General features: G+C 41.4%; 15 protein-coding genes across 29 annotated transcripts; 7 read left to right on the top strand and 8 right to left on the bottom strand.

The window, feature by feature from the left end:
- Positions 1 to 48,560: 48,560 nt before the first annotated feature.
- Positions 48,561 to 58,832, bottom strand: cbx5 (chromobox homolog 5 (HP1 alpha homolog, Drosophila)). The gene is made up of 6 exons (XM_066672927.1): positions 58,701 to 58,832; positions 56,221 to 56,290; positions 55,818 to 56,033; positions 52,345 to 52,570; positions 51,641 to 51,741; positions 48,561 to 51,040 (listed from the first exon to the last, which is right to left on the bottom strand). Exons 3-6 carry the CDS (start codon positions 55,955 to 55,957, stop codon positions 50,899 to 50,901), a joined length of 609 nt encoding a protein of 202 aa, XP_066529024.1. The 5' UTR covers positions 55,958 to 56,033; positions 56,221 to 56,290; positions 58,701 to 58,832; the 3' UTR covers positions 48,561 to 50,898.
- Positions 58,833 to 59,682: 850 nt separating this feature from the next.
- hnrnpa1b (heterogeneous nuclear ribonucleoprotein A1b) lies at positions 59,683 to 65,185 on the top strand. Of its 5 annotated transcripts, none has more exons than XR_010802736.1 (12): positions 59,683 to 59,749; positions 61,102 to 61,215; positions 61,325 to 61,471; positions 62,056 to 62,266; positions 62,346 to 62,438; positions 62,534 to 62,623; positions 62,913 to 62,981; positions 63,155 to 63,331; positions 63,440 to 63,568; positions 63,651 to 63,730; positions 64,898 to 64,962; positions 65,049 to 65,185. XR_010802736.1 is itself a non-coding variant. In XM_066672926.1 (11 exons), exons 1-10 carry the CDS (start codon positions 59,738 to 59,740, stop codon positions 63,719 to 63,721), a joined length of 1,113 nt encoding a protein of 370 aa, XP_066529023.1. In that variant the 5' UTR covers positions 59,683 to 59,737; the 3' UTR covers positions 63,722 to 63,730; positions 63,961 to 65,029. The 5 variants fall into 5 exon arrangements, 1 of the variants encoding a protein (XP_066529023.1); XR_010802734.1 differs by having other exon boundaries at positions 63,961 to 64,962; XR_010802737.1 differs by having other exon boundaries at positions 63,651 to 63,759.
- Positions 65,186 to 65,389: 204 nt separating this feature from the next.
- nfe2 (nuclear factor, erythroid 2) lies at positions 65,390 to 72,442 on the bottom strand. Its single transcript, XM_066672925.1, has 4 exons — positions 72,310 to 72,442; positions 69,665 to 69,740; positions 69,358 to 69,510; positions 65,390 to 66,592 (listed from the first exon to the last, which is right to left on the bottom strand). Exons 2-4 carry the CDS (start codon positions 69,707 to 69,709, stop codon positions 65,390 to 65,392), a joined length of 1,401 nt encoding a protein of 466 aa, XP_066529022.1. The 5' UTR covers positions 69,710 to 69,740; positions 72,310 to 72,442.
- A 13,591-nt stretch (positions 72,443 to 86,033) lies between these two features.
- Positions 86,034 to 94,506, top strand: copz1 (COPI coat complex subunit zeta 1). 2 transcript variants are annotated; one of them, XM_066671275.1, is made up of 10 exons: positions 86,034 to 86,139; positions 86,381 to 86,505; positions 87,736 to 87,804; positions 89,159 to 89,240; positions 89,324 to 89,415; positions 89,505 to 89,560; positions 89,662 to 89,739; positions 90,085 to 90,136; positions 90,410 to 90,448; positions 93,844 to 94,506. In XM_066671275.1, exons 2-10 carry the CDS (start codon positions 86,488 to 86,490, stop codon positions 93,889 to 93,891), a joined length of 534 nt encoding a protein of 177 aa, XP_066527372.1. In that variant the 5' UTR covers positions 86,034 to 86,139; positions 86,381 to 86,487; the 3' UTR covers positions 93,892 to 94,506. The 2 variants fall into 2 exon arrangements, with proteins under 2 accessions (XP_066527372.1, XP_066527371.1); XM_066671274.1 differs by having other exon boundaries at positions 86,099 to 86,221.
- Positions 94,507 to 111,613: 17,107 nt separating this feature from the next.
- Positions 111,614 to 118,663, bottom strand: znf740b (zinc finger protein 740b). Of its 3 annotated transcripts, XM_066671563.1 has the most exons (7): positions 118,531 to 118,663; positions 116,797 to 116,945; positions 116,197 to 116,433; positions 115,844 to 115,978; positions 115,633 to 115,762; positions 114,777 to 114,895; positions 111,614 to 113,817 (listed from the first exon to the last, which is right to left on the bottom strand). In XM_066671563.1, the coding sequence occupies exons 2-7, from the start codon at positions 116,839 to 116,841 to the stop codon at positions 113,641 to 113,643; spliced, it is 843 nt and encodes a 280-aa protein (XP_066527660.1). In that variant the 5' UTR covers positions 116,842 to 116,945; positions 118,531 to 118,663; the 3' UTR covers positions 111,614 to 113,640. The 3 variants fall into 3 exon arrangements, with proteins under 3 accessions (XP_066527660.1, XP_066527659.1, XP_066527662.1); XM_066671562.1 differs by having other exon boundaries at positions 115,633 to 115,978; XM_066671565.1 differs by lacking the exon at positions 116,797 to 116,945 and having other exon boundaries at positions 115,633 to 115,978; positions 118,531 to 118,612.
- Positions 118,664 to 120,437: 1,774 nt separating this feature from the next.
- On the bottom strand, positions 120,438 to 127,046 carry csad (cysteine sulfinic acid decarboxylase). 2 transcript variants are annotated; one of them, XM_066670907.1, is made up of 12 exons: positions 126,924 to 127,046; positions 126,537 to 126,627; positions 124,600 to 124,822; positions 123,830 to 123,909; positions 123,679 to 123,733; positions 123,303 to 123,419; positions 122,990 to 123,054; positions 122,655 to 122,736; positions 122,184 to 122,383; positions 121,701 to 121,752; positions 121,512 to 121,601; positions 120,438 to 121,403 (listed from the first exon to the last, which is right to left on the bottom strand). In XM_066670907.1, the coding sequence occupies exons 1-12, from the start codon at positions 127,009 to 127,011 to the stop codon at positions 121,230 to 121,232; spliced, it is 1,317 nt and encodes a 438-aa protein (XP_066527004.1). In that variant the 5' UTR covers positions 127,012 to 127,046; the 3' UTR covers positions 120,438 to 121,229. The 2 variants fall into 2 exon arrangements, with proteins under 2 accessions (XP_066527004.1, XP_066527005.1); XM_066670908.1 differs by lacking the exons at positions 124,600 to 124,822; positions 126,537 to 126,627; positions 126,924 to 127,046 and adding an exon at positions 124,009 to 124,143.
- Positions 127,047 to 132,109: 5,063 nt separating this feature from the next.
- On the bottom strand, positions 132,110 to 136,622 carry zgc:174906 (uncharacterized protein LOC571548 homolog). The gene is made up of 4 exons (XM_066672620.1): positions 136,465 to 136,622; positions 135,199 to 135,586; positions 135,017 to 135,088; positions 132,110 to 134,890 (listed from the first exon to the last, which is right to left on the bottom strand). The coding sequence occupies exons 2-4, from the start codon at positions 135,521 to 135,523 to the stop codon at positions 134,607 to 134,609; spliced, it is 681 nt and encodes a 226-aa protein (XP_066528717.1). The 5' UTR covers positions 135,524 to 135,586; positions 136,465 to 136,622; the 3' UTR covers positions 132,110 to 134,606.
- Positions 136,623 to 140,203: 3,581 nt separating this feature from the next.
- lima1a (LIM domain and actin binding 1a) lies at positions 140,204 to 160,326 on the top strand. 2 transcript variants are annotated; one of them, XM_066673219.1, is made up of 12 exons: positions 140,204 to 140,354; positions 143,812 to 143,947; positions 145,451 to 145,493; positions 149,254 to 149,398; positions 149,489 to 149,667; positions 155,748 to 155,805; positions 156,072 to 156,169; positions 156,522 to 156,596; positions 156,698 to 156,749; positions 157,880 to 157,932; positions 158,084 to 158,217; positions 158,364 to 160,326. In XM_066673219.1, exons 2-12 carry the CDS (start codon positions 143,826 to 143,828, stop codon positions 159,346 to 159,348), a joined length of 1,944 nt encoding a protein of 647 aa, XP_066529316.1. In that variant the 5' UTR covers positions 140,204 to 140,354; positions 143,812 to 143,825; the 3' UTR covers positions 159,349 to 160,326. The 2 variants fall into 2 exon arrangements, with proteins under 2 accessions (XP_066529316.1, XP_066529315.1); XM_066673218.1 differs by having other exon boundaries at positions 149,254 to 149,667.
- A 337-nt stretch (positions 160,327 to 160,663) lies between these two features.
- Positions 160,664 to 199,110, bottom strand: spryd3 (SPRY domain containing 3). Its single transcript, XM_066670102.1, has 11 exons — positions 198,955 to 199,110; positions 196,078 to 196,205; positions 194,283 to 194,358; positions 190,293 to 190,417; positions 189,906 to 190,041; positions 187,542 to 187,730; positions 176,844 to 176,993; positions 172,229 to 172,286; positions 167,698 to 167,805; positions 167,269 to 167,405; positions 160,664 to 162,886 (listed from the first exon to the last, which is right to left on the bottom strand). The coding sequence occupies exons 2-11, from the start codon at positions 196,203 to 196,205 to the stop codon at positions 162,752 to 162,754; spliced, it is 1,242 nt and encodes a 413-aa protein (XP_066526199.1). The 5' UTR covers positions 198,955 to 199,110; the 3' UTR covers positions 160,664 to 162,751.
- Positions 199,111 to 206,864: 7,754 nt separating this feature from the next.
- igfbp6b (insulin-like growth factor binding protein 6b) lies at positions 206,865 to 212,845 on the top strand. Its single transcript, XM_066671440.1, has 4 exons — positions 206,865 to 207,373; positions 208,470 to 208,504; positions 208,919 to 209,038; positions 211,393 to 212,845. The coding sequence occupies exons 1-4, from the start codon at positions 207,004 to 207,006 to the stop codon at positions 211,504 to 211,506; spliced, it is 639 nt and encodes a 212-aa protein (XP_066527537.1). The 5' UTR covers positions 206,865 to 207,003; the 3' UTR covers positions 211,507 to 212,845.
- Positions 212,846 to 215,132: 2,287 nt separating this feature from the next.
- On the top strand, positions 215,133 to 226,847 carry pip4k2ca (phosphatidylinositol-5-phosphate 4-kinase, type II, gamma a). The gene is made up of 10 exons (XM_066672035.1): positions 215,133 to 215,349; positions 218,706 to 218,803; positions 219,160 to 219,256; positions 219,755 to 219,901; positions 223,150 to 223,296; positions 223,572 to 223,610; positions 223,718 to 223,831; positions 224,041 to 224,305; positions 224,512 to 224,615; positions 226,675 to 226,847. Exons 1-10 carry the CDS (start codon positions 215,215 to 215,217, stop codon positions 226,753 to 226,755), a joined length of 1,227 nt encoding a protein of 408 aa, XP_066528132.1. The 5' UTR covers positions 215,133 to 215,214; the 3' UTR covers positions 226,756 to 226,847.
- A 3,778-nt stretch (positions 226,848 to 230,625) lies between these two features.
- Positions 230,626 to 234,859, top strand: gpr182 (G protein-coupled receptor 182). The gene is made up of 2 exons (XM_066673168.1): positions 230,626 to 230,748; positions 232,521 to 234,859. The coding sequence occupies exon 2, from the start codon at positions 232,524 to 232,526 to the stop codon at positions 233,595 to 233,597; it is 1,074 nt and encodes a 357-aa protein (XP_066529265.1). The 5' UTR covers positions 230,626 to 230,748; positions 232,521 to 232,523; the 3' UTR covers positions 233,598 to 234,859.
- A 9-nt stretch (positions 234,860 to 234,868) lies between these two features.
- LOC136697864 (zinc finger and BTB domain-containing protein 39) lies at positions 234,869 to 242,574 on the bottom strand. Of its 2 annotated transcripts, none has more exons than XM_066673167.1 (3): positions 241,590 to 242,574; positions 239,676 to 241,205; positions 234,869 to 238,549 (listed from the first exon to the last, which is right to left on the bottom strand). In XM_066673167.1, exons 2-3 carry the CDS (start codon positions 241,179 to 241,181, stop codon positions 237,782 to 237,784), a joined length of 2,274 nt encoding a protein of 757 aa, XP_066529264.1. In that variant the 5' UTR covers positions 241,182 to 241,205; positions 241,590 to 242,574; the 3' UTR covers positions 234,869 to 237,781. The 2 variants fall into 2 exon arrangements, with proteins under 2 accessions (XP_066529264.1, XP_066529262.1); XM_066673165.1 differs by having other exon boundaries at positions 234,869 to 238,687; positions 241,590 to 242,572.
- Positions 242,575 to 243,209: 635 nt separating this feature from the next.
- On the bottom strand, positions 243,210 to 268,077 carry agap2 (ArfGAP with GTPase domain, ankyrin repeat and PH domain 2). 5 transcript variants are annotated; one of them, XM_066673163.1, is made up of 19 exons: positions 267,783 to 268,077; positions 257,023 to 257,081; positions 255,052 to 255,139; positions 253,731 to 253,816; positions 253,430 to 253,571; positions 253,128 to 253,262; positions 252,814 to 252,935; positions 251,639 to 251,782; positions 251,273 to 251,356; positions 250,197 to 250,301; positions 248,934 to 249,093; positions 248,739 to 248,840; positions 248,485 to 248,625; positions 247,429 to 247,488; positions 246,964 to 247,112; positions 246,516 to 246,606; positions 246,158 to 246,380; positions 245,362 to 245,635; positions 243,210 to 244,187 (listed from the first exon to the last, which is right to left on the bottom strand). In XM_066673163.1, exons 1-19 carry the CDS (start codon positions 267,949 to 267,951, stop codon positions 243,981 to 243,983), a joined length of 2,541 nt encoding a protein of 846 aa, XP_066529260.1. In that variant the 5' UTR covers positions 267,952 to 268,077; the 3' UTR covers positions 243,210 to 243,980. The 5 variants fall into 5 exon arrangements, with proteins under 5 accessions (XP_066529260.1, XP_066529256.1, XP_066529261.1 ...); XM_066673159.1 differs by lacking the exon at positions 267,783 to 268,077 and adding an exon at positions 259,323 to 261,109; XM_066673164.1 differs by lacking the exon at positions 247,429 to 247,488.
- Positions 268,078 to 271,645: 3,568 nt separating this feature from the next.
- tspan31 (tetraspanin 31) lies at positions 271,646 to 276,989 on the top strand. Its single transcript, XM_066672944.1, has 6 exons — positions 271,646 to 271,921; positions 273,912 to 274,079; positions 274,688 to 274,768; positions 274,937 to 275,077; positions 275,326 to 275,433; positions 276,520 to 276,989. The coding sequence occupies exons 1-6, from the start codon at positions 271,859 to 271,861 to the stop codon at positions 276,592 to 276,594; spliced, it is 636 nt and encodes a 211-aa protein (XP_066529041.1). The 5' UTR covers positions 271,646 to 271,858; the 3' UTR covers positions 276,595 to 276,989.
- The last annotated feature ends 11,369 nt before the right edge of the window (positions 276,990 to 288,358 follow it).

The raw sequence follows: 288,358 nt of genomic DNA, 5'->3' as shown, positions 1-288,358 counted from the left end.
TGTGGTCAGTGGAGCTGAGAGAATGCACAGGGAGTGAGATCACATCATCACAATTAATATTTCTTCTCTTAATGCACCAGTGGTTACTGACACCTAGTGGCCTGGGTGTATTATAGACTTGGTACAAATATACAATATTAATACAGCTTTCAGTGTCACTTTAAAAGAGCCACCTGTCATTCTCCTTACTCATACATATTCATTACACTGACACCTAGTGGTCTGGGTCTGTCAGAGCGCCTGAGATCCTTTTAAACATGGCCATGCTCATGCAGTGGACCCAATCTATGGAGAATAAACTTCCTTCATCTCGTGTATGTTGCAATTTATAGAAGAAAAAAGCATTGCTTTTTGAAAGGGGGCATGTTCTACCCCTTTGTCACAAGTGAAAATTTCTGGGGTCAGTCTTAATGAATCATCTGTGATATTCTTTGATCAAAACACCACAAGGATCAAACACCACATCAGGGTTCTTCCACTGTCTAAACAAGCCCTGTTCAGAGCCGTCGGCTTCAGCGCCACTTTCTCCATACTTAATCAGTGCTCTAAACTCTCTGAGCCCGTCTGTTCTTTTGCTCGGTTTAACCTCATCTTCATTCAACGTGCTCTCCTGTAAACACAGGTCCAGCGCTGTGACTGGAGGAGACTCAAACAAAAGGGCGGGGCAATTCTAAAGTGCCTGCATTTGACGTCAGCAGCGGTGCAAACCACCCAAAAAATAAATAAATAAAAACATTTTGTGGGTTAGTAGAAGCTCCGTATTTAATGTGCACATGCACTGAACAAGTGATTGTATTTCATAATACATACCTTTAAACTTTAAACACCACACACACACACACAGACAGCTCTTGTCCTGTAAACAGCAGCACCTTACTGCCCACTCACTCATTGACAGAGCTGCCAGTCAGCGGTCAGATGGATGCGTCTCCGAGGGATGCCTCGCCATTCACTCATTTGTTTTGCTGATCTAACCACCTTTGAACCTCTGGCGGAGGTGAGGGGAGGCGATGAGTCACCGTGTGTTTACTGTAACCCACGAGAGGGTGTGTCCTTGCTCTGTCATGACACAACACTCAAGTGTGTACAGTCTAATTATGCAGGGAGGGAGCCCCTCTGAGATGGAGAAAAAAAGGGAGTGTGTGAGACTAGACTTTGCCATGTTATTTGTTGGCCCTCATACGGTGGACCCCCCACCCCACACGCACACACACACGTCTTTTGCCCATTTGCATGAGGCATCATCCGTTACTATCCACTGATGCACCACTCCAGCAGCACTGCTGTGTCTGATCCACTCGTACCAGCGTAACACACATTAACACACCACCACCACATCAGTGTCACTGCATATGCTGCAGATTCAATAACTTATATAACATAATGACATTTTATTACTGGAAATGAAATCAGAGCAGGGTGGTCTCTGGCTGTACACCATCATTATCAGAGCTTACAGCCATGTATTTGGACTAAAGTGAAAATCAGGGTGAGGTTTTTTTCCCCCCACAAACTGCCACTTTAAAAAGAATCACTATTTACTGGAACCTTTTGGCAGCAGAGACGTTTCCAGCAGGAAGCCCTTAAAGGAGTGTCCTGGAGCTGCAATCACAGACCACCTCAGTGTAGCAGCTCCAGGATCAGTTTCGCCTCATTAGTTTATAAAACAGACCAGAAGAAACAGGGAACCTGACCCTGGAGCAGGACAAAACTCGTGGAAGCATGAGCTCCAGGCCTGAGAACTGCTTCTTGACTTCTTTTATCGTCAGTTTGAAGTGTTTCTGGGCCTTTGATCCATGACCCGGTCTAATACAACATGTGCATCGTGTTAATGACTTCCTAGTCCTCCTCAGACACACCTTTCGGTGTGATTCAGCTTTCTGCCAAAGAGTTTCTGATGTTGGGAACCGTGCTGGAACTAACAGTGTTTGTAAAAGTCGGTTTAAAATGATATTCGCACCATTTCTACGGCACATTTACACAGAGCCACTTAGCAGTCGTTACTGATTTGGGGAAATATAACATTAGGAGTCTTGCCCAATGACTCTTATTATTATAGAGTGCTGCTCCACTGCCATGTGGAGGACAGAGATGTTATCCACTACACTATATCAACATCCTTGTATTATTTACAAATAACAGGAGTAGTTTGGCTTCATCGTATCTTTGGCTTTCAGTGTCATATCTGGTGCCTTTATGTCCTGTGTTTGGTTCGTTGCCTTTGTGTATTTGAGTATTGTGTTCATATGTGAAACACACCGCACCAGAGTTAATTTAAAACAGACAGAGACCCACCTGCACAAGTGGTCCTGGTTACTCTAACAATAACCACACTGACAGAGCAATGGCACCAGGGCTGGTTTTAATCCAGCCAAAGCTGATAATTATAAACACACACTTAAATGCTTAGAGGGCACTGGTGTGTAAGCTGGTGTGATTTTTCCCTGATCGCAATCTGCAATAAAAAAGATATTATAATTTTAAAAAATTAACCAAAAAAGAATGAGAGAGGAAAAAAAACTTGAATAACAATTTTTATTGCCCAATCAGATAAAAAAAAAGTGTGTGTGTGTGTGTGGGGGCGGGTGGTGGCTGATGAATGTTTGCGTAATATATGGATGAGAAATATCTGGCATTCTTGCCCACGTCATAGGCACTTTTTTCACACAAGCGTGTGCTTTATGTTTTTTAGCTGCTGTTGGCCATAACCCAATGTACACTAATAAAGTTTCACTCAGCTCATTCTCTTCATACCTCAGCACACACAAAACAGTTCAGAGTCCATGACAAATTAAACCAGTCCACTGAAACACCAAGAACACACAACCTGAAAAAAAAAGATATATACATTAGTCATCGGTGTAATAGGGCTATTCACTCTATAGAACTCTGCACAACCCAAGTTACGGTCTCAAACACATTAAGAAGGCGAGCAGTTCTACAAATTAACTCTCGACGAGGCCACAGCTGTTCACTGAAAACCATTCCAGAAGGTTCCAGAAAGAACAGAGTGTGCGAAGCTGTCATCAAAGCAAAAGGTGCTTGTGGCTACTTTGAAGAATCTAAAGTATGAAATATATTGTTTTGTGTAACACTTTTTTGATTACTGCATTATTCCATAAGTGTTCCTTCATAGATTTAATGTCTTCCACATTCATTTACAACGTAGACAATAATAAAAAAACAAAGAAAAACCATTGAATTGGAAAAAGTCCAAAGGTTTGACTGGTTTTGTACGTTCACAACATGTGGAAAAAGGCCCAAAACACTCCCTGGAAATGCATTACAGCTTCGTGATCCTTCTGGGAACTCCAGGAGAGTTGGGAAGATGTTGAAACCCTGACTACAAATTCCTTGTCATTGTTTATATTTGATTGTTATTTTATGTTTTTTCACACAAGTCACTGAAACATCGTCATTATTGTTCATTATTTATTGATACTGGGTGAGTTCTAAACTGCCTTGACATGACGCAAACCAAGCCCGGGATCGTGGTGGCCTCACGGTTGTTTCCTTCTGTTAATGATCGTCCCTGACCACGCTCCCCCTGTCCTTGGGAGTTGGACTTAAATGAACGTTTTCCACTGTTTTAATCAGGGAAGTGGGAGTGCGACACGCAGAAATGAGAGTGTGTTGGGTGGGAGCACTTTTCCTGCGTCTTAAGCTGAGGGGTGGTAGGGGTGGGGGCTGTGGGTAATGAAGGGTGCTGCTCTGAAGTGCTAAACGCCCCACTACTGTTCTCCATGCCCTTGAAAGGGAGGTGACTTTTCGAGTGCCTGGGAGTTCTCCTCGCTCCTGATTAGCCGTCCACTGCGTAAAACCATGTCCACAGCAGAGTGAAAGGGAAAACGCATCGGCCAGCTCTGACAGAATCAGGCCAGGCTCCTTCACTCTCGCTGCTCTGGGGCCGTCCGGACCTCAGTCTGGGGAGGCCTCGGCTCCAGGAAGCAGAGACACACCAAAAGGTGCGTGTGACAAGGACTAGGAAGTCATTAGCACAGTACAAATGCAGTTCTGGACAGGGTCATGGATCAAAGGCCCAGAAACACTCCACGGCACACTGAACTGGAGAAAGTTAGACGCACTAGTCTCCTTTCTTAGCCTCGTGCTGTTCCAGGGTCAGATCTGTTCCATTGCAACAAAGTAAATGTTAAGTTAATATTAATTATATAACATTAAACAAGTTTAATATATTAATAATATTCCATCCATCCATCCATTATCTGTAACTGCTTATCCAATTTAGGGTCGCGGGGGGTCCAGGGCCTACCTGGAATCATCGGGCGCAAGGCGGGAATACACCCTGGAGGGGACTATTAATAATATTACATTATTTTATTTATTAAAGTTTCAAACATTGCCAAGATTCAGATTTTTTTTATTAAATAATTCAGTGTGGGCATATAAACAGCAAACGTGAAGAAATATAAGCTTCACACTAAATAACTAAACAAACACAGAATTGTCGCTGTGCTCAGTCAGCATAGTTTCTCTGCTTGGGCTAGAGCTCTTTGGCCGTTGAACTCTTCAAACGGCATTTTTGATTTTCCTCGTCCTCAACCAGGTGCTTCTGCTTGAGGTGGTGAAACAGATTAGTTATTTCCCCCTGTATGTTGATATCTTGTAACCAAACCACCTCCACATCACTGAAGTCACTCAGAGCCACTTTCCACCATACTTCACTGTGCCTAAATGACTCATGTAAAGATTGCCATTTGATTCCATTCCTACATCTACCTCAGTAAATCTAGCTCCTCGTGGAATGTCTCCAAAAATTAGAACATTAAAACATTACACTGTAAAAATTAAAGGTGATACAAAGGGAACCCAACTATGTTTGGTTCCATAAGGAATTATGTCTGTTTAAGAGATGTGTGAGTGTTACAAACTGTTTTAAAACTTTCTTAAAGTTTTTTACCCATTTAAACACATTAGCAAAATAGTTCTTTAAAGAACCTAAAGTGGTTCGTCTATGGCATCACTCAAAGAACCTTCTGTAGAACATTTACTTTAAGAGCGTACCCAAAGGAGCAGAGGTTTTATGCTTCACTTAAACCATGTGAAGTTTTATGCGCTCAAAGCCGAATTACAGAAACAGTGCTGTAATCTGCTGTGGGACAGTGTTTACATGGAGAAATCCTGCTCTTTCTAATTTTTTGGAGCTTAGGGTTACATTTAGACTTCTGGCAGATATTTTGTTTTATTTTATATATTTTTGATTTTTTTACTGCTGGGTAGGAGTGAGAAATTCAAGTTAGCAAACTATATTTCATACACACTGTACGAATCCTGGGAGTGGTCTTTGAGTTGATGTAGGATTTCACTCAAACACTAAACACAGGACCTCAACTGACCCCCACAGTGATATAATGACATCACAGACATGACATACCTATGTTGATATGCACTTTTGTGTGTGTGTGTAAGGTGCTGCACTTGGGGGCGGCCCATGTCACCCGTACCTAATCTTCCACTAATGTGGTCGACCAATCACGAAGCAGCAAAGAAGCTGCTGCCAAAAAAATCCAATGAAAAAAAGGCACAAAAAAGAAATTAGAAACTGTAAATATTATTAAGTTGAAGTGAACTCTGGATAACTCTCTTCAAAAATATGTGTTTTCAGGAAATCTAAAGAATCCGTTAAATTCTTTACGTTATTAGTAACTGAATAAAAACAATCAAAGATATCCTTTTGGTCCAGACACTTCTCACACGTTACTCACCTAAAAAGTATTCCGTTTGTTTATAAACCCTAGTAGCTGGAATCCTGATACACAAAAGGAATGGCCTCACCAAATATTAATCACTCAGAATGTTTCTTCACCAGAATTCATAGGAACTTGCTAAAGCCAAAAAGCTGGACATATACTTGGGGCCAAAAAAATAAGAATTTACTTTAAACGGCAATGAAGAAACTATTCCACAAACCACTAAAGGCCATTAGTCACCATCCTGGAAGTTATAAATGGAGCACCTGTTTATCTAACAATAGCAGCTATGGAGAACACTATGCTAGGAATCAAGCTCGCTGGAAAGAAAGTGGGCACAGGGCTCCACTTTTACTTTGGCAAGGGAGGTGATATCAAGTCAGCCTTTCAGTCTCCTGTCAGGGTGCACTTATCTGTCTACGTGTGCTTTGTGTACACAGCTCCCCCTATTGGCACTGTAGGTGAAATTCATTCCAAACAAACCCCATCCTCTTCATTCCAGCGTTTGTACCTGGAGTGACTGGAAGACCTGCGGATACAGCAGCAGAGAAGGGAGAGTCACTGCTCGGATATTAATATACTGCTAATTTCTGTAGCCACGGTCTGTGCCGAAAACGGCTCCATTTAAACCAAGGAGGAAAGTGCGGCGAGAGTGGGGGGGAGTATTTAATCTTAAGTGGAGTGTGTTTAATGGCCCCCTGTGTTGTATGGAGTGTGAACTACGCTACATCCATTCATCTGGATTTCGAGGGGGATCATCAAAGCACAAACGCTGGGAGATTCAAGCTGTCGAACATCAAAGCGCACCTGACAGGCACTCATGCTTCTGCGAGACACTGATAACCCAATCCGTCATATCTGTTTGGCAAGATACAGGGCGAGAAACACGGAGAGAGAGACACCGAAAGAGACAGAGAGATCGGAAAGACACAGAGCAAGAGAGCAGAATGAGCTCCATAAGTCATAATTAATAATAAGTGACTGTTTCTTTTGTAGTAACTCCACCTGGTCTGCCCCGTGGCCCGAGGCACCGAGAGCTCAGCATGCCTTTTCAGCGCCGAAACACCTGGAGAGGACGGCAGAAGAGCTCACGGCTGTTTCCCTCGCTCTCTTTTTCCTTCCCTCTCCCTCTCTCCCCTTCATTTGACCTCAGAGCTTTGCGGTGTCACTCCATCATTGGCCCAGAGATGACAGCTCCTAATCATTAATCAACCCGTGATATATTAAAACGTTCCTCGTACACGAACAATACAATATGAAGCCAAGCTAGCTACAGGCCCTGGCAAATTGCTGCTGGATTTCCCTTCAGTATTTTTCCCCTGCATAATTACCACCACCCACAGCCAAAATCTGAGCTCCAATTCAATTCCAGAGACAGGTTACAGCCACATCGCTAATAATGGCCTCCATCTTCCCTCTGTCTGATCTTTTATGACAGTGACAGGCGTCAAAGTCGACAAGCGTGTTGAAAGAGCTAATAAAATCACTGCTCTGATATCAGGGGAAAGTTAGACGCACAAGTCTGATTTAGGAGAAAACAAGATCTGGGAGGTCTTCTGAAATGTGTGGAGCCGAGTCATAGGCCAGATCTGATATCTGATCGAGGAGCAAGGACAGACTGGTCAGTCTGACTCTCCAGAAAAACTGGATCCGTGGGCTGCAATCTGATCTTAGAGAAAAGTTCACTCATCACGAAAGGCTTAATCTGGGGTCTGATCTCTCTGTGGTTGGATCTTCAAAAGACAGAATCAGAGATTAGATCTTCAAGAGCATTTCAGTCTGTGGTCAGCTGTTCAAAAAGAGCTACAGAGAATGAAGCTGGAGGGATGATGCCTTCTTCAGACAAAGACTGTATCTGCAGTCTGATCTAGTAGAAACTTTGGTCATGAGGTCTGACCTTCAAGGTGTACATCTGTCGTCTGGATATTTGGAGAACGTCTAGTCTCGCAATTCGATCAGAAATACCATTAACAGCAGTAATACATTCTGTACTGAGACAAAGGCTGTGGTCTGATCTAGGAGGACCTTTAATCTGAGTCTGAAGTCTGATCTAAGAGATAACCCAGGTCAGTGATATCTTCCGGACCAAGTCAATGGAGAAATCGATCTGCCTTCGGATTTGAGAGTTCTTTATAGTTCGGAGGTCCGATCTTTAAAATCTTGACACAGAACTCAGAAATGACCTGTCGTCTGATCTGTGAAGTGACAAGCTGGATCACTGACCTGTCGTCTGATCTAAATCGTGATGTGGCTGGGCGAAGCGCACCAAGGTTTCCACACTCAGAGCTCCCCGGGCTGCCTGCTCTACACGGCAGCGCTGTTGCCATGGCAGCGGCAGCTGTATCCGGGGTGAGGGAAGGAGGCTGGCACCCCCCAATAACAAGCAGCCCTCCCCCTCCCTCGGGTGACCTGCCGCTGAACCGGGCTCGGAGCAGAGGTCGATGGCTCGGAGCGGTGGACTGACAGTGAGGGATGGCCGAGGCTCGGAATGAGAAAGAGCCAGCCACACCACACAGATGGGAGAGAGAGAGAAAGAGAGAGAGAGAGAGAGAGAGAGAGAGAGAGAGAGAGAGAGAGAGAGAGAGAGAGAGAGAGAGAACCAAGGGACAAGAGCAAATTTAATTACAATCAATTGAGGGATCTGCACCAACAAAAAAAGCCAAAGACAAAAAAAAAAAAAAAATCTTTCTCCAGGGCGGCTTGGAATTAAAGCAAAAATGAATATAACTCAGCAACTGGCTCTTATCCCACCGGCCAAATTAGAAATGTTGTCTCGCCTGGAGCTGTGAAGGAAAGATTACTCCCATGTGTCATTTTATGTCTGTACTTGATATTGATTGTCACACACACACACACACACACACACACACACACTCGCATAGATGTGTGTGAAAGTTCTTGTCCAACTTTGTCTGAATGTGTTCATCAGTGCAGATATGGTCTCCGAGGTCAAGTGGGTTGACCTCTAACTGCCCCCTGCAAAGGTCAACACGGTTCAGGTCAGTGTGGTACTTGTACGCAGGTTTTTTTTCACCTGGAATAATCAAGGGTACATATAGGTTTAAGCTGCAATAAGCAGAGCCTGGTAAAGCAGAGAACATCCATCCTCTAGTACAGGCAGCATGATGACTGCAGTAAATTTAGCCACGCACCAAACTCTAGTACAAGTCCAGCTCGAACAGTACTTTAGTACTGAATTTAGTACTTTAGTACTAAATGTGTAACTTAATACTCACTCTCTTCATCTCTGCATTCGTCTCTTCAGTGAGATCTTAATACTTCGGGGATCTATCAGCACAGAAAACGTGTGGAAGTGAGTACCACTCTGTTATTCTCTTTTTGATGCAGTAATATCAGGAATGAGAAAAAAAACCAAAGCAGAACAGCAACAAACACAAGGGAATCAAATCCAAAACAGGAATCAGGGTTAAAATGTTAATGCCTACAATGTAACTGAGTAAGTGTAAACATTTATTCTAAAAAAATTTTAAATGACTAATATATTTGAGAGCAATTTTGAAAATTACAGTTTAAAAACCTTCATTGTCCAATGAAAAACATGTATCTCCATTAATTTACCACATAATGTAAAAACCAATAGAAATGGTGAATGGACCAATAGAAATACTCCAAAATAAAGTGTAATAAATCTACCGTACATTGACTTCCACTGAAAGTTAAGAAAATCTTTTCCCTCTCCTGTTAAGTTACTATTTTTGGAGATACGTGTTTTTCATTGGTCAGCAACAGAGTAGAGTTGGGTACCTAGGACAATAATATTTTCATTTAAAATCTTACAACGTGAAAATACTTTAGAAGGTAAGCTACAAATCCATCAAAATGGTGGACTTGTGCTAATGTGATTAGCTACTAGCCACCTCTGCTAATTCATCAGCTTTGAACTCCAAATCAGTTTCTGTAACATTTGAAATAAGCCAGGAGAACTACTTTTGTTGTTGTTGTTGTTGTTGTGATCAGGGATTGATTACCAGTTTGCTTTCTGTCACACAGCTCACAGTGGTGATATTTTACTCACGCATTTCAGATCTTAGGAAGTGCAAAACACATGCCTGCGAAAACGGAAATGGATCCCTGCTCTCCTCAGCTGGATTCCCTTCTCTCTGTTGATGGACGATGGAGGATACACCTGTAAAACTGTCAGATTAGTCCTAGCTGGGCCTAATGGCCGTCCACATGCACGGGTGGCTGCGGACAGTGAGGCAAATAGCTCCCTCTTCTGGCAGTCTCAACACACTTCATCCTCAAATTCAACAAGCCTGGCCACTCAGGAGGCCTCCTCTGCGCTGCAGGTCACAGTATTCAGATTGAAAATAATTAGAAGGTCACCCTCATTTAAAGCACGTTTTCTCTTAAAGTGAACGTTGCAGGAACACAGTCACAGTTCAGAATAAACACAACAAAGACCAACCAAACTAGAGTCAGATCTTGTGATGAATGTATCACTAGGAATATTCCAAATGCAGTCTTTTTCCAGTGACTTCCAGTCTAAGTTAAGAGTCTTTTCTTTCTACTGTACGTTATTCCAGCTGCAATGATCGTTTGCATTAAATTAATTGTTCCAAAATATTTGGTTCATGTTCCAGAGGCTGGGCTGTGATGGCTTGAGGTGAAATGGTGCACTGTAGAGAAACTCATCAACTCAGATTTCTTTACAGTGCTGGTGATGGAACGCAGACGTCAGGATGACCACAGCACAAACATAGCCATTATTTTACCATCTGAAATGACCACTGAACTTGGTCCATTAAGCTTAGACCATTGAACTAAGCTGAGATGTCAACAATGGTAAAATGATATGGCGACTTTGGCCATGGCAAACCAGGTTCAGAGCCAATAAGTTGCCTAATGTGATGCCAGAATCTGGCAGGGAATGGGGAATTGAACTATCAGCACCAGTGTGTACTGCTCTGACACTGTATGTTTCTCCAGGACGGAGTGCTTCACATCAAACTCACTTCACACTCTTCATTCTTTACTATTATTACACTGCCGTGACTCAGAATGAAGTCACAGAGAACACACCACACTCCTCACAGACAGTCACCCGGAGGAAACCCACGCAGACACAGAGAGAACACACCACACTCCTCACAGACAGGCACCCGGAGGAAACCCACACAGACACAGAGAGAACACACCACACTCCTCACAGACAGGCACCCGGAGGAAACCCACACAGACACAGGGAGAACACACCACACTCCTCACAGACAGGCACCCGGAGGAAACCCACACAGACACAGGGAGAACACACCACACTCCTCACAGACAGTCACCCGGAGGAAACCCACACAGACACAGGGAGAACACACTACACTCCTCACAGTCAGTCACCTGGAGCAGGAATAAAGAGAAGGATATTTCTAAAGATATAAATAGTCTGCTGCAGTAGTGGTGGTCATCTATGAAAACAATTTTATCATTGTACCGATACATTTTGTTATTTTAAATGGAGAAAATGGGTCATGGCCACACACCCCCAGGGACCTGGGGTCCTGGCTTCGATCCTCAGCTGTGTGTGTGTGTGGGCTCCAGAACCTCCACGACTGGGGCTCCAGGATGAAGTTGTTATAGAAGATGAATGAAAGAATGAAGTAATAAATCTGTTTAAACTATTATTTGAAAAGATTATCACTAATGCGTAGCTAATGGCTAATCACCAAAACCAACACTCTCATGCAGCACTGTACTGTAATTAGTCACTGATTAGAGGGTTACCTCTGACTTATTGCACAATATAATAGTGTTACATGCAATAACAACCAGTTGCCAGTGTCCTGGCCTCCTGACTCCCTTCTGTGGGCAGAGACCACAGATTCCCAACTTGATAAACCCAGTACTTAAAGAACAAGGGCTATGTTTTATTACAGAGGATGTTACATTGGACCTAATGCTAGTCCAGTGTGTAGCAGTATATTGCACTGTGATTATCATCCATGCCACCTCTACAAGACACATGAAGAGAGTGGCAGCTGTACGTTGCGCTGGATGCTGCGGATGGCTGCCTGTTTGTTTTGAGCATGTGCATCTCGCACCTACGCAGCAGTGCCATAGTCGCCACCGTCGCCACCGCCGCCGCCGCCGCATTCTTTTTCATTTGCTTGTTTTCCAGATGTCGTGTCCTCTGCATCACCCCGTCCTCGCTCACCCCCCCCCCCCACAAAGCCCTCCCTCACTTAATCTCTCTCTCTCTCTCTCTCTCTCTCTCCTTCTGTCTCCCTGCAGCAGCATCCCGGCCCCTAACCGCATCAGGAGAGATGGCAGATTGGAAATACACAAGCTGTCCATCCATCATCAGAGAGGTGCTGATGGTTGGGTGGGGGGCGAGGCGAATAGAAAGGGAAAAGAGAGAGAAGTGGCATAAAGAAAGGTGAAGGCAAAGGCAATCTCAGGGACAGACGCAGGCGACTTGAGCCTCCTGAGAGCGGCGGAGGAAAGATTACAGTCGATATGAGCCCAGAGTTACAGAGGGAGTGGGGAAGGCAAACGGATGTGTGTGGTGTTTAAGCGGCCAGACGAGTGTGTAGGGGGACGTTTCAGCATGTGTGTGTGTGTGTGTGTGTGTGTGAGACAGAACACCTAGCTGTAGTAGTTGGGAACATTGCTGCGAGGATTTGATGGCCACTAGAACGTCACTGTGGTCAGGTGCTGCTTGGTATCGAGACTGGTGGCCTTCAGTGTCCTCTGTCGGTGCCCATCAAAGTTTGAATGCACTATAAACCTTGTAGTGTACCTTAATAATGGAGTCATATCTCTCTCTCTCTCTCTCTAGATCTGGAGACATCTCTGCGTGCAAAGACCCATGAGGGTAATACAAGGAAGGGCCAAAAAATCCACTTTCAAAGCTGAATCATTTCAGAACCCCCAAGGTTTAAACTAGACAATAGACAATGGATGCATTCAGACAACTGAGGAACACGCTGCCCCAGATGCGCAGTGTCTCAGAGCCAACGACGATGGCGTCGAGGCAAATAAAGACACGAGGCTGAGCCAGAGCAAACAAACCTGCGCCTTCCTCTTGCCAGGACACGCTAACGTACTGCTGCTCCAGCCTTGCAGTGTGTTACGGCTGGTGTAAACACCTGTGGAAAATCAGGCACACACAAACACACACACACACACACACAGACACTGAGGGGAGCACACAGCAGCAGTGGGCTGCCTGATGAATGGAGCACAGCTAAAACAGGTGTGCCTCCCTCTCTCCCCCTCTCTCTCTCTCTCTCTCTCTCTCTCTATCCATCTGTCCCTCACCCTCTGTCTCAGTCTCTCTCTCTCTCTCTCTCTCTCTCTCTCTCTCCATCTTTGCGGTGCTTTTCTGGTTGGCACTGGCAGTATGTACAGTGGGGCACAGAGTGTAACGAATGTGGGTGGTTGTTTATGACTTGAATATATTGTCTAATGTAATGTGAACATAGCTGTAAATAATGATCATTTAAAGCAACTCTAGGTTGTATTTTTACCTTAAAATTAGTTTGGAAACCCTTGACTTTTCTTCTCTGGGCTCACCTTCAGAAACTGCACTATGTAACTTCTTGAGGGTGGCAGGACACTACCTTTTCCCTCCCCTTAATAAGTCAAACTCTTACTTAGTGTTGCTTTAAACGAGTGCTGACGATGTCGATGATCATCTTTGATCAGACTGACATATGATAAATTTAAAAATGCCATCATAGAACACACTGCACTTTATTTTATATAGATTTAGGATTCACATCCATCAAACTGTCATTGGTTGATTCCAGTGTTACAGTGTTATTATAGTCATTATGCCAACGAGAGACATTTAGCCTTCTGTTCGGCTCCTGAAGTCCTAAGCAATGGGAGAACTCTGGCGGATGGGTCTATTTAGACAGAAAAAGTGCCACTTTACAATGAATGTTTCAGCCTTTTGGTTTTTTTTCAGCCAAAATTTTACAGTGATATAAGAGGATTATGACAATATTAGCTACAATTTACAACTAGCATAATGATCATATGGGCGGCACGGTGGTGTCGCAGTCACACAGCTCCAGGGACCTGGAGGTTGTGGGTTTGAGTCCCGCTCCGGGTGACTGTCTGTGAGGAGTGTGGTGTGTTCTCCCTGTGTCTGCATGGGTTTCCTCCGGGTGACAGTCTGTGAGGAGTGTGGTGTGTTCTCCCTGTGTCTGCGTGGGTTTACTCCGGGTGACTGTCTGTGAGGAGTGTGGTGTGTTCTCCCTGTGTCTGCGTGGGTTTACTCCGGGTGACGGTCTGTGAGGAGTGTGGTGTGTTCTCCCTGTGTCTGCGTGGGTTTACTCCGGGTGACTGTCTGTGAGGAGTGTGGTGTGTTCTCCCTGTGTCTGCGTGGGTTTACTCCGGGTGACTGTCTGTGAGGAGTGTGGTGTGTTCTCCCTCTGTGTCTGAGTGGGTTTCCTCCGGGTGACTGTCTGTGAGGAGTGTGGTGTGTTCTCCCTGTGTCTGCGTGGGTTTCCTCCAGGTGACTGTCTGTGAGGAGTGTGGTGTGTTCTCCCAGTGTCTGCGTGGGTTTCCTCCGGGTGACTGTCTGTGAGGAGTGTGGTGTGTTCTCCCTGTGTCTGCGTGGGTTTCCTCCGGGTGACTGTCTGTGAGGAGTGTGGTGTGTTCTCTCTGTGTCTGCGTGGGTTTCCTCCGGGTGACTGTCTGTGAGGAGTGTGGTGTGTTCTCTCTGTGTCTGCGTGGGTTTCCTCCGGGTGACTGTCTGTGAGGAGTGTGGTGTGTTCTCCCTGTGTCTGCGTGGGTTTCCTCCGGGTGCTCCTGTTTCCTCCCACGGACCAAAAACACACGTTGGTAGGTAAATTGGCGACTCAAAAGTGTCAGTAGATGTGAGTGTGTGAATGAATGTGTGAGTGTGTGTCACCCTGCAAAGGACTGGCACCCCCTCCAGGGTGTGTTCTCGCCTTGTGCCCAGTGATTCCGGGTAGGCTCTGGACCCACTGCGACCCTGAACTGGACAAGCATTTACAGACAATGAATGAATAAATAATGATCATATTAAAAACAATTACTAAACATGACAGGCATTAGATTTAATCCACAGGATTCATTAGGCTGTCTTGGAAGAGCAATAAGGCCCTAATGGTTTCTCTCTGCCTCAGTCACTCTCTCTGTAGCTGAGTGTTTCATGCTGTAAGGCCATACAGTAGTGTGTGGAGTCAGCTCCATAATAGGAAACAGTGCAGTGTGCTGTGGTATGCTGGGCACGTCAGCAGACTCTGGGTCATACCTGGGTTGCCCTGCCACTCTTTGTAATTCCCACCAACTCCCTAACTCCTCTGTTTCTCTCTCTCTCTCTCTCTCTCTCTCTCTCTCTCTCTCTCGTTTACATAGATGTGGTACTTCACTGCTGCATCTGTACACTATTTTTTCTCCCTCCCACTTAAAGTATTTGCAGCTGATCCCTCCTTCTCTCACTCTCTGTATATATTTCTCTTCCCTTTCAATCTCACTCTATATCTTCCTAGTTCCTTCGCTCACTTCTTCTCCATATCTCCCTTTCTCCTGTCGCACTCTCTCTCTCTTTCTGCATCACCTTTTCTAATTTGTTTGTTCTCCTACACTCCTTTTCCTCTCTCTCTCTCACTCTCACTCTCTCTCTCTCTGCTTTCTTTCTGCCTCCCTTACCTATGGTCCTAGGGTCCTCTGCCTCTCTCTCTCTCTCTCTCTCTCTCTCTCTTTCTATCTCATCCTGCATCTCCTTTTCTAATTCGTTTGTTCCCTTTGTTTCCCTATCTCTTCCTCTTGCTCTATTTCACTCTCATCTTTCTGCCTCACTTACCTACTCGCTGCCTTCTACCCTCTCTCTCTCTCTCTCTCTCCCTCTCTCTCTCTGCTGATGAATCACCTTCCCCTCTTGTTGAACTCCTCTGATAATCCAGGGGAAGCAGTAAAGGAGCATCGATCAGCGTCGCCGACAGCACCACAAGCCACAGCGCTCAGACAACACTGAAACAACCAGCTCAGGGCTGTGCATGCTCGTGTGTGTGAGAGCATGTGTGCATGCATGTGTGCCAGTGTGTGTGTGTTTATTTGTATTCATATATTTCCAGGAAAATAATCTCTTGGCTGTGGAAAAAAGAAAAAAAACACCAGGGAATGATGATACCAGTGGGCATTTTATGTATTTCTATGAACACTATTGAAAAATATTTTGATTACCTCACCTTAACAGTTAAAGGAGCAATCAGTCACTTCTCCCAGCAAAAGTAGCAAACAATATTTATTGATGTGGATGTGTTCGGCTGTTTACTCTCTCTCTCTCTTAAACAATAGAGTTGTTTAAATGAGGGCGACACAGTGGCGCGGCAGGTAGGTATCGCAGTCACATAGCTCCAGGGACCTGGAGGTTGTGGGTTCGATTCCCGCTCCCTGCGTGGGTTTCCTCCGGGTGATTGTCTGTGAGGTGTGTGGTGTGTTCTCCCTGTGTCTGCGTGGGTTTCCTCCGGGTGACTGTCTGTGAGGTGTGTGGTGTGTTCTCCTTGTGTCTGTGTGGGTTTCCTCCGGGTGCTCCGGTGTCCTCCTACAGTCCAAAAACCCAAAAACAAACGTTGGTAGGTGGATTGGCGACTCAAAAGTGTCCGTAGTTGTGAGTGAATGTGTGTGTGTGTCTGTGTTGCCCTGTGAAGGACTGGCGCCCCCTCCAGGGTGTATTCCCGCCTTGCGCCCAATGATTCCAGGTAGGCTCTGGACCCACCGTGACCCTGAACTGGATAAGGGTTACAGATAATGAATGACTGAGTCCTTTAAATTGGGTCCCACATATGGGCAAGATGATTAGTATAGGATCTCTTATACAGCCAGTCCACTAGGTGTCAGTGTAATGAACATGAATCAGTATCTGACTGGTTCTTTAAAGTCACCATGCCCTTCCTGGACTGAGACCTTGTTATGGTGGAAGGGCTTGTGTGGTTTAATGACCCCCAGGGCAATGTCGTGTGGAGTACTCCATGTATCTGTGATTGTAAGTGGTAAATCCATAATTATTAGGACCTGAGGCCTACAAAAAAAGTGGATATAAAAAGAATATCCTGCAATGGCTTAGTATTTTCAAGCAAAAAAGGGTCATGGCTCACTACATTTTTTTGAGAGAACTGTCACACTGTTTAACAAGAACACTTCTCAATGCAAGACTGCAATGAATGCAAGTCTTTCACTATCTCTGCATAATGCTGTGGGGAAAAAAATCAAGAACTGTTGAGAACTCTCACTCTGTGTAGGGTAAGGCTAGACACTGTTGTTTAATGTGCATGACCTTCAAGCCCTCAGACAGCACTGCATGAGCAACCACTGTGTTACTGTGATAAACAAAGGCACATAGACTCGAGAGTACTTCAGAAAATAATTATCACTTATCACAGTCCAGCAGCGATGCAAACTCTACAGTGCAAGTCTATGCCACAAAGCTGCTGAATTCTCTCAGACCAAGTTCATCTCGAATGATCTGAAAGACAGCGGAAATGTGGGCTGTGGTCAGACGTCAGAGTAGTCTATGTTCCAGCTTGTTTTCAGGGAAAAACAGACATCAAGTTCTCCATGCCAAAGATGAAAGGGACCAAAAAGAGTTATGTGCAAAAGCTAACATCTCTCAGATGTTAATTAATTTGGATCTGGAGCATTCCAAAAACTGAAATAAGAGCACCCACCGCATAATAATGAGTCGCTCTGCCTCTGTGCTGATCATTACGCTCCTCACCCCTGGGCTCTAACGCTGAACTGAGCTGTGGCTCATTCTCATTTAAAGGAACAGATGCTAAATCCGGTCGTCCTGAACAGGGCTCTTTAGACACTGCTCTGGTGTTGGATCCTTGTATTATTTTGATGCACGCGGGTAATATGTTGTATATTTGGTCATTTATTTGAACATGAACACTATTGTGTTTTTGCATCTCTAAATATGTCTGTGTGTGTGTGTGTGTATTACTACATTTCTCTAAAGATGCACACAAGTGTGTGTGTGTGTGTATTACTACATTTCTCTAAAGATGCACACAAGTGTATGTGTGTGTGTGTATTACTACATTTCTCTAAAGATGCACACAAGTGTGTGTGTGTGTGTGTGTAATACGTGTGTTAATATTGACATGCAGCTGGAAAAACTAGTCATGTTAATATTGAAATTTATATAAAAATGAACCTATGTGTGTGTGTGTGTGTGTGTGTGTGTGTGTGTGTGTTTGTGTGTGTGAATATGAATGTTAGAGAGGAGGCTAGGTTCTAAGGGTCGACTAATGACAGTGTTTAATTTGCATGTACTATGTAAATGAGAACACCATTACATTACTCAGCCTCACCTCTATATGATCTTCAGTATCAGAACGAGGCATTGTGTGTCTGTGTGTGTTTGTGTGTGTGTGTGTGTGCACAGGATATGTGGATTCAGCACATGCATGGACCATAAATCAGACCACATTCTTTTGGCCTATAAAAGGTAGAACAGGGAAGAAGAAAACGCACATGGTCCAGAGCAGAGCCAAAGTCTGGGGAAATGAAGCTCTCAGCAGTGTGTTTCTTTCAGAATAAACAACTTGCCAAAATAGTAAAGAGGATATCATTTTATATCATTTATATGATTTTATATTTTATATGATTATGATTACTCATTTGTGATCATTACGCCTTGCCCTCGTTCCTCGCGGCTGCAACAGAGGCCCCACGCTCTTTGAGCTGTGGTTACAGAAAGCCTCGAATATACACAGGGCAAAGCCTCCAACTTCCTATGACCAGTATATTCCTTTTGAGGTGTGGGTGCCAACTCGTATTTTCTAATTCTATAGTATTATTATTATCCTGTTTCCAATTAAATATAACAGACATTATACTGACATTCAGTGGCCTGAATGTGTCAGAGTTTCTGTTCTAAACCCTTTTTTAAACATGGCTGCCCTGTGTGAGGGATCAACCCTTAGAAGAATAAACTGGTTCACTGAGAGACTAATTCATCACATTTGAAACGCAGTCATAAATCTGGTTAATTTTACATAATTATCTTTTAAACTTATTTAAATGTCAAAACTCAACAGAAATTACATTTATTTCATTGATTTTCATATCCTTGTGCCTAGCTATGGTTTCCATGGCGCCGCATAAACAAAAGCTTTACATGTCCATTTCCTTTAAAGAACTACAGCATTCCCACAAAATAAAGTGTTTTGTCTGAGCCCCCACTGAATAATGTTTCTTAAAGGTCAGAAACAAACGTTCTGGTTCATTCTTAATCCAATACTAAAGGATTATACAGAACGTTTCTCTAATATATAGCGCATAGCTGGATTTACACTAGGGGCGGCACGGTGGCGCAGCAGGTAGTGTCGCAGTCACACAGCTCCAGGGGCCTGGAGGTTGTGGGTTCGATTCCAGCTCCGGGTGACTGTCTCCCCGTGTCCGCGTGGGTTTCCTCCGGGTGCTCCGGTTTCCTCCCACAGTCCAAAAACACACGTTGCAGGTGGATTGGCGACTCGAAAGTGTCCGTAGGTGTGAGTGTTTGAGTGAATGTGTGTGTGTCTGTGTTGCCCTGTGAAGGACTGGCGTCCCCTCCAGGGTGTATTCCCGCCTTGCGCCCAATGATTCCAGGTAGGCTCTGGACCCCCGTGACCCTATATTGGATAAGCGGTTACAGATAATGGATGGATGGATGGATTTACACTAAATTTTGTTCAACAAAATGATCTGGTAATAAATAATAAAAGTGCTAAAAGTTTTACTCTTATTTCACAATAAAATAAACATTTTTAAATATGTTTATAAAACAGATAATATCTCATTTGAATATATCTAAATGTATTTTATTTTGATCTAAAATAACATATTACATAGAAAATACTGACCATACAATGAAGCCATGCTACAATAAATTCCATCTATATTTTTTAATAAAACATAGCGAGGGCATTGTCCATGACTTTTACTGCAGCTTCCTGTGACAGCCATTTTGTGGCACCATTAACAGAGACAAAAGAAGCAGACTCCTGACCCCAAATAATGTCATCTGCAAAACTTTGGGCACCCCCGAAACCTTTGGGTACACCAAAACGAGGACATGAATCACCTGACAATTAGAGGACAGACAGCGACTTGGTATTCCGCTCTTGTCATTATTGCTCTTGTGGCGCGTGCTGTAGGTGCTCGGCCGTTAGCCGCTGGCCTCCATTCTGTTGTTAATGTAGTGGCAAAGGCAGACTCCATTAGGCCCTGCATGCAGCAAACACATTTACGGCCCTTCCTCATTTCCTCTTTCTCACTGGGCCATGATACATCAGCACACGCCTGAACTCGGCTCTGCCACTGAGGGAGAGGCGCCACCGTGCGGCCACGCTGAGCACAGCAGCGGGAACTTAGCACTGTCCATGTACAGTCGTGTGCACATGTTTGCGTGCGTATGACACATTTGTTGACTTTCACGTCACCTTCCTCCCACATGGAAAAAAGTGTTTTAAATTTGTGTTTCCAAATGTTTATTTGCTTTAAACCGAGATTACTGGCTAATGAACAGAATCTACACTTTAAAGCCATCTCCACTTTAACGGAATCCTTCATAAAGTGTCGGATTTTATCAGCTCCACTGACCATATAGGTGCAATTTGTAGTTCTACAATTACAGATTAATCCATATGTGGTTCTGAATACTTGGTTTGCTCACATCCTACTCTACAGAGGTCACGACCCCCTCAGATGTGTTGGATACTGATCCCAGACCTGGATATTGTAGGAACAGATCAAACAGCATACCCTCTCTTACTGGTATTTGTGCTATGAACTCATCTGTCATCCTTCTCACATTCTTCAGGTTTTGCTCAGTTTCATTTCTGTGGCACATGGCTATGTCCAGAGCATGTATGTGTGTGTGTGTGTGTGTGTGTGTGTGTGTGTGTGTGTTGTCCTGAGTTTTTGAAGCATCATTTGTTGCTGTCGTTTGTATTTTTAATTTGACCTCAGTCAGCTAAAACATTAAAATGCCCGCCTTGTTTTCTACAATCACTTCACATTTTATCAGCTCCACTGACCCTACAGGAGCATTCTGTAGTTCCATTAGACAGTATTTGTTGCTGTGCATACTGCTGTCCCCTTTCACCATTTTCAGTTATCAGAACCCACACAGGGCCACCATAGGGCAGGTATGACTTAGCTGGAGGATGCAGTGGCACTGACATGCAGGTGGTGTGGCGGTGTGTACTGTGTTGGTATGGGCGGATCAGAAACAGCAGTGATGCTGGAGTATTTTGTAGAAACTTCAGTGTGACTGCTGAACTAAGAATACTCATTCTGATGGTGTGATCCATTTTATATTGTGATGAGGACGATACTGTGACTTGGGGGTTACAGAACATCAATGAATGAATGTATAAATTGTATGGGATGATGATGATGATGGAACTGTTTGTCTCTTAAAAGTCATTGCACTTTCTGCTTCTTCTGATCCAAATAGTTCAAACACATTCAGTGATGTTGAGGTCTGGGCTCTAGGGCAGTCCTCGGGGGAAGATAAGCTGCCTCTTTATTTGACATGCTAATACTCTTCAGTACATTTCTTATTTCAGGGCATTTTTACAGTTCCACGTCCTTTCAGACCCATGGTCAAACACACACACAGATCAGAGACGTGCTTGATTTTCTCCTGTCTTTTGAATAAAAGTATTTTAAGTGGAAACTGTCAGAAATGAACTGCACCAACAAGCTACAAAAACAAACCTGTGTGTGAGAGCAGTGTCAGTGTGTATGGCCTCATAAAAGAACCTATGTACATGCTGGAACAGGTGAGTGTGTTTTTCATGTGTAGGCAGAAGCACATGAGGAGGAGGATGATCATGGTGATGATGAAGAAGATGATGATGATGGATCAGGGATTGTGGAATTGCAGGGTGTTGGGTCCCACTGTCACTGCACTCATCCGCCCGAGAGGTGTGTGTGTTCCTGTGAGGCGGTGCTCTCTCCACCTCCCGATGACAGCAGCACTCACGCCTAGTCCTGCTCCACCGCATCCTTGCATTCCTCAGCTGCTGCGCACCTCTGCAGCACCCCTTTCAAAATAAAAGCTCCTCACTCCATCGTAAACAAAGTCAGGAGGGTTGTTTTTGTTGTGTTTATTTTATAGTGTTTTTTGTTATTGACAGTGTTTATGTGTAAATTAGTTTGAGGACTATTTTGCCTCACAGTGGCCTGCATATATCTCTCAACAAAGAACGGATTTTTTTCATCAAAACTCCTGTTAAACAGTGTCATCTGGAAGCATATTCATAACCATATTTCTGTAAAAGCTTTCTGTGTGGGAAATTTCAGTGGCCTCTAGAGGCTTTTAGATTAAACTTGTCAGATGTCTGGTTTCACCACAGTGCTCCACTTTCCTTTAAGACTCTAGGCTTATGTCATGGTGCCATGAAGACAAATGAGGTAATCTACAGGGTTTTTTATTATTATTATTATTATTCTGCTGTTTTTGTGTGTGTGTGTGTGTGTGTGTGTGTGTGTGTGTGTGTGTGTTAGAAAGCTGTGTGTACTAATAACCCAGTAAACATTTAGCCGTTGATTCAACGTTGAAATAACTTAATGACTGCCGTCTAATCAACGTTCTCTTAAGGTTGAAAATGAAAGTTGAAAAGACGTCCAAACACAGACATTGAAAAGACGACTATTAGACGTATTTTGGACGTCCACTGAAGTTATCGATTTGTCACCACTTAACTAACTTATTAAGATGGATTTTGGACGTCCATTGACGTTTAAAATATGTCCTTGAGGGACAGACTACTTTTAGACCTATTTTGAACGTCCAGGGACGTTCCTTGTTTACTGGGAAATAAACTAAACAACATCAAGAATGTCTGAAGTTTGCTACGTTAGAATTTCTTTAGTATTTACTCTGTATACCGTGCCACACTTGCGCCTGAAAAATGGGATTCAAAGGGCAACAGATTAGCTTTGCATTCATATGCAAATTTCATAGTCTTCAGCTTTACGTATTCCACATACGTATTTACCATCGCACATCCGTTGCTTTGTTTTTTTTTTTTTTTTTTTTTTTTCTGTTTTACTCAGGGTTTGTTTATAAACATCGTATTTAAACACTTATAATGTATATAAATATATCCTCCTTTTATAAAATTTGGCAAATACTTAGCTACTATTTATCTTTGCGTCATATTAACCGTTTTAATAGACAATAGACATGCGGCACAGTGTCAGAAACCACATAAACTGTGCCAGAGAGATTATTTAACAGCTCAGCACGGTGTGGGGCACGTATGTTGACACTGGCACACTGACTGAAGATCTATTACAACCTTCTATTACAGGTACGTTATAACAAACTGTAACTCCACTGCACAACTACTTTATAAGCCAAACTAAATGTTGGAGCAATGTTTATTATTATTATTAGACTTTTTATATGTTTGTTTGTTTATTTATTTATTTACTGGCTCAAACTCTGATTTGATTTATTCCTTAGCGAAAGGCACCAGATCTATCTTACAATTCTGTAACTCTTTTGACAAAACACTGCCCCCTGCAGTCACCCTTCGGTTTTGATCAGTCCGAGCACATTCCAACTCTTAGACAACCACCTCTACACAAAATGTACATTTCACAGGGATCCAATTCATTTATTTATAGGAATAGATGCAAGCCTTTTGACACAGGTAACCTACACGATAACGACAGTCACAGTGGTGGTAGCCTCAAGGGTACATGTCTGTACCTTCAGTTAGGGAACGTAACTGTACTTTATTGTAGAATTTAACATTGTGTTCATTTCATACGCCCAGTTTCATCTCCAATACCACTGTTGTACTTTTAAAGGTACATTTACACTGTGTGTGCCTTTAGTGACCAATAATGTACCTCTACTGTATTCTCTTTCTGAGTAAAGTACTGTGCAAAATCTTAGATTATTATATTATTTCAAGTAATTTGTCTCGTCAATACGTGTGGTGCGTATATAAAACTATGTTATTACAATAAATTTAAAAACATAAATACAGTTAAATTAATGTGTTGTGAACTAGTCTGAAGAATAAAGTGTGTTTACGTATGTCCTCCTGGACTGTACGGAGGAGTTAAATCAACAGCATCTTACACAATATAAAGAATGGAAAGACGTTTTACTGCCTGATCTTATTAAGGAGGGAGCCATGTCTGTTAAAGGCATATCGTATGCTGTAAGTTGAAGTTCTGGGGTAGGTTGCGTTTGCACTGGTCTTGTGATGGGGGTCACAGTTTTTTTTCCCCCCCTGACCCCTCCCTCTGCTGCCCCTCGACTGGACTGCACATGCTTTATGGCGGGCAATTCAGCTGCAGCTGCTCTCTGAGCCATCTTAGGAATGAACACACTTACAATCAAGTGCAATAAAGTAAAAGAGTTGAGAGATGCAGAGATAGATAGATAGAGAGATAGATAGAGAGAGAGACAGTGTGTGTGTGTGTGTAGAAGAGAGAGAGAGAATGGAGCAAGCACGTCTGCACAGCTACTTAGCAGAGGAAAGAGGGCGGGGGTCATTTTGGACCCAAACAGTGAAGGAAGGAAGACACACACACACACACACACACACAAAAAAAAATTTTAATAATGAAAACAGGTCATTAATGTAATCTATAAAAATGTAATATGATAAAATTAAGAATTTAAAAACACATTGCAAGATTTTCCTATTTTTCTGCTATTGTTTTTGTTGTAGCTTATTAATATTAATTGAAATCAGTTGTGTGTGTGTGTGTGTGTGTGTGTGTGTGTGTGTGTGTGGTGAACATTAATTCTTTTCAAAGAACAAGACTGAACCTATAGGAGAAATCTATTATATAGAGTTGAGATGACAGACTGATGTAATGTTTTGACCAATGGAGGGGCATGGTATTTCTTTACAAGGATTTCTTCTGTGTGCAATAAAATCCGAAGCGTCTGCTATTACAGTGTTTTGCCCTAAGCTCTTATGGGTGAATGCATCATCATGCTGTTCATGCTAAACTCATACACAGAGGCTGCAGCTTCACAGTAAATGGACTGGGATCTTAAAGGGATCATTTCCCATAATATATTTCAGTGCATCTGTATTCCTCAATGTACAGGAGTTTCTAAAACAGCCAGAGGTCCAGATTTTCCCTGAGATCCTCCTTTTCTTTCACTCCCTCACTTCAACTCACTGTGTATGTCTCTCGCCCAGGTCTTTTTCTCTGTCTTCCTGGCTCTGTCTTTGTTGAATCTGGTGTGCAGGGCCTCAGAATCTGCCAAAGGACTGTTATTTACATCCTAGTCCACACACACACACACACACACACAGTGAGTGGTTTATAGCCCAGAGAAGAGCAGCAAAGAGAGAGTGCAGTGGAGTAGAAAGAGAATGGCAAAAATGAGAGAGAGAGAGAGAGAGAGAGAGAGAGAGAGAGAGAGAGAGAGAAAGATGTAAATCTGCTTGTGTGTGAGTAGAGGCCTGCTGTATTTGGAGTGAGTATGTATATATATATATAATATATATGGGAAAGCATTTCTTATCTGAACAATAGTGTACATCCCTTCACCATGCATGGCCCCCTCCTCCTCTTTCTCCCTTGCAGCCTAGGGCTGACCACTCACAATGGCGTCCACTGCGGCTAACACTGCGACAATAGTAACCCACACTGGAAAGAAGTATGTAAAGCTCTTCAGTTACCACTTCCTCGCGTGAGGGAAAGGGAAAGAGAGAGCCACTCACGCTCTCTAACACATCAGAGCGTACGCCAAAATGCTCCTAACCCCCGGCTCCACTTCCCCGCCACTCTGGGAAAGAATGGAGGGAGGCTCATAAACGCCCACAGGTGTAAAATCAACACTCTTCCACTGCACAAGCAAGCAAAGTGCTCCAGCAGGGTTTACTGTTTCAATGACTCATTTACAATGTGTTCGGACATCCTATTCGGTGTCTCAGACCCATTCATCAGCCCGGCTGCTCTGTTCAGGGCCTGTGTGGCAGGTGCTGCTCAGACGAGGCCATGGGAAAAAAAAAAAGTCCTCAGCGTCAGTAATACGTTTTATTTTACCACTTTATCATCAAGTATTCCATATTACGTTCCTCGGCATTCCCTAACACTGCCGACTGGAGCCCAACCTGCGAGGCAGAATTACAATGTGCAGTGATTTAGTCCAGTGTGTAATAAAAGTGCACTAACGTTTTAATGTGGCAATAATGTGCAGGTTTAGCCTCTTTCAGTACACCCCCTAGTGGCCATATCTCCAGCGGAATTTCATATCTTCCACCTTACTCTCTGTGTGACATACAACAACAGTGTTTAATCCACCTTTTCAAAAGATTGAAAGCTGAATACCCGGCAGGGGTTCCAAGAGAGTGCTCTTTCTGAGCGTGTAGCATGGCTCTCCTCAGTGTGATGCTAGCCATTGCCAGAGACTATTAGCTTGCCTAACAGAGTTAGCCCACGACTGGTTAGCCATCTCCAGGCGTCTGGAGCCCCAATAAAGCAGTGTAAGCCTTTAAAAAATAAAGAAACGCTTTGGAATAAGCATGTGCTAGCCGTAGCACTTCTAGCTTGTTAGCACTGCGTGATCGACAGAGAGGAGTGGCTAATGGGTAGCACTGACAGTGGAAATGTGGTTCATTTCTATAGTGTTTGGACTGTACGCCATCTTAAGCCATTCAAGTTTTGTTGCAACAAAATACATCATTCAAACTTTGCCATACAACTGCACATTTCCAAAGCCTATTGTAAACTACGTTTACAATTCTGAGCCATTTCCATACACACGCCCTCGCACGCACACAGACACATGCATAAACACAAACACCCGCTGTGCAGACGTGGCCTGGGCTCTCTGATTTACAGCAGAGTAAACGATTTAAGCTGCACATCTCGCTCTGACACCTAAACACCTGACAGAGCTCTCATAAATAAAGCCGGCCAGAGTCTCCTGCGTAATTTACACCTGCACTATCTCTTAAACTAACATGTAACAGGTCTCCGCTCTATATTTCATCACCACAGCCCGAGCCCCCGCCCCTGGAAAGATGAACGAGTGGGACGAGTGTTAAGTGTGCAAGTGAGCCCTCATATATGTGTGTGTGTGTGTGTGTGTGCAGCTGAGGGATTTGAACCCAGCAGACTTCAAAAGCTAATAGTGGGCACATTTCTCACAGGCCTACAGAAGGCTTAGCTTACCTTCCTGTGGCACGGCCTCGAGGCCCAAGCACCAGCCACAACCTCAGCAGCAGCAGCCACCAAAAACATCAAGGCTTCACACAGCCTTCCCATCATAAATCCTCCAGGCCTCCTTCCCCTGCACTCTCTTTCACTCAAACGCATCTTTGTCCCATAAGTGTGATTTATTTTTTGGAAGGGTAGCATTGATAAAATGACCCTACAGGTTCTTTCTGAGCATAAGATATGTTTAAGTGAAAGAGGGGGCAAATTTTACACAATGTTACCAGCAGGCTGGAAAAACTACAGGGGTATTAAAGTACTTATCGTTTAATATTACAGGCACTTACAGCGCTGGTCACACGTCATGTATTGTTGTAATTTATTTGCTGAATTTTAAACAGCTTTAATGTACTGCAATCTGTTCAAAGATGTTTCACAAGTTCTTTGTGTAGGTCATGCTTTATTAGAAAATCCATATAACATGTCACTGGACCTGGAGTGTTGTATAAATAACTCACACAGTACCTCACACCCTCACATCTGTGGACGGTTTTGTACACAGCCAACACAGACATAAATACATCCCCTACCACACAAACACAGGGGGAACACACCAAACATTTCAGGTACTGAGCAACAAAACCCATGGCCTTGAGAACCTGGAGCCGGTGGCAGCAGTTGGTAGCTTCTGTAGCACCACCACCAGCACCACCAGCATAGTGACGTTTTTATTTGTCATTTTTAAAAACATATATCCTGTCTAACCTTTATTTTGCATAATTAAATACTAATATGTAGAAATGTAGAGGATAATCAGAGTAAACACGATGAATAGGTGTGCCCAAACATTTAAACAGCGATGCTAACCGCCGCTAACAAAGTAAACTCTTGAGCAAAGCTAACAGCTGTGCAATTCATCAGTTTCTGGTTGGGACTTTGAAGTTCATGCTCCCTCCAGTGGTCAACGATGGTATTGAAGACGGGGACAACTGTAGAAATGAATGCATTGACTCCTACGCTGTGATGTTAGCATCACACCCTATAAACTACTGCTTATCTAAGGCAGTTTAGCACTGAACACCGCAACCAGGGCTGCTGTTAATTTTAAAATAAGGCAGTTCTGTCAATCTCATACATAATGGCGAATATGAATATCTCCCACAGTCCACAGAAGCCTGACTCACACCGTGCTCACACGTTTTTACACGGTATTTAACATGCTGGAAAAGTCAGAGGCATGCTAAACAGGGCATGACAAGCCCAGGCCTTTAAACTGCCAAATGGAGCTTTAATATAACGGCTGATTCCAATGAATCGAATAGAGCTGGTTTAAGAACACTGTGCACACACTCTCTCAGCGAGAGCTAAGATAATGAGCGGCAGACGTGCTATGAAATGATGTCAGGCAATCAAACCATCTATGAATTACTTTACTACTAATAATGTAGACTGTATTTCTTTCACAGAACATTGTAGCACAGAGTGCAATGGCTGCCATTCAAAACACAGCAACAGAAATGTGTAATTAGTGTCATCCCTGTCAACAAGTCATCAATCTCATGAGCTACGCTGCAGCATCACGCTGTTTGCGGTTTGTGTGTGAGCTCTAGAGAGAAAGAAACACTCTCCCTTTCAATCTGCTTTACAGATGATGCGCCATAAAAAAAAGACTTCTAGAAAAAGACCCAAACTCTGCATACGATTTTGTTTAATTTACTTTATTATTATTTTTTGTTTGTCTAATGATGATGTTATAGCAAGCACAGTCCGTCACGTACCATTACAAACACCAGACGTCCTGCTCCTCTCTCACAACACAACGACTTGTGGTGCCTGCCTCCGAGACATTTTCTCTGAGACATCGAGAACGAATATTATAAAATAACATCATGTTTCATAACAAAGTGTTTGATAAGATATCAGCAGCAACACTAACCGAGTGATTCTTCATTATTGGCTACTGGTGACTGTCCATTACAGTTCATTGTAGCACTAATCTAACCCGCCTGATCCTCCTGTTCGGTTTATTAATAAATAAATACACAATGTAAAAAAGGCCTGTGTCGTCTACTACATCAAAAGTAATATGATAATGTAAGAGCACAAATTCTGTGTGTGTTAATAATTCAGAAGTTGAACTAGGTTTCAATAAGCATGGAGGCCGTAAATTCGTAATGAACTGTCTACACTTTGTGTCCTCCGGGTGCTCCAGTTTGCGCTTATAATCCATATCAAAACTGTCTATACGCAAGAGTGTGTGAGTGACTGGGTGAGTATGTGGCGCTCTGTGATGAACAGAGCACGTGTTCAGAGTGTGTTGGTTACACGTGCTAAGAGAAGATGAATAAATGAATAAGCGTAAAAAATTATTTTGTATAATGATGTTTTCATACAAAATATCAGTGGCAGAAGTAAACGCATGGAAATTGTATCATCTTCAAAATGTTTACTTGGGAATGGCAAACGTTTCATATGAGCCTACGATAACTAGAGAAACACCATTTATTCAGGATTAAAGAACCATAAAAATGACTTTCAAAATCAAATGCAGACTTCGCAAATCTAGCTCCGAAAGACGACGGCCATCTTAAATAGGAAACCATGTGAGTGTACACCAAAACAGCATGAGATACGAGGAAGAAATGGAAAAACAAACGTTCAGGATACTGTTTCCCACCATTTCTCCTTGCGCTCTCAGCATTCCCACTATAACATACCATAACAAAGCCAGGGACAGCAGGAGAACTGCTAAGACTGGAGCTGCTCCACTGAGTTCTGACCACAAGGCCATTCGGAATGGCTACCGTAGTGTCCTCCGCAGCGCATAGGAAAATATTAGGCCTCGTCTGTGGGGTCTCAGTTCTGAGAAAGCCTGACTCAAACCAGATATCCATCGGCTTCGTCCAAAAATCTCTCCCATCTGTAGCAGCAGGATATGTCGGAGGATTACGCCCAAAAGCATTTGGACTGGATCCACGGAAAACACAGCCCTAAATTTGAATTCAAATACTGAACAATCTGCGACTCAAGCTGCATTTTGCCAAATGCCAGCCCTATCATTGACTAAAGGCAACTGAGCCAACAGAGAACTGGAACGAGTCCCAAGCTCACAACCAGCCGTCCCAGTTTCTATGACCATAAAGCAGAGTAAAGGAGAGGCGTACATTTGAAGAGCTTCAGCAGCTACTCTGCCAGAGAGCTGTGATGAAACAGTGATACAGTGAGCTATACAACTGTGTTGGAACCTACAAAGACATTTTTCAAAAGACAGTGTCATGTGAAAACATCAGCACTGATGTGAGTTCAAAGTCAAAGGCCGGAGAAAATTACAGCGACTCACACATTCACAGAGTTTAACGAAGCACATGTTGTGAACCTGAGCATCAAAAAGGTGCCATTCATCCTGATTTCTGTGAAAATGGGGCCAAGAGACGAGATGGAACTGAAATAACTGTTGCATATTTTAGCTTGTCTACCTTCTAAAGCCTCCCTCCGGCCATCGATTAAACCCCTAAAACCTCACCTCCATTGATCAGAATGACAGATTTAGACGTTATTCCCAAGAAAAATAGCCCCCTAATACATTAAAATTGTTTTGATAAAAGCAGAAATGCTTAGCTATGACACTGACTGCTTTCACGTATGATACTAGACTACAAACAACATCACACAGACATTTTAACAGGGTTAAACACTTGAGGGGGTCTTTAAGGATTGTGATACATGAGACAAGTAAAGCTTAACATCCAAATATTTTTAAATATATGTATATATATTTTTTTTAAATGGCTATATTTAGGATCTGTTCAGGGTCATGGGCCTACCCAGAATCATCGGGCGCAAGGCAGGACAACACCCCAGACATGGCCTCACACGGTCTCATCATCACTCACTCACATGTACACACACTTTTGAACCAGCATTTGTATTTGGACGGTGAGTGTGAACTGTTGCACCCGGAGGAAACCCACGCAGACACAGGGAGAACACACCACACTCCTCACAGACAGTCACCCGGAGGAAACCCACGCAGACACAGGGAGAACACACCACACTCCTCACAGACAGTCACCCGGAGGAAACCCACGCAGACACAGGGAGAACACACCACACTCCTCACAGACAGTCACCCGGAGGAAACCCACACAGACAGAGGGAGAACACACCAAAGTCCTCACAGACAGTGAACAGAGCTGAACTGTAAACTGCTGACACTGAGTGCCCCCAGAAATATCATGAAATATTTAATAAGGTCGATTTGAAAGGTTTCATGTTTTTGGAAAAGATAAGTGCTGTGTTCATGACATATTTTTACATTTACTAACTGTATAACCATTAAAAATAATAATAGTAAAATAAAATTTTGTAGATGTTTTGACAGCACTTTTATTCTTCACAAATACACCACCTAGAAATTCAGTATAGGTAAAATATTGTCTGAACAATATATTGTATCTCCATTCTTTAAATATTTTATTACATTATACATACATTTTAACAAAAAAATGTTGAAATTGGTATAGAATTGTATATAATTTTTTGACAAACAGACAAATTGAGAGGCTCCAAAAGTACAAAACTGTCTAATATTAGATTCCATTCCAAATTAGGACTCTTAATTTGGAATCTGAGGTTTAGTCATGACAGCCATGAAACCTTACACAGAGCTGAGTTTGGGATTTATCTGAATTTTTTTTTTTTTTTTGCAAATGGCTGCTGTGACCTGACAGAGAGCGGTAAAGGCCAAAAGTCAACCAACTGTGAACATTTCATCACTATATCCATTTATACAGTGCAGTAACTGTACTGCCATACTTGTCTGACAGAATGCATCCATCAACAGAAGGAGCTTCAGCCTGTTTGTTCGTTTATTTCTACAGTTATTTCTCTTAATATCAGGTGAAATCCTGTGAGGAATGCACCACAGATGACCCAAAACGAAAGGACAGTATAAAACACTTCCATTATCATCATTCATTGCACCACACACCTCGCACACAGCCGACGAGGCACCAAGCGCCACCTGGTGGACGAACGAGAGAAGGCTGATGACAGACTGAGGGGAAAACTGGATTTAAACAAGGCCCGAAGGCCTCCGTACACAATCTCACTGCAGAGTTTCGGGCTGTGCCTGCTCCAACACACCCACAGTCGTATCAGCAGGTATTTATGAAGCCTTCATGACCTTCATCAGCTGTGCTGTATCAGGGAAAGTGCAAGGATAGCCTCCAGGAGGTAATTCACAAGGCTGGATTCTTCAGCTAGCTGCATAATTAAGCCTCAATTTCAGCATAGTCTTAAGTGCCGTCCTATTGGAAAGTGCTGATTTTGGATTTATGTTTTCTGGCTAACCAGAAAGGGTTAAAATATTCACCAAGTTGAGGTGTAGAAGGTGTTGATGTGGATAAACCTGGTATAAACAACACTCTATCTCTCTCTCTTGCTCTGGTTCATTTATTTAATCATATTAAAATATGTGATGGCTATTCATTCATCTAATATTTAATCCTGCAGTGGATGGCCCCCCAAAGAAACAGGGCACTGGGCCCTGGTCAGTAATCCATCCCTGTGCATTTCCAATAAACTGAGCATAATAATATATCGAATCACATTGAGACAGCTGTTGTAGCTTTTACTAGGGTGTCCAGACGTCCTCTTTTACCCGGACATGTCCTCTTTTTTAGATTTAAAAAAATGTCCGGGTAGAATTTCACAAACGTCCGGGATTTTGTTTTTCTAGAGCTTACATAGAACTTCGAGAAGTTTCGTTCACAAACTAGTCCCGCCCTCCCCTACTCCGATTGGTTCGCTTGAGTGAGAAGGAGCCGTGGTGAAGTAGCCTAAAATCTTCTGATTGGACGGTCTGACTGTAGAGCTACCGTTATTGGTTGATAACCATCTCTGTAAACATTTAATTGGTCAGTCTGCACGTCAGTAGTTCTTGTTTACGTCAGGCAAAGCTCCTGTACCTAACCTCATCTCGAGCAGCTATGCCGAAACGTGAATGTAAGTTCCCGGATGAATTAAAAAAAGAAATTACCATGTTTTGTGTATCAAATAAAGGTATACCCTCAAGTGTATATTTCTATACGTTTAGTTTGGGAACATAATTGTACCTTATTCTATTTTAATCGTAGCTTATAAAATTGTGTTGATTTCACACACCCATTTCATCTACAGGATTTTTTTTCTTTTACACAGTTACACAGTTCTAAAATAAAATCTTACAAATAGTCACCTCACCTTCTGGGGAAGAATGTAATGAACCATAACAGAACACAACTGGACTTTACACAACTGCTGTATTCATATTAAAGTACATTTACACTGTATGTACCTCTACCATAAAAGCACACATTTTATATCTATATTTTAAGTAGAGCACACTTTACCTAAAATAAGACACATTTTTTCTAATAGTCTGGAGAAATGTAGATATGACAGCTGCTTCTTTACTCAAGTAATATTTTGATATGACGTAAATCTACCTACTTTTATTCTGTACTGTATTTTGTCCAGCCGTGCACTTACCCATGTGTAAGAGAAATGCATTAAAGTGCACTCACTACATCTACGAAGGAGCAGCTATTGGTGGTTTTTAACATATTGTTTATGACAGTGTATGAAATTTTGGAGGCAACCCATGTCTAAGGTGTTGTAGCAAGTGCCTTTAGTTAATGCATAAACATTATTTTATCAGATACAGATGTGTAGTGACATTTTGAAATAAAATAATTAGTAAACATTGACTTGGATATAATGAGTATATTCACTTTATTTGCCCAAGCACATATAATAAAACTGCACAGAATTACAGTCATTATGTTACTGTGCTGTTTATGAAATAATTGAACTTGACAGAGTTGTTCTTCGGTAAATGAGGTGGAGTAGCTGCTCCTCGTGTTGCACATGTTACAACAGTTACAGAGTTCCAGATCAGTGAAGTGAAGGAATTTTCTCTCTCTCTCTCTCACACACACACACAGAGAGAGAGAGAGAGAGAGAGAGAGAGAGAGAGAGAGAGAGAGAGAGAGAGAGAGAGAGAGAGAGTTTGTCAGATGAAATGGCTACTAAAGAATTTTGGGATATTTCACAGACGATATATTTTTTTTATTTGACAAACCCTTTTAAAGTGTGTTTTTTTTTCATTTAGTTGGTTTATTTTGTTAAACGTGATCACCACCTTCTCTGAATATTTTTATATACGTAATGATTTAAATAAAAATAGCGAGGTTTTGTTGTTATTCGCAGTAGTAATATAGTGGGTGGTGGTGATGATTCTGCTGTTGATTTTGCAGCTTATTTAGAAAAAAATGGAGACCTGAGCATTCACTATAGTACTTTTTAATATTAATCACGTGACCGCGCCACCTCCTGGACAGGCTTCATAAAAAACATCAGATTTAATATTTCTACGTCGTTTTAATTTTTAAAAGACTTTATTTTTAATGCCTTAATTTTAATAATAAAAGCATCTATGCCTTGTTGAGTGCTAACCACATTTCCCCGAAGTGAAGTCTTGGGGAAAATCCTCGACGCCAAAACAGGGTTAAACTCCAAACACGGCTCTGCTCGTTTCTACCGCCGCTATTTAGGGCAGTAAACGTGTCCTTAAGTGCCCAGTTTGTCTTCATCGTGAGCTCGTAACTCTGTTTAGAGTCGTGCTTGGCCTCTGGCCCAATGGTGCCAGCTCTGTGATTTACTCTCAGCTGTGTGCCAATGCAACCTGCGCCGAAACACTAACGGCGTTAAAACAGAGCAGGCAAATACAATATAGAAACACAGGTTAATTCTCAGTATTCTGAACTGTAAGCCATTATCCGACCAGGCTACATTCATTACCCTCCGATGGAAGACAGCACAGCTCACAGCGCGCTTATTTTTTACAATTATTTTATAATTTTACTAACGTGACTTTCAAGCCTGTGCGGATTTAGCTGCGTTTCCCCAGCTCGCCGCCAGGGGTCAGCGCGACAGAACAAATGCGGCCACACCTCCACAACGACATGGCGCCAACTCTGTGGCAGATTATGAAAACAGAGCTGGTTGTAGTTGGCAGCCCAGTATCTCTCCTCCTATCAGAATATAAAGCGACTAGACTCACAAAGTGCCTTTATGCCTGAGTTCACGTTCCGTTGCTTACATCACGTCGTTATGAATCATTCTGACTCTTATTTATTCTCCATCACATATGTCTGGAAAGAGCAGTTTTGTTCAACATTTTTCTCCCTCATTTTGATGAAGGTTGAGCAGCCATTTTACACAAGAAGGCGACTTGAACGCACTGGTCCTGCATGAATCTTCCAGCCTGTCCCGGTTATGATGTGGGCATGGCCATATTCACACACTGAGGAATTATAATTAATTAATAGCTCAATTATAATAGAGACCGTGGATCAATCTGAATTTTACTTCTACCCATAAGGTGGCCAATAATTTTAAATCCAGTGAAAACTAACCTCCCAGTAACAAAAGGCCTTGTGAACATAATCAAACCAAATTGTTTTCAATGGATAACTGATTATATTAGTGTCTGAATTCACATATTTGTGGTATGAGTATTGTGTATTCAAAATACTTCTGGAATAAAATGTTGGCAGGCACCATCACCTCACACATGAGCACTAACACAGGTGTTGGTAGCATGTGCACATGCTTTTGTGCTTCTTTTTGATGCATTTGTCCTAATTGGTACATGCATGTATGTGTTTTTTTAATTTATTGTTTTTTTTTTTTTTTAGACCTCTTTCTTATGAGTTAATTCAAATGGGTGAAAATCGTTGCTTATAAACTTATCTTCTGAGAGCATCGTCCACAGAGGGGCCCCCATCTTCCACACCTGGATTTATGTGTAGGGGGGGATCCATGCTCAGCAGGTGCTGGAAATTTCAGCAGCAGAGGTTTGGCAGTGGGCAGTAAACAAACCTTGTGGGTAGCAAAGCTATTTCCTACCTCCCTCCTTCCCTGGCTATGGATGCAAACTGTACTTGAACACTGCTTCAAGATCATCTTCTCTGTACCTTAATCTTCACTGGAGAAATGGTCAGAACTGGCAAGAGGTCAGTGCAAAAGGGCAGCCTCCAGCAACCCACTCAGGCAGCAGCGGCGATAGAAAACAGATGAGCTCCTTCTTTAACAGCCAGGCCTCTGGTGACCCCCATGTTGCCAAGGCAACACATCTGACATACATTTTCACATAGTTTGGCATAGCTTTTAAAGGCAGCCATGGTGAGCTCCTGGATAACACTCTTTAAAATATATGTATGTGTGTTTGTAAGTTCTTTGAGTGTGCAGGTTTTGACTAATTCAAAGCCAAGAATGCTAACAACAGGGTGACGTAGTTTACATCATTAAACATTATCTGATGTAATAGTTGGATTTCTGAAAGTTTGTTTTTGTTGCTTTGTGTTTCTAAATGGGTCGACCTTAGAAGCTGCTCTTAAATCTTTAGATGAACAACAGAATAATAATAAAAATAATAATAATAATAATTGCCTGTCTCAAAGGCCACTCTGTGACAAGCTAAAGTTTAAAAAGTGCTGCCTTTTCAAAAGGTCAGCTGTGGAATGGTACAGTATTGCTTATGTAGCACTTCTGGTGTGAGGTTTATGTAATGTATTGGATGACAGCATTGGCACTGCCCTCCGCATGTCGGACAAGGGTTGGATTACCCACTTGGGCAAAGGGCAGTACCAGTACGAGTTCTTGGGGAGGGCTCCAAATGCTGCATTTGTCTGACTCTGTAACATGATTATCTTTGCAAGAGCATCTGCCCAATGCATAAATGGTCTTTTGAAGTCTGAACTGCAGAGCTGTGCATGCTAGAACCGCTCAGGGAGACTCGGAGTACTAGCTGTGCAGTTATGCAACTCCCATCCTGCTGCTGCATGAGGACAGATTTAAGCGTCTTGAAGAGGAACACAGTGGAACATTTCTGTCTCAAAGCTCAGATGTGAAGGGAGGTAGCTGCAGAGGAAGGGGAAGCAAGGGGAGGTTCATGGAGAGAGAGAGGGAGAGAGAAGGGAGGGAGATAGAGAGAGATGGGAAGACAGTGTAAAGACAGAGGGGCCGGAGAAGGGGAGGGAGGTACAAGCGAGAGAGAGAAAAGGAGGGAAAAAAGAGGGAGGAAGAAAGAGAGAAGGAGAAGCCTGGATGTAGATGGGTATGTGTCTGCTGGAAGCACCATCTGTCTCCCCTCTAGATTCTCTCACATTTCAGGAGCCCTGCAAGTCTGGCCTGCCCCTATTTTAGCCCACTGAGAGCATGACAGCTCTAATGAAGTCTGAGGATGATGAAGATGCTCATAACACCGAGGGATTTCAGGTTGCGTTCATGTGTGGCTCATCCTCTGAGTCGTATCCATGCCACTGTTAAAGCATCCGTAGGCAAATCACCTCACATTTACTACACAGCAGTTTTGGCACCTCGAAGAGTTCTTTTGAGGTATGACATCGTTTTTTTAGACGTACAGTTTGAGCTCAAAATGACCCCCATGTCCTGTGAAATCCATCTTTTCTTTTTCCATGATTCATCCATGTATATTCTTTTGGAGCTGCAAGTTGCAAGCCTGCATCTTATGCCCGCATCGATAAGCCAAGGGATTTCACGGACACTCTATAGAATAATCCTTCATTCACAACGCATCTTTCCCCGAAAGTGATATCAGTCACCTTCTGACACTTTACGAGATGCATGTGACAGGCCCGGCTTTTCCATTAGACAGATGTGCCGCCGTTTCAGTCTGCCAGGAGAGGGCCGAGCACAGCTGGGTTACACTTCCCTTCGATCCAGAGTGGGAGGCCTATCAAAAGGACGCTCCAGATTTTAACTATGAAGCTGCAGCATCGCGGTTGAGGGCCAGGATCCTGTTCCTTGTCCAGCAGCCGCGGGCCAGAGGCCGAAACGTGTCTGTTCTGAATGTGAGCGGATTAACTCTCTCCACCCTCTGGGTCTCTGCCAGGAAACCAGAGAGGCCCCCTTTTAACGCAGGAATGGGCGCCGGTTAGTCGGAGTCGTAAATTTGGGACGCTGCTTTTTGACCAAAACAAGCCAGCCAATGCATGGTGGTCCCCCAAGCCCACGGGACAGAAGGTAGGGCAGGAGAGCAGTTGGAAGATTTCAAGCTGAAAGGGACAACTTCCTAGTAATTACAAAATATGCCAAATAAAGTTGATTTTGAAGTTTTGTGGGATTTTTCAGGGTGGAAGGAGCACAATAATTCCACTAAACTTCAGAATCAAGTTTGGTTTATTTGGCTGATATGCCCCTATATTGGTCAGCACTGTTACAACCATCTGTAACACGTTTGCTCTTAAAAATAAGGGTGACAAGTAAAACTAAAATGCCAAGATAACAACTACCGTTGTCACTCTAAATTTAATAATAAAAAAAACTAAAATCTTTCTAAAACATTAAACAAATTCTCTTTATTTTCAGAGAATATCATATTTGAATTAAATAAATAAATAAGCATGCATTATAAAATGTGCCATAATGTTTGCCCATACCTTATTTAATATTTATTTTTTCTCCAGTATGTTTCACTTAGCAATAACTGCAAATGTATCTTCTGTCCAGAAGATGTACACTTAATTTCACTTTGAATTCAACACAACGTGCCCAAATGTTTCATATGAACCTAGCCGCTTTAGTGTCATCAGTCGTTTATCCGTTATAATTGATATAGGAATGGTCTATGATACAGTAACCAGAAATCAAAGTGCTATTACAGCACAGTGCACAGCTGATGATACTGGCGTGTAAAAATCGTTGCACTAGGCCAGAATGTTGTCCAGCCAGTTTGATAAATAAGAGAATGTGCCTGGGGAGGGGAAACTACTTGCAACTAATAATCTAACTTTCACCTAAATATGTGAACCATTTCTTTCTTTGCAGTGTTCTCTGGGTAAGTTATTTATTAATGTAATATATTTTGTATTGCAATGAATTCTCAGTGACAGTAAAGCCTGACTTCACAGATATAGTCACATGCTGCTGTCTGTCTGAACTATGTCTCAATTCAGTTATAACATGGCTGCCCTAGCTTCCAACTGGCCTTCTGTGCTTCTGCAGCCCTTACCTAGCATTTTTGACTGAAGGCGTCAAGGCGACCAGTGAAATAGTATGTCATGCTAGTCGTGTGATTTCAGTTAATTGCACAGCACGGCAAATGTAGCAACCCCAGTTCAGGGTATGTAGCAATATTTGTATTTCAATTTCTTACCAATCTTGTTAAAAAGAGAAATATATTATAGTCTTAAATATTAATTTTAGGATTTGTTTTTCCAGTTTTTCAAATGTCCAATATTTACACTTCAGAAACCAAGTAGACTCACAATTTCCAGAGGCATGGCACAGGTACAGTATGATCACAGTTGTATAAAGATGTTTCAGGCATCAAGTAACCTATTTGTAACTATAGGTTACTATAGTTCTGACTAGTTGTAGCTAAATATTGTTGTAACTATATTTTATGTACTAACTTGATTTAAATTCTAGAGATGTTATGTTTTTTAAACTCATTTGAATCCCTCTTGTTTTACATCTCAATTTTAATTATAATTAAATATATAAAAATAATTAAAACAAATCAGTGGCATGTCTTTAAAAACCTGACACAGTGTGATGATTTGGTAAAGCTGACTACATGATGCTAACATGCCTGAATGCTAGTCGTTAGCTTATCACTGTACATTTGGGATAAGTAATAATCTGTTGGGTGCTCTCTAAATTAAAGCACCATTTAACATAATTAACATAGATCTGTTTTGTACTGAAGTTACTTTCACGAATATTATACATTTTACATGAATGCTACTTAGAGTTATTGTATAGTATAAGCTACAGTGTAAGAAAACCACTGATATATGTATGATTGTAGTTGCCATGCTCACCATAATGATTTTAATCTCTCTCTCTCTCTCTCTCTCTCTCTCTCTCTCTCATATATATATATATGACCAAATTAATTTATGGTTTAATTTTAGCATAAGCCTAGAATTATGAAGGAGCACAAGCCAGCTATCATTAACTGATAGTGCACGATCGCCATTCACTTATTGAAATATAGATCAGAATCGATATTTAGAATCCCTGCAGGTTACAGAGTCGTTCCAGAGTCATTGAACAAAACAATGAATGCAGTGACCGAACCACACCACCCAGGAACATCTCTATATTACTTTAGACCTCTTTGAACTGGACACATTAATTACATCAGCGCATTAACTCAGGAAAGTGTAAACTAGACCGGTCTGATGAAAAAACCATGAAGGTGTCTTTGCGTAGGAAAAAATATAGAGAGAATCAATCCATATATTTGGAAAAGTAACCTTCTTAGCGTACCATCACTTTATGCAAATCTCCACTAGACCTTCAGCATGGAGAAATACAATTTATCACCCAACATTTTGATAATTACATTGACCTGGAGGCAAACACTATTAATATTACCTCAGCTGAAACACCCTCGTGCAGTGTGCTGTAAATAATACATATGAAGTAGTACAATGATTTGCTCTGAGCTCATTTTAAAGAGCCCATGAATCAGCTCACAGAGCATTTGCTCTCTGACATTTATTCACACATCATGCCGTCGTCCGTTTGTTGATGGCAGCAACATTTTGGCCAAAGGATCCTGGGCAGTGTCGCTACTATAACAGCGCTGATTTAGTTCTGACATGATCTGAGTTTTCTACCAAACAAACCTCATGCTATCTGCTCTCAGGCCGCACAGGGCCTCCTTCATGCAGCGTTTACCCCCAGCCGGCTCACTACGCTATCAGCCCGCGTTAGCATTTGCATTTTATTGGAGGCATGGAGATTTAGAGTGCTGGATACATCAGCTCAGAGCAGACAGAATTAGTTAACAATGCATTATCTGCCTTTTATGGCCACCATAACTCTCCCAATCCCTCAGCCCAAGGAAGGGATGGGGGTGGGTGTCAGGGAGGGGCCGCTGAGACCTGGGAGCAGGGGTTGGGTGTGCATGTGTGTTAGGGGTGCTTTTGTCTCTTGATGCATCGCTAAGCTTTAAAGGGACAGTTTGCAGAGTACAGTTTCCCCTGACCCTGAATGTAGCCAGCCAAGACATGTTGGCTGTCTGTAGCTTGCTTGTTTATTTTAGCACTGGAGTCTCAGGGCTAATTGCTAAGAAGTGGAAGCTTACCTTAAGAATTAGTCATTACACGGTTGCTTATTTAACATAATGTGCTGTGAACCATTTGTTTCTGACCGTGTACCTGAAGTTTGCTGTTGTCTCAAACTATTGTTTGAAGTGAAGTTGACACCTACATTGCAGAACTTCTGCATAACGGGCTTACTACACATAAGGGGGGTGTTGTTCCGTAGGGACATCTCCCAGCACCCTGGGGGTGTCCGAGGACACTGCAGGGAGTGCAGAGGGACGGCTGAATGCCAGGACATCAGGATACAAGTTGTGTGAACTGGACCTCAGCCTGCGGTCCGGTAACACACCAGGGCACGCATATTCTCCTCATGCACAACCTGTACGCTTGCTCCAGTTTAGTAAACGGCTGAAGAAGCAGGTAATGTTATACAGCTTCCAAATGAGGCTCAGGGGCTGTGGGAGGACACAGAGCCGTTCTCTAACATACTGCACCAGGAAATCAGACTTTGTGTGTCAGCATGTATTTGTTTGCCATACATTATTAGGACTTCCTACAAAAAAAAACTGTTCTAAACAGTGCTGTAATGTGAGGTTAATGTCAAGTGATTTTTACTAAAGATACATGTATCACATATATTACCACCTTCATAACCCCCATTGCACAATTAACATGATTTGAATTACACTGAAGCTTCAGAAATGTAATATATATGTTTGTTTATAATTGGTGTGTTAGCTTTGTGTCATTGCTACAGCTATCACACTTTTTAGAAGACTTTCAGGGAAGATAATTTCTACACCTCCAAAGTTCAGTCTTGTCTAACGTGAGACAGTCGCTGTTTGGGTAAATACGGTAATTTCACAAGCACATGTGCAAACCTTAACCTGCAAACTGTTGGATTTCCATGACACTGTGCTAACTGTAGTGGTTTAGGAGTATTGTTACGATAAAATGTATAGTTAGGGTGACCAGATCTGAGGGTGGGGTGGGATGACGACCACTGATGTGCAGACTGACCAATTAAATGTTTACAGAGAAGATTATCGACCAATAACGGTAGCTCTACAGTCAGACCGTCCAATCAGAAGATTTTAGGCTACTTCACCACGCCCCCTTCTCACTCACAAGCGAACCAATCGAAGTAGGGGAGGGCGGGACTAGTTTGTGAACGAAACTTCTCGAAGTTCTATGTAAGCTCTAGAAAAACAAAATCCCGGACGTTTGTGAAGTTTCCGCCTGGACATTTATTAAGTCTAAAAAAGAGGACATGTCCGGGTAAAAGAGGACGTCTGGACACCCTAGGTATAGTTAAGTAAAAAGTTTATGTGAAAAAGAATCATGGTGGATTGGATGAGCAATATGAGTTAGCATTATGTGTGTGTGTGTGTGTGTGTGTGTGTATAAACTCACTGAACATGCTAACGTTTGCATATTACTGCTTAATTAACACACTATACCCTGTGTTAACCACCTCAGGGGGAATATAAGGCATTAGATGGAGGAAACTAATTTGAACAAATGTGTGTTCAGTTTTTTTAAATGAAAAGACACCTAGGTTAATTTTGTGTTTCATTGCTTTGGGCTTTTTTTCAATGTTACAGTTACTCTTGTTTTCTGTTACACCCAAATATATGTATATGAATGGTGATGTGTGGCAGTACTGTATATATAACATAGGAAACATATTATAGGTCACTATATTATGGTAAGGGTATACAAAATTTGGTAGGTATTATCCTATAACCTGACACTTAAAAAATAAATGTATGTGTGTAGTTTGAGAGAGAGAAATAGCTGCAGTGTTGATGCAGCCCACTGCAGCAGCCCTTCCCCTGACTCGCACCCCACCACAGATGCTCGGCAGGCCCCTCGACACTCATCCATTCGAGCTAATGTGCAGTAGTGCCGAAACCCCCGCCACCAGCAAAGCCCACCGGAGCTCATTTGTCCGAAAGGTTACAGAGACAAACTATCTCTTCGCTGACTCTCCAACAAACACAGACTATGTAGAAAACTATGTCCTATTCACTCTGCAGTGCACTATTTTGGGATTCTAAAAACAGTTGTAGTGGGACAGGTGACATTTGGAAGGAAAAAGTCAATTGAAAAGGATGTATCCTAAACCACTTTGTTTACCACAGGGCACAATAGCTTATTCATTTCTGTCATAAAAGCATTAAGCTGAGATATTCATTCATCACGTTATTCATTATCTGTAAGTGCTTATCCAGTTCAGGGTCACAGTGGGTCCAGAGCCTACCTGGAATCACTGGGCGCAAGGCGGGAATACACCCTGGAGGGGGCACTAGTCCTTCAGAGGGCATCACACACTCACACCTAGGGACCCTTTTGAGTCACCAATCCACCTACCAACATGTGTATTTGGACTGAGGGAGGAAACCCACGCGGACACGAGGAGAACACATTAGCATATATATATATATATATTTATTTATTTATTTATTTAGCCCGAATATTTGGCTTAAGAAATAATAACTGTGACAGACTGCAAATCCCATGTTGGTGACATCATCCGTGCACCAGATTTTATAGTCCATTTTGAGTAGACTTCCATAAAAACTACATTTCTCAGTTTCATGGCCAATTAGTCATTGAGAATATTTCCATATTATAAAATCTTAATGAAAATGGGGTTGAATTCACACATTGTATTGTGGAAACTGTAAAATGTAGCACGTCCAACTCGCTGTTAGCCTACATTTTGAAAAGACGCAGCTGTGACAGTGTTCCCTCCCCGTAGTGCTTCTTGTTTTACAGTGTAGTGAATAGTGATTAGGGAGCTATTTCAAACTCATAAACACTCACTAAAGTGTGCTCCTCTTTTAACTCGCGGTGGGATTTATGGAGGCTGTGATCTGTCCACACTAATTTAAGAATAAATACACTAAATCCAAACACTGTTTATCTTGTTTTATGCTGAGAGTTCATTTTGGGGGATTAAGACTCAAATAAATTAACACAAAGATACATACACTCACACCAGTTCATAGCAAAGTTGGTTCACTGAAAAATAATCACCCAGTGTTCAATTTCACCTCACCATACCAGTTTTATGTCTGTTTCCCAACATAGCTTTCTTCAACTAAAAGTAATTTTACAAACAGAAGCATGACTGCTGCTATATCCCGGCCTACAATTAATAGGAATGGCATAAACGATGTTAACAGCAGTAGTCCCTCTGCTGCATAAACAACCTGTAACAGCTTTGTCACACCATAGTACACGATTCTTCACAGCCCATTTCTGGGGAGAGCTACATGCTACTTTTGCTAATCCTTAGCTTTTGGCATCATGTGTAGCTGCTTCTTTTTGTTTTATTGAAGGATATACAAGCAGTGTGAGTACAACTGAACATCTGTGGGTTTTTTTTATATAAAATTCAGAAGATGTTTCCTCGACTGCTCTCCAGTCTGTTTGTGTGCTCGAAAATGGTCTAATGTGCTCACGAAGCCCCAGTGTCTGTACAAGTTAAAAAAACATAAATAAATAAATAAATACATATACTTTCTAGGGCCGATATGCTAGGCTTTCTCTCTCTTTTGAGACATCTGGAGATTTTAGACAATGGAGAGAAAGCCAAACTTTGAAAAGCACAAACTGAAATGAGGATTGCTCTGTTCCTGCTCCATAGGTGGGTAATATAGACATCTTTTTTGCTGTTTCAGGTCATTTAAAGTGGAAATGTCTCCAAACACGGGAGATGACTAATTGCTAGGGTGACCAGACGTTCTCTTTTATCCGGACATGTCCTCTTTTTTAGACTTAAAAAAATGTCCGGGCAGAGATTTGTTTTTCTAGAGTTTACATAGAGCTTCGAGAAGTTTCGTTTACAAACTACTCCCTCCCCTACTCCGATTGGTTCGCTTGAGTGAGAAGGGGGCGTGGTGAAGTAGCCTAAAATTTTCTGATTGGACGGTCTGACTGTAGCGCTACCGTTATTGGTCGATAACCTTCTCTGTAAACATTTAATTGGTCAGTCTGCACGTCAGTAGTCCTTGTTTACGTCAGGCAAAGCTCCTGTACCTAACCTCATCTCGAGCAGCTATTCCGAAACGTGAATGTAAGTTCTCGGATGAATTAAAAAAGAAATTCCCATATTTTGTGTAGCAAATAAAGGTGTAAAGGACCTAAAATCACACATAGGTTCAGCTAAGCATACTACGGCAGCGAGGGGCGTGACCTCATCCCCCCACCCCCGGAGACGTGTGTCCTCTTTTGTACCATGTCAGATCTGGTCACCCTTCTAGCTGCATTACCAAAAGTGCTAGCTACAAAAGTAAACAACGAGTTTCTGTGGTAATTCCAGCAGTGAATATAAACTTACAGACAAGTTAAACTTCAGCCACTTACAACCAACAGTTGTGTTTTTACATATCGTTCCACCTTAAAAGACAAGGAGCTCCCCGCAATCGTAAACATTCCCTATGAGTAGCCAAATGCGCTAATTATAAAGGGAGTCCTTTAAAAACATGACTTTGCTTTTTATAAGGTCTCTTATGAGTTCTAGGGGCTGGGATTTCAGAATTGTATTGTGTTACAGGAATTCAGGGGAAAAGAAATGGAAAAAGATCAGTTGAAGAAATAGATCAACTGCAGAACTTTTATTGATCTGAGCCAAAGTAATCTGATCATAACAATAACAGCAGAACAAAGGCATATAATACTGAAATGTAAAATGTGTAACATTACAAACCTAAGGGCAAGAATGAATACATGTGGCGTGCTTAGCTTTTCAAGTGAAAAAGAAAACTCATACCATATGTCTAACAATCTAATTCTGGAGGTTTTCCATGGGCATGTGTTGCTTATTTTTGTAGTTAAATCAGGCGTGTGGAACAGAGGCCTGGAGTCCAGCACAGTTTGGTTATTTCACTGCTCTATCACCCCTTTAAACCTGGGTACGGACTGAGCTGGATTAGATATTCCTGAGCACTAAACTGTTCAGAAATCTCCACCTCTGAGCGAAATACTACAAAGGTTAAGGCTACAGGGATTCCTAACTAGACTTTTACTAAAACAAAATGGCTTCTAGCTCTGAGTTTGTTAACTGAATGTTAAAAGTTGATTGAATGTTAATTTACTTCAGACCAGGTATGTGCAGAGACATTTTTGGGGGCAGGTGATCAAGCCAATTAAAAGGGCACCCATCACCAAAATTATTCATAAAATTAACAACAAAAAACACAGTAGGATATTTAACTTATTTTTATTTGTATTAACACAATCAATGGAAATTATGCACTTTGTATGAAAAGGGTTTCCTCCGGGTGACTGTCTGTGAGGAGTGTGGTGTGTTCTCCCTGTGTCTGTGTAGGTTTCCTCCGGGTGACTGTCTGTGAGAAGTGTGGTGTGTTCTCCCTGTGCCTGTGTGGGTTTCCTCCGGGTGACTGTCTGTGAGAAGTGTGGTGTGTTCTCCCTGTGTCCGCGTAGGTTTCCTCCAGGTGCACCGTTTCCTCCCACAGTCCAAAAACACACGTTGGTAGGTGGATTGGCGACTCAAAAGTGTCCATAAGTGTGAGTGGGTGAGTGAATGTGTGTGTCACACTGTGAAGGACTGGCGCCCCCTCCAGGGTGTATTCCCACCTTGCGCTCAATGATTCCAGGTAGGCTCTGGACCCTCCACAACCCTGAACTGGATAAGGTCTACAGATAATGAATGAATGAATGAATGGAAACATTAACTGTTGTGGTTAAATTTGCACCAATCAACGTCAGGTATTTCACAAACACTCTCATTACCTGTCTGTCTGATGCTGCGGGTCAGAGAAGCGTGTAGCGGCGGTTTGGCCTGGTGCTCAGCCCTGAATGAGTGCTTACCCGAGGAGGAAGAGCGAAGGTCAAGGCAAGAGCTTGTGCCGCGGTGGATCAGATCGGGGCAGAATTCTCACAAGGACTCAGAGAAATGCCCGTCAGATATCAAAACACTTTTGGAGGGAAACTGATGTCAGAGAAGGTAACTTTTATGTAAATATTGAATAATGAAGAAAAAAATTGGGCTCCAGCAGAAAGGGCACTTTTCTCATCCAGGGCAAAAGGCAGGTGCTTGGGGGGTCACCACTAGGGGTCTATCTGTGCACGTGCCTCCTCCAGACACTGTACTTCCAATACATACAGTATACCCTTTATCAGAATTGTCTGTTTCTGACCAGTGTGTGTGATAAACAGTGTTTGTTCTTTGTATGTTTAAAGGAACACTAGGTAATATTTTCACCTTACAATTCTAGCTTCAAAATCAGTGTGATGCACCACTGAGCTGTAATAGGGAGAACGGTACCTCTGTCGTTGCTACTCTGGGCTCATCACTAAAGAAACTGCACTATGTAACTTTTGGAGAAGGGTTGGAAACCACCCCCCTCCGTCCTCCTCGACATTTACTTCAGTAATTACAGTACAGTGTTGTAAAAGGGGAAGCCACAGGAGCAAAAAAAATCTCACCTAGTGTTCCTTTAAAGTACAAATAACTAAATTACATTTAATTATAAATAAACACATGATTCTGCATTTTTTTTTTCTTATAAAATTGTGCTGCTTTATTACTAAACTAACCTTAAAAGTAACCGTTCTGTTGGTTACTGAATAAGAAAATAGTCAGGCTTTTAGTCCAAATCAAATGCACTCTAAATGCTGCTTTGGTCAATACCACTTCTACAGAGAGAATTATACTGAATGCATATTTATCAATAGCTATTTTCCTTTTGTCAAATCCAGATCGTCTCTCGCTGTTTCTCTATTTTTTTTTAACATTTTTTTCTCCTCCAGGTGGGAATGGTGGTAGAGCCTCAGCGCTCCATAAAGCACGGCCCCACTCACTCCCTTCACTCCCCACGGCTGCAAATTTACTGGTGACCTTTGCATTCCATTTGGGATGTTGCAGCTTCTCTCTCTCTCTCCTCCCCCTTTGACTTTGGAAAATTCCACTGCCACTGAGGTAGTCAGGAAAGCAGTCTGGAAAGAGATGGAGGTGGGGGTGAAAGATTGCTTCTGTCTTCAGTGCTGAGCTCCTCAAGAGGTGAGAGGCCGCTTTAGGCCTCAGCCACAATTCACCTCATACACTGACTCACAGTGAGACACCTTTACTGACACACTTCCTACTTCACATTACTACTGCTCATCCTTGTTTTTAGATTTCTCACGTTTTTGCACACCTCCAAAGTCCAGTTTTCTTAGTAAGAGCTTCGTTATCGCTCCACGTCTTTTCATTATCTCTGTACACTTTACACGACAAAGGGCCGCTGGTGCTTTAAAATATTGTAAAATTAATAAAGTTGAGGCTGTCTTAGGACATGAATAAGTATGTTTTTTATTACTTCTTGTTTTATATGGGTGCCAGTGTAGCATGAAAACAAGGTTCCTAAAGAAAGTGTGCATGGTAAAAAAACACAAAAAATTAAATAAATAATAATAATAATAAATGTACAAAACCTATATACACAGTTTTATTGTGTACCTACTTGAGTTCAATATTTGATCTTTTTTTTCCTCTCTCTAAAATTACGCCGCTCCCCTAGTGTTCCCCTTTGCAGCAGTTCACTCTGTTTCTCAATCTCAAATCCTCCACCATAAGAATCATAAAATCTTTATTGATTTATTTTGGTGATTTTGACATTTTCAACTACATGTCACCATGTCCAACCTAAGAAAACAAAGGTAGTTCACAGATGATACGTCACAGATGAGCAGGATGTGGCTTATTCTTTCTGTATTTTATGAAATGCTCTATACGAAGATCAGTAGAACCAATGCTATTCTTCTATAATATTAGTAGGCAGTGCAGAACTATTTAAAATCAAAGAAGAAATCCATTCATAGAGGTACTTGTACAAGGAAAAGGGAAAAAAATGCAAACTGCTCTGTAATCATTTTTGGTCCGTGTGTGTGTACAAACTCTAGCGCACACTTCTGCTCAGTATTCAAATCTACAGTTTACACCAAAACAAGAGCACAAACTCCACCCAAATCATGACAGTCCTTTGTGATATTAGGGGCTACACTGAGATAATTCGGATCTATAAATTATAGAGCATAGTAGAATAGCACCATCTGCTGGAGAGAGGCAGCACTGCCCTTGGAAAACTGCAAAAAAGAACCCAAAACAAAAACATACAGATATTGTCTATCCTTAAATATCAGCTTTGTCAAATGATTCATTGAAAAATAAACAATCAAATGTGTTGAAAATCTAGGTTTACTACAATTTAATACAAGACATTTTTAAAAAAAGATTAATCCAAAAAAAAAAAAAAGTAAAAGACATCAAAAGCATGTTTTTTTAAAACACTTGATTGAATGGACATCTTTAAAAAATAAAAATGATCAGCTGTGGGACGGGTATTTTTCGTAACATGAAGAAAAGTAACAGAACGTGAAGAAACAGGACGAAACGAAGAGGCAAGCGATAAAGCTGCAGAGGAGATAGAGGAACAAACCCTGTTACAGCATCATTTAGACAGGAAGTCAAAAATACACATCGGTTCTTTGCTTTGAATTTCATTCCTGAAAGGCCTTTCTCATTTAAATACATATAAACAGCCTCGGTAGAATGTAAAAATCAGGTTTTGGCCACTTCACTCCTGTCTAAACGTTGCTAAAAAAGGTGCCACCGTAGTGAAGTAAGAAAACACATGAAAAGCTTCAAGAGAAAATGGATCGAGAGAACGAGTGAGCTAGCACAAAGAGAGCTGTGTGCATCTAATACGAAGATCAGCTGCTGTTCATGGATTTGGTTGAATTTAGTCGAAATTAGTAGCTAACGCATGTCAACAAAAGTCATGTATTTTTAATAATTGGGTATAACCTGGCCAATGAATTTTCAAACCATTGTACACCTGAGTTCATAACCGCATTAAAAGACTATTTAATCTGACTCCATTTAACAACAAGACTTAAATGAATACTGGACAAATCCACTATACGTTTTAAGAAATGCCCAGACAAAGGGCAAACAGCGATATGGTCAACGTTGGCCCTATGAACCAATTGGCCACCAGGGGGAGCATATGAGGCAGACCATAACAAACACTTGCTGCTGGATGAGAAATCAACATCCTGCATAAACATACTACACCCTCATCTGTCCTCACATGTCAGTCTAAGCTCGTTAATAGACTAGTAATAACTCCTGTTAAAGTGAGAAATAAAATGCAGACTTTTAAAAGCACAGAAGTCGGAGAGAATGGACATTCATCAAAGCCCGGAACTCGACGTGTACATATCAATATGGGCCACGTTTACAGCTTCAGATGCATTTGTAAGTTTTAAAAAAGTTTCATTAGGGTCCTACACATACAAAACATTCTTCAAAATGCAGAGAGAGAATTATAATTCCATTTGATCACCCGTGTGGTAAACAAACGAAAGGGCCCACCGTGAACCGTGCTCTGTAAAATTAAAAAAAGAATACCTGTCGTCTACCTAATCCAACATTGCAGATGGAGAACAGTGATCTCAGTTGAAAATACTCACTGAGAGCTGTCTGAAGAAATTTTGCCATGTGCTGTATCTACACTATCACACACAGTTAAGAACAAAACCATGGGAGGGTAGGGGGGGCACAATATTTTAAACATGGAAAAACAAGTTGAAGTTCAGCAAGAGAGAAACACGTGATTTCAACAGTCTAACACATCCAATTCCCAAAAAGCTCCTGCCACAGTTCTCAATCACTTGCCTGTCCCTCAACTCTTGATGGTGAAAGTTGGTAAGAGTTGCTATTTTACATGAGGGAGAAAGGAGACTGTAACAAAGTGGGTAGCGACCTCCCATTGCTAGGAGGCTGGTGGTGTTTTTAAAATGGTCCATAACAAAGGGCGGATTGTGAGTGCACTCGTGTCTATCTCCAGGGGTCGGGGAGGGGGGGGGTGGTGAAAGGGTTTGGGTGGGAGACCCTCACACAACCCCCACCAGCCCTTTTAGACAGCTGCAGCACCCTTCTCCTTCTTCTCTCCATCCTCATGCCAAGTTAGACGCTCCTCATAGAAGGCGATGACGATCTGCGGGCATTTGTGATTGGCCTCTTTCGCAAGCACAAGGTCTGCCTCGTCCGAGTCCTTCCTGTGGAAACAGAATGGTTTCCTGTGGTTAATTACTAAGTCGTTACAATTAAAATAAACACAGAAAATGTGCATGAAATTACTTGCAGGATGGCAGTGAACAACAGAAGTAACCACTGTAAAATTCAGGGGTTTAAAAAATAAATAAATAAATAAACCCTGAACAGATACAGTGTATTTTCTTAGAACATATAACATCTAAAATATGTAGAAACTATTATCTCACATTAAGACTGAACACACAATATAACACGGGTTCTCAAACTGGCCCCAAAGCTAAACGGTGGACCACCTTGTGGTTCCTCAGTGCAGTTGTTGTCAGACTGTCTCTATAATGCAGTAATAATGTATACTTTACACTTCCACCCAAGAGTAATTCCCACCCACACAACTGTTCTTGTGAAAGGTGGAAACAACTAATGCTTCTTCAATAGATTTACAAGACACAAAATCTGTGCTAAAGGCATCACAATTAGAAGTACACTGGGAAACAAACAAGGTGACAGTGATTCACCACAGGCCCCTTGATTAGCCATCTCCTAACTGCATTGTCATGTAACAGTCCTGCAAGTGTTATATGACCACTCAGTCTAGCACTCACCACTTCATTAGGAACATGAGGTCTCCACATGAGTCTGTAGCACCAATAATCTTTTCTGGCTCCAGGCCTCTTTCAAAGCCTCTTGCAACAAGGATCTCTTCCTGAGCAGAGAAATAAGGCAAAACAGCATTTAATTAATGTGGAACAAAATGATAAACAAACACATACACACTCAGAATGTTGATAAACGTTATAAAAATACCTGATTTGCATTTCTGTCACTCATTCTACAGTGAGATATAGTCATAACTGTGTTACAGGGGAAGTCTAACAGAGACTCGTACGTTTAGTATTGTGGACTGACTACCATTTCCACAACAAACAAGATGCACAATTTAAAATGCACTGCATTCTATTTCATTAAGATGTAAAGCTTGCTTGGAGGTCAATAATATTGGCATCATTTTAATGCCATCATCTATTTTTAAAACTTGACACTATAGATCTGCAGGAACCCTGTACATATGGCATAGTACCTGTGAGCAGGCTAATTTACTGTCCTTCCTGTCTTTTCCTTAGAAAGAAATCTGCCAATCATGCCACAACACACAGTCAGCACTTCAGCAGTTTACCCATACTGATTAAGTGTAGTACTGAGCTTAAACTGCTGATATGCATGTATAGTTTTTCAACTGCCTCACCACAACGTCTATGCTATGGTGGTTTTTGTGGGGGGAAAAACAACAAGACTAGAAGCCTCTCACCTCTTTTTTCCGCTTTGGCTTGCTGCCGCCCTCCTCCTCTTCGTCTGAGTTTCTCCTCTTACTACTGCTGTCTTTCGAGCGTGCCGCAGTGGAGCCTGTGCTGGAAGATTTGGCCCCAGTGCTGGGAGTGCTGGTACCACTGCTGCCCTTCTTGTACGTCTTCATGAACTCTGCAATGAGGTCCGGACAGTCCAGATTCTTTTCTGGCTCCCAAGTGTTGTGTTTACTAAAAATATATATTAATAATAATAAATAGACAGTAAAGAGCAAAAAAAAAGCACCTAAAACAACCACTACACTGAGTCAATGCATATGAGTCAGATGGAGTGGGAGCAGATCAAAAAGTCAATACGTTTACTATGGAGGTATATTTGGAGGAAAACACCTGAGCACTGGTGAAAGTGGAATTTGTAGTCACAGAGAAAATCACTTTAGTGGTTGCAAACCTATAGGATTATTTTCTTCACCCACAAATACACATTAACAGTTACTAAACCTGTCACAATAACTTTTTTTTAGACTTTTTTTTGGATAATATACTGCCTCAGAAATAATTGCGATAAATAATATTGTCATTTTTATTATATAATATAAATATAATAGTATAATAAAATGCAATGACACCTGTTTAGGTGTCCTATTATTAAGAATATAGGAATATTATTGTAATATACAGAATGTTTAAATATCCTAAATAAATTAAAAATAAAATAAAACCAAACAAGAAAACGAACTCTTAGTCTTGGCACTAAATATTAAACAGACCTTTAAATTAAAACATATTAGCTATAAATGAGTTAAGGAATAACAATTAGAAGGAGAAGAAAGTACACAAAGTTCCACTACTTGTGAATGTGCTTCATTTTGTGCTGTCATGTTTATATCTACATCGTTGAGCAAACGCATCTGTAGCAGCCAACTGTTACAAAGGTCCCTCTCCAACTGTGTTTTTTTTTTCCAGCTCAGAAAACTGGATGGGATGGTTATATATATATATATATATTGTATGTCCTTTTAAGTTTGTTGTATTGCCATCTTTCGTTGCCTTTGTTTTTTGTTATTGGGCTCTCCTCGCTCTTTCAGTGGGCTCTCTCCTCGCTTAAAGCCAAAATGTTCTCACACCATTTGGACTTACAATTCTAAACTTTACAGGAGGTCCTTGGGTTACGTCAGTCCCGAGTTACGCTGTTTCGTGGTTACGACACATCTCCCATTTACCGTATATAGCCTTGTTTCGACTTAAGTGGTTTTGCGTCATAACGCGAACTTCGTGTGTGGTGTGCGCGGCGGAAGAATACTTGGTTACGCGGCTCGGGACCGAGGAGGATAAGCGTTAGGATAGGATAAGTGCTTACAGTATGTTATTTACGTACAGTATGTACGTATGTTCCGACTTACACCAAAAATCGGTTTCCGACGCGACGTAGGAACGGATCAACTTCTTAAGTAAAGGACCCCCTGTACTACATGCCTATCAGCTCCCAGCCTTGTGCCCCACCTCAGACAGAGATCAGATGAGAGAGCAGAACAGCACAATTGGTTAATATACCGGTGTTGTTCATTTTTATAGAAACAAACACGCATGTAAATATCAAGGTCAGCAAAAATTATCGAGTTCATGCCTATATATAGAACGATAAGCCAATAATGTAATTATTGTGACAGGCTTAAGAGTTACATCTTTACAAATTCTTTATTGCAGGTGCACAAATCCAGTTCCACACACACCTTTTGTTACTGTTGCAGCGGTGAATATGTTGCAAAACACATCCACAAACTCCTATTAAAAAACATGAAGCCATGGACCATATTTGCACATTTGCAAAACAGTATGTAAATGTGTGAAATAAGAGTTACACACCGGTAGACCACTTTCTCACAAAAGCACCGGTTTACTTTTCTTGGACATTTGTCTGCACAAACACAATAAATGACTACATTTGCTTGAATATGTGGGTACTAGTCTTGAATGTTATTGGCTGATGTCTCCTCGTTGTGAACGAGAGCCTCCTTTTGTCCGGAAAACAAACACGGAAGACCATGGATCCATGTTTTTTTTTTTTTTTTAAACAGGGGAAATGGAAAACAAGAAACTACTCTTTTTCTGAGGGAAAACTAAGTGGCATAAAAATAAAACTGAGCATCTCTTTCTATGTCGTATGATCATGGGGAAAAAACATTGTTTTCCTTTAGGATGTTGTGGAGATTTAGCTTTATTTCTCACAATCCTGCGACTCCCAATGAACTGATTTTTCAGGGTTGAAACAGATCAACCACAGATAGTATATGGGATACACTCTTGGCCAACAATTCAGAGTCGACATGCTTAGTTGATTCAGTCTCAGTTTGTGGGTGCACTCATCTGCACAAATTCAAATATTTTGACCCTCATATCTCACACTCTTTCCTCACAACATATATCACTCTAAACCACTGTAAACAGTGAATTAACCACGAACCAGTCATGACTTTTTCTCTGGCTCTGTCCTGTTTAAAACTGACAGCAGCTTTGAACATCAACGAGGCTTGAGTCGCACAGAGCCCAGTTACAAAAAACAGAGCATTTTCCTAGTTCTATTTCTATACCACTCTGCTTTCGATCAGAAATCTGAAGAGCAGTTTCTTTTCAATTTGCTTCGTTTCAAAAACTACCTAAACCCTTTGTCCTCCATGTTTGTTTTATGGAGAAGGCTTTTCATAAAAGGCGCTCAGTCACAGAACCAGGAGACATCAGCCAATAGGATTTGATGCCCAACAAGTCCTCTGATTGGTCAGAAAGGTTTGCTGATCTATAAACAGTACCTGCCCCTGGCTCTACAGATGCATAAACCAGTCCTGTGCCACACAGACAGAGATATTTGTGGTTTGAGAGTGAAAAAACAACATTTTAAGAGTCGTAGCCACAGATTTGAGCAGACTGATTATGTTTGTGCAAGACAAATATACAAAACAAACAAAAAACGATGTGAGAATATGGTCTACAGGTGTGTAACTCTTATTTCACACATTCACATATTCATTTGCAAATGTGCACATCTTGTCCATGGCTTTACATTTTTAATGAGTGTGTTTTGCACTATATTCAACACAGCAATTGTAGCAACTGTGATTGTATGTTTTATGTTTTTGGGTGTGTAAATGGATTTGTGCAGCTACATTGAAAGATTTGTGAAGATGAAAGTGTTCATTTGTGTTTGTGGGAGAGGAAAAAATAATTCTACAGGTCTGTAACTGCTAAAGTGATTGTTCTTGTGAATATAAATTTACTGATACATGGGTGACTATTCTACAAATACAAATTCTTTTGTCACTGGTGCTCAGGTGTTTTGCTCCACATGTACCTCCTTAGTTTACAGAAAAATTAAAACATCATAACAAAGCTGCGTGCTATTTTAGTAAACACTATGTTCATATGAATGAATGTTGTATAATATAATTTATAGAATATTATATAAAATACAAACACAGCTTACTCTGAAAAACCTTTCCACTTGAGAAAATATTCCACACGGCCTTTCACAACCCTCCTGTCCAAGACTTTTTCTACCACGTATTCCTCTTCATCTGAGGATGCAGACTCCTCCTCGTTGCGGTTCTGGTTCTTCTTTCCCATGGCTATTTCAAACACTTTTTACCTGAATGTAAGAGAGGAATTCTCCCCGGCTAATAAAGAGTAAACAACTCTCCCTCTGTTAGGAAAGACAAAAATGGAAAGATCATTAGAAATGGCTGTCTCGCTACTGTTAATGTGAAAAGAATTCAAGCACTTATACACATGACCCAGACAAATGGAAAATATCTCAAAATTTGGGTTCATTGTGAGAATAGATGATATTAGATACGTCAGTCTTACGCTTTCCTTCTCCTAATGCTTACCTATGTCAGGGAAGGCAGACACAGCTCAAATGTAGACGATTAAAAGTTAAAGCAGGTGGGCTGGCTCCTCCTGAAAATATAAAATTAAAATTAAACATGAGAAGTACACAAAGTCTTATGCCTACTGAGGTACTACTGAACATGTGGGCAAATTATTCATTCATAAATATGTACACTGTTAATACTGCTAACTACCAGAAACGGTCACTTGAAATGTTCATCTCAAATATATATAACTTACAGAAACATACTGAACCTCTGTGTTGATATGTGTACCACGTTATTACTAAATTCTGTGCAAAATTTCATTCATTGTCTGTAAACGCTTATCCAATTCAGGGTCGTGGTGAGTCCGGAGCCTACCCGGAATCAATGGGCGTAAGGCGGGAAAACACCCTGGAGGGGGCGCCAGTCCTTTGCAGGGCGACGCACACTCACACCTATGGACACTTTTTTGAGTCGCCAATCCACCTACCAACGTGTGTTTTTGGACTGTGGGAAGAGACCCATGCAGACAGTGAGAGAACACACCACACTCCTCACAGTCACCCGAACCCACAAACCCAGGACCCTTGAAGCTGTGACAATAACACTACCTGCTGTGCCACCATGCCGCCCTGTGCAAAACTTGCTAGTGTTGTTTTCTTTATATTGCTCAATAGATGTTCAAGGTAGACATAAATATAACAGAAAAACCTGTATTAAATGTATACAAGAGACTGTATTCAAAATTCCAACTTAAATATATGTGACAACATAGGGTTTAATAAAAATATTATATCACAGTAAGACATTTTGAGACCTATCACATCTCAATATGTCACATTCACAACACAACCTTATATCTCCAAATGGTAAGATGCTCATGGACAAATGTATTTTAAGTGTCATTCTGGACTTAAAATGGTCTTCGGGATTTTTCCCCACATCATATAACGTAGATGACATTTTCAAATAACATAAAAAAAATTCTTCAACCATCCAAGCACAATTTGACTCCGGTGGGTGGGTGTGTTGGCCCTTCATTTCTCCTGATCACAAGCACAGTGCGAGACAGAGTGAGCATTGGTTAGGTGGCCTAATGGCCTGGACTCCAAGAATGTTGAGCTGTACAGTGGTTCCCGATTAGCAGCAGTTTGAAAAGAAGTCTTTGCTGGTTTGACATGTCTCAACAGAAGCTTGTGCTTGACCTCGACCTCCCAAGTTGGTGGTATTGTGAGAAACTGGGTAGTACTACCAGATGTATCAATGGGGAACAAGTTTGAGAACAAAATAATAAAGAATAATAATAATATAACAACTGTGCGACAATCCCATGCACTACATACCCATTTAAAAATAGGGCAAAATAGGTACTTTTAAATTAACATTGCAGCTGGTCAATGGTCTTTATGTAAAAAAGGATGTACATGACATTGTAAGAAAAACATGTGTTTTGTGTATATCTTGATAGGGGTAAAATATTGTTATATCGCCTAACCCTAATAATGTACAGTAATGTTAGTGATATATGCATCACGGTCTGGACCTGATTCATTGGCTCTAATGTAAGAAGCCAATGAGCACAGACTCACTTTTGACGGCTGGAAAGCCACATAGATAATCAAAACCTAATATCTGACCAAAAAAAATCCAAATAAAACTTGAGGTAATATGTAGGAAAACGATACGACAGAGTAAAGCAGTAGTTTTAACGGCTGACATTTAAGTCGCATTTTTTAGCTAACGTTAACTCTGCTAGCTCACGTCCTTAAGGTGGAAGTCCCCAGTTTTTCAATGTGATATGATTTACTAATTTAGTTATTATTCAGTGGGCACAAGAAGCAGTGTGGAAAACCGTCCCCTTCATAAAGACTCAGGTGTATATGTATGGGAAGCTACCGTTACATTAGGGGGTGGGTAGCCAGTCAGCTAACTGAAAAGCTAATTACCTTTAGTTATTTCAAACCCCGGGCAGCAGTGAAACTCAACAGAAGTGAGATTCAAACAATCAAAACTAACAATGTAGAACGGTTTTTAATGCATTATATGGCCCGGTGTGTGTAACATTAACCTGAAACCAAGCGCATGTGCTCCGGCTGCACCATTTAAGGTGGACAAGAGAGCTCAGGAGAAGCAGTTTGCTAACACTGGCCCAGAGACAAGGCAATGTAGCACCACAGCAGGTTTCAGCTGGGAAAGCTGCTTTATTAAAGACATTAACCCGTCGTTTCCGATCTCCGCCGCTTTCTGAAACTCGAAAAACTGCTGCGAAATCACAGACATTTGCATGGTGTAGGTCTACGACCAATTTGCCGTTGTTGATAAAAGGGTAGTCGGGGTCCATGCCTAGCGCCAAGCTAACGATTCGGTCAGCTCCATTCACAGTCAGCGGTGAAGCGACGGTGTTGTTAATCCGTTTCTTGAAGTGAACGCACACTTTACCGCATCACACTCAGCGAACAAAGATCAGAGCCGAGAATAAACCCGCTCATACTCACTGAGCTCTCCAAGGACCGAGCTGGAGGTGAAGAACCTCTTTGCAGGTTAGCACAAACCACTGCTCTTCATGAACGATTCAACCGTGTGTGTGTGTGTGTGTGTGTAAGAGAGAGAGTGTGAGTGAGAGTGCGCGCGACAGATGATATGTGTATTACTATCCTTGCGAGGACCGAATGAGACTTGAGAATTTTCTCAAAATCTTTAAAACGCAGTTTTCATCACATTTTACTGAACTTAAAATCTGGTTTTGATTAACGGCTGTTTTTATTATATTTTTAATAAAATAAAAAAAACTTCTTGTATAATTGTATCTGTATATAGCTTAGTATGGCGGTTTATAAGTAGTATGCGTTTTTAGCTACATTATTATCGTTACTATTATTGTTATTATTATTTGTTTGTTTTGTTAAAGGGCACAGGTATTTCCCTCTCGTTATTGGTCAGACTTAACTGTAGTGTAAGTCTACGGAAGTCCTCGTAAGTATAGTGAGACAAATTTGTGTGTGTGTGTGAGCATATACGAGCTGCAGCGCGCCAAAAACACACAATAGCGCGCTCACACACACACACACACATATATACACACTCACACGCATACACACTCACACGCATACACACAACAGTACACATCACTGTTTTTAGTTACAGACAAATGAAGTAGAAAGCCCAATGGCAAATCACACTATAATGAACACTGTGTGTGTGTGTGTGCAGTAGCCATGTTGGTGCATAAGCATTTTAAAATTTTATACACCTTCAAGACTGAAATGTACGATTTCGACCTCTTCCAAAAACCCAGTTGCGCATGTTTGGTTGTGGAGCAGCTGAGAGCTACGTGTCCACAATGACACAAATCTGAACCAATCGTAACTCAGAGGCATTTGACGCAACACTGAAGCGGGAATCTAGAGCCAATCCTGGGCCGCGGTAGGCGGGACTAGTGGGAGGGGTATAAATATTGAGCACAGGCCTTTTCCTCCCTTGGCGTCTTCGTCGATTCGTGTGTGGCGCAGTTCAGAGAGCTCAATTGTGCAGCATGTCGAAAGAGGTCAGTGGATTTTTAGGCTAAATTGATGCTTTGTTAAATCCGTCGATGTGTTAGAGTTAGGTTTAGTTATTTGCGGGTGGGTGCATGCTCTTTTTATCGTCGGATACTTTGAAATTGATACACGTACAGCGTTAAGTAACCGTTGCTTTGTCGACACTACAGCCAGCTTATCTTAATGTGTGTGTTTTTTATGAATATGTACACCGCTGAAAGCGTTGACTAAATTAGTCTTTCCGAAATTTGCATGTGACCGAGCTAGTGTTGTTGATAGGGAGAATGCACTGCTTACGGTAGTACAGCAGACTTAACAACGGGCTTTTAAATATATTTACTCGTGCATAAACAAATGGTCGTGTGTTTGCTAATGGTGGAAATATGGTAACGACTTCGGTATTAGTGGAAGGCATTGTATTGTCTGCTCTGTAATTTCTCCTGATCTTTATGGAAGTGCTGGGACTCCGCCATTTTGATTGTTAGGCCGCATGGCTGGGGACTAAATCGACACCTGCCTAAGAGTTTTTGTTTATTTCTTTGCTTAGTCCTGTTCACAAAGGCCGCTTTACTGGAACGTGTTCATCATAAACCACCTACACTGCCTTTGATGCCCATATCCCGATCAGTGCTTGAACCACGCTCTCGTATTGCTTTGTGGTGTTGTGTAATGTGTGTAAGAGATGAGCGGTGGGTCCCGGTCTTAACATGGCGGGTGTGGTGCTTCTTCTCAGCCCAGGGAACCTGCAGCAAACACAGTGTGGTCTAGAATGAATGAATGAACGATTGAATGAATGCTTTGTGGCTATGCATTTATAGCAGAATGCTTCGTGCTTGGCCATGTTTGTTAGCTACAGCTTTGCTCCTTTTGACTCTGTGTAAATGTTGTCTTTGTTTCGGTCTGTGACCACAATTCTGATACAGTTGTGTTCTCAACATTTAAAGATATAAGGGAGCGTCCTCCATTTGTGACATGCACACATGAAAGTAAAGCTGCAGAAATAAACTCTTTTAAAATTGTGACGTCACAAAAATGCACATTATATGTCCAGTTATTTGTCATGTGTTTAGCTTAGCACACTCACACTTTACCAGACAGTGTACTGCACCAAAATCCATGGCAGACATGATCCAGTGGACACCAGCTACTAATTGTTACTCTTTAAGGATTTAAAATGGTCATAATATAAACAATTAAAATTTAGTTAATCTAATGTTCTGAGATAATTATTACTGAAATTATAACACTTCAAGCGGTACACACAGAACTTGTAAATTTATACCCAGAATGATGAAGAATGACTTGTCAACAAGTGAGACTGTTTACACCTGAATGATAATTCTGACATGATGATTTTCAGGGGCGTGAACCTGAGCAGCTCAGGAAGCTGTTTATTGGAGGCCTCAGTTTTGAGACTACAGATGAAAGCTTAAGGGAATATTTTGAGCAATGGGGCACGTTAACAGACTGTGTGGTGAGTGTTTTTATTTATAAATAATTAGAACATGAAAATAATTGTTTACATGTAAAATTTAATTTACTTCTGCATATTCACACCTCCCCTCTCTTTACTGTGTTGCTAGGTAATGAAAGATCCAGAAACCAGGCGGTCTAGAGGCTTTGGATTTGTCACTTACTCCAATGTGGAAGAAGTGAATGCTGCTATGACCGCACGCCCACACAAAGTCGACGGTAGGCTAGTGGAGCCTAAACGAGCAGTGTCTAGAGAGGTGGGTTGAAACTAGGGATGCACCGTCATCACTTTCCCTAACGATATTTCATGTTCAAGTTTGATCAGTTTCAGCATGTCGAACATGAGGGGCTTTTTTATTTCCCCACAAATTGGACATAGTTGCGTAGTGTAAACTCTCCTCCAACTCAAGGCTGAACGAGTCCCTTCATCAGCCAATGAGAACAGAACATAAAGTACACGTTTGGTTGGAGAGTTTAAGGTCTTGTGGTGTTATCCCCAGTCGCGTAGTTTGACCTTTTTTCCAGTCTCTGTAAATGTTAACAAAAACAGTTGTGTAGTTTGAAATACCCATTATGTTTACAATCTGCCCCAACTTGAAATTCAAGCTGCATCTAGTGGTGCACCATCTGGTTTATGGGACTATGCCCCGAAAAGTGCCCTGTGTGCCAAATGTAGGGAATAGCGAGTAGTTTGCCACTTGCAACACACCTATGGTATCGGTGCTCTCTGTAGCCGATACGTTTACGTGCAGTTATCGGTGCAACACAAGTTGAAATAATGCAGTCTGTTCTCTTAGATGTATGGCCTAAGCTGTGTCTAAATATTTGGATGTTTTTCCAGGACTCCAACAAACCGTTTGCACACATGACTGTGAAAAAGATATTTGTGGGTGGCATCAAAGAAGATACTGAAGAGTCCCACCTCCGTGACTACTTTGAGCAGTTTGGGAAGATTGAAGCTATTGAAATAATGATTGATCACAAGACTGGAAACAAAAGGGGCTTTGCCTTTGTTACTTTTGATGACCACGACTCTGTGGACCGCATAGTTAGTAAGTATCATCTAAAGTTTTGGTCAAATCTGCTTTTTCTACCAGCCAGGAGCTGTACTAAATATGCTTTTTAATTTAGTTCAGAAGTACCACACAATTAATGGCCATAACTCTGAAGTGAGGAAGGCGCTTTCTAAACAAGAGATGCAGAATGCCTCAATGAACAGAGGTGGTAAGTTGACATTTTTATTTTTTATTGATGAATCTTTTTAAAATTTCCTGGAGCCCTTCCATATTTTATTACATGAACCTATGTTTGTGGTGCAGCACGAGGAGGTGGAAACTTCGGTGGAAGATATGGAAACAACGGTTACAGCAGTGACTTTGGAGGAGGCAGAGAGGGTTTTGGTGGTAGAGGTATGTTGTGTATTTTCATAATGGGTTGTTTGACAATCCTTGTTTTTATTTAAAAAGCATTGTTTTGTGGATATTTATAGTTGGGTTAGTTAATACCATGCAACTCAATTGGAGTGACTTCAGATTTTACATTCTCTTGAAGGGTGCTGTGATAGGAAAAATGTTTAGAAATGATGGGTTAAACTACCAGAGCTCACTCTTTGCTTTCCAAAGGATGTGTGACATGTCAAATCAGGGGTTAATATTTTAGGATATTTTCATGCTTTAGCATTGTTTACTGTTACTACAGGAGGCAGAGGTGATGGTGGAGGATATGGAGGAAGAGATAGCTACAATAATGGCTTTGGAGGAGATGGTGGTATGTTCACTTTTTCTAGGTCATAATAGTTCTTGTGTAGTGTTTGACATGCTGCTTGTATTCGTATAAACATTGATTTTCACTACTCCTGGTTCTCCTGGAAGAGCATCTCGGTAGCTATTAATGGGAAGTAAAATCTTATGTATTTCTGCTCTATATCAAATCTTTTATAGGTGGCTATGGTGGTGGCGGTAGTCCTAGCTATGGAGGCAACCGTGGCTATGGTGGAAGTAGCAGTGGACCAGGCTATGGCAGCCATGGTGGTGGAGGATATGGTGGTGGTGGTGGCGGCGGCAGTGGCGGTGGTGGCTATGACAACTATGGTGGTGGCAGTGGAAACTTTGGAGGAGGTGAGTGAATGAATGTAGTTTCAGTACGTTTTCAAGTGACGTAAAGACTTGTTTACGTTGTCAAATATGCCTATTTTTGCTCATTGTGGTGAATGTACTTATCTACAGGTAACTTTGGAGGCGGTAGCAGTGGCAGTTACAATGATTTCGGTAACTACAACAACCAGCAGTCAAATTACGGCCCAATGAAAGGAAACTTTGGTGGAGGAGGAGGCAGGAACAGTGGCCCATATGGTGGTGAGTAAATGTGTAAACAGAAGGAAAGGGAGTGGAGGCAGTGCTGCTCAGTAGTAAACTTACACTTTTCCTTCTGTATCAGGTGGATATGGAGGTGGCTCAGGAGGTGGTGGTGGAGGATATGGTGGCTCTGGTGGAGGCAGAAGATATTAATCCTAAGAGGTTGGTATGACCTGCAGAGCTTTTAATGTGTAGGTGTTTCATTTTTTCTTTCTTTCTTTTTTATTTATTTTTATTTATTTTTTTTTTTGTAGAGATGAGAATTAGGAAATGGTCTATGCCAACAAATGTAGTTTTCAACTGGATCCCCCTGTGAAGTTTTCATTTTAACATGATCTTTCGAAGCCGCAGACAGTGTGCAGCTTAACATTGTTGTTCATATTGTTCAACAGGACTCAGTACTTAGGAGAGGAGGCAGGACAGCGAGAGGGATGACAGGGCAGCTGCAGGTTTACTCCCTAGATCTGCTCAGCCAATCAGAAGAGATGTACAGTAGCGATATGAATGGGACTCCTGCATTCAATTTTGTTGCCATACAGGCTTTTGGTTTTTATTTTTTTCTTTATGGAACGCATTCCAAATGAAATGAGGTTATATGTAGACTTTCAGTCAGTAATTATGTGTAATTTCAACCAATCATGTTGAAATAAAAGTATTTTACAGTTTTTTTAAAAAAAAAAACAAAGGTTTGCTGGTTTTTAAATCACTGGGAATTTTTGGGGGAAGGGGTTCTATTGTGTAGTCAGGCCTTCTCAATGGAGTGGACGTTCTGGCTCTATATCTCAAGTGAATTATCCAGTCAAAGTAGAACTGAATGGAAATCTGTTCCACAGTGAATACATTTAAGACTTCCATCACTGGAAAGTGCTTTTATAAAACACCTGAAGAACCAAAATAGTAAGTTGGCTCAAAGTAGCTTAGGTTACGTGGCTGCAGAGACTAGCCATGGAAACAAGCTGAGGGAGGAGTAGCAAGATCGTCGCCATTGGAAGAAACAGGGAGCATTTGAGTACAGGTCTCCTCTGAAAGACTAGCAGGCAGCAACAAAATGGCTTTATTGCCTCCTGTAGGTAAGAACAGACTTCACCACTACTGTTGGACTCAACTGATTTTATTGTAGATGCAGTACAGTATTCAATGTTGCTTTCATTGTAATTGCATTCATTGACAGGAAAGTAACTGCAGAGAGATTGAATGTAATGGACTGGCAAACAAAAATAATACAGAATTCACGTGCTTTAATATTAATGCATGCAATCTTAGTAAGTATGTAGCCTTATTTATTGTTCCAAGCGCAAATGCCTTAATCGTTTATTTGCATTTTTCTAGGAATCTGATGCAAAGCATCTTCAATCCAGAATGGATATTTGCTTGTTTCTACAGGCACTGTTAAGGTAACCTTATATCAACCACTTGTTTTTGTTTGTTTTGTTTTTTAAATAGTACAAAATAAACACTTTTTTCTCTTTTCTATTTGTAGGACCAAGAAGCGGATGGAAACTTCATTTTTACTTTTTTAAACTTTTTACTTATTGTATTAATAAAGCTTTTAATCAGGTGAAAGAAGTCATGTCTTTTCTGTGAAAAACATATAAATAATGCATTGGAGTATAAGTGTTTTAAATAAATTGAGATTTATTTGACCTCTTGCTACCTAGTATTTGGCTATTACCCTGAGGTGTGTTGAGAAAGCTTAAGTCGGTGTCCCAACTAGTAATGGGCACTTGTGGGGTAGTGGTGGGACATGGAAAGTGTCCTACAGGAAGATGGAAATGGACAGAAAAGCAGTTTGTTCAAATATTTAAAAAAAAAAACAATTTCTTATTGCCCCTCCAGTGCTGTGTTTCGTGGTACTAGGTAAACGTTGCCGTCATTGGTCTGTTGGAGTGAATAGTCTTCTAAAGAATATGGATGTCCTTCCTCATCCCTTAACTGAGAGAACACTTTGGTGTAAAGGTCTGAGAGGCGGCACTTGATGATGGTGAGGTTTTGCTGAAAATCGTGTCTCTCTCTGGCAAGGTGTTCTCTCTGTGCTCTCAACTGCCCCAACTCGCTCTCTAAATGCACAATGTTCTCGAGCTTCCTTTTGCGGCAGTTCTGTGCTGCCACTTTATTTTTTCCCCGACGTCGAATGTCCCTAATCAGAGTCAGTTGGGCGTCACTCAGTGTATACTGACTGAGAAGTTCATTAAAATCGTCCACTGGCAGGTTCACAATCTTTTCCAGTTGGAATGGTATTTTGAGAGCATGTGCTTTCCGCTCATCCCTGCTGAGTGGGCCTGAAGACCCGGTTCCTCTGGGTTTGGGGTAAGATCCCTGGAAGGTGCTCCTTGAGCCGTTGATTTGAAAATCATTCAGGGTAGTGGGTAAAAGCTGCTTGGTTGTTGGATTCTGCTGTTGGGACAGAGGCACCGGCAACTGTGTGTGTTGCAAGGCTGGAATTTCAGGAAAGTAGGAGTGGCTGGAGAAAGTACTGAAGTGCTGGTAATCCACAGAGCTTGGTATGCTTGGTCTCAAGCGACAGTGGTCTCCCATGCACTCTGCTTCCCCTTCAGTGTAATTGAGACCACCATCATGGTATAGGTATGTGGGTACCCCATGTGCTGCATTCTCTGGCGATGCAAGTGGTGGACTTGAGCCCAGTGACAAACCAGAATCTGATTCCATGTCCTCTGCTGAGTGGCCTGTGGCTTCTTTTCCAAGTCCCTGACAGGGGTTTGTCATACCTATGTGATCTAGCAGACTCACAAGTGGGGGCTGCAGAGGTTGTGTGTTTGGCAGTAGTCTGGGCATCATCTGACTCCCACTGTGGCCAAAGTGCATTTCCATGTGTGGATTCAAACGCTGGTAGGGGGGCATTGCATCGGTGTACCCACCTTCAAACCCAGCAGGGCTTACTTCACATGCAGCTGAACTGGGTTCTGTCAGAGGATGGCTCATTCCAAAGCTCCCGTAAGGCACCATTGGCTCCATAGAGAGGTATGGCACAGGCTCATATGGGTTCTCAGTGGGTACTTCAAATTTCTGCAGTAGAAAAAAAAAATCAGCTTTTACATAAGGACAGTCATTGGGAGCAACAGCCTTTCCAGTTCTGACAATGACTAAAGATTGAAGAGTCTTTAGGAATAGTTAGATATGTAAAAAATGGCCTCAAGTGAAGTGTAGTTTGTACATCAAATCCCTTCAGTAAAACTGCACACTTAAACAATGATTCTTCAAGGGTCCACAATAAAGAAAATGGTGCTATACACTAAAGACTCAAACTTCCGCATGACTAAATTATTTGCATCTTGAAGGGGTTCTTTGGGTTAACAGATTATGCAATAGATGGCTCAGTAATGCTTTGAAATTACAGGGTAAGTACCTGTTAAGTTGGGTGTAACAAAAAAAAAACTACCAACTAAGTGATGAGTAATATGAAATATGTAAAGGGTATGCTGGGTTAATGCAGTTCTTACCAGGTATCTTACAGATATTGAGATATTATTGATTACAAAAAATTTCAGCAGAAGCACTGGGTAATTTACAAATATTTCTATTATTAAAAATTGCTGTGATTTTATTCATTCAATCATTATCTGTAACCCTTATCCAGTTCAGGGTCACGGTGAGTCCAGAGCCTACCTGTAATCATTGGGTGCAAGGTGTGAATACACCCTGGAGGGGGCGCCAGTCCTTCAAAGGACAACACATTCACTCACACCTACGGACACTTTTGAGTCACCAATCCACCTACCAATGTGTGTTTTTGGACTGTGGGAAGAAACCCAAACGGACACAGAGAGAACACACCAAACTCCTCACAGACAGTCACCCAGAGGAAACCCACGCAGAAACATGGAGAACACACCACATGCCTCACAGACAGTCACCCGGAGGAAACCCACAGGGAGAACACACCACACTCCTCACAGACAGTCACCCGGAGGAAACTCACGCAGACACAGGGAGAACACATCACACTCCTCAAAGACAGTCACCTGGAGGAAACCCACGCAGACACAGAGAGAACACACCACACTCCTCACAGACAGTCACCCGGAAGAAACCCACTCAGACACAGGGAGAACACACCACACTCCTCACAAATAGTCACCCGGAGGAAACCCACGCAGACACAAGGAGAACACACCACACTCCTCACAGACACTCACCCGGAGGAAACCCACACGGACACAGGGAAAACAAACCACACTCCTCACAGACAGTCACCCGGAGGAAACCCACACAGACACAGGAAGAACACACCACACTCCTCACAGACAGTCACCCGGAGGAAACCCACACGGACACAGGGAGAACACACCACACTCCTCACAGACAGTCACCCGGAGCAGAATTTGAACCCACAACCTCCAGGTCCCTGGAGCTGTGTTGCAGTGATTTCAGAGCCTTTAGAATGACTTACAATGCATATTGTCATTACAGACACTTGAAGAACTTTATGCAGGTACTGTTTACATTGAGGAGATGTGACTGATCACTATAACAATTTTTATGTCCTAAACGGTTCTTATGCTTAGAATTTTTAGATTCGGAACTGTAGTTACATGTCTTATTAGTACTGTACTTATTTTTTTTTGGCACCTAACCTAAGAGGTACATAACATGTATCTATGTAAAATGTTTGGCAAGAAGCATTTATTATTAAACACCTCACTGCCTCTCTACTTTATCTTATGCCTTACATAAATGTTACTTACTCTAAGTTATTTGTAATATACCGAGTAATGATTACATACACAATACACTACTTATTTTTTGTTACAACCTTCTTAAAATGTACTTCCTCTGTACTCACCCTGTAATTTGCAGGCCGCAATTTAATGTGTTACCTATGGTTCTATTATACACAACTTAATGTCCCAGTTCAGACAGAGCAGTTAAGATTATCTCTTCCTTAATGCTCCATCCAGCAGAGTTTTTAATTGGCCACCAATCCATGGAGCGTTTGTACAGCAATGTAATTTTCAGAAATGCTGTTTAAATCAGAAAAAGAGCAAATGTGATTGCTACTGTAGCTTGGAGATTCCACACGGCTGGTTAGTGCTAGAGGTCTGCAGTCCGGAGTGTGGTCTCTCTGTCCAATCAGCGCTCTACAAGTTCACACACAAAGTACCTCACTTGGAACTGTGTGTGAGTACGGACTAAAACATATGCACAGTTCCAGGGACTGAGTACCAGTTTTGCGTAGTGCAAATACAAAAGAGCCAAGTCGAGAATGGTCCATGAAGTGGAAAAGCGCCATTCGGTTACTGGTCAGTCACAAAAACAAGACTAAATATTTCATCATTCTTGTCATGGAAAAAAAAAATAGGGTTCAGGGAAGAGCAAGGCAACCTTTTGAGAAGTCATCTGCAGGTTGCAGACTGCGAGACCAGCCCACCTGCTATGAGTGTGCCACCCGTAGCTTATGCAGGGCTCACTTAGGTTTGCTCGGGTTTCAGATAGAAACAGATGGCCATTGTGCTGTGCAGGGGGCTGCTGGCAACCTACGACACTCACCCCCTTTCTGTCTCCCTTTATCCTTGCATCACTCAATTGGCCTATTGTTGCAGATCTTAACAGTACAATGTGTTCTGGGGGAATTCGGCATTAGCTAAATGTTATAGGCCTTGATTTTTCATTAAGATAGATCCTCAGAACCCCTCCAGAAAGGACTTATGAGATGATGTGGAAAGCTTTATGGGTTAGGGTTAAAAATGTTAGATACAGACGGATAGTTCCTGATATCTGTTGTTTTCTGACCTTTATGATGTGAGTCATGAACCTGAGTGCCAGTGACTGACCTGCAGGTCTGTGATGGCCATTAATTCCTGCCAGGCCAGGTCCATCTCTGACTGCTGAGGGGTGTGATGAGGTCGGAACCCCCCACTTGCACTGAGTCTATGAGTTGTAGACATTGACACTTCCCCATGAAGTCTGCTAGAGTTTGCCAGCCTCTGATGACACAAGAAGTGGAAAGACATTCACACAAAGTGTTGACCGGTCATATTTCAAACATTTTTCATTGAAGTAAATGACTGTTTTGTGGTTAGTTTAGTTTTAATATGAGAGTATTTTCACTATTACCCAACGGGTAACATGTAGACTCACCTCGCAACTGAAATTAAAGGGATAAGTATTTACTGCTGAACACATTCAGGAAAGGCCCCAGCTGCAGTGCTTCAGTCTGGAATACAGAGAGAACATCTCAACCCCAAAACCTAAGCATTTGGTCACTCAATCAACACATTCTAGAAAATCAGTTTGAGACTCTTTTAAAAGAAGGTTTCTCTCAATTAATGATTCCCCCCCAAAAAATCTGGTTTTATGAGACTTTTTATAGTTTCTGACAAGATGACTTCTGCCTAGTTTTCTAGTTCATTTCTCACACACCATTATTCATTTAAGTTCAGTGAATTAGAATGCAATATCTAAAATTCAACATGGTAGAGTGAGTTAAATATGCTTTAATTGTCATCGCACAGTCGAACACAATTTGCACTTCGCATTTAACCCGTCCCTGGCACACACACACACACACACACACACACACACACTAGTGTTTCAGGGCAGTGAACATACACACACCAGGAGCAGGGGGCAATCACCTCGGCTCTCGGGGAGCATCAGGGGTGTTAGGTGCCATGCTCAAGCAATTCATGTGTAGATGCTTAAGGAAGAGAAAGCGTTGTTCCTTCACTATCCCCCCACCACCCTAATTCCTCCTGCCGGTCCTGCAGATAGAGTGAGCAACCTTTCAGTCCCAAGCCTGCTTCTTTAAACCGTTAAGGCATGCACTCCCCGTATGAAATGCCATAAAATAAAATAATACCTCGATCAAAATACCAGAGACAAATTAAAGTCCATAAATATCTGTAAGCTTTGATACGTGGAGAAATTACAGAAAGTACAAAGCAGCTGTAGGACATTCTTAAGAAAAAACAATGAAAATTACAGCAAGCCTGATGACTTCTGGAGAGGACACCTTTCTGAGGTGGAATTTTTCCAGTTCATCAATAGATGGATGTTGGAAAACACTTGTATTAATTACATTTTTCCCGCATTTGATGAATGTCATGTTGTGTCGTGGCATGCAGAGTTCCGTTGGGTCGGGTTCGTCCTATCAGCTGAGCTTTCGAGCAGTAATGTCACGTCCTGATAAGACAATCTTTTGGGAGCCAGCATGCTCTCCAGAAAACGTAGACTGGGGCCTAACCACAGACACCAGAGTCGCAGGAAAACCTTTTCTAGGCATGTTGACAGTGAAATGTAATATTCTGCCTTACCTGCCATTTATGTGTTTGTGTCTGTTAGCTGTAGTTCAGAAACCTTCAGTAACTGAAATCATTTGTTAAAGGACTAAGTGAACCACTAAACAAACACTATCAGAAAAAACGACTTTCTCTAAAATGACTGAATAAAACTTTACAAAATGAATTACCTTCAATGTCAAATGTGATTTAATGTTAAATAATTTTTTATGTATTTTTCTTGGGTCCAATCATTCTAAAACACTGTAAAATGCAGCTGATGATTTATTTTTTCTTTAATGGCTGGATACACAAAGTGCTGAAGAATTTGTGGAAATGTTCAAAGCGGTTTGACCTCTTTTTTGTGAGTTTTTTTATCATATCACCAACTCAAACATGAAATTAAGAAATGACTACAAAAATATGGACAGGATGAAAAAGTAATAGTGAAACCACTATGGGCCATACATACATGTGCAACTGCTTTGTTTTTTTTTTGATGCTCTTTTGCCCTCTTTTACACATACTAAAAATGAAAGTGTTATATCCTGCATTTAGCACCATGTCTGGTGAGTTTCCTCAGGCTGGTTTCCCAAACTCTGACTCTCTCACACACACACACCAGCCGTGTTTTAACATCAGGTGTGGTGATATACTGCAAACCTCACGCACTAATAAAATGATATGAAATCTTCAGAACATATTTTTTAACACAAGACATTACAGAAGGATACGTTTGGTCACATCAAGCTTCTTTACAGCACACATTTAAGAGCCACTGTGCATATGTCAATCATTCATTCTTAAATACAAGAGTGCATTTGGAGCAATGCCATTTTGGAACCATTGTTGGTTCCCTATAAGCTGTTATTTATATTTCAGAAATTATCATTCTTAAATTTACGACATTTTAGGTTCGGTTTCCCACACAGGGATTAGGCCTAGTCTTGGACTACAAGATCTAAGGTATATACCAGCTGTAAACTATTCTAATTGGAGATTTTACAAATAAAAAAGCAGGTCCAGGACTAAATTTAATCCCTCTTTAGGAAATCAACACTTGGGGCCAGTTTCACTTAGTTATAGTAGAACTTAGCCTTAAAAAAGAAAATTTACAAAATTAAGTCACCCATCACGCAAAATAGTGCTCCAATAATCGGCCTAATCCAGGTTTGAGAAACTGGCCTTAGACTGAATGACACAGACATTCCTCTCCATTCAATATTTGTGGTTAGAACTATAAAATTAATGTTAAATAATTATGCAACAAGGAACCGTAAACAAAAACTACTGCCAATAATGTCTTAAATTTGCTAAACAGTTGTGATCAAACTTATAGTTTCAGAAACTGTTCACAAATTGAACACCTTGTAGAATAAAGCAGTAATACGTGATGTTAAAGTAAAGGGGTAGGTTCACCTTCAACCTGCCAGACTCATTAAAAGCTATAAAATGTGGAACTTGAAGCATGCACAGCATTTAGACTAAGGCACAATTCTGACATACCTTAGTAGCATTTCTTTGGACCCTGAGCTCAGGTAGAAGATCTTCAAACGGTGTATTTTCCAGCGAGCCAATGGTGCTGTGACCCTGAAGTTCACACGGAGAACTTTACAAATTAGTCTTCAGCAGTGCTCTTCCTTTTGAACCAATAGCTCTGAACTTCGAGTGCATGTGTTCAGCCCTCCCTCTCTCTCTCTCTCTCTCTCTCTCTCTCTCTCTCTCTCTCTCTCTCTCTCTCTCTCTCTGTCTCTGTCTCTCTCTCTCTCTCTCTCTCTCTCTTCTGTTTTGGCTGTCACTTGCATAAATGGGATGGGTCTATGGGCAATGTAAGCAACTTTCCTGTAAAGCTCCCACACTTTTTTCTCTTTTTGTGTGTGTGGCCCTTCCGTGTCCTTAGCGCAACTCTCACACTCTGACCTCCTAAATTTATTCTCCCCACAAAAACAACCACAAAAGGTTTATGTCACCAATAATAGTGAGCAAGAGTTTCTACCCACCCTGTCTGCAGCCCTCCCCAACCCCCACACCCACCAATCCCCACTCCAAACTTCTGACTCTTATAAATGGTTGGCTAATTGCACTGAAACATTTAATGCACTTAATTTACTTGGTTTATAAGTGCACATAATCACCACTCAGTGACATCTTTATGGCAGTAGCCATACTTTGTCAGAGTAATTCCTGGGTTTCCTGTGTTTTGACGGATCAAATACTATATTGTATTTAATTCTGAGCATATATTTAGTATACCAGGAAATATACTGATTTTGATACTAATTTTATTGATATATTACAAACACACTGCACAGTTTAGGGATGAGAACACATCAATACCTGCACTGTGTGAGTGTCCTAGACAAAAGAAGAAAAACTGCACATAGACTTCGGATATAATATACATGTGTTTTTCTTCCAAATGAGGAGAAAACATGCCGAAGCACCTGGAGGTAAATCTGGTGGTGCTCTGCGGGCCTGGATAGGAGGGGTAAGCTTGTGGGGGCTGCTCTCCAACTTGGTTTAGTAAGGATGGAATGTACACCTCTGACAGGTAAGAAAGGCCACATTGTTCCTATATCTGGCAACGATGGAGGGGAGAGAAAGTTGGAGGGTTGGAGGGATTGGGTGGGGGTAAGGAAGGGTAGCATGTCTAACATAGCTAGTGATCATCAGGAGTCCTTGGCCTCTTCCCCAGAGCCCCACACACAAATATAATAATTAAATAATCAGTGGTACAATCTCTGCTCGGTGATGAAGTAGAGCGAGATGAGTTTTCCCCCTTTTTTTTACTGAAACAGCTTAATTTCATCTGACCAGTGGCACTGAGCAGCTCGCCTTATCATGTTACAGACCTCTCAATAACACTGTGGACAGAGACAGCTGTATTACACCACTTAAGAGCATTCAGGTGCGCTGCCATCCACAATCATTAGCTACACACAAAGTGTCTGTTTATGCCAAAGTCTGCTCATGTATCTGAAGTGGAACCTAAATAGGATAAGGGAGTCAGCAGCCAATTCATTTGTTGCTTCATCTTAAATTGCACTGCCATTAGACACTGCTAATCTCTCAACGGCCCACTCTGTGTACGTCTGTGAAAGACCCCTGATCGATAATCTCAGGTCTTTGAGATCCTGAGTTTGTTATAACAGTGACATTATTCCCTTGGAAAAGAATTGTGAGTAGTTATAATAATTATTTCTCCAGGGGACTGGAGGTTGTGGGTTTGAGTCTCGCTCCGGGTGAGTGTCTGTGGGGAGGTGGGTGTGTTCTCCCTGTGTCTGCATGGGTTTCCTCCGGGTGAGTGTCTGTGAGGAGTTTGGTGTGTTCTCCCTGTGTCTGTGTGGGTTTCCTTCGGGTGACTGTCTGTGAGGAGTGTGGTGTGTTCTCCCTGTGTCTGCGTGGGTTTCCTCCGGGTGACTGTCTGTGAGGAGTGTGGTGTGTTCTCCATGTGTCCGCATGGGTTTCCTCCGGGTGACTTTCTGTGAGGAGTTTGGTGTGTTCTCTCTGTGTCCGTGTGGGTTTCCTCCAGGTGACTGTCTGTGAGGAGTGTGGTGTGTTCTCCCTGTATCTGCGTGGGTTTCCTCCGGGTGACTGTCTGTGAGGAGTGTGGTGTGTTCTCCCTGTATCTGCGTGGGTTTCCTCCGGGTGACTGTCTGTGAGGAGTGTGGTGTGTTCTCCCTGTGTCCATGTGGGTTTCCTTCGGGTGACTGTCCGTGAGGTGTGTGGTGTGTTCTCCCTGTGTCTGCGTGGGTTTCCTCCGGGTGCTCTGGTTTCCTCCCACGGTCCAAAAACACACATTGGTAAGTAGATGGGTGACTCAAAAAGTGTCTGTAGGTGTGAGTGTGTGAATGATTTTGTGTCGCCCTGTGAAGGACTGGCCCCCTCCAGGGTGTGTTTCCGCCTTGCGCCCAGTGATTCCAGGTAGGCTCCGGATCCACCGTGACTCTGAATTGGAAAAGTAGATACAGATAATGAATGAATGAATATTATTATAGATTCAGAGCTGTATGTGTATTTTTTAATGCAGGTTAATCTGTTTATAAAACATGTTCATTTGCACAACAAAAACTACAGCTGCACAAATGATATTGAACAATAACCAGATATATTTGAAATATTATTTAGTTGTGGTATGCCATGCATCTTAACTCGTGAACTCATTTCTGAGTTTAAAATCACATATATGTTATTATTCATTTTTCCCCAAATGGTCTTCGTGAACATTCATTTAATTTAATATTTTAAGAATTTTAAGAAAATATCTCATCTCCACTCGTAAAATGGTGTGTTATTCTGGATAACCAGTTTAATAGCATTTCACTTCCCATTATCAACAGCCCTCTGCAATCCTTCAGGACCAAATCCTAAAAATCCTCTGGCATGAATTACAAACCTGAACAGTTTTTTTTACAAATCTCTGATTTGTGGCTTTACTGCACCATAGTGGTGGACGTAGGTGGCTGACATGGTTCACAGAGGTGGGTGCCTGCCAGTAATCAGAGAGATGGGACTTCCCAAGCCTTGATTCCCCCACCCACCCACCCACCTCACCCACCTACAAACACACACAGACACACACACACACACACACACGAAAACCAGCTTGCTATTATGGAGACCACAGTGGTTTGGGATCTGGCTCATTCCAAGCTAAACACCCACTCTGGCTTACTTTCCCCATACATAGTTTAGGTCACTGGGTCTTCTGCATGTTTCTGAAGGCCTGCTTGTGTGTGTGTGTGTGTGTGCGTGTGTGTGTGTGTGAGCTCGTTCTGCCTGGCTACTCGTTTTGTTCATCTCTGAACCTTATAATTACAACATTATACCGTAATTAGGTTTCCGCACATCACTCGTCCCCCTTCTTGTACCTTTGCGGCCTTGTGTCCACCTCTTTCTCATCCTTCTCGCTTTGTATGGCCCAACACTGACCACAGGAAGTCACACACCCCCATAGTGGCCCACAAAACTATTCCACATCCGTCCATGTAACTTATGCCAGGTATCCCACGTTGTTGTGTATACTGTACACTGACGCTGTGACCTATGTTTCTGAGGCCAGAGAGAAATTCCAGTCATCTCTTGGTGCCATTAAGGTCTGCTAAAGATTGACAACACGCGAACAAACACGTTGCTCTCAAATCCTTGGAAAAAACCTTCTGAGCTAATTACAAAGAGGGCATTTGTTTCCCTGGTTTGTGGTCATGTTGGGAAAATTCATCCTGGCCTTTTTGCTGGGAAAATGGAAAAATGTGTGCATGTGTGTTCAAATTCATATGATTTATTTCCCAACCACAATGCACTGTTGCACTGTATATACATATAAAAACACACAGTTTTAACTTTAAATGGTTGGGTTAATTACTGAAGTTAAATATCAGTGGAGTTCACTCCAAAATCTAAGGCAGTGTTAGCAACTGAATTAAGTCAAAACATCACAGTTTTACAGCACACTTACATATGTCCATGCAGTCTACCATTGTGGAGGTCCGGTGATTCATCATGAATGGCCATATGTGCTTTTTATTATCCACTTTTGTCCACTGCTGTAAAAATGATGTAAAAATGAAAGAGCTTTGTACATTTCTCAGGAACACTATAAAACACTAAAATGGAATGCACAATTACGACGGCAATACCTAAAAAAAATCACGGCCTGTAGGCCTAATAACATTAAGATTCATGGATTCCACCACTAGACCTGTCTTTCTATCTACTTTCCAAGTTAAACAGATAAACAGCTGCATCGTCCATAGACCTGGAGCCTCCAATGTTTTGCATATGATCATAAATATGAACGTTCAGGTTAAACTTCAAAAAAGTGGTTGATGTAATGTAGTGAGCTAACCCTGAATGGCAAGCTGCTGCAGACAAGTGTCTGTCAAATGCCTTCAATATACTTCTAAACATAAAAGTGTGTGAATTTGAAGTGTACATTTATTGAACAACAACATTCTTGTTTCCTCTCACTATATGCAGCATATGGCATGAGAACATCATTGTGCAACAGTGTACGGCTGGGCAGGACGACAGGGGGGCAGTGATAGCAGGCCACTCCGATCTGCCCCTGCTCAAGCCAAAGAAACCACAGCAGTTAGCATGGGTACTTAAGAAGCCTTTATCAGCGTTTAGCAGAGCTTCCGCCACCCAGCATCCCCCTTCCCCGTCTTCTACTGCCACACACACACACACACAAAGACACAGACCACACATCACTGCCTTCGCCACACCCTAGCTCGCACATACAAACTCAGCCAAGACAACAGCCCTCACCTACACATCTCCAACCACAACAATAACTACAGCTTCCATCATTTCTCCAGTCAAATCAAATTAAATTAAAATAAACTGGTTATTCAGTGTCTGCAAAATTCAGACAATGATGGTCAAAGGAAGCCTATGTTGAATTTCTAAGTGAAAATATGAAAATACATGTACTGCAAGGGTTTGTTGGATTTAAATTCAGAGGAAACATTTAAATATGAATCAACTTTTGCACTCAAGAATATATAATATATGCTGTGTGGTGATGGTCCATGTAGAGGAGCCATAAAGCCCACTGCTGACAAGATATTACTGCCAATGAACCACGCTCATTTAATTTCAAGTCATAACAGACATGAAGTACAAGTTACTCATTATGTTCAAGTCATTCATTTTTTCGGAGGAGTTTATATATAAAGTAACCCATCTGCATAAGAAGGGGTAAGACGATGGAAATAAAAAAAGCAATACAAATCAAACAAAAATGTCCTAACGGGTCTTAAAAGGACGATTATTAGTCACAGGGAAAATCAGACTTCCAACAAACATTCAAGACCTGGCAGACCACAAAAACCTTCCCCATTGCTTTTCTGAACAGTGGACTGGCCGCCCCAGACCCAGATCCAAACATCACTGAATGTGTTTGGGATTATATTGAGACTATAATTAAATTCTAAGACTGAACTTTAGTCTTTGATGTCAGCACATCATGGTCTGTATATCCACCAACAGTGGCCCTGTGGTCTGAAACATACCACTCGCTCTAACTTTATTTCTACAGGCTATATAGTGTGTTTATAAACTGTATAAAGTGTACACAGTGCTCAAACCCTCAGCATTATGCTGAGATGATGCTGTTGTTGATACATTTGTACCAGTAAAACCCACACTGCTACACCAGTGTCACCAGAGAGAAGAGTCCACCACTTAAATAACTGGGTGGCCCTTCAGTGCCCCAAGTGAGTGTAGGTTCAAAGTAAGTGTAGCTAAAAACTGGCAACAGCAAGTTGAGGTCATACTGTACACACACTTGTGCATGAAGAGATAAACGAAACATTTCAAAAGATTTTGAATTATCAGTTAATTTTATCTTGGTTGTTATTGAGACACAGTTACTGTATGCAATAAGACTGTGGGTATAGGTTCCTCATTTGGAATCTACCAGGTACAACGTTTGCAGTGACAAATATCTTTCCATTTAACTGCAGCATTTCTCAGAAGTGAAGCAAAATTACCAACCGTTCAGTACAAAGTTAATTAAAGGTGCACTAAGGCCATAGAGAAATTATGTATGCTTCTTTTTCCAGAGAGTTTAGGAAAGTCCAAGCAAACCGAAAGCATAAAAGTATATTTAAAGTGTACACATATATTTCACATTATACTTAACGCACAAGAAGTAGATGGCAACCATGTTACCAGCGAAAACCTGCATAACATAGAATATATCTAAAGATTATTCATTCACTGTGATTCACCACTTATCCTTTTCAGGGTGGGTCAAGGTCATTGCAGGGTGACACACACACCTACGGACACTTTTGAGTCATCAATCCACCTACCAACGTGTTTTAAGACTGTGGGAGGAAACCGGAGCACCTGGAGGAAACCCACCCGGACACAGGGAGAACACACCACACTCCTCACAGACAGTCACCCGGAGGAAACCCACGCAGACACAGAGAGAACACACCACACTCCCCACAGACAGTCACCCGAAGGAAACCCACCTGGACAAAGGGAGAACACACCACACTCATCACAGACAGTCACCCGGAGGAAACCCATGCAGACACAGGGAGAACACTCCAACTCCTCACAGACAGTCACCTGGAGGAAACCCACCTGGACACAGGGAGAACACACCACACTCCTCACAGACAGTCACCCGGAGGAAACCCACGCAGACACAGGGAGAACACACCACACTCCTCACAGACAGTCACCCAGAGGAAACCCACGCAGACACAGGGAGAACACACCACACTCCTCACAGACAGTCACCCGGAGGAAACCCACGAGGACACAGGGAGAATACACTACACTCCTTACAGACAGTCACCCGGAGGAAACCCACTCAGACACAGGGAGAACACACCACACTCCTCACAGGCAGTCACCCGGAGGAAACCCATGCAGACACAGGGAGAACACACCACACTCCTCACAGACAGTCACCCGGAGGAAACCCACACAGACACAGGGAGAACACACCACACTCCTCACAGACAGTCACCCGGAGCGGGACTTGAACCCACATCCCCAGGACCCACTGTGCCACCCTGTCTAATAATTGTGTAAAATATAAATAAATGTCTGAAATTATTTCATTAAATTAACATAGGTTTTATATCAGACTTGGCAAGTAATAACTAATCTAACCTGTCCAATCCAGCCAAGCAACTCTCCCAATTGGTCAGACTTCACTTCTGAACTGAAGACCTTACATATTGTACTTAGTAAAAAATAATTGCACAATCACTGTTATTAATACAGGGGCACAGTGGTGCTGCAGGGAGTCTGCCACATAGCTCCAGGATCCTGGAGTTTAGGGTTCAATCCCCAACTCAGATGGGGGGGTTGAGGTGGGGTTGCCTCCACTTTGGTTTACTCCCACAGTACAAAGAGACATGTTTGTAATAGGACTGGTCCTGCAAAAGTGTCAATCTATGTAAGTGGGTGATGCCTTGTGATGGATCGCCACTCTGTCCTTGCCTCTGTTCCTCGTAGGGTTCCGAATGTTCCAGGTACACTCATTGAAACCTCATTGCAATCCTGAATAAGATGAAGTACTTATGGAAAATGGATACATGAATGTATGTTATTAACACATCTTGGGCATCTATGTAAATATTTAGTATGATGGCTATGTTCAAAACGTTGATCATAAAATAACAGCATCAGGTCAACAAAAGGACACATTGCTTCTCCGAAGGTCATGTCTCATAACTGTACAGGTTAGACAACTGCAACCTGGCCTTTTCTGTCCTCGACAATCCCCTGTGGTCTGCATGATGTGAAGCATTCTCTGAAGCATAAGCCTCTTAACTCTCTGAACCAAAAGGGAACAATACTGAAGGAGTGTTCATTGTGTACATTGAGGCTTGATCTCTTCAACAGTTTTTCTTTGCGATTGGAAGTGTTCCTTGGTGTTCGTTCACTGTGGTCCTCGGTGGTCTGCCAGGTCTTTGTTTTTGCTACATTCCCCGATGCATTCTTGCTTCTTAACAGTGTACCAAACAGTTCATTGTGACACACCTCATGTTTTGGCTGGGTCTACGATTGATTTACTCAATGCCCCTTTTCCTGGCATTGACACATCTTTGATCCTCATGCTGAGAAACAACAGACACAAAATCCAGATGTAAACAACTAGAACCAACTTCCAGACCTTTACTTCTTTATGTTTTAACATATTTCTGAGCCTGTAAAATTACAACATGACTGGTGAGATATTCTTTTGAGTCTAAACGGTCACTGTGGTGGTACCTTTAGCTGTCATTGTGTTGCTACCTTCATGGGAACATAGTCTGTACCTTTAATTAGGGAATAAATTGGTACCTTATTCTATTATTATTGTAAAATTGTGTCGATTTCATACAATTCTATCTCCTGGATTTATATTAGGTTCTTTTATTTTACACAGTTCTATAATTAAAGTTTACACATATTCACTTCTGCTTTGGGACACTTACATTTACATTTCTGGATATCCATTGTAATTACATTTTTTTAAGTCGCCTGAACTTCCACCAATGTGCAGCATCCACCTGGATGAAGTGATGGCAGCCAGTCCTCACCAGTACACTACTCTCCGCTACTAGAGAGGTGACCTGTATCACTCAGCCAATGAGCCTAATTACATGTTTGAGGATTGTGGCAGGAAACCCACAAAGACACAGAGAGAACACCTTTCACAGCCAGTGGCCTGAGGTGGAGACTGAACCCAGGGCCTTAAGACCCTGGAGCTGTGTGGCAGCAACACGTCCTGCTGCACCACTGTGCCACCCTTTCTTTGGTATCCTAAATAGATGGCTTTTAAGAGGAGCCACAGATTTAGAAGGGAATTTGCAAATAACAAACATTTATAGCCAATTAAGAAGCGTTTATGGAGACAACAAAGAAGCTACAGCTGCATGGTGGACTTACCACCCCAGAGATCAAACGTAAATATCATTGATTTTTTTACTGGGATCATGAGAAGCTAAAAATGCAACCAAGTTCTTAGACTAACTTTGGGTAAAAACAAAAATTCTGCTAATTTCTTTGAAAAAAAGTGAGGAATTTTCTTGAAAACAACAGAAACAACAATAAAGGCAAACAGTGCACATATTATTCATGTTTATTTTCTGCTTCTGTTTGTTTGTTTTTTTCCCTCTGAAACTGATATTTAACCCGGAAAGTAAAAGAATAAAAGAGTGGTTTGACTTTTGAATATTTTATAGATTTACTCTTAAATACACCTCATAACTTTCCACATTGAAATCTATGGAATAATTATAAACTTTAAAAACAACATACTGAGTAAAACGCTCAGCAACTGTTGTGGCCTTGACATTATGACCTGAACTGATGAAAATTTATCTTTTCATCGTGCTGCCAAGTCTCATTGTGTCCGCTACAGCACAAAAGGATCGTTTCGAAATGTGCTTCGTGGTAACCTTATGAAAACCCAGTGCATTATTGCGAAATCTTTTGGTGAGCCACTCTAGTGCTGCCAGAGCTCTAAGACAAGTCTCCAAACAAAGATGTATTTAACACAAAGTTAAAGAGGACACATAGCACAGAAATAGCTGCATCCCTATGCTTTACATTTTTGTAATTATAGAAAAACAAAGCATGAAACAAAGCCGACGAGGGTAATATACAGTATGGTTTGCTTAATATGGCAAATGACCCACAGTAGGTCTCAGAACAGACTTGAAAGTACAATCTGTGACCAAAAGGGCTGAGCATGGAGCACAAGGCCTCTGATGTCAGTGTAGTTGGAGTAGTAAATAGATGTGAACACCAAGCAGGGAAAATCCCCTCAAAGATTGGTTTTCACAGTGGTGTTTCCCAGAAGAGGTGACCAGTGCAATTATGATGGCTGCCTGTAGGAGGATCTGTTAAATTAAAACAGGGGGGCACAAAAACACAAACGATGGGATCATGTGCCGATTGGGAGAAGATTCTTGTCACTGAGGCCAGTGTATCATTACCAAAAAAAACACAAATCACTGTATTATGACCTGAATTAAAACAAAATTAGATCAGTCTTTCGTGGTGGTACTCACGAGAGATGGGTTTAGCTAGTGAAAGAGCTATTTCAGGAGCGTGGCCCACAAAGTAGTAATTACTTTACTATTAGGGTTATCATCTTGGTTAACAAAGAAAATATATATATATATAAGGAAAATGAGAATACGTGTTAGTAGGGAGCCTCCTCGAGCTCATATTAAGCTCCCTTCACCATAAATTATCAATTAAATCCCTTGGGATAATTTAATTAATTTTATTTTAATTAATTATATTCGGCTTCTCGGGCCCACAATGTGAATGTAGAAATTATTTCCCGTGAATGTCTGTGCAGAGACTGAGAAATGTCTGCTGACATTTCACCAGAATTTCCTTCCAAGTGATGTGAAATGGGCAAAAAAACAAATGGGTAAAACTTTCAAAAGATGTACCGCGCCCAAACACAAGGCTATCATGCAGTAGCCAAAAACTGTACTCAAGTAAGAGTATTGTTACTTTAGAATAATAAGACTCAAGTAAAACTAAAAAGCATTTAATAATCTGGACGTCTAATTATACACCTGAATTCACAAAAATATAAAACAGCAATGAACAAATTCAGAGCCAGAGAATATCTCTTAAACAACTGAAACAGTATTAAATGAAATCTTTACAAAGTAACATTAAGTTAAGTTCGGCCAAAATAATTTAATAATAAAATAATGGGTTTAATAGTTAGAGGTTACAAAGAACAAGAGGAAAAAGGCAGTCTGTACATAAGTTTATGTAAACCATATACTGTGTGTGTGTGTGTGTGTGTGTAGTTCTGTGTATTTGCATGTTCACTAACAAAACAATGGGCTCAACAGGCAGAGATTACAAAGAATAACAACATGGAGAACAAGGCAGTCTGCACATAAACCATAAACTCTATGTGGGGGTGTGTGTATGTGTGTGTGTGTTAGCATGTTCACTCGGTGAAGTGACTTCAGCTTTAACAGCAGCTGGCTCTCAAGCTCTGTTTGATTGGTGAAACAGTCAAACATGACTACATTTGATTGGTGAGACACAGTCATGTGACAGGGCCTCTGCTGGAAGTCTCCACAAAACAAAACAAAACAGATTTGCATTGGATGGATTGATAAAAATAAGTAGCGAGTAGCTAGCAGAATGTAGCTCAATGTAACAGAGTAAAATTTCAGTTTCCTCTTCACAAATATACTCATGTAAAAGTGAAAAGTATGCTGCATTAAAACTACTCTTATAAATGCAATTTATCGAAAAAGTTACTCAAGCAAATGTAATGGAGTAAATGTAGTGTGTTACTACCCACTTCTGGAAACAGGCACTTGTTTCGAGCCCCACTCTGAGTAAAACCTGTGCTCATTTCAGTGCTCACACTGAGTAAAACCAGTGGCTTGTTTTGAGACTAAGTAAAATCTATAATACTTTCTAAGCTCACACTGGGTAAAACCAGCTCTCATTTTGAGGCTCACATGGAATAAAAGTTGCGCTTGTTTCAAAGCTTACACATCATCAAACAGAAATTTAAACAACCTCCCTATAGTGCAGAACCAAATTCAGTTATTGCTAACCGTGATGCTTCAGTGCCACACATTGGAGGGGTGTGTGTGTGTGTCGCCCCCTCCAGGGTGTGGTCCTGCTTTGTGCCCAGTTATTCCAGGTAGGCTCTGGACACACTGCGACCCTAATTGGATAAGCGTTTACAGGCAATAAATGAATTGAGTTTTATTCTCTTGATTTTTTTAGAAAGTAAATAAACAAAACATGAATGCGGCATCAAATATGTTTCATTTATAGTTTCTTAACAAGTAGCTTTATGCTAAATCACAGTAACAAACTCTACTGTACTCCACTCACCATCCAGACTAGATTAGCCTCAGCTCACTTACACGTTTATGAAAACGGCTATAATTAGTACATGGTATTTTATCTGTACTCATAGCAGTGTATACACTCGAAGTAAACTGAATATTGCTGTGAAACACAAGCTGAAGGTTACTTACCTGCGAAAAACAATAAGGACAGCTGCAGCATAAAGACAGCTGTTAGCAGCTCAGTGGGGTGATACAATGGTTGTGGAAAAAAACGCTCCCCAACCATTCAGAGTGCGTGACCGAAACTAACTTGTATAAGTTAAGAGTATCAACAAGCCTTGTAATCGATTTGTTGCTGTTGGTGGCCAGCTTGGTTGAGGAACTAGGGAGTTCAGACTCTCATATACGAATTTAGAATTTACAGAGATAAACAGTAAGGACCAGTTTTGGTAATATTGAAGACGAGAATAGCTGGAATCCAAATTAGATTCAACTGACAAGGGTAAGTCACACTCTGGCTACATTTCAGACCTCAGTGCATGACAACATCTTTGCACAAGGAAATGGTCCTATTTGTGTGATACAATCCTATATTGGTTTTGAATTCAGCATGACAAATTGGAAAGTTTCAATAAAAGCAAAACAATTTGCCAACAAAGCTCAGTCATCCACACAGTGGGATGGGAAGGTCATAAATAAATTGTGCAGACACAACACAGTTCCACAAGTCTACTCCAGAGATGAATACAGGTCCACATCTTTGATGAATTTAAATCCATATTTATGATCCTGACACAAAAATGAAAATGTGGTTTTCCTGCAGGACTAAGCTGATCTAAGACAAGTCTGATGCTGGTTTAGTTAGTCATCCAGCTTATTCATTGTAGATGACCAGAATTCCAATGCCCAAAAAATATCTAGTTTGCTGGTAACTGCTCTGTGCTGGTTTTCTAACAGGGACAGTGTCTGAGATAAAGTCTGTTTTAATACATCATTATTTCAATATATGTGTTTGAGAAAATAACTCCAGCTTCCACATCCAAAAGAAAAAAGAAGAAGAAGAAACAACACAAGTTGCTATTTTTTTCTCCTCTGCCTACTGGGAATGGACCTTCACACATATGTATGTCTTGTGCAAGAATCTATCAATTGACCATGATGGATGAACAAAGGCCGCTATTCAAACCCTTATAAATTTCCATTAAATCGGGAATCATCAAATTAAACTAAGGCGTGATAATGAGATATTTTATGGGAACATCTTATTAAGACATTGAAATGAATTATTTAATGGTGGATTAATTTGTGGAAACCAAATATTATGGTTTATTAAGTTGTTCCCATGGTACAATGGCACAGCGGGTAGTTTCACTGTCACACAGCTCCAGGGGCCTGGTGGTCGTGGGTTTCGAGCCCCGCTCCAGGTGACTGTCTGTGTGGAGTTTGTTATGTTCTCCTGTGTCTGCTTAGGTTTCCTCCTGGTGCTTCGATTTCCTCCCCTGTTCCAAAAAAACCTAGGTGTGTGTGAATGTGTGAGTGTTTGTCGCCCTGTGAAGGACTGGCGCCCCTCCAGGGTGTGTCCCCACCTTGCGCCCAGTGATTCCGGGTAGGCTCCGAACCCACTGCGACCCTGAAGTGAAGAAGCGGTTAAAGACAATGAATGAAATTGTTCCCACGCATTATTAACACCTTTGCGCATGTTGATTTATTCTGAATTTTTATCAGGGCTACTTCATATTGTCCTGTAGTGCTGTTTGTTTGTTTGTTTGTTTGTTTCTGAGCACCATGAAATACAATAAAATGAAGCTGTTATATATAGTTTTATTTAGCCTGTACCTAGAATTTCTATAGATTTTAATTTAGCATGTACTGCAAGATGGGTTCCCATCTTGCATGCAGTGATTCCAGGTAGGCTCCGGACCCACCGCAACCCTGAACTGGATAAGCAAGCGGTTACAGACAATAAATGAATGAATGAATGCTGATTGCAGGGGACTTGAATGTTAAGAATAGTTTGGTGGTATGCTAGTATTTATTTATTTTTTTTAAATAATTCCCGCTGTTTTTGTGTTTAGATAATAAAGGAAGCAATGAAAAAATGGGTATGTATATGTTGAACTGGATACATGTGTAAATGCTCAATCACTGGAACCCAAATAAAAAGATTTATATAAGATTTTTATTTAGCTATTATATTGATTTTTATAGTGAGTTGTATAGATTTTTAAATGGCTTTTATTTATTTTACTTTTGTTTTGAAGACACCGTGAGTGGCGTCGTTTTACAGTTGGCTCTGTGGCCTGTGTTTGAGGAGGAAGCGAAAACTCAGCAAAGACTTCAACACACAGCGGAGAAACAGCCACTAAACATGGACACGCTGATACTGGTAAAGAAATCATGTCTATCGCTATCGTTTGGTGGTACTGAATATGAATATGAGTTTTGTCTTTAAGAAGACGGCAGCTGTAACGTTAGCTCATTACAGCACTAGCTAACGAGGCTGAAGTCGGCTTCTGTTTGTAATTCTTCGTTCCACCTTAAGCAGCCTATGTTACATTCACCATTTAAGGTGGAACGGAGAATTCCATTAAGAAGACAACTCCAGCACACAAGCTAGCCTCATATAACAGTATAGATTTGACAGACGGCCGATAGGAAAAACAAAATTGATTATGTAGCTACGTCTATAACGCTCCCTAAGAGAAACATTACAAACGTGGCTTTTATCAAATTGTCCGTTCCCAGATTCAAGGTGAAAGCCAAACGCTAATAGATTTGTGAATGCACATAGAACCATGATGTAACGTTAGCCTAACTTGGATAATAGACGGAGACATACAACATTATACTTTACATTCACCCTCATAGATTAACACCCTTTAAACGCACCACTGTTAATCTGAATAACAGATTTAGAAGTTATTTACAATAAAAGTACTCTAAAGCCTTAAAAGTGGTTCTAATAATAAAAATAATAATAATAATAATGTATTTTATTTCGTACACACGGCTCTGTTAATATACAATTAGTACAACAACTATATTTACCTTGACAACAAAAGTCAAACCCCAAAGGATTGGTTCATTTTGTTTATGATGTCAGAAACCCTGCTTGTCAGAATCTGCCCTTTTAGCCCATCACTGAGATACTACTTTCAAAGCATTTGTTCTGCACACAATAAGGCCTACATCTTTAACTGTGCACAAAACACAACACAAAAAAGGTTAAACGCCCAGGTATCATTAAGAAATGGAGAGCATTACAAGGTACTGGTGGTGATACATAAATTAACAGGCAATTTAATAGATTTTTCTAGAGTTTTGTACCAAATTGTATCTTTAAGATGAAATCAAGTCATCCAGAGCAGTTTGATGTGAAATGCTGTGTTCTTAAGAAAAGTAATGAGTCAGATTTGTTCATTTTGGAGGTGATAGGAACCAGGTGTCTAAAGAACCCAATTTAAGCTTCCTCACAGATATGAATTGCTTGATTCATGATTCATGATACTTGTTCTGAAATCATTGGTGCAACCTTTGCCTTTTGATATGGGATCTGTGTGACATCACTGTTTACTGATTAACTTGCATGTATGTATGTATGTTCCTGCTGTCACAGGAACCCTCGCTGTACACTGTAAAAGCAGTTTTAATTATGGACAATGATGGAGAACGGCTCTATGCCAAGGTGAGACACCTAACCTGCCTTTTTCTTACATACTCTGCATCAGTGATCCCAGGCTTCAGTCCCAGAATGCACTCTGCCTTGACAAAGCTTGAAATATATTTCCCAACATAACATACATGAGACCTCAGCTATACTAAGTTTGAACATAATTTCTCACATATTTATCAGTTTCAGGTGGATTTGTGGATTTTCCATAGCCGATCTACCATTCACAATGAACTTGGTGCAACATTTACCCCTACATTCTTCCCATTAGTGATGGGAATTTCAGCTCTTTTTGGGGAGCCGGCTCTTTTGGCTTGGTTCTTCATAAAGAGCCGGCTCTTTCGGCTCCTAAATGGCTCTTTGTTTTACCACTTATTTCCACTGGTACAGAACAGTGTTACCTACATTTTACATGACTATATGGACAAAATATTATTGTTCAATATTAAAAATAATAGTGTTGCAATGGCCAATTGTTTTATGGCTGTCTTGTAATAACTCACTGATTGCATCCACACATTCAATTGTATAAATAACTGGATTTTTATTTAAACACCTTAATAAAAAATCACTTGTAAACTCTGAAATATAGCCAATGGAACCCAAAAGTTAGGTATTACAAAATAGCTTATTAAATTAAATAATCATCCATTTCTGGGTAATAAAATAAACAAATACTCTGCAAAGTGCAAAACAGCAGCATTCAACGTTAGTGATTAAAACAACCACAACTGTCAACAAACATTAACTGATTTAACATTTTCTTCAACTATTTTTTGGGAAGGCAGATTGGCATTCAGGAAAACCAAGTGTCTCAGCTTGGAGGGTTGGAGCTTTCTTGTTGTTCTCTGATTGGTTGAATGACAAGCCTTAGAAAAAAAATGGCTCGGTCTTAGACGGGAACCGGTTCTCATCGTTCACTTACAAGAGCCGGCTCTTTGAACCGGTTCGTTCGCGACCAACCCATCACTACTTCCCATGAATTATTCATCCTCATTAACTTTATACGTACACGCCTGTTTTTATCATAACACATTAATGTTTGTGGTGAATGATTAATGATTGCAAAACTGCAACAGTTAAGGCCAGTGTAATAATCAGCTTCTGCCTATTGAAATCTGCTATAATGTCATTTAAAAATAGAAAATTGCTGCTTTATTGCAGTGTGAGCAACCATGTTGATATTGCATCAGGTTTGAGACTGAGATCTCCTGCCAACATTCAACAAAGAACTTTCTAGCTGATGAGTCTATTTGAGGCATTTTCTTTATTTTAAATTGTAAACACTAAAATTCTGACCTCTTAAATTTTAGTTGATAACCATTTTAGATACATGTTATGGATTAAATCTGATTTATCTCTCTTTCAGTATTATGATGACACTTACCCTACGGTCAAAGAACAAAAAGCCTTTGAGAAGAACATCTTCAACAAGACGCACCGAACGGACAGTAAGAGATTTATTCAGAAATGTTTAAATGTACTTTTTATTCTATGCACAGAACCATTATAACATTAGATTCGTTATCAACAGGTGAAATTGCTTTGCTTGAAGGCCTTACTGTTGTGTACAAGAGCAACATAGATCTGTATTTCTATGTAATCGGTAGCTCACACGAAAATGAGGTAATCTTTGTCACCTACTCTACACTGTCATAACTATAAGTCATTATAATAATGCAAGTCATAAACCTGTTTATTTGATTTTTCCACAGCTGATGCTTATGTCAGTGTTGAATTGTCTGTTTGATTCTTTGAGTCAGATGTTGAGGTATGAGAAAATTATTTATGACCTACCTGCCCATATTTTGTAACATTATACTAGAGCAATTAAAAAAATATCTTAAGAACAATATAATTTTTTTCTTTCAGAAAAAATGTGGAAAAGAGAGCCTTACTTGAAAATATGGAGGGCCTTTTCTTAGCCGTTGACGAGATTGTAGATGGAGGGTATGTGTTTTTATTATTATTATTATTATTATTATTATTATTATTATTATTATTATTTTAATTCTTTATCATTAATATTTATTCATGTTAATATTGCCATATTCATTTTGTCAGACCTACATTATTTTGGTTTCATTAAAATGCAAACCTGTGAGTCACTGTGAAATTGTACTTATTTATTATTATTATTATTATTATTATTTTAAATCTTGCAATCCTTGTCTGAATGGAACATTTTTTTAAATCATTTGAGAAACCAAAATAATATTGTACAAGGCACATAATATGAACTGCAACTTTAGATGTGTTCTGTTTCTCATTATGTGCTCATTATGTTTCCGGCAGTGTCATCCTGGAGAGTGACCCACAGCAGGTGGTCCACAGAGTAGCTCTGAGGGTAACCATCATATTTTTACTCTTTTCATAGTAAATCTGGGGTAATAACTTCTTGCACTTTCTGCCTGAGTTTTAATTTCTTTATATATTTTCTTGTGCTCTGACACAAGAAAATTCTTGAGAATTAGAAGTATTAAGTAGTAAAAGCTTGTGACAGATAGATTAGATTTTAAGTATTCAGCAGATAACCAGCATGATGGAATGGAAAAAATGAATAAGAAGCTCTATTGGATACTGATGAATTCCATCACTCATCATCTTTCACCTCCAACAGGGCGACGATGTGCCTCTGACAGAACAGACCGTCACTCAGGTGAGAGAAAACGGATTCTCTCTTTCTCTCACTCTTCTTCTCTTGCACATTTCTTACAAACTCACATTTGATGAATGTTTATATATCAACATCAGTTATGCCTGCAGGAAAAATATTGGGTATCAGCAGAGGTCCAGAATTCATATCAGTGCATCACATCCCTAACAGAAGGCAGATATAGTCAGTGATGTAAATATTTTGGCAGTTACAGTGGCAGTCCATAATATGTAGGCTTGTAACAAAATAAGCAAATTGCAATTGCAGATTAGACTGTGCGAAATAGTGTAAAATATTAATCGTCAGAATCATAAAACTTCCTTATATTCCTTGGAATATATGAAATAATGTTCTTTAAATAGAACAGAGATTGTACAACATTTCAGTGTATATACACATGCCCTCACACTATATTGCCAAATATACTCACTCACCCATCCAAATAATTGAATTCAGTTGTTCCAATTGCTTCCATGCCCAAACGTGTATAAAACTAAGCACCTAGATTGATCTACAGACATTTGTGAAAGAATGGGTTGCTGTCAGGAGCTTAGTGAATTTCAGCATGGTACCATGACAGGATGCCACCAAATCCACCAAGTCCAGTCATGAAATTTCCTCACTACTAAATATTCCACTGCCAACTGTTAGTGCTATTACAACAAAATGGAAGCGACTGGGAACGACAGCAACTCAGCCACAAAGTGGTAGGCCACATAAAATGTCATAGTGCACAGAGGTCACCAACTTTCTACAGAGTTGTTTGCTACAAAACTCCAAATTTCAGGTGGCCTTCAGATTAGCTCAAGAACAGTGCATTAGAGTGCATCATGGAATGCAGTCATGTAAAGCATGCTGCCTGGACTCGAGCAGTGGAAAGGTGTTTTCCATTTGGCAATCCGATGGACGAGTCTGGGTTTGGCGGTTGCTAGGAGAGCGGTACTTGTCTTGTTTTTCAGGAGTTGGGCTCGGCTTCAGAATACCAAGGGATTTTTAACAATTTCATGCTTCCAACTTTTGGGAACAGTTTGGGGATGGCCCCTAGCTGTTTCAACATCACTGCATGCTAGTGCACAAAGCAAGGTCCATAAAGACAAGGATGAGTGAGTTTGGTGTGGTGTGGAACTTGACTGGCCTGCATATAATAACAATCAAAGACCTTTGGGTTGTATTAGAGTGGACACTGTGAGCCAGGCCTTCTCGTCCAATATCGGTGTCTGACTTTCAAACCCACTCCTAAACCTTGTGGAAAGCCTTTCCAGAAGAATTGAAACTGATATAGCTCCAAAGGTTGGGTAGAAATCATGCATTGGGAAAGACGAGAAAATCAATTTTGGCAATATAGTGTGTGTTTATATATATTTTAGCTAACACACTCAAACGTTTGGTCTTAGAAAGTGGCCAACAATAAAACTGATGAATATCAGATATAAAAATGGTTGGTGAAATTAGCATGTGCTTATTTTAAAATCAACTTATATAGATATAGATAAGGGCCATTGTCATTTTTGTATGGGATTTCAAAGGAGCTCATAAAATCCTAGTTGCGCCATTGATTGACCTCCCCTGTCTGTCTTTTCTGTTGTCTCATCCCACTAACAGTTGTTTACCGGTGGCACTGAGCATCTCCATGCTTGTCTCATTTATAAAATCGGTCTGTGGTGGTTGTTTCAGCATGCGTTTGGTGGTGCCGCTGGGAGTCAGCCTCAGCACCCTCCCTGCGCTGCCACATGTAAAGCATGATGGCTAATTATTGGCGGCTGTCTGGCAGCGGCGTCTCCCTGTGGCCGCAGGAGGCGCGAATGCAGCCTGATTGATGGGCTCATTTAAGAGGCCTGCGACAGACTGCCTGCATCCCTCCCGCGCAGCTGATTAATGCCGCTCCTTGTCCTCCTGCTTTATGGTTATACTTTACCTCGCCTTTCTCGAATTAAGATGATTAATTAATTCCTGGATATTTCCCCACTCTTGCATTACTCAGACAGGAACTTTTTTTGTGCACATTTTTGACAGTCTCCATGTTCTGCGTGTGAGTATGTGTTGCACTGTAATGGGTTTGTCTTGAGTAAGCTTTCTCTGTTTAACTGCTTACTATGATAGTCTTGGGTCAGAGGTGACTTGAAAGGGAGGCGTTGATGGCATTCAGTGGTTATTTCAGCTTTCCAAGCTTGTTGTCCACGCCATGATAAACTACCGTATAACGATGCTGTAAATAAAAATTAATGCATTAATGGCACAACATGGCTTTGGTGTGTTAAGATTCAATTAGCGCTTTTAGCCTTGCACCACAGAAAATTATTTTTGAGAGATCCCTGTCTGTATGTGCCTTTATTTATTGATGAGATTCTGGAGCACAGCACACATCACTAATTAAATGTAACTGTTTTATCCATTTGGTTTATGGGAATTTAAAAGTGAGTGCATAGTTTTTTGTTTTTAACTGTTTATTTCAGCATCCAGCAAGGGTTTAAGTTGAAGATTTTGTTTATCTTTAAAATCATATTGATAACTGGACACTGTATACTCTGATCTCTACAGTTTATTCACGATTTAGCAGGAAGTCTTTTGTAGAGGAGGCATTTGCAAAGTTTATCCGATTACTATCTGATTTACTACACTGCTCTTGCTGAATGTAAAACAGTTAATAAGCAAACAGTGATTGTGACTGTATGTTAAGTATTATCAAGCTAGCGTAATTACCCCAAGTTCTGGCCACTTTAATTACAATATTGGAAATCTTAGCTAACTGTAAATAAATAGAAGCACTTTATTCACTCAAATCAACATTTTTCAGGAGTCAAATGTGTGTAGATTAATGTCCAACACTTGCTTGACTTTGAAAGATTATACTTTTTTAGATAAAAACGCTTTTGTTTAAGTAGGCGCCAATACTGCTAAGATTATTGGTGCCCCCTAACTCCTAACAACCTCCCCTGCTTGAGACAGTTGCTACCACATTCAGTGGTTTTGAGAGGTTCACAATCCGTACTCTACGTGGAAGATTACAATGGCGGTAGATTTTCCCCTCAGAGAAAAGGAAGCTAACCGCTAAGCTAACTTTTACACTGAGGGAAATATCTGTTGTGAAATGGAAACGTGTTGTGTTCCACATGCAGTTTTGCACACAAAGAATTACAACACTGTTAGAGATACTTAAATATTGTTTAGGTATGTGATTTCTTGCAAGACTGATGTTTAAATGCCCTAAGACTTTTATTGTTTTACCCAATGCGATTGGCAAAGAGAGAGAGCGGAATGGCACCATATACGGCAGTGGCCGGAGTTAGGGGAAAGACTGGTAGTTTCTTAAAAATGTAATTAGAGCTGTATCTGAATAGTTTATTATTAAAATATAACAGACATATAACATTTTTTTGTCTTTTCCCCTCTCTGTCCAGGTGTTGCAGTCAGCAAAGGAGCAGATCAAATGGTCATTACTACGATAGGATGCCACGGTTCAGCTCAAGAACATCATAGCACGTGTCACCAGTCCTTGTCACTTATGCCTCTTAAATATTTTCTTTTCACAATTATGAGAATTCTCTGTTCTGTGAAGTTATAGATCACCTGAGGGAAAAAAACAAGTTTTCTAACATTTCTCTTACCTCAAGTTGAGATGGACACAACACTCGGAGCGCTAAAGCAATTATGCAAACATTTGTGGTGTTTTCGACACATTTGCTGATTGGACTCCATGTTTTCCATTCATTCTGTTCAAAAGTCAAGCCCATACTACATGTGTGTTAACAATGAATACGGTCTTGAGCCTGTTCTTTTTTTTTTTTCTGTGATCCAAGAAAAGCAAGAGAGCAAATACCTGAGTTGTTTTCTTTGGGAGGACTTGCCCTTTAAGAAAAAGTACCAGGGACTTTCTGATTATTCCATTCCGGTTGGCCTTGAATGTGTTTGTGTGAGATATCGTGCCGTACGCAAACGCTGTGTGAATACAGAATGTGATTCATGTACATTCCAGTGGTCGAGTCTCTCCTCTTTCTTCCCAGATCCATGTTATGATTGAAATAAAAACGACTGTTCCCTCGTCTGTTTCTTTTTTTGTTTGTTTTTTGTTTTTTTTTTCTCTTCAGAGTTACTTCAGGTTTCCTCAAATTTGTCCTCTGTTCTTCTCTGCTGTGGTTATATTGTTTCTTCCATTTTACTGGAAAGAATTAATTTGAATCTAAATGAAGGCTATTATTTCCCGCCATTTTCTCATCAACGGACGCGCTTTAACGTTTAAAATAGACAAAGACTCACAAGCAAGATAAGAGCGCCATCTTCTGGCATACAGTCAGAAGTACAGCACTAAAACTGAAGGTGCAACGGTGGACACATTCACCCTTTTTTACCTTAATAGATGTGAGCCTAGGATAATTGAAGTTATATTCATAACTATTTGTGAACTATTGAGTGAAAAGCAACGTGTAAACTTACTCCAAACTTATTCCAAGGCTGGTAGAAGACAGTTAATTCGATAACATTTGATGTGGTTTACCCCTTTAAGCAAAATAGATCAAAATACCCACATCTAAGTCTGTATCTAAAGTGATATATTTGCCGTGGATCAGAACGGAGAGGAGCTAATCACAGCCTGATAAAATGTACATGCATCTTATTGGCTTGGGATGTGTAATATGTTTTCAATTACTCTGAGGCAACAATTATTATATTCATTTACATGAGGTGGATATGAATTCATTGCGTACTATAGGAGACTTAGTTTATCTCTATTAAAACCAAATGGGCTGTGAGAAGGCTATAAAGATGATGTATAAGAAGTGTTTGTTAACAGCCCATGATTATGCAGTATTCCTCTAGTTTTTTGTTGAGAGAAGACCACTACCAGTTTGATGAAGCTTATTTGTTCCTTTTCTTTTAAGCTCCAGGCTTTCTGTTCTGCGTGTGCCTGTCATAAAAAATGCAGGAGGGAAGGCTGAAAGGTTCACGTGTTCTCTCCCCTCCCATCCCTTGTCTTTTTATGCAAATGAGACCATGCCCCAAGAGAAATGAGAGGGAAGACAGGGCATGTGTTATGGATGTGCTAGAATGATGTATTCTAGAGGAAGTAGAGGTGACATAAGCACACTTTCTTTGATGTACCCTTGCAGTGGGCTCCAACCCTTTAATGGCCTGCCCTCGACTGTCTTCATGCAAAGACCCGAACCCCTGGTTCAGAGCTTGTTCAGACAGGATCGTTGTATGTTCTTAACTGTGTTCACAGTGCACCCCTCTGGCAGCGTTTCAGTGTGCCTCTATTTCCATTCATTCCACTGCAGTTTAGTCTTCAACAACCTCTTGCTGTTTGTGTGAGCTCTGCCTTTATCTTGGCTGCTTCTCTTCTGAGGCATGTAGAGGTTTTTTAAAGATGTGGTGAGTGTGGAACTCAAACGCAGCCAAACTTTATCTCAAACATGGTGGAGCTTTCAGCGGTTAATTCATGCCTTATTTCAGTGAAGCAGCTATGTCCTTAGCAGGTGATTCATTGCTGGACAGGGGTAAGCTGCAACTCTTGTTTTAAGACCCTAAAAACTCCAGTATTGTTGAGTTGGAGCAGGGGTGGTTGGGCCCAAATGTGCTCTGCAAAAGAGAGAAACCTTTGAAGTATTTCTTTAGGCACATTAAGCACATCCAAAATAAAAATGCATACAATTACAGTGAATATGGGACTACGAACAACCTTTAAAGGTAATGGGTTCCAGCAAACTTGTGTAATCATGCACAGCGCTGCAAGCTAAGGAGTTTATGTACATCTTTGTCACAGTGAGAAGACGACTCCAAGAGACTGCTTCTGAATAAAAGGAAATAGAAACAACAAAAGAAATCAAAGAAGCCGCCGCTTTTCTCACAACTATCAACTGACTGACTGACTGCCCCAGAACCCAGACCTCTACATCCCTGAACATGTTTAGGATGACACCCGTTTTCCTTTGACTTTCATCTTCTGAAAAACAAATAACCTCTTTTTTGATTCCCCTTTTTGGACATGAATTAAATGAACGAGGGTGTCTTTTGCACTGTGCTGCCAAATAACAGCATTTGTATCCAGAAAGTGTATCCCTCTTCTTCCTAAGATTGTGCTGTAGCCCGAGCAAGAAGGTCAGATCATACCAGACCCCAACATACCTGCCATTCCCTCTGGCTTTTCATCTGGATGCTCCTGCAGCACCTGCAGACGTTCAGCAACTCTCTTTCATCTGCTAATTACAGTGGCACCGCCATAAAAAAGGCAAAAAGGTAATTTATATTAATTATACAGGAATGAGCATAATAGTCTGAAACGCCATGGCTTGACGCGCTGTACATAACATGCCATAAAATTGTCAGAGGCGTGTGGGCTGGAGGCCTGTAATTGATAGACGCATAGAGCATGTGTGTGCGGTAGCTGCGTGTGTGAGTAATGGTCAATAAATTACAATCATCCACAAGCTCACCGAGTGTTTATGTCCACGGCGATGCACGTGAGCATTTGCTCTTCTCCCACCCAAGAGAGCAGCTAAAAGAATGAGCAGGACCGGCCGCATGCTACGGACTGACTTATATATCACTAGGCCAGTACATACATTCCGATGATTTATCAGCATTAGAGGAAATCCTACCATTTAAGCATCATTAATATGTGTTTAAAATTAGCAAGAAATGCAGCAATGCTAGTTTTATCCTATGATGCTGACATTGTTGTGTTAAGTGGCATAACTTCATATATTACCACTGTCTACATTTTTGCAATTTTACTACATCTTTTGAAAAGAAGCAGCAGTCCTTCACACTGTGTTTAAATGTAGTCATGAATAAACCAATAGAAATGTTCTAAAATTACTTTTTAAATAGACTTCCATTGAAAGTTATTAAGGTTTTCTCCTGTAAAGCTACTATACGATGCATATTTTTGTTTGGAGAGCGGCAATACGCAGCGGTTTCTGCTGTTTCTGTTAGTTTAAGAGAATGGACAAGATTCAACATTCATTCATCCATCCATCCATCCATGATCTGTAACCGCTTATCCAATTTAGGGTCGCGGGGGGTCCAGAGCCTACCTGGAATCATTGGGCGCAAGGCGGGAATACACCCTGGAGGGGGCACCAGTCCTTCACAGGGCAACACAGACACACACACACACACACACACACACGGACACTTTTGAGTCGCCAATCCACCTACCAACGCGTGTTTTTGGACTATGGGAGGAAACCGGAGCACCCGGAGGAAACCCACGTGGACACAGGGAGAACACACCACACTCCTCACAGACAGTCACCCGGAGGAAACCCACGTGGACACAGGGAGAACACACCAACTCCTCACAGACAGTCACCCGGAGCGGGAATCGAACCCAGAACCTCCAGGCCCCTGGCTACCTGCTGCTCCACCGTGCCGCCCATCAAGATTCAACATGTTAAACCAAAGTAACTTACATTTGTTAACAATAATCACAATCGACAATTCCTCTCTGAAGCAATGTAGCCCCTCACGATCTCAGCCAAAACTCATTATACACACAGACGCTGTCCCCATGGGTCATTCATTCAGAACTGTACCACACAATTTTTTACCATCTCTCAACACATGCCTTCTCCTTCTTGAAGAGAACTAGCATTTGTGACCCTACAGTAATCAGTAGTTGAGTACTGACCCCTCTTGCTGACACAATTTAATCATGTACCGCATTAACATTCTCACTTTCCTGAGTAAAAGCTTCTTGTTATGTCTTACATTTTACACAGCTACACTACCTGTACACGTCAGGCCTTAATTTAGATTCTTCATTCACATGAGCTCTCAGAGCCCAAACAGGGTCGTCCAGAGTCACAGCACAATGACTGCAGTGGCTATGTCTAATCAAGCCCCTGCAAGCCGCACTGTTGGTGAAGCTGCGCAAACAACAAGGCTACGATAAACTGCAGCCGATAACAGTGTCCCATCGGCGCAGGCAAATTTAGCGGAAAGAAATTGATCCCGGAGTATGGTGGAGAACAACTTGAGTACAGAGATGCGGGGGGAAGTCAAGGGGTGAACTTCAGCTCACACACACGGCCTGAATGAGATAAGATGGTCGAGGTTGAATAACTGGCCTTAGTGCTAAGCTGCGCACACACACACACACACACCCACGTCGTCCCAGTGCAGCCTGTGACATGCTTTACGACACCTCACGCCCTCACTGGGCCCGTTTATGGATTCCCATCGAATAGAAAATCATTTCAGCACGGAGGCTGAGGCAGCCAAAAACAACATCGCTGCCACAGCTTTTCTATTGCCCTGTCTATAACTCACACAGGCATCTTGCTCCATGCACAGCAACCTTTGTATTTTTGGTTTTTGATGGTTGCTGGAGTTTGTTTTTTTATAATTTTTATAATTTTAGCAATAATTAAAATTCGGTAAATGATAAATTAGCGTATTTATCTTCTTGTTAATCGAGGAGATGCACAAAATAAAATTAAAATTCTGTATTAAAACTAAATGAGATATCATAGTATATAAACTGTCAGTCCTCATCTGTTTGGAAGCAAATAATGATGTCTTCCATGTTTTTCCGCTAGAATCATAAACAATAACCCCAAAAAAAGTTGTTCAGGGCAACTACACCAACTAATGTTTTTTCTAGAACTCGTTAGCCTTTATTTTTGGGAGTGTGCTGGCCAAGATCATCAGTCCTAATACACACGCTTTTATATTTTGGAGAAGAAAACAAAATGCTTGATGCTGAAATGTTGGGTCATTTTTTATTTCCACACTATCTATACAACAACATACTGCTTTGAAATGTATCATTCAGAAAGAATGAGGTGTTATTGCTCTGGCTAGATCTCTGTGTAAGTATATACCTTGTTTTCCTGTCTCATGACCGGGTTCTTGGAAAGCACATAAATTCAAACAGAGGTATGCCACATCCATCAGCAGGCCTGTTGGACATGTCTAAAAGCCTGTTTAGATATTTCTATTTTCGATTTTGCCTGTGCCATTAGTCACCCATTTTGGCAGGGGCTCCCTATTGAAAACAGGAGGCAGTCCTGGGTTGGAGACATTTGTGAAGTCCAGCTTTGAGCACCCCCTGCTAACAGCTCAGAGTTAAGTGAAGTCAAATATGCTTAGTTTCTCTTTAGTCCGCATGTACAATTGGCTAAGAGATACGTCACTATACCTGTGATATTTGATATATATCAGCAGTGGTGCAAATGGTGTTTCAGTAGATGCTAGCAAGCTAAATCAGACAGGCTCTGAGCTTTGGCTGTGTGAATTAGTTAGCATAAATGCTAAAGTTAGGTCTTTTCAGTTGTCAGGCAAGGTGTGTCAAACACCAACCCGTGTTTAACAGTTTTTGTTAAACTATTGCTTTAAGGGAAAATCCAGAAAGCTTCTCTTTTTCATACCTCCTGTAGGATTTAAGATGAGCCAGAAAGCTCTTCAGATCCTGGGGCTATCCTGCTGAGTTACACACACACATACACATTTGTTCACACACTGCTCTCTATAGTTATGACTTAGCCCCTAGCTAGCATGCGTTAAAACATCTGGACACCATATAGGCAGCTCAGAGTGGAGGTAGCCTCTGAAGGTGCTGTTTCATGGTTCTGCGTTCAAAGATGTCGGCTCTAGATGCATATTAATTGCGCGGGCGAAAGAGACGGCAGCTATGGTAACTTAAATTCATCGTATCTAATTCATTGAGTTCTGGCAATGACTAGCAAGGCCTGACCCTAATGTACTCTCAATCTGAATTCGGGACAAAGTTAGTGATGTAATTGTTAAGCCAAAGTGTTCCCATAACTCACATTTGTGGCAGACACTCGACACCCAATAGCAGTGGTAGCAATAAAGCTTTATGGCCTTTTTCTCTCTCTCTTTTTTTTTTTTGGGTGGGGGGGGGGTATTATTTATCCGAAATGCAGCCCTGAGGGGGACATGTGTTCCCTCTCTCATGTGGTCCTGCTCGATCTTGTTTCACTCCGTTCTAGTGCTAACTGGCTCCAATCTCCTTCATTTTATTGTGATTTGCTTAAATGCAGCGTCTCACGTTTAGCCAGAGAAGATGGAGCAAGGAATATTGCATTTGACTATCATGTATCTACATTTTCAGGCCAGTTAGCTCTCTATCTATTCACTCTATCTGTTTACTCTGTTCTCTCTCTCTCTCTCTCTCTCTCTCTCTCTCTCTCTCTCTCTCTCTTTTCCTTTAAACTTCTACATCATCACTTCTCCTAGACCTGGCCTTCTTTTCCTTACTTAACTCTCTCTGTATCTCCTTTTCTCTTTGTTTGCCTTCCTCTCTCTTCCTTCCCTTTTGTTTAATTTTCTTACTTGTACTGTTTTGCTATTCTCTCTCTCTCTCTCTTGTACTCTCTCCCTTTCTTTTATGTGCTATCACTTTCCTCTCTTTCCTTTACCTTTCTTGCTGTCTTTCCACACTCAACAGATTTCTCCGATACTCTCATTCCATACCCCCTCTCTCTATCTCTCTCTCTTTTTTCATATTCTTTCATTCCTACCTTCCCCCCCTCCCCTGCGGATTCCCCGTCTGCACCACAGTGCCCGTTAACAGACCCCAGGCCTGACAGATTTACCGCCGCCGTCCTGCCATTGGCCGCCAGCGTGACAGAGCTGATTTAATGCCGCTTTCCCATTGGTCCACAGTTGACAGGTGAATTTACAGCTGCGCTGTGATTTGATGCTGGCTGCCTTTGATGTGAGTTACAGCTCTGTTGCTTATGGGACACAGAAATGGTGTCAGGTTTCAATCGTAAAAGCCTCTCCCTGAGGGAAGGTGCAGGGCGTGCACTACATTTCTGACGTCATGAGAGCAGAAATGAGAGAGAGAGAGAGAGAGAGAGAGAGAGAGAGGTTGAATGATTTAAAGCCAAAGTCATTTTGCCTCGCATAGAGCCACTGCTGCAATTTTGTGGAACGTGTTCACATCCAATTCACCTACTTGAAATAATATCCCATTCCGACACCTCACACTAAAAGAAACATTACATGCAGAACCACATGTTTATTTGGATAAGACCTCTAGAAACGTAAACATGATTTTCAGCAGATAGTAAATGCCCGTTTGTCATTGCTATGGGCCTAATGTTTATACTCTATGAATTTGTAGACTGGTAATGATCATCATATTACCTGTCTGACACAGCACTTAAGCATAAAGCCCCAGTCATGGCCAGGTCAGTGCCAAGGCCAGCCCAGGACTAACTCTGAGTCATTGTTAGTATGGGAATCTCTGCATTAGACCATGTATAGACTGTGTATTTTAAGATGCAGACTTGAAGTGGTGTTGATGTTTCAAGGTCTGTTGTTCCAATTCCAACATGTCCTAACTGGGGACTTTTCCGTAAAGCAGGCAGAAGTCAAGCCTGTCCAATAGACAAAGGGCCGACTGGACACTCCGGTGTTTGGGGCTTAATTTACCTCTACCTCACTGAAGCCTGACTTTGTAAAATGTTAATTATTTTGGTATTATTTTACATTCTTTGCTTTTAAATAAGGCCAAACCAAGCAAATGTACTTCACTGAACAGTTTTACACCAACACGAACCTTTTATAGATTATTAAATACGTCACTAATAAACAAAAGCGTATAAATTGTAAATATCTGTAAATGATTGTGTTCAAAAAGAATAGTCTGAGAATCAAATTACTGCCAGTTGATCAAAAAGGAAAACGTGTTATAGTTTTTAAATGAAGGATAAAATCTGACAACGTGTTGAAACGCAGTGTCTGCGACTGTAGTGGAGGTGAATCAACTTGCAATTGTATTTACAAATCTGTTATATTATATTTTTGTGACTTTAACATATTAATGTCTATCACTGTTCTCTAGAATCCTTCATAAAACTAGTCTAGACCTGAAAGCTTAAAGCCTGGTTCACCTTGTGTAATGAATATGCAGTAAATGGCTGTTATATTTGGTAGATATGATTCTTGAGGCTTAATTTTTAAGCCGCCCCAGTGTGGATCAGGTGACGCTTCCTCAAGACAAATGGCAGCATGCAATTAGTTGACTGTCACATAAATCTTTGTTCTATCTCTCTATCTGTGTGTGAGAGAGCAAGAGAAAGAGAGGGTGCTTGAGAGTGCGTAACTGGACTGCAATTTAACTTGAACGATGAGTGGCTTGAACGGTATCTTTGAAAATTCCCTAGAAATAAGCAAAAGTTGGCCTTATCCAGCCCATTTCTTTTTGTTCTTTCATTATCAGGTCTGACATCATATAGATGTTCAGAATGTATCAACAGCGTGTGCAGCTCTGGCCCTGTATATCTCCACATTAATGTACAACAGATCTTTCAAATTTTGGGTATTTATTACCCATATCACAGTACTCCTTTGCCAATTAGGATTTAGTCCTAAAGTAATAATGGTTTCTGATTTATGAGCCGTTTAAAATGAAAACAATCACATTTCAATTTAGTATTGCTCCAATCTGACGTAATTCATACTGCTGTACAATCAACAAATGCAACACATACAAAACGTGTATCTAGTTTCTGTATTCTTCTTTTATTATCAGATCCCATAGATATCTAGTAAGTATCAGCTAAGTGCTTACAACCCTGAAGTAAGGCTTTTTGGTAGGACATCAGGAGCATATCTTCTCAGATCAGGCCTGGGATTCATAAAACCTTTCGTAAGGGAGGTATTTATGGAACTGGGTTCACAGATAAAACAGAGGAAGACCCTGATCCCAGCTTAGTGCTCCTACTGTGGGATTCTTTATGAATATGGATCCTGAAGTACCGCTTATCCCTCCTGCCCTTGCGTTGCCCCTAAGATCAGTGAAGTAGCATATGACTCATATCTCTTCAAAGCGCTCCTAAGGGCCACTTATAAATCAGCATATCGCAGAGTTGATCAACAGAGGCGAACTGCCAAAGTCACTTTGGCCTACAGTGTCTGATACAGGCCTCTGGAAGGAGCCTACCTGCTCTTATCTGTCCATCAGCTCCATCAGGCTGACAGCTAATCCTTCAGAGCTCATCAGCGGCCCACGTGAACCCCTTGTCACGGCCATGACCCATGAAAATGTCTCAGGGTAAATAGCAAGGCTGCTGCTCTCTGTCAAAAGCCCAAGGATTCACACGCCATGCGGATCGGCTGAATCCACTCACGCCTCGGCTCGCTCTCCTCTTGGCCTGCTCATGTGGAAAATTGCTGTTAGAGACAGAGCAGGAGAGAGACAGGGAGGGAGGGGAAGGGGTAGAGTCATAGACCTTCTACTTAAGTAGCCTAGATAAATCATTAAGATGTGAACATATACTCTTCAACTCAGTCGGACTGGTTTGACGTGGAATGCTCTGTTCTTAAAAAATTTGCTCAGTCAGAATTGTTTACAGTGCTCATAGAACTCAAACCTCAGAACGCACTAAATGCTTCTAAATGTTGTTCACAAGCTGTAATACAAATTGACTCTAGATATGACTAAATCAAAATGATCAAATTATAAAATATAAGCAAATCAGTTTCGGTGTGTTGTAGGTCTATTGGCTAATCATTGTTAGAAGCTATGTAGCACGTCTAAGAACGTGATGAAACAAGTGAGCACTGACCAAGAATGAAGATTGTAGAAAACAGCGGGTAACAGCTTTATCAGCATACAAGTACATGTTCACATTTAAAACCTTCTTGCAAAGGAAATAAAAGAAAATAAAAAAACACATTGTGAACAACAGAGGCCCCATCATCCAGCCTTGTGGAACTCCAGCTTTCGAGCTGCTTCAAGTATATTTTAGAATCCATTATTAAAATAATTCTACAATGAACAGAAAGCCAATAAAAGGAAGCCCAAATCACTGTTATTATTTATCATTTTTACACCAGAGAGCAACCGCCACAGAATTTTAAACTGGCTGCCGTCGTGCCAAGGAAGACTAACTGAGGGCCATATATAGTGAATTACAGTAATCCAGGCGCGATGACATGAGTGAGATGACACCCTTGTCAAAAGTAATTGCGTAATGTCTAGAGAGACGCATTAAGGCTCAGGACGTGGCTGGCAGCGAATCTGCCAGCTCCTGTGTCTCTCCGTCGGCGGTAGATTGCATAGTTGCACTCTCGCCATGCTGCATTCTTCCAAACAAAAGCATGCCTCCTCCGAAACACTCCAGGAACCAAGGTGTGGGTTTGTTGCTCACCAGGTGCTTATGGAAGATTGGGGAGGTCTAAATGCTCCTTTTATTAGTTTCATTAGCAATAGGGTCTATGTCATGAAAAACAACAGCATAAACAGTTTACAGTTTGGGACTTGAAATAATACTTTGGTAATAACACTGTTAAACCCATAACACACACACAATTCAAGGAAAAAATGTCCAGTGTATAATTAGGAACCAGAACAAATTAAGACGACATGGTGCATCAGTTAGAGCAAAACTAATTAGACATAATAAAAATGACTTCATAAAATACATATGTTGCTACTGCTGGAGAAAGCTAAAATAAAGTTTATAATTGAGTTAAAGGCATCATTCCAGTTAAAGGATTGTTCATACTCCTGTCCATACTCCTATAGAAGTCAGCTTCTATAAGGCAATAATGTGTTCAATCTTGGACGCACAGTTTAAAAAGCTGAAAACTAAATGCTCATAAGCTCTCATACATGCTTTAACTGGTCTCTTCTTCCAAAGACTTGAGCCCACATCCAGTATCTTGTCTCGCCCTTGTCTGGGTGCCTTTAGAGTGGACTCCCCGGAGGATGCAGGAATGTTTTTGCAAGCCAACAAATCTAACACAAGACGCCTCAGCTTATATACATGACAGAGAAGTCATGACCCAGAGGGAAGAAGAGGAGTGTCGTTTGGGAGCCGCCATCCGGGCCCCCGATCCAGCCCAGGGGAGAGAGATTGTTCCTGCTGGGCCTGAGAGTCCATACAAGAGCCTGAGGGACTGCAGGATGTCCCAACAAGCTGCAGATTGATGTAGGGGGGACACGGGGCCACTGCCTGTTAATGTATCTGTCGAGGCTAAATGCCTCTTTCGGAAAGTGATTTTTACGCTGTTGGCAGGGCGCCGGGGCGTTCGTCCTGTCACAAAGGATGTGAATGGCTCTTGAGTGAGATAAATCTTATCAATGAGGCGATGGTCAGCTCAAGCTGTCCTGAAGTTTTAAGTTTCTGCCACTGGGGGCTGAATAACTTCTTCATACTTGGAGCTATGTTTCAACCAAAGTTCTATTTTACACACAAATTCAGATATTAAGCCAATCTCGCTAGTAAGTAATAGCAGCTTATAGCACACATTAGCATTGTGCAAACTGCTAAACAGTCACACACTGCGTTTTTATTTATATCTAATTTATATTGTTTCTGACACTGTATGGCATAATATCTAAAAACAAACAAAAGCATGGACAAAATTCAGGCTACAAAATGGCTACTGCTACATGTTTTCCTAGCTATATGCTAACTCTGACTCATCAAAACATGGACTCCACAAGACCTCTTAAGGTGACTTTAGCAAGCAGATCTTTTATGTTCTTTTGTGAGGTGAGTACCAGGACCCAAGGTGTTCCAGCAGAACATTACCTGAGCTTCACATTGCCTCAGTCAGCTTGCATCCTGAGGCCATCTCCTCCCAGGTACATGATACTGTAACAATTTTTGCAGTATCTCTTCTGTGGGATCAGACTAGACAAAATACCCTGTGCTTCCCAAACTCATTAGTTAGCCGTGACTCGAGATCTGCCATTTTGAAGATGCTCAGACAGTTGTAATACAATTTGCCCGTGCTTGTCCCACTCTTTGAGAGCTGCTATTGTAAGATAATAACTCACTTCTAATCTGGTTTTTATATTGTGGCTAAAACGGTTTTGAACAGTATAAGTCTTTTTGATTGTTAAAAAACTTTGCATTATTTGAACAAGGAATTGACACAGGCAGTTTGATGCCAACTGGAAAAAATTATAATCCCTTCTTAACTGTTGGTTACATTAGATTTGTAGCTCCAACCATTGAAAATATTAAGTATCCACAAGTATATTTAACATTATTAAATAAAGCCATTTAATTTTTCACACTAGTGTGATTAGACATGCAAAATCCACACAGTTAAGTGTTACTATATAATTCATATATTTGCTAGTTATGTTAGCTTATTAGCTCCAGTGCCAATGCAAAAATACCAAAAGACTAGGTACAAACTTTTAACAACAAGCCTGCTGGACGTAAGCTATTTTCTATTGTTAGATAAGGTTAACTATAGCTTATGTTCTATGCTCTATTTTGATATTTTTTAGATTCTTAAACGCTAAGCACCACTTAATGGACCTCCATGAATATTTCACATTATTTTAGTTACTGACATATATAAGTATGCATTAAAATGAAAATAGCAGCTTAATTTGCTTTAAAACTGACAATGTTATTAAATTGACGGAAAAACCCGAGCTCGCTACGGAAATTCTTGAACGCAACCGTGACGTCACTGGTGGACAACAGCTGAACAACGCCGCGGTAAAACACCGTTATGACTGACTGTTATGACAGTATCTAGCTAAATAACCAACATTATTCATGACAATAGCCTAGCAATAAGCTAAACTCAAATTTAGAGGTACCGTTATTCTTGTAAATGTGATCGAACTCGAATTCATCCGACACTATAAACCTCCGTAATGCAGCTACGTAGCCGAGTGTAATCTGAGCCACCGAGTTTAGCAAGTCAAGCTAACGTTAACTAACACCAACTAAAACAGGCGAAGTGTGTGTCCTTACCCTGTTTACCTCCATGTTACAGAGGCTCTTGAACACCTTTCGTGGGTGTCCTTACATGCCCATATTGTTGGAAAAGCGCCAGTGAAATGAGCTACAGATAACGGAGTGAGCGGATGGTCCTTTCCAAAGTGCCTGTTGACAAATTTAGTCCATTTTCTGGATATTTTGGGATCTTTGGGCCATTTGTGCACAGATGTCCCACTGTACATTGAATGATTGCAGCCAAAAACAACACACCTTTTCGTCATTTTGCATTAAATTAAGTGCAGCTTCTAGAGTTGTTGTCCACCGTCTACGTCACAGGCAAGACGCCTATTAGAGTTTCCGAACACTTTTAAACCTTATTCCTTGAATTAGTAAGAAATAATATGTTTTCTGACGATCAATAAACACAAGTTAGGAACTCAAATTCCACTGGATTTATTTGTTTGACACTTTCATATCGCTGGTGCTTAGCCTTTAAAGCTAGTGGTATCAGTCTAGCACAGCAGTTTTTAATAATTTAATGCACCACATAAAAGGGTGTCATTCATCATTTTCAGAGATTAATTTTTGCATTGTCTGCAGGTTCCTACAGTATCAGAAACAAAGAGCTGCAGCGTGTATTATTATGAATATGTATGAATTATTTGGATAAGGCCACAAGGAGCTAGCAGAATGTGTCTTTAATTCCCATGAGGTGTTGATGACAGGGAATCTTCCAGTAGATGCGAAAATTAAGGTTGGATAATTAATCTTGGTCAGATTATGTTTTTTTTTCATCTTCATCATGGCATTCAGTTTAACTCAACGATTTTAAAACGATGTTTTCTGCTAAAATTTGTAAATAATACGCTTTATGTCTGATCTTTCCTAAATATCTGCTGCACATTTTCTTCTTTACGTTGGAGAAAGCAGTTTGAATTTAACCACACAGCCCTATGTACAACTCCCCATATTTCTCCAAGGAAGAAATCTTAGACCAACCCAAAGTTTTACAGCTTTGATTAATTTGGCTCCTACTGGAACACGTTTTTATTCATGTCACACAGCAAGATATTATAAGAATGCCTTTCTGAATGTAGGCCTCCCTGTAGCCTAATTACTCCAATAGCTCACTTCTCGAGACTCATATACACTCATTTTATTAGAAACCTCTTCCCCTTTCTTTTTCCATGCACCATTCTATGTCACCAAATTCTTTGTATGGTCTGTCTAATGACTTTTTAAATGGAGAAAGACCCATAACCCAGATATCTACATGTCAATCAATGCAAAAATGGTACTTTGTGTGGTCATTTTCTGATCTCTGAATGGCAGACCTATCTCCATGCTGCAAAGTGGCCAATCAAGACCAGGGTGTTTCTAATAATCTGACCAGTGAGCAGGTATTTCAAATGAAATGACCAATGAGTTGACAGTGTTTTGTCCCAGCTGGGCAGTATTATGGAGGTGCAGTGAGTGTACCGTAGTCTGTAGAGTGCTGTTCCCAGTGTGCCGTGGGCTGTGTTGATGAAGTCCATTGTGCTATCTTTGAACGGTGAGCAGTACTACTCTCAGTGAAAGCCCAGACAGTGGTCATGAAGGTAAGGCATTCTGTCAATTGCTGGTGACTCAACAGTTGTTTAGGTTGGACATCAAGCAGACAGGGACACCCCCAGGCAGTCATTCTCTAGTATATGGTCACTGAGGATGGGTAGCTGTTCCACTTGGCAGAAAAACATTCAAAGTGTTAGTTCTGATAGATGGGTGACTGGCCACTGGAGGATGTGTTAGAGTTGGAACTCCCACAGGCTTCATCGTAACAGTATCAGGAAATAGTGAGAGCCACATCACTGATATTTACCACAAATCCCATGTATCTAAGCATGTAGAAACATAAAAACAAGACCCTCACCCTGCGGTACATTTCTATGTTTCTATGCACTAATAAACTGAACGGGGCTCAAAAGTTAGTGTCACAGTCACACCTTGTCAGCGTGGGATTCCTCCCACGGTCCAAAAACACACATTGTTAGGTGAATTGGCTTCTCAGAATTATCCATAGGTCTGCGTTTGGGAGTTAACCTGTGAGTGTGTTTACCTACGAAGGACTGGCACCCCCTCCAGAGCAAGTTCCCGCCTTGCACCCAGTGATTCTGGGTAGGCGCCAGACCCACCGCGACCCTGAACTGAATAAGTGGTTAAAAACACTGGGGGGGTGGGGGTCGTGTTTAGAGGCGTCAGAGTCGCGCTTCGCCTGGAGCCTTCCTAAGGAACATGAGGTGCCTTATCAATATTTCATTCTCGCCATTTTGCGCCAGTGCCGTGGTAATACCCAGGGCGCGTGCAGCTGTGAGATGGGAGTGAAATTTTTATAAGCATGTTTAAATGTCAGACTGAGGGGAGTGCGCAGCCATGGGGCCATTATTTTTTTCAAGGAGAATGGGGAAGGAGAAAAAGGAGAGGTTTACAAACCGACTACATTTACCAAAACCCATAGTCATACAGAAGTTTGAATATATTCTGACTCTGACGGAAATTTTAAAGAAGGGAAAAAAAATGGGGATGGGTGGGATTATGATTTCTAATCTTCAGTTCATCATGAATTTTAACACATTGCAAAGCACAACTGGAGTTCTAAGAATGTGTGCCAAAACAAAATAAATAAATAAATAAATAAAACATCAGGTCAGCAGGACTTGTCAAATCCAAAATACAATCAGCTGAAAGGTTCCATCAGGAGTCTTGCTAAATTGTTCAGCACTGTGCTGTATAACATGGCACTACATGGCACTTGAATTGGAAGCAGGAGCATTAGACGATTGGTCTGGTTCTCTAGGAATCTCTCCACCCCCTCTGTTCTCCCTCCTCTATCACTGTGTTCATCATTAAAGAGAGAATGCAGTAAATGCTCCTTGTCCCCATGCACTGTAAATCATAGCTACTAGTGTAACCCAAAGAGAAACCTTCCGTAATCCTCTCTGAAATCCCCCAGAGCACGTCTGAACTGTTCCCTGAATTCATTATCCCAGTTCACTGACACATTTTTGCTGTGATTGAACGGAGATGGAGTTCGATTTAACCAATATTTTCAAAGTAAATTTGATAATGTACACAATGAGCTTTAAGGTGGTCTTGGCTTACTGTTAAGTCATTTATTTTACTAAATTTATCACCTTATATCATTAAACCACACTGATTTAGTCTCTGACAAATATTTATAAAATATATTTACAAAAATAATTTTTTACATTTTTACAAAGTTAACGGTACACGGAGCAGCACGGTGGCGCAGAAGGTAGTGTCGCAGTCACACAACTCCAGGGTCCTGCTCCGGGTGACCGTGTCCGTGTTTGTTTCCTCTGGATGCTCCGGTTTCCTCCGGTAGGCTCCGGACACTCCGCGACCCTGAACTGGATAAGCGGTAACAGAAAATGCAGGAATGGATAATGTATCACCATTGGCCAGTATCAGCATGACAATAATCAGATATGGGTGTACCTGCCCAGAAGCAATAAACTAAATTTAATTAAAGGGGACACAGTATAGCTCTTTTCAAACAAGGTCTATGGACTATACAAAACATGTTCATGAAGTCCTTTGCACAAAATCACTCTCACATAAAGAGAGCGTGCCAGTTGCAGTCCCTTTCAGAATTTGTTTAAGGGATCTGTCACTTTTATGCAAATAAATTGTTGCTGGCCACGCCCCACCATTCCATATTTATGCAGGTGAGGGGCGATGATATTGTAGTTCTTATTGTGACGTCACAGTAAGAGAGCCACCCAAACGGCTCATAGGATAATGATTCCTGACACCAAGATCTTTCAACTGATTCACAGAAAGCCAATGGATGGTGTGTTTTTTTCACACTTCGAGTGTTTATAGTAGCAGTAGAGACCCAATGGAAATACAAAAGCATGCAAAATCTGAGTTTTGCATATGTCCCCTTTAATTCACTGGTGCTAAAATGTTTCAAGATGGTGTTTTTATTTATTTATTTTGCTGGTGTAATCTAGGAGCTCCAACGTGTACGCTTATCTCAAAACAAAAATGCTGGGGAAGTTATATGTAACGCTTACCATGCTCCGAAAAACTGGGAGATAAAGACATGACTTCACTCGTCGTGTGGTGCCCTCCTTCGGCTCGTGCAGCCTTGAAACAACCTCATTACCCTCACGTTATTATGAACAACACTGGACCCTAAGACGCTTCTCACGGCCACCAGCGTGGGTCAGCTGGGCGTGTCGTAAACCCGGTAATAGGCAACAAATCAAAGCAGACTCATGACACCCTTTTTAGAGGTTAAAAAGCCACACGTTTACAGACGGCGCTTTTGACACTATTAGACTTTGCCACCAGAATCAGTCGCAGTGTGCCACCTGCTGGCAGCACACAGTACAACATAATACCAGCACACAACCAACAGAATAGCAGAGGCCTAGAAAACGCCTAAGAAACAGAAACAAAAGGAAGCATTCTTGGAAAAGAAAATTTATTGGTGTTTGAGGCCCTATATTTCCATCTACTACATGTCTATCTGGGTAAGAAAGAGTTTAGTGTGCATGATTGACCGTAATAAAAGATAAAAAAAAAAACATTAATAATGGTTTCAAAAATACTTTCATCTTTCTCCTCTTAAAAATCACAATACAGTATACGTTTTGAGCATCTGAACTTCATGCAAACCTACATCATACAAAAGAGGGTGGCGGGGCTATGGAGACTACTAGTTTAAAACACCTGCAGCAATCTAAAACTATTACTACAGAACATGTCTGGGGAAAAGGCAGAAATAACAAAAATATATTAACTTATAATTCAGCAGATGACAACTGCATGTAGTCTGTGTTCAGAGATCAATGTCTGTAACTGGTTTACATAAAGAACAATGACCTTTTAGGGCAGAAAGTGTTAAAATTGACAACAACGTTTGGCCCAAATCGATCAAGTGTTAACAGTACTTAAGACACAGTGTAGTAATTTGCGGATGATCCATTCCCAAGCTTGATCTGTTCGGTAAGACAAGCTGTATCTATAAAGAACGTAAGACCTGCCCCTCAGACAACTGGTAGACAGAGCAGTTGGGCTGTTTGTGTGTTTCTGTGTAAGTGTGTGTGGTCTTACAACTGTATTAACATCAGCAAAAGTTTAAAATGTAGGTCATATCCGATTCATCTTCTGCCACAGTCTCACAGGCTGGGTCTGATCTCATAACAAGTTATTATACAAATCGTGTGCTAAACATGAAGACTGATAACGAACTCTGAACTATTCTAACGCTTTGGAAAGCAAGATAAAAAAGCACTCAACAACACTGTGCGAGAGAAAACAATGCTGTTGGTACCCAATGCGTGTAACACAACTGAGAACGGTTTAATAACAGGGATAAAATAATGCGTGGAAAAGATCTAATTGCAAGTTTAATGACCAGTGTTGCCACTGTGATTTAAATTGCAATTATCAGGATCCAGGCCTGGTTTTACACTGAACGTGGAGGGCCAAGGTGTCATGAACATGGCATAGTGCCTGGCTTTTTCTGATTGGTCTAACTCTGATATATAAACCAATGCTATAACTGAAATTGAAGTTCTTTAAAACTAAAAATGGCACACTTTCAAATTGTGATTTCTTCTGTATTCACTGTGATCGTCCTGATCTGGGCTGTTGTGGGTCTGGTTGTTGAAGTCCTCTTTAAAACAAGTGTTTATTATATTTGGTATATAGTAAAAATACATTTGACCTCTTTCAGGGAAAAAACGACTGCATTTTCCTAGCTTATTTTGGTTGCAATTTTGTTGAGAACCAATATTTTAACAACTTCTGGCCCCGGAAGACTACATCTGCAGTTGCTGTATATGAATGCAAACCTCTTAGCACTCGCACCGGGAAAAGCCTATTATTCTAAATCTGGCATGGAATCATTCAAATGAACAGAAAGGAAAGTTGTTGTATTAATCAGTTTCACACTCGTTAGCACCTCTTGTGATAATCACTGCTTATCCTTTTGTGTGCCATTAACGTCGAAGCAGACTTTTAATTTATGATTTCAAGGCCACATGTGATGGTGGCTGGAGCCCCAGGAACTGTTCACAGATCCTTGCATCAATACGACACGTTTAACTGGCTCATGAATCTGTCAACCAAACCCTATCCTGCCACTGGAACTATCGAAGGAAGTAGTAGTAATAACTCCAACTCGCTGATCTTCTACTTGCTAACTGAATTCATTATTGCCTGTGCAGTATAACAAACTACTCCAACCCTGCCAGGGTCAGTCTCTTCTACTTTAAAAGAACAATATAAAACTTGATTCCCCTCCGCACAAGTCAAATCAGTACAAAATAAAAACGCTTCCACCATCTGTGGCTGAAAATTGACCTGGCTGGAGTGGAGCTAGAGATGGAGTCTTTTGTCAGAGGCTCCAGGATCAGTCTGGCACAGTAGAGCGCCCCCCTGGTGGTTTTTATTGAGTCCACACTTCTCCCACTGAGCTGGCTGACCACAGACTTTCACAGGCTCACAGAGCTGTCACACAGCCAGCCGGCTGTTGCTGCTGTTGGCCTGTAGTGGGCTCCAGGATGCCGTGTGCTGTGGAGGGTCCTGTGAGTATGAGCGACCCTCACAGCACGACTGGTTCTCTTCTTTAGCAATGCCCACGGCACACAGCCGTCGGTGCCGCAAAAGTCGGTCCGTCCTGGAGAAGTTCTGAAAGAAGAGAGAAAGAACGAGAGAGCTAACTCCTCTGTTTATACCACTGTCCAAAACAAACATACAAACAAACAAACAAGCAGAAATAGACAGTGTTAGACAGCCACTAGCTGATCAAATAATAATAATCTAAATAAATTATCCATCTGCTAACTAGGGTATCTTTACTAATAGTACATTCAAAGCAGAAATACCAGGGGGCTCCCGAGTGCCACAGTGGCCCAAGTGCTGGCTCAGTAGTCAGGAGATCATGAGGTAGAGGTTTTAGCAATATCCTTGGTGCATTAATCCGTCTGGTGGCATTGCATTTGTAGCAGCTCCAAAAAGAAGCAGCGGGTTGGCAAAATGTTTTTTTTTTAATTATTTATTTATCGGTGTGAGCATGTGTTCACCCCCACCCTCCCAGGGCTAGTGGCATTGTATGTGGGTGTGGGTCACTAACTGACAAGTGGAATTAGCGACAACTCATAATTAATTAGAAACTTCAGCAAGAACCAAAGGATAAATTTAATAACCAGAAAAAGCAGTAATTCACTTGTTACAACAACAACCTAAAATATGAAAGTAGCACATGTAAGTAGCACATAATACTGTCTACATTAAAAAACGTAGACAATAAAACTATCACTTCTAGTAGTCCCAAAAAGTAGCCCACTGACACAATATTGTGATTTTATTGTTGGTGTTTGGCAGTTAAGGATGTTTTACCTAAATTGGATTGGTTTTAATAACATTAATGTACTTTAAGTGTGCACTGCATGGCTATATAATGAATGAAACACTACGACTGGGGACATTTTATATCACTGTCAGTGTTCAGGACTGGGTCTGGAAACTTTATTGGCACATCCCATTCCTTTGATGATACGAGTTATTACATTCATTTTTCTCAAAGTATTTCAGGACATTCTTTGTGTGTGGGTGTGTGTGTGTGGGTGTGTGTGTGTATTTCTGACCTGCTGACAGCGGTCACACTGATAAGGCTTCTCTCCACTGTGTACACGTTTGTGTCTCTCCAGGTGATAACGCTGAATAAACCGCATGTCGCACATATCACACCCAAAAGGCTTCTCTCCTATAAACCAAACAACTACAGTCATGCAACGTGGTGGTAGTATATATATATTTTTTGTATTTCACTTGTTTAATTGACCTCTGTAAAAATTGTATCATATTTTAGGACATATTTAAACAAAAACATGGAAAATTCTCAACTCTTCCGAAATGTTCAAGCACCACTGAATGACAGCAGTTTTAAAGGAACACTACGCTTAAAATTCATTCATTCATTATATGTAACCCTTATCCAGTTCAGGGTCACGGTGGGTCCAGAGTCTACCTGGAATCATTGGGCGCAAGGCAGGAATACACCCTGGAGGGGGCGCCAGTCCTTCACAGGGCACTACAAACACTCACACCTCCGGACACTTTTGAGTCGCCAATCCACCTACCAACGTGTGTTTTTGGACTGTGGGAGGAAACCAGAGCACCTGGAGGAAACCCACACAGACACAGGGAGAACACACCACTCTCCTCACAGACAGTCACCCGGAGCAGGACTTCAATCCACAACCTCCAGGTCCCTGGAGCTGTGTGTCTGCAACACTACCTGCTGCACCACCGTGCCGCCTTACACTTTAAAATCATTGATAGTTGTAACAAGAAAAATAGAGCCCCTGTTTACAACTCTGGGCTCAGGACTGCAGAAACTGCACTATGTAACAATTGCCCAAGCAATAGATGACATTTGGCAGAGGCAGCATTCAAGCAGGTTTCAATACAAAATAGACCTGTACATTTTTAAAAGCACACCTGTATGTGTGAGAATATGCCGTTTGAGATGGTAACTACTCCGAAACGCCCCATAGCATTGCTCACATATGAAGTTCTTCTGGACTTGGGAGTTGAGGGAGCTGTCATCACTGGGATCAGGCATCTCCACCTGTGTAGACACAAACACATTACATATATGCGCTCCATAAAAATTCATGCTAAGAAACCAGCAAGCAGTCGGGTTACTTGCCTGTGCTTTTTCTCTCACTTTGGTAGGTGTTCCAGTTTTTCTGTTCTTCTTCTTTGGCTGATGGTTCTGGCTGGACTGCATGTCCTTCTCTTCCAACAGCCTGGAAGAGTGGAACTCACCATCCTTATTAATGAGCTGCAAGCACAGTCAAATTAATCTATTAGCCACTGCTTGCTTCATATCTTGGGATGAAAGGATCTCACGTTGTTTCCTCAAATGTATAATTCCATTTTGATTCATATTTTCATGTTTTTTTTTCTTTGCATTTTAATTGAATAATATCAGGATTCATAATAACATCATGACGCAATGAGTAACAGTTGAAAAACACTTGTCCATAGGGCCATGCTTACCATTGGTGAGCAGCTGACTCCAGAGGGCAGGACCATGTGGCTGTGGTGGCTGTGTGCATCCTGGTTGTGGTTCTGATTGTGGTTATGGTTCTGGTTGTGGTTATGCCCGTGGCTGTGGCTATGGCTGTCTCTCTGACCCTGTCCTAGAGATGAGGCCATCTTTTTATGGCTGGGTGTGGAATTGGCCTGCATCAAAGCCATACTGGAGAGCACTGCCTCACAGCCCAGCAACCCAGCCTGCAAACACAAGTGTAAAGATAATCTAAACTGGTTCCTTTCCTAATTTCTTTTTTTTCCCCCCACTGACCACTTTGCATATATCCGGCTGAAATGAACTGAACTGCAATTTAACTAATTTGACTTCACTGCCTTCAATTCCAGTCGAATACTGGTTAATTCACAGGTTAATGGAGACTTTGAGAATGAACTCAGAGGTCACAAAAAGGTTTAGGCGTGGATGTGAACCTAAAGAAAGATTATGACACCACAGGATTGACAGTGGAGGCAAACAAATAAACAAAAAAAAATAAGCTCTGAACGCAAAGATATGAAACTGAAACAGCTGAAAATGCAAACAAGGGGGAAAACAAAAACACTGACCCATTTCATGTGCTCTCGGACTGAGTTGCTGGAAAGATGTGACATCGCAGGGATGAGATTGTGTGCGTGTGTTGGGGGAGAGATAGCTTCGCACTGGGCAGAGAGAATGAACAGATACCACACAAGCCACAACCATCAGGAGCGTAAGCCTAAAAACAGAGGGGGGTGGGTGATGTAAGGAAAAGAAAATATCCATCCACCCATATTTGGCCTGGAAGCCCCAGCCTTAGAACGCAAATCAAAACGTGTACATGCTTTTCCTTTACTTTCTCTCAAAGTCATCCTCAGATTTAGGTCTGAGGACACATGATCTTAAAGCGGGATGACAAATTAACAACAGTGTGCTCATCATTTAACATTTGATGCCTCAGTGCATTCCCTTTTAAAATTTAAAGTGACTCAACCATGCATATTTCAGAACTGGAATTAAATTGTATAATTGGTATTTTGATGATTCGAATTCTTTAATTTAGGCTAGGCTAACTGATTACATGGCGTCCTGTTATTTGTCAGTTGAATTTGACAAAATTTGCACTCATATCCTCAGAGCAAGCATCTTCAAAGACGTTTCTGGTTCCAAAATACAGGACTACACGGACAAGATGAGGCAGATCCTGGATCAGTCTTTTGACTCTGAGATTCCCTGATACATTTTAGGCTTGAATTCTTCACAGACATGGTGTGTTGTAAGGAAAGAAAGCAATGAGGAAAGCCAAAGTTAACAGCAGCCATTCAACACCAGTCTAACAGTGCAAAACTAACAACATGAGGCATGAACTGAACACGTCAGATAAGACTGAATGAAGAGCACTGTATGAGAAGAGCAATGAAATGAATTTAGGTGATTACAATTGGTAAGCATCAGTAAAAGTGCTTCTGTTAACCACAAACCCCCCAAAAAACCACACAGATACAGCATACAACAGCCGACACACCCCCACACTTATACTGAGTGTTTTAGTCCGAGCTGAGGTACAATAATTAGAAGCCAATCATAACAGAGCTTGTTTATGATAAAAGAAGCCGCATTGGTCAATATTAGCTAGGAGCGTCCTCTGGCAGCAAGATAGGTGAACTACAATAACACAGACAGGCACTTTGTGAAACGGTCTTGTGCACCTTTAAAGGCAAAGCATGTTTGATTCTAAGGAATAAAGAGGGGTCAAATTAATACGAAGTAGGACGTTTTTGTGAATATAAAACATATTATAAGTGTGACTCAATAAGGAATGTAAGGATTTAAAACATTAAAAAAAGATCAAAAGAATTGGTTATTCTAATTATTACTATTACCAGTATTAATATCTAATTTAAAACAGATTTCTGATAGACCAGAAAAAGTCATAAACGCTCTAATCTCAGAATAAAGGAGACGATACCGAATTTGATTTACTTCTCATTCCAATTCTCCGCTCCACCTTAAATGCGGCAGCAGCTACATGAGAATGCAACCGATGCCAGAATGTGGCCGTTGCAGCATTTAAGGTGGAACTTAGAATTCGAATGAGAAATCCAACCCTGTCTGTAGCTGGACGTATTTAAAGTAATTTAAAAGTGTTATGGACGCTCGTTGGCCTGATGCTAAGCTAAACTCCATTCACCATCTTTCAACAAACACAGGGCGGTGTGTGAGCTTCATTTCAGAGCGTCACATTAAATTGCACTGTTCATACTCTTCATAATCAATAGCTTGGTTCTGTGCGGTGTTATAAAGATGTTATCTGTTCGATTTACCGTCTCTTTCTGCCAGATTTTCTCTCGTCCGACTTCCCAGTTATTTGTCTTTCTCTCTCTCCAGTTTACAAACACAGGAAACGCTAGCGGAGGTGCTCACAGGGGAGAGCCGAGCACGTGACCAAAGGAGAGCCCTCTGTGGGTATGTTCCAAATCACTCCCTATCTCCCTACATAGTGCACTTCACAGGTCATGAAACAACCTCCAAAATAGTGCACTAAAGTCTTATTTTGCATTTGCAGCATTATTTTGTTAGAAACAGTGTACAATCTGGAACTTTCCTGATATAAATATAAATATAAAAGGCAGTATATAGGGAAGAGGGAGTATTTTGTGCCTTTGATCAGGAAACGAAATGTATATAATAGAAGGAGTAAACAATTCCCAAGACATTAACGAGGGAAATTTGTGTAGTTTAGAGGCTGATTTGTTTGTTATATAAATATATTTATAATACCTATTTATAATTAAGTAATTAAATTGCATTCTTGAATGTTCTAAACCGGGCTGAAATTGTGAAAATGTGTGATATTTTGACCTCATTTTTTTTTTCAGTTTCCATTCATTAGAGTGATTAAGGGAATTAAATTAATGGCTGTGCATAATTTATTTTGTCCGTTCTCAATATCTGTATTCTCAAGTTGATCTTAAAACAATATTGATTAAACAATAACAGAATCGATAACAATCACAAATGTCCAAATAGTGTGGCTGTAGAAGTTTGGTGTATGTGATACAGCTCGAAAATGGAAATCAATTCCTCCTTCAATGTAAACACTTCTAAGACATTATCCAACACTGAGCTTTCTTAATGATCGGATAATATATCAGTGCCTTAAAATCTGTTTAAAAGCTCAAAAAATATGTCCAGTTTGGCATTTTGAACGTTAGCTGTGTATTAATTGTAACTATTGTAATTTTAAAATACACTAAACCAATCTTTGTAATTTATCAGCTTATATTAAATCCATAAAATAGATCACCAATTGGACTGAACTTTGAGCTCAGAATCAAAACTGGATATAACATTAACACAATATTTATTAATATCATGGGTTTGACATGATGTCTATTAAAATCCTGTGTGTGTGTGTGTGTGGGGGGGGGGGGGGGGGACCCCTTATCCAGTTCAGGGTCACGGTGGGTCCAGAACCTACCTGGAATCATTGGGCACAATGTCGGAATACACCCTGGAGGGGGCGCCAGTCCTTCACAGGGCAACACACGGACACTTTTGAGTCGCCAATCCACATACCAATGTGTGTTTTTGGACTGTGGGAGGAAACTGGAGCACCAGGAGGAAACCCACACGGACACAGGGAGAACACACCACACTCCTCAGTCACCCGGAGCGGGACTCGAACTCACAACCTCCAGGTCCCTGGAGCTGTGTGACTGCGACACCTACCTGCTGCACCACCGTGCTTAGAAATAAGTTGATAAAATCTTATTATATTCTTACAACAATTTCCAAACGAGCAATACTAGATATTAAGACTAAATTCCAGTAAATTTTACTTGTTTAGATTTCATTCTTTTGCAGTGTGGGTCAAATGGGTCATAATATGTCATAAACATAAGCAAAAATCTACTGGACAAGGCTTTTAAACCGCAGAAGAATAATGGAGGGATAAGTGGAGAAAGAGGCAGGGACTAATTGGACATTCATGCAAATGTGTGGAGTCAAGCCATTTTCAAAAAGTATTTTACTCTTGGAACTTATAAATATTTAATTTTAAGGAACAGGAATAAGTTGTTGACTCATGACTGGAAGGAGACTTCGAAAATATGTCATTAGCAGTCAGGTCACAAACTACCAGTACACAGAAAAGAGTCCTCAGAAAACAAGTGATTTACATACTGTTTTTTTTAATCAGTACAACATGATACATCACAACTATACGTCTATCATCAATACAAATCTAAACAAGATCTACACAGTAGGAATTAAAGCAGCTTGGATTTAAATAAGAGTATGCAAATACATACATATAGAAGGATATGTGCTCTTTGAAATGCATCTAAACTTTACAAAACACCACTTTGGATGTATATAACACTTTAGGGTGGATTTAAAGAAGGTCTAGTAGCCAGAACATGAATTTGACACCAAATATTTAGGCCGAGCAGACTGATAAATTGATGCTTATGTGATCAGTACAGGGTCTTCTCTAATCTGATCTAGTACTAATGAATCCATAATCGTTAAGTCTGACCAATGTAATACAATCAAGATCAAGCATTACTTTACTGTTCTTGATCAAACAGCATGTTAGTGATCTATGTTGTACAGTAAGCTACAATGGCAAAGAAAAGCTTTACTTTATATACAAAGTTAAGCTATAATAATTAAACTGGCGTAATGGCACATTTTGTGTTTATAAATGCCTGGAATTCAAAAGAGATGCAGTAAGACTTGCAGTAATGGATGGACAAAGAAATTTTGACTGGGATGAGTAATAGAAGCACCAGCACTGTTCAGCAGGATCACAGCCTTATTAGTTCTAATTCAGTGGGCCCCAATCTCATTAACGAGGAGAGGGATATTGTGCATCCAAGCTTTTGTTTTACCAATCAGTAACACATGTGAATCAACTATTTACACACACACACACACACATACACACATACATATGACAGCATTAAAGGGTTTGCAGAGCTTATAAAGGGAATAATGACCCACAGTTCCCATGGCCCGGTTAAAGATCTTTTCCCAGCCTCTCTATCTCGTCGAGAACGAAGTCCAAGTCACTGTGGGTCAGTTTTGGGGAAAGGATAACCATGCGGAAAAAGTTGACCCGACCATCCAGAGGCTGATAGCCCAACATCATTGAGCCCTTCTTCACCATGCGCTCCTTAAGAAGCGGTGCCACCTGGTGGTCAAGATACAAAAGCACAACAAAATGATAACATTTAAGCAAAAAGAATTGTTAGTCAGATTTACCAAACTCTGAGCAAACTGGACGATATGGTGGTCAAACCTTTGCCAGTTTGTCCTGGTAATCTGCACTCTTTTCTTTCCCTCTGAGGCTGGGAGGTATAAACCAGAAGCACACGTTCACAAACTGGGGCTGAAAAGAATTCCAAAGTAGGCAGACTTCAGTATAATATTCAAATGTGAATGAATATAGTTGCTGCAGTCAAGCACGAGTGCAATATTTCTATTTTACCTCAGAGACAAGTTGAAAACCTTCCCTTTTCTTCATCTCCTCAACAAAATACCTAGAATAGAAAGGGGGGGGGGAGGGTTAAATCTGACTAGCCTAAAATACTGGCAACTAGCAGACTAACTGTCTATGTCAGGGTTAGCAAGACTAGCATAGCTAACACAAAGCAGCAGAACCTTTTAGCCGGCTATGTGCTATACCAATGAGACTTGAATATCTCTAAAGAATTTTATTCCACCTAATCTCTGTGTTATAGGCACCACAAGACATTGTAACTAGCATAGTAGTTTACTATACTGGTGTAACTGGTGGTTTAGATATATAGAAGTACATTCATTCAGTTGTAAAATATCCTTAAAGCTTTGTATTAACCAAAGTAATAAGTAGTTGTTGTTTTTTTTTAAATTCAGGTCTGGTTTTCACACACACTACACAAAAATGTACCTTGATGTTTCAATGAGCAATATTAAGGAAAACACCATCTACCTTGTATTGGCAAAAGCCATATCAACTCGGTTGGCTAGGCCCTGGGACCCTATTGCCTTCCACATGAGCCACAGTTTCATGCAGTCCACTTTGCGTCCACACTGGATTGACTTGTCCCCAGTGTCAAGACTCATGTCATAGAACTTGTCTTGCTGGAACAAGTATGTGGCATTGGCACAGTGACAGCGCATCAGGAGATTCTGGTGAGAGAAAGAGATTATATGAGATTTTCTCAACCTCCAAATCTGTAAGCCCTTGTTCTGTCACGTAAGGTCATTTATTTTTACAGTATAGCTCTTTAAAAATAGGATAATGTTTAACTCTGTAAGAGTTTATGGGTCTAGGACTTTATGTAATCTTCCTAACTCTTTGATCACAATAGTACACACATATTACTACTGCACATTTTATTCACTCAAACATAACAATTTTATTTTAAAAAGATAAATTGCTTGTTTCATAGGTCCATACCGTGGTGTCTCTCATCAGAATAACAGAGCACTGAAGCCCAGCCATCAGCATTTTATGTGGATTCCAGGTGAAAGAATTTGCCCTGAGGCAAAAAAATAAATAAAACAAAAACAGGGTTAAAACTGACCTATATTTCTATGTTTCTATACCATTAATAGATATCAGACTAAAGATCAGCTCAAGTTTTCAGAAGGGAAAGTTCTGTGCTCCATTATATCTGTAGTCCAAGACTGACCACTGGACTGGAGGCATAAAGATTACTTTTAATTATTAAAATGAGCCATAGTCTCATAGTGTCCAGGGATCAGTTATGTGTGTCTATGTGATCAAGATACCTCTCAATCCCTGCAATCAGATGCTTGTGTTTTTTGGAAAACACCACACTTCCACCCCAAGCAGCCTGTGGAACAAAGAAAAATCATAACAGGCCTGTTTTCAGGAATTGTACTTGCTCTAAAGCCAGTTTAGATTTTCAAAGACATCGGTTTCCTGAGCTCATAAAAGAATATTTCTGTAACAAGGAATTTCATCAAGTTTAATCAAGCCAAGGTACAGCACATTCAGAGATATTACTGCGTGTGCATGTCTTCTTCGTTTGTTCTTAAATGTCTTCCCAAAAAATGCTGATAAAGAAGTGGTCAGACTTACGTCCACATGCATCCACATGCCATTACTCTCGCTAATGTCAGCTATGCGGTGCAGGGGGTCAAAGGCTCCCTGTACAGTGGAGCCGGCTGTGGCATTGACAAAGAACGGTACTGCGCCCTGCAGAGGAAAGAGAAAACCCACACAAGCTCAGATACAGCCAAAATACCCCAGAGTCAAACATGTGGAACACAGCAAATGAAAGCTGATTTTTCAAATCGAAATATTTTTTGTATAAAATATAAAAATATAAAATATGTTTAAATATATCAATATAAAATGTTTTTAAGTTTATTATTTAAGTTTCTTTATTCAAGTGTTTCTCTTGTGCTTCAGTGTGTCGCAAAGAAGAAGTTGGTTGAAAGGATAATGTATATACTTGTGATTTGGCATGAACAATTTTAGCCTCAAGGTCCTCTGGGATCATTCTGCCACTGTGGGTACAAAGAGGTTACAGAAGAGTGAAGTGGACTACAGGCCATGTGGGTGTATGCAGAAATAAACAGCTAAGACCATTTGAAGGCTAATACCTTTCGTCAACTTTCACATGGTAAACATTCTCTGTACCAATGCCAAGGAAGGCAGCAGACTTTTTCATCGAGTAGTGACTCTGAAGGAAATAAAAGATAAATTTGGGTTTAGTCCATAATTTGACTGCATATTAAAATAACAGCTGAGAAAAATAATAAAATACCATTTCTTCCCTTACCCCAAATGTATTTGCCAATAAATATTTGGTGTCTGATGTTGGCTTCTCTAGTTTTGCACCGGAGATATGAGGCTAATGTAGCAATTAGCATTTAGCAGCTAATATATCATCAATTAGCAGTGTGCAATCTCACCTAGACCTAACTTGCCACTTCATTTAGTTCCAAACAAAAACATTTATTTCAGCTCTATCCAGTTAAAATCTATATTTAAGATGCCATTTAGACCATATTCAAAGTTTTATCAAAATTTGTTCTTGGAAATATTTGATGGTCTGGTAACATGGTCAGATTAAAATATGGTCTGAGGCATGTGTCTGATGCTTAACCCCAACTGATGTGGTATGACCTTCCATTATTTGTAAACTAGCTACATTAGCCACATTAGCCTTGTAGCAAAATCAGAGGGCCTCCCGAAAACTAAAAGACACCAAACATTCCTTGATTGATGTTCATTTGGGGTAAGGGGACATCTGTGTAAAATTGACTTTGGCTAAACCACTTAAATTCAGCAAATTAAATGGTTTAAAAAATATCTTTTAATCCAGATTTTAATGCTAATTTTTGTTAAAAAAATCTTCTTCTTAGTTTACCTCCTGTGAAGTGAACACAGCTAGGCGTGGGACAGACCACAGACCCTGAGTTTTAACTTGTGGAAAAGCCCAGTACCGAGCCACGTTCATGGCATACATGTTGGACACAGAGCCTCCAGGACAGAAGATACCATCCCCCTCTGACCAGCCCACCAGAGAGCGTAGTTTACGCAGGACCACATCCTCCATTAGCACAAATACTGGGGCCACTTCATAGGTGTACCTGCAAATTTAGAATGTGAATGTGGATTGGAAAAATATGAGCTAGCTATCAGCCAGTGGTGTACACTGACGAAAATCAAAACATTTTTTATTATGGCAACAAAAGTGATTTTGCAGGTAAAAACTGTAACGTTCTGTTTTGTATTGTTTCTGTTCTGTGCTTCCCTTGTCATGTGACTGTTTCCCCCTGTCTTGTGTCTGCTTCCTGATTGTTCAATGGTCATGTGATACCCTTCCCATGTGTTTCTAGTGTCATGCGTCTTAATTAGTACCCAGGTGTTTCTTTTTGGTGTTGTCTTTATATAGTCCTTGTTTGTGGGTCATTGTATGTATGTTTGCTTGATGGTCCTTAGCCTATGTTTAGCCTTAGTCTATGTTTAATTCTGTGTTTTGTCTTGCTTTGTGTCTAGCTCTTGTGTATAATGTTTAGATTCCTAGTTTAGCATTTAGCTGTGTTTAATGTTTAGCATTGAGCCTTGTTTTGTGTTTAGTGTTTAGCTCTGTTTATAGTTTAGCCTAGTCTTTTGTGTTTAGCTCCTTAGCCTCTGTATTTAGCCCTTTTGTTTAGTTCCTTGGCTTCTGTGTTTTGCCCCTTTTGTTTAGCATACCTTCTGTCTAGTTTCCTTTAAGTTATTGTAATTAAACCTCCTGCACTTATCTCCTTCCCTTACTCCTAATAACCCCAGCATTTATTACAAAAACACTATACTTATTTTCAGTTATGTAATGTTTGTCATAAGTTAGAAGAACACAGGTTTTAATTAATTCTTCTTAGGCCAATTCTTCCGTGGGCCTAAGACTTTTGTCTTGAATATACATTTATAATGTAATGAACATTTACTTCAAAGCTTTACTGCTTTCCTGGACAAAAATGGGTGAACATCCTTTGAAATAATAGTACACACTGGATTATTTAGCAGTGATCCCTGAAGTTGCATTGGTGTTGTACATAGATGCAATGAGTTTCTCAAGTTTGTCTTTGAAGGTGACATATTACACGAAGTTAACCAAGTTCCCAGAGTGTGGTGGGCTTTGCTGGGGTTTCGGTGATATCACTCATGTCAGCCAATCTGAAAGTGTTAGATTTTTACAAAAAAAAAAAAAAAAAGATTTCTATTCCTAGATTTAACTTCTTCAACATGCTCCCTTATCACATCTACAGATATCTAAAGCCAGTGACAGTTTGGAGTGATGTCACAGTATCTGATGACCTTGTGACAGTGCGCTGATCTAACAAACACTGATAAAAGGTTTAATGGAAAATTACAAAGCTACAGTGTAGTTGAGGAAAAGAAAATTGTGCCATATATCAGAGCTGATTCAACACACTAAAATTAACAATATCAGTTTGCAAACAAGGAAAATGAGGTAATGTATATTAATTAATACACAACTAATGCAATTTATTTTTTAAATTAAAATAAATAGTAAACAGAGTCTGGTCTCTCAAAGGCATCTCAGTGCTGAATAATGGAGGATGAAAAAAAAAACATCTTGTACTGATCTCTGTGTTGTGATATTTTTGGGAATATCAGTTTGCACATTATTTGTTGCTAACATAAAAGACTGGGTGCTGGGTTAAACTTACAGTAAGGCTTGCTGACACACCATAAATTAATTTTTCTCCAAGCCTAGAAGTCATAGCTGGCTCTGAGGCTGCGGGAATCTTATGTTCTTATCTTTCTCATGTACTGTGCCAACTATGCCACACTTACTGGCTGGTGTTGAGTGTCTCTGTGAGGAGGCGTCCAGTCAGTGCGTGGTAATCCACTCCAGCAAACAGCTGATTGAAAAAATGAGGATGGCCTGAGAAGGAGGGGGAAAATGCTTATTTCTATTGAATGCCAAATGGTCCTTAATTGTACAGTCTAGTTGATAAGTTGGCCCTTTATTGGACATTCTACTGGCAGAATGGAAATTACCCTAGCTGGATTTATTTAACATGTTCCAGTAATGATATTCCTCATACATTTCCAGAACAAGCAGTTGTTGCACTTTAAGGCTGAAGTGTATAGTGAATGGAGTCTATGGTTATGAAATACAATGTAGGGAGCCATTAAAAATGAAGTCCTACTACCTGACCAGTGATAAAGACCACTTACATGTTTTAACGCTGTACTTGGCGACGTCGCGGACTCTCTGCAGCAGCTGCTGGTGAGATTCTCCATGGTCTCTAAGGTCCAGGTCCATCAGAGCCCTCAGCTCTTCTGGCTCTTTCCACTCACACACCTATGTTAACACACAAAGCCATATCTCAGTATGATGTTAAGTATGTTATCCACTATGCTTAGTAATGCACAACATATCATTGGAAAAAAGACTACCTTCTCCTTCATATCTGTAGCTTTGTGCACTGCCTCCTCCAAAATCACTTTGAAAGCTTCAGAGAGAAACAACTCTCCCTCTGAATGATCCACCTCAGATTCGTCATGAAAGCCATTCACACCATTAATCATCTTGCACTCTAAGGGATTTGAGTAATACATAAATCACACAATAAATGATTGTAACACAATCTGTAAATATCACTATAGTCCTATATGCCTTTTTACGCAATTATTTGAGGTCAGTTTTCAGTGCACTCTCTTGCAGTTGTTAAACTTGGATCAGCTGATCCGAGATCAATGTAAAAAATGCATGTCGTCCAAAGGGAAAAAACATAGACCACATCATCTGGGCTGAATCCAACTCCAATATCTGTTCTGAGGGGTGTTCTACACTCAAAGAGTGCACCACAATTCATGGCCAGGATCCAATTAAAATAAATTTGAATTTAATTTAAATTGAATTTAAAGTGTCTTTAAGTTAAGTATAAATTGTTTCAGAGTGAAGTAGAAAGTAAAAAAAAAACATGATTACGGATTATAAGGTTAAATACTGAGTTTATACCCTAGGTTTGTGTACAGCATTTTTTATTTGACTGTTGTTCATATTTACCGCTTTACCGTTAGCCTTTTTAAAAGTATTTAACCTGAGACAAAAGCTTTAATATATAATATGCAAGGCACCATGAGCTTAGGCGAATAACAAACAACGAACCCGCCCCGTTTCCGCTTCGCCCCTCCCACTAGGCACAGGCCCCGCCCCCAGTAACTTATTCTAATCATCGGGCACCCCTTTTACCAGGGGGCCTCAAAATGGGGTGGGACCGCCACGTTGAGAGAAAGCTTCACATAACTGAATACAACTTATACTTAAATTAACTTTTAATTACAGGCAAATTCTCTTTTTAATTCGATGAGAATATGTTTCCGTTTTATTTCTTCAGTGAAATCTTTAACCTGGTCGCTTTAGGGTCTGCATTCCCAGGCTCTGTGGCGGAGGGATACTGAGTTCACCCTCTCCAGGCATCGTGCTCGCACACGAAAACCACTTCTGGGCGGCAGTTGAACTGTATCCCTCAAAGACACAGTTATTTCCTGCTAAACTTCAGAGCAGTAAACATATTTAAGTAAACCCACTACACGCGCTACAGCTATTCACTCCTAATATGTAACACATTTAGACAAAAGAGCCCACATTTTCTGCTGCATACCTCAAAAAACTCGCGATATCTCACATATTAACACATTCTAAAAACGCTGCATCCTTTTTTCAAAGGCTCATTCTCACCTTTGGAAACGGTCGTACTCATTGCGGTTGTTCAAAGGTGTAGTCTGCTAACTGCACAGAGCCCATATGTAACCCGATATTTTGAAGTCTGATTTAAGGCGGACCGCAGACCAATCAGAATAGACGAGCCTGGACGCACCGGCCTGTGATTGGTCGAGACATGCAGAGGGAAAACCCATCGAGCTATAGCTCAGAATATATAGACAGAGATATAGGCAGCTGTCTAAACATAGAACAGAATTAGGATTGAGGATAATTTAAAGCCGAGTTTATGTATTTATATGAACTTGAGGGGTGGGACTCAAAACATTTAACATCTAAGTCTAACTTGCACATATTTCATGAGATATACAGAATAGTAAAAGACAGTAATGTTTCAAAGTGCTCTGAATTTGTTGACTAGTGCTAAAGTATACAGAAGCTGTGAAGCACATAGAATCGCAGCTGCTTTGACTGCTGTAGCATTAAAAATTGCATATATGACCATGGAATGTTTTCTAGGAATCCTGATATATCCAGGCTTTACTGGGGTTCTTTGCCCTCCCCTTTTTTACGGCCTATACACTGAAAGAAAATCAATGTAAACCAATCATTTATTTTACCATGAACAAACTAATCAATCACGGCCCAGTTTCTTGCATGAAGACTTTTTTCATTCATTCATTCATTCATTCATTATCTGCTTATCCAATTCAGGGTCACAGTGGGTCCGGCGCAAGGCGGGAACACACCCTGGAGGGGTCACAAGTCCTTCACAGGGCAACACACACACTCACACATTCACAGCTATGGACACTTTTTTGAGTCGCCAATCCACCTACCAACATTTGTTTTTGGACCGTAGGAAGAAACCGGAGCATCCAGAAGAACCCCACGCAGACACAGGGAGAACACACCACACTCCTCACAGACAGTCACCTGGAGGAAACCCACACAGACACAGGGAGAACACACTAAACTCCTCACTGACAGTCACCCGGAGGAAACCCATGCAGACACAGGGAGAACACACCACACTCCTCACAGACAGTCACCCGGAGGAAACCCACGCGGACACAGGGAGAACACACCACACTCCTCACAGACAGTCACTCGGAGGAAACCCACACAGACACAGGGAGAACACACCACACTCCTCATAGTCAGTCACCCGGAGGAAACCCACGTGGACACAGGGAGAACACACCACACTCCTCACAGTCAGTCACCCGGAGGAAACCCACGCAGACACAGGGAGAACACACCACACTCCTCACAGTCAGTCACCTGGAGGAAACCCACGCAGACACAGAGAGAACAAACCGCACTCCTCACGGACAGTCACCTGGAGGAAACCCACGCAGACACAGAGAGAACAAACCACACTCCTCACAGACAGTCACCCGGAGGAAACCCACACAGACACAGGGAGAACACACCACACTCCTCACAGACAGTCACCTGGACCACAACCTCCAACACCCACACTGAATGGACACTTTTCCATAGCCAACCCATCTACAAGTCTGTGTTGTTGAACTGTGAGAGGAAACCCGAGCACCCAGAGGAAACCCATGCAGACAAATTGTTGATATTTAAGTAGTCTATTTTTAGATTAGGTTTCACTAGGTTTGTGGCATAACTGCTGATTGGAGAGAAACTTATAGACTAAGATTTATTTACAGTGCTGGTGACAGGTGTCGTGATGTCAACACAGATACGCTAATTTTACCAGCTTTACACAAGCACCAGTAAACATTTTTCTGTAATTCTATTTTTTATGCTGATTATAGAAAATAGACATTATAATAAGTAGATAGTCTCTATAGAGAACACACTTTAAACACCTGTATATTTTGATTATTACAAAAATGAAACTATAAATATGACCTAAGCTATGAGATATCATATAATATTTAATTTTTCCAATGTTTTAAACTCAGCAAATAAGAAAAAAGGCATATTTAAAGGAGATAGATTATGAAAACAATATATTTTCAGTGTGTTTGCACAACAATGTGGGGATCTGGAGTCTACCAACCCACGAACTGAAATAACACAAGCTCAGTCGTTTTTGGTGGTTTGTCTAACTCTGAAAATATAAGATAAAATCATTTTATGATTTTGCTTCCCTTCTGATATCCTTCAGACTTCAGAACTGCACCGCCCCTCCGTATGGGCATCTTCCATCACAGCTCCAGCTCATTATCATATAAAGAAACATGTACTGAAACCAGTCCTCCTCAACAGGGTTGTTTAGATGGGGCAAACCATGCTTTGACATTTGATCTCTGTGGTATTTTGACCAAAGCTTGTTATTAACACCAAACTGACCTGTAGTGATGTTTTGATAAGAACATATTTTCCATAAATGTTCCCTATAACAAATGTGTTAGCTTATGTTTACTCAGGAAAACATAGTTTGACGTAGACCCCAAAATGTTGTCATAGAACTGTACAATTCCACTGTGCAAGGGTTTTTAAGTAAAACAAAATCTCATAAAATAAACATAGATTAGACATAAAGCCTCAGATGCCTAATGGAGTAATTAGTAAAGTGGAACTAAAGCCTGATTTTGAAGACAGTTATCCTTTGTGTGCAGTCTACAGTGGCGTCTTTGAGTTGAAATCAGCTCATAATATAATAAACAGAAAATTGTAAATCTTAAAAAAATCTAAATTAAGCCGTAAAAGCTGATAACACTGTTACTGGTTAACAGCCTTTTTCACCACTATGGCAATAATTAACCTTAAGGTTTTTCCCTTTTGACTAAAAACGGACTCAAGGCCAAAAAAGGGAAATATATAAATAAAGAAGCAGCAGAACAATCGATACGTTAAAAAGAACGACAAATGTAGAAAATGACTCAAAATGAAACAAAATGATTTAAACAGTGAGCTTTTTGAATCTAAACTTCTGACGGCATGAAGGTAAACGTGTGCTGAACAGCTTTGGTATGAAAATATTCCATTCTGTCTGGCAGTGTTAGCAAGTTGATGACTGTGCAACGGAATAGTACAAAGCCCCTCCTCTCAGATGATTACTTGGCTCACAGTACAAGGGTGAACAAGGGTGAAACACCAGGGTGAAAATGCATCAGGGTGAAACAACGTGATACTTGCCGAGAGAACAAAGGTCAGCATAGAAACAGCAGATAACTGTTTAAGTTTAAACCCTCCTCATTTCTCACACCAGGTAACCTCAGAGAAAAGGCTTAGCCATTACAGTATGGTCTCTCCACTGTGCTCAGAGGGGAGTATTAATTAAAAAACCTCCACAATAAAAGCCCTTTAAATTACTTCAATATATATTTTCCATCTGGACGTGGGAAACCAATAATAGTCACAAAATAATTAGTTAAATGTAGTTTCATGTGCGTATAATATTAATTCAAAAATTGCAATATCTCCCCATGCACATACAGTCGGTGCTAAAAAACAAATGAAACCTGCTGGTGTTGTGTCAAACAGACCTAGTCTGCTTTCAGAAATATGCTGGACTCTTCAGAGTCACACTGATGATGTTCTGCCCTTTCTATTAATACACACTTTTCTCCTTCAGCAACTGAAGCACAGGTCTAACATTTTACAACTTTATTCAGTTCAAACTGTTTCTGCACAGGAAGACAATGTCTAAAAGATATAACATTATAAAAATACAACCCACGAATAATTTGTATAAACATTTTTACAGGGAAAAAGTCATGTAGAAAAGTCATTTATAACAGAGAAAAAGAATCAATTTTATAAAACAAGGCACTGTTTCAGAAAACAATGCCTCTCCCTAAAAGGCTATTATACATTTCTTTATCCAGGATGATAACACTAAAAAATATTTAAGGGCGTTATCAATTCATAACTGTCCCTTATTTATCTAGTGTGATCTTCTCTAAAGCAGCAGCTTTACCTCACTGAGGCCCTGAGAGGGACTTCACAAGGCAATGTTTAGCTTTGTGGGATGTCCACAGAAATGTCCCCTACCACTTCTCTTCTCTTCTCTTGCTGGACAGCTTTGATTGGTTGATTACATTATTAAATGTAAAAATCCTGCTTCTTACCTTATTTCCTAAACTGGAAAAGAAATGCAAAATAATTTAAAGGAGTCACATTATGAAAAATGTTCTTTTGAATGCATTGGCACATTCATTTGGAGATCCCACGTTTTTATTTTACTATCGGCCTGAAACTATGGGAATACAGTAAACAAAATAGAAATACAGTAATCCCTCGCTACTTCGCGGTTCATCTTTCGAAGATTTGCTACTTCACGGGGGCTTTTTATTATTTACATGTATTAGACTGGGCCTGTAGGTGACGTGACATATATCATTTACAAGTATTTCTTACGTACAGTACATGTATTGTTCATGTCCACATCTGAGTGAAATTTACTGACGCTAAATCACAGCTCAGGAATGACTCTATTAAAGAAACTGGTAGGATATCACATGTAGTTCCAGCTGAAAAACATTATAGAATGACTGTTTAATGCGAAGGGTGTGTTGTTAACAGCACAGGGAGGGTTTTAAAAGTCCAAATACTCGTTAAATACATAAAAAAAATATCTTTCCTCTTCTTCGCGGAAATGTGTTTTTTGCGGGTGGTGTTGGAACGCATCCCCCGTGAAAAACGAGGGATCACTGTACACTGATTAAATATAATGAAAACAAGAATGGAGAAGAAATAGAACAAAGCAAAACTGACTAAAAGCCAGTGTTTCTGCACCTTGTGTTCTCACTCATGGACTCTCATGCTTTAAACTAAACAGAGGCTTGTTCTCAACAGGAGCTGGAAACAGTCGTTCTGAACAGGGCTGTTCAGGCAGGGTAAGCGAAGTGATGTGTTGTTCAAACCTTGTGGCATGTCACAGATGTCTTATTGAGACCACTCTGTTAACATGTGGAAAAGACAAATAATATGTCCCCTAAAGAAAATATTTTTCTCTATTGTACTCCAGTGCAGAATTTAGCATTTGAAAAGAAAAGTCCTCATTCTTAACAAAATAATCAAACATTTTCAAGATTTCATAATTCGATATTAATTGAAAATTGATGCATTGAAAAATTTCCTAAAAAATGAGTGAAACTGAATTGTACACAGAGTTTATGCACCGATTGTTTCCTTAATTCCTGTATTTAAACTGAATACTACGACGGAGTTTTAGGGCCACAGCCTTAAAAAACAAAAAAACAAGATTCCAAGATTAAAGTCAGAATTTCGAGAAAAAAACTCGGAATAATTCTAAGAAAAAATCTCTGAATAAATCTGAGAAAAAATCTCAGAATAATTCGCTGCGTATAATGGAGCAGACACAGTGTAACTGTGGAATGCAGTGTGTTGCTTAAGTCATGCTATTGTATAGATTTCAGGAATAAACACTCAGTTCTCTTCCACATCAGGACCACACTGTGATTAGTGTTTAAACCCTGAATCGGTGCACGAACCCATGGCATGTAGTTTCACATGATACAATTAATGATCATGAAAATGATGGATCCAGAGCAAGTAGAACTCCGGCGCCCACGAGGCTCCAGCGCATTACGGCTCGGACTCGTACAAAAAACTAAAGCCTTATGCATCTCAGTAAATGTCATGTCGTGTGAATGCGTTTAATAAATAATTCATGCATAAGACTTTAGTTTTTTATGCAGCATAAGGCTCCACAGTTACACTCTGTGTGCTCCATTATACGCAGCAAATTATTCCGAGATTTTTTCTCAGAATTATTCCGAGATTTTTTCTTCTCGGAATTCTGACTTTAATCTCGGAATCTTGTTTTTTTTTTTCAACGCTGTGGCCCTAGAACTCCGTCATAGAATACTAATAGAACTGGAGAGGTTAAAATGCATTACATAATTCTCTAGGGGAAATGTGAGCATTCATGAGACACTGAACCAGTCAGTTTCTGCTCTTATTGGGTACACACTCAATCTGAATCAGGTCCATATTTGTGGTGTTGATCCAGTCCAAAGTGTGTGAAATTTAAAAGCCTCCAACGCCTTAAATCATTTCAGTCAGTCATGTAACAGTCAAATTGTGGTACAGAATCGCCCACAATGGATACAGATGATATTAGATTTTTTTGAGGCAGTGTATGTTTCAAACAAGTCCCAGTTCTTTGGTGCACTGGATATTCTCTTAAAGATTCACAGCCCTAGAACCTAGATCTAGCTGATGTGAGAGTGCTATGGGGCTCAGTTCTCTTCCAGCAGGAAGTCTATACTCCCGGGTGTAACTGCGTTCTCCTCCTGAGTGAGGAGGTTGTGCAGACGCTCCGCAGTGGCCTTCTCCCTCTCTCTCATGCTCCAGTCTCGCAGCATCGTGAACACACACTCCCTGTGGCTGCGAGGGTTTTCCTCAACAATCTGCTCCAGCCGGGTGGAGGAGACGTCCAGGACTACCCTGCCCACCTCCTTCCAGCTACTGCCAATGTGGCGAGCCACCAGCATCAGCTGCTTGTCTGTCACCATCCTGTTACCTGTTTGAGATAAATTGAAATATTTTAGGGACAAATATCTTCAGAAAAACAAGTCCTGAATAATGGGGAGCTCTCAGTCTAAAACTAGGCTTAATCTTAAACTACTCAATAGCTTTGCAGACTCACTAGATTTGCACAGCTGCTTCGGTGGCACTTCTTCTGCTGGTTGTTGCACTTTCCTTTTTGTTTCCTTCTTCTCTAAAAAAAATAATTAAAACCTTTTTTAAACAATAGAAACATATTTTACAATTACTTTTTAAAGTTTTGTTTTTCTGAGGTTATACACTGAACATTTCTGATGCCATCACCTGTAGTCTGCACTGTGCTTGTATTTAGAGGCAACTCTTTGAGGAAGCTCAGTTTATGAAACGTCTCTTGAATCTCGTCCTCTTTTAAGAGTCTCAGGAAACTCTGAACACTTCTGTCGTCTTTCGTCATAATGTAATCCAGAAGGTCCCGGGCTTTCTCCGATGGGACAGAAGTGGATTTGACATGGTCATACTCTCGTTGGGACAGCAGGCTGAGTGAATGACAATGCTGGAGGATAAAATCTGTATCTCCACACAGAGCATCTATGAGCTTAAGCTTAAACTTCTGTAAGAGCCTAGTGCCACCTACTGGGTCTCCATCCATCTTGTCCTTATGGAATAATCAATGAAAGTCTCTCCCGTCGTCTTCTTTCTTAAAATCAGAAACCTAAAGAAAAAAAACACACACACACACACACACACACACTATTATTTTTAAAGTTGTTTGAACATGTTATAAATCTGTTGTATTTCATTCATTCATTCATTATCTGTAACCCTTATCCAGTTCAGGGTCACGGTGGGTCCAGAGCCTACCTGGAATCACTGGGCGCAAGGCGGGAATACACCCTGGAGGGGGCGCAAGTCCTTTACAGGGCAACACACATATTCACACCTACGGACACTTTTGAGTCATCAATCCACCTACCAGCGTGTGTTTTTGGATTGTGGGAGGAAACTGGAGCACCCGGAGGAAACCCACCCAGACACAGGGAGAACACACCACACTCCTCACAGACAGTCACCCGGAGGAAACCCATGCAGACACAGGGAGAACACACCACACTCCTCACAGACAGTCACCCGGAGGAAACCCACCCAGACACAGGGAGAACACACCAACCTCCAGGTCCCTGGAGCTGTGTGACTGCGACACCTACCTGCTGCGCCACCGTGCCACCCAACTATAGATTTCATTTTAGTATTAACTTTACCCATGGATTGAACAAGTACTGAATCATTCAGTGAAGTGCTTCCAAAACCTTTTTAGCAGCGCTGAAGAGAGCAGCCCCTTTTTGTCGATGTGAGTAAATCATATAAAACTGCAACGTGTTACTGAAGGGGAAAGAATATGAAAAACCACTTTTACATTGTAATTATTATAAGTGACATGCATTATATATTTCAGTCATTTGTCTTGCAGCATCCCATAACCAAAAGCTTTTGTTAATCCTATGTAACACCTGATTAAATGTAGATAAATGTTGTTTCTTTTCACCTAAACGGAAAGCCAACAGACTTAAGAGCAACGTGAATGTGATTTACCTCTCAGACTGCGTTCATCTGCTGATCTTCAGATAAACATTTTTAAACATCACTGCCTGGATACGGACTCAGGGAATATGCACACACAGTTTGTGTAAATTGCACTTCATTTATTAAACAGATATGAGTACTAAGACCCGCAAAAACGGCGCTTGTGTTTGTTTTTTCCTCCTCTGCTATTGTGAAGTGACAGTGGTCGAACGTCTCTCTGCTGCCACCAGCAGGAAGTAAGGCTACACTACACCGCCAAAAGTATTCGCTCGTTTGACTTCGCACACATATGTACAGTATTTGAGTGAAATCCCATTCTTAATCCATAGGGTTTAATAAGATATCGGCCCACGCTTTGCAGCTATAACAGATTCAACTCTTCTGGGAAGGCTTTTCACAAGGGTTAGGACTGTGTTTATGGGAATTTTTAATCATTTTTCCAGAAACGCCTTGAGAAAGCCTTGCAGTGTTCTGTTGAGTTGAGTTCAGGTCACTCAAGTTCTTCCACACCAGACTCGCTCATCCATGCCTGTACAGACCTTGCTTTGTGCACTGGTGGGCCGTCATGTTGGAACAGGAAGGGGCCATTCCCATCTGTTTTCCACAAAGTTGTAAGCATGAAAATCTTTTGGTACGCTGAAGCATTAAGGGTTCCTTTCAATGGAACTAAGGGACAGAACCCAGCTCCTGAATAACTATCCCATATCACTTGCCCTACACCAAACTTTACAATGCAGTCAGACAAGTATTGTTCTGGCAACCACCAAACTCAGACTCGTCCATCAGATTGCCAGATAAAGAGGCGTAATTCATCACCTCAGAGAATACGTCTCCACTGCTCTAGAGTCCTGTGGTGGCATGCTTTACACTACTGCCTCCGACAGGTTGGTTTTGCTTTGTGTTGTTTGGCTTGGATGCAGTTGCTCGGCCATGGAAACCCATTCCATGAATCTCTGTGCACTGTTCTTGAACTAATCTGAAGGCCACAAAAAGTTTGAAGTTCAGTAGGGATTGACTCTGCCAAAAGTTGGCAAACTCTGCACACTATGCACCTCAGCATCTACTAACCCCATTCTGAAATTTCACATGGCCTACCACTTTGTGGCTGAGTTGCTGTTGTTCCCAATCCCTTCCACTTTATTATAATACCACTGACAGTTGACTGTGGAATATTTAGTTTAAGGAAATTTCATGACCTGACAGGTAGCATCCTATCATGATACCACTAGGTTTATACAATACCACATTCTCCCTATTACAGATCACAGAAATATTAAAGCTGTAATTGTACGGTAAAAATATTACGTAGTATTCCTTTAAACCAGGATACCGACTTATTGTAAACTAAAATGGTTAAGAAGTGAAGAGTGTTACTGAGAGTAGTGTGATCGGAAATGCTCAGTTTTAGAGAAATCATTCACTGTGGTGGAGGACTCAGACAGGGAAAATATTTAAAGGCTTTAAAAGCACCTTCATACAAATTTATTACATAAATTTACATACATACTACATTATTCTTGAAACTATAAGTTTGGTAGATATAAGGTTTTACCTTATATCTGTGGCACACACACACACACTACAATATATTTCCAGTTATAGCAATATCATACAAGCAATATCATAACATAGGTAACCTCTGTCAGTAATGTTTCAAGAACTATATACAAAGCCTCCTGAACATCAGGTCAGTATTGTTTTCTTATAGAAATAGAGATTGCATTGCAGGTGTAACCTGATTAACACCGATAATCTGTTTTACACTGATAAAATGATCTTTCATACTTTTTTCTCCTCAGTAAAGAGTACAACAGTCAAAGAAAGTCATTAATATACAACATTCATGTCTATAATCATTATAAGTTAATAAATATACAGGAAATTCACTGTGTCTGAGGCCTCAAGCTTTATGGGAAAGGTGAAGATGTTTCTCTTTGTTCCAACCACACAAGAATGCTTGAATGACCCTGGACTGAAACTTTTTGGTCAAGTGTTTTCCACTTGTGTGGAGTGGTCAGATTCAGACAAATTCAACCTAACAGTATAGTTTTACTCCTTAGTGTACGTATGCAAATGAGCATTCTATTATCAAACACAGTTCTAAGGTGAATATTGCTGCATTCCTGATTTAATTTGCAGTGTTTAAACCAGCAGCCTTCAAGTGTGTGAAGTAGTTCCAGCCGAAAACATTTCCTCCTTCATGTTCATTTCACAATGTTCATTCATGAATTTACTCTGCCATTTCCAGGAAGAGTCTGTGGGCAGAGATGAGAGAGAAGCGTTTGGCTTTCCTGTACCTGAACATTTTGTCATGCCTTACTGAGCTAATTTTACATTGGCTTATGGGCTGCTTTGAAAGCTTTGGTGCGTTTTATCATATTATTTATATGTCCGCTAATGGGACAAATCTCCGTGGGAAGATCTGCTTGAGTCTGAGTTGTTTGGCATCCCTAGAGAGTCATTGGAACTTATAGCCTTGTAAATATTTGTCTGTTTATGTGTTGAGTTTAATGACTTCCTCAGGAGTTGTTGAAGAAGGCTTACTATTTTTAGTAAACTAATAAAAACATGGTTGAATGAGAACATTAGACGTTAAATTAATATGTAAATGTTTCCTGAAACAGCACATTAATACTTCAGACTGTTGTAGCTTAAACAGTGAAAAGTGTTGCTCCAGAACTCTAAACCACATTTTAAGATGTACTTCAGTGTCAAGAGAATTTTGCCAACACATGTAGTGCCAAGCCCACCCTCACACAAGCCATCCATGTGATTAGGATTATGTTGATGAGACATTCATTTAGACAGCGCTCTTGTTCCAGACGGAGCAAGCCATCCACCCCATGGGCTTAGTTTTAACTGTGTAAGGCACACAATGCCAATGTACAGTGTTCCCCCTTACCTTGTAAACAGTCATTTGGCCAAGACAAGTTTGGTGTCCGGGTGACTGTCTGTGAGGAGTTGGTGTGTTCTCCCTGTGTCCGCGTGGGTTTCCTCCGGGTGCTCCGGTTTACTCCTACGGTCCAGAAACACACGTTGGTAGGTGGATTGGTGACTCCAAAGTGTCCGTAGGTGTGAGTGAATGTGTGTGTATGTGTCTGTGTTGCCCTGTGAAGGACTGGCGCCCCCTCCAGTGTGTATTCTCGCCTTGCGCCCAATGATTCCAGGTAGGCTCTGGACCCTCCGCGACCCTGAACTGGATAAGGGTTACAGATAATGAATGAAAGAATGAAGTTTGGTGTCCAAAGTCTGCTTCTTTGATGTTTCCTGTGGAGCAATGAGGATAATGCAGGCTAATAAATAATGGAAGGTTACACCTCACCAACTAGCACTGTGATTTCTGAGATTCCTGTTACCTTTCATGCAATAATCTGGAAAAAAACATATTCCATGTTCTCTCTTTCCTTATTCTTGAACCTAAAACAAACTCTAGGTTAAATTTACGTCACAAATTTAGGTTGATTTTTTTCAACCTATTTCACCTGTAATGTGATGTCTGTTGTTTTCAAATTTATGACTTTCTTTGGAAGAACTGCTTTTTCCAGGAACTGTGAGGGGTATTCCCAGTCCCACCAGGAGACTGAAATTGAGTCACTCTGAAGGCCATGCTCATTTTGCCTGAAGAGACAGGGGTGATGATGCATGCTCTGAATGGGCGGTGCCTTACCTGCTAGGTGAAAGAGAGAGCTGTGTCTTGATTGGCTGAGGGGAGCACAGCATTTCACCCCTCCCACACACACACACCCTGAGTGTAATAGCTGAGAGCCACTCAGTCTGGGCACAGACGTTGTGGAGGAGAGCAGCAATCTACATTCAACAAAGGGAACAAGCTGAGTGCTGCAAAACTGAACTACTTGACTACAAGACAACTGACTAACCACTCAGTGTACTCGTTTAAGGTAAGTGGTGTCTTTGTTGTGGGTGGGCAAGTCATAATTTTGTCATGTCTGTAGTCATGTTTTGTGTTGTCATTTGATAGTAGCACAGGCTCTACTACATTAGTGTAGTTTAGTTGGTGAAACTGTAGTTTGTAGAGTGCTTAAAAAGACATGTTCAGTTAAAAACATAGGAGAAAATATTTCAAATGATAGGAGCTTTAAAAGGTGTTTATTTTGGACAGTGCTTGCATTTAGCTTTAGCTTGCTCTCAAACTTTGCTTTGTGATAAAGCTATAAACCTTCTCCTCTGCTCTTATTTTGTGTGTAGGTTTAGTTCACTGTGACTAGTCACATTTTTCTCTTGTCATTTTCGTGACACGTGTGTGTGTGTGTGTGTGTGTGTGTGTCAATGAAAGACATGTCTAGCATCAACAAAGGAAAGAGAAATGGCAGTTGTGTGAACATTAAAAAAGTGACCATACCTTAAAGTCCAGCTCAGCACTGAACACATTCACTTTGCCGGGGCCGTGTCTTCATGCCTGGCTTTCAAAGTCAGGGATTTGAAGGACGTCACCGAGATAAGTCTTTCGCTGGGATGTGAGGGAAGCTTGTCTTAGCCTGCTGCGGTGTTCATGTGGCTTTGCTGACCCAGCAGATCCTGTCATTAACGCAGAATTATATGGTGGACCGGCCACACTGTTTTAGCTGTGAATCTTTATGTATTATGACAGAATGGCATCCCGCCTGAACTGAATCTGAAGCGGGTCTGGAAAACCCCTGTGTTGGAGTTGATGGCTTAAGATGCTGACCTCTGAACTCTCAGAGGTTTTGTGTGGAGGAGTTTGGGATGGGGCAGGATCTGAATCATATCCTGTGAGCAGATGCTTTTTTAAAAAAAGCTGGCCTTCCATGTGCTGTTGAATACAGTTCAGTTCAGACGGAGACTGAAACAGCTCGGTTTACCCTGTAGTGTTCAACATTTAGAGTCTAATTAGTGTCCAATGAGTACTGTATTATCATTAATGTTATTTTGCCACATTAAATATCCCGTGCTTATTGTGAATGTGATCAACACTTATATACTGTGTATATAACACAATATACTGTGCCAGTACATCAGCATTGTATCAACTGGTCTTTGTCTCAGCAGAATTAAACATTATGAAATAACGTGCGTTACAAAAAAGTTCGTAAGCATTGATGATACATATAATGATGGTGAATTTCAATTCCCTCACTCTCCCACACTCACTGTAAGGGAAGAACCCTAACAGACAGCAGACACCCATTCATCAGATGTCATCTATGATGCACTGTGACTGATCACAGAGTGATTAGCAAAGCTGTGAAAGTCATACGCTTGAAAGTTCTGTTCCCTTAATGCTTTAAAGAGTTAAATATATCCATAGTGAATAGGGAACCAGTTCAGACTCAGTCTTTTTTTATTCTGTTGGACTGACTGAATATGATACCAGAGAGTAGGAACTGAGTTGAGGTTGTGACAGTTTACGTAAATAAAATGTGTTAGACAGTGACTCCACTTAAGGAAGTTGGGGAAGAAACCTAACCTTACAACACGCCTGGGGGTCTCTGACTCACTGTGAACTAAACCGAATGACAGATTGCAAAAGCCACAATAAATCACAATGAATTTGTGGCTGACGTTGTGAGTCAAACGTGTCAGGGCTTGCTATGCGCCGAGTCACAAACACCGCCATTCAACAACAAATTGCTATTTCAAAGGTTTAGTGATAAATGAAGCAGTAAAGTCTATGATAAAGGACATCATATTTGAGGACCATATTTGAAATCAATCTAGGGTTTTATTCTGATGTTTGACTGGGGTACAGTTCTTTATTCTTGTTACAACTAACAATATCTTAGACAGTAAGGCTGCAAACCTCTGAGCTTTATAACATTGCAACTTATTGATTAAACAGTTCATTGCATAATGAAACCTCATTACAGATGTTAAAGAGAATATTGTATTATTATTTCTGCTGTTGAAACGTTTTTTTTAATGTACAGTGATTACTCAGAGGGTCAGCCCTGTGGCACTGCAGGTAGAGTCACTGCAACACTGCTCCAGTGTCCTGAGGTCATGGGTTCAATCCACACCTCAGGTCACTGTCTGTGAGATGTTTGTGTTTTCATCTGGTCTGCATGGGTTTTCTTTTTCTCCCACAGTTCACAAACACATTTGCTGTGCTATGCAAATGAGTCCATAGGTTTGAGTGTGTGAATGACTGTGTGAGTGTGTGGTTCCACTGCTGCCCTCTCCAGTGTTGTACTACCTCTCCCCATGTGATTCCGGTTAGGCTCTGGACCCACCACGACCCTGAACAGGATAAAGCAGTTACAGGAAATGAATGAACGATTACTCAGAAGTGACTGCGGGAACTATTTACACAGTACCAAAGTTGAGACAATTAAAAGCAACAGAACAATACACTTTGGGGTAACTTTGGTGAAATTGTTCCCTGTTCACGTTTTATATTTATATTGTTATTGTTATACGGTCGCTGAATAAAAGTGAGAAAATGATCACACAAATAAATGAGCACACGTATTTATTATCATAATGGACTCCAGTGAATTCTAACATTTTCCAAATAGATTTCCGTGAATTGTCACCTTCAGGCTGGCTCCTAACAATACTTTGACTCTAAACTCCTAATAGACATTGGTCAATAGGACACTGAGACAATGGTCGATGAGGCAGTATTTCTGATGTCATGTGGTATTCTCCATAAAATTGTTCCACAGCTGATTTAGAAAGAAGACTAAAGAAGACTACGAGTGGGCAGCTTTTGTATTAATGCAAGTTTCCACTTGCTTTCTCTCAATCTGTTTCACAAATCTTTCTCACTAAGCTCATGCACAGACGAATGACACCTCACTGACTCCTTTCTGAAATAGGTCATGGTTTGGGAAAGAGTGTGGGAAGGTACCCCAGGTGAAAGGCAGGTGTCTGGAGCACAATCAGAACTTTGACTCATTTCCTGAATTGAAGTGAAGGAAGTCTTTCTGCCAGGAATTTCTCATATTGTCAAGACATGACCGATCAGGTCCCTTAGGGTCACACAGAGTTTATTTCCAATTTTCCTGCCAAAAGATGTTCATGTGACTTTTAGATTCGGTTAATACTTTATTATCAGTTTCCCAGGTTCAGTGACTGAACAGTAAACACAAGTTATAATTTAACATGACGGTTACATTTGAAGCATAACAAGTCATATTCTTAACTTAAAATTTTATTTGTGGGTTGTTGTTGCTGTTTTTAATAAAATATATTAATTTACTACATTTTCTTACTTTTAAAACACACCTTGTTCTAAAGTCTACATATGGAAACAAAGCCTCATTTTGTTTGTGATGTCATAAGCCATGGAAGTATATGTAAATGATGTAAACATGCTTGTATACTTGATTGGCTATTTGTTTAACTCATATATGTTTATTTATTTGCTCTTTCCAGCTTCAGAAGTAGCGATGGCAGTCAGCTCATTCGACAGAAAGCAGTGGGCCTCCCAGTCCCTGCGGGTCACGGCCAAAGAGCTGTCCATTGTGGGAGCACGAGGCAAAAACACGGCTATAGCTGAGCGCTTCTCCAAGTACGTGCATGCCTGCTTATCTGAAACCACATGCTCATTCATGCACTTATTCTTTCTGTTTAACTGAATTCTATTTCTGACTCCCATCACCCTGAGTGAAGAGTGATTCATGTTTTCAGTTTTGTTTACTGTGGACCCCACATCTTGCAGCATTCAAATGGTATCCAGCTATTCATTTTACTTTCGGTTGCTTGTGTTATGGTTTTTGCCATGGGGAGTTATTCTGGTATCCATAAAACAGACAATAATTCATTACAGAGTTGAACACATATAGAGTAAGCACATATATTTATTAGTATGTGTTTTGTCCAGTTCTGAAGTTAACAGGACGTATTACACTGTCAGAAATCACATAAGTCTATATCAAGTATTCAGGCATACAGTGTTCTAAGTGGTTTCAGTAAGTAATTTGATCATAGCAGAAGTCTAAACATAAGCAAGAAAGCTTGGACATTTATATTTTTGGAGACTATCCTTTTAATTTGTTTACTCTGGGACTAAACCTGCTTTAGCTTTGATGATTTATTACGTCTGTGTGATTCCCTTCTTTTGTGCTTCACACCCGCACCCCCTGAGAACATAGTTATACAGGTATGCTGGGAAATATGTCCATACCTGAAAATTTTGTGCCTAGTTTCAGCTTCATATTTCTCTTTAACATTGAAAACTCGTTCCTCCAGTGGTTTGTTTGAAGTGAGAGGCATAATATTACTGTATTTCTGATTAGTTATTTCATCTCTGTATAGAGTTCATAACACTAAAGCTTTTTCTGTTTATTTTATTTTATTTTTTTTATGAACAAATATAAATAAATCATAGAAGTAAGTAGTGTGTGTTCTCCCTGTGTCTGCGTGGGTTTCCTCCGGGTGCTCCGGTTTCCTCCCACGGTCCAAAAACACACGTTGGTAGGTGGATTGGCGACTCAAAAAGTGTCCGTAGGTGTGAGTGAATGTGTGTGTGTGAGTGTGTGTTGCCCTGTGAAGGACTGGCGCCCCCTCCAGGGTGTATTCCTGCCTTGCGCCCAATGATTCCAGGTAGACTCTGGACCCACCGCGACCCTGAACTGGATAAGGGTTACAGATAATGAATGAATGAATGAATAAGTAGTGTGTGTGTGTGTATGTGTATATATATATATATATATATATATATAATTATCTATTCTGTAATGATTAGCTGTCCATTTACATGATGGTAATGCATATTTAAACTTCTCTTTATAGATACTATTACAGTAAGAAACAGATATTTATATTAGCTCTTGCCCACTTAGAATTTACTTTTTTTTTCTTTTTTAAACTCAGCTAGTCGTCAAAATATATATTACACTCAGCACTTCCAGTTTCCACCACTTGAGGCCACTGCTGTTCTTTACATGAGATCTGGATAATCTGATTATGTGATTAAATAGATAGATATTATGAAATTTTAAACTCACTCAGTTCCTCTGGTTAATCTATACTGACTTTAACCATAATCTACCTGACATCCTCTCTGCACCAGGTACCAGAAAGCAGCAGAGGAAATCAGCTTGGACAAGAAAAAAGTGAGTGTCTGTGATTTCATCTGGAATAGAAATAAGACATTTATATATTTCAGAGCATGTTCCATTTCAGTGGTTTAAAGCAAATGTAGCATGTTCTTACTAAGGACACAGCCCCCAACAATTAAACCAAATTATTAAATATTTGCATCAGGTTTCCTTTCTAACCTTAAACTTTAACCAGCCCCACAGTATTTACACTTTTATCAGTGTTTTAAATTTGCTTTCACACTCTCTGACTAATTATTCAAAACCCTCAAATCTCAGCCCTAGTGTTAAGAATATTTTTGTATTTATCTGCCACTGTTTTTCCTACTAGATTCCAAACTTTAGAACAGTAAATACAAATTTCTTAACAGCTGCATAAGCCTATGTTCATTCTAAATCATAAGCAGACAGTCATATCTTCCCAGGGACACACGTGTTATTTCCTTCTCAGCCACACACTACAGTTAGTGGCTAGTCAACTTAATCCCCATTTAGACTCCTTAATCTGCAGGTAAGTCCCCTGCAGTTGAACAGCTCTAGTTACTGTGAACGTTGTGCGCTGGTGTGCAGAGAATCTGAAGAGAAGGAAGCGATTTGACAAAACATGTAGGTCCACAATCTTTGTTTTTGCCTAAATTCAAGACTGCGGGTGCCGATCAGAAGAGGCAGAAAATCACTCTCCACCTGAAGTAAGCAGGTAGCAGCAAGAACTGTGAACTAGAGCTTAATTATTTACTGCTGTTTGTTTTGTACAAAGTGATTTTGAGACTTTTTTTTTTTTAATCTTCATCAAATATGGGTGTAGGTCTCCAGCTAGTTAGTGCATCATGGACAGTGGCAGTGACTAAACTTATCAAGGTTTATTGGTATTTCTATTGTTATATCACACAGAAAATTGACATTTCAACTCGAGCTTAAAACAGACAAAAATTGTCAGCCACAGTAGTTTTTACTGTTCTGTCGATAATTCACATTCGTGCCAACACTAGGGTGACCAGACGTCCTCTTTAAACCCAGACATGTCCTCTTTTTTAGACTTAAAAAAAAAAGTCCGGGATTTTGTTTTTCTAGAGCTTACGTTGAATTTCGAGAAGCGTTTCGTTCACAAACTAGTCCCGCCCTCCCCTACTCCGATTGGTTCGCTTGAGTGAGAAGGGGGCGTGGTGAAGTAGCCTAAAATCTTCTGATTGGACGGTCTGACTGTAGAGCTACCGTTATTGGTCGATAACCTTCTCTGTAAACATTTAATTGGTCAGTCTGCACGTCAGTAGTCGTCCACCCCCACCCACGGAGACGTGTCCTCTTTTTCACCATCTCAAATCTGGTCACCCTAGCCAACACTCTTAAAAATTCAGGTTCTGCGAGGGTTCTTTAATAAAGGAAAGGGTCTTATATAGAACAATGAACACCTGAAGATTGATGGAAAATGTGCTATAGATGGTTCTGTATAGCACCTTTTAGAAATGGCACCAAAAGGGGGTTTTCTGTTGTTACAATGTCAAGCTTGTTTCTGTTTCTAGTGCCCTATAGAATAGTTTCCTAAAATGTAGAACCATCAATCTGTAAAACTACTTCACAATGCAAATATATATATATATATATTGTAAACATCCTAATACAGTTTTCACTTAACATCGCAGTGGTGATCACTAAACTTGACTGAGACTTGACTGGAGTCAGGTCACGGATGTCTGAGGTCAGCCAGTGGACACTTGAGTACAAGAGCAGGAGAGAACATACTTTCTCTTGCTCTTCCTTTTATTTTATTGTACAAAGCTCGTCTGGGAACCTCTATGTTGTAAATCTGATATAAAAATAGATCTTTCCTCACTGGTAAAATCATCCTTTCAGTTTGGAATTGAGTGACTAGTTCTTCTACAATTACTCACATTCCGGGGCAGCCCCACAAGAGGGTGCTGTTGTGCATCAATGATACTCGCGTCTTGTTCCAAAATAAAAGATAAATAAAAAATGGTTGTAGGAAGCTTGTATGTTTTACCCATTTGCTGTAATATCGTCGCTCATCAGAACTCAAAAGTTTAGATCCCTTTTGGGCCTCGAAACATTGTTTAGACACAACGTATTCCTTTGATAAAGAAGAAGCTAAGAGTAGCAGGATATATTTAAGCTAGAGTATATATTAGCAAAACAAAGTAGGACCAGAGTGTTTATGAGCAAAGTTAAATTCTCCCATGAGACTAATGTGAGCAGAGAACAAAGGCACTTTGCTAGTCATCTCAGAGTACTGAGGGTTCAGAGTACACCTAATATTAGCTAATATCGTGTCATAGACAGAAGATTTTGTGATATTGGATGGCCACCAGAATCCGTTTGACAATAATATGTTAAAGAGAATTTTACACGCTTTTTTTTTGCTAAATATATCATTTACAGAAACTGTTTTTTGATGTTTTAAATGTTTAGTTTTTTTAGTATGACACCGTATGACGCTTAATCTCCCCCATCCCCCACACTAGTCATCACTTTAGCCCTTAAATAGGGTGACCAGACGTCCTCTTTTACCCGGACATGTCCTCCTTTTTAGGCTTAAAAAAATGTTGGGCGGAATTTCACAAACGTCCGGGATTTTGTTTTTCTAGAGCTTACACTTCGAGAAGTTTCGTTCACAAACTAGTCCCGCCCTTCCCTACTCCGATTGGTTCGCTTGAGTGAGAAGGGGGCGTGGTGAAGTAGCCTAAAATCTTCTGATTGGACGGTCTGACTGTAGAGCTACCGTTATTGGTCGATAACCTTCTCTGTAAACATTTAATTGGTCAGTCTGCACGTCAATAGTCCTTGTTTACGTCAGGTAAAGCTCCGGCTATGTCGAAACATAAATTTAAGTTCTTGGATGAATTAAGAAAGAAATTCCCATGTTTTCCCATGTGCAGAAAATAAAGGTGTAAAGGACCTAAAAGCTCGTCACCACCCCCATCCCCCGAGCCGAGACGTGTCCTCTTTTTCACTTTTTCATCTCAGATCTGGTCACTCTCCCTTAAAAAATTACAGATATTTATGTTATTGATTATCGGGCATGATAAGTCTTCTTATATGGTAAAATAATTGATTTTCTTGGGAGACTGTCTTTTAGAGGTTTGAGATGAATGTGTAATGATTTAAATATACAGTGTGTCTTATGCTAATTGGGTGCATATACACTTTCTTCACAAAATACATTGATTATATGAATATTGAGTAGCTCTTTTTCTCTGTTCTCTGCTTTCGTCTTGGTTTTTCTCTGCTTTTTGTGCCTGTTTCTTCTCCCTTTCTTTTTTTCACCCCTGTCTCTCTCCTCCATGTCACTTCTCCCTCTTCCTAGTTCTTCTCTGCAGTCATTTGGGGGGTGGGCTGATAGTTCCTAACAGTTCACATCTGGGACAGTTACAGTTTCATTCTCTTCCACCTGCACGGTCTAAAGGAGCTGCTCAGTTCACCAGGTTTTCTTCTCTTACTGTCCTTATTTTCAAACACACTAACAAGATAATACTGTTCTCTGATGCTAATTCAATTTATGCAAAGGAAATAGTTTAGAAAATGTACAAACTCATTTCTTTTATGTGATGGGACATGTTTTAAGAGGTTTTTTGAGGATCTTGTTCTCTTTTTGTGATTTACTGATATATCTGTGCACTTCCAATTGTCAAAGCTTTTCTGTAATCCTTTAACGTTAAGGAAACATTTAATGGATAGTTTATAGATTATTATTATTGTAGATGTTTGGTTTCTGTGTTACATCTGAAAGAGAATTGCATTTTTTTTTTTTTTTTCAATGCAGTCTGCGGAGGGTGTAGCCGCTGCCTGGCGCGGTGGTAACCTCAGTGTTTTGAAGAAGAGGTGGGAGGTTCAGCAGCCCCTCTCCCCTGAGACTTCAGCCTCACAACCCAGAATTCAGGACCCAGTTCAAAACCCATCCACAGAGAGTAGGTTTTCAAGCTCTGTTGACAAAAACATCCCTTCAAAAGCTGCAAGCTTCTCCTCCAGTCTCACAGACGCCAACAAAAATCCCACAGAAATCTCCCACACGTCTGCAGCTACACTGGCCCAAGTTAGTCACAAGCCCCCTCAGAGCCCCGGGGAGCCAGCTATGGAGCAGTGGGTGCAGAGCTCAGACACAGCAGAAGTGACCAGCCCAGCAAGCGACAAACCCAACGTCCCTCTCAGCAGTCTCAAAATGATGTTTGAAAACAAGGTGGGTACTGGATCCTCAGGGTAAGAGGCTTTATTACTTTTAAACCTTGATCTTTTTGCATCAATATATTTCAGATTTAAATAAAACAAACAAAATCTGATTTGAATAAATATACATTTGCCTACAGCAGTGACGGCTGTTCAATCCACACTAAAATAACAGCCCAAATGAATAGAGACTGGATAGTGTCATAAATACTAGTACATTTAGGGAAATATTTAAAGATATGGTTAAAGGATTCTGTCAAAGTGGGTGACATTGAGTGGGTCTGGTGTGTCTACCAACCCATAAACTTTACATTTAGAGCCTCCAATGTTTGTGGGCTGCCTAAACCATGAGTATTACCAATGAGTAATTGTGTGATTCAGTGTCTTCGTCTGAGTCTCTCCAGTCCCAGCTCTGCACCTGTGTTTATGTGAGGGCACAAAATGAGGTTAAATGGAGCAAAACACATACAAAAAGAGAGCAGAAATAAGATTAAAGATGGAGAATGTAAAGCATAGAGAAGCTAGCTTCTGCTACTCGCTTCTCACTCTTGAGAGCTCGTGTTGAACTGAGCTGAGGCTCATTCTCATTTAAAGGGACAGGCGCTGAAACTGGTCCTTCTGGACCGGGCTCTTTAGACGGGGAGAATGGAGCTGTGGTTTTTGATCTGTGTGGTATTTTGACCCCCCAAAAAGAACATGTCATAGATGTTTCAATAAACCCCAGGGACTGTATTAACCTGTGGAAAGAGGGAATGACATGTCCCTTTTACAAGGATGTTTGTTTGCTGTAGGTTTGTGGTGATGTGTCAGATGACCTTTGTTTTACCAATACCTAATATTTTGTGAGGGTTGTTGTTGGAGTGTAAATAGATTCCAGTGGAGGACATAATAGCTATCAGGCATTGCTAAACATCATGTAGAAGATTTCTCACTGTTGTCTTAAATTAGAACCTCAAGTAAGGAACATTTGACATTGCACCAGCTTGTGTGGGAAAGATGGAATAAACCTTTAATGTGTAGTGTCCCTTTCATCCCGACTCACTGCAGTCTTTCATCTCTTTGCTGTTGATACTCAAAGGTTATGTGTTCATAATAAAACGGCCCATAACCAGAAACAATGCTGCTTTGTGCTTTCCCTAAATCTGACGCACTAGTGGCCAGTTCATCGTCCTGAGAGCAGAGAGAGAGAGAGAGAGATACAGAGGGTGTGTGTAAAGGAGAAAAGAAGAGAAATATGCACAGTTTTAAAGCAGTAACAGCAGCAGTTTGTCATAGCTTTGATCATAGGTTTGTAAAATGTAATAAAAGCACGAGTGTGATTTGTTTATTATTTAGAACTATTATTAACTGAAATAAATAAAGTTTTCACTGAAAATCTTTTACAAGAAATCTCAAAACGAAGGAAACAGAAAAGTAAGGGGAAAACCAGTATAAAACACAGTGATCTAATTTTAGACAAAAGCTGGGCCATAGTTTCCCACTGCCCTCACAGGTTTTGTTTGAAATTGACTCTTTTATAAGGGTTTTTCCTTACATTTCTTTTACCTTATTATTGAGACACTTTGCATTTTGGAATAAATATCCATCCATCCATTATCTGTAACCCTTATCCAGTTCAGGGTCGCGGTGGGTCCAGAGCCTACCTGGAATCATTGGGCGCAAGGCGGGAATACACCCTGGAGGGGGCGCCAGTCCTTCACAGGGCAACACACACTCTCACATTCACTCACACACTCACATCTACGGTCACTCGTGTCGCTAATCCACCTACCAACATGTGTTTTGGACTGTGGCAGGAAACCCGAGCACCCGGAGGAAACCCACGCACATGCAGGGAGAACACACCACACTCCTCACAGACAGTCACCCAGAGGAAACACATGCAGACAGGAGGAGAACACACCAACTCCTCACAGACAGTCACCCGGAGGAAACCCACGCAGACACAGGGAGAACACACCACACTCCTTACAGACAGTCACTTGGAGGAAACCCATGCAGACACAGGGAGAACACACCACACTCCTCACAGACAGTCACCCAGAGGAAACACATGCAGACAGGAGGAGAACACACCAACTCCTCACAGACAGTCACCCGGAGGAAACCCACGCAGACACAGGGAGAACACAGCAACTCCTCACAGACAGTCACTTGGAGGAAACCCACGCAGACACAGGGAGAACACACCACACTCCTTACAGACAGTCATCCGGAGGAAACCCACGCAGACACAGGGAGAACACACCACACTCGTTACAGACAGTCACCCGGAGGAAACCCATGCAGACACATGGAGAACACACCACACTCGTTACAGACAGTCACCCGGAGGAAACCCATGCAGACACATGGAGAACACACCACACACCTCACAGACGGCCACCCGGAGTTATTATTTAAATGAATGTCACCTTTAAAGCCACTGTATCATTTAGGACGTGGGTGGCGTAATGAGACCATTACTGTGTTTTAAGCAGCCTTTATTGAACCTTTATTGGAGGGGTACTTTCTGCCAAACTACACAGACTGGGCTCCATAATTACATTCTAAATACTAAAACATGTCTAACGTTTATAGAAGATTTGAATGAATATCCAGAAAACATAAACACAGAAACCGTGGTTCTGTTTTTAGCTTTCAATCTTAATCAGTGTGTGCCATCTGGATATGAGCATATGTTCTTTTTGTGTTCTTTCTCTTTATATTCACATATTTCCCCCAAGCCCTGCTGTCTTTGTAAGTTCAAGATGGTCTTCATCTCCTCCATACGGAGACACTGAGAAGCACATTCCTGAAGCTGCTATTAAGGCCTGACTGAGCATCCCCTTCTGCTCTTGCATGGCCCCGGCACCCCTGTTCATCACCTGACCAGAGGTCATGGTTACCTAATACCTAGCCACACAGCATACTACTCCCTGGGGTGATGTCATGGGATCAGGCTCCACATGATCTAAACAGGGCTGGAAGGCACAGGCCCTTCTTATCAAAGCCGGGCGTCTTCAGCGTTAGCTGGAGGGAAGGTCACAAGTCAGAGGGGCTGAGCAGCTGGAATTAAATAAGTAGCGCAGTGAGAAAACTGTTGTACAATATTCTCCTTACTCCAAGTATAGATCATTAGCCAAGATGGAGATATCCACAGTGTGCTGCTTTAGTTTTGCACAGAAGCTACAAGGCTAATTTTGTCCGTTTTAACAAGTAACTTTACAATGTCAACAAAGCAATTTGCAAAGTGTGTTCCTGAATCATTATGCACATGCTTCAAAGCATGTCAGGGTTGCTATTTGGCGATGCTATATATAAACTATAAATTAGTAAAGATTGAGGATACAGATGCTTTAAAACAATCAAAATGTGAGCTAGCAACAATTATATTTATGCTTTACTTTGTCAGAAACCACACAGGAAAGTCGTTTTAAAGATTACCGACAATCTTTAGGTTTTGTAGCATGCTATAATTCTTCTAAACTTATCTACAATAGATCTGTAGTGTATTGGCAAACTAAAATGGCAGCCGGATTAAAAATATACTTAAAAACAACTCCTCCTCTAAACGATATTTGATCACTCCTTCTTAATTTTTATCCCTGTTTCTGTTGTAAAGATATCGACGTGATCTGACATACTTGCTGCCAAAAAGAGCGGTCATTATGAGTTTAGTGGGCAGGGGGTTTTGGGGGTGGACTTCTGATTAGATTTCAGCCATATGCTCCAGGAACAGGCTCGCCGAGTGGCTGTAATTCTCTGCACTGATTTGCTACTTTGTTGATTGCTGGTGACTCAGAAACGTGATGATAAAGTAGGAACTGAGGTCGCTTAAAAGTGTCGCTACCTGACTGCATGCGAGAAACCAGAATTCAGGTTCAGAATTATAAATTGTTTCAGAAAAAGGGTACTTGCTTTAGGCTTCTGTAACTTCCTTAGTGAAAAACATTGCTAGAATGTCCACAAAAGACTGTTTATAATGGGAAACCAAATTAAAGAGTAGTTGAGTAGTTTATGAGAATGGTTTCTTCTGCTTTTGACTGAAGCTGAGAATGTTCGCCTGCTCACTTCCTCGTTCCCTTGTTGTACGCAGTCACGGCCAGCCTGTCTCTGATGCTCTAGCTCTTTTGTATGTTGGATTAGTGTAAGAGGCCTTTGTCTGTGCTGCCTCCCCCCCCTTGGGGCCTTTGTGCTGCATTTGCCTCCTGCTCTCCCGGTGTCACTGCTCAGTCTGGAGACTGTAACCGCAGGCCTAGCTGCTCGCCTCCCCGCCTCTCCAACTGATGGCTAATCCACAGAGGGCTGGAACAAGACAGTTTTAACCCCCCTCCCTGTCGCTAAAGGCTGCACCAGCTGCTCGGGCCCATCCCAACCCCCCTTTCCATCCTCCTGCCAAACACAGACAAGCTCCCCATCTCTAATCTGGGGCTGATAGTATAGTCAGACTTGGACAGAAACACACATACACATACGCAGGGCTGCTTGGGGCTCCAGGAGTCAGATTCAAACAGGACTGAGGTCTCATTTAATAGGTAAGACGTAATTAAGAGCTCTGGTGTGGAGCTTTGGATGAGTAATACCTGCTTGAGACTTTGGTAATTTGAGCTGTGCTTTCAGATGTTGCCAGTGGTCAGGTTAGAGGCTGTTTGTTACCTTGTGAACTCTAAATAATTGATTGCCAGTGAGCACAATTAATGGGGATTGATTTATTGATAATGGGTCTGTTGTAACAAGTTAAATTGCATGTGATATATAGGTGTCTCCTATACTTTTTTGGTTTAAATTGATTATTAAAAGCAGATTATTTTTAAGATTCCCGGATTATCAGTTCTGCAATTTGTATTGAGTATCACTGAGGACTTGGTGTATGTAACTTTTAAAAAAATAGCGCTGGCTTTTCATAGGTTGCTTGTATTAAGAGTAGAGCAAGAAGATAAATGTTTAAATATCAACATCAATTTTAATTTGACATAAGTGTCATAGTTAATTTCTAGTAGGACAGGTCTCATTTATAGCAGCACACTAGAAGAAAACATGCTGTAGATTGTGTTTAATGTATTTATTTTATGTATTTAATTATATATATGTGTGTGTATGTATATAGCTATTTGTTCCATAAAGTGGTTTCCAGCTCTGGTCCTGCCTTGTACATTATTTTCCTCTTAAAACAACAATTGGAAAAATAATTGTGGGCAACGTGACGATCACAGAGGACATTTTCACTATACATGATGTATATAATTCATCACAACAACATATAATCTTACTTTAGACTCCTATGCCAAACCAAAGAGCAGACTAATCCTGTGGTTTCTGCAGCTGTGTCCTCCTCCTCAGGCCCTGTCTGGTGTCCTCGCAGCAGGCCCAGCTGTAGGGGCAGCCTGAGGTTTAGCGGGATTGTTGGTGGTTCTGGCAGTGGCCGTGGTGTGGGTGGCCAGACGGTGGTGTCTGCCCATGCTTCCTGCGCTCTGAGCTCATTAATGGATTATTAAAAGCAGAGGGTGGGGGGCAAGCGGCTAGCAGGAAAAAACAGAGCCAGTGTCACCACTTTTGGAGAGAGGCTTTTTCAACTCAGAGTCGTCAGAGTGAATTCAGTGTCCTGCACCATGCTGCTGAGACAGTGTACACGCAAGGTGCTTGGTCATAGCTGGTGCATACAAGTTTTCGTTGACCCCAAATGTTGCAGATGTTCAAATGTTTGCCGTACAAAAGAACAGAAAAATCAAGCTTTGCGGTGCATGCCGCCATGTTTCAGTGTTCTGGGTACTCGGGGCCTGTGTTTACTGACTGCTCAGTTTGGATGGCTTTTTCTGTGGTAAATATTAATATGTGGTTCATCTCAATGCAGTGGCCTTCTCTCACAGTGGCCCATTTTCATACCACTGCAAATACTGCGAAAGCTTTATCAAACACAGTCCTTGTCCTGTCTGTTATCAGTTGTGCTAATCCATTTAAGCAAGATTCTTATTGAACGAAACAAACTAAATTGACAAATGACCTTGAAATGATTACCAGTAACATGTATCTCATTCATGTGCCTGGCTGTGCCACCCTTTCCCCTCACTTTGTGAACCGCTCTGCTAATCTAACTCTCTTTTGTGTTTGTAGGTATCTGGGGAGCAAGTGAAAACAGGAGGAAGTGAGAAAATGGAATTCGGAGACAAAGGTACAGCAAAACATGCCAAAACATTATGTACTGAATCTCAGGGCTCAGATCAAAGGTGAAATATTCAAGTCTTGAGTTACGAGTTTCCTCTCAGTCAGAGTTCAAAAGTGCAGTGGAAAGTGCTGATGGCAGGCTTTAAGTTATCTAGTGCTTTTAGAGGAAATGACTGTTTTTCATTCATGACCCGACCTCGGGTCTTTCTCATTGTCTCCGAAGTTGTGTAACTCGCTACCGTTCCACTGACTGTTTCTCTCTCCCTCTCTCAGGGGCGTTTGACACAATGGTGGAGACAACTCCACTCAGGGACAGAATGGCGCTCTATCAGGCTGCAGTGTCCAAGCTAGACATCCCTCCTTCAACTCCTGTGAGTCTCCACTTTACCGTTGTCCACACACTCACCTCTACACCGTGTTTCTAGTTCATAGGGTACGCCCACCTTACATGTTTGATACTTATACCCCAAAGGCTTGTTACTTTTGTCTAAAAATGATCCACCACCCAAATAACAAGGGTGTAATAATAAAATAAAGAGTGCATAATAATACAAAGGTTATATATATAGATGTATATATGCACACAATGTGTATTTTCATGAAAGAAGGTCTAGTAGGATACGATGCTTTATGAAACACAGCTCAGTGCTGGGAAATGGCTTGCTCATTGGTGTATTTCTTCCTATTGAACATCTACTCTTTTCGGTTTCTATTCATGTGCAGAGTGAACTAGAAATGGAGCTGTGTAGCTCCATTGTGAAACAAAAGGAGAATGTCCCTCCTGCCTCAGGGGATGCGGTAAGTTCTCAAAGGCCTTAATATATATGCATGTGATGTGTGAATATATTGTTTTGCCAGTAGGGGGCACTAGCGCTTTACTAAATTTCTCTGTCCAACAGATTTCAACCTCTGAGCCCAACAGCAGAAAAGGTTCATCGACAGACAGCAACGGTGAGGGAAAGTGTAGTTGCGGCCTCAAAGACCGCTTATAGATGCAGTGTGTGATATGTTTTCCTCAGTATGGTACAGTTATCGTGGGGCATTATTTGTACAGATAGTATTTGTATGGGGCAGTTATTATGTAGAGTGTTGTGGGGGGGTTGTATGCTTAGCTAAACCTAAGTGTGCTTTTAGGTCCTTTACACCTTTATTTGCTACACAAAACATGGGATTTTTTTTTAATTCACCTAAGAAATTACATTTATGTTCCGGCATAGCTGCTCGAGATGAGGGTAGGTACATGAGCTTTGCCTGAGGTAAACAAGGACTACTGACTTGCAGACTGACCAATTAAATGTTTACAGAGAAGGTTATCGACCAATAACGGTAGCTCTACAGTCAGACCGTCCAATCAGAAGATTTTAGACTACTTCACCACGCCCCCTTCTCACTCAAGTGAACCCAACGGAGTAAGGGAGGGCGGGACTAGTTTGTGAAGGAAACTTCTCGAAGTTCAATGTTAAGCTGTAGAAAAACAAAATCCTGGACGTTTGTGAAGTTCCGCCCGGACACTTTATTAAGTCTAAAAAAGAGGACATGTCCGGGTGAAAGAGGACGTCTGGTCACCCTAGTTTTGTGGGGAACCTGTGGATTGGAGGGTCACTGGCTCAATCCCCTCGACCTTCGGCCCAAATGCTCCCTGGGCTCTGAGGCTGGCTGCTCATTGCTTTGGGTTTGTGTTCACTGGGTTAAATGCCGTTCACACTGCACTGGTGCATAACAAAAATCATGAATGTTTTTGGAGAATTCAGTGCTCCTATTTTTCGAGGGTTCTGATTCCAAGTGTCTGTCCTTAATTTTTTTTATTTTTACTTTATTAATTCCCTTAGAGAGATTGACTCCTCCTGTGCCCGGGGATTGGCTTGCTCAGAGGCACTTGTTCAGAAGAACCAACCTTTCTGTCTAACATTTAGGCCAGAACTGCCCCTACTACCCGTACATATAGTATTTACCCCCAAAATTAATCTCCATTTTAAGAACAATCGTTAAAAAATGCTGTTCAAGGGTTTTTTTCAAGCCCAATATCTCCCCCTTGTGGTCCCCAGTTGCTATTGCTCAGTGGTGATTTTCTCTCTCATCAGGTCCTACTCCAACTACTCCAGTTTCTGACCAAGGCCAGAATAAAGCCTTAAAAGTGAGCTGTTATTTCTTACTTTGATTATTTATCAACTCACCGTACTGCATCAGTCTCCTGTTTATTTTTTATATATTTATTAATGTTTTGAGTTTTTCTATGATGGATTGTTTTTTTTAATTGTATAAAATGACTTTGTATATGTCTTTAGAAGTTCCGCCTGCCTGTGCGGGAGACCTGTGTGATGTGCCTGAAGACTGTGTATCCCCTGGAGCGGCTTGTAGCCAATCAACAAGTCTATCACAACACTTGCTTCCGCTGTGCCCACTGTAACACCAAACTGAGGTGTGTGACCTGAAGTATGTTTGATGTCTTTGTTTCTGACTGTGTCATCTGCATATGATTTTTATTAATATCTTTTTTTTTTTTTTTTTTTTCTTGTCTTTCTCGACTCATGTCAACCGATGCTTTTGATGCCCTCTTCTGGTCAGTCTTGGGAGCTACGCCTCTCTGCACAGCAACGTATATTGCAAGCCCCACTTCTGCCAGTTGTTTAAGGCCAAGGGCAACTATGAGGAGGGCTTTGGCCTTCGGCCTCATAAGGAGCTGTGGGAAGCACGCGGAGATGATTTCGAGGAACAGGTGAAGGACCTCCCAAAGGAAAATACCACCAGTCCCACAGTGGAGGAGTCTCCCCTGGAAAAGGTGAATGTCCTAGCGGCAACTTTAGAGTCACGGGCCCAGTCTGCATCGGAGCGGATGGAGAAGCCTGTGGAAACCGGCCGGCTGAAGATTTCTTGGCCTCCAAGGACAGACGAAGGTGAGGTGGGCTCACCGTCTAAGGCCTCCGTTGATGGCGTCATCCGTCCCATTCGCCCAAAATGGCCACCGGAGGACGACTACTCCCCAGTCAATCCAGAGAAAGCAGAGCTGTCGAGCGTCTGCAGAAGCTCATCCCTCAAAGAACGTAGCCGGCCATTCTCAGTCACCAACACCACCACTGCAACTGTCATTCAGGCCAACGACACATTCCCTGCACAGACACGACTCGTGGAGGAGGAGCACTGTTCCGAGGACGAAATGACCACGCCACTGAGTGCCGAAGACACTATGAGTGAATTAGTCAGTCCCACCCAGGAAGAGGAGGGAGTAGGAGAGGAGGACCGGGACACTGAGGAAACAATGGAGCAAGAAGAAGAAGAAGAGGAAGAGGAGGATGTCACAGTGGAGAAAGGTGGCCAACAGGAAGAGGATGAGCCCGCCTCTTTAACATGCCAAAGCACTTCTCTGGATATCACGCCCCCTTCCTCTCCCATCAGCGACTCAGGACCAGGCTCTGGATCTGAATCTGAGAGGCAGAAATCCTCTCAGGACGTGGGGTACTGGGAAGGAGATGAAGACCAAGCCGACGAGTCGGTGGAGGAGCTGATCAGGAGGAATCGTCACTATGACGATGATGATGACGATGAAGATTGAAAGTCGGACTCCAATCAGAGAGCAAGATCATTCCACTGACAAGGAGTCAACATTTTCTAAATCTATTTGTCCAAAGCACATTTAAGCTACTTTCCCTGACATGGATTAACGTTCCCACCCCCCAAAATTCCCAGGCTTCTTTAGATTGCACTGGAGGTATAAGTCTAATGTCACCAATAAGCAGCAGGAGCAATCAGTCCTGGGCAAACAGCTAGAGTTATGTAGATTTATGCAGAACAAAGAAAAAAAAAAACGTGAAACCAAACAGTGATTCACCATTAAATTTCTTTTATCCTAAGCTTTGACTTTAGGGTCTGGGGAAACTGTCAGCTGTGGGTCCGTCTCGCCTGCAGCGCAGTTAGACTCTTCGTCTTGAGCTTTTACATTTGTGCCTGTCTAACTGAATGTAAGACATCATACACAACAAAAAAACAATAACCACGTGGTTGTCCACCAAGTTTAACACAAGGGTCCGGAAACTAATGCATTTGGTACTTGTTAATATATATGTGTGTGTGGGTTTTACTTCCATTTTAATATCATAGCTGGAGATTTCATACAACTTTAATGGGATTCTAGTCTAAGATCTGTGTTGTAGCTGCTTTTATTTTGTTACCTATTAGTTGGTTTTAGATGGTCCAGCGTGGTCTTACTTTAAAAATGCATTAAATATTTAGAAGACGGTCAACGCGGATATGCACGGTGTTGTTCCGTCATGATTCACACGCAAGTTTCATTTTGTTTATCACCAGATAGAATTGCAAAGTCCTTCAATTGATAGAAACTAATTATCTCTCTCTCTCTCCCTCAGAATTACACCTCCATTCTGTTGCATAGGTATTTTGTTGAATATAAGTGGTCTTTCACTGCTGTCATGCAATATTTTATGTGCACATTTCTATGCTTTCTTGTAGAACTTGTTGCTTTCTAACATAACTGCACCTACTATTTTTTACGAGTGGACCAACTTTCCAGCTACACTATGAAATAAATATTTAATATATAATAGATTTTTCTTTGTACTGTTTTTTACACCCGACTTCACAACAATACACACAGTATTTATGCAAAAATCTCTCCAGGAAACCGTGATTTGAAGATGAGCGGACCCACATTCCTAAAATGTGCTGAGACGGCCATAACTAACACGGCTCGCGCTGCAAATACTCTCTGGAATTTGACCCCTCTATCCACTGTATGGTTACACACATTCTGTACATAGTGCATCATTTTCCTGTCTGATGAATCTCCTCCTAAATGGATATTGGGTTATAATTATCAAATGGAATCTTGCTTAAATTCTGGACGACGAAGACTCGTGGAAATTATAGCTGTCTGTTACAGTGAAGATAAGGCAGTATGTTGCCAAAATAACACATGCTACAATTAAAGATTTTGCCCTTTATATCAACAAGAAACCCCACAGCAGCATTTGTGACCGAGTCAATTGTCCATCGTTCACTAAACACACCAATCGGCCACATTCAAGCACAAGAATTTCAAGTTTTCTGCAGTTGGCTGTCTACTGCTTACATAATCTGAACTGACAGAAGGCCTCCCCTCATAATGCCCATATTTAAACATATGTAAATGACCCAGGCTTTATTTTTACTTTATTATAAACGTAACAACTCGTATTACACATCGAATCTTTCAGTATTAGGTGAATACACGCTTTCTGGCTTTTTTGGGAGGCTTGAAGTTGGCAGAGATTATTTTAACGCCTCCTAAACTCAGTCTTAGAAAGTGGTTGCATTTTCGGCTTTTCCCAATCAAACTAAAGCCAGCAGCGTTCCACGTAACGTGGAGTTCAAACACGAGCCGTTACTTTTAATGTCGACCGTTTAAAAAGTCGTGAAGCACAACAGTGACGCAAAGCTTTGCCAGACAGATGTAGTTTAATGTAACCGTTTAACAGATATGTGAGACACCAAATTATATTCCCTTTTGATGAGAGGGCTGACGTGTCCGACTTGATCTGAGAAAATATAAGAAATTTGGCTTTGAACAACATGAAAAAATATTTGCAGATTGGTCTTAAGGTGAAAATGGAGTAGGTCTAAATGGCTGGAACAGAATGTGCAGATGTCACCACCACCCTTTATTATACATTTCCCAGCATTCTTCAGCACTCCTGAGTATGTAAAGGTAAAAAAACACATACTATTCACAGTTCTGTACCAGCGCGCTTCCATGTACTTAGACACACGGCTTTAAACCGACCTGCTCTAAAGTGCTTGTGGCATTAGTGAAATGGACTAGCTGACATTAAAGCACATAGATGGAGAATACAGTTTTAAATAAAGTAACCGAGTGAGCGTGTAGATGAAGACCATTGTAATCACAGTGAGAAGTGGATGATCGGGGGTGGGGGGAAAACCTGAGGAAAGCTTAAGACTTGCTTACAACTGCTCAAATTGATTTGTACTTTGTTGCAAGTGCGCTGAATACACCAGCCTTCTAAAGAAATAAACCGTACTGTCCCTTCTCTCACTTGCCTGGATTTGTCGTATTATTATTATTACTATTAATTTGGTTTTAGTTTTTGTTTGTTTTGTAGCAGCCACTGAACACACGCATCACTGTTTCCTACACGACGTTCCTTGGCTTTAGCCCTAGCCCTCGTTTTCAGGAAGAAGAGATAACGAAGTGGCACATGATTAACTCTGACATTCAGAAATACAGAACACAAAAAAAAAGGACGGAAATGTCACTAGCTTTAGGATCTGCTGAGGGGGCGGGGGAGTGTGGAACAGAGGGAATAGGAGTGTGATGACAATGCTCAGGGACGTGACTGCCCCTTGAATGCATGCTATTTTAAACTGAAATGCCAGCCCCTGCCCCTTCACCCCTTGCATTCATTAATTCATTCATTCATCCATCCATCCATTCATTCATCTTTTTCCTGAAATGATTCTTTGTTACTTCCTGTGGCATCTTGTTTGTTTCTACAGCAGCCCACTTATAAATTTACATTATGTACAAGCACATTAAAAATATATAGGAACATATGATCTAGCATTTTACAGAAAAAGTCTGTCTTCATACAATCTGTTATTTCTCTCGTTAGACAAATAGGGTTTGGTTTTATAAAGAACAGTCAGCAAAAATAATGAAAAAACATAGAACTCTGAGTTGAGATAAAGATTTAAAGATGATATCAGAGGCATCTGTTGTCTGTGTTTAAGTGAGAACCATGCATACGTTGTTTTGGGGGTCATGGCCATTGATATGAAAATGTCCATTCCCCTCGACCAGGTCTATTTTAAACCACGAATAATGATAAATAAACGTGAAATTGATTTGCGGTCCCCATTCTGATTTTGCGGTTATGATCTGAAAGCCCGGGGGCTTGCCACGTGGCATATGGGGCTAGCGCAGGATTAGCCGTGCCTGCTGTCCGTCAGCCGCTGAGAGGGTGCAGGTCCACCTTCACCTTCTCTCCACTGCTCAGCATGCCAATGGTGGGGTAGAAGCCTCCTGCTGGCACTACGACTTCCCTCTTGCCGATTATCTTCCCATTCCGGGTGAAGAAAACCTATGAGGAAAGCAGAGGGGGCAACAGTGAGTCAACATTTTCAGTCATAATAATAAAATCAGTTTAAACATAATTAATATAGCTAAACCAATCATCTCACAGCTCAGAAGAGCTTCACTTCTTTGTGATTGTCCTATGAAATTAAAATGATCTCTGTTTTGCCTGAGTGATAACTGAACTGCTGCTAAGCTGTGCGAGACGGTAAGGAAGTATTCCCTCATGTCAGGAGCCTGCCTGGAATCATCAAGTTAGCAAAAAATATCATGGTTAATAGCATCATTCATTCGTTCATTCATTCATTATCTGTAACCCTTATCCAGTTCAGGGTCGCGGTGGGTCCAGAGCCTATCTGGAATCATTGGGCGCAAGGCGGGAACACACCCTGGAGGGGGCACCAGTCCTTCACAGGGCAACACAGACACTCACACATTCACTGACACCTACGGACACTTTTGAGTCGCCAATCCACCTACCAATGTGTGTTTTTTGGACTCTGGGAGGAAACAGGAGCACCCAGAGGAAACCCACGCAGACACAGGGAGAACACACCACACTCCTCACAGACAGTCACCTGGAGGAAACCCACGCAGACACTGGGAGAACACACCAAACTCCTCACAGACAGTCACCCAGAGGAAACCCACACAGACACAAGGAGAACACACCACACTCCTCACAGACAGTCACCCGGAGGAAACCCACACAGACACTGGGAGAACACACCACACTCCTCACAGACAGTCACCTGGAGCGGGAATCAAACCCACAACCTCCAGGCCCCTGGAGCTGTGTGACTGCGACACTAACCTGCTGCGCCACCGTGCCGCCCTTAATAGCATCATGTTAATAATAAAAAGTAAAAATTAAGATAAAATTGTAAAATATAAAGTCATATCTGCATTAAAAACACAATAATTACACAAGCGCTTTTGTCTTCAATTGCAGAATGCTTCTGTACACCTCTGGGTAAAAGCTAAATAACTAACACTCATTTTAGGTGGCAGCCTCAATTCCTATTGCTGCTGAAGACAGTGTTCTTGAGTGTTTCATTGTGAGTTAGCAGAGCTAAAACAGGACTGAGAAAGTCCACTGTGAGGTAACAGCCTGCACCTACTGTGATTTATCATGAAACACTGCAGAAATATTTTGTGAATATGTAAGTTTGTTTAGGAGTGCTAAGATACACAGCAGCCATGACTGTGTATTATTATAGCATTTACTGGGCCTCAGGCCCAAGCTCTTCCAAAAAATAAAATAAAATTAATTAATTAAAAACACAATATATCAGTCGAATAGAAAATGGAAGAAAGTTAAGTGAAGATTTGGCCTCAATTCAGTACCTGAGTTCAGTAAGGTCAAGTGTGTGGAAATGAAATGTATCTGAGATAAACATAATGGTGGTTTTTGGAACTAAAAAGTGATTTAAAAAATTATGCTGACACTGCTGAGAGCCACAATAAGATCATGTAAATCGCCCTTTCAAACTTGGAGTATCAAGTCTCCTCCGAGGACAGAGGCTAATCTTTTTTGTTTGCTTTTATAAGGTTAATATTCATCCAACTACAAGACATGTTTCAAACAAGGCTGATGATTTGTTTTTGCCTGTATGCATGCAGATAACAATAAAATACAGTAGTGTTAATTGTATTAACAAGTAACGCACACAGATTAAGCAAGCAAAACTATAAAAAAAATGCACAAATCAAGTCCTGTCTTCCCTTTTAACATCAAGAAGCAATACAGTGAGCAACCCAATGCACCCATCCATGTTCTTGTGAAAGTGTGGCAAGGCACACAATCACCCATCCCCAGTAGGCAAAGCTAAAAGGCTCTGTGGTCAAGAGATTGTGTCAAGTCAGCGCTGAAATCCTTTTACAATAACATAGGCCTGGCTTCATTTTGACACTCAAGGAAATCAAAAGGACCCAGTGAGCACGTGCAGAAAGCTGGAACATAAAGATCTGCCCTTTTGCTGAGGGAAAGCATTGCTGCCTCGAAAAAAATGTGTGTGCACCCAACTCCAACCTCATCATCTAACAAAGACCATGACGATTAATTTATGTAGCTGTCAAATTAAGGCTTTGAGGTTTCGCAGTGACAAATGAGAACCTGTCAGTGAGCAGTTGTTATAAAAAAAGAGAAATATGAGATGATTATGCTTTTAAAAACACCAATGCTTTTGATGATGAAAGAGTGTGTGTCACACGCAGGCATCAAGAGCTAAAAAACACAGGGATGTCTGTCAAAGGGCCAAATGCTACAGCAACAAATGCTTTTAAGACAAGCATTCGTCTGAGAGTGTTTGCGTGTGCATGTGCGTGTGTGCAGGTGTACGCAGGTTTACCAGCTTGACAGTGAATGCCATTAATCTAACAACAAGTCATTAATTAACCAATAAATAATTAATCATCCTGCCAATAACAGTGCCTTTCAATTTTAACACTTGATAATACATATGCATCAAATGTAGTGAAATGTCTTCAAACCGTGCTTTACATACACAATAAGTAAATAAGTAATAGAAATAACACTATTAAGTGCAGAATTAAGATAATAAGTGTTTATATACATACACAAGTGCGGCATAAAACATTCCTTACTTTAGGCTACTTTCGAATTTCAGTAAAGAAAGTTGTGGTATCTGACTGACCAAGGGGTACAGGTGTGGCATTAAGCTTGGAGATGCAGGCTTTGAACTAATGCTGTGTTCCAGTGACTCCTTGTGACACTCTGTGAGGAGTGTGGTGTGTTCTCCCAGTGTCTGCGTGGGTTTCCTCCGGGTGACTGTCTGTGAGAAGTGTGGTGTGTTCTCCCAGTGTCTGCGTGGGTTTCCTCCAGGTGACTGTCTGTGAGGAGTGTGGTGTGTTCTCCCAGTGTCTGCGTGGGTTTCCTCCGGGTGACTGTCTGTGAGGAGTGTGGTGTGTTCTCTCTGTGTCTGTGTGGGTTTCCTCCGGGTGACTGTCTGTGAGGAGTGTGGTGTGTTCTCTCTGTGTCTGTGTGGGTTTCCTCCAGGTGACTGTCTGTGAGGAGTGTGGTGTGTTCTCCCAGTGTCTGCGTGGGTTTCCTCTGGATGACTGTCTGTGAGGAGTGTGGTGTGTTCTCCCAGTGTCTGTGTGGGTTTCCTCCGGGTGACTGTCTGTGAGGAGTGTGGTGTGTTCTCCCAGTGTCTGCGTGGGTTTCCTCCGGGTGACTGTCTGTGAGGAGTGTGGTGTGTTCTCCCAGTGTCTGCGTGGGTTTCCTCCGGGTGACTTTCTGTGAGAAGTGTGGTGTGTTCTCCCAGTGTCTGCGTGGGTTTCCTCCGGGTGACTGTCTGTGAGGAGTGTGGTGTGTTCTCCCAGTGTCTGCATGGGTTTCCTCCGGGTGACTGTCTGTGAGGAGTGTGGTGTGTTCTCCCAGTGTCTGCGTGGGTTTCCTCCGGGTGACTCTCTGTGAGGAGTGTGGTGTGTTCTCCCAGTGTCTGCGTGGGTTTCCTCCGTGTGCTCTGGTTTCCTCCCACGGTCCAAAAACACACACTGGTGGGTGGATTGGCGACTCAAAAAAAAAAAAAAAGTGTCCGTAGGTGTGAGTGTGAGTGTGTGTGTTGCCCTGTGAAGGACTGGCACCCCCTCCTGGGTGTGTTTCCGCCTTGCGCTTAATGATTCCAGGTAGGCTCTGGACCCACCGCGAACTGGATAAGCACTTACAGATAATGAATGAATGTTGTATACAGTGGGCGGATCTTTAGCCAAACACCCAAACTGTTTACCAAACTATTTACTACTTAAACACCTGGTATATACAACGTTCCGATGAGCACCTGAACGCAGCATAAAAGTCACCAGTTCAATCCACTAGAGCAGCAGGTAAAAATAGGGATGGGTGGATTGAAGCAATAGTGCTTTCTCCTCCCTCAGCACTCATTACTGAAGTGCCCTTGGTTGGTTATATGTTAAATGTGGAGTACAAATTTGGTTGTACAGTTGTACAATTATGATAAAAGTATGTAATAATGTATACAGGACAAATACCTGACATTTATGTAACACCTTCTATAACCCAGATGTTCACATTAGTCTTACACATCTGAGCCCAATAACAATAACAACCAGATGCATAGCCGTGTCTGTTACCAGGTTTTGTTATTACAATACAACAACATCAATTAGGACAAGATTTGTATACTGTGGGAGTTTTGTGTAATTACAGGAGATCATTCATCCTGTAATTATTACTAATCAGACATTGCAAGCTTGTACTGGATTAAAAGAAAAAAAAAAAATCAATGATCTCATCAGTAATTACTCAAATTACACTACATCCTCAGGTTAAACTAGTTCAACTTAGTTTACGCTTCCACTGGGGCCCAAGGACAAGACTCAAGCGTTAATGTCAGAACTGCTTACCATAACCTTTCTTCCGTCCTGCTCTTGATCTGCATCATCACCCTCTTCCTCCTCGTCCTCATCATACAAGTACAGAAAATTTTGGACTCTGCCTGACTTTGGCCGTTCATCCACTGCATCCCCATCATCGACTTCATCTGAAGGAGAAATATTTATCAGCTCAACACTAAACACAGACTACAGGAACACTTCACAGAGAAATGCTAACATTTGCTACATTCAGTTTAGTTCCAATCTAGTTTATCTGATTCTGGGAAACTGCCACATTTCAACAACTTTTATCAGCTGGCATGTAGCACGGTATGGAATGAACCCCAAACCTGAGCACAGTACTAATTAAGGCAAGCACACTGTAATGACACAAACAATTACACAGCCCTATACACGCACCCATTTTTTGCTTTAAAAGCATCTCGTGAGAGATCTTACCTTCATAATCACGGGGGAACATGATCCCACAGCCCATGATGTCTCCTTCAAAGCAGCGTGGCCCAAATGGATCTCCAACTCCACTGCCATGGAAGATCTTACCATCATCTGTTGGACACAGACAAACCGAAATATTAAAACGATACTTTTGTTTTTAACTTTTACATTGTCGAAACCGTGACAGAATTACGGTTACAGCTAAACTCCAACAGACGATAAGGGTTTGTTTTACAAGCCTTACACCTGCAGGCCAGTCAGCTACTTCATGCTTCTATAGTCTACAAGGCCATGGCTGATGGCCACCATGTGTCAGCAGCCTAAACCTAAATGTATAGGAGGGTTATATAGTGTGTAGGAATGACAGACAGATTATATGGTCAAGCACATGGAGAGACATACTGCATACTGCTAAATCTCATAACTGCTATTACTCTTCATATACTTGGACCAGCCACAACATTAAAATTACATACATACCCACTTGTGTGTGTCTAACAGAGTGGACACAGTGTTTAAACACTCCAGCAGCCACTGCTGTGTCTGATCCACTTACACCAGCACAACACCCAAAACTTACCTGCTCTGTGGGGGTCCTGACCATTGAAGAATAATGTGAAAGGAGACTAACAATGTATGAGCAACAGATGGACTACACTCTGTACTTGTAGAACTACAACGTATGGGTGCACCTGTATGGTCAGAATGTGAAAAAAGGTTATGGCTGATCAGTGTCTGTTGATACCTATGGCATTATACAACACTAAAACACATTGGTGAACGGCTGAACACACGGTTAAAAGACAGGCTTGCATAATATGAACTAAAATTACTTGTTTGTTCATGTGAATGCAATCATTGTTTTATAACACTCACAGGTACATTTATGATGCACACAGCACACATTAAAAACCCAGTGTCTGGAATGAGTGCAATGAAATCAATACTTTGAAAATCACTGTTGTAATAGCGACTAAGAATCTGTGATGAAACCTGCAGGATTAAAAAAAAACAAAACAAAAAAAAAAAAACTTGGTGGTTTTCCACACCTGCTCCTCCATGTTGAGACCTTGTGTGAACTGAAAACATCCCTGTTAAGTTAGAACATTCCACTCGTATTTAGTTCTTAATGATCCCAGAACTTGTTATGCTCCTGATACAGAGACTGACAGCACAAAACAAAGTATAGCTCTCTCCTCATTATCTAAAGTTCTTCCACGCTCTCTTATTTGAGGGCTTGGCATAAAACAAAACCAAACAAAAGATGCCAAGACAGAGGCAACAACAACAATAAAAGAGGGAGTGAAAGAAAGACATCGACTAGGTAATCTGCAAAAGAAAAGCCCATTACACCGCATGGAGGGTAAATATTTGTGGAGTTGTCATGGGACCCGTCCCCGGCCCAGGATACTGTTTAAACAATCTCTATCTGAATGCGGGGAGGGTGATGGAGACACTGTATCATTAAGACTCCCATGCGGGCCCCTGTCACACAGCTAAAAATAGTTTGGGGGTAGTGGGGGTGGGTTAGCAAGGGGTGTTTGGGCGTGCTTTTTCAGCCTGCTGGAGCACTTTTAGGCATTCTGGCACCTGAGCCGATAGGAAACGGTACACCAGAGAACGCACAGGGCTTTTCCGAACCACAGGCCATTTCCCACTGACCCGTCTGGAAAAGACAAGAGAAGACATCTCCGCTGGGATGCCACTGACTCCAGTGATTCCGCAAACAAGGCAGATACTTTATGTTCCTTCAGACTTAAGAGAAAAACCAGGGGCAATGGTCCCTAGTACACGTCAAACAAACACAGAGTTTATCATGCGTATGAAAAAAAGGCAAATACATAAAAAAGAAGCAAAAAAAACATTCATAAATAAAGCCCTTTGCGAATAAGGGCAAAGTTGTAATTGTGTCCGTGTACCACTGCATTTTACCGTACTTGAATCGAGCACTTTGTAGAATGGACAATGTAAGTGATGACCCACTTGGCAAGGAGTTGAATTAAACTCCAAGCGAAGCAGTGCGTCTCCCCTCACTCTCTGACAAAAGGTTTAAAACCTTGTACTAATGACAGGAGTCATGAACCAGCTCTTGATAAAATATCTGAACATAACAGAGGGCTGTGACGGATCCCATTTAGGGCTTTGCTCCGGGTGTCTCTCTGGAACTGTACCAGGCAGTGGCATCAAGTGTGATGACTACCGTCACAGATGGGGGCTTCATATAGAATGGAGTGCCTTAATGAGGCATGCTGTCCTCATCTGGCCTGCTGCTGAGGCCTTGCCAAAGCTGCCTTCAGGAGACACGCATCATAAACAAAGCATTATGAAGTGTCCCAGAAAAAGCCTCCTCAAGGTCCCAGTAACAAACAGCCATGGCTTGATGGGTGCGATAAGCAGGCAGGCTCCTTCAGTGCACAGGGAGGAATAATAGTGGAGAGGTAGTGATGATAAGGCTACATGAATCCAAGCACAGATTTGATGAGTAATCCTGACAGGGCCAAAGATTTAGCTTGTAAGTCCGTTTGTAACATAGCCCCCCTCAAAGTTATGGCATAAAAAGCCTTAAAACAGTGACGTCCAAATTAGTTTATTGAGGTGTGTTTGGTAAGACAACTCCAGCTTTAGGATGTAACAAGCCAAGGGGTTAATCACATGCTGGTGCATGGTGTTCTCTAAGTGTTGAGATGCTGATGGAGGGTTTGGCACATGTGCTACAGAGACCAGGCAGAGGCTGCTGCTGTGGAGCCTCGGATCATAGCGCATGCCTGCATGTGAACTCGAGCATAGTGAAGCAAACCTTGCACACTGCATGGAAAACCACATCCATCACTCACCTCACTAACAAAAAAATGATTAACGGGAGCTCTACTGGGGCGCGCACATTTTTTGCGGCTTTCTACAGCAATAAGGCCAAAAGCCACGGGGACACACATAACCCCCAATGAGTGGCAGAGCCCCGAGCCTGAGCCACATCGGCTGCCATGGTGGTCACACCACACCATCCACAGTGCACATTGCTTAATTAAAACCAGCACCTTTGCAAGATGGTACGAAAAACACACTGTGATCCATAAAGCAGAAGGTTTTCAACCAACATCACTGACTTTTAAGTAAATTACCATAAAAACCATTTAAATATTTAAACAAAACAAACCCACATGCTGAACATACTGTAATTGGTAATTGTAGGATGCATTAAAATCTGAGTTTAACCCTGCATTTTCTCATCATGAGGCTAATGCAACCAAGCACAGCCTGTTCGTGGGCTAATCCCCTTAGCACAAAGCTGTGGGTGTCAGGACAGGTGTGTTAAGTGAAGGGAGAGAACACAGTTGGTTGTCTTTGCAAGGGACTAACTGCGCAAGGTTACTAAATTCTATCTGATAAAGCGGAATCGCTTCTCTCTACTGTGCGAAGATGGGAATCTGCCGACTGAGATAGACCGCTTTATCTGGTCCAGGTTTTCAGAAGCCTCATTCTCCTTGCTAATCGGCCTTCCATCTTCCATTTTCTGTTATCAGGCCCTCGATAAGCTGCAGACACAGAGCCCACAGATCCAGAGGTTCAGAGATGTGGCTGCTGACCACACTCAAGAAAGCCCCCTTGTAATCCAAGTAGAAGCACATGCACATGCACATGAAACAGGGGGAGATACTGAAGCAGATTTACAGCTTTAGATGAAGTTCATTCAGAAACGAATGTGTAGCATTTAAAAGCAACCATACTATATTAAAAAACGGTCAGTAATTCTGGTTCAGGGGCTAAGGACAATTCGTTAGACTCAAGAATACTTATTATTATAACAATCTGATTGTCATTTTTTCAATCCTAGGTTCCTGGGAAAACTCAATACACACCTCCACTATCAATGGTACATTCACAAATACGCTGTGTCAACTGTCTTTGGGCACTGATGCACCTCCAATTTGGACCTTTCACTGATCATATTCTGGAAGGTCCCATTCGTATTCTGACCACAGCACACATTTACACAGTTCTCAGACCATCTGAGATGAGCTTAAGCCCAGAGTAATCAGCATATCCTGCATAGAACTAATGTAATTGAGAACTTTCTCTTTGCATAAGAGAGTTTCAGATTGCATTTCATGTGGCAGCAGCGAACTGTGTTAAGTGGCAACAGTCTTTTGAATTACTCCCGAGCACATGTGCCTTTATTTATGACAGTTTCTCTTGCCACACCATCTGAAGACTCCAAGGTCATGAACATTCAACATCAGTGTCATTCAACATTCAATCCTTGCCCTACAGGGACAGAGATGGCCCAGATTCCCTGAATTTTATTTGTGGCGGATGGCGAAAGATCTAAATTCTTTGCGATATGATTAGAAATGTCTGATAAACGAGTTTTGGCATAAAATCGTGACCCATCTCACTTGCAAAGACTGAGCCATTGGAACAAAAATAAGGTCTTTTGCGATACAGCACTGCACAGCGAAACAGTCCCATTCTTTCTGTTCAAAAACGAAAGTGCTTGTATGAAACAGACTGATTAAAGATACAAAGGTGAACCCACCTGCATGATACGCTACTGACCCCCTGCTCCAGCCCGGGTGTCTGTTCTTTGGGTAATCCTGGAAAAACACGAAGAACAAAAGGAAAAATTACTGTTAGTTTATTAAATCCTACAAAATCCTATGCTTTACATGTGTAGAAGATAATGCCATTGAAAGCTGCATGTACAGTACCATTAAAAAAGCCTCACTCAACACTTTCACATCAATGTAATTATCCACACTTCAACACTACAGACATAAAACAATTACTGTGTTACGTCTGTGTTTTGGCTTTTTGGGGAACGGGCTGCCAGGGTGTTATCACATAGCAGTACGGATTACGTCCTTTGTGTACATCTGTGCCATTCAGAAGAGCTAATTTATTTTTTTATTTCATGATAAGATCAGGAAACGGATCAGAGTTAATTATCAGAAATGTGACCTGCAGAAGTAATACGCAACTCTCATTCATTCCCAAAATGTTTCAGCTTTTCCTAACGTCTGAACACACAGATGGAGCATTGATCACTTAACAGTGTGATTTATGGGGATGGTCCTCTCAGGATATGAAGGGAAAAGTAAACAGAAACACTTTCTTGCCCTGGGGAGCTGTGCTGTGCTTGTAATGTATCTGTAACGCTATTCAGTTTGACATGGTTTGTCCAGCTGGGTTCACAAATACAGAAGACATATATTAGTAATAAAAAAAAATGTGAGTGTAACATTTTATTACTGATTATTTTAGACAATGCTACCTTGTCTCAGTAAACAGTAATAGCCATGGGAAGACGAGGGTGGAGTGGGGGCAGTGTGCTGAAAGTGAGGAAACGAGAAGACACAGAGCTACGAGGGTTACGTTCCCCACTTTATCCAAAATCCTCATTCTTTGCTTTGAAACCGCAAGAGCTGTTTTTTTCGTCAACTCGTCACCAGGATTACCCTTCCTCACGTCACGGTCGGGGCTCATCGAAGGATTTGGCTGACTGTAGTGTTATGCCATAAACTGAATGCCGTTTAATATGTTTATCTAATTAGGAAGAGAGACAGGGTCAGTGACAAGTGGAGCAGAAGCTGACGGATTTACTGTCCCTGTAAAAAGCCACAGACTGCAAGATGGATGACATGCTTAAACCTCCAACCCCTTATTTCAATCCCTGGGTACAGTTAAGAACCTTCTCAATGTAAGCATTGTGTGGGGTGTTTTGATTAGGATACATTAGAACATTCTGCAAAAGAGACTATTGAGATAATGGCACTCAGTGAGGAGACAGATATAATGGAAAGACCTCTTGGGAAACTGCACATGTCAAAATGAATGATTTTCATATTTTGATTTCATTTTGTAGGAAGTTTATGACTTGGGTTCCTGACATTGTTGGGAATGTTTACACATTCCATACATTTGCTCGATTGCATCAGTGTTCCATATCAAGTTCCGTACACAAACACACACAAGCATAGACACTTAGCAATAATACTATACAGAGCACATTATCGTGTCAATCAAGCATGCAGGTAGCACAGGAAAGGAAAACACAGAACTGCTGTAGGTCTTAAAGAAAAGCTTTCAAGAAACCCTCTCCACTGCTTGAAAAAAGGAGAGTATCTTCGCCTCTGAGTAAGCTGCAAAAGCCATTAAAGTGAGGCATCATGCTTCCGAGGAACACAAACAGAAGTGTCTGTGTCAGTGGTACTGTCCTATCTGATCCACGGGGGCTTTTTATCTGCGTTATTTGAGCAGCCTGCATTTCCACACTGTGGCAATATCAACAAGTGGCCAAGAGGTTGCTGATGGAGGTTGATGGCTATCTCCCAGCTACAAATTTAGCACAGAGATAAGCGAGGGAGTGTAAGGTACGGGGCCCCAACCGCCACAATGAGGGTAGGGTAGCAGTGTGAAAAGATTCCTTTGTGCCAACCTCTTGTCAGTGTTAAATTCTAAACATCAAATTCAGCTGGAGGTAAATTCCCTGGCCTCTGAGGGTGTTTGTATGAGTATTGTCTTTCTGTAGAGCAGCAGGATGTTGAGGTCTAGAGGGCAAGCTGAGGTTGTGTTTCCCCTCAACATAACCTTTGCTAAAACAAATAAAATAAAAATGACATTTCTACAAACTTCCTGTACCAGGGGAAAGAACAGTACAAACACGCAAAGAGTGTAAAGCACGATGTATGAATTAGGGTGGTACAATACATAGTGTCACTGCCATAAAGCTCCAGGGTTCTGGGTTTGTGATTTCAGACCCTACCTAGGATTACTCTCTCTGAGGTGTGGTTCTCCCTGTGTCTGCTTGGGTTTCCTCCGGGTGCTCACCCACAATCTAAAACCATACACTGGTAGGGAGCACAAGTGCGAGTGTGTGAAGCCAAACACTGCCCCTTGACAAATAAATGCAAGTTTACATTATCATTTACCTTTTCTACTAACAGGAAGTGATTAACCGTTGCTATGACAATGTACACCATACCAAGGTGCAACTCTAAAGGGTGCTTTCAAGACACAATTTAATTTAAAAAGTGCCCTATATCTAGCTTTTACCACTTTCTCCACTACAGAATCGTGTAGGGCTTTAAGACCACAGCCAGCCAATATTGATTTTGGGACATGTCCCTTGCGTACAGAGGGTTCTCTGGAATGTTGAACACCTCCCCATCAGTACTTCTGAAAGAGTTCTCAACCAAGTCAAGACACAGCCCTGTTGACATATTTTTTTTATTTATTTTGGGTAGCATTACACAACTTTTGTTGCCCCTGTCCAAACTTTTTTTTTTTTTTTTTTAAATATTGCTGCCATCAAATTCAATATGAGCATATTTTTTTAAAAAAAGCAATATCTTTGAAATACTCTCTTTGACCTATTTTCAACTAAAAATAGGGTTTGAATTATTCGCAAAACATTGCGTTCTGTTCATCACAGCATCCCGAACTTTTCTGAAAACGTAGTTTGTAACACAGACACACACAGCACACCGCATGGGAACTGATGCAGTGTCAGCTGAGGTTGTGGAAAGGGAAGAGAGGAAAGGGCAGTCTTGTTCGGGAAGGCCAGAGGCTGATAAGAGACAAGGCTATTGATTTGGCCGTCGATGCTGGGCCAATGGCGCGCCGGGACTTTTTGCCGCCTCTAATTAGGGCCATGCAGACTTTTTTCCTTTATCCTAGCAACTGGTGTATATTCCGGATGCAAGTAGAAGTGCTCCTGAGCTGCAAACAACTGTTGGCAGCAAAAGAGTTGGGGAGGGCTAAAGCTAAAGCCTGCAGGGTGAGGGTTCACTGATCTCAGATAACAGGTCTTCTACCATTACCTCAGCCCCCATTTAGTCGTATAGATTCCAATACTTGTACTGAATCCAGGAAGTTATTAGCAATCTTAAGATGTACTTTATGCATATCCTTTTCATGTGCTACAACACAGGCATGTCTGCCTTAATCCCCAACCAAATTCAGTGCATTCTCCTTATTCTAACAGGTCCTAATACACAAGGCTATGCAGGTAATTAGAGTCGGTCAAATCTTTGTCTACTTTACTTGGCAACTAGAATGCTTTAACACCCTTTTACACCTATTGTGTGTATATATTTATGCTCTTAGTGACTGATAGATATTGCGCTTTTCCCCTTTATATCTGTCAGCACAGGAGGTGAGCGAGTGATTAACCGAAAAGGTAGATATATACTCTCTCTGAGATTTGTAAATCATAGCATGCATGTGACAAAGGATGCTGTGAGAAGCCTGAGGTCCAACACAAGTAAACAGCAATTAAGCAACCCTTCAATGACCTGCTTTACCACCTTTGTTGGCCTTTGCCATCAAGCCTGTGTAATAAAATGCAGATGCTCAAGGACCACAACTTTCCAATGGAAACACCTTTGAAAATCCTCCCCCTCTATCCCCAGTTGCGTTTTTACCCCCTCGTAGAACGACAAGCCAACGGCCTTGCTCAACCTTCTGTTTGACAAGTCTGTTTACTGTCTGTGGGTGCAGACTTGAGAGCAATTATCCAGGCTCCAGCCATGGCTACCCAAGACAAAATGCAAGGAGATGGGGCAGCCCTGCAACCGTTTTTGTCCACACATTCACAGAACTTGTTACATGTTTAACAGAGAGAAGCATCGACAGATAGAGAGAATTTGACATTATTAAGATAATCAAGAGAGCAGAAATACGGAGAAATAAAAGAGAAGTCAGTAGCGTGTTCTAGGAAACATAATAATACTTCTTTGCTCTTGTAAATTTAAACACTCTTTCGCGATTAATAGGGTGTTTTGCGATGGCCATTCAAATACATTTACTTTGTTGTTTTTAAGGCACTTTGTCAAAGATTTGGAGAAACGCTTAGATCACCGCCCTGCTGGAAGACCATGTCGCAACCACGTTTCAGTTTTCTGGCTGGTGCCTTAAAGTGTTGCTTCAGTATTTCTAACTAATCCTCATCCTTCATGAAATCATTTGCTTTCTTAAGTGCATTAGTCCCTGTCACAGCAAAACAACCCCACAACATGCTACCACCCTGGTATGTGTTCTATAACCAACTGAATACACGTTCCATTTAATATCTTATTCTCTCTACAGTGTCAGCAATGCCTTATCTTTGTAATGTGTCTGTAATGTTGAATTCAAGCAATATAAAGACTTACTCTTCGAGCGAGGCCCAAGGCAATGTAGCATTTCTCTCCAGGGTCCACAATTTCCACTTCGAAGTAGTGGCTCCGTGTACAGAGCGGCTGGCGAGCCTGAGCTAGCCCCACATCCATGATGCTTTTTCCCTTCCCCACGTATTCCAGCAGCTGAGGAGGCACATACCAGAAGGGTTATGGGCAATGAAACACATCAAAGACCTGCAGACCAGTGTGGTTATGGGCAAATGAAGGCTCTATCGTTTTAATTACAGTAACTTAGAGTCTAGATTTTCTAATTCAAATAAAACACAGGTACAAGGAACTCGCCTGGTGGGAAAAAAATTTAATATCAAAAATCCCATATTAAGCTTGGTTTGGCTGAGGATATACTGTATAAACATATGAAGATCAACTTGGGTGAAGCCAGAAAAATATAGCAGAAAATACAGTAGCAACCTTCAAGACAAAATAATATATATAAAATACATTTACTAATTTGTTCATTCATTTATTAGTGATGTAGTATTTGCTTATTTTAATCTTAGACAGTCTTCTCTACAGTACAACATGTACACTAAAAAGAACATGAAACCCAAAAAGATTCTGTGTAATAAATGGTGGCAAATGCAGCGGTTGGCTGAAATGTAGTCCAGGATTCTGAAGTAAATATTCAGATAATATCCAAGACCTGGAAGAATGCAAAGCAAAATATTTACTGCTACAGGAGGATTTCTAAAACATTTTTTACTGGGCTGCTTCCAAAGGATGTCTTGACACTGATTTTGTTGACTAGTTTTGGGGCTTCAGCATGTGATACAGATGGAATTAAATCCTGCACTGCTAGGCAGCAATTGCAAAATAGGTGTGTCCTCTTTTGAGAAGTGTTTCTACCAGATGAGTGATTTTATTGAGTACCTTTTCCCATGTTTGTTTCCATGTTTATAGGTGTGTGCATAGAGATGCTGTTGTAATAGGTTGACTAAAGAAGAGAATATGTTGACCATTCTTTTTAATAAGCTCCCAGAATTACACAGGTGCAGCCACGTGAGGAAGCTGAAAAGGTGGCATTAAGTGGCCTCACCTAACAAAAAAAACTGATTTATTTTGAAATAATTAGCTGAACAAACCCACTCTGAACATTTTAAAATGTATCCACCAGCCCTACCTTTATTGTAAATGGGGGAGTGCGCGTTTTTCCAAATTTGATACAATCTTAACAGGTAAGGGGCCATTTACGTGCAGTTTTAATACCTCCAGTTTTAAGTGTTTTTATTCTTCTGAACAAACATTTTGGGTGCTGGAAGTGTAAAAACTGCTCTAATTCTTGATTTACAACATGACGTGGATTGATCCTGTGGATGTATACACTTGTATGACAAAGGCACTTAAACCCACTAAATGCTTTAGCCTCCTACAATGCCTTTTCATGAACATCAAGAGACAGACCGCCATTTCAACGAGTCACAGTGTCTGCATCCACAGAGGGCTGTGCTGTTCATTCATTCATTCATTCATTATCTGTAACTAGCTTATCCAATTCAGGGTCGCGGTGGGTCCAGAGCCTACCTGGAATCATTGGGCGCAAGGCGGGAATACACCCTGGAGGGGGCGCCAGTCCTTCACAGGGCAACACACACACACTTTTGAGTTGCCAATCCACCTGCAACGTGTGTTTTTGGACTGTGGGAGGAAACCCACGCTGACACGGGGAGAACACACCAACTCCTCACAGACAGTCACCCGGAGTGGGAATCGAACCCACAACCTCCAGGTCCCTGGAGCTTTGTGACTGCGACACTACCTGCTGCACCACCGTACCGCCCCTGTGCTGTTCAATGTGTGCAAAATAGATGTTGCAGTTGATAAGGTCCAATGAGAGTGGGGGGGGGGGGGCAGCTTTATTATAATTAGTTTTAAGAAACTATTTAAGTTTAAGTCTCACAATCTCAAGGACAGACAGGCTAATAAGCATCTGAGAGACCAGTGTGACAGTTCCTCATATGCTATTCTTGATGTCCCCATATTGACCTCAGAGGCTTTCCTCTGGCAATCCTCCTAAACAACTTGTTGTTATCTAGGTGGCATATGATTGTTGTTTGAGGGACTTCCTGACCTAAATGAATCCTCGATGTGCGTGTGGTCATCATGGATGTCTACCTGAAACAACCGGGGGTTTGCATTTTTTAAGACCCTACTGCGGGTGCTGCCTCTGTTGTTGATCTGTGTTCTTTATTGCTCCTGGGTTCTCATCATCCTCCTCATTCTTCATGCCAGGGCCAGTCGACAGTTCAATTTTAGAAGCATAGATAAAATGGTACGAGTCACACCTTCCTGATGACTCGATGCCGAGTAACAGGGGGAGGTTGGCCACTCCCAATGGCTCCAACAACTCCCGGCACGCTCTGGTGATGGTGCTGACAGATCCAAACACTTTCATCCATGGTCCTGCGTGGGGGTTTCCCACTTGTTTTGTTGACCTGCTGCCCAGGCAACAGGTGTAGCACTGTGAATAGGCTTCGGAAGCATCTCAAAGAGGAAGAGATTGGAAGGGGTCGGGAGACGACGGGTTGGCTCATTTCCATCGATGAGAGTGCTTCTGTCATTCGTGCAATGCAAGTCCTGTTCATCAGTCATAGTCGATCTGCAAAACATGCTTTCACCTACAGTCACCATGATTGATTACAATGGAACTGATGAAGACAGCTTCTGCCATTAAAACAAGAGTTAAATAGAGCTTCTGCTGAAACACTGCATGTCTCTGCACTCTAAAGGAGAGGCACTTCAATCTAATTGACACAATCCTCCATTAAGAGGATTGATGGAACATTTTCATGCTGTCTTATGTGCCAGATACAACTGTCACTCAAGGTTTCCAAGGAGTTCCAAAATATTTCTAAGGATCCAGGCAGATGATCAGACCAAAACATGGGGAGTGGTGCTCTTAGATCTCTTTTTCTAAATGTTTTTTTCTTCCTCTTTCTATAGACCATCTTTATTATTAATATATTATTTTTGCAGAGAAGATTCCAACAGCAATTATGAATCCTTCCAAAAATAGTGGAAGCATATCTGATTAATGATACACATAATAAAAGTGATAATCTTTTACGCCTTTGACACACTGTAGAAGGTACAGAAGTATCAGATAAATTTAATTTGTACGATGCTTCTCCCAAAAGCAAGGATGATTTGCAATTACAATTCAACAACAAATAAGGCATAACAACAAAGTTCACGTGGTGTCAGGCAGGAAAACTTTCCCAGCCACTTTGTAGTGGTCCCTGGCTCGAAGCTGCTGTTTATAAGGCAGTTCCAAATATAGTAAAACATAACAATAAGTATTCAGGCTATCAAAGACCTATCCCTGATGAGGGTTTGTTAAGCTGAAAAAGTATGTGGTCTAAGGACGTAGATAAGAACACCATCTTCTCTCTTTAACCCTGCTTTCCAATCCAACAGGGCTTGATATGATTTTTTTACTTTGAGGACAGTAAGTGCAGCCAGTGGTAGGTCCTTCCTGCTCACAGCCCACCACTGTATTTTGTAAAATATCATGCAAAAAAATAAATAAATAAATAATAATAATAATAATTTAATTATTTTATGACGAAGAGCAGAAGGGTGTTAAAGACCATGAGGTGTAAAATTTATTGTGATGTGCTCTGCAGAAATTACACCAAGAAAATCCCCTTTTTTTGTAAATGTCCCTGAAAAAATACAAACTGTTTCGGTTGAGAAAACCTCTAAAACATCAATCATGCAGGAGTGGAAGAAATACGTTTTATTGCAGCAGACTAATTATCAAAAATCAAAAATTTCAAAAGTGTTACGAGTTACTGATTTAATTCTTGCTCTTTTTAAGATGTTGTGTGTAGAGACTGGTAAGACAATCAAAAACTAGCAAAACAAAGACTAGTTCAAAATTCCTCTAAATTCTTTAAAAAAAAAAATTAAAAAAATTTATACTCATATAGCCACATATTTAGTCTCAATTTGAAGTCTCATAAATAAAGGGCTTCAATTATTTTGTTTAAAACAACTCTAACAAACATTAAGCACAACCCAAAGCCACTTTTCATTTATGCAATTAAACACTTGTAAAATGTAGGGGGTTTCTACACAACAAAAATTACATGAAATTTCATTGTTCGATCATTTCACATATTCCAACTGTTCCCAACTGTTCCAACAGAGACCTGTCCCCTGAGTAGACTGAAGTGTCTTGATCACTGCCAACTGCTACTTACAATGACTAAAAGCAATCGCAGATATGATTCCTGTTAACACCATGCAGCCCAAACCAGACGCCTGACTCATATCTCTACAGTGTCACCTCACTTTCAATCATGAACAGGGTAAAAACATAAATACAGTCACACCCACAGTGGAAATCTCTCTTGTTAAAGCAGGTTACCAGGCCTCAACCTGAAAGCGATAAAGTCTGCATTTCCCTTTTTCTCACGCACTCTTGTTCCTACAGTCGAGAGGAATCAAAAACTGTTCCACTGTGCTCACATTCTGGTAGAGTTTCAAAAGGAACCAGAGAGTTTACAGGAAAAAGATGAACCCTGTTTCACTGAAGGAGCCAGCTCATTGTCTCCGCATGGAAGACTCCATCTTAATCTTCAAATGGGTGTGGATTCAATACAAAATAAAAGATATGTGCCTCAGAAAGGTCACAGGACGGAGAGAAGGCAGAAGGGCTTATGCGTAAACATGTCCCAATTTCACCAGCATGTTTATGCTAGGCAGGCTAGCTGACAGTGGTTAGCATTACTGTAATCCTAAAAGACATTCCACAATGATTTAATTGTTCTAAAATTTTAATTGTTAGAAAAAAAAAAAAAAAAAAAAAACTGTAGAGTAAGCATCTTGTGGCCCCGGTACCATGCTCGGGGAGCCAATGCGGTGAGAGGCTTCGCCACATGGCCGTAACTGGGACTGCAGTAAATTACAGAGCTGAGCAGACACATTACACACTGCAGCCGAATGACACTCATCTGCCACTGCCACCAGATTCCCTTAGTCACTTCATTTGCTCTCTCTTGCCAACATCAGCACAGAAACATGTGGACTCCTAATGCTCAAAGTTAGCAAAAGTGCCAAAGGATCTGTGCTAATAATCCTGTTCACTGGAAAGAACACAACCATGGATTTGTGTCCCCATTAGTGAGCAGAGCTGAGGGCAATGCGTGTATTTGTGTAGTCATGTGTGTAAACAGACAAAATACAAAGAAAATTAAACATGGTGGCTACTCGATCCTGCTTTTAGGTTTTTAACGTTTTTATTTTTACAGGAAACAGAAGGTTATACAACATCAGAAACACAAATTTAGACTGCTCAAGTTGGTTTAAGATCATACAAAATTATGATGCAGTATGCAACTTGCACATGCACTTTGGTGGGGCTTAAGCTTCCACTACTCATTACACAAATTAATATTTAGATATATTTTTGGGACTCTAAAACTGCCACTGTAATTGTCAGGCTTAACTGTTATGTCTACGTAGGTTGGAGTTTGTGGTTGTATGTTTGTGCAGATGTACAGGATTGTACAAATCTGTGTCTGGTGGCTGGATGTGTACAAAAAAAATGAAAACGAGAGATAGAGGCCCAGGTGGAGTCTGCCCGCTCCACAGCACAGAGGGATTAAACGACCAGGCACAGTCGCTGCTGTGGCAACAGGCACAGGGATCTCTGCCTTGTGTTCGCATAGAGCGGCACGTACACACAGGCGCCAGCCAAACGCCTCCTCATTATACGAACAGTACAGCAGGAAAAAAAATATATATTAAACCACCTTAGTCTACTTATCGTTAAGTTTCACACCATTGAACACAGCAAGAGCTCTAGGTAAGGCAGTGAGGTCTAAACTCTCTCTCGATCTCAACACTACCTTGATGGTCATTAGCAGCAGCAGCACTCATTAAATCTGGACAGAAACAGCTGAGGCACTCAGTGTTAATGCTTCTCCACTCTCTGACCCGGCAAGTTAAATTTAAACACATAATTCCTCATCTAGACCACAGAGACAAAATTAATCTATGTGTGGTTAGCTGCTTGCACCACAAAATCTAAAAATTAAATTATGCCTTGAGAGTCAGCAACTGTTTCCTTCGCAGATGTCAATGTACAATTAACAATTTACATAAAACGTGTCTTTTCTCTGAAAGTGTTCAAGGGATGTTGCCAAAATGCATTAAAAAAGCATATTTACATCGATAGGGAGGCACTTCCTCAGTGGAAATGATCACGGCTCACGATCATTCGAGGGAGTTAGTAATCAGTCCTGGAAGACACAAGGCAGCGCAAAAATATTCTCCAGCTATTATCCATGCATGGCTAAACCGAAGAAAGCTTGGGCTTGCCATGATGACAATCAACACTGACTTGGGATGCAATGCCCGCTTATGAAAACAGTAGCGCCCGTCCCATTGGCAGAGCTCATAAACAGGCTCCAGAGAGGGCAAGAACTTGACGTTCTGTGCATTCTGTGGCTGAAGTGTTCTCCAATCCAGCTCATAAAATACATACCAGTCAGAACAGCTGAGCAAAGCAGAAACAAAGAAGCGCATATACACCCCAAGTGATGAAACAATCTGTCATGTTCATGCGCAATGTAAAATGTAGGGTGGTAGTTGGAAGCACTGCATTCAAATTCATTCCGAGGATACCGTCCTTGACCTTTAACCTGCTGGTTATGGGACAATGTGAACATTAAAATTTACAACCCAAATAATACAGCTGCAGTTGCAAACTTGAAGCTTATTGGTGCATGACACTTCCTTCTAAAGAATGCACACCTGTTTTAAGATATCCGTAAAACAAGAGAATTATCAAAAACAGAACTTGCTTAAGGACTAGCACTTGTTTATTAGTGTTTCTTTATAATGTAGTGATTAGCACACCACGCTAACACACTAATGAAATCATTTCAAATGTCTGCAGACTGACCTTAAAATGTATTTCATTAATAAATATTTGATTTGAACTGCTCTGATGAGACCAGGGCCAGCTTTCCAGAACAGGAATGTTGATCTAGGACCTGTGCCAGTCAGTAATTCATAGATAACAAGAGACAAATCTCTTAAATCAGCACTCCTACTCAGAGACGCTTTATGAACGCAGGCTCTGATCTTTATTCACCATCTGTGGGGATTGTGATCATCTGTAATGCACAACTATGTAGAAAACATCGGTTTCTGATAAACTGGCCTGCATGCCAGCTAATCCATACCCACATTCAAACTGTGAACAGGACACACCGATGGGTGTCTGGTGTTTTTAGCTGAGTCCTGTGTGTAGATTAGAACCAGGCTGGTGGAATTACAGACTAATAAACCCAGTAGGCAAGGTCTATAAAAGAAGGCAGCCCAGCTTAACGTTTTCAAATGGCTTCGTAAAAACTCAGGTTTGATTAATAGGTCTGAAACTATTTGCAGCTTGGTTTAGTCACTTTAAAAGTGGACATATTATATCCCTTTTCCACAGATTAAGAAAGCTCCCTGGGGTCTTTATGAAATGTCTGTAACATGCTTTGGCCAAGACACCGCAGAAATGTCTCTCCCTGTCTAAACAGCCCTGTTCAGAACGGCCGGTTTCAGTACCTGTTCCTTTAAATGAGAAAGAGCCAGAGCTGATTTTAACATGAGCAAACTACAGTGAGGAGTGAGGGAGCAGAAGCTTGTTTTTAGCAATTTTTAGTACTGGTATTTGTCCGATTTACACTCTTACATAAACAGTGCTGTGATTGGAAATACTCAAGGGAACGATCCTAAAGTCTCCGCACTCAATGTTATAAAGCTGAGGAAAATCAGAACGGCTTGTTTATTCCATGTTTTTGACTGGGTGGTCATGTTTCACAGTTTGTGGGTTGGTAGAAGCTTCAGCTCCCCAAATCAATCTGCAAATGCACTGAAAAGTCATTTTTGTTTCATAATAATATGTAAAGCAATGTGACACTTCACACAGAATGGCAGGGCTGCTGAAAATAGCCTTATATACTGGTGCAAATTGGCTCAGCACAGCAAGATCTGCAGCTTTCTTCTTTACTTTATGGAGGCAGTTTTCACCCCACTGAGAGGAAAAGCTTCAGGGCAGAGAGATATGTGTTTACTGCTTTATTATTTTCACCAAATTTGCTAAATCTATTTGGGAGATCTGGATTGTCTCTGAGTGGAAATATTGCTGTCTTTTATAGTGTAGTTTATCACCAACCATTCTTCAGTAAGTGGATTTAAATAAATGAATCAGGCAAATCACCATGATGAATCCCCACAAACCATAAAGACAGAAAGGCATTTCAGTGGCAGAAATGTGCTGTGCAAGCTCAGGAGGGAGGCTAAATTCAGTGAGAACAACAGAAGCCAAATCTTTACACAGTGGACAGGTAAATAAATTGGTGTTTATACAGGACAAATACTTCAATGGCACTTCAGTGATAAAAAGAGTGTGTTTACATAAGAACACTGAAAGAGAAAACCGAGAAGGAAATAGGTTTCAGTGACCAATAAAAAAAAAACAATGTCTAATTGTCTAGAAGTCAAGTTTGAGTTCTTCAAGAAAAACCAGTTTAAAAATAAGATGCAAATTTTGTCTGACATCACTAATAAAGTTGTTTAAAACAAGTTCACAAGTTTATTGTTAACATGCAAGTACAAGGTTCATGGAACCACAATACACCAGAAAACACAGGTTTTCACACAGTGTGGAAATTCCATGATGAATGACTCAACAGGAATGTTCCAAAATTAGTTGGAATTCATTCTCCATTGACCTCCATTGAAAATGTAAGGTTTTTCCTTTCAACTATAAAGTTACCATGTTGGAAAGATATTTAAACGAATACATAATAGTGGTAAACATCTGAAACTAATCAAGCTTCCTGGCCAACATATTTCAAATAAAAAGTGTAGACTTTCTTGAGACAAGATATATATAATATATATATGGACATGTGTAACAAAAAGTCTTCATCTTAATATGAAAGAAAAACACTGAATGTAGACCAGCTGTAAAGCCTGACAATTCAATCAGAGATTACGGTCAAAACACACCAGGCTAATGCAACTCCGCCACTATAAATAACCTGTTTATACCAGTGATAACACTGACTGTTGGATCAACAATGTCAGTCCACCATTTAAAACGAAACACTTAAAAGTACCTAAACAAACACATTACTCTATCCTACGATTAATTTTCCACATTAGTCACTTTTGAGTAGTCAGTCCTCAGTTTTCCATGCCCAAACTCTGAATGCTTGTCATAACATGCCTTTATCAGCTCTGGGTTGCTTGGAGATATGCAGGTAGAGGCTTCTCTTTGACTTCTTTGACTTAATGGTACAGGAGAACTAGAACACCTCCTGCACTGAGGCCACAGAAGAAAACAATTAAAAAGCCACATAGATTTTGAAGGGCCAGAGACTAGTTTGGTGTTTTCTAAACACTGCTGTAGATGTCACCGTTTAAAAATGTTAAAAATACTCCACTGCAATATTGTTAGAGTGCCATGGGGTCCAGTAAGTAGCAGGCTGTGCTGGCTGCTGTTCTGATCACATAGTTGACATTCATTCATTCATTATCTGTAACTGCTTATCCAATTCAGGGTCGCGGTGGGTCCAGAACCTACCTGGAATCATTGGGCGCAAAACGGGAATACACCCTGGAGGGGGCGCCAGTCCTTCACAGGGCAACACAGTCACACATTCACTCACACACTCACACCTACGGACACCTTTGAGTCGCCAATCCACCTACCAACGTGTTTTTGGACTGTGGGAGGAAACGGGAGCACCCAGAGGAAACCCACGCAGACACAGGGAGAACACACCACACTCCTCACAGACAGTCACCCGGAGGAAACCCACGCAGACACAGAGAAAACACACCACACTCCTCACATACAGTCACCCGGAGGAAACCCACGCAGACACAGGGAGAACACACCACACTCCTCACAGACAGTCACCAGGAGCGGGAATCAAACCCACAACCTCCAGGCCCCTGGAGCTGTGTGACGACGTTTGAGCAGAGTTTTTTTTTTATAAACATATTCCTTTATTTCATCCCTATAAAAAAATATTTTCCCTATAATCAAACAAGTTGGACATATCAGTCCATCCAAGCATACTACACATTTCATTTTGAACTCACTTTAGTACTGTAGGTGAAGACAACCACCTCTGACACAACATCTCCTGCTATCTGCCATTTTGTCACAATGGAATCTTGTTTGAAAAAAAAAAAAAAAAAAAATCAAAAAACACCACATGCCTGGCATGGAAGCACCTTTCTCTGTAATACTAGCCCTCCAGGTGTTTTTTCGCAAGAGCGGAGATGCTGTAAACTACATGAGCACAGTCAGCCAAGACGAAAGCAACCTGAAGCTCCGAGCCAGACCTTTCATAATTCACTACGGTTTGGTAAAACACTATCTCGCTGTTCTGGGGCCAGTAAAAAAAAGGTTCATATTTGAGATGCATGTTTAATCACAGTATTGCAAGACCACGCTTTCAAAACTGGAATGATCAAATTCTGCAATAGCAAATTTTCCAGTGTAAATTACAATTAATAATCATTAAATCATAACAAACAATTAATCACAATTTATTTCTTGGAGAGAGAACAATGCAACAGTTTTTCCCCCTCTTCCTTAATAGGAAACAAATAGTACAAACACAACTAAAGCCTCTTATCACGTTCTTGGCTTACCGTTCCGCTGACCCTGACGTCATATAGTCGTCCCCACTCATCTTCATGGCTGTCCACCATCATCACGCTATCCTCTTCCTCTGTTCCCCACTCAGCCTGCAGGTTTATTCTCACTTCCTCCCCCAGAGAGTGCATCCCGATAGCAGGGAAGAGTCCATCTGGAGCCACAGGCACCACCACAGAGCCCACCTGTACCCCACAAAAACAGACATACACTGACTGAGAAATAAGGCGTTGATTAATTATTTTTTGCATGTGCCTGAGTTAATAGTAATAGTTGGCTGGATGTTAATTTTAATGATCACAATTAACTGGAAGTTATGACATGGCGGTTGTTCACAAATCATGTAACACATGTGAAACTGAAATAGGGGCTATGGGAGAACTTGCCGGGAAATGATGACTAGATTTCTGTTGGCCCTGAACTTCAGCACATGAGCTTATTAACTGGTGCAATTCAGAAACAGAAGCTCATTACTGGTATGTAAATATTTGCCAGCGCATTAGTGAAGTGCTTATGCACATTCTCACTGCAAGCATTTCCCCACAATGCATAGCTTGTTTGTTACATCACCGGCAGTCTTGTCAACTTGGCCAAACCTAAAAGTGCCAAACAACTTTTTCAAAGTGCACCATCATCTGATTTACTTGAAGCTGGACGTTTCTCATTCCTGTGACCTTCCCATGCAAAGAAGGCCCCATAAAGGTGACACTAAACCCTGAAAAATAAAGCCACACTGCAAAAAAATTCGTATAAATTTTACAGTAAAATACTGGCAGCAGAGTTCCCAGCCATTTACCGTATTTTTACAGGAACACTACTGTATTTCAAATTTACAGCATATTACTGTAATTAAATACAATAATTTACTGTAAATACTGCAATTTACAGTAAAATACTGGCAGCAGAGTTCCCAGCCATTTACTGTATTTTTACAGGAACACTACTGTATTTCAAATTTACAGCATATTACTGTAATTGAATAATACAATAATTTACTGTAAATACTGCAATTTACAGTAAAATACTGGCAGAGTTCCCAGCCATTTACTGTATTTTACAGGAACACTACTGTATTTCAAATTTACAGCATATTACTGTAATTAAATACAATAATTTACTGTAAATACTGCAATTTACAGTAAAATACTGGCAGCAGAGTTCCCAGCCATTTACCGTATTTTTACAGCAACACTACTGTATTTCAAATTTACAGCATATTACTGTAATTGAATAATACAATAATTTACTGTAAATACTGCAATTTACAGTAAAATACTGGCAGCAGGGTTCCCAGCCATTTACCGTATTTTACAGGAACACTACTGTATTTCAAATTTACAGCATATTACTGTAATTGAATAATACAATAATTTACTATAAATGCTGTGATTTACAGTAAATACTGGCAGAGTTCCCAGCCATTTACCGTATTTTTACAGGAACACTACTGTATTTCAAATTTACAGCATATTACTGTAATTAAATACAATAATTTACTGTAAATACTGCAATTTACAGTAAAATACTGGCAGCAGAGTTCCCAGCCATTTACTGTATTTTTACAGGAACACTACTGTATTTCAAATTTACAGCATATTACTGTAATTGAATAATACAATAATTTACTGTAAATACTGCAATTTACAGTAAAATACTGGCAGAGTTCCCAGCCATTTACTGTATTTTACAGGAACACTACTGTATTTCAAATTTACAGCATATTACTGTAATTAAATACAATAATTTACTGTAAATACTGCAATTTACAGTAAAATACTGGCAGCAGAGTTCCCAGCCATTTACCGTATTTTTACAGCAACACTACTGTATTTCAAATTTACAGCATATTACTGTAATTGAATAATACAATAATTTACTGTAAATACTGCAATTTACAGTAAAATACTGGCAGCAGGGTTCCCAGCCATTTACTGTATTTTACAGGAACACTACTGTATTTCAAATTTACAGCATATTACTGTAATTAAATAATACAATAATTTACTGTAAATACTGCAACTTACAGTAAAATACTGGCAGCAGAGTTCCCAGCCATTTACCGTATTTTTACAGCAACACTACTGTATTTCAAATCTCCAGCATATTACTGTAATTGAGTATTACAATAAAATACTGCAGCAGACTTGCTGTAAATTTACAGTGTTTTTTTTTTTCACAGTGCAGGTATCCCTCATCTAAAAGAACAAATCCTCCTGTACTATGCCATGGTAAACTGACAGACACCTAACAAGAATAATCAGATGATATGCTTTACATGCATGCACATACATATGACATACAGCTATTTCTGTAATGGAGGGGGTTTACATTGGCTTTCATTCTGAGCAAAACTGACTCACCTCTTTACCGTTCTTGGTGAAAAACACAGTTGTGAGTCCAGCATCAAAAGTGTCTGCATAGATTCCGCAGCCTATCCGATCGCCGCGGTTGCACTTGGGGCCAAACTGCTGACCAACAGTATTGCCATTATACAGTCTGAGGGGAGTAGCAGAGTCAAAGTCAGCAGGCTTTTAGCGCTGACATCTGATTAGCTGTTCATTTGGAAGCGTTTCTCATCAAACAAAACAGCAGAACAAAAACAACATCAAATTGGTAGATTCATATTTGCTTATTAATGTTATTTATTATTAATAACTGACAATGGTAACAATACATTCTAATTATTAATGACCCACTCATCATGATTCAACTGACAGCAATTAAACCACATCATTTGCAGAACTTACTTTCCATCATCAGCATGGTAGGCAATTGAGTGTGGTAGCCAGCCTGGTTGATGGTCAAGCTTGTAGTACTGAGGAACCAGCCCGACAGCAATTGTCCCCCTGACGCCGGTGTCCATTATGGTCACCTGCAGGACCACAGACTCACATCAGTCCATTTATACACAACTCTATTATAACAAAGCCTTGCTGTGTCTTGTGTTATTTGGGGCTGGATTAATACTAAATTTGACTGTTATGCTTCACTAATTCTTGTGATGGTTAGGAGATTATCAGCAATAGAGCCCATGGCTGCAATTTAAGACTTTATAAGCAATATTACTGACATGACTAACATGATGAGGGGCAGTGGGAGGGGTATGCAACGCAGTGCTTAAGGCTGTGTACATTTTAAAAGAAAGGTTGCCAGGAATAACAGACCTGAGGTGTACTGAGTCACAGGACAGAGTCATGGCAAGTAACCTGCTATTAATGTAACCTGCCTGCATGCAAAACATTTCAACTGCGCAATACACTCATCCACGCCCTACCATCCAGAAGGTGTATAGAAGGAGCCCCATACAATAACAATACTACTTGCGTCTAACTTCCTGAACTAGATCTTGAACAGCAATTTTTGAAAACAATGGATGCAAACCTAAATCGCTTACCCTCATTAGACGGCTAACATTCCCTGACAAAATTTCTCGACTACTCTGATTACATCCTTTCACGGAATACTTAAATAATGACGATAATGAAATTTAATTGCTGAGGTTAGATCCCGCTCCATGTGGTTTAATGTTTGTAGCCATCTCCAGAAGGATGGCTGCTATACAGCTGTTGCCTATCCAATTCTTCCTACTCCAAAAACTATGCAGTAGAGGAGACTCTTTCTCAGGCTATGAATAAGAGCCAAAGCTTATTCATAGCCTGAGAGAGTGTCTTCTGAAGTTCCTGTAAATTTATGGCCCCCCCACCCCTCCCGACTCCCCCTGCCCTCTCCTATTGACTCTTTCGAGGATTTGCTCTCCAAGCTTTATGAAGCTACTCTAAATCTTAAAAGCATGTGCTAAATATTAATGTTCGCCTGTCATGCTACAAAGGTCCTACCGAGAATTTAATGTGCCTTGCACACCAAGGACATGTCATTCCTCAAAAGAGTACCCTGCCGTGAACTCAGCAGCTACACAATTCCATCACATGCTTCCAGGGAAAATAATCAATTAAGCTAATAGTGAAAATTTCCACTTGACTAAGGACAAAACTGATTCACACACGCAATCTTCCTAAAAAAACAGATGGCTTTAGATCATGCTGGAGCTTTTTTTTTGAGTGAATGAGGTTGTTTAAACAAGAGAAAGAGCTGAAAGAGCTAAAGGTTCAACAGTGGTTGTGTGTGAGCGCTGGGCGAGCGGGTTACTGCTTGAGGGCCAAAGGAGGTGAAATGAAACTCCTGCGAAAGTGTGACAAGGAAACATGAGCGTGCCGCTGACGCATATTCCACCAGGCGTATGACCTTTATGGGGGGGAAAAAAAAAATTTAAACTCCAAGCTCCTAAACTCCCATGATCCAGGGGATTCTCGTTGAAATGAGTCACAAACAGATGCATGACATCATCCAGAAGTATCAATCACACTCAACTCAACACTTGAAAATGTCAACACCAGAAAAAACTAATTTGGGGCAGAAATGCACATGAATTCATGAGTTTTGTTCCTTACCCCCCCCACACACACACACACACAGTGCTGTGCTGTAACATCAGTTAAAATAGTGAGAGTCAATGCTAAGCACACCACAAACACAACAGCTACCTTTGTAAACTGATGAAGCCCATCATACTTGTTGTCTAACTGTATGGAACTCATTTTTTTTCCTCTTCATTTGCTTTCAGTAACTAGGTTTGATTTGAAGAAACAAATCCGTTCTTTACAGCAATAGCTTCTTTGTATTGGTTTTAGATTCTTCAGTGCATCACAATGCATACAGACTGCTCATAAGCTGATTAAAGAGTGGTTTATTTATTACATTACAAACAATAAATACCTAAGCAACTGACCGGCTGTAAAGGAAACAGATATTGCTGTCTTCAAAATAAACTTAATGAGCACCGTGGGCGGCACGGTGGCTTAGTGGTTAGCACGTTCGCCTCTCAGCGAATCTTGGGTTCAAGTCCCATCTGGGTGGACTGTCTGTGAGGAGTGTGGTGTGTTCTCCCTGTGTCTGCGTGGGTTTCCTCCGGGTGACTGTCTGTGAGGAGTGTGGTGTGTTCTCCCTGTGTCTGCGTGGGTTTCCTCCGGGTGACTGTCTGTGAGGAGTGTGGTGTGTTCTCCCTGTGTCTGTGTGGGTTTCCTCCGGGTGACTGTCTGTCAGGAGTGTGGTGTGTTCTCCCTGTGTCTGCGTGGGTTTCCTCCGGGGGCTCCGGTTTCCTCCCACAGTCCAAAAAAAACACATGGAGGGTAGGTGAATTGGCCTCTCTAATAAAATGTCCTGGTGTGTGAGTGAATGAGTGTGTATATGAATGAATGTCTGTTTGTGTGAGTGAATATGTCTTTGCCCAGATATGGATTGGCACTCTGTCCTGGGTGAAATCCTAGTGCCTGATGCAGTCCTCCAGGTGGACGGTCGTTCCTGGTTGAGAGTACGCAGTGCTCGCTGTGTGTGGATTGAGTGTTCTGAGCGTTCTGAGCAGCGTGGATTGTTAAACCGTCCTTGGGTGTCTAGAAAGACACCATATAAGTGTAAAGATAGGTATAGCAAATGATGAGACTTCTCGTGCCCAATGTAGAATATCATGAAAGTTATACAAAGTCTTGACCCACTTGTTACACGTTTGTTATTGTGAGAATCTCATTAAGTGACAGAAGTCAGTTTCTGGGAGGGGTGCTGTAGTGACTTGAGCCAGGCTGAGCACTGAGCCACATGAGTTTGCAGTGCAGCAGGATAATGGACAGGGTGTTACTTTCCAGCTCCAATGCTCAGGAGAGGAAGTCCGTCAAACCAGGCTGTGCTGCCAGCAACCCACAGCTCGGCAGAATCTGCCTCTCATCCGGGCGGCCTCAGCCCAGCTCCATAAATCAACCACTGCGTGCCCTCTCCCAAAATCTAATTTACAGCACAAACCTCGCAGGCTTTCCCGCATTAAATCACCTGAATCCTCTTTTTCCCAAACTGCATTTTATGACAAATGTTTCAGGACAGGTAAAGCTTACATGCCTTCACCAGCTAAAGAAGTGCGGTATGTTCTGGGGAGTACATACAACCTTGCTTATTTGCTAGAGTTGGCAATATCATGCAAGTGTTGATCAAGATGAATTATATTCCAACATACATACGAGTATAAATCACGGGTGTCACTACCTCTAGAATGCAGCATGCATGTTTAACCTACTTGTCCAAAGAATTTGATTCTGTATCATTAAAAAAACGTCTCAGGCCATATTGTGTCTATCCAATAGACCTTTGCAAATGGAACCGAGTGAACTGGGAAGTGTAAAAGTATAGCTTTGTACAGAGTTGGTGTTCCAATGACGTGTCCTGCTGTGTTCTAGAGTTTACAGAAGCCAGAGGTCTGTGTCCCATGACTCTAATGGAAGATATCTATACTCTTATTATAGGAAAACAAGGGAAAACAATTTTCAGAACGGACATAAAAGCACGTGACAGGATATTCCTTATTATGTGATTTTCAAGCTCAATTTACATAGAATTTACATTTCAAATCTGTTTCCATCTTTCAGTGAATGGAAATATCATAAGATGTTTGCACTGCTGTCAAAACAGGCGCTGTGGTTTTGCTTGAAAGAAACCTGGGTTCCATCCTGAAAAAGAGCCAACTTTAAATGGTAGCAGTGAAAAAAAAAAAAGACTTATGGAAGCAATTGCAAGCTGAAATTAGTATTGTCCGTGAATCTGAATTTCTCAGTTAAAAGCAGCAGATTTACTCGTATACAATGTATTCATGTAATACCTGGAACGGAAAAGGCTCTTAACACTGATGTGGCACTTACTTCAAAGTAGCAGTTTCCCTTTGATAAGGGCCGCGAAGCTACATAGCAGCCAACTTCATCTGAGTTCCCTTGGTAACTACAGCAGGAAGGCAAAAGAAAATCAATTTAGAAAGTATTCATCTAAAAGCACTGTTGCTATAGGTACATATCAGGTCAACAACAATCAAAACAAACAAACATTTTTATTTAATAAACAATTAAATTAAGCTATTTTAAACGTACAAATTAAGCATTCATATTAAGTTCAAGAGGCTCTGACATTATATTTGTATGATGCATCTCCTAGAGGGAGTAGCAGCTGCTGTGAATTTGTCACGTTTGACCAACATGACCACTGCCTGGCTGAACAATTATTCAATATCAATATACATTGCAATATAAAATGTTTCAATAGTAATTATAACACATTTTCAACATTTAAATTTATATTATTTACAGCATCTGTCAGTGACTGACCATCATTTCGTTTCATTCATTCATTCATTGTCTATAACCCTTATCCAGTTCAGGGTCGCAGTGGGTTCAGAGGCTACCTGCAATCATTGGGCACAAGGCGGGAATACACCCTGGAGGGGGCGCCAGTCCTTCACAGGGCAACACACACACACACAAACTTTTGAGTCGCCAATCCACCTACCAACGTGTGTTTTTGGACTGTGGGACGAAACCGGAGCACCCGGACCCACGCAGACACAAAGAGAACACTCCACACTCCTCACAGACAGTCACCCGGAGGAAACCCACACAGACACAGACAGAACACACCACACTCCTCACAGACAGTCACCCGGAGGAAACCCACGCAGACACAGGGAGAACACACCACACTCCTCACAGACAGTCACCCGGAGGAAACCCACTGCGACACAGGGAGAACACACCACACTCCTCACAGCAGTTCGTTTCACTCAATTTTAAAGTAAGTTTTAAAATATTAATATTGACAAAGCCAAGAGGTTGTTGTTTAATGGTGATGTCATGTCACTTTTATTGTTCCTATTGATATCAGAATTATATCATACTGACAGAACTGAAGAAATATATTGTGATAAATATTTTGGCCATATTGTACAATTATTTAAAAATGGTTTCATACGTTGCTATCAAAGACAAAGACTGAATGTATGTATACATCAATCCTGAATATATCAAACTTCCTCACAACTGTAAATATAAACAATCTTTAATTAAATATTGCAGTTACATTGAATTCTCAACAGAAGACTCAAATAGAAGAGCAGCCCCAAAAAAGATATCATATGTTTAGTGGAATTCAAACAACATATTGCACAAAAGACTGATGCTTTTTCCGATACGTCAGAGCTGCCTTTCATCTATTGCTGACCAAAACAACAAGCAGCCCATAACATTCCCTGCGATTATAATTGTTTCAATAAGTGGGGTTGAGAGAGTCAGCCTGGTTTGTGTTTTGGGTAGGAACTGATGCACACACGTAACATGCTTTTCATTCCCAAGTCAACCTCGCTGACATGCCACAGTTTTTTCAGGGAAACATAAGCCCTGGGCTTTGTTCTGACTGTGGCATTCATAAACAAAGAGGACAGAAAGTCATGATAAGGAACTGACATACAAATTATTGGAATATTGAAAGTTGAACTATTACAACCAAAAAAACCCCCAAACACTATTCATTTTAATGCACTGCTTGTTAGTAAATCACATATTAATCAAATGAAAGCTACAGGCCTATACGCTAATGCCTCAGTTTATTTCTAAGGACGCTAAATTAAATGAAGTAAATGGCACTTGAGGCTCGACTCACTGGAAGACCCACCTCAGAGTGTCACCATCCTTCAGCATGCGCTTGTAGCGCTCCTGATAGCGCACAGCACGCACTTCCCTGATTTCTCTGATCCTACGCCTCCAGTTCAGGAACCTGTAGTGTAAATTGATGTCGTCCATCTTGTTTGGAAAAAACAGTGGAAACAAAAACATTGACACAAGATTTAGAATTCTCCAGTTGTGGACAGATGCTCAGAAAGTGCAGTCAAGCGGCAACTTATTTTCTAATATAATTACTGCATGGAAGAGCCCATAATAACCTTGCTATGACTGCAATGCACATGTTTGAACAGCTTTGATTGATAGAATGTTTGCACAAATTTTAATTTTACAACAGAATGTCCTCTTCCAAGTTTCAATATGAATGGATCTCAAGAGATGAGGAGCCTTTAGTCTCCCCAAAACATCATGAAGTTAAACATAAAAAGCCTGGCTATAATTTGACAGGGCTACAAGTGTTGCATTTATAAATCACAGACAACTTTTCATTGTGTTTCACATACACAACACAGTTTAAATGCAATGTTCACAGTTTTAATCAAAAAACTATTTTAATACATTTTAAAGAATGTTTCCTCACTCTTTGCTAGCTCTCTAACCGGTCTAATATATATTTATGAAGCCCAAGTTTTAGTAAATAAATAAGAAAACAAAGAAACACGGTCTGATATGCTAGGCTTTCTCTTTCTGTTCACAGCAGGGTGAGACCTTCAAACATTGAAAAGCATAAATAAAGCTGAGAACTCTTCTACTACTGCTCCATAGCTTTTCTGCTGTTTCAGATTCAGGAGACTAAATTCAGGAGACTACAAACTGCATAGAAGTAAACACAGATTGAACATGCTACAAAACAAAAAAAAATAGCACAGAAATGCAATGTTTAACTAATTTAAACCGTAAATAAAAATGTACAAGTTAAACTTCAGCCACATACAATCAACATTTGTTTTTTGTTTTTTTCAAACATACTGTTCCATCTTAAAAAGACGCAGAGCTTCTGAATGTCAACAAACAAGAGAGAACAGCAATTTCCCAGAATCATCGACATTCCCTTTAATGCTATACTGTAATTACAGGAATAAAATGTTCTGTATTAAGCACCTTCTTAAAGAAGTATTTTTAAAAAAAAAATGGTTTCACGCAGCATTATAAAAGAGTTCTTATATTTTACGTTAAAAAATCTCATTTAAAATAAACCCTGTTATAAATGGACAGACTATGGAGCTAAATCAATGACATAAATATTTTAATCTGAATTTTTGATATGTTACATTTTAATTATTTTTGTATGGCATTTGATAAACTTGAAATTCTGTGGTGGTGAAATATTCAGATTTGGAAAACGCACATTAATAAAATTCAAAGTAAAAAAAATTCAATCAATATGTCATTGATTAAGCTCCTTAACGAACAGCATTTTGAAATTAAGCTCTTTGATTTCATTTGAAACAAGATGCACGTCAACATTGAATAAAATCACTGACAATTCTAATTTTTGTACTTCTGCTTCAAACCTACGCTGTAGGCAACAGGTCGAGGCGAACCCCAAGCCATGGCCTGACGCGCACCCCTACAGAAATGTGTTCTCAGTGTGGTGGAAAGGACAAAGAACTAAACTGACAACAAATCATATCGAGGTCATATGGACGCTATGGAAGGAAACAGACAGAGGTTTGCTGTCTACCCAGCACACTGAAACAGAGTTTTTTAATATCTTCAAAAAACCAAAATGCAGTTTATGTGGATGAAGGTCAAAATGCATTAAAATCTCTTTAGGACCCCATCAGTCATTAGTCACCTGCAAGCAATGTCCCTTTATCTGTTGCCTTTATTTTATTTATATAACTGGACACACATGCTGTTTCTCCGTAGCATGAATGCTAAGAAGTGTGGCATGGTGGCGCAACAGGTAGCGCCAGTGTCACACAGCTCCAGGGTCCTGGGGTTGTGTGTTCGAGCCCGCTCCGGATGACTGTGAGGAGTTTGGTGTGTTCTCCCTGTGTCTGGGTGGGTTTCCACCGGGTGCTCCGGTTTCCTACCTTGGTCCGAAAACACAGGTTGGTAGGTAGATTGGTGACTCAAAAGAGTCCATAGGTGTGAGTTTATGAGTGTGTATCGAGTGTGCTCTTGCTTGACATCATAGTCCAGTGCCCAGCTTACATCCAACTATTTAAAAAAAGGTTCAAAAAGGTGGAAAGAAAGTATAAAACACCCAAATAACGAAGATACACAAGCTAATGTCTTGCCAATGAGAACAGCCCCCAGTGTGTACTGCTGCATCATGAATCCATTCTTCTTCTGGTCTTTCTGGCTGAGGACCAGCCTGAGAACTGGACTCTGTCGTGACGTCATTTCGCTGACTGAGTGACGTCGTGATGACGATATAATGATGTAGTCGCTGCCTGAACGGGGGAGTCCTGAGGAAAAGGTCGATAAGCAGACGGCTGTTTTAAAAAGCGTTCAGAAAAGACTGCTGTGTTAACGTGTCTTTACGGTTAGAACTCAAGTCTGAGACGCGTTCGGGCCCTCCAACATTACCGGCTAACTACAGCGCGCCAATAACATGTTTTACATACTTTGTTTGCCAAACAGAGAGCTGTCACCACACTGAGGATATTTTAGAAGACACACACAGTCGCTAAAATGGCACTGACTGCAGCCAGAGCCGGTTTTCAACCTAGTCAAACTAGCTAGCTAAGTGCTAACGGCTACACAATGGCAGTGAGTGTAACTTCATTTCTCGCTCGGCGCTCGCTTTAGCCTAGCTAACCACCCCCGTACAAAGCCCAAGAAACCTGAAACCCAACACCGCTGACACTACCGGAACAGTCTGCGGTCACCGGAGATCATATTCCGCTGAAATCCTTACCTCACATCAGTAGAAAATAAACGAGGATGTTTAAGGCCACTTGTGTTTACTTCTAGCTAAGCTCTCCATCAGCTAAGCAACTGGAAAACTAGTCTAAAGTGTGTAGGACTTTTTCCTGTTTACATCAGAGGTCGGGGACACGGAGCGCCAATGGAGGCGCGGTGAAATCTCTTTAAACCAATCCGAGAATCAGAGAGCTACTCCGGGGCGGATCCACCACATCCACCCCGCTCATACGCCACTCCAGCAGTCAAGTAGTACTTCAAGTCCCCCTCTGGTCATCAGTTAAACCCCTAAAACTTTTCTCTGTTCAACAAAACTGCGTATTGAGAAGTTATTTCCATGAAACAAATCCATTAATAACTCTACTCTCTTCATTCATTCACTCATTCATTTTCTGTAACCCTTATCCAGTTCAGGGTCGCGGTGGGGCCAGAGCCTACCTGGAATCATTGGGCGCAAGGCGGGAATACACCCTGGAGGCACACCCACAGACACACACATTCACTCACACACTCACATCTAAGGACACTTTTGAGTCGCCAATCCACCTACCAACATGTGTTTTTGTGGGAGGAAACTGGAGCACCCAGAGGAAACCCACACGGACACAGGGAGAACACACCACACTCCTCACAGAGAGTCACCCGGAGGAAACCCACACGAAAAAGGGGAAAATACACCACACTCCTCACAGACAGTCACCCGGAGTAAACCCACACGGACACAGGGAGAACATACCACACTCCTCACAGACAGTCACCCGGAGTAAACCCACACGGACACAGGGAGAACACACCACACTCCTCACAGACAGTCACCCAGAGGAAACCCTAAAGGTCCCTGGAGCTGTGTGAGTGCGACACTACCTGCTGTGCCACCATGCCGCCCCAGCCTTCATACAGTACAGAACTAATATGCAAATTGTCCCCACCTCCTCTCCTGCAAGTTGACAGGATTGGTTTCTTAGGTTTATGATATAAGAAACCATGGTGGTCTGAATATTCCTGTTTGAGACACTGAAATTTCAAATTTGGGAACAATATGATCTCAAAATGATATCCATTCTGTAAAGCTGTATAAATGTGCAATCTTACACTTGGACCATTCGTCAGATCATTTCCATCCAGTTTCCATATTCAGAAGTGATATATTTCCAGGCAGCTGCCTTTGGATGCTTCAAACCTGGTTTACTATCTCAAAACCAATAATTATAGATAACAAAAAGCCCAATTAAAAAAAACCTGTTGGATGAGCTTGTGAACAATTGCGTAGAAAAAAAAAACCTCAATATGGAAACACAGTGTTCAGTGAAAGCAGTCAAAGTGTTTGTGGACATGTGGACATTTTATTAAGTGAAAAAAGAGCATGAGAATTTGCACAGCGTTTTCTCACTGGCTCATGGACAGAGGTGGGGAGGAAAAAGTGTAGTCCTGTGGAGCAAGTTTGGAAAACAAGAACCCTCATTAGCCTGGTGTTCCTCTTGGAACTTTATCCTGACAAAACATGTGGAAATCGAGCAAAGGGCTGGGCTGTACTGGTCTAGGCCTTAGATGGGAATGCAAGACACAGGTGATTTTGCTTACTTAGCCGAGATGAATCATCTCTAATATGAACGCCAGCCAGCTGACATTCAAGCAGAGAGACAGAGAACCCCAGCCTGATGGCTTTTCCCTGAGTGCAAGGAAGTTTTGTCTAACAGCTGTTCATCTGAAAGAAACACTCCTCTGTAGATTCTGTTCAGACAGTACAGTTGATAGGCTGGGGCCAAACATATCTTTGTTTGAGGGTGGTGTGAGGACCACACATGTCAATACAGTTAGATAAACATCTAAATCCTGTTTGCTTCAGCTCATTCCAGCTTATCTTTGATATCGCAAAACTCCTAGTCTTTTGTGACAGTGTCAAATAAACAAACTTTCCCCTTAAAAGACCCTCCCGGCTGCTTATGAACCGAAGACAGCACAGTCATAAACACCACAGATTTCAAAGCACCCAGTCTGTGGCCTTCCTTTGGCCTTTCAAAGACAGAAAAATATTCTTTCAAATATAACAACCTGTTTCCGATGCATTCGTTACAAAGATGACGCTCACTTTTTGGACGTTTGAAGTTGAATCTTCCACAACATGGAATCTTTGCTATCTTTGATAATTGCTGTAGACAACGGCACAGAACATCTCTTCCAAGCTCTAGCTTAGTGGTATTCAGGTTAAAGGAAATGCACGCAGATGTCACAAAATCTCCCCCTGGAGAATAGACTGAAATGGTTGAGCAGATATCTGCTGCATTACAAGCCACTGGATCATACTGTGCTAAATCCATGGGGAACTCTGGCCACAATTACCCAGATAAATCTGTCCTTCTGCAGCATACATATGTGTGTAGTGTGTGTGTGTGTACACATATACATATACAGAAGCTGAGAGTATGAAGGAGAAAAAGCATATATTTATATGGAAATAAAACTTTGATTTAGATGAATGCACTAAATAATGATTCAGAACTGAAAGAATGTTGCATTATTTTGGTCTTATAGAGATAACAATAATTATAATACAAACTGTAATGATCGTTAAAATGGATGTCATCTCAATGTAATGTTATACACTCTTCATTCATTCATTCATTATCAGTAAGCGCTTATCCAGTTCAGGGTCGCGGTGGCTCCAGAGCCTACCTCTGGCAAGAATACACCCTAGAGGGGGCGCCAGGGCAACACAGACACGCACACACATTCACACCTACGGACACTTTCGAGTCGCCAATCCACCTACCAACGTGTGTTTTTGGACTGTGGGAGGAAACTGGAGCACCCGGAGGGTACCCATGCGGACACGGGGAGAACACACCACACTCCTTGCAGACAGTCACCCGGAGGAAACCCACGCAGAAACAGGGAGAACACACCACACTCCTCACAGACAGTCACCCGGAGGAAACCCATGCAGACACAGGGAGAACACACCACACTCCTCACAGACAGTCACCCAGAGGAAACCCATGCAGACACAGGGAGAACACACCGCACTCCTCACAGACAGTCACCCAGAGGAAACCCACGCAGACACAGTGAGAACACACCAACTCCTCACAGACAGTCACCCAGAGGAAACCCACGCGGACACAGGGAGAACACACCAACTCTTTACAGTCACCCAGAGGAAACCCACGCAGACACAGGGAGAACACCCCACACTCCTCACAGACAGTCACCCGGAGGAAACCCATGCAGACACAGGGAGAACACACCACACTCCTCACAGACAATCACCCAGAGGAAACCCACGCAGACACAGTGAGAACACACCAACTCCTCACAGACAGTCACCCAGAGGAAACCCACGCGGACACAGGGAGAACACACCAACTCTTTACAGTCACCCAGAGGAAACCCACGCAGACACAGGGAGAACACCCCACACTCCTCACAGACAGTCACCCGGAGGAAACCCATGCAGACACAGGGAGAACACACCACACTCCTCACAGACAGTCACCCAGAGGAAACCCACGAGGACACAGGGAGAACACACCAACTCCTCACAGACAGTCACCCGGAGGAAACCCACGCGGACACTGGGAGAACACACCAACTCTTTACAGACACTCACCCGGAGGAAACCCACGCAGACACAGGGAGAACACACCGCACTCCTCACAGACAGTCACCCAGAGGAAACCCACGCAGACACAGGGAGAACACCCCACACTCCTCACAGACAGTCACCCAGAGGAAACCCACGCGGACACAGGGAGAACACACCAACTCCTCACAGACAGTCACCCGGAGGAAACCCACGCGGACACTGGGAGAACACACCAACTCTTTACAGACAGTCACCCGGAGGAAACCCACGCAGACACAGGGAGAACACCCCACACTCCTCACAGACAGTCACCCGGAGGAAACCCATGCAGACACAGGGAGAACACACCACACTCCTCACAGACAATCACCCAGAGGAAACCCACGCAGACACAGTGAGAACACACCAACTCCTCACAGACAGTCACCCAGAGGAAACCCACGCGGACACAGGGAGAACACACCAACTCTTTACAGTCACCCAGAGGAAACCCACGCAGACACAGGGAGAACACCCCACACTCCTCACAGACAGTCACCCGGAGGAAACCCATGCAGACACAGGGAGAACACACCACACTCCTCACAGACAGTCACCCAGAGGAAACCCACGCGGACACAGGGAGAACACACCAACTCCTCACAGACAGTCACCCGGAGGAAACCCACGCGGACACTGGGAGAACACACCACACTCCTCACAGACAGTCACCCAGAGGAAACCCATGCAGACACAGGGAGAACACACCGCACTCCTCACAGACAGTCACCCAGAGGAAACCCAAGCAGACACAGGGAGAACACACCAACTCCTCACAGACAGTCACCCAGAGGAAACCCACGCGGACACTGGGAGAACACACCAGCTCTTTACAGACAGTCACCCGGAGGAAACCCATGCAGAAACAGGGAGAACACACCACACTCCTCACAGACAGTCACCCCGAGGAAACCCACGCAGACACAGGGAGAACACCCCACACTCCTCACAGACAGTCACCCGGAGGAAACCCATGCAGACACAGGGAGAACACACCGCACTCCTCACAGACAGTCACCCGGAGGAAACCCACGCAGACACAGGGAGAACACACCACACTCCTCACAGACAGTCACCCAGAGGAAACCCACGCGGACACAGGGAGAACACACCAACTCTTTACAGTCACCCAGAGGAAACCCACGCAGACACCGGGAGAACACCCCACACTCCTCACAGACAGTCACCCGGAGGAAACCCATGCAGACACAGGGAGAACACACCACACTCCTCACAGACAGTCACCCAGAGGAAACCCACGCGGACACAGGGAGAACACACCAACTCCTCACAGACAGTCACCCGGAGGAAACCCACGCGGACACTGGGAGAACACACCAACTCTTTACAGACACTCACCCGGAGGAAACCCACGCAGACACAGGGAGAACACACCGCACTCCTCACAGACAGTCACCCAGAGGAAACCCAAGCGGACACAGGGAGAACACACCAACTCCTCACAGACAGTCACCCAGAGGAAACCCACGCAGACACAGGGAGAACACCCCACACTCCTCACAGACAGTCACCCAGAGGAAACCCACGCGGACACAGGGAGAACACACCAACTCCTCACAGACAGTCACCCGGAGGAAACCCACGCAGAAACAGGGAGAACACACCACACTCCTCACAGACAATCACCCGGAGGAAACCCACGCAGACACAGGGAGAACACCCCACACTCCTCACAGACAGTCACCCGGAGGAAACCCATGCAGACACAGGGAGAACACACCGCACTCCTCACAGACAGTCACCCGGAGGAAACCCACGCAGACACAGGGAGAACACACCACACTCCTCACAGACAGTCACCCGGAGGAAACCCACGCGGACACTGGGAGAACACACCAACTCTTTACAGACAGTCACCCGGAGGAAACCCACGCAGACACAGGGAGAACACACCACACTCCTCACAGACAGTCACCCGGAGGAAACCCACGCAGACACAGGGAGAACACCCCACACTCCTCACAGACAGTCACCCGGAGGAAACCCACGCAGACACAGGGAGAACACACCACACTCCTCACAGACAGTCACCCGGAGGAAACCCACGCGGACACTGGGAGAACACACCAACTCTTTACAGACAGTCACCCGGAGGAAACCCACACAGAAACAGGGAGAACACACCACACTCCTCACAGACAGTCACCCGGAGGAAACCCACGCAGACACAGGGAGAACACCCCACACTCCTCACAGACAGTCACCCAGAGGAAACCCACGCGGACACTGGGAGAACACACCAACTCTTTACAGACAGTCACCCGGAGGAAACCCACGCAGAAACAGGGAGAACACACCACACTCCTCACAGACAGTCACCCGGAGGAAACCCACGCAGACACAGGGAGAACACCCCACACTCCTCACAGACAGTCACCCGGAGGAAACCCATGCAGACACAGGGAGAACACACCGCACTCCTCACAGACAGTCACCCGGAGGAAACCCACGCAGACACAGGGAGAACACACCACACTCCTCACAGACAGTCACCCGGAGGAAACCCATGCAGACACAGGGAGAACACACCGCACTCCTCACAGACAGTCACCCAGAGGAAACCCACGCAGACACAGGGAGAACACCCCACACTCCTCACAGACAGTCACCCCGAGGAAACCCACGCAGACACAGGGAGAACACCCCACACTCCTCACAGACAGTCACCCGGAGGAAACCCATGCAGACACAGGGAGAACACACCGCACTCCTCACAGACAGTCACCCGGAGGAAACCCACGCAGACACAGGGAGAACACACCACACTCCTCACAGACAGTCACCCGGAGGAAACCCATGCAGACACAGGGAGAACACACCGCACTCCTCACAGACAGTCACCCAGAGGAAACCCAAGCGGACACAGGGAGAACACACCAACTCCTCACAGACAGTCACCCAGAGGAAACCCACGCGGACACAGGGAGAACACACCAACTCCACAGACAGTCACCCGGAGTGGGAAGCGAACCCACAACCTCCCGGCCCCTAGAGCTGTGTGACTGCGACACCACCTGCTGCGCCACCATGCCGCCCTATGTTATACACTGCCTGGCCAAAATAAGTTCACCCACTCTAATATTCTACATTCACTGTCCATTATATCAGCTACACCACCATATAGGTGCACAATGTATTTCTGCAATTACAGACAGTGGTCTGTCTGTTGCGCTGCATACTTTCTTAACCCCCCCATGCTCAGGACCCCCAAAAGACCAGCCGAAGTAGCTACTGTATCATACATGGTGTTGCAGTGTGTTGTGCTGCTACCAGTGGCTCACACCAAGCAGTGCTGAGGTTTTCAAACACTGTGCCTACTCACTGCCCACTCTGTAAAGTACACTTACTTTGTTGTAGATGCAAAGTCAGAGAGTAGTCCATCGGTTGCCATTCCTTCATCAGTGTTCACAGGACGTTGGCTGGATGGTTTTGACGCGTGGACTATTCACAGTCCAGCAATGACACCATGGGGTTTTAAAATTCCAGCAGCACTGCTGTGTCTGACCCATTCGTACCAACACAATATACACTAACACACTGAGAATCATCCACCAACCTGTGGGAGTTCTGACCACTGAGGTTCAGGGTGAACATGGACTAACAAAATACGCAGAGCAAAGGATGGACTACAGTCTGAACTTGTAGAACTCCAAAGTGCTCCTGTGCGGTCAGTGGAGCTGATAAATAGACAGTGAGTGTATGATATTATTATTCTTAGTACTCTTTTTCGTCCAGGCAGTACACATCACTGTGCTGTTTATCATTCACAGCACATACATCCTTCACAACACTGTGTACTGTAGCAGACAAACTTTTTGATGCTCACCTTTAAGTTAAGAGGTGCAGTACTTAAAGAGCAAGGGCTGCATTCACTGTGGCATCCGGAGAGAAACTGAATCCCTCTTTGTGCTACGATGGCATATGTTGCCAGAATGGTCTAACGTTTTCATGTATAATTCAGAAAGTTATGGATAGCTTGAAATAAGCTAATGATATATTTCAGGGTATGAGAGTTTCCAGATACAGTAATGAGGGAAGAAAAGCTTGATCATTTCTGAAAGGAAAAATAATCTCTCTCTTTCTCTCTCTCACACACACACAGGCACATGCACACACACACACACACTCCCTCTCCCTCTCTCTCTCTCTCTCTCTCAGTCCCAGCCCCTGAAGGTGTCATAACTGTGCTCCCCCCCCTCTTTCTCTATCACCGCCTTTCTGATCTTTAAAAGCCTCACTCACTCTCGGATCGTATCCCTCTGGCTGCAGCGCCACTGAACAGGCTGAGCACCAAGTCGAAAGTGAGGAACGTGTAAAGAAAATAGAGAACAGGGCTGGAAGAAAGAGGAACACACGGCCAGAAATAGCATCAGCCACGTCTGTAGAAGAATTCACGGGAGCATGGAGAACCTCCTGAGACCACAGCGCAAGAAGATGCCTTTCCTGTCCAACTTGACCGCTGTCACCCTGTTGCTGGTGGCACACTGCGGATCCTGGACTGTGGCCAGGCGCTTGGGCCCCCACAAAGTCTGCCCAACCTGTAAAGACCCACTGGGTGCAGGTCGGGCCTCCAGGGACCATGTGGGGACGTCCAACACAGCCGTCTTGGCTTTGGGGGAGCCGTGCGGAGTGTACACTCTAAGCTGTGCCAAGGGCCTGCGCTGCATGCCCCCTCCAAAGGAGCACAGTCCGCTTCAAGCTCTGCTGCAGGGCAGGGGCTTCTGCGCCAAGTACAGCAAGACGATTCCCACAGAAAAACCGTATACTACAGGTAAAGATTTAGGACACTTCATATCTTGTAGCAAACAGAGGAAGAGGAGGGGTTAAAAAACAAATGATGAGGTGGTGGTGGGGGGGGGGGGGGGCGGAGGAGACTAGTGAGGGACCATGAAATATAGCATAAGACCATTATAGGCGATTTTAATCTAAAATAACTATGTCCCATTCCCTTTAAATGGTTAGGTTTATGTTGATAGCCTCTTTTTTTTCTGACAAAATCACAAAAAGCTTGTTGTATTGTTTAATCCTCCATCAAATTCCCTTGTGATCAAAATGTTCTGAGCTCAGAGATTTGCTCCAGTTTTTACTTTCTAAGGGGTTCAGGGTTTCTAGCCTCGCCCTGCCCTGACCGCATGGGTACTGGCTGTGTACCTCCACAGCTTCGCTTGTACAGCACAGTCTCTTCCTCTGCTCTGTCGTTCTGCCGGGCAGCATGCAGCATGGGAATGACAGGCAGAATCCGCTTTAAGCGTTCCGGCAAATAGCAGCAGCATGTGTTTCAGGTTCCAGAGACGTATTGGCAAGCACTCGCCTCGTCCAGCACGCTGGTAGGATGACAGAAATGTTAGTGGAGGAAGGGCAGGAGCATAAAAACGCCAGGAATAGCTGCTGGTTTGCATGCAATGGCAATAAATTCCTCTGCGGTGCGAAAGCTTTTCTATGAGTTAAGGCTTTTGGGTGGTGCAGTTGTTCTGATGGTTAACAGATCACTTGCTGTCATTGTGCACGTCAGTGTCTTTACATCTGTTCTTGATGCATTTGTATAAGTGTGTGTAAGTGTGTAGCTTACATGTGTCAGTGTAATTAACCTATTTGTTTTATAGGTCATGAGACTATAGTTAAAAGGTCTCACTGTGAAACAAAAATGAATCAAAAGAGACTTAAAGAATTAGACAGTTTGTCCATTCTGATGGTGCTATTTCATACAGCAGACAACCCCATCTACTGTCCATTACAAGCTACTGCGGTCAAGCCAAACTGAGAATGGGTTCATTTTGGCATTGTCAGGGGTGTGGGCTATATTACATGTAATGTGTCCCTGAAATATACTTAACTGTCTGTGACTGTCTGTGTTGTTGTATTCCCAGTTCCTGATCCTTCACACAGCGGTGAAATTGATAAGGTTAGTCCCTCCACGGCATCCTTTATTTATACATTTGCTCATATCTCACATGCTTATTATCATACGTCCATTAAATAGTGGTGCTGAGTGAGCCCCATTTAAACACTCAAGTGCTTTCCTGACAATTGAAAGCCCCTCATGGAAATGAATCATCACACATTGTTGGACCTTTTAAACTGCCATCAGTGAAGCAGAGACAGCTTCGTCCAGAAACTTTACTCAAAACAAAGAGAAGGTTTTTAGAGGAATAACAGCAGCACCAAAAGCAGAGAGGGATATTAAGGAATATCAAATGTGAACTGAAACCTCACTAATAATACCCAAGCAGTTTTATCACATTCTTGATCAGACAGGTATGCAAGAGGTTGCCTCATATTTACCATCTCTCCCTCTGTGCTTTCATTTCCTCCACAGGCTCCATGCCGGAAGTTGCTCAATGCTAAGCTGCGGGGTCTCGAGCTCACCGTCTTCCAGTCTGACCGTGATATCTACATCCCCAACTGCGACACACGTGGTTACTACAGAAAAAAGCAGGTACAGAGAGCCATATTAATCTTAAAATCAGTGATTCACAGCCCTGGTCCTGAAGTGCCTCTACACTGCCCTTCACATTTTCTCTAACACTCAAAGGGCTTCCCAGACAGCAGACACTTTGGGCCTAACCTGTGTCATGTTTGGCGCTTACAAGCTCGGTTTTGGCACTGGCAAATGTTTTGTGAGGCGGAACATGGGCCAAATATCATGAGCCAGGCTTGACTTGGGTTACGTTTGTGTAGTGTGAGCCAGATGTAGACCAAATATTGATTTGGCCCAGATTTGGTCCACAACTCACCTGATGTCTGGCCAATGTAAGGCAGACTTGTGGCTGAGCTGAGGCAGCCAGACTCACCCTGAGTCAATGCCGGCGTTCAAGGCCAAATGTGGGCCATAAAACTGCAGATATGCCACATTTGGGCCAAACATTCATTGCTATCTGGGTTTGGAAATTTGCACAGTGCTTATATATTAAATAGAAATTTCCATTACAAGAGCTCTACATAAGCCATCAATTCTAAACTCTAAACAAGATTTAGGGCAAGGAGAAAGCAACATAATCTTTTGTAAACACGGCTTGTTTCTCTAGTTAAGTGCATATCATTGGGAGAAAGATATCCTGCAAGATATGTGAAGACTTTTAATCACACACACAGGTATCTCACAGATCATAAAATCCATAAACTTTGTGATAGTCCTCCAGCACACTCAGTAAATGGAGTCGGTTTCATAAAAAATAAAGAAAAACACAGTAAAAGTTATATTGACCTTTTGTGGTATTTTAAAGTTTATACATGTTTATTTTAATTAATTCAAATAAAATGGATGGGAAATAAAAAATTGGCGGAGTGCTAAAACGGGTGTAATATGAGAACTGGAGCGTCATCGTCAAGACTCATTATAACCATCGTCTCTCACTCTTATGAAGATTTCAGTTTCGTAAACAGGCTGTGCTTTATCTTTTGGAGAACCGTGACATTAGTTGCTCCTCTGTGTTCTTGACCTACACCTTAAACTATTCCGAAATTATCTCTCATTCTTTTGCTTTTAACTGCACCAAACCGCCTTATCTCCAAGGCCCCCAAGGTGCATTGCGGTATAATTGTCTTCGTTTCCCGCGGATTTATACGTTCCCGCATTAATCAATGCACGCGCGGCTCTGAGAAAAGACTGCCTTCTAGCTCCACAGATTTACTGCTCCACTCTTCTGTTCTGTTCTGTATTTGACACAGATAAAACCATAGCGCAGCTATACATATATATAAACAGAAATAATTATGTACAATGCTATAAATACAACGTATATTTAATGTTACAACGGAAGCTCATATTTTCTTTACCGCTGCACACCTCAGCACTGTGAGCCACGCCCTGTAACTCGCCCATCGAGCCGGACTACTTTTTTGAACCTCTGTGTGTGACATTAATATGTAAAGAATTCTTCTCTGATGGTCTGAAATGCTCCTGACAAAACCTACCTGTCAGCTCTGATTTCTGAAGGAATATTCCGGGCTTTACAGGGTGACACGCAGCCTTTTTTATTTATAAATATATTTTTTAACCCTAAGAAAAGTACATGAGCACACACATAGAGCGAGACTAAAACAAAGGACCAGGACACAAGCAAAATTCAAAGTATCTGCACGTTGTTTTGGAAAAAAAAGCTCCCTTTACTGTTGCAATATGCTGACTTCTAGATTCTCCATCAGGCAAATGCTGAGTGGAGGAAAAGCAGCTTTTGTAGGAACTGTGTGTGACATCACAATTTACCTGTCTCACTACCTACCTATTTACCACAAATCATAACGACTAACAAAAAGATCAAAACAAATACGAATAACAAATCATAATCAATACAATATGAAAAGTAAAAATACAGTAAGACATGCATTTTTTCAACTATCATTATATTTAAGCAAATTGATATTGTTATCAACACCTATTTGAAGTGTTGAAGGTCTGATGAAGGTCTGTGTGCAGAAACTATACAATGACAATAGGCCTCCTATTCAGGGATGTGTCCTGTCCCTTTTAAATTTTCAGTAGCGTGTACCTTGAAAGTAACAGAGTGCTCTACTCTTAAAAATGATAAATACTTTTGTAAAAGTTTGTGTCAAATTAAGTCAAAGGGAAACAAAAGACTAGAATATATCTCTACATTCAGTTAGTTGAATCAAACGTGACAAAACATCTACGGAAAAGGATGAAGTACATTGTGTTGTAGGCATAGTCAAACAGGTTTAAGATTTCATAATCATCATAATAAGTTTATGCGTTCACTTGTATATTTTTATGGTTAATTGTGTCATGCTCTGTTCCAGTGTTTTTGAGTTGAATATACCCTTTGTCTGCAGTGTCGCTCCTCCAAGGGCATGCAGCGTGGTCAATGTTGGTGTGTGGATGAGCTTGGGGTTACCATCCCATCTCGTGTGAGTGAAGATGGTGCCCTTCCCTGTGATGGAGAGTGACGGGTGCCAGGCGGCCTCACAGCTCTAAGCCAGGAGGGGGAAGAGGTGGAAGAGGAGGGACGCATGGAGAGGGGATGAAGAGCTTGGCTTGCGCTGGACACTGCCTGGCCAGGAGACACCAGGGATAAAGTCAAAACATACAGAAACCAAACACCAACAACTAACCACTCCTGACCAGTCCAAATTTAATGTCCATGCCCACTGCCATAAAGTTGCCACAATCCTGTGGTTCAGACATGGACAGCATAAGCACAGAACCAGCATTTAAGCTGTGGTAGGCCGCTAGTCCCTATGAGCCCCTGAACAAGCCCTTTTTTTTGCCATAGCCATCACTGCCTGTGTCTTGTATCCTTCAAAGTAGGCTGTAATACTGTTAAATCAGGTGGGGCTGCCATTTTGCTTTTAACTAACCCTGGCCCCTTGCCCCCACCATCCCCTCTCCCTCTCTCTAAAGATACACTGACTTAAACTATAATGTATGAAAGTGAAATATACCTTTACATTTAATTTATTCTGGAGTATTACTCTGATTTCTTAAAGACTTGCATACTGTTGCCATGTAACCAAGACACACTATCCTATGTGCACATGATTTAAAACAGCATTCAGTCTTTTATTTTGTGTCAAAATGACACACTAACCGCTAATACATAGTGGATTGTTTGTACATAAATGCATTTTTTTTTGTTTGTGTGTGTGGTAGATAACATGGGGTGACACATTCTCGAGAGCTGATGGCTGTTACTGTTTTTGAGAAGTTGTTAGGCTTATTTTTATATACTTCAATATTATATTTTATATATAAATTGCAGGTTTATTTAATGAACTACAATGTCATGTATTTTTATATTATCAGCATTTTTTTTTCATTATTGAAATGCTCCTGGAAAAAAAAGCAGCAAAACACCAAGCTTCAATGGCACATTTATGAAAAGAGATCCACACACTTGAGCATACCCTTCAGATACACAGACTTTTCAGTCATTATCTCATATATGATGTTTGCAATTTGTGTTGACTCAGAAATGATAGTGCTTGAATTCTAATTCAGCATTTAAAGATTTTAAGACTTCTATATCCATATTTTCCTACACCAGGTTGCATAGAGGAGTTGAAAAGTGCACAAAAGCTGTGTGATGTTACCAAGTTCACACTCATCCTCTTGTATTATCGTGTGTTTCTGAGTGTGTGGGTGGGTAGGTGTGTGTGTATGTGTGGAGGTTCTTGCAAAGGGTACAGAAAGAAAATGAAAAAAATATATAAATAAATGAAATAATATGGAGGAAGACCCCATATAAGCTATATTACCTTATAAACAACAGTCTATTGTGTCTTATTTGTGAGCTTCATTAAAGTAATGAAATGTTGTGCTTGTAACCCTAACCCATTCATTCATTCATTCATTCATTGTCTGTAATCACTTACAATTCACAGTGGGTCCCCATATTATCAGAGTGCAAGGCAGGAACACAACCTGGAGTCCATCACAGGGCACCACACACTCACACATTCACTCATACACTCACTTCTAAATGTCCATTCCACCTACCAATGTGTGCTTTTTGGACTGTGGGGGGAATCAGGCACCTGGAGGAAACCCACACAGACACAGAGAGAACACACCAAACTCTACAATGTCCTCTACAGTGACCCCAGGTGGGGCTCGACCCTATAAATCCAGGACCTTGGAGCTGTGTTACAGCAACACTAAATGTGGTGCCACGTTTTTCCAAACACAAGCTTAATAAAACCAATAACGTACCAATATTTACACAAAAAGATCACAGATTTAGGAACACATACTTTGTATGTACAGGAACACTGTTATAGGCTGTAGTCCACCTGCAGGTATGGTTTGTGCTGCAGTGACACTGATGTGGTAGTGGTGGTGTGTAAGTGGATCAGACACAGCAGTGGCTGCTGGAGTTTTTAAACACTGTGTCCACTCACCCTCCACTCTGTTAGACACACTCACCTCGTTGGTCCACCTTGTAGACATAAAGTCGGAGAGACTAGCTCATCTGTCACTGCCCAGTGTGTGCTGGTCATCCTCTAGCCCTTCATCTGTGGACGCAGGACGCTGTCAACTGGATATTTTTGTTTGGTTCTGACTATTCTCAGATCAGCAGTGACACTGAGAGGTATATAACCTCCTCCAACAGCACTGCTGTGTCTGATCCACTCGCACCAGCACAACACACACTAACACATGGTAGTGTCACTGCAGCGCTGAGGATGAGCCACCACCCAAAGCATACCTGCTGTGTGACGGTCCTGCTCTTTAAACAACAGGGGGAAATAGGCATAGGAAAGTATGCAGCAGTCTGTAATTGTAGAACTAAATGCTTCTGTATGGTCAGTGGAGCTGAGAGACAATGAACAATGATTTTCACAAGAAAAATCATAGGCTGATTCTCTACTGGCTTCCTGCTTTCTATATACTACGCTATGAAAGGTCATGAAAAAACAGCTTCTCCACCCAAACGTCACTGTAGGATGAATAGAAAGACTTTTATATTCAGCCATGTACTCTTTGTACTCTTTGTATGTTTTGAAATTTGAAACTTGCTTGCATTCTGAAAGTAGTACAAAGAAATCCATACTCTGTATTTAACACATCAGTGGCAGTGAACACACACACAAACAGTCTACAGAGCAGTTGTTTTCTTGCTCAAAGGCATTTCAGCCACGGGTGCTACATTGTTAGAATCTGTTTGAGACACAGCCTTTGATTTTTCTTGTAAAATTGATATTGATAGATGATTGGTTGTATAGCACTATAAAAGCAGGATGAAAAAGTAGTTCAGAGAGTGAAGTAATACTTTACTGATCGCAAATATATCAATTATCAGTTTGCTTTTTTCGCATTTGTGCATCACCCAGTAATTTTGTCACATGTATTTAAAGTTAGGCTAAACGCGTAAAGCAAAACTTACTAAAGGTCTTCGTCTATCTTATGTCACGTGATTTGGAAATCCCTTTCTGATTGGCTTCAACACCTGTCAATCAAGACAAGGGCGTGACAGTTCCAGGTGAGAAGTTCTGATAGTTCTCACTCAGCTGTCAAAAAAAAAAAAAAACACATGTCAAAAACAAAAACAGACCTGGAAACATTTAAAGTGAATAAATAAAGACAGAATGCAATATTAAACGAAGCTGCTGAATTCTTTTCGCCCACTCGACCTTTGTCTGACAGCTGAGTCGCCGGAGAAGGGAAGAACGAGGCAGTTCATTGAACCGATTCTGTCAAATGAATCAAGTAAGGTACAACGATTCATTGACTCAAATAATTTATTCTCTTCACAAAAGTTTTTTTTACAAATATGACATTTTAGTTGACGTTTGTCCTAAAATTCGATTGACTTAATTTTCCTTTGTATGTAACTTCTGACATACAAATAAATAAATAAATAATAAATGTGGCAAACCTCCCAACATAGCTACATATTATGATTGTTTTGATATAGCAAAATTATAAACACCTAAAACTCTAAGTCATATTTGAGTATTATATCGATATTTATTTTTAAATACTGTCGACGCGACCAATCGCTGATGTGAATCGTTTGGATGTGTTTATAGAACGGAGTCGGTTTACCAGAATGACTCGTTCGGGAGTCGATTTCTCCAGGAAAAGCCGCGACAGTTGGAGAGTGGAGCGGGGTGCTCAAACTTTCTCACAGCGGAGTGAAGCGGTAGATCCGCAGTATGGCCTCCCACGGCAGCAGCATCCTGGCGCCTAAAACCAAGACCAAGAAGAAGCACTTTGTGCAGCAGAAGGTGAAGGTGTTCCGGGCCAGCGACCCGGTGCTCAGTGTGTTTATGTGGGGAGTGAATCATTCGGTAGGTCTCAACTCCGCTCCAGAAACTCACATTGGACTACTCCCATTTTGCGTGGCTAACTGTTCATGCTACCACTCCGTTCAGACTCTGTGTAGTCGGCCAGGGGATGTGTGAATTTTACTAGAGCACGTCTGTGCCTCAACAACATTCAGAAATATAGTTTAAATGTTGTGTTTAAACGAAGCTGTCTTATAAATTCAGCCGCTAACGAATGCCAGCCACAGTACCGCTGAAGCTAACAGGCTACATTCAGCTACATCAGGCAGAATGATCACAGAATGGACCTGTCCAGGATTAGAATATTCATTTTTGCACTTTGCACTTGTTGTTGCCATTATTGGCGTGATGTTGTATTTACTGTCCAGACAGTAAGGCGTTAGGCTGAACCTGTGTGTTTGGGAAGCGTCGGCAGGCTAGCGTTCATTAACCTCTCGAAACAAACTGCACCCTTCAGATGGACTATGTCATAGAGTAACGTTGTGTTCAATAGGATCCGTGTTAGTCAGGTCTGACTATGTAAACACCTAATGATGTATACTACGTTACGGTTAGAGCATCTAGCTTTTATTATTTGCCTATAGAAAAATACGTGCTCAGATCAAAACCTTAGAAGTCCACGGATATAGATAACGTTATATTTACCAGAGACAGATTGACTTTCCCAGATCCTATTTAACTTGCTTTATAACAGGATCCATATGAAATGTACTGATATATCTGAATTTAGTCTATTGCACTTTCATTAGACTGGTTTAAGTTTTCTTACATTAATTATGTCTAAATATATTTAGATGGACTAGAGGATGCCCAATCTTATGTGATGTGCCCCCTGAGTGTAATCCTTGTGGAGGGTCAAGGGTCAAAGAGAGAAAGCAAGATAAATGTAGTGTTGGCCAGATGTAATGTATCGTTAAGTTAAATACTGACAATTCTTTTTTTATAACTTATATTTTGAAATATATTTCAAAACCATTCATTTTCTAAACCATTAGCTTTAACAGTTGACTTAAAACAGTTGCATTAAAAACATGTATCTCCATTTTTCTGGATTTTTAGTTTATTACATCATCTGAACACGAGCTGTCTTTCATGTTGTGCGAAAATTTCATGATGAATGGACCAATAGAAATGCTCTACAGTAACATGGAGTATAATCTTTTTACATAGACTTCTATTGAAAATTAAAAATTCATTCATTCATTCATTCATTCATTATCTGTAAACGCTTATCCAGTTCAGGGTCGCGGTGGGTCCAGAGCCTACCTGGAATCATTGGGCACAAGGCAGGAACACACCCTGGAGGGGGCGCCAGTCCTTCACAGGGCAACACAGACACTCACACCTACGGACACTTTTGAGTCGCCAATCCACCTACCAATGTGTGTTTTTGGACTGTGGAAGGAAACCGGAGCACCCGGAGGAAACCCACGCAGACACAAGGGGAACACACCACACTCCTCACAGACCGTCACCCGGAGGAAACCCACGCAGACACAGGGGGAACACACCACACTCCTCACAGACAGTCACCCGGAGGAAACCCACACAGACACAGGGAGAACACACCACACTCCTCACAGACAGTCACCCGGAGGAAACCCACACAGACACAGGGAGAACACACCACACTCCTCACAGACAGTCACCTGGAGCGGGAATCGAACCCACAACCTCCATGCCCCTGGAGCTGTGTGACTGCGAATGTTAAATTAAAAATGTTTATTTTATTCTTCTGTAAAATTACTATTTTGGAATATACATGTTTATCATTGGACAGCAAAGAAATTGAAAGACTGATTCCAGTTGTGCAGAAAAGAGCACAGTTTGGGTGCTGTGATGTGCTAATGTCTGGATGGATGACGTTTACTCATCTCCTGTCCTAAGCCTTTTGCACAGAGAACAGCCAGCTCACCCCTGGAGGAGATCTCTGGTGCCTTCAGCAGGGGGTCACTGATATTAGTTTGCCACTGTGGAGGGTCCACATAAACAAACTAAAACAATTTACAAATGAGAGCACTTCTCACTCTTAACATCGGGTCTTCACAGATATACCACGCCATAGCTAAGCACACGCTACAGGATTTTGCAATTCATAACCAATATAAAATCGGAGCACAACACACACATAATGTTAGGATCTCCTATGAAGCACACACGAGAAAATCTCTCATAACTAAAATCTTGTGTGAACATGCATGTGGGATTTGTGTACATGGTTGCACTTGATTTTTATATGTTCAGAAAAGTATGTATGTAAATAAATATATATTTTGCACTGGGAGCTGGAGCTTTGTAACATTTTCAAGTGAAATTTGAGAAGATCTCTACTTCAGTAATGTCAACACAAGCTTGTTTTTTTTTATTCCTATATTTAAAAATGTATTTAGATTTCTTTTAATCTTTGCTTGAGGCATTGTAAAAACCCTGATTTACAAGTATAGATGCCATAACAAGAGAAAATGGCACACAATTAGCTCCTTTCACCATTTTTTTTAACAAGGCTGCCTTAGGCTAAAGCACATTCATTAACAGATTGTGTAACAGGTCATCTCAGACTAGAGTCACTCAGGCTGTCAGCGTAAAAATTGACATCAGTATTTTAAAAAAAAAAATGTTTGAAAATATCAGAAGGCCATGTATCAGCCTGGTACCTTGATTGAAATGTTTAGGATTGATTTGACCAGATTTTTCATGTGATGATCAGGTCTGATTCACCTGCTGATCAAGAAATAGTTTATTTGTGGAAATATTGTGTAGTCTGTGTCAGGCTTAAGAAACTGCATTAACGGCGTTTAAAAATTAATGTAGTTAAAGCTTTATTGCATTAATATTTTAAGTTTTTACGGCCCATGTATCAAAGATATATGATGTTTATTCTGTTCTGTTGTCATTGGGTGAGGAGTAAACGTACATACCTTGTGGTCCAAATCAAACATATATTTGGGCAGCGTTGGACTAGATATATGTTTACTCGAGACCCAGCTATTCTTTGAGTTTTATACTAGACAAATGTAGCATTGGTAATAATAACTAATGATTATTTCAGGTCAAGTATGATGTAATTGTACTGGCAGGGATTCAAATCCCAGTCTACCATAGTGTTTCCCATAATACACTGTATCAGCCATCGTAATCATAGGGATTTGGAAGAGGTGCTGTAGATGGTATAAGGGAAAGGATTTATTCAGTTCTAATTCTGGATTTTGCTGTAGTAACCTTGAAATTAGACCGATAGTTTCTGATAGCGCAAAGGTCAGTGCTGTTCACACTGTTATCTTGTTTCCATGACCTTTACGACAACAGTGCATTTGAATATTTAAAGCATGATTTAGCATATTTGTGTTTTTCCTCTTCAGATAAACGACCTCAACCAAGTTCCAGTTCCAGTTATGCTTCTTCCTGATGACTTCAAAGCCAACACCAAAATCAAAGTCAACAACCACCTTTTCAACAAGTAAATATCCTCACATCGTGGCAGGTTATTTACTTATCTGCTCGGTGTAGCAGTCAATCCTGTAAAGTCAGTTCTTACATTTATCACGTTTCAGTCATTTTGTGAAAGAGCTGAGATTTTCTGTTTAAATGGGGAACATGATTAGTTCACTGTGGGCACTGTCTGATGCTTCTTTCCTGGGCTGAAGAAACACAGGCTTGTTACATGTCGCATAATGTACCAGCTGGAGCCATAACATTTAGAACTGCCTGGAAAATATCAGGGAGAAAAAGGGTTAATACACTTCTGTGGAGTTTATTTGGCTGAAGTGACCATACTCATGGGATGTATGGAATGACTATATGTTCTTTTTACAGAGAGAATCTCCCCGGACATTTTAAATTCAAAGAATATTGTCCACAAGTTTTCAGGAACCTCAGAGAGCGATTTGGCATTGAGGATCTGGACTACCAGGTATTAAATACATATCAATGTGTCTGTGTTTTGTGAACCTAGTCTTACCAGATTAGTCCATTACTCTTTATTTATATATGCTCAGACAGCTGAAGAGATATTTGCTGTCAGCTATAAAAAGTAGTGTTGTGAACTGGGCTTGTTTGACATTGATAAAATATTTACGACATCTACAGTCTCTAAAGAGTTACTATGTTATACATCTGTTCAAATTAGTTTTAATATACCTACGAAAGTAAACAATGTCTGAGTAGTAAATTACTGCTGCCAATTTTTAGAAAACCATTTCATCGACCATTTCAAACATTTTCTTCTAAATAGCAGACATTTTCTTGAATAGTTTTTAGCCGTGAAACAATAGAAGTCATGTCATCTGACATACTCTGTAGCATACTGCAGACTATAAGAACAATTGTGGCAAACATGTATTTTAAAGAGAATATTACATCTTTTGTTTACTGCAGCCATGTTTGATATGGTGTGTGTGTTTGTGCTCAGGTCTCTCTGACCCGCAGTCCCCCTACAAAGGGTGAAGGGCAGGGTGAGAATCTCCTGTTAACTTCGTATGATCGCTCTCTTGTGGTGAAGCAGATTTCCAGTGAGGACGTAGCTGATATGCACAGCATCCTGTCGGAATATCACCAGGTACTGTCACTACTACATCAAACCAATTCCTGTATCACCAGCGTGCCAGTAAAAATGAGTTGTGCTTCTATTTAACCTCACGCACAATCTTCAACCATGAGTATCTGACTTTAGTTCTTGTGACTGAATGCAGTCAAATCCTCTGTTATTGCAGCAATGAGGTAAAACACACTGTTACAGACTGTTAGCTGGATATTGCTTTTTGGTCCTGGACAAGTAGCATTGTTTATTAGATTATAAAATAGTTGAAGTTTGTGTGTTCTCCCCGTGTCCGCGTGGGTTTCCTCCCACGGTCCAAAAACACACGTTGGTAGGTTGATTGGCGACTCAAAAGTGTCCGAATGTGTGTGTGTGTTGCCCTGTGAAGGACTGGCGCCCCCTCCAGGGTGTATTACCGCCTTGCGCCCAATGATTCCAGGTAGGCTCTGGACCCACCGCGACCCTGAACAGGATAAGGGTTACAGATAATGAATGAATGAATAAAATAGTTGATTATAAATCTTTTGTTACAATGTCATCCTAGATTCACCACTATATGAAATATCTATTTACTCTTAAAATATAAATTGTGGTAAGATTCAGGATTTAATTGCCTGATATTTGATAGTATTTATGCATTTCTGTGCACTGATCTTATCTTCAACGCGGATGCCTCAGACTCAGAACACACTAGTGCCTAAAGAATTCACCCTTAATCTATTTTTACTTACCCAAGCCCCCCCACCCTGGCTCCAATAAGTGAAAATAGGGCATCAGTGCATTTTATATGCATTAACTCTGTACGCTAGGCCATTTTCATATTCCTCTTTGCTTGCCCAAGGTAGGCAAATGTCCTTGTTTATTCTGGTACTGCTGACCGTTGCATTTTTTGTTTTGGTAAAGCACACAGTAAAAAGTGGTTTAAATTGTGAAGCTGAAATGCATCACGTGTTAGCAGAAGGAAGATATTCCACACTGAAGTATCCCCATCGTATGAGCTGAGTCTGACGTGTTTTTTCATTGTCATGTCATTCATTCATTATCTGTAACCCTTATCCAGTTCAGGGTCGCTGTGGGTCCAGAGCCTACCTGGAATCATTGGGCGCAAGGCAGGAACACACCCTGGAGGGGGTGCCAGTCCTTCACAGGGCAACACACACACACACATATATTAACTCACACCTACGGACACTTTTGAGTCGCCCATACCACCTACCAACGTGTGTTTTTGGACTGTGGGAGGAAACCGGAGCACCCGGAGGAAACCCACCCGGACACAGGGAGAACACACCACACTCCTCACAGACAGCCACCCGGAGGAAACCAAGCAGACACAAAGAGAACACTCCACACTCCTCACAGACAGTCACCCGGAGGAAACCCACGCAGACACAGGGAGAACACACCAACTCCTCACAGACAGTCACCCGGAGGAAACCCACACAGACACAGGGAGAACACACCAACTCCTCACAGTCAGTCACCAGGAGGAAACCCACGCAGACACAGGGAGAACACACCAACTCCTCACAGACAGTCACCCGGAGGAAACCCACGCAGACACAGGGAGAACACACCAACTCCTCACAGACAGTCACTCGGAGGAAACCCACGCAGACACAGGGAGTACACACCAACTCCTCACAGACAGTCACCCGGAGGAAACCCACGCAGACACAGGGAGAACACACCAACTCCTCACAGACAGTCACCCGGAGGAAACCCACGCAGACACAGGGAGAACACACCAACTCCTCACAGACAGTCACCCGGAGGAAACCCACGCAGACACAGGGAGAACACACCAACTCTCAGACAGTAACCCTGAGGAAACCCACGCAGACACAGAGAGAACACACCACACTCCTCACAGACAGTAAACCTGAGGAAACCCGCGCAGACACAGGGAGAACACACCACACTCCTCACAGACAGTCACCCGGAGGAAACCCGCGCAGAAACAGGGAGAACACACCACACTCCTCACAGACAGTCACCCGGAGGAAACCCACGCAGACACAGAGAGAACACACCAACTCCTCACAGACAGTCACCCGGAGGAAACCCACGCAGACACAGGGAGAACACACCAAATCCTCACAGACAGTCACCCGGAGGAAACCCACGCAGACACAGGGAGAACACACCAACTCCTCACAGACAGTCACCCGGAGGAAACCCACACAGACACAGGGAGAACACACCAACTCCTCACAGACAGTCACCCGGAGGAAACCCACGCAGACACAGGGAGAACACACCAACTCCTCACAGACAGTCACCCGGAGGAAACCCACGCAGACACAGGGAGAACACACCAACTCCTCACAGACAGTCACCCGGAGGAAACCCACGCAGACACAGGGAGAACACACCACACTCCTCACAGACAGTCACCCAGAGCAGGAATTGAACCCAATGCAACACTACCTGCTGCGCCACCGTGCCACCCAGTGTCATGTCAAACTAATGTAAACGTGGTGCATGGTTTTTGTCATCGTTTTATTTTTGCAGAATGTCCTGGGCTACGTTTTATAATGAATAAGAATCTTAAGTGGTAGAGTGAGCATCACACTGAATACTCTCTTTCCCTGTTGAGATGATCCTCACACTAAGATGTTTTTGAGAAACTAGGTCCAGAACTGCTGCCTTGCTGTAGTTTTTGGAGGACATCCAGATTCTACTCAGGTCTCTAGGGCTCAATTTCGCACACCCAGGAATTCGTCAGGAGTTGAGGCATATTTGCTGCGTCATAAACAGATGTTTGGGCTTGCAAGCTACATCAAAGTACCCCCCCCCCCCTTTCTCTTGGCTGCTGATTTGTATGCTCTTTCTAGATGTATGAATGTTACATGCTCAGCACTTCACTTCTGTAATGTATTGTGTGTTTAGAACAGGCCAGTGCTTACATGAATGAATTTCAATAGGTTACATAGTGCTGTTGAAGACTAACAGATTGCCATTATGCCATGCTCGGTTTGAAACACAGGCACGGAAAAAATGTATTAGTTTGTAATTTATTAATCCCAGAGGTGGATGTGACCTTGGTTTAAGAATTTTTCACATATATTGCCACACTGAATGTTTCATTGTTTTTCTGCTAAAATATTACTGACAGAATCAGCTGCAGAATATAAGTAGAATGTAATGTTTTCTATGAAAGCAATACGGGTTTAGAGTGTGTTAATAAATTCTCTATTTTGTTTATTTAAGGAATTCCTTCTGACAAATATTAACAATAATTGAAAGTGGTACCTTATTTATTGCAGCACATAGTGAAGTGTCATGGCAGCACACTTCTCCCCCAGTTTCTGGGAATGTACCGCGTCAGCGTGGAAAGTGAGGACAACTACCTCATCGTCATGAGGAACATGTTCAGCCACCGTCTGGTCATCCACAGGAAATACGATCTTAAGGTGAGAAACAGTTTCAATACCAGGTATCAGTATTGGGCGGATTGGTTAGCTGAGTATTTTTATTTTTTTGGTAAGAGAACATTATTAGAGCAGTTTTATTATCAATGTCAGATGAGAAAAAACTGGCATTACACACATACTCCATTTACTTTACTGCAGCAGCATTCTTCAACTGCGCTATTGAAAGTAATCCACAAGAGGGTGTCCTGTACTACCAGGCTCTCTGTACGTATGCATCTTTGCAATGCTGACTCTTAACTGTTCATTTGATACAGGGTTCCTTGGTATCACGTGAAGCCAGTGATAAAGAGAAGGTATTACAAGAGGTTTCTTTTTCTCCCATGGAATAAAATAGCTATCAAAATACCCCATGGTTAGATCTTGTTGTGATGCCCATTTCCTGTTCCTGTGGCAATGACAGGTCAAAGAGTTGCCCACCTTCAAGGATGTGGACTTCAGGAATAACATGCAGAAGGTGTATGTGACCGAGGAGCAAAAGGAAAAGATCATGGAGAAGCTTAACAGAGATGTAGAGGTCAGGTGGAAGATATTTAAATGCAGTTTTAAGGATTGTGTTATTGTTAGTAATATAAATAAATATTCTAAGTGTGCTTGAAATGTAGAAATGATATCTAGTTTGTCAAAGTTTATATGTAAAACAGTATTACTTTTGTGTTAAATAAATAAATAGCATGTATCATATTTTCAGGGCATATGTAACGCTATCTCGTCCTGGTTTTGTAGTTCCTGGTGAAGCTGAAGATAATGGACTACAGCCTGCTGCTGGGGATCCATGACATCGCACGAGCTGAGCGTGAGGAAGAGGAAGCCGAAGAGCCCAGCTGTGAGGATGAAGGAGAGGCGGAGAACGGCCTCAATCAAGCCCCTCAGGTGGGCTCATTTGGCACTTCCCCCGAAGGCATCGCTGGCTACATGAACTCCTTTAAACCACTGGGCCCAGGGGAGTTTGACCCGTACGTGGATGTGTACGCCGTCAAAAGCGCCCCAGGTAAGCTTCTTGGAAATGAGAGTGGAAGATGATTCATTCATTGAGGAAGTGTAGTGTCACACTATTGTCATTATGAGTCATTCTGTCACAGGGTAAAAGGTCTACCCAGGGGCAGGTTAAAGAAAAAGGGAAAAAAATGTATATATAGGGATTTAATTGGCATAAAGAGCCATGCAGTAAGCTTATCACTTACTGTTGTTTTCCAGGAGCACCGCAGAGGGAAGTGTACTTCATGGGCCTTATAGATGTGTTGACTCAGTACGATACCAAGAAAAAAGCTGCACATGCTGCAAAGACAGTTAAGCATGGGGTGAGTAATAAGGCAAACTGTTGTAAGCAGTGGCCACGCATCATTGGAAAACAGTCAAACGTAAATTTGTCCTGCTTAAACTGTTAAAACACACGTTTTTGTGAAGGAATATGTATTATTCTGCATTTTCTTTATATGTTGAATAAACTTGAAGCCCCAGTTAAAACTTAACTTTAGCATTTTAAGTCATTATTATGTACCTTAACCCCTTTTCTTTTCATGTCTAAATCTTTATGCTTGATCCCAGAGTAACTCTAAGAACACTACAAGCTCTAACAATGTAGTCACAACTTCTAGCCAACACCATAGGTCACACTACCAGCTGAATCTATGCCAAAAATGCATTGTTAATTTTCAGTTAACGAGCTGTGGACAGAAGAACATCGGCTCAGTGGCAAAAGAAAAAATGTGGGAAAAAAACCCCTTTGTCTGAAACACGTTTACTGTAACAGAAACAAATTTCTGTACGGTTGGAAGCAAAAACAAACAAGTAATAAAAAAGCACAGTGATCAGCAACTGCTGAAGGACTAAGAAGTAAAATAAACAAGCCCTTTTCAAATAAGGTGAGGCATATTGCAGAATGTAAATAAAAGCAAAATGCAGTAATGTGCAAATCATTTAATCACTGTATTTAATTTAAAATACTACAGGGACCACATTTTTAAAATTTGAAATTGAGAAAGTTCTGGGTTCTTATATACAGGGGGTCCTCGACTTACGACGTTGATCCGTTCCTACATTGCGTCGTAAACCGATTTTTGGTGTAAGTCGGAACATACGTACATACTGTACGTAAATAACATACTGTACGCACTTATCCTATCCTAACACCTATCCTCCTTGGTCCCGAGCCGCGTAACCGTGTATTCTTACGCAGCGCACACCAAACACGAAGTTCACTTTACGACGCAAAACCACTTAAATCGAAACAAGGCTTTATACAGTAAATGGGAGACGTGTCGTAACATCGTAACGGACGTAACCCGAGGACCTCCTGTATTAATTTGTTTGTTTGTTTATTTGCCCATTTTGGATTTGATGCCAGCAACACTAGCTTGTTTACCACTCTGTTGCATCACTTTTATTAACTGCACACATTCAAGAACTGGGGAAATCACTGTAGTTTTGAAAAAGAACTGTTTGGCAATTATTGCTTGTTATAGAATGTCAGCTGCCTTATTTATTTATTCATTCATAAATAATGCACTAGTTGTTTTCAGTGGGTGACAGGTCTGGACTAGTTTAAAAAAAATATTCAAAATTTAGTTTTTTGGCTGACTTTTCCACTTAACCTCAGTCCATCGTAAATGAGCTCAGGCCCAGAGAAGGTGGCGGAATTCCTGGATGCTGTTGATATCTGGCTGCTTCTTTGCATTTATGACTTTTAACTTGCGCTTGTGGATACAGGGATGAGCTCACAGACAGTGGTTTGTGAAGGGTTTCTGAGTCCATACAGTGATTTCCACGTCTGTTTTGAATTCAGTGCGGTGTAAGGGCCAGAAAATCACAGCCAGCATATACTGGATTTGGAACTTGTCCCATACATATAGAGGTTTCTCTGAAACTAATGGTACATGATGAAATCAGCAAGTTCTTTACTATTTTAAGTTGAGACACGTTATCCTTTAATTATTTCACTGTTGGCCTATGTAGTGTTCCACAGAGTGGTGAACCCCTCCCCATCATCCTTCTGAAAGAGAGTAATTTATTTATTTATTTTATTCATAAGTATTTAGTAAGCTGTATAGTCCTGCAGTTTAGCTCAAAAGTAAAGAGGTTAGGAATTGATTCCTGCCACAAGCCCTAAATATCACACATCAGGGCATGTGGCATTAATCAAAGGAAGGATAAGAAGGCTATTAAAAATGATGAATACATTGATTTATCTTCAATATTTCTCACATAATAAAGAATTAACGGTGTTCTCATTTTACAGGAACACGCAGTAGGACTGATGCTCAGAAAGCCTTATTTTGTGCTGACTTTCATGATATCTCATCACTACTTGATGTGTTATTTAGTCTAAATTTGGCAATTCCTCTGTTTGTTCTTCCTCAGGCTGGTGCAGAAATATCCACCGTTCATCCAGAACAGTACGCCAAACGATTCCGTGATTTCATCTCCACTATTTTTGCGTAGCTGCACCGGTGCACCATGTGCAGGATGAAAAGGATCCCAACTGTATCTTTCCATGTTGCTCAGCTTGAGTAATATCTCTAATGATTTTGTGTGTGTGTAATATATATATATATATATAATATATATATATATATATATATATATATATATATATATATATAAAATTAATTACAAAAGCTGACATGATTCCATAAGCACTAAGATAAGCAAAACATTTTAAAGATGAGCTTTAACATTATGAGAAATGTTAAGTTAATCATGTGCATATTTATTGGTGAATAGGGTAAGATGAGACTGAAATCATCTTGTAATATTATATATATATATATATATCTCATTGAGGGTTTAAAAAGGACACTACTTAATCTGCTCTTTCTCTGAAGAGATGGGATTGAACCTGTAGCAGTCCCAGACAACACACCAAACCTGTGAGCTTCTCATCTCTATCTCTCTTCCTCTACTTCAGAGTGGAGGATGGGAATCTGCCTTAGCTTGTTATTATCAGTGTGAACAGAACAAACGCGTAGCATTCCGCTGTTCTCTGTAGCGCACTGCTTGTTGCGGCTTTGTTCTCTTTAAGCTGCACTAGAACCTGTGACTAATATTCGGACTGCATGTCCACCTTTAGTTGTCTTGGAGGAAAAAAAAAGCAATATTTTGAATGTTGAATATTTGTAAAAGGAAAAAAAAATGCCTAGACTACAGAGCCCAAGATGTTTTCTAGCTATTTTATGCAATTTAGCTTTAAAGATGAGAAGACAAATTTTGTAGCTTAGAGAACAGAGGCTGTTAAGCTCATTTAGGATCTCATGCCTTATTGTTGCATTTTATTTATATTGCAAATCAGTGTTTGGACCAAATATATTTTTCAAAGGTTTTCAGAAAAAATGGCTCGAGTTTGCGTTATTATTTCACTGAAGTTCATGCATCACTTAAATATTTTGTTGTAACAAACACTACAGTTGGACAAATCTGGGTCGATTATAAACTTTAAAACTATCTAAAGCAGTCTATATATATTGTTATTCTTATTTGACACCAGTTTCTGTTTGATCAACGTGGGCTAATGCTTCCTAAGTCACAACAAATAAACAAATCTTAATTTATATGTAAAGCCGTGTGGGTCAAAACCTATCAATATTTTTTTACAAAGCAGTGTCATTTTTGTTCCTTGTTGAATGTGAAGTTTGTGGAGGCAGCATTATTATAAGATCATCACATATTGTTTTGTCCGAGGAAACTAAAATATTTACCTCACCTTCTTCAGTTTGATGCTATTTTAAACACACCATGCCAATATTTATTATAAATCTATATAATATGTAAGCTCAGTAAAAAGTGAAAGAAATCCCAACCATGGAACTGGTGTATGTCAGCCCTTTTTGAAGTGATGCAGCCTGATAAGGGTTTGAGAGTTAGAATTTATTAGCCCAGGCCTCAGATAAGTCTACCCTAGCATGTGGTGGAGGGGTCAGGGACAGGATCCGTTTTTGTCTCTTCCAGAAGCCCCAAATCTGCTGACAGACTGTTTCCTGTTGCTCCAGTGAAAAAAAAAAAAAAAAAAAAAAAAAAAAAAAAGACGTGACTGCTCTTAACAATGGGGGAAAACAAGACAGGAAAGAGGGGAAGGAGAAGAGTGAGATCCTACTAATCGAACAAAATGCTGACCAAACGGTGGCCCTGTTGTAAGAGAGGCTAGAACAGGGCATCCTGCAACCCATCACATTTATCTGAAGCAAGGAATCACAGCCAACACAAATCATCCTCCACCTTACACCCGCAGCACTGAGCCTGCATGGCTCCTGACAACAGCAATCAGAGGACCCTCCTCCCTCCCCACACTGCTGACAGCTCTGATGACTCCATTGAACTCTTAGCAAAGAAAAAAATAGGCTAAATCCCCAGCGACTGAATATAAGTTTATAAACATAAAACACACATTCATTGTAGCCGCTTGTAACGTAAAATGTGTCTACCGTATGTTTTCGTTCTTTCCAGGAGAGGTGCTTGTCCCTTTTTCACCACATGGACGTCATAGAAATACGCTCTACGTCATGATCCGAGTTTCCCCAAACGTGTTCACTGATACTGAGCTCTCGGCTCAGGGGTGGTTAGTCCATTGTTCCGAGAATAACTGCATCGTCATTAAATAAAATAGCCGAGTATGAGCTCGACGGTTGCGCATCCTTTCTCACACGGTGTTGAGTTTCCTTAAAGTATAACGACGGGAATAAACGGCTGAAATCTGAGGCGAGGGGAGCGTGATTGTCCTCCTGTCTCTCAAAGCTGAAAGCTTTACATGTTGTTTAATTGTGAGTCGTCCTTTTCTTTTTTTTATTATTAGCCTTTAAATCATTTTTGCAGCTTCTATCTTCTTTGTATTTCTCTTATCACTCACTCACTTTTTGCTTGAACAGCACTACCTTGTGCACGTGGATAATGAGAAATGCCAGGACAGGCGTTTTAACATGAAGCAGGAGCAGCAGTGTGTGTTTGAATTGTCAGCTTCCATGCCCTCATTAATTTGATTGTATGTGTGTGTTCGTAGTGGCTGAGATTGAAATGTATATATTATATCCAGGAAGGTGTAGAACACTGTTACCTTTTTTTTGTCTGTTTACTTTTATGCTATGGTTCGTCCAGATTGCTGTAAGCAGCAGGTTTTTAAGCGAGGTGCTGAAAGGAGGCCTGGGCCACAGTGTTAGGTTAAAGGGCCACTTTCCTCACTGAGGTTTTGATGTACGGCAGGCTTCCTACCTCCCCTTCGCCTGTGCCTCTCAGTAAATGCTCCTCTATGACACCGGCATTTCCCGCTATTGTCCAGCTATATGTTTTTCCTAGAATTTCTGGGACATAAAATTCCACACTGAAGGAGCCCAAAGGACTAATAATGGATGTCATTTCGGATTTAGGCTTTACATTAGTTTCTGACCACATTAAGTTGAGCCACAGTCACATGGTTGTACACAGCTCAGGGCGGATGTTTACGTTGTAACTGGGGGGAAAAGGTAAAACGGTGTTTTTCTGAAAGCTGAAACACAATTCTGTTTACAGCAGAGAGACGCAAAACAAGTCGCTGTGACACATTCCCCTATCTGTAAAAGTGAACCCATAAATAGTAACTTTATTTTTTTTTTAATTTGCTGATGTGTTTTCCACATGGAGGGTGTGTGCACATCAGTCGCACGTACCATTTCATCTACTTCTTGTGCAGCATTAAAATGTTAAATAAGGCCACTGAGAAAAGATTTCCACATCTACATTAGCACTGTTAATCTCTGTTATTTTTAATTTATATTTGTAGTGGGAAAAATGGACATAAATCAGAACTACGTTACACCCATTACACATTAATTAACAATAATAAACATAATCCAGTTCCAGTCTTTATGCGTCTGAGGTTGAACAGGTTGTGGTTACTCTGCCCTGTAAGCAAACTAGCTCTACTCTGATTGGCTGCCGTTTGTTCACATTGAATCAATAAGCAAACCCAGCCTGAAGAGCTCATTATAATATCAATGTGAGTGGGTGGGGCTAAACAGCTGCAGTCTAAAGAACTGGATATATGACATCACAAGATGAGTTTATTCTAATCTGACACATCCTCTATGGGTGTTCTCTGTTGACTTATTTTCAACTGGATAGTCACCAAAAACGTCATTGGACCAGAGTGTATCGCAAAGTTCTCACCTGCACTGTTTGGATCATTACTGCCAGTCAGAGGCATTTCCTGGGTGTCTTTCCTGCCAGGCGTGATCTCTTCCTGTCCTGGGAACGTGTCCTATCAGCAGGCCTGCTAAAGAGACGGAGATGGGGGAGGGAGAGGGAGGGGGGAGAGAGGGAGGAGGGCTTAATGCCCCAATCTAGCCAGGGCACTGACTGAAGCTTCACACATCTCCAGCCAGTACAGTCTTCATTTCTCCAGGATTCTGCTCCACCAGAGGGGTCCACCCTCACTCCGACTCACCCACTGGCACTCCCCACTCAGGCAAGGTAGGTCTTCTGTCTTTCTGCATTTATTCTCTCAAGGCTCTGAACCCTAAGACCACTCAGGAAGAGGCAACATTTCAAGTGAAAAGATCATTAATGTAATTTTATGAGTTACATATAATAGAAAATAAACATTAAACATTTTTATTCCTAATGGAATCAAAATGTATTATTGGCAACAATTAAACCTGTTTTTGCACATGGCCTTCGGTGTGTCCATGTAGACCCAGAAACGTGGGTGCATTTGTTGAAATGTTCGTTATATAAGGCCCAGAAAGGAACATTTTTACAAGAAGAGTAAAGCACAAATGTAACCTGGTAACACTTTACAGAGAGGCAACATTTCTAATGCCTTTCAGAACTGAAATATGTCTTTAAAAATTTAAAGATCCATTTGAACATGTTCAATTATCACAAAAGCTCCTTTTGTCCATTTTGTGGTCAATGATAATTGACCCTTGATGGAATACGCCTTTAAAGGATTTAAAAACAAACTTTGTTTCTGGGAAACTTTTCGTAACTCCTGAACCGTTATTTAACTGACAGAAGCATAAAGAAAAGATTCCTAATATTTCTTGGTTGTATTTTGTAAACATTAATACAATTGGGAATTGATGCCTGCAACACAATCAAAAACTTGCTGCATGTTAGTGAGTTCCTTACAGTGTTACACCACTTTTCCTTTTAATTACACTGGTTAATTTATCAGAGAGCTGAAAATACAAATTCAAAACGACTTACAAAATTACAGTTTACTACGTACAATAAAATTGACATTTTTGCACATTTTGCCAGAAACAAGACTTTAGCTGCTGGACAGTCCTTAATCAGATTCCCCTCTTCATGACGTGCTGTAGGAAACGTATCTGGACTGCAGGCATTTCGGTCAAACTAATTAAATTTGTATACGTATAATAATCGCGGACTTCCCTGGAAAAGACGTCACCTTGATGGCAGCAAATATCTCTCTAAAATCCTACTACTCCACTACACCACATTCAGACATTTGAAGGTCTCCACTAATGTCCCCCACAGACCATGACTTAGGTTGGTTTTGTACCCAACACTGATAAGAATCTGGGTGGTGCCTTTTGTCATTTTTCCCACAAAGACCTCAGCATGGGTTCCCACAATAAAAAACCCTGAAATGTGGATTCCTCTGAACGAAGCTGCTCCAACTGTCTTTTGGACCCTCTGAGATGGGTCTCACTCCCTGAGAACCATGAATGTATGGCTTTTTTCTGGCATAAGACAATGTTGGTCCAAAATACTGAGCACATGTTGCTATATTTATCCTCTATTGCAAAATTAAATACATTTAAAACAAATCCACATTTTCTGGAAACAGGGTTTGTCAATGATCACGTACGACTCATGGAAGCGTTGCAAATCTTTAGCAATGCTTGGTTCCTGTATGGGTCTTGTAAGCATGTATCATTTATACTTGCAAAATCCAGATGTGTAGATGTTAAAAAGTGATATTACACAATGGTTTTGCACAAGTGCATATTTGTTTTAACGTTATCAACTCTTAAAAATAGAAATATTGTAAATGTACTCACAAAGGGAGAGCAGTGGACTTTACATGTTACTACAAAGAAACATGGCACATCAAACACACCCTAATCAAAGGCTTACCCTAGTGATAGTAAATGTTTTATTTTCATTATTATGCATCAGCACATTTTCTGCAACTTGTGCAATGGCTCATCACAGTTTTATAGAATTTCTGAGTACACACACACCCATGCTAGCCATTTCCTCTTTCTTTCCAGACCATGTCACTCGATGTCAACACGACCGATTACCCCCATGGCCTGTGGTTCTACGAGTGCACCTTCGACCTGGACAGGAACGCGCGGCGCATCGCACTCTTCCTCCTCTATCTGTTCCTGTTCATGGTGGGACTGGCTGAAAATAGCCTGGTGGTTTGGGTGAACTGGCGGCGGCGGCGCTCAGCCAGTGGTGTGCTCTTCTGTATCATCAACGTCAGCCTCTCCGACCTGATGGTGGTGCTCACCATGCCCTTCTTCATGCTTGAGATGACCATGGACAAGGTATGGATCTGGGGCCGCTTCCTGTGCAAGGTGACCCACCTCGTCTATGTCATCAACTTCTACAGCAGCTCCTTCTTCCTGGCTTTCATGACCCTGGAGAGGTACCTCTCCTTGGTTCGACCGAACATGTCGGCCCTCTTCCCTCTGCAGCCAAAGCACCGGCGCTGGCTACTTTGTGGTGGGCTGTGGCTGCTGTCCGTGGTGCTGGCACTGTTGGAGAACGTGCACGTTGACCTGCTGGAGTGGGACGAGCCCGGCTGCTACATGGTGCCGGAACACCATTACACCGAATGGTTTGTGTCTGTGGCTTTCCTATGCTTGATCTTCCAGTTCCTCGTGCCAGCGTCCATGATCGTCACCTGCAACATATTGATCGCCCGCGCTGCCAAGGCCTCCCCAGACGTGCAGGGCCGCCGGGACCTGTGGCTGGTACACGTCTATTCGCTGGTATTCCTGGTCTGCTGGGTGCCCTACCACTTTGTGATGTTCCTGTTGATGCTGGACGACCTAAACCCTCACCTGATGTCCTGCAATGCCGTGGAACTGCTATACTTCTCCTTCAGCGTGGTGCAGGGTCTTTCCCTCTTCCATTGCATTGCAAACCCCATCCTCTACAACTTCCTGAGCAAGAGCTTTCGCACCAACCTCGTAAATAACATTCTTTCCCGTCTCTCTCCTGTGCCTCCCGCTGCAGCCCCAGACAACACCCCTGCCAACGGCACAGGCGCGCCGGCACCAGGGAAGGAGCGAAAGCACAGCAACACTAGCACCAGTCACTCAGAGATAGGATCTTAAAGGAAAAATTCCAGCAGATCAGCATAGGAAACACTTTGGAGCCTCTCCTAACATGCTGCTGTGAATAAAACAAGAATTCCCAAAGTTTTTTCCGAAATGTTCCTGAAATTTAGCAACACCGTTTGACACACAAAGCAGACTACTACACTTCACCACCATTTCCAGACCCACGGGTCTAATTCACTGTCAAAGAGAATGTGGTCCCAACCCCACCCCCACCGCACACACACATTTTATTATTATTTTTTTTTAAACACAAATTAAAACGTTCCCTTAAATATATATATAATAGTAATAAATTTCTCAGCAGCAACAGCCAGCGACAAAACCATTTTAAGACTCTTAATTGTTTGTTTTTATTGCTTGTAAACACTGGAGTCAAAAGGCCCGCTGGAGTCGAAAGCCTATGTAAACAACTTTAGGAATCACTGATTGTGATTTCAAGTCAGGAAGGAAGAAATGTGTCTGCATCGGACTCCCACAGGAAGCTGTGGTAACATCTAGGAACACGCCACACTTTAAAGGAAACTATTAGCAAAGCATTTGCGGGCATGATCTGTACAGTGGAAAAGAAAACAATCACGTGGTCATGCTGCTAGATTTTTTTTTAAGCCTGTCTTATAACAATGATTTCTATGTGAATGCCCATTTATTGTTACCCAACTGAGCTTTCGTCCATATTGACCATCACAATTACTTGTATCATTACCATATGTGGTCGTATGCTGCCTTTACTGGAGCTTTTATAAAGATTTATCTACTATAGATTAGTTTTGGCTCACACTGGATAAATTTTATAAAATTTCAGATGTTTTACACATTGTGTACATACTATAACAGACCAATCGACCTTATATATATATTATTAAGACTTGTGGCTCAGTTGGAAGGTTTTTTGTTTGTTTGTTAGGAGGTAAAGCACTGCTTTTATGAAGCATCAAAACTTCTAGCACCTTGTGGAGAATTCTAATCCTGCTAAACATGTGCGAGTGAGTTTCATGAGGCACTTTGCATCTTTAAGATGTTTACTGTGGTCCCAGACTGGACACTTATAAAAGCCAAAGTGTACAGCAAAAAAAGTTAGAGTGAACTTTAACTGCGCCATCAACAAAGTTCACCGCAATTTCACGTGAACACCTGCATGTTTATGATCGTAATTTTATTCAGAACACATACTAAACAAATACAGTTGTGAACAAAGCATTACACATTGATTCATAATGAAAACACTCATTACAAAATATAATGTATCAACTTAAAAATCTATAAATACAATAAATAAATACTTACAGGTTTTAAGTTGTCTGATAAGGCAGTTTTTTCATATTAGAAAAATACCACAGACCGTGGAAACAACACCCACCCTGGTGTGACAGTCAATGTTACAATGAGCAATAAGTATCATTTCTACGCTGTCCTTGTCAGGTATTAACAGCTTAGGCTGTGTACTATTCACTCAGACCCATATAAAACATCCCACTCACCCAACATCACAATTTAACACATTTTTTTTTTAAATGCTACTTATTGCTGCCTTTTTGTTTCGATACGTTTTGACCCCCTTTGAAATAATCTGGATTTCTGCTTGACGTAATCAGAGAATGCAATAGGATCATCACGCAAGGCCATAATAAATAATAAACAAACATATTAAAATAGAGAATATCTGGATGTGCTATAATTTCATTAAACACTGTTTAAACTTTTGTGTTTATTGATGAAAACATTGAATGAGAATCAAAAACCTGAATGAGATGATTACTCGCTTTGTATTTTATTAATGTTCTATTGACAGACGGGACAAATACACCACTTATAGTTTTTGTAACTGTTCAATCAATATCTCTGGGGTTCTCTAATGATATACAGCGATCAGCCAAAACATCAAGTTCTGCAATTACAGGCTGTAGTCCCTCCTGGTTCACCTGGTTCTTCAATGGTCCGGACCATTGTTGGTGTTGTGCTGGTGCGAGTGGATCAGACACAGCAGTGCTGCTGGAGTTTTTAAAGCCCTCAGTGTCACTGTTGTACTGAGAATAGTCCACCAGCCAAAAAGTATCCAGCCAACAGCGTCCTGTGGGCAGTTTAATGTGTCCACTGTTGAAGAACTTATAGGACGACCAACACAGACTGTGCAGCACAGATGAGCTACTGTCTCTGACTTTACATCTACAAGGTGGACTAATGAGGTAGGTGTGTCTAACAGAGTGGGCAGTGAGTGGATACAGTGTTTCAGCAGCACTGCTGTGTCTGATCCACTCAAACCAGCACAAGGTCATTGTCAGAGTCTCCATCACCCAAATCTTACCACAGAGAAACAAGGCGACAGGGGACAAACATAATATGCAGAGAGACAGGTGGACCACAGTCTGTAATTGTAGAAATACAAAGTGCACTTATACGGTCAGTGGAACTGATAAAAAGGATTAGGAATGTCATAGTAATGTTTTGGGTGATTGTTGTAAGCATGAAATGAAACTGTTCTTAGTTGAAACCCCTAATTCTAACCGTACTACTTCTAAAAGGCTAAAGCTATACATCCTCTATCTTTATCTGAACGTCAAGATGAAGGGAAAAACAGAAAAGAAAAAGACAGCTTTCCTAACCGTTTTACTCTAAACTAAAAGTGTACACGATTTTAAATTTGCTTGGAAAGTCAGTTGGTGTAAAACTAAAGGCATTAACTGCAGCACAGAATGCATCAGCAGATCATTTAACATTGCTCACATAGTGAACAACTTCCAAGTTGTTTAAAACTGCTTGTTCAATAAAACTGACTCTTTAAAATCCACATTTCAGTTACGCAAGATGGTTCCCGTGATAAAGATCTGGTCATCTTTAGATCTGTTCATGCAGAAACTCAGATAACTCCAAAGGAATCACAAACTGCGAGTCTGGCTCCAATGAAATCCTACCAAAATCTTCAGGAGTTTATTTTTACAGCGCTCTCGAGGGTGTTCTGTCTGAAGAGCGTGTTTAAATAAAAGTGAACACTGTTTGCGAAGCTTAGAAAAATTTCAGAGAGGAGTGAATATCGTTTTCATCTGTTCTGCCAAAATTCCTGAACATCCATATTTCCTAGGGGAATCTTTAACGTTGTATGAAGTCTGACAGATATATCAGCACATTGCTTTTTGCCCTTGACTATCCCCTTTTGTAACTTTCTATAACACATAAAACAACCTTGTACAAAATGACCCTTTGCAGCACTTTATGGTGTATTTTTTCCCCCCTCACACAAAATACAAACAGACGGGAACATCATGAATAGGACTTTCTAATTCTACATGATACAGCAATCTGCTGCCATATTGTGCCCCTTTAGCTCAACAATGCTTTTCATCCCGTAATATCCATTAACACAACCACAGTAATCCATTAGATATGTTGTCATAATGCTCTGGAATAGCCATAATATTTTCTCTTATACTGATTACAAAATGAGTAGAAGGAAGAGGTAATCCTAAACTAACACTCATCTCAACATCTGCAAGGACAACAGCGAGTCTGTCCTCGCCCGTGTGAGAATACCTAAACGCTGCCACCATGCGGCGGCAAAGCAACAGTACGAACAGAACGCTGAAACTCTGGTTCATTAAACCGTTTTCATTCTCCACCACGTGAAACAACTACATCCTAAAGTCTACAGACACGTGGTCTGGTACAACAGTGACTGATCATGAGCGATATTTAGTATTAGTGATGCACCCATCTGTAAAGTCTTGGCCAAAACTGAAACAGGAACTAAGACCACATTGAGCCCCAAAACAATTTCCTAGAAATTCATTTAGCCTCTTTTCTAATAATCGTTACTGCTAAAATCATACAGCCTAATCAGATGATGTCATATATAGACCAGTTTTATAGCTGTGCCTTTGAAATTCTTTAAATTTTAAAATTATGGCTGCAACTATCAATTAACTCTACAATTAACCATTAGATGATTTTGTTGGAAAAAATCTAACTAGTTTTCTATTGTAAACGAACATAACAGTGCATTATGGAGTGTTTTAAAGTACAAAAAAATGTAAACAATAAAACGACTCTGATATTTTTTCTTAAATGAAAATTATTGCAGCCGAAATTTTTTGTCAGCCAAAGACTAAATGTATAGGGCAATGGTTTGGGCCAGGTTTTGGTGCATCTCTATCATTGAGGCACAGTGTAAATGCACGAGCAGAAACTCAGGAGTCCAGGTTGGGGAGAGGCTCTTTGGAGTGGTCGTTGTACATGAATGTCTCCTCTATGTTGAAGTCCGCGGGTAAGTGGTCCTTATGGAGTTCCATGTGCGAGGAGACCATCTTGAGTGTGGAGAAGTAGAGGCCGCAGACGGTGCAGCGGTACATGAGCGCGCCGGCATGCGTCTTCAGGTGGCAGATCATGGTGGAACGGCCGCGGAAGAAGCGTAGGCACACCTTGCACTGGTAAGGCTTCTCTCCCGTGTGTATGCGCAGGTGGTATGTGAACTCACCGGAGTGTGCAAATCGCTTGCCACAATACCGGCAGCGATACCACTTCTGTTTGAGCCCTGCCCCCGGGGCGGCAGAGCTTCCGTTCTGCAGGAGTCCAGCAGGGAACGGCATTCCTGCTTGAATCACTTTGTCTGGAATGCCAAGCCCCACGCCCATGTTAAATCCCAGGCCTGCAAATTTGCCCAAACCACTCGCTTCTAGTGGGGATGAAGAAGAGGAAGAAAACTCCACCGACTGGTCTGCCTTGCGCTTCACTGGCCATGTCTGAGCGCTGTGCGACTCGCTCGGGTGCATGCTGAGGTGATAATGAAAGGCTGTGTCCGTGCGGAAGGTCTGTGGACACAGAAAGCACTGAAATTCTCCCTGGCCTTCCATGCCACCCTCCTGTCCACTTTCGTCCTCTTTCGGCAGCCCTCCCTCTTCAGCGTGCATGGCCAAGTGTCTATCGAGCAGGGGGCGCTCCAGGAATGGACAGGCACACTGTGAACAGGAGTGAACGTAGAGGAGGTGTGTCAGGGTGTGCCACAGAAGGGTACACCGAGAAGGCTGGGGTGACTGGCACACGCCGCATCGCAAGGTCTGCAAACACACATGGCTCTGCACGTGGTCCCTGACAGCCTGAAGGAGCAATTATTCACGGAGAGATTTTAGAGAGAAAAAATAACTTTCATAAAATGCTCTGAATAAAGGTTATACATAATATTTTATTTATAATTTATTTGACTATTAATTATGTCACATGTGAAGAATCCAGTTCAGGGTCGCGGTGGGTCTGGAGCCTACCCGGAATCACTGGACGCAAGGCAGGAACACACCCTGGAGGGGGCGATAGACCTTCACAGGGCGACACACACCCACCCACCCACCTAGGGACACTTCTGAGCCACCAATCCACCTACCAACGTGTGTTTTTGGACCATGGGAGGAAACCGGTGCACCCGGAGGAAACCCACGCGAACACAGGGAGAACATTAAGGGATGTTCAGACTATTTTTAGTGTTTTAATCATAATATCGGCAGAATCTACAAAAGCATTTCTTCATATGTGACACATTTACGTGGCCATGTAAACAGCAATTTCATTTTCAGTTTCATTTATAATCTGATATAATATCCATATCCCATAGGCCAGAATGCAACACCAACTGAGCTGGATGAGTCAGTCTAGATGTTCCTCATAATTTCACGCCCCAGGAAGGAAGGACATAACATTAAGGATTTGTCTGTTTACATTTGTCCAAAGCGTTTTCAATTCCATTTGAGAGATTTAGAAAATGTAAGTTGATTGGTCAAAGGATTTTCTATTTCTATGTGAAAGTGGAAGGGTGCTCGAACATGGATCATCTGAAATATTTAACTCATTTTGTCATCTCTCATCCCCTCCTCTCTACAAAGTCCATGTTTGTAAGAGACTCCATTTTAGACTCACTTTTAATGAACTTTTTGGTATCTGTCCATATTTCAAACATTTTGATTATACTCTTATTTCAAACAGAAAAACATTTTGCAAACTAAACACCAGTCTGTTCTGCATGGCTTCATGGATTTTGTACACTACCACTCACTAAAGTTTTAAACAATAATAAATTAAAAAATTAACACAAACCTTGAAATCTTTAGGAATGGATTTAGCACACACAGCACACTGCAATTCCCCTCCGGACCCCTGTGAGGCACTGCTCATCTGGCTGGGCTGCTGGGGAACACACCGAGCTGCTGATTGGCGTCTGTGGCGGATCAGCTTAGCCTCTGTACAGAACTGGAGCTCACAAATGTCGCAGGAGAACAGCATAATGCCCACATGTGTGAGAGCATGGGTGATGCTGGCTGTGCGATCAGGAAAAGAAGCACCACACACTCTGCAGTTTCCAGTCTCAGACAGGTGTGTTTCTGCATGAGAGCGGAGGACGCTGTTGTCCGCAGGCAATAAAACTCCGCAAGCTTTACATGGCTGCGACGATGGAGCCAGCTGTTCGAGACTGCCCGCAGCAATGTTTCCACCGTTTTCAATGCACATCAGTTCCTCATCATCTTCCTCTTCCTCGATATAATTCTCTTCGTCGTCGCTCAGTTCAATTATGTCACCTGCCAGCGCCCTCCACTGATCCCCCTCATCTGTGGCCCCTTCCTGTAGGCTTCTCTTTTCTGTTTCATCCTCCTCCCCAAACAATGCAGACTCTTTACCTGACCTCACCCCAAGTTCTACCCCTCCCTCAACCGCCCTGAGCTGTAGGTTGTCAAGGGGGTCTCCAGAAGAAGAAGAGGGTGCACATGTTTCTCCTCCAGTCTGCGCTGAGGAGTCGGGAATTGAGCATGCTTCCGTCAATACCAGTTTGCTTCCACTACTGACCGCTTGGTCCTCTGAAGTGTTGGTCTCGTCCACTTTCTCCTCCTCCTGCTCCGTTTTAAGCTGAAGTGTCAGACCTGGAAGAATCTCTGAAACTTGGGAATGGTGGTTGTCCAGCAGGCTCTGTTTGCTTTCAGCAAGCTGACTATAACCCAAATGCAACTGAAAGCCATCCTCAGTTTTAGGGGAGTGAGAGACAGATAAAGGGGCCACGTGAACACGGTTCTGCCTGGGCACCCTGCTCTGAGGGAGCGGCGAAGGAACGACTGGAGTAGGAGCAGCAGGAGACGACAGAGATGAACAAGAGGCTGCGGAGGATGAGCAAACCGAAGCAGCCATAGTGGTGGCAGGTGCCATGTCTGTATCTACATCTCCATCTGAACTCTTCATGTCAGGGAAGGTGGCATGGCAAGCACGTACCAACTCCCTCACTCCCAGTCTTTCTGCCAACTCATACAGCACCCCAACATCTATCAGATCTGTCAGGATCTCGCCTGTATAAATGAAAGTCAACACTTTCTCGAAATTGGCCGCAGAGATGAAGTCCAGAGAGACTGTGGCAGGGAGTCCACTTTGGCCATAGGAGCTTCTGGAAAACAAACTGTTAAAATGTGTACCAGCACAGGCAAGCACTGCACGATGGGCAGGAAAGGAGCGACCTCCAACCTGCAGGACCACATCGCAGAGGAGCCGGGAGAGGCGGCAGCGGTTGAGCTCAGAAAGGAGAAGGGCCGCGTGGCCTGATCCTTGTAGCCGGATCCGCATTGCTGCCAGTGCAGCTCAGATTAACTGAAAAATAATGTAAACAACAGTTAACAACAAATGTGTATAAATGGTGCTAAAACTTTGAAAATCAAAGGTCATTGGCTTTTGACTTTGGTCATCATGCATCCTAACTATTTTGTTGGAGTCGCTGCCCAATGAAAAAACTTTTTTTATTATTATTAATGTCCACTGGAAGTTAAGATTTTTTTTTTTTATGTTGGAGATACAATATGCTTTAGCAGGTCCTGGAAACCTGACCTTGGGTAAATATAAAACAATTGTAGATTCCATTGTACCCAAATATTTAATCTTAGTAGTGACTGGAACATGTGTTAAACCAAAATAAAGGTCTGAGTTCAAAATTACTGAGCCGTTTCCGAATCATTTATTTAATAATTAAGTGGTTACCTTTGGCAAAGGCAGGGTGGATACTTTCCAAACATCTGTTGTGGTCTGTGGTCTGGTATCCCCATGAAACAAGGGCTGTATTTAGCAGCAAGCCTTACTCTAACAAAACCTGAGGTAGTACTAGCTACCGTAGCGGATGAAGGAGTGCATTGTAGTAGAAACAAAAACACTACAAAATGTAGAGGAATTGTGAGAGAAATGCCACTTTAGGGTAACCTTGCTAGCGACTTTATTTCTAAAAACTCTTACTATCCAAGTTTCCTGACATTCGTTTTATTACAATGAGCAGCAAGAAATCAGCTGTTCTATAGGTTTATCGTTAGCCAACACAGCTAACCCACAGCCTACAGTTACCATAGCAAAGTCAGACTGGGAGCTAGTGCAACCGCTATCAGACAAAGGAGGGGGTATGCCGTGTATCTTAAAAGTCTTGTTTGGAGACATACGAACATATCTATTTAAAAACCTGTTAGTCGAATCTCGTCAACCCAACTAAGCTCTATGTCTCTATTTTCTAACGTTAACTTGGACAACGCGCTAAACTACCATGCTGACGTTAGCGTCGAATTCCACCTTAAATGGCGCAGGGTCCGCCGGAACTTGATAAAGCACCTTTTAAGGTGGCAGAGAAATGTCGAATGAAAATCTGGCGAAGAAGCTAACATACAAGTAGTTAACCCCAGTTAGCCAGTGCCGAGAAGCATTATAGCGCGTCTTCACGTAAATGGGTGCAAATAACGATGTATTTACCCACAGGACGGCGGGAGTTAATGTGGACAGTATTCCTCTCCGGGTTTATTTACTACTTCTCTCCCAGAAACAGATGCTAACGGCTAACATACAGAGAGCTGGAGCAGTCCTTAATCAAAACTGGAATGATGAGTCGGCCGGGAGAGAGGGGAGAGAGAGCTTATGTTTTTTACATTCTACATGAACTCAGCCACCTTAAGCACACATTGCGTTACGTTGATTTGAACCAGACACCCAAACATCACCCAGTAAACAGTACAGTCAGGGACGGGTGGGGGAAAGGGCAGAGAAAAAACAGAAGTAAATGTAGCGGGATCTGAAACGGTTAAGAGTACACAGCACGGTCACTACAAGAAACGACTAATTTAGACTCCGTGACTTAAGGCACATTACTTCATTTTCTACATAGTACAGATAAATTAAAACAAGTACATGCTTATTTTTTTATTTTAATAATAGCATCAACACAAGTACAATATGTGATTGAGTATATATTTGAAGAAGTGTAATCGTATATGAATTGGGATATTCGTTTGGGATGTGTGACCTCTGGCGGCCTGAATAGAGAACTACAATAACACAGAAAGGCACTCGGGGCAAATTGCCTTGTGCACCTTTAAAGAATTCCCGCCCTTCAGACATTTAGAGTATTTAAATGTGAAATGGTTCATTAATTGTAGATAATCAGGGGACACAGTGTCTTTAAAGAAATATGTCAGTTCTGTATGCTGATACATTTTATAACTTCTATAATAAAAGTCTTTTATAACAATTTTCTGATAAAAATAGTTTTGGCGCGAAATGTAAATAATCAGTTACAGATATGCCTTATATATATATATATATATATATATATATTGTAGACCTGGTTTAGATGATCACGACTTCTCTAATATGAGAACTATGTCTCATGTCAGACCACTGTTAATCGCTGAGTTAAGCAGACATTTTGAGGAACTTTAGTAAAGTGTTTTAAGTGCTTAACACTTGGTCAGTGATAAATATTCAGAGACAATTTTCTAGCTAATCTATGCCATGTCATGTTCCGTCTGATTTGTTCTGGCTCAGATAACATCAAATCACCATTTGTCAAAAACAAATTTATTTCTCACGCTTTAGTGATATTGGTGTTGTCTTTAAATCTAAGGAAAAAAAAAAAGATGTTATCAAAATTTTTAAAGATTTAAGTTTATTAATTCTAGTACTTAGAAATGCTGCACAATGACAAATACTATTTCCTCCCCTATAAACAGGTTTGTATGTCCTTGGGTAAGTTGTTCATTATAAGGAAGAGATCTTCTTCTTATGACAGTGATACAGTAATGATGAATACTTGTCCTCTGATTGCTCTGAGAAATTTTCTAGGCTACATTTCACCTTGTAACAGATATATTACAGTATAATTAGTATGTATCATATTGCTCCGTATTTAAAAAAAAAAAAAAAGCCATTCCTAATTGTATATCATATAATGACCATGACATTTTTTGCCTTTCCTTAGGAATCTGATGGTACATTTTAAATGAGGACAAAGAAGAACATTCACAGAGATTTACACAGTTTTTTAACAAAATGAAATAAAAATTGACCAGTTTCTGTCAGAAAGATGAATGTTTTTTCTGTCCATAACATTTTGCTAGTTTATGAGACCCTTCGCCTGGAGTTGACTCGTCCAAGACTGGTGATGCTACTTTTGCGAGAGAGAACGGGTGTGGGTGTTGTTGGTGAAGTCTCATTGGGGCAGCCATGTTGGATCAGGATCTCCATACATTCTTGGCTTCCAGCTTGTCGGGCCAGTGTTAGAGCTGTTTGGCCTTGATGATTCTTTGCTTTCACATCACTGCCATACTGCAGAGAAAAAACTAATTTAGAATTTGTTTTTTGTCCAAACAGAGCTGTAGATGATTCTTCATTTACAGGTTAAATTAAAGGTAAAATAAATATAATATAAACATTCATTCATTCATTCATTCATTATCTGTAAGCGCTTATCCAGTTCAGGGTCACGGTGGGTCCAGAGCCTACCTGGAATCATTAGACGCAAGGTGGGAATACACCCTGGAGGGGGCGCCAGTCCTTCACAGGGCAACACAGAGACACACACACATACACACACATTCACTCACACCTACAGACACTTTTTTTTTTTCAGTCGCCAATCCACCTACCGTGTGTTTTTGGACATTGGGAGGAAATCCAGGCAGACACGGAGAACACACCGCACTCCTCACAGACAGTCACCCGGAGGAAACCCACGCAGACACAGGGAGAACACACCACACTCCTCACAGACAGTCACCCGGAGGAAACCCACGCAGACACAGGGAGAACACACCACACTCCTCACAGACAGTCACCAGGAGGAAACCCACACAGACACAGGGAGAACACACCACACTCCTCACAGACAGTCACCCGGAGGAAACCCACGCAAACACAGGGAGAACACACCACACTCCTCACAGACAATCACCAGGAGGAAACCCACACAGACACAGGGAGAACACACCACACTCCTCACAGACAGTAACCCTGAAGAAACCCATGCAGACACAGGGAGAACACACCACACTCCACACAGACAGTCACCCGAAGGAAACCCACGCAGACACAGGGAGAACACACCACACTCCTCACAGACAATCACCCGGAGGAAACCCACACAGACACAGGGAGAACACACCACACTCCTCAAAGACAGTCACCCGGAGGAAACCCACGCAGAGACAGGGAGAACACACCACACTCCTCACAGACAGTCACCCGGAGCGGGAATCGAACCCATAACTTCCAGGTCCCTGGAGCTGTGTGACTACCACACTACCTGCTGCGCCACCGTGCCGCCCATAATATAAACAGTGTTTAAAAATTGTCATATATATATACTTGGTGGGTGTTAACTTTATTTTTACATGTAACATGATGTGTTAATGAGGGCAGTGGCCATAGTTATTTTTGGCGGTTGTGAACTGCGTTCACACATATGTTCATCATGCATTTTCACTGTGTATGGCATCCTTACCCAGACTAAGAGCTGAGTCATGACTACATCTCCCAGTTGGCAAGCAGCGTGCAGGGGGCTTTGAGAATGCAGAGGGGATCCTGCTGTTGGGGCATTGAGCTGTTCTTTGGCACTGTGAGCCAGCAGCAGCAAGAGTTGGGGAAGGTCTCTCTCTGTGACAGCTCTGAGCAGCTGAGTTGATGTCACTTCTCCTGGGTTCTCAGCCAGAGTCGGCAGGGGCGCCACAAACAGCTTCTGCTCATATTTACCTCTGATCCAAGACTCCCTTTGCTCTCTGAGTGAAATACAAATGAAACAGGCCGATGTAGTTATATGTTTATCTGTGTGTGACTATGTTTGCCATCTGTGTTTTTCTTAGGAATTTCTACGATTATTGCCTGGATTTTCTTAAAGGGTCATGGCACTTTTTGTGGTGAAAAAAATACAATTGCAACAGTGGAATTCCTCTAAATTTTAGATCCACCACCTTGCACATTCTAGTTCCAACCATAGACTGTTCCAGCTTAATTTCTCAAGTCCTTGATTGCCTCCGACATACACTTTACCCTTACGTAAATAGGAAGCATAGTTAATTAGATATAAATTTGTATGACAGTTGAATTTCCAGGTGGAGAGAAATGGGGACCACAACTCTACATGAAGGCAGATCTCCAACAGTGAGACTGGCACAAACATCTATTTGGCACCCATCCACAGCTAGGCTACAGTCAGGTTTGGCTGCATGTCATCAAAGAGTGTTGCAATCAGCTATGAACCTCATCCTGTAACTGAAACAATCTCAAGAATTTCCACTCACCTTGTTGCTTCAGGTGTGGGTTTTTGGCGACCTTGTGTACACTTTTCCCAAATGCTGTTGGCCATGTGGTTTCCTATAGCAGTTAATACCTTGGTAAGCTCACTGGGCCAGTCATCTAAGTCCAAAGAGCGCACTCGGGACAAGTGTGTCCCAAGGTTCCGATGGATACCTGAGCACTCAATGCAAATGAGTGCCCCCAGGTTAAGGCTTGCCCAAGTGGGATCTGTTAGAGGAGAGAATAAGGATCATTCATATTGTACTCCACAGTGTTTGCAGCTACAATAAAAGTTTAGCTCTGGTCCTGGGTAGTAGGTAATTATATCTATGAAAATTGGTGATAGATTGAGGTAGCACTCACTTGGTGCCTCACAGTCCACACAGTGGTCATTGCCCTTTGCATTGCGTATGGCTTGTATTGCCACAGCTTCACTCTGGCTGCACCTTCGAGTCTGACACACACACACACACACACACTTATGGTAGGTACTTTCATTCCCATAATGCAGGGGTGCATAATAATGCCTTATTCCGGCCAAGCAGGAGCTTACCTGATCAACTGACCTACCCATGCTCTGCACAATACACTATATTGTTTTCATGTTATTATTCAAATGATAATATATCACTGAGAATCCCTTTGGGAGAGTAATAAACCATCCTCTCTAAACCTCAGTTGGATTGGTGTGCTCCAGCTTGGCTGGAATGAAAGCTTGCAAACGTGCCATGTGTTTTTTGGGCTTTCAAAATTGTACAAACCATACGTAAAGACAGTTTTGTTTTGCTTATGAACCATTGCAAAAACCAACCTTATTTCTACTTTCACAGAGTTGCAGAGAGGCCAGGATTTGGCTCTCGATGGCCTGCACCCAGGCATCCCTTTCCTCGTGATTTTGGGCTTCAAAGTGCCAACTCTGCCCTGTGCTGGAAATGATGATGAAGTCTGCACTCTCCTCCTCTGTGAAGTACATGCAACATTTATTTGTCAGGCAGGAAGTAATCAATGGGAGTCACCCATATAAGCTCTTGGACTAATACATTCAATTCTCATTACCATGACATATGAGATAGGGAGAGAGAAAGAAAAAGAGAGGAAGAGACAGAGAGAAGAATGGAAATGGTCACACAAATCCATTTGCTATAATCTAATGATGTGGCATCGAGGCTGAGAAATGATCAAGGTCACATACAAGCACACATCCACACACAGCAGAGCAACATCCAGGCACTCTGGAGCTCAACAGTACAATCTCCACCACGTGGCTCCTTATTACCTGTTCGGTTAATGTTTCGCAAGCTACCAAAGCTTTTCAATTTCCACATTTTGCGCTTGGCTTGCAGAGCGAGAAATTAGCCCAGGACAGCAGAGGACAAAGGGAGAGGAAGGAAAAAGAGAAGGGAAGAGAAAAAAGAGAGAAGCAAAAGAGAATATAAGGTAATTTCATAGAATGCATTTACACAGTGTAAAAATAGAGCCAGAAAGAACAGAAGGCAAGCAAGGAAAACTTCAGTAGGCTTCTTTAAGCTTTTAGCTTATTATAGCATATACACAATCAAATCATAACATAATGACCGACACTCACTGTCCATTCTCTCAGCTCCACTGTCCACAGGAGCACTTTGTAGTTCTTAATTACAGACCGTAGTCCATCTATTGCTATGCATACATTCTTATCTCTATTTCACCCTGTTCTTCAAAGATCAGGACCCTCACAGGACCACCACAGAGCTGGTATGATTTGGATGGTGGGCCAGTCTAAGTGCTGAAGTGACTAGTAAGAGTGGATCAGACACAGCAGAGCTGCTGGAATTTTTAATGCCCTCAGTGTCACTGCTGGAATGAGAACAAGGTAGGTGTCTTAACAGAGTGGACAGTGTTTTAAAACTTAAGCAGCACTGCACACCACCACCACATCAGTGTCACCGCAGCGCTTAGACTGGCCCACCGTCCCAATCATGCCAGCCCTGTGGTGGTCCTGAAGATTGAAGAACAAGGTGAAAATGGGAAAATAATGTATACAGAGCAACAAATGAATTATAGTCTTTAGTTATATATCAACAAAGTGCTCCCATATGGTTAGTGAAACTCATAGAATGGACAGTGAGTGTAGATACAAGGAGGTGGTCATATTGTCATGAGTGGTGTAAACTGATTCATCAACAGCCATGAAACCGAAGGCTACCGTTAACATTTACAATGTCTACTGGTTTAACTGACATTGACATTGGCCCTTCATCACATTTGGACACTTAAAACACATTGAATGAATAATAATGTGGTGTAGTTTGCTTGTTCTGTAATTGGTTTTCGTGGTTGTAATGGTGCTCACCATCAGCCTGACTGGCTGCAATGTCTCCTTTCACATTCATGCTCTTTTTCCTCTTGGTCTTGGTCTTCCTGTCTGTCATAGGGGAGGATGGTGTGAGGTCTTTTCCCAAAGGAGAGCCCAGAGATCCCTCAAAGCTGGAGTCTGTTTAAAAGGGTGGTATCAAACACATAATTCAAACTTTATTTTGTTTTTCAGGCCTAATGAACTAATGTTTAATTTAACTGAATTTAATTTACCGAGACGCACTGACATACCCATGCTCACTCCCTTATTGGACACAGATGAAGGGCAGCGTTTAACTCTTTGGTCATCTTGAGAACCTGTTCCAGCCGCCTCATCTACAGTCAGAAGACTTGCTATATACACAGAGGAAGAAGAGATCCAAGTCAAAGGTAAAGAGCTTACTGTAAAATGATATCCAAATACAATAAGTTTCCTGCATCACTCACATGGAGTCGCCCCTTCAGATGGTGGCTTGTCTTTTGTGAGGCCATTGACCCCCGGGGCAGGGCCGCTTGGAGGTGCGGCTCGGTGCAGACGTTTTCCTGGTACTTTCACAGTCACACGCAGCAGGTCCATTTCTTTGCAGTGAGTGTTTTGCTTATACTCCTGTTATTAGTCATACACAAATGTTAAAATGCACATTCAGAAGATGCAGGTTTTTGTTTTAATATTTAATTTAATATTGTAAATTCTGTGCAGCAAAAAAAATATTAAAATAGACTCTTGGCTTGAACAGGAAAACCTTCAAATGGCTACATCATTCGTACAATTCTTTAGTGATGCAAAATGGCTCTTGAAATTGGTACCTTGTATTTAAACACCTCATTTACATTATGTGAAAATGAAGGTTTTAATGCAGATAAGAAATGACTTGAACTCTAGGCTATAGACAAATGGCAATCAATCTCTCTTTCTGGAGAAAGAGGCTATTTAGGAAGGATTTGTAAATTATGTAATAGGCAGAATGAATAACCCCAGTTATTAAAGCTGGAAGATTGTGTACGCTTGCCTGTTCGTTAAAATGTAAAACAGTTCCTACAGCAAGAGAATTGAAATACTCAACAAAGAAACAAAACAAAACAAGAAGAAGAAATTGTCCTTTGTCTCACTTTATATAAATACATCATTCTGCTTTCGTCATCTTCCCCTTTTCTTAACTAGATGCTCTGCAGTGATAATGCCTGTTTGTGTGAATCTTCTGCCTGAATTGACTGTGAGTAAGATTTCGTAAACTGTTGCTAACAAATATGAACATATACCAGTAGCTAGCACTTCCCCAGGCCCTTTGTTTTATCCTTTAAATGAATACTCTTGTGTGTCTAAACAGTTGTGTGCTAGTCTAGTTTAGTTTTGCTTGTCAACGAGATCCTGTTTATTGACCCCGCATTCCAGTCTGGCAACAAAACATATGCTGTTTTGGTGATGATTGGTGTATTCATAACTTTGCTGCTAATCAGTTTAGCAGCATCCAAACCAAACAAATGTTGTTGGTGGTTACTGGTGCTGTTTTTTTTAAGCAGGATAATAAATAATTCTGTTCCCATGGTCCTCAGAAAGCCCCCAACTGCAACCACATAGTGGATGTGGGTTTTATTTAACAATGTGATTAAAAACTAGGCCATAATTCCTGTGATTCCTGAACTATAAGTGGAGACTTCAGCCTGATTCAGTCACTGCACGTCCCGTGTAACAAATGAAATGCGACTCACATTGATGTTCGAATGGTACGTTAACATGCCACTGTTGGACAGTGTGACAAACTTCTTCTTCCATTCCTTGTTCAAAGAGCGTTCACTCCGTTTCCATAAAGTGCCCTAACAGAGAAACAAACAAAAAAAATGTTACCACTTCGGGAGCATAGCTGCATCACTTTTTTCCCCAATGACATCAAAATCATCCAACTTCATCTGCTAATGATGCTATTCATTGGTTGTTTTGGACAGGAAAGTGTTTCACATTAAACTAATCTGAATGGCAGTAAATGAATAATGTGTTATGAATTAAAGGTTGAAAAATTGGTGCAATTACCCTATGAGAGATAACTGTAACATCAAAAATATTTTGCTTACTTAGAGATCAACTCACTCACACCTACGGACAATTTTGAGTCACACATCCACCTACCAACGTGTGTTTTTGGACTGTGGGTGGAAACCGGAGCACCCAGAGGAAACCCACGCAGACACAGGGAGAACACACCACACTCCTCACAGACAGTCACCCGGAGGAAACCCACGCAGACACAGGGAGAACACACCACACTCCTCACAGACAGTCACCCGGAGGAAACCCACGCAGACACAGGGAGAACACACCACACTCCTCACAGACAGTCACCCGGAGGAAACCCACGCAGACACAGGGAGAACACACCACACTCCTCACAGACAGTCAACCGGAGGAAACCCACGCAGACACAGGGAGAACACACCACACTCCTCACAGACAGTCAACCGGAGGAATCCCATGCAAACACAGGGAAAACACACCACACTCCTCACAGACAGTCACCTGGAGGAAACCCACGCAGACACAGGGAGAACACACCACACTCCTCACAGACAGTCACCCGGAGGAAACGCACGCAGACACAGGGAGAACACACCACACTCCTCACAGACAGTCACCCGGAGGAAACGCACGCAGACACAGGGAGAACACACCACATTCCTCACAGACAGTCACCCGGAGCAGGATTCGAACCCACAACCTCCAGGTCCCTGGAGCTGTGTGACTGCGACACCACCTGCTGTGTCACCATGCCACCTTCAGCCTGTACTCATACCTGTTTAATAACAACTGGTCTGCTGCTTCCCACATCAGCTCTGCTGTCTGGGGTCTTCCTCTCAGTGTCACTCCCCCGGCGGTTCTAAAATGGCAGGCATGTCAGATAAAGCATCAGTGATACACAGAGATGAAAGAGACAGAGCCAGAAAGAGGAAGACAGACAAAACATGAGATGTGGTGAGAGACAGAATGATAGAGAGCTTATCTGACATGCTTTGAGTTCCTCCGCTTATGAAACAATTGCATTTCTGCAATCATTCACTCCTCAAACAGCTCTCTTATTGTGAGAAGGGAATGGCTCTCTCTCCCCAAAAATCTCTGTGCTACTTCACTTTTTGGACAGTATGGAGACTAAAAGACTAACCGTGAATAAGGAGGTCCGTCGGCGAGGGACGTTTCTCTGGGAGCCCCCCTCTCCCCCTGCCCCTACCCGTATTTCTCTGTGACCTATCACAGGGGTGGAGGGCAAAGAGGAGGAGTAATCACTACTCTGACCCCCATTACTGGCCTGGGAGAGGGAGAGAGACGAGAGAGAGACACAGGACAGACAGAGAAGGATGTTAAATGGAACAGATATAGAATGAAGTGGGGGTAGGTGGGCGGAGTAGAGAAGACAGACACCAAGATAGAACATGACAACTTTTTTTTTTTTTTGAAGACCCTTATCTTATAATGTTTTTGTATTTTAGTGTTCACGTATGACGTGTGGGGGTTTATGTACTCAAAAAATTAATATTATTATTATTATTATTACATTTTCTAACCTCTCTCTATTCCTTAAAATTAAACAGGCTTTTACTGGACCTTAAATAAGAATGTCATCATCATCATTACCTCTGTTCTTATTGGATGACTATTGTGCCTCATTCAAAAAGGAATCCTGAGTAAAACACACCATATAATTTAACAGTTTAACAAATGGGTGGCGTTAAGGTACTCACTATATAGTTTGCTCTTTTGGCATCTATTTAATATATACATACACACACACACACACACACACACACACATACACACACACTTAAAGGAAGGTGGCTGCAAAGATCTAACCACGGTAACTATTTATAACATTTAGAGCCTGTTTTATGTCTGTTGTAGCAGAAGGTCTCTACTGTTGTTGCGACTTATTGGATTGTTTTAAGCAGCCATCATTCTCTAGGTCTGTGTCTCATAAAGAACACTTCTAATTTTAAAAACATTTATAAGAACTATAATTTATTCTGATTTTATGTATAGTACTGCGATTTATTCCTTTAATAAGTCTTTATAATCTTATAAAAATGCAATAGCATAGTAGATAATACGACTTCATACTAGGGTTAGACTCCCACCTCAGGCAAGAAGCTTGTTAGAGTGGGTTTCCTGTACCCTGGCTGTATACTTCTAAAGCTCTAGGGAGAAATGTACTTTATAAAGATAAACCAAATGTTTTTGTAGCAATGTAGGTGTGAGACGCTTTGATAAGTCTGACCCGCTCTTATCTGTTTATCTGATAATCTATGACACCAGAACCATACTGAGAGATTAGGAAGGTAGTACCTGTCCTGGAAATGAAGAAGCCACTGGTGTGGAGGCTCCAGGGTGGCTGGGGGAGTTGGGAAGAGACTTGCAGGAAGCTAGAAGAGCAGCTTGTTTCTTTGCTGCTACTATCTTCTGGGACGCTGAGAGGTGAACACTGGCATATTAGCATGAATATAACGTGCAACACACCAATTCTAAACATATAGTGCACAGAATTAAGTTTGTTTCAAGAAATAATACTAAAAAACAAAGCTAAACTGGCCATTACAAACTCCCTGGATAATATGTTTTATTAAGGATTATATTATTTCTAAGTCAAAAAAGAGCCGAACCCTCATTGAAGACTCTGTCCACGTTCAGTCCATAGGTGGCACAGGTTTCATAATATGTGCAGCGTCGCACATCTGCACAAAGCTGCTGCACCCTCTTATCCTCGATCACACGGACGTTAGTAGTACTAATCTTATCTGTGGAGAATAGCACAGCGACACATTGATTCTACTGCCACCTATAAAAGAGCTGACTTAGGATCAGTTCTTTGTTGACCATATGGGAAAACTGGTCAGCACTATTATTCTGAGAGGTTGGAGTAGGTGTAAATCTGCTGCAGACCACAAGTATGTGTGATACCTACCTTGGGTACCCACTACAATGAGGGCGATGTCCGCAGTGCTGCGGTGGGCACTCAGTTCACTGAAACAGTTGTATACTTCCTGAAAACTAGCTTCATTTTCCAGGCTAAACACCATGATGACGGCATCCACCCAGTTGCTGAACTACAGGACAAAGTTATGGTTATGGTTTAGAATGCATATAAAACGATTAAGTCCATTCATGATTAATTAAAAAAAAAATGTTTACTTTTTTATTACGTCTCTGAGGGCTTGGTCTTCACAAACTAGTCACTAAGCTAGTCACTAAAAATTGTCACAAACCTGTGGACTAGGAAGGCCTGTTTCCTCACGAATAAGAAGCAAATGGCTTTGTCCATCCACCAGTACCTCCTTCTTGTATCTGCCACCTGATAAGGGAGAAAGGAAATAAAATTGGGAACCAGTATTTAATGAGATCTGGGTTTGTGTCAGTTATAAAGAGACAATCAGGGGTACAATATTTTTTACTGAGTTTAATCCCCAGTGATGCCTAAGCCATTTCATGTCAGGAGTCCAAGACAGCGAAAGTGGCCTCTCTCTATTTGTGTGTGTAGGAAGCTCACCCCTCTCCCCATCACTCATTTTAGTGCTAGCAAATACATATGTGTCTGTTAGCTAACACAAAGTGTGCTAACATAAAAGATCTAGTCAGTTAGCATTCTCCTTAAATCATGCTGAGTTTTCGTTGTCATTGTGTTGGTAGCAGTTCAAAAGGAACAGCGTGAGTTCATATGAGGAAACATGCAAGACTTAATTAGCTACTGAAACGGTATCATATTCCAAAAATAGCTTTAAGTGTGCTAAGAGAAACCACTGTAAAAAGTGCTGTTAAATAGGGGGATGCCGTTTTATCTTGAGAGCAGTAGCAAAGTTTGAAAGATTTTTAAAAGAATAACAGTATTGGGGTGGATATTGTCAGCAGTGTGGCATAGTTGCAGAATGCATGCTGGGTATTGTAGTGAAAGGACAATAATTAAGAAAAGCAATGCAAAATTTTGAATTTGGTCAAACAAATGTGACGTAGAGCTGCTTTGCTACAGACTACTTCATAACATAACAAATAAGATGTTAATTGCTAGTTTAAGGCCAGAAAGGCTTATTGTAAAAGATGTATATTGTCTTTGGCCTTTTAACCGTTTTTAAGTCCCTGAATGAGTCTGCTCTTATAAAGGAGATCTGCTCAAACTCAATATTTCCTCAGGTCTTTGAGGTCATATGGTCTTGGCCTTTGCAGTTGCAGCGCAAAAACTATGGAACAGCCTACCCTTGGATATCAGGTCGGCACCTTCTATTCACATTTTTAAAACTAAACTTAAAACCTTTTTTGATCGGATAGCCTCCGACCCTTCTGTTTAAGTTGATGGCTTATGTTTTTGTCGTGAAGTTTATGTACTATGTTTACATGTGTGTGTTTTTTAATGTATTGTTATTTTCAGCACTTTGTTTTTAAATGTGCCTTATAAATAAATTACTTACTTGGATGATTTCCTCTAACAAAAAAAAACAAAAATCCAGTCCTAACTAGATAAGAATCATGGGCTGCATGTGAAATCTCATTGAGGATTAGACAGTGTAGGCTGTTGAAAGAGGCCAAAGTTCTCACCCTCATGTGACTCCTGGGGAAGGTAGCTTCCTGTGATAAACCTGTTTACCAGCGCAGTCTTTCCACTCCGCATGTTACCGAGCACCCCCTGAATGAACCCAGAGAGAAACAGAAGTAACAAAGAAGACATTCAACATTTACACTTCTACTGCACTGTACTCTCTTCCTCAGAAATCAGACACTAGAGCACAAATATATTTTTCTTAACAGAACTGCCTCATCTTGGTGTTTATTTTTTGTTCAACAAACTAGGCTAGACTTATATTAGAGCATTATACACATGAAGAACAATCAGAAAACATCCATCCTTCCATTATCTGTAACCGCTTATCCAATTTAGGGTCGCGGGGGGTCCAGAGCCTACCTGGAATCATCGGGCGCAAGGCGGGAATACACCCTGGAGGGGGCGCCAGTCCTTCACAGGGCAACACAGACACACACACATTCACTCACACACACGGACACTTTCGAGTCGCCAATCCACCTGCAACGTGTGTTTTTGGACTGTGGGAGGAAACCGGAGCACCCGGAGGAAACCCACGCAGACACGGGGAGAACACACCAACTCCTCACAGACAGTCACCCGGAGCTGGAATCGAACCCACAACCTCCAGGCCCCTGGAGCTGTGTGACTGCGACACTACCTGCTGCGCCACCGTGCCGCCCAATCAGAAAACAGGAATGCTGAAATAGCTGGATAATATATTACATATATTAATATAAATTACATATCGTCACTGTCCAGTTAAAAAAAAAAACGGATCTCCCAAAATAGCAACTTTATAGGAGAAGGGAAAAACCTCTTTAACTTTCAATGAAAGTCAATTTAAAAATAGTTTTTTTTTTCATTCATTCATTATCTGTAGGCGGGAATACACCCTGGAGGGGGCACCACTCCTTCACAGGGCAACACACACACACATTCACTCACACCTACGGACACTTTTTGAGTCACCAATCCACATACGTGGATTTTTGGACTGTGGGAGGAAACCGGAGCACCCGGAGGAAACCCACGCAGACACAGTGAGAACACACCACACTCCTCACAGACAGTCACCCGGAGGAAACCCACGCGGACACAGGGAGAACACACCCACTCTCACAGACAGTCACCTGGAGGAAACCCATGCGGACACAGGGAGAACACACCACACTCCTCACAGACAGTCACCCGGAGGAAACCCACGCGGACACAGGGAGAACACACCACACTCCTCACAGACAGTCACCCAGAGGAAACCCACACGGACACAGGGAGAACACACCAACTCCTCACAGACAATCACCCGGAGGAAACCCATGCGGACACAGGGAGAACACACCAACTCCTCACAGACAGTCACCCGGAGCAGGAATCGAACCCACCATCTCCAGGCCTCTGGAGCTGTGTGACTGCGATGTAAAAATATTTTATTTCAAGTAATTTTGCAGCATTTCTATTGGCCCATTTATCAAGAAGTTGTGAAGGGCAGCTGCTGTGTTCAAATGAGTAAACAAAAATTCCACACAAATGGATATACATTTTTAAAACTGGACAGCGGTAATTTATAAGCAATAACTAAGCAATAACTAAGAACTCATGTGCACTTTCATGTGAATATGGTAGTAGGTTCTACAACATGACTACGTTCATTTTACTAAACAAGGCTGGTCCTAATTTTTATCATTTGTGGAGGGCAAGACACTGAATGGCAATTTGACAACAGTCAATTAGTCTGTTATATAATAGTGATTACAAAATCCAGGACTGGAAACTGGATTTATAAATCTGGATTTGAGGACCTGAATAATGAGGGTGGGACAATGTTTAAACAGAATGCTGTCAGTGTTTTATTATTTTGAAATGAATTCCAATATATGACTAAGTTAATAAGCCTTTAAATCTTTAAAAATCTACATAAACACTTGTATTGTCCATTTACCCTTTAGTTTATTCCTGTTTGTATGAAGATAATGTAATAGTCTTACCAGTCTCAACTCTGGAATAGAGCGATTCAGGGTCCATTCCTGGCTGTTGGCACATGATGCTTTGAAGAGAATGAGAGAGAGTTCACAGGCGGTCAGATGCCTTGTTCAAACACATGAAAGATTTGAATACTGAAAATAGCAAGCAGCATTTATAATATTAGAATCAAGCTTACACATGAACTGCTGCCTATCTTTTCTGTTAGTGATGACAGAATGTCTGGTTGTACTCAAACACAGCGTAGTGGACCCAAAACTCCAAAATTTACAAGTTCTATAAGACAGCGCATTAATTCTAACCCACTTCTCGAATTTTAAAAATAAGAACAAATGGCCAATTGGAGAAGCAGTCGAATGGTTACTTTAAAAGAATCCACAGCTTCCCTTAAATCTAACCAGCTCTTTGCTCTCATGTCAGTGTCTGCAATTCTTAAAAATGTGCACATTATTTCAACTTTGTTTTGTTAATAACACAACTTGTCTACATTTTACATTAGTAGTAAGTGGTTGTGACTTTTAGGGCTATTTTTTTAATTTAAAGAAATCAGTTTCTCTGTGTTTACAATAGAGCAATTAATAAGTAAATAAACAAAAAGGTAAAGTATAATTATTTTGGGGATTGAAAATAAAAGCCTAATTGTTTCAGCATTAAATAAATCTTGATTTTTTTTGGTGAGATTAGAAAAAGCTCTGAATGTACACATACGCCCTCTCTTTTCTCATAAGTGAGGAGTGGCTGAACCCCAGCTGTGGTGCTGTCATCAGTGACGGATGGAGTAGCATGCTGTTTCGTCTGCGATTGCTTCAGTCGTGGCTTACCAACTGTGGCTCGATGTGGACATGTACAGGGGGCAGCTAAGGACTTGCCGGACAGTGTTTAGTCACATATTGCTATAGTGATTTGCACTGCTTGACCAGGAAGTCTGCTGCTTCCACACACACACAGAAGCTTGTGATTGAAATAAAGAAGTGTTTCTGAACGCACCACTATCAACTCCCCACTTCCTGTGTGAAATGCAGGCATTCACATAGGCACACCAATTCAGACCGTTTCTGTGAGTGCTTTATGAGACAGGGCCATCAGAGAGTACAACTCTTATGCACATCCCAAAGCCTCCATATATAGGAGCATATCCGGAGCTGCCAAGTCTGAAAAAAGGATGCTCTATGTGTCAGATTCTAAAGCCTGTCTTCCTTTTTTTGGATTCTTTTCAAAAGCCACCCTCCCTCATGGACTCCCCCACGCTCCGCACATACAGCCCTCCTCTCAAATTCATTGGGCCAGGGACTCTCTCCCTGGCATCACGCAGCCATACAACAAGGCAGCTCCGTCCGCCTGCCTGTTGCCATGACAACCCTACCACCAGCCGCTCCATCAGCTTGCCCGGAGAACACATACGTAAATATTTTCCTGCGCGCATGCGTTGGTTTGCACACAGACACCACCTGCACTCACAGTTCACGGACCACACACATGCAGACATGCAGCTATAATCACACTCCCTTTCTAACTGATTACAGAGGCACCTGTGTGGGTTACACTGCGACAGTTCAATCCTCTGAACATTTAAGGTTACACTTCATGTACAAAGCTGCTGTACACTGAATTGTCGGTCTCCACGGAAAAGGATAATACATAATCTTCATATATTTTGATGGATGCAGAGTCTAAATGCATCGGCCAAAAAGTAAATCTCCTCACTGATGGTCTGCCAAAAGATCTTAGGCTTCCTTCATATCTAAATTTCCACCTTGGGGTGTGAGAGACGTTTTAAACATTGATTTTCTTTTTAAAAAATGCTGCATGAAAAGAATGGAAGAAAATGGTTGGGATAAAAACAGGCTGTGGGTGGAACATCAAAGATGGGATTAGGACATTGGCTGTAATTGCACAGCCTTTGGCGTAGGCATTATCAAATTCGTTTCTTATTCCAAATGTTCCGGATAAGGAACGGGGACATTTTTTTGGGGGGGTGACAGCATAGAAAAGATGTCTTTAACTTATGCCACAGCTACTGGATTTAAAATAGGACATAAAAAGTCATTCCCTCTTGTAAGAGTCAAATGATCTGGGCTTTTGTCATTTCTTGCAGTTTCCCATTCTATTTCTGATTATTAAAATGATACACATAGACCTGTGCAGGCCGTAGGGTCCCTTTTATTTTTATCTCTTTACCAGTGATTAAAATGTAAAGGAGAGAAGGGGTGATATCTCCTTTAATATATGCCCCTTGCAACATGCTCTGGTTGTGATCATGTGACCTGAAAGAAACTATGAATGGGAATGGAAGGTTCTTTCCTACCTTCATCCTCACTGGACTCCCTCTGTGACAAACCAGGGGTTTGGACTACCGTGCCAGTGTTGGGAGGGACTTGAGTGCTCTTGGTGAAAATGCCACTAATAAATCTGAGCATTTTGCGATCCCGTGTTGAAGCCCCCTGCGACTGACCCGGCCTCATGTCTGATGACACTTGGTCAGCTTTTCCTTTCAGAAGGTCTTCAGAAAGGCAGTTCAGGTCACTGTTGTCCAAGGTACGACTTTTCCCTTTGCGCTGGGGCTTGGAGACCATGGTGACTGGAACTGGAAGGGACGTGGAACCAGCCTTCAGTCGCTCTGCTCTTGGGCTCTGAGTTCGCATGGCTATTGTCACTTCAGTAGATACTTTAGCCACACTGCTTCCTTTCAGATCTTCCTGACTGGGCTTGGCCTCACAAACAGCCCAAGACGCCCTGAAGGAACTAGGAGCAGGACTAGCAGGGGACTGGATTCCAGACCTGCTATCCTTACGGTCCAGGCTCTTGGAGGAGGCATGCATGCTCTCTCTGGCTTCTCTCAGTTCACGGCTGCTGAGAGCACCACTGTGTGCCTTCAGGAGGGACATAGGCCGCTTGCTAATACGTCCTGGGACATTGCTTGTGGCTGGGGGTTGGGCAGGATCAGCTACTTCCTTGGCTATAGGTGTTTGAGCTACTGCTGTGGCTTCTCTTACCCCACCATTTTCAGTTGCAGATGAGGTTATTGATTTTTGCCTGTCACCGGGGCAAGCACCATCTGTAAAAAGAGCTTTATGTTCCCTGGGGCTTGGAAGTATTTCCTGCTCTGCTTTGAGTTGGATATCTTTCCTGGCCTGTGGCTCAGTGACCTCTTCTTGTTTCTCAGGATGTTGAACCCCATTGCTTGAGTCCGTCTTTGGAGGTGGTTGTTTTCCACCCGCTCGGCTTGTCTCCCCGTCCACGCTGTGCCTGGCTTTTTCCGCCCCATGTTCCTCAGTTGTCTCCACCTTTACCAGGGTTAGCGAGATGAGGTAGGTGGTTCTATGATGTGATATGCCAGTTCGCTCCATGAGATCCAAGGTTGCCAGGCAGAGAGACACAGACATAGATTAGTCTGATCTGTGAAATGTCCTCGGTTCTGACCGCAAGTGCAAAAGAAAAGAAATTCGACGAGTGACGGCAGAGAAAAGAATTGCTTCCCCGGAGTGGACCAAATTGCTACAAGTGTCCTTTGTGCCCGCTGATCTCATTGTTAGACTCCCACATGTCTCCAAACCATGGATATCCCATTTACCGCCACATGAATGGTTTCAAACTTTAAACAAATCCAAATTGCTTGCATATCTTTAACCTCAACCTTTCAGCAGAACAATATCAATCAAAAGAGAAATGAATACCATTTACTGTGATGGAGAGGAAGATGACATCCCACTGTTGCCTTCAGACGAAGGCATGCCATTTGCAGCCATGCGACAGAGTATTGAGAGTATGGAGGGTGAAAGGAATACAGGCAAGAAGTCTACCTGACACAAGGGACCTTGGGGTAAGCCCACAGGGAGTGATCCCAGGTTTCTCACAGAAAGTCCATCCATCACGCCTCCAGTGTTCTGAGGTTTTCCACCATACGGATGGCAGACCCCAGCATCAAGTCCCACCGGTGCTCAAAACAAACCTGCATCCTTGTGGCTGAGAAAGTTCGCAAGTCTCAGATCAGGCGTCTGCCCTTGAGCAGAGGAATCCCTCAAATCCCTTTGTGAGATGCCTTTTTGTAGTGCCCACGCAGAGCAGCATTAAGCTGGAGGACTTTGCTTGCTCTCAGCATCTCCCTCCTCTTTCTCTGCCTGCCTGCCCTTGTCACCAACCAGACAGCTCACAGCCTCTGCTTTCCACAGCTAGTCCCCCCCACCCTCCCTTTCCCTCTTTCCCTTTCTGCCTCCCTCGACCACCCCCTTTCTCTCTCCCTCCCTCTCCTCTTCCTCATCCTCTCTCTCTCTCCCACTCTCTCACTGGAACACAGGGTGGCAATGATGTGTTTGTGGGAAGAGGCAGGCGCACGCTCAAAGGACCTAGAGCCAATGAAATGCTTGTGAAATGAAGGGGAGGAGTCACAGAAATACCTAATCAACAAATGAGAGCATCTAAATTAGCGTGGCTAATCAAGACTGCTGTATCCGCGTAGACAGCTTTTTGTTATTAATCTCACCCTACATGACACAAACAACAGATCTTCTTTCATCAGTTAGTGTGGTTGAAGAGCTGAAAGTACCCAGAGCTGCAGCACCTCCCTCCCCAACCTTTTTTTTTTTTTCTACTCTAGATGCTGAGGCAGCTTGTTACCAAGGTATTCCGGAGCATAAACTCCTCCTCCCTGCACTGGTTCTATCTAGACTCTCACTCTTTATAGGCTTCTTTGTTCCTAACCCTACACTTTGGCAATGCAAAAATGAATATTATCATGTCTGCACGTGTAATATTAACCATTAATGTGTCATCCTTTTTACAAATTAGGGTTGTTCCTGTTTGCATGAGGAGTACAGCTGGAGTAACACATCTGGCCTTTTTAGTCAGTCACTCAGAACCTTCATTTCTAAGTGGGGAGTGTGTTAAAATGTTAATGTGTGGCCACATTGAGAGGAGGAATCAATAATAAATGCTATTGATTGGACATAAGAGGGCAAATGTCACTTAGGAGAAGATCAGCAGAAGGTTTCAACTAGAGTTGCATACTCAGCATTATAAACCGTCTCATCCAGTGCTCTATCTGACATTACAGTCCCAATAGGCTTGTTTACCATGTAGTAGCTCTCACCTGGAGAAGCGAGGTCATAGCTATAAAATCTAACCTTCCACCTGGGGAAGGGAAGTATCTAATTTTCTTTCTTAGAAAGTAGCCACAAGGCAACAAGGGATTTACTGCTTTCATGTGTTTCATGGCATGTATGCTACAAATAAATTATGTGCTCTGTATTAGGAGGAAATTAAGTTTAATTAAGGATGCACTATGACTTTCGAATCACATTGATATATACATTTTTTTCAGAGTTGAACTGTAAATGTGACCAACAAATGGCACATTCATAATATTTAGGTTTGGTTTATTTTATATTGCTACATAATGCGCTTTTAATTATATTTACCATATTTGTAATCCTCTATAAATTAAATATAATTTCCAAAACTTAGCTGTAATGCTAATCCAGGTATGTTTATGGTTTATTTGCTGTAATTTCAATGGCAAAATGCAGAGAAAAGAAACAACGGCACGGTGACTTAGTGGTGAGCACGTTCGCCTCCCAGCGCTGGGATCTTGGGTTCAAGTCCCATCTGGGTGGAGTTTCCATGTTCTCCCCGTGTCTGTGTGGGTTTTCTCCGGGGTCTCCAGTTTCCTCCCACAGGGTAGGTGAATTGGCTTCTGTCTAATAACTGTCCTGTGAGTGAATGAGTGTGTATGTGAATGAATGTCTGTTTGTGTGAGTGAATGAGTGTGAGCCCAGATATGGATTGGCGCTCTGTCCTGGGTTAAACCCTAGTGCTCGATGTAGTCCTCCAGGTGGACGGTCGTTCCTGGTCGAGAGTACGCTGTGCGTGTTTGGCTGCCGCTTCTCGCCAGTGTGTGTGTGGATTGTAAAGCATCCTTGGGTGTCTAGAAAGGCGCTATATAAGTGTAACAATAGATAGATAGAACACTGAATTCTACTTGCCCTAATATGGCACAGTAGTTGTATTCTAGCGCAAGGACAACAGCAACATTCACATGAACATACATAACATAAATGTGACTGAATGTGTCAGTGTGTGTTGCCCTGAGAAGGACTGGCACCACCCAACCCCAGTGTGTGTACTGGGTAAGTGGTTACAGACAACGAATAAATGAATATTAATATTAATATGTTACACTAATATAGCACCTTTCACATACCCAGTGACTGTATGCAACAAAATATATCTGTAAATATAGTATATATCTTCACTGTTCAAAACATATATATCTCCATGTTTGTACATCCTTTGAACACAGTGGCTGTCTGATTGTGTGAAAATTGATGATGATGAATGAACCAATAGAAATGCTCCAAAATTACTTGGAATAAAATCTTTTTACATTGGCCTCCATTAAAAGTTAACATGGCTTTTTCCTTCTCCAACAAATTTACTATTCGGGTGATACAGGTTTTTCTTTGAACAGTGACGGTATGTGATTAGAATCAGCAAATTTTGCATGAAATATAATGGGATATTGTGAATGGCCTGGTATTCCCCTAAATTTCAGGTATATGTTTTAGGAGGGCCCATTGAAGCTAGCCATATTTTAGACATTTATAAACCCTCCCACTAATAAGAGATCCATACATTGTGAAGGTCTTTATTTAGTCTAATCTGTTCTGAAACCTATCGGCAAATTTATCATCTCTATCATTTGATCTTTCTTTCTGTTTCCGTCAAAAAAAAAAAAGGTTTAACAATCGCTCTCTATTTTTGCAACCCCCCTCCCACCACCACCACCACCAAAAAAAACCAAATATCATATTCACACTTCTTTACTCATCTCCTTAGAAGAACTATTCTCACATGACAACACATTATGCCCAGGAGCATCAGGGCATGATTCTTCACTCTTTTTTTCTTTCTTCAGTGCTTTCTGGTCTACATTATTTTCTTTAATCTGTTGAAGGCTGCACAAGGGCCATTTAGGGACCACTCAGTTGTTTGCTAAAGGGATGCTTCGCTTATCTTCAGAATGTCTGCAGAACTATTAAGTTAAGACACAACCAAAGAGAATCAGACAGGGTTATGGTTATGAAATATGTTGTTTGGAGGAACTTATAGATTCAGATTTTAACTGAGGAGTTAAAAAACCTCGAAAGGCTTCCTCACATATAAAGCTACTGCTTTAAAATGGTCTCCAGTGTGTTACCTGTTGTCTGTGACCTTATTTTCTGATATATCTTTGGCCTACAATGCATTTTTTAAAATTCAGTAATGGTTGACAGATTTAAGATATATATTTTTTTTTCAGATTTACACTATTTTATCATTAAAAGCAAGACATACCAAATTTCAAAACACGTATAAATCACTTTTGGATTGTAAAAACAGGATATATTTGTGCCATAAACACTGAAGTATTTGGTTCCTATCACCACTAGAGTAAAGAAACCAGATCAATTTACCTTCACCATTTCACTTCAAACAAATTAGTAACATGTTGTAGCATCTTAAACGTCTGTTATATGAAGAGATTTTTTTTAAATGTCTGCATTAGATCATTAGCATTAGCATGGTCATATAAAATGAATAGGATAGTAGATCTGAAGACATTTCCTTTGCCTCGGTGCTCCACATACCCAGTACCACAATCTGGTTCTGTTTAATTAGCTCTCCACTGATGATCTTTGCAGAAAGCAACCTAATGGGCTTCTTTAAGAATATTTACTTCTCAGCCACAACAGTATCCATTCACTGAGGAAGTTTTTGTCATGGGCCTCAGCCTCAGAGAAAAGGTGGAGTACTTTCAGATCATCTATTGTCGTCAGTGAGATTAGCGGTAATTATACATACGAGAGGAAGTAACCTGAAGAGGAAGTGAATTATGGAGAGCTAATCTGACAAACTATATGAAAGTCAAATTAAGCTTTGTCAACAGAACATCTGACCCTGTGGCAAACATCTGTGGACTTCTGGTAACATCACATTAAATAATAATGTGTGCTTGTCTGGGGGAAAAAAACACCACTAGAACCTCAGTGTCAACAAATATTCAATGTCTTAAAATATAGTAACAATCAGTGAATGCTATTGCTTACAGTGTGAAGGAAATCGTACCAAGATTAGTATTAGTTTTTAAATATAGTGTGTAAGACTGAAGTGACAGGTGGCGTCTGAGATGAAGAGGAAGTGGGTTTTGGGGCAGCGAGAGAGCGGCAGACAGGAAGTGGGCCCATACATACGGCCGCTGCCATGACAACCTATCAGCGATGGTGATCATATTGCAACATGAGCTTTTAACTTAATATCCAATAGGATGAATAACTATTGGACAATGTGTAGACAGAGTGACTGATGTTTCTCAAAGCACAGAGTAATGGAGATGTATTACTACAGGATGAGCTCTATTGAACCTGTGCTGCTCTTAGGAAATTACATGACTGATAACACTGTTTTACTCTTATGTGGTTTCTGAGAAATCATCACAGAATATCACTGCTAAGCAGGCTTCATTTCTTCCTTCCACAGAATCTAGAGCCTTAACCCTTGAAAGAATTATTTAACAAGAACAGATTTTAATTTTATCCTTTTTAAAAAGATTAATAAATAAAGTTACATCAATTAATACATGTGTACAATGCACATATCTTAACATATTTGTGAGCTTTAGAATACACCAGAATGTATCTTTTGTGTATGGCATTTATATAACTCTTTGTTTTTCTGAAAAGATATTGACATTATATTGCTAACTTTGCTAGCACCTTTATGGGAATCACTATGTTACATTAGCACCAAGCCAGCTTAGGTTTAGGTGTCACTCCATAAACAAGGACTTCTTGGAATTTGTAAAATAAACTTTGTTTTTGATTACATTATTTGTTCTTGAGTGAACTTTTTGAAATTGCATAAATATTCTTAAAGAAGTCCATTAGGTTGCTTTCTGCAAAGATCATCAGTGGAGAGCTAATTAAACAGAACCAGATTATGGTACTGGGTATGTGGAGCACCGAGGCAAAGGAAATATCTTCAGATCTACTATCCTATTCATTTTATATGACCATGCTAATGCTAGCATATGATGCTAAGTAAGGTTCAGTAAATTACTTAGGTGAATGTTACAACCTGGTGCACCTGGTAAAACAATTTGACTATGTGACTGAAAAGAGATTTGACAGTACACAGAAATCCATGCAGTAAACAGTAAAAAGCATCACTTTAAATTCACCACTGGGATTTTCTGAATGTGTACTTTTGTAAGATTTACATGTTAAATGTATTTACACTACCTTTCAGTTTTTAAGTTAAGTTCTCAGTACAAATTAATTATGCCTTGCAATAAATTAAACAATGAATAGGAATACAATTTAAATTAAAATTAAAAATGACTTGTTTTGAGCAGAATTAAAAAGTGTTAAACCTTCTGAGAAGTTGTCAGGGCAGTTGAAATGAATTCTGGGAGGAATGTTTACTTTGACATGAGTTTGCCAGATCTGGTTTTGAACAAATGTTATTCAAGTTGCCATAGCAAAACATTTCTTTACTGCATTCACACACCTATCACACACACTAATATTCCACTGACCATATATCTAGGTGCACATTAAATATTTACAGACTGTAGTCCATCTGTTACTCTGCAAATGTGTTATCCCACTTTCACCCTGTTCCTCAATGCTACATCTTCTTAGGTACTTGGTTAAATACTACGTACTGAATGCAATGCTGCATTTTTAATATGCCTCCAATCTACTGTCCACTCAATAATATCTCACATTATGCACACGTAGTAGAATTATAAACAAGTTATTTTTGTTTATTTACATATCTGATAATGCCTCTGCCCATGTCCATGCACATACATACACCTTTACAAAATGTGGATTCACTTAGATAAGCTTTACAGAGAAATGTGAAATTTAGGTTTACAAATGCAGTACAGTTAATAAAAATGAAGGATTTTCAGATACTTTACCCATGATCATTTAAACTTACACTATTCCAAACTTCAATACATATGTCAACATATATCAGTTTGAAATAACAAACGTCTGTTCATTACTAATACATGCAAATATCTGACAAAACCGAGATGATTCTGATATCATTTTATATCCTTGTTTTCCACATCGTGGATGTTTTCAAATTTCTTCTGAGCGAGGTTAATGACAGCCAAACTAAAGGCTTTGGACGTCACATGTTTCATTCTTTGAGTGGGTAACTAGAAAGAAACAAAGGTGGGTGCATCTCTAAACTTCTGTGATGAGCCATTTCCGCAAAGAGGATACATGATTGCAGTGAAAGCTTGTCTGACCTAGATTATACAGAGCAACCATCCTGTGATCCTCTGCATGAGGTTAGATCAGATTCAGATTGTTCCTATATTTTTGGGGAGGTTTTAGGGCTGAGGGGGTTCATTTATATTTGATATAAATAATCCCACAAATAAATCGGTCACTCGAGGTTACGGCAAAACCTAGCTCAAATGACGTGTTGTTGATTTGTTGAGATTCTGAGTGGCTTGAAGTTCATTTCCTCTACAGAGGACACACATCTGCACATGTTAATGTACTTCTAATTACGTCTGAATTTAGCATGTAGGGAAAAGCAGGAAATAAACTGATTAATTAATCTGAAATAAACAGATGAACAGAATCCTCCGATGAGGATTTGTTAATCTAGAAAATCAACAAAACATGACTTTTGACCAGAGGTATCCAAACTTTGCACATTACTGTGCATTCATCATAGGTTTCTATGTAATTAAACACCGGTTTCTCACCTTTAACACTGTGGAGATAGACCTTAAGGCCTGTCCTGAGCTGTTGGTCCTCGACCCTCTCCAGCTGTTTCAGCAGTTTGTTGAGGGTGTTCTGCAGGCTTTCGTGGCGCTTCACCTCGGCTCTGATTGCACTGGAATGTGCCACTTTGACTGAGTTACTCATGGTCATTCAGGTGAGTCTGAATAATATGGATGAAATTTATTCCTGCCACCCATTGGCGTCCCTGGCCTTCCTGTCCATGCCTCATTCACATGCAGCAGTGAGAAGACACTTGAACCTGCAGCCCAGGCTTAAAGGACACGCTTAGAAGTACTTCAGCTTGCATGAATTTCCTCTGTGTGCATCTGACTTCACTTCCTGATTTCAAAAAAGTGTTGCCAGCTCATAGGCTGTTCTCTCGCAAACAGGACTTTGTGGTGAAGTCAGCTCAACTGAAAAGGGAAAAAAAAATATCGCAGACGAGTTATTCAAAATAAGATTCGAGAAGCACTGGGCCTAGTTTGTTTATTCATGTTTATTCATCAGTTAAACACATATGGTACATGATTAATAATTCATCTTGTAGAGAGTGTATAATGAGAACAATAAAGCTACAATTTTCCAGTGAACTCAAAATGTAAGGCAAACAGGACTGAATCAGCAAACTGGTCTGTTTACGAAGAGCATCTCTAAATACACCATTATATCAGTGAGAAGATTCTAGGTCTTCAGAGGAAGGCATAATAATTTTATTATAAATAAAGTAATATCCATAGTTCATTTTATTTATCATCTTGCTTGCTCTTAGTCTATCTCCCGTTTATATTTACAAACCCTATTTCCAGAACATATTTTGAATGTAATATTGCAAAGAATTTAGGTCTTTCACCATCTACAGTTCAAAATATCAGGGGAAATATCTGTGTGTAAAAGCCAAGGACGGCACCTACAGTTTGCTGTGGGTGACCATTGAGTTTCAGGTGGTATTGTTTGAGAAACCATCATGTTACCGTGAGGACACAGCCACATGGGCACTTTCGAAAATCACTGTTCATCAAAACAGTCAAAAAACAAAGTCTGCTGCTGCATCGGTAAATGCAGCCTGAACTGTATTATGCAAGAGGAAGCCATATATTAGACACCAGTGCCATCTGGAATGAACCAAAAGACAGAGGAAACATTGTATGATCAGATTCAGAGTCCAGGTTTCCAATTGTTTTGGAGGAAAACATACAGTAGATTCTTCGTTTCAAATAAGAAAAAGACCATCCAGACTATTACTAATGAAATGTGCAAAGTGATGGCATGGGGTTCATTAATGCTCAAAGAATGGTTGATCGGCATATTTCTGATGCTGACCCTGAAAAATATTGGTATTTTGGAGGGACATATGCTGCCATCAAGACGACATTTCCCAGGATCTCAATGTCTATCTCAGCAGGCCAATGCCAAGCCTCATTCTGCACTAATTACCACAGTGTGGCTTCATGGACATGTGTGCTTGACTATCCTACCTCTAATCCAGAGCTGACTCTTACAGAAAATATATGGTGCATCATGAAAAAGTGAATCAGACGATGGTGACTGCATACTGTTGAGCAACTCAACAGTAAGAATAGTAAACATTCACTTACAAAGCTTTAACAATCATTATCTCCACTTCCTAAAGTAAAAAATAAAACGAAAATGTGATGTGACCTAGAGGTGAACTTGCCTATGTCTCCTATTTTTTAGAGTGGTGCAGGCATCAGTTCCTAAATTTGTTTATTTAAGAGAATAATATGTAATTTGAGTTCACTTGGTCATTGAAATCTGAAAATCTTTTCTTTGTCATTGTTTCTGTTAAGTAATGGTTCAGAGGAATTCACAAATTACCAATGTCAGTTTTGTTTGGTTTGTTATTTTGCATTTTTAGAAAGTGTTCTGACTTTTATGGAAATGGGTTTTGCACATTGATATAGTCAAGTGATTTGTTTTACTGATTAGGACTTCAGGAGCTGGACAGAGGGCTTTACATAAAATGCTGCTTGGTAAATACCTTATACAAGCTTAAAATGTCCATATTTAATGTAAACAAACCAAACATCTGACATTATGTAATTTTTTACACAATAAATGTCATCATGCTTTCTACCACTAGTGTAACATTACACATTATTTTGGATAATCAAATCACTCATTCATTATCTGTAACCCAGTTCAGGGTCGCGGTGGGTCCAGAGCCTACCTGGAATCATTGGGCGCAAGGCGGGAACACACCCTGGAGGGGGCGCCAGTCATTCACAGGGCAACACACACACTCACACATTCACTCACACACACACTCACACTACGGACATTTTTGAGTCGCCAATCCACCTACCAATGTGTATTTTTGGACTGTGGGAGGAAACCGGGGCACCCGGAGGAAACCCACGCAGACACAGGGAGAACACACCACACTCCTCACAGACAGTCACCCGGAGGAAACCCACGCAGACACAGGGAGAACACACCACACTCCTCACAGACAGTCACCCGGAACAGGAATCGAACCCACAACCACCAGGTACCTGGAGCTGTGTGACTGCGACACCACCATGCCGCCCATAATCAAATCACTTCAGGGAATTAAATTTAATTGTTTGTACAAGAAGATCCACAAATGACTGTCTGACATTTGTCTTCCATTTTAAATATTTCCCCTAGATTTCCTTTTGATGTTTGTGTAGGTTTATGAACAACTGTCATAAACTTTTATACAACAAATTTAAACTTTTCTTCATCTTTAAACAGAATTACACGGGTTATTATTGTTGCTTTATTACTATGATTTCAATAAAATATTTTGTCTTGTTAAAACAACAGCCTGCGCTGAAACCTCAGTGTGAATTGACCGGGCTAAACTGTTGAAGGCTCATTAAAAATAGATTGTATGTTTGCGACATCACTACTGTTAATACACTATTACTATAAAAACTATTAAAAAATGGTCTTATCCCTGTGTGACGTACATGGACTCTGAGTGAACTTGGAAACATACATCATCTTTTAAAAAAAGTGTAATTAAAGATTTCCATAATATGGGCGCTTTAACATCAAACTGCAAAATAAGGAAAGTGGCAAATTTCAGCTTTACCACCACAGCATGTTAAACAATAAACATGTTAAGAATGTATTTAACATAAACAAACATCTTAGAGCTGATTAAGCTTAACCCTCTTGAAATTTAAATGTTCTTCTATCTCCTGTTTGTAATCTTGTTTGAAGGTAAAATTCCCATCTTTTGTGCTCAAAATGAAAATAAATAAATAATTTATTTTGCAACATGAAAGAAAGTAATGATGAGTCAGTCTCTATAGACATGATTATGTCTTTTAATTTTCTGAGAACTAAGGGGAGACATTTTGCCAGATATCTTGAGAATTGAAACGTGCATTCTTCAGCGCACATTGCACATCTTTACTTCTAACTTATTAAAACACACACAAAAAACAAACCTAGCACCTTTTTCACATTCTTCATTTGAAGAATTTGAAGAAAATTTTAATAAAGGCCTGAACCAACAATACAGGGACACGTAACATCTCGGCTACTGCTCCTACTGGGAAAATTCTGATTCTATCCATCTGACAAACATCATCAGGGCTTTGCTTACACTGTTTACACTGAACAATGTGAACCGGAGAAATAACTCTGTTTTGATATGCAGTGTGCATTCATACACCACTCAAGCAATGACTTGAATAGATCATAGGAAATGTTTTATCTGTTTTAATACACTGAAAAATTGGAAAATGGGTGGAGCATGAAAACAGGTGTGAAACGAAAACGGGTGTGAGGCAAAAACGGGTGGGTTATAAAAACTGTAGTTGAAAAGAAACTCTCTCTCTCTCTCTCTCTCTGTCTGTCTGTCTGTGTGTGTGTGTGTCTCTCTCTCTCTGTGTTTCTCTCTCTCTGTGTCTCTCTCTCTCTCTATTGGCTGCTGAGCTGAACCCTCGGCACAGACTCAGTTGGACAGTAGCGGTAACGTTAGAGATCCAGAGGAGGACGCGGTGAAGAGGACAGAGAAATATTAAGAGCAGCGCGGCGGGAGATAAATGCCTCAGGGTCCATCATGGTGTGTGGAGGATTCACTTGCTCTAAAAATGCCCTCTGCTCTCTCAACGTTGTTTATATGGTGAGTCATTAGGCCAGGCTCCACACACATTCTGGCCTAGCTAGCCCTGTTTAGCCGCTATTTTAGCTTCAGGTTCGTCTGTTATTAACTTGTCATGCTTATAAAATAATGATGGACGAATGTGTCCAGAACGAATGGACATCCGTCGCTAAGCGTCAGAGCTAGGACACTGATTCCTGAACATCTTTGTGTGGTAAAAATAGCGGGTGGATACCCACCCTCACAAACCCATTGACACTAGCGTTACTGTTAGCTATCCGCTTTAACTTCTCCTTTAAGGAGTTTTGTTCTTGTTTGGTTGAAACAGAAATGTGGATAAGCGAAAGTTAGCACCTTATAGAAACACTTTACGGTCGCTGTGCTTTGACTTGGGACCGCGAGGATACATTTATTTTAGAAACTAGCTGTAGGATCAGCACTAGCTTGTCGCACAGTGCTAGCGCTAGCCACGTCGATCCGAGCGGATGGTCGTTGCGTAACTGGGTAACAACACCGGCTATCAGCGCTATACCGGCCCCGGTCACCCCTCAACCGTCCCCAGTCGACTAACGTCGAGTACTCTGTTCCCAATTATTAGTCGATTACTCTTTTTGGGTAAATCTACTATTGCTTTCGATTAGTCGAGAACTGTTTTCCAGTGATTGGTTTCTTTTTTCTTTTTTTCAAATGATCGATTAGTTGAGAACTCAACTAACATTTTCGAGTAGTTGATTTGTTGAATCCTCTGTTTTCAATTGATTAGTCAGGTACTCAGAACTAAGCAGTAAAGTACACTTTTCAAGAGACCCATGGCGTGTTTTTAAGCCACAGAAAGCAGAACGGAGAGTGCTGCCTCATAAACAAGAAGCTCAAGTTTCATTTTAAAATCTATAAATCAAGTTCATTTTAAAATCTATAGTTTTAATAAAATACCCCCCCCCCTTGTGTGTTTAGTTACCCTTTGTGTCATACTCGTGTGTATGAAGATGTGGCAATTTTTTTTTTTCTCTATTACATATAGGGTGTCCAGACGTCCTCTTTTACCCGGACATGTCCTCTTTTTAGACTTAAACTTCGAGAAGTTTCGTTCACAAACTAGTCCCGCCCTCCCCTACTCCGATTGGTTCGCTTGAGTGACAAGGGGGCGTGGTGAAGTAGCCTAAAATAGCCTGAGCGAGAGCTCATCACCCCCCCCCCCCCCCATTTTATTGTTTGTGGACATTGTTTGTGGGTTGAATGATGATATACATTATTTAACCAAATCTTAATTCGTTGTTTTTTAATGAGACCCAATTTGGCTTTAAAATGGCAAATTAACTATTGGTTACCTTTTCCCTTCCCTCTGTGCAGGTTAGTGTAAGAAGTGCTTTTTTATGTCCAGCCACTAAACTCAGCACCAGTGGTCATCAATTCTTTTTCTAACTCAGTTTCAGACCTTGAATCAGAGTCTCGATTGAGACTTGAGTTGCTTTTTTAATTTCTGTGGTTCCTTCGTGTTGTGTTGTCACCAGTGAGCCATAGCAAGTTTTTTAGTCTTAAAAATGTTGTCAAACTTGGGTGGTATTAACCGAAAATGGCAGTAGAATATAGAGATGAAGTGCTATTAAAATTGTCTCACCACAGACACTACTTCTGAAATACATATAAAATCATGAGTACTGTTTGCTGCGTGGGTCATATCTACCAAAACATGCATTAGCTTGTCCTGTTTGATGATGGTAGCATGTAGGAATAAGTCTGAGTTTTCATGAAGGTGACTTTTATAATGTTTTTTTTCCCGTAATATAGAGCAGACAAAAATAAATCCTTGTTTGCGTCATTTATTGTTTCAGTGTTTGCAGTAATCATTCCTTGGCAAACATCAGAGGGTGTGGATTAAGGCCAAACTTATTGGGAGGTTCTGAAAGTGAGAATACTTGCAGAATGCTGACTGACCAAGAAGTTTGTTTCTACTGAATGATTAAACTAACATGTCAATATGTTTTTGTGCTTTCTGCTTTTTCCCCCTCAGCTGGTGGGGCTGCTGCTGATTGGTGTAGCGGCATGGGGGAAGGGCTTTGGAATTGTGTCCAGCATCCACATCATTGGAGGTGTGATTGCCGTGGGCTTCTTCCTGCTGCTTATCGCCATCGTGGGCCTCATTGGAGCTGTCCATCATCACCAAGTCATGCTTTTCTTTGTATCCTTTGTTAAAATTGGTTTGTGTGTATATATATATATATATATATATATATATATATATATATACACACACACTTACACACACACCATCTGGCTTCTGATTTCAGCCGTGTGAAACTACATCTTTATTTGAATGCAGTTCCAGGGACCTGTAATTTGTGGGTTCAAGTCCAGGTCAAGTTCCAGGTGACTGTTTGGTGTCTTCTCTCTGTGACTGTGTGGGTTTCCTTTCCTCCCACAGTCCAAAAGCACACATTGGTAGGTGGATTGGCGACGCAAAAGTATCCATAGGTGTGAGTGTGTCGCACTGTGAAGGACTGGCACCCCCTCCAGGGTCCAGGGTGTGTTCCTGCCTTGCGCCCAGTGATTCTGGGTAGGGTTAGACTCTGTCAGAACAGGGGCCACCCAACACCTAAAGGACTTAGAGCGCATCTCACACAGGAAATATTCCTCTATGCGCTGTGTGAAAAGACCACTTAGGGAAATGTCTGGATCCGATACTCCAGAGTTTCTCAATTCACATGTGAAAGATGTTTTAAACATCTAATAACAGAGTTTTCTGAGCATGTGTTACAAATTTGCCTTGACCCAGAATCTCTTCTTCAGTACATGGTCATACTCTTCATAGTGTTCCTCTTCCAGTTTGGTGTATCATGCTCTTGCCTGGCTATGAACCGGGGCCAGCAGGTATGTGGTTTTCCTTATGTTAGTGACTGCTCATGTCTCATAGACTTAAACAATGTGTTTTACTCTACATTTGTCAGAAGCATATTGAAATAACGTTTTTTTGCTAGCATGCTCAAATGTCATTTGTTTCAAGTAAAATTACTTCATGATGCGATTTGTGCTATTCAGGAAGCGCTGCTGAACTCCTCATGGGGAATGATGAGCAATACGACCAAGATAGACTTGGAAAAAAAGCTGGTTTGCTGTGGCCTTTTCAACAAAACGGAGAATTCTGTCGAGTTTGCAGCTGAACGGTCAATTTGTCGGGCTGTAAGAGTGCACTCTTATTGAAAATCACCAGACTGTCATTTTCAGAAGTGGTCATAGCCACTGAAATAAATATATTGAGAGTGGAACGTCATATAAGAGAGAATTAATTTGACGCCGCTTTCTTTAAATGTCCTATTAGACGTGAATAAGTTCTGTTTGGTTAATGATAATTAAGAACGGCTAACTTTTTTGGACTGTGGCAAGTAAGAGCCTTTTGAAACATTGTAAAGTACTGATTTTTTCTTCAGATACAGTCATGTGACCCGTGTCCCACCTGTGGAGATAAAATGCTCGACCATGCGTCCGAGGCCTTGAGGATCCTGGGTGGAGTTGGCCTCTTCTTCAGCTTCACCGAGGTCAGTCCAGGTCTTATTTGCCTCAGATCAGACCTAACAAACATGAAAGGGAAATCTTAAGTAATGCCTTGAAAATGAGCCACTGTTATTAAGAACTCTTTAATATGTATCAGGTCTTCATTACAGTACACGTGAGAGATTAACTCGTTGCTTAAAGTGAGCCCTTTAAGCAACTTATCCATGCAGTTTTACACTGATCTTTAAGATCATGTTTGCCAATTGAAAAGTCTACCTCAGTGGATCACCCTTAATTTTTATAAACTGCTGTTCAACATTTCATCACAATGTTCACAAGTGCTCATTTTCAGGATTGTAATTTTCCAAATGAATCAGAAAGTCCTGAATTCTTAGCAGTTCACTTTTATCTCATTTGAAAGCTTTGAGTCATTTCAGAAAAAGGTTGCAGGAACATTTTGGGTCAAGTCTGGTTCTGGTGGGTTTGGATTTAGCCACAAACTCTGAATAGAGACGTACCAAAAGCAAATATTCTTGGCAACACATGGATTGTGCTTTTGCTGCTACAAAGCTGTGTTTTAGAGGCTGGATACTGGCAGGGGCATGTGTACGGCTGACTTCAATTTGAGAAAAGCATGTGATGCTTGCAGTGTTCTCAGTAAAGTTAAATGGTGTATTTGTTTCTAACTCTTTCCATTTAAATAGTTTTGGCCCGAATACTTCAAATGATGTCAAATTAGAAACTAGAATCATTGTTTATGTTTAGGAATTGTTCCTGTACTCATCATCGTCACAGTGGTTTTTAATGTTATAGTCATTGTTAATGAAGATTGAAATGTGACACAAGGCTGTTTACTCGTTTAAAGGGGAAATGCTGGGAAGAATGGGCATTGTCGAATGTAAATGAAGTGTTTATTTTTTTATTCTTTTGCCCAGTACTCTCTAAACAACAGACACTAAAAAAACACATTGATATTTGTTTATTGGATTATTACATTTTGAAATGGTGGGTTTGTCCTTGAGCTTAATACTGTGGCCTTTCAGAAGCAGTAACTATACTCCATACTTGTGTAACTGTGTTATTCTCAAGATTTCATATTCGTAAAATATTGTTTTATTCTTTTCTTTCAGATTTTAGGAGTTTGGTTGGCCATGCGCTACAGAAACCAGAAAGACCCCCGGGCGAACCCCAGTGCTTTCTTATAGTCTCCTGGCTTTCTCCCGTCCCACAATGCAGTAGTGTAGACAAGTGATTCCAATGCCCTTTACACACACAGAACGGAACATACCTAGAGGCTCTCAGGCATTCAGCACGGACTTCAAACCCCACACAGACTAACGTAGAGGAAGTGCACATTGGCATGCTGGATTCAGTAACGGTGTCTCTCAGATTTTTACAGTTTGAAGGTACTGGAGAGTTGAAAAAGTCTATTTCCACAGTAGGATCTGGTCCTTTTTGTTCTCCTCCCCCTAAAAGTGAATGCAGGGGTTGTGTTCAGAAAAAACAGAAGCTGGACGTCTCAAGTATGATAGGATTGTGTGTGTGTGTGTGTGTGTGTGTGTGTGTGTGTGTGTGTGTGTGTGTGTGTGTGTGTGTGTGTGTGTGTGTGTGTGTGTGTGTGTGTGTGTGTGTGTGTGTGTGTGTGTGTGTGTGTGTGTGTGTGTGTGTGTGTGTGTGTGTGTGTGTGTGTGTGTGTGTGTGTGTGTGTGTGTGTGTGTGTGTGTGTGTGTGTGTGTGTGTGTGGTGAATGGTATCGCCCCATCCTTGATTTGAGAAGTGTGGCCTGGACTATATGCAAAACTGAGAATCAGCAATGTAAGGGTTTTCAATATCTGCATGCCCATAGCCATGTACTACAGTTGTTCTGTGATGTTTATGTAGAAATGGCTCCTCACACAGCATTTCATTAGTACTTTCATTTTTCATCTTGTAGTTTTAGCATTGCCCTCTCCTCTCTAAATCACTACACCTGCTTTGGCTTTGAGCGTAGACGAAGCCGTACCTTTCTGGGTTTTATATCCTCGCAGTGGACAACAAGTTATTCCCAGTCACTTCCACTGAATAATGCTCTCTGTTCCACATGCAACATTCTGTCTGAACTGGTATAAGCAAAAACAAACGTGAGACGTGTCAAGGTGTGAAGGGACGTCGTACAAGAGGTTTTGGGAGGTTTTAGCTTAGAAGTTAGGTTTTTAAGTGTAAGTATTTCAGAACCTTGTGTAACTGAGCCATGTGGAGTGGACGTGCCAGAGGACTGCAGTCCTCATGTTGTGTATATACTCGTTTCAGTGACGAGGTCGTTTGCTATCTCAGCTTCCACTTTCTCTTTCCTTGTAGATCTTTGGTCAAGGCCTCTGACCGAGGTATGGCCCGCACTGGAATTAGAATGATTTTTTTTGTGTGTTTATTTCTGTATATGACTTTGTTTTTGAAGGGAATTTTGAAATGTCAATCTGATACTCCTTCCTGTGCCATCGGTTTATCTCTTACCTGTTGCCTTTTGTGCCGTTTTCATTTTATGTAGTGGTCCCTGACCTGCTCAATTTCAATGTTTTTGCCAAATTTAAACTCTTCATGCAGTTTTGATGTGTGATTAGAACACATTGCAAGGAACTGGATGTCGCTTCATTGTTTCCTCCTCTCATTTTTGTATCACTGCAGTTATGAATTTTGCACTGTGTTCTTCTTTCATGTTTATAAGTGTTAATGTCTCTATTCAGTTATTTTTGACTGACATGTTGTTGTTTTTTTTAATTTATGTGTTCTAGGACATAATGAATTTGCTAATGTACCTTTCTGTTTATTGCATATTTAGCTGGTACTTTGTTAGGAATTTTATTGACGCTGTCAGTCTTAACTTTCTCAGTTTCCTGACTGCTTTAATCCAGGAGGTGGTGTGGATGCAAGGCTAGTTTTAAATTCTGCTAGTCTTCCATTAACAGAGAATGCACTGAATAGTCACCCACTATAATGCAAGCATTAATGCTACGCTTTGACAAACATTCTTTTGCTCAGAAATTCGGTGTGGCTATTTACAGGTTATTTAATTTATCAGCAAGTCATGCCATCATTCTTGGAACTCTGTACACAACTGCACCCCCTTTAGCCCTGGCCCTTCCTTGTAATTTTGAAGCCGATTTTTCTTTTTCAAATTAAACATCTAGGAGCAAAATATGTGGCTGGAGTGTGCTTCATTTTAAACACTAGAATCATGTGTTGTAACTGTCTTCAAACTGTAAATTCAACTCTAAATAATTCCTCAGATAACCAAGACCTGAAGTCTAAGAACCCGTTCGCTGTTTTGCTTTCTGCTCAGGTGGAATGGCTCTCTCCTCCATCTGCACGGCGGGGGCCAATCCGTGTGTTAGTTGATGTCAAAGGTTTAATATTTTAAAGTGGTGTGTTTGCAGAAGGTTGAAAATATGTGCTAGCCTTTACTGCTAACTAACCGCTAAATCTGGCAATGAATTAATTGGTTAAATTATTAAATATAAGATGAAAGAAAAAAAAAATCAAAGTATTATGTAGACTGTAGTCCCCCTGCTTTCCTCAACGTCTGTAAATTCAGTGTGAAGACCTATAGGGCAATAGGTAAGAGAGATGAATTGTTAAATGCATTTGGGATAAACTTGTGTGGTGCTGTGTGCTACACCTTGATAATTTGTCATTGTTTTAAATTGAAATGACAAATATTGTAGTATTTTTAAATACATTACCACGTTAAATTATGGGTCTGGAGATTCTACCAACTCACAAACTCAAATAAATATATCCAGTCAGTTCAAATCCTGAATTTGTGCTTGGTTTTATGAAGATAACAGCCTTTTAAAGATGCCCCGCCTCCTCATCTGAGTCTCTCCAATCACAGCGTTGGACGTGTCTGAGGTAATTTCACCGAAGCACTTGACAACACGTATCTTTAAGACCCCCATTGTTTCCTTGTGGAAAAAGGGTTATATTAATATGTCCCTTTTCAGTTTCTCAGTTACTATTTTCAGCGTTTGTTCAGAGCTAACTAACAGCAGCCACTGGTTTGAAATGAGTGCTGGTCAAACCGTTCTTTTGAATCTTTTGTGCTATGTGCTCAAATATGCCGCCCTCTTGTGGCATTTCTGTAGTAAAGCTCCAAAATGGTAAACTGCCAACCCAAAGCTTGAATGCCCTTCCTGAAAGATAAGCGCACGTACGCTATATTTGAAGTATGTTTATCCTAATTACGCGTTTTTACTTTCACTTTAAAAGTACTTTTGGGGGATTTTTACCAACTAGAGGGACCTTCCCCAGTCACATGTTGCTACCAAACTTTAAAGGTGTAGGAAGCATATTCTTCCCTCTGGAGACACGAATCTTCACTTCAGTGTCACTGAACAGCTGAATGTGTTTGGAGGAGGACACTAATTGCTCAGTTCTGTTGTTTTTGAACAGATGCCTGACTAGCAGTTAGCTGAGAAGTGAGGGGAGTGGGAGGGCAATCATGCGTAAAAGTGAAAGCAAGGCATTCTCTGCTTTCTTGGATTCCTGGGCTCATATGGGTGTGAAGCATCACCAGGCCTCATCATGACTCAAAAGTTTTCTGAAGGTGGGAGGACAACAATTACACAGTTACACCACTCCGGTGAGTGTATTATGAGTTGGTGTAGGATTTGTGGGTCGTGAATACTAAGGCTAATGCATAAAAATGTGTTAAATTAAGAATAGTTTGTGCAAAATTACCAACACAGAAAAGAAGCAAGGACGATATTAATAGATAGAAGAAGGGTTCTGAGTACGTTTTGTACTGTAAATATTACAATTTAAACTTAAACACTATTCATTTCCACACAGATCACGTAAACCCTAGGCCTATAAACCTGAGGTTGGCATTACTTGCATCATTTTGAGGCTGGTTACCTAAGAAAAAACAAATTGCATGCTATCTGGGGTGTCTGGAATTTCCCCCAAATGTAGCCTTGTCTGGATTCATTCATTCATTCGTTATCTGTTACCGCTTATCCAGTTCAGTTGCGGTGGGTCCAGAGCCTACCTGGAATCATTGGGCGCAAGGCGGGGATACACCCTGGAGGGGGCGCCAGTCCTTCACAGGGCCACACACACATTCACACCTACGGACACTTTTGAGTCACCAATCCACCTACCAACGTGTGTTTTTGGACTGTGGGAGGAAACCGGAGCACCCGGAGGAAACCCACGCGGACACAGGGAGAAAACACCACACTCCTCACAGACAGTCACCCAGAGGAAACCCATGCGGACACAGGGAGAAAACACCACACTCCTCACAGACAGTCACCCAGAGGAAACACACGCGGACACGGGGAGAACACACAAACTCCTCCCAGACAGTCACCCGGAGGAAACCCACGCGGACACGGGGAGAACACGCAAACTCCTCACAGACAGTCACCTGGAGCAGGAATCGAACCCACAACTTCCAGGTCCCTGGAGCTGTGTGACTGCAACACTACCTGCTGCACCACCGTGCCGCCCTTGTCTGGATTAAAAAATGTATTGATTGTTTAATTGGTCGATTGATAATTGATTGAGGTGTTTTTGCTTGAATCAGCCGTGCCATGGGGCCCATATGCTGTTGAACAACTACAAAAGTGAGGACCACCTGTCCAAGCGCAGATATAGTCGGTAATCTATGAATACTTTGCACAAACAAAGAAAAAAGCCTTCCAGAAAATGTTCCATCCTGCAGTAACAACAACTCGACACGGTAGAGTCTCTAGGTGTTAAGGTAAGTAGAGTTTGCGGACCCATCAAGCACAGTAATGTAATGATCAGCTAGTAGCACTGTTTTGGCACTGTGCCCATGAAAGTTCTCTAAAATCCCCTGGTAGACAGCTGTGTTGACTTAAGACTTGACAATACAGAGTGGACAGGAGTGACGTGATATTAAAAAGGCAGCAGTTGTAGCAGATGTTTGTTCCCTGACACCAGCCTCTGTCCACTCCTTGTGAAGCTCTCCCAAGCTGTTGAATCCTCTCAAGGCTGTGGTCATCCCTGTTGCTCGTGCACCTTTTGAATTCCAGTCAATATTCCTATTAATAAGCTTTGATATAGATCTACGAACAGCCAGCCTTTTCAGCAGTGACCTTCTGTGGCCTACCCTCCATGTGAGTCATCTGCTGGACAACTGTCAGGTCAATAGTCTTCCCCATGACTGTGGTTTGGTGTGCTGAACTAGACCAGGAGATACACTGTGTTTATGAAGTTAGAACATGTCATGTGATTGGTGTAGACCTACAGCTAGTGGGTGGAAGTGGAAATGACTAAAAATAGGTAGAAATTTTGGTTTAAAAGACAGTTTTAATACAGCTTTCTATGTCCTTTTCCCTCCCTTATGTTAAAGTTATGACCTTAAATTTTTCAAAGCACAAAGATAATAAATAACAGCTGGTATACTCTGTGTTAATTTATGGGGATATCTCAGTTTTATGGTGCTTTTCGGGCGCTGGGCCATGATCGTGTCCCTGGTAACTGCGCCTGCTGACGGAGCAGGACACAGCAAACAGGACAGTGATGGAGGCCTCTGAGATACTACTGTGGCACAGAGAATAAAGACACAGCAGAGTTTAGGAATCAAACAAGGAGAACAGCAGCAAGGGGAACCAACATGATGAAGAGATCACAAATAAATGACAGGACATTTGCTGTGTTTTTGTGTTCTCCCTTAATGTCGTTACATTCTTTTGTTTTCTTATTATTCTGTGTTTTTGACTTTTTGGACCACCATAAGATTCTGCATGCCATTTGCATTCTGTATTTTACTTAAAGTTGTCATGTTCTTTTGTAATATGTGTACTTTGCTTGATATTCTCCTGTTCATGTCTCTGTTTCTGTCTCAGTGCTGCTGTGTTGTGACTCTCTGGGCCACCGTAATTAGTTTCTGCATGCAGAGTGGGCTGCACAAACAGGAAGAGTAATCTGTCTCACCAGTGTACTGAAACAAACCGGTCAATAGCCGTGTAAGTAATGGTACTGACCAGTTATATGTTGGCAGAGCCGATAGAATTATCCATCTCCAATCCATATCCTGAGACAGGACATACACACAGCTTCCAAATTGTTTTTAACTTCCTTCATATGATGCATTGTTTTGGCCTATATAACTACTGATCTGTGTGCACTACACAGGTGCCTGTCCTTCGCAGACCTGTCCTTCACACACACACACATAAGGACACTATATTTGAGTCACCAATCCTCCTACCAATGTGTTTTTTTTTTTTTTGGAAAGTGGGAGGAAACCCATGCAGACACGGGGAGAACAAACCAAACTCTGCACAGACCATCAAAAGGAGTGGTGCTCAAACCAACAGGACAAACAACCCAGGACCCTGGAACTATGTGACAACACCACTACCAGTTGCACCACTCTGAGGCTGAACAGAGACGATCATTTATTGTTACAGATAGCAGTAAAAAACAGTTATTTCAGGGGTAAATCTTATTTAATCTTGAACAGAAAAGTTATTTCTCGTAAATTAATATGTAGTATAATGTAGAGTTTTCAGGATTGAGTATGTACTGAGTGTGCAGTATGGAGTATAGTATGTAATATGATTGTTCAATATGGAGTATGTTATAATTAATGTGTGGTGGTGAGTATGTAGGATGAAATAAGTTTGCTGTGTGGAGTATAAAGTGTGCAATATAAGTGTGTAATGAGTATTGACTATGTAGTATTATGGGTCTTTTATGTTCTATAATGGATGTTCATTATTGAGCATGTATTAATTAGTGTGTAGTATGTATTAATTAGTGTAGAGCATGTAGTAGTAAGTTTGTAGTATGTATTCATTAGTGTGAAGTATGTAGTAGTAAGTGTGTAGTGTGTATTCATTAGTGTGAAGTATGTAGTAGTAAGTGTGTAGTGTGTATTAATCAGTGGGTAGTATGTAGTAGTACGTGTGTAGTGTGTATTCATTAGTGTGAAGTATGTAGTAGTAAGTGTGTAGTGTGTATTAATCAGTGGGTAGTAGTAAGTGTGTAGTATGTATTCATTAGTGTGAAGTATGTAGTAATAAGAGTGTAGTATGCATTCATTAGTGGGTGGTAGTAAGTGTGTAGTATGTATTCATTAGTGTGAAGTATGTAGTATGTATTAGTGTGCAGTAGGTAGTAGTAAGTGTGTAGTATGTATTCATTAGTGTGAGTATGTAGTATGTATTAGAATGGAGTGGGTGGTAGTAAGTGTGTATAATAATTAGTATGTATTTGTGTGCAGTATGTATTAGTATTAAGTGTGTAGTATGTATTAGTGTGCAGTATGTAGTAGTAGTAAGTGTGTAGTATGTATTAACCAGTGGGTAAGTGCGTAGTAAATGTAATTTAGTGTGCAGTGTGAATTAATAAGTATGCAGTATGTAGTAGTAAATGTGTTCTACTTAGTAGTGTGCTGTACTCCATGTAGGGTGGAGGTGGGTAGGGGTTTACATTTAAAATATATTTAGTTACAGAACATAAAATATTCTATTTGTATATGTACAGTATATGGTAGTAGGTGTGTAGTATGTAGCAGTAAGTGTTTAGTATGTAGTTATAAGTGTACAGTATATGGTAGTAGGTGTGTAGTATGTAGTTATAAGTGTACAGTATATGGTAGTAGGTGTGTAGTATGTAGTAGTAAGTGTTTAGTATGTAGTTATAAGTGTACAGTATATGGTAGTATGTGTGTAATATGTAGTAGTTAGTGTTTAGTATGTAGTTATAAGTGTACAGTATATGGTAGTAGGTGTGTAGTATGTAGTAGTAAGTGTTTAGTATGTAGTTATAAGTGTACAGTATATGGTAGTAGGTGTGTAGTATGTAGTAGTAAGTGTTTAGTATGTAGTTATAAGTGTACAGTATATGGTAGTAGGTGTGTAGTATGTAGTAGTAAGTGTTTAGTATGTAGTTATAAGTGTACAGTATATGGTAGTAGGTGTGTAATATGTAGTAGTTAGTGTTTAGTATGTAGTTAATAGTGTACAATATATGGTAGTAGGTGTGTAGTATGTAGTAGTAAGTGTTTAGTATGTAGTTATAAGTGTACAGTATATGGTAGTAGGTGTGTAATATGTAGTAGTATGTGTTTAGTATGTAGTTATAAGTGTACAGTATATGGTAGTAGGTGTGTAGTATGTAGTAGTAAGTGTTTAGTATGTAGTTATAAGTGTACAGTATATGGTAGTAGGTGTGTAATATGTAGTAGTAAGTGTTTAGTATGTAGTTATAAGTGTACAGTATATGGTAGTAAGTGTGTAGTATGTAGTTATAAGTGTACAGTATATGGCAGTAGGTGTGTAATATGTAGTAGTTAGTGTTTAGTATGAACAAACAAAATATGAACAAAGTTTTTCTTTTTATTCCTGCTTGCGGAGTGGGCTGCAGATTTTAGCCAGAACTGGACATTTTTAATGTTAATAGTGCCATAAATTTTGAAAAAGAGGAACTTACTCTGCTGGTAGATTCAAGACGATCATACTTGACCCATTCCACGATTTTATTAAAAATATGGTCAAGGATGTGGGGTCAAGGATAGGCTTGCACACTGGGGACATGGGTGTCCATAGAGGGTGTTCTAAGGCTAATATAAGTAAGTTTGTAAAAGCACAGCGGAAAGGTGATATTTATGTGATAAATATATCTTCCTGTTAGGTATTAAGAAACAAAATATCAACTTATAGTGAACTAAAATCAAAATATATCCAATTCTAATATTACCTGTATTTGTGTTTTGATGTGTTAGAAAAAAACAAAAAACAAATCTACATTCTCTTTTACTGTTGATGACATACAAAATAGGGAAATGGGTCATTCTCCTTTTTTAGATAAGTAATGGAAAACCAATTAATGAAAGCTAAACAGACTGTAATAGTAAGTGTGCAGTATGTAATAAGTGTACAATATATAGTGTTTAGTATGTAATAGTATGTGTGTAATATTTAGTAGTAACAGCGTAGTATGTAGTTATAAGTGTATAGTATGTAGTAGTAAGTGTACAGTATGTATTAGTGTGTAGTATGTAGTAATAAGCATACAGTATGTAGTAATAAGCGTACAGTATGTAGTAGGGTGTAGTATGCAGCAATAAGTGTACAGTATGTATTAGTGTGTAGTAATAAGTGTACAGTATGTATTAGTGTGTAGTATGTAGTAATATGTGTACAGTATGTAGTAGTGTGTAGTATGTAGTAATAAGTGTACAGTATGTAGTAGTGTGTAGTATGTAGTAATAAGCGTACAGTGTGTAGTATGTAGTAATATGTGTACAGTATGTAGTAGTGTGCAGTATCTATCTACCGTTACACTTATATAGCGCCTTTCTAGATACTCAAGGACGCTTTACAATCCACACTGCTCAGAACACTCAGAACACTCAATCCACACACTGGCGAGAAGCGGCAGCCAAACGCGCACAGCGTATTCTCGACCGGGAACGACCGTCCACCTGGAGGACTGCATCAGGCACTAGGTTTTCACCCAGGACAGAGTGCCAATCCATATCTGGGTGCACACACATTCACTCACACATACACACTCATTCACTCACACAGCAGGACAGTTATTAGACAGAAGCCAATACACCTACCCTCCATGTTTTTGGACAGTATGTAGTAGTGTGCAGTATGTATTAATACGTGTACAGTATGTAGTATGTAGTAATTTGTGTACAGTATGTAGTAGTGTGTAGTATGTAGTAATAAGTGTACAGTATGTAGTAGTGTGCAGTATGTAGTAATAAGTGTACAGTATGTAGTGGTGTGTAGTATGTAGTAGTATGTGTACAGTATGTAGTAGTGTGTAGTATGTAGTAGTATGTGTACAGTATGTAGTAGTGTGTAGTATGTAGTAGTATGTGTACAGTATGCAGTGGTGTGTAGTATGTAGTAATAAGTGTACAGTATGTAGTAGCATGTAGTATGTAGTAATAAGTGTACAGTATGTAGTAGTGTGTAGTATGTAGTAATAGGTGTACAGTATGTAGTAGTGTGTATTATGTAGTAATAAGTGTACAGTATGTAGTAATAAGTGTACAGTATGTAGTAGTGTGTAGTATGTAGTAATAAGTGTACAGTATGTAGTAGTGTGTAGTATGTAGTAATATGTGTACAGTATGTAGTAATAAGTGTACAGTATGTAGTAGTGTGTAGTATGTAGTAATATGTGTACAGTATGTAGTAATAAGTGTACAGTATGTAGTAGTGTGTAGTATGTAGTAATAGGTGTACAGTATGTAGTAATAAGTGTACAGTATGTAGTAGTGTGTAGTATGTGGTAATAAGTGTACAGTATGTAGTAGTATGTAGTAATAAGTGTACAGTATGTAGTAGTGTGTAGTATGTAGTAATATGTGTACAGTATGTAGTAATAAGTGTACAGTATGTAGTAGTGTGTAGTATGTAGTAATAAGTGTACAGTATGTAGTAATAAGTGTACAGTATGTAGTAATAAGTGTACAGTATGTAGTAGTGTGTAGTATGTAGTAATAAGTGTACAGTATGTAGTAGTGTGTAGTATGTAGTAATATGTGTACAGTATGTAGTAATAAGCGTACAGTATGTAGTAGTGTGTAGTATATAGTAACACGTGTACAGTATGTATTAGTATGTGTGCAGCATATAGTAATTAGTTTGCCAGACCAGGGTGTGTTCCTGTCTCCCCCTTTGATTCTGGGCAGCCTCTGGATGCACTTGATAAGCAATTAAAGACAATGAATGTAAGAATGAATTTTGTAGTATGCGTGCAGTATGTAAGTGTGCAGTGTGCACTGCTCTCGGTTTGGGACCCATCACTTCAGTCGTATTTCGCGCGGTCCGTTCGGAGTTGCACGTGGTCAACACGTCACCACGACGAGATCAGCATCTTGGTCAGCGGCGCCTGTCAAAAAACAGAGAGAGAGAGAGAGAGAGAGAGAGCAATGAAATTCCCTTGTTGAGATTAAAGGAGATCGGAGTGGACTGGAAGAAAAGAAAAGGTGCGCGTGAAAGGATAAACAGCAGCGGCTGTCGCGCGGGGGCTCGCGCTGCTTCATTCGCGGAGACGTCCATTACGACGGAAGAGAGCGGGAGGGAGTCGCGAGCCCTAGCAGGATCTCATCAGGGCTATTAACGGGATGCTGATTCTAATCGGTGGCCCCCGTCGCTGCCGGGAGACGCTAATGGACGCGTAGTTTTTGATACAGTGTACACTGTGTGTGTGTGTGTGTGCGCGTGTGTGTGTGTTAAAATATATTATTTATTTTTATGTCGCTGTCTATGGGCTCCATCTTCCTTTGAGCGGCGGCGGGGGGCGGACGCTGACGGACACGGACACGGAGAGGCGCCGGGATGTTTTTCTCTCGTACAGCACTGGCCTGCCCTCGCGCTATGCTGTGAAATGCGAGCGGCGCGCGCGCTGAGCTTGGTGGCTACCGTGGCTACTGCACGGCCCTGTGCGCGAGCGAGCCCGAAAGAAAAGGACGAGGGGAAGTCGGCGTGAGGGAAGAGAAGAAAGGAAAAGAGGAGAGGAAGAGGAGGAGGAAGAGGAGCAGGACTGCGATGCTGAATAGCGCGTGCGGCGCGTGCGGGGCTGGGCTCAAGCTCCGGCCTCGGCGCAGGAAGGATGCTGCGCGCGAGCTCACGGAGAACCGGGGGTGCTTGTGATTTCTGATTTCCGGGCTCACGGGCGGAGAAGAAAAAAAATTAAATAAAGGACCAGGAAAGACACATGCACGCGCTGTCTCCTGTTTACAGCGCGAGCACTGCAGCTAGGCTTTAACGGACACTCGCGCATTGTCGCGCGTGCGCTCGCACGAGCGCTGGAAAGACGAACTGCTGCCGCTGGGGGCTTCAACAGAGAGGAGGCCCAGTCACGGGGGGGAGGCTCGCTCATCCGCACTAACGCACGCTCGCACACACATACCGTCAGATAAAGAGAAACGGCGCCGAGAACGGGACCGCGGGGCGGACACAGCTCGAGCTCTGGCTGTAGGCCTTGAAC

Source organism: Hoplias malabaricus, chromosome 5 (assembly GCF_029633855.1).
Source record: "Hoplias malabaricus isolate fHopMal1 chromosome 5, fHopMal1.hap1, whole genome shotgun sequence".
Lineage (NCBI taxonomy): Eukaryota > Metazoa > Chordata > Actinopteri > Characiformes > Erythrinidae > Hoplias > Hoplias malabaricus.
Note: the sequence above shows the minus strand (reverse complement) of the source record. Positions and strands in the feature narration are given on the sequence as shown.

Coding starts and splice junctions, on each gene's coding strand:
- cbx5 (XM_066672927.1), bottom strand. CDS start 55,957: ATGGGAAAGAAGAACCAGAACCGCAACGAGGAGGAGTCTGCATCCTCA. Junction 51,742..52,344: donor AGCCAAAGCGGAAAAAAGAG/GTGAGAGGCTTC, acceptor TTCTCTGCTCAG/GAAGAGATCCTTGTTGCAAG. Junction 51,041..51,640: donor CTCATGTTCCTAATGAAGTG/GTGAGTGCTAGA, acceptor CTGTTTCCACAG/GAAGGACTCGGACGAGGCAG.
- hnrnpa1b (XM_066672926.1), top strand. Junction 62,624..62,912: donor AGAGGGTTTTGGTGGTAGAG/GTATGTTGTGTA, acceptor CTGTTACTACAG/GAGGCAGAGGTGATGGTGGA. Junction 62,982..63,154: donor TGGCTTTGGAGGAGATGGTG/GTATGTTCACTT, acceptor AATCTTTTATAG/GTGGCTATGGTGGTGGCGGT.
- nfe2 (XM_066672925.1), bottom strand. CDS start 69,709: ATGTGTTCAGCAGTAAATACTTATCCCTTTAATTTCAGTTGCGAG. Junction 69,511..69,664: donor CCTTTAATTTCAGTTGCGAG/GTGAGTCTACAT, acceptor TTGTGTCATCAG/AGGCTGGCAAACTCTAGCAG. Junction 66,593..69,357: donor TGGCCATCACAGACCTGCAG/GTCAGTCACTGG, acceptor TTTCTACTGCAG/AAATTTGAAGTACCCACTGA.
- copz1 (XM_066671274.1), top strand. Junction 90,137..90,409: donor TCCACAGAGTAGCTCTGAGG/GTAACCATCATA, acceptor CACCTCCAACAG/GGCGACGATGTGCCTCTGAC. Junction 90,449..93,843: donor CAGAACAGACCGTCACTCAG/GTGAGAGAAAAC, acceptor CTCTCTGTCCAG/GTGTTGCAGTCAGCAAAGGA.
- znf740b (XM_066671562.1), bottom strand. CDS start 116,841: ATGTCACATCTTTCCAGCAACTCAGTCCGAGAGCACATGAAATGG. Junction 116,434..116,796: donor TCCGAGAGCACATGAAATGG/GTCAGTGTTTTT, acceptor TTGTGTTTGCAG/GCTGGGTTGCTGGGCTGTGA. Junction 114,896..115,632: donor GCATATTCTCACACATACAG/GTGTGCTTTTAA, acceptor TTTGGTTTATAG/GAGAGAAGCCTTTTGGGTGT.
- csad (XM_066670907.1), bottom strand. CDS start 127,011: ATGGACCTGGACCTTAGAGACCATGGAGAATCTCACCAGCAGCTGCTG. Junction 126,628..126,923: donor CAAGTACAGCGTTAAAACAT/GTAAGTGGTCTT, acceptor CCTCCTTCTCAG/GCCATCCTCATTTTTTCAAT. Junction 122,384..122,654: donor TTCTGATGAGAGACACCACG/GTATGGACCTAT, acceptor TTCTCTCACCAG/AATCTCCTGATGCGCTGTCA.
- zgc:174906 (XM_066672620.1), bottom strand. CDS start 135,523: ATGGATGGAGACCCAGTAGGTGGCACTAGGCTCTTACAGAAGTTTAAG. Junction 135,089..135,198: donor AAGCACAGTGCAGACTACAG/GTGATGGCATCA, acceptor TATTTTTTTTAG/AGAAGAAGGAAACAAAAAGG. Junction 134,891..135,016: donor GAAGCAGCTGTGCAAATCTA/GTGAGTCTGCAA, acceptor TATCTCAAACAG/GTAACAGGATGGTGACAGAC.
- lima1a (XM_066673218.1), top strand. CDS start 143,826: ATGGCAGTCAGCTCATTCGACAGAAAGCAGTGGGCCTCCCAGTCCCTG. Junction 149,668..155,747: donor AAATGATGTTTGAAAACAAG/GTGGGTACTGGA, acceptor TTGTGTTTGTAG/GTATCTGGGGAGCAAGTGAA. Junction 156,750..157,879: donor TTCATCGACAGACAGCAACG/GTGAGGGAAAGT, acceptor CTCTCTCATCAG/GTCCTACTCCAACTACTCCA.
- spryd3 (XM_066670102.1), bottom strand. CDS start 196,205: ATGGACGACATCAATTTACACTACAGGTTCCTGAACTGGAGGCGTAGG. Junction 167,406..167,697: donor GTTCCCCCGTGATTATGAAG/GTAAGATCTCTC, acceptor TTTCTCCTTCAG/ATGAAGTCGATGATGGGGAT. Junction 162,887..167,268: donor AGGACGGAAGAAAGGTTATG/GTAAGCAGTTCT, acceptor CTTTCCTCATAG/GTTTTCTTCACCCGGAATGG.
- igfbp6b (XM_066671440.1), top strand. CDS start 207,004: ATGGAGAACCTCCTGAGACCACAGCGCAAGAAGATGCCTTTCCTGTCC. Junction 208,505..208,918: donor ACAGCGGTGAAATTGATAAG/GTTAGTCCCTCC, acceptor TTTCCTCCACAG/GCTCCATGCCGGAAGTTGCT. Junction 209,039..211,392: donor GTTACTACAGAAAAAAGCAG/GTACAGAGAGCC, acceptor CTTTGTCTGCAG/TGTCGCTCCTCCAAGGGCAT.
- pip4k2ca (XM_066672035.1), top strand. CDS start 215,215: ATGGCCTCCCACGGCAGCAGCATCCTGGCGCCTAAAACCAAGACCAAG. Junction 218,804..219,159: donor AACAACCACCTTTTCAACAA/GTAAATATCCTC, acceptor TTCTTTTTACAG/AGAGAATCTCCCCGGACATT. Junction 219,257..219,754: donor TTGAGGATCTGGACTACCAG/GTATTAAATACA, acceptor GTTTGTGCTCAG/GTCTCTCTGACCCGCAGTCC.
- gpr182 (XM_066673168.1), top strand. CDS start 232,524: ATGTCACTCGATGTCAACACGACCGATTACCCCCATGGCCTGTGGTTC.
- LOC136697864 (XM_066673165.1), bottom strand. CDS start 241,181: ATGCGGATCCGGCTACAAGGATCAGGCCACGCGGCCCTTCTCCTTTCT. Junction 238,688..239,675: donor CCATTCCTAAAGATTTCAAG/GTTTGTGTTAAT, acceptor TTGCTCCTTCAG/GCTGTCAGGGACCACGTGCA.
- agap2 (XM_066673159.1), bottom strand. CDS start 260,400: ATGTCTGTGTCTCTCTGCCTGGCAACCTTGGATCTCATGGAGCGAACT. Junction 248,841..248,933: donor ATCTGAAGGGGCGACTCCAT/GTGAGTGATGCA, acceptor CTGTGTATATAG/CAAGTCTTCTGACTGTAGAT. Junction 244,188..245,361: donor TGACTCAGCTCTTAGTCTGG/GTAAGGATGCCA, acceptor TTTTCTCTGCAG/TATGGCAGTGATGTGAAAGC.
- tspan31 (XM_066672944.1), top strand. CDS start 271,859: ATGGTGTGTGGAGGATTCACTTGCTCTAAAAATGCCCTCTGCTCTCTC. Junction 271,922..273,911: donor CTCTCAACGTTGTTTATATG/GTGAGTCATTAG, acceptor TTTCCCCCTCAG/CTGGTGGGGCTGCTGCTGAT. Junction 274,080..274,687: donor ACCAAGTCATGCTTTTCTTT/GTATCCTTTGTT, acceptor TCTCTTCTTCAG/TACATGGTCATACTCTTCAT.